The sequence below is a fragment of the Amblyomma maculatum genome, chromosome 1 (genome assembly GCF_055883805.1).
Source record: "Amblyomma maculatum isolate TAMU_Amacu chromosome 1, ASM5588380v1, whole genome shotgun sequence".
Lineage (NCBI taxonomy): Eukaryota > Metazoa > Arthropoda > Arachnida > Ixodida > Ixodidae > Amblyomma > Amblyomma maculatum.
The window spans coordinates 443,678,767-443,967,124 of record NC_139344.1 but is presented as its reverse complement, the minus strand read 5'-3'; the positions used below and the strand labels follow the sequence as shown (position 1 = coordinate 443,967,124).

The 288,358-nt window shown below is 44.8% G+C and overlaps 2 protein-coding genes, 1 long non-coding RNA gene and 1 pseudogene across 3 annotated transcripts; 1 reads left to right on the top strand and 3 right to left on the bottom strand.

The window, feature by feature from the left end:
* Nucleotides 1-11,752: 11,752 nt before the first annotated feature.
* On the bottom strand, nt 11,753-14,237 carry LOC146209596 (uncharacterized; annotated as a pseudogene).
* Nucleotides 14,238-27,716: 13,479 nt separating this feature from the next.
* LOC146209595 (uncharacterized) lies at nt 27,717-39,805 on the bottom strand. Its single transcript, XM_084587426.1, has 5 exons — nt 39,565-39,805; nt 38,364-38,439; nt 34,012-34,122; nt 28,888-28,970; nt 27,717-28,108 (listed from the first exon to the last, which is right to left on the bottom strand). The coding sequence occupies exons 2-5, from the start codon at nt 38,427-38,429 to the stop codon at nt 27,985-27,987; spliced, it is 384 nt and encodes a 127-aa protein (XP_084443552.1). The 5' UTR covers nt 38,430-38,439; nt 39,565-39,805; the 3' UTR covers nt 27,717-27,984.
* Nucleotides 39,806-89,131: 49,326 nt separating this feature from the next.
* On the bottom strand, nt 89,132-98,427 carry LOC146209594 (uncharacterized). The gene is made up of 5 exons (XR_014706668.1): nt 98,307-98,427; nt 96,314-96,450; nt 91,036-91,192; nt 89,980-90,120; nt 89,132-89,247 (listed from the first exon to the last, which is right to left on the bottom strand). It is a non-coding gene; the product is annotated as an uncharacterized LOC146209594 (long non-coding RNA).
* Nucleotides 98,428-132,761: 34,334 nt separating this feature from the next.
* On the top strand, nt 132,762-252,207 carry LOC146209593 (uncharacterized). Its single transcript, XM_084587425.1, has 2 exons — nt 132,762-133,369; nt 252,019-252,207. Exons 1-2 carry the CDS (start codon nt 132,785-132,787, stop codon nt 252,112-252,114), a joined length of 681 nt encoding a protein of 226 aa, XP_084443551.1. The 5' UTR covers nt 132,762-132,784; the 3' UTR covers nt 252,115-252,207.
* Nucleotides 252,208-288,358: the final 36,151 nt, after the last annotated feature.

Sequence of the window (288,358 nt, the reverse complement as noted above, 5' to 3'; positions counted from 1 at the left end):
TATTGTTTTAATCACCTCTGAATGCCTTAGATAATATACGAACCGCATGGAATCATAAACCGTCGTGCCTTTTTGATATTTACATAATAGTTTGTAGTGGAATGCATCAATTAAAATGTACTACTTGACACCAAGCAACCGCGAGTAATTTTTATCGCATATTTTCCAAGAGTTCCGTTCATTAGGCTTTGTTCCGCAAGATTTTACTGAGAAAAATGTCCTTGTGGCCCATGAAAGAAAGCCATTTGACTGACCTCCCTTTGTTGATAAACAATTAGGCGTGAAAATAACTGAAAGTTTTAAAATTTTGTTTCTAATCGGTAATCGTTTCAGTCGTCAGAGATATGAGTTTTCTAAAGACATGTTTTCTGAGACCCAGTTAGCATTATTCAGTGATAATATTTCCATTAGTCTTGATAATTACATTTTCGCTGACGTCCAACTAGTGTTCTAAAAAAAGATTTCATTAGGTTTATCACTGGCATCTATTTCAGAACATTCATGTGGTAATCTTCATCCTCGTCTACGTGAGTGTATTTGTGATTTCTTAAGGAACTGACAAACATGTGTGCATGCAATTCATAAAGCTTCTCCCGCCTTCCCTATACTTTTTGGTGTGCCTCACAGCGTGTCATCGGTCCCATATCGTTTGTAATATGCAGTGTTGAAATTAATTTACTTAAAAATAGCCTACATAAGTCGCCTTTTTGATGATGATTGTTCTTGTTTACAACCTAAATAGCCACGACAATAATTTTAGAGCACTGCCATCTCTTCTTTTACGCATTGCATTCCTATAAAACGTAGTCGGTTTTTTCAGGCACCCAAAAACATTGCTAATTTATTTTAATCGATGTCAGCATTTACTAGCGACAACTATTCATCATACAGCATCATTTTTCCTATTCAAAATATAACTACATTGCAATTTAACGTGATGCATGGTATTTTCAGTCCCCTTTAGTTTCATCGATAACTTATAAATCTAACCATATGTGTAATTTATCGTCACCTTCTTCTGCCATGCATGCGTCTAGTTTGCTCAATATTAGTTCTCCAAGGGCTAGATTATGCATGCGCAAAATTGGAACCAAACGTTTTTTATTTGACTTAAAAACCTTGAACCAACAAAAATTCCCGCAGTCAGATTCATTCACTCCAATTATTTGTACAGTTCTAAAAGGGCACTGATACCGGGTAGAGGACGGAAGCCTCAGTTCGCAAGTCAAGCCAACGTTTCGGCAAGCGGACTTGTCTTCGTCCGGGCCAGGCGCTATATACGCCCAGCTTGTAGTGAGCCTTCTTGGGGTGTCCGGATTCACAACACAGATTATTTGGAGAGTTTTAAAAGTCGCCTGCCTCCAAAATGACGTAGCATACTTTGTCACACACTTCTCCCAAGCGCTGACCAACATTATTGACCGGCCACCACTTCTGGTGCTCTGCGAAACGAGAAAGACGTTGCGGCAAGTTTTGTTTACGTGTTTCTATGGGTCACCCTCCCAACTCTCACCCCTATAGGTTTCACGGTGTTTTAAAAGTTTTTCACCTCGATAATTAGATTTCATATTTTCATGGTCTGTTCTGTGATGTTAATCATTACTCTGCACTAAATAACGACAGCGCAGGTGCACTGTGAAGTTAGAAAACTGCTTTGGAATTATTTGATTGCATGTATTGCTATGGGCGCTAGCCCTACTTTTCATCCCCAGTGGGCTGCGGCGCCGCAAGCCTTTGTTTCTAAACATGGTGTTGGGCAATAATCAGAAAAACAAAAATTCATATTTCGTAGAGCTCCTTTCAGGCAGCCATCAATACCATTAGTTATTTACTACACGCGACTTTGAGATACTGGTAAACGTTTATGGCACTGCTACACGAGTGGGGATGTATTCGGCGCGCGACTGTTTTTTAAGTTCGTTCTCTACTTTCTCTTTCAAAACAATAACAAAAAAATAAAGAGACTGCAGAATCTGCATTGGAGTAATGAGAAAGCACGGGTGCTGCTGTTGGTTGCTTGTGGTTACTTCTAGCTGCTTAATTCACTTCGTGTTTATCGATTTTACTCCTTGGTATTTTCAAATTGTGCGCCAAACCCTTCCTATGCACTTTTTCGGCTCTATGCCACGTTGCGTGACGTCAGCCTACATGACTGATTTAATTACCTATTTCATCATTATCATCATCATCATTATTGTCATCATTATCATCAGCCTAACTATATCCACTGCAGGACGAAGGCCTCCCATATTTCTCCACTTAACCCGGTTCTGTGCTAGCTGCATCCACTTGACCCCTGCGAACTTCTTAACCTCATCCGCCCACCTAACTTTCTGCCACCCCCTGCTAAGCTTTCCTTTCCTTGGAATCCAGTTTGGTAACCTAAGCGACCATCAATTATCCTCTCTTCGCACTACATGTCCTGCCCATGCCCATTTCTTCTTAATTTCCACTAGAATGTCGGTAACTTGAGTTATTTCTCTGACCCACTCTACACACTTCCTATCTCTTAATGTTACCCCTACCATTTTTCGTTCCATAGCCCTCTGGGTTGTCCTCAACTTAAGTAGAACTCTCCTGGTTAGACTCCACGTTTCAGCCCCATAGGTGAGTACAGGTAAGATGCAACTGTTGCATACTTTCCTCTTGAGTGATACCGGCAAGCTCAATCTATATGCGTAAGACTGAGGTAATGTTTAACAGCCTCGGGAAGGAACAGCAGTTTACATTAGGTAGCAAAGTACTGGAAGTAGTAGGCGAATATATCTACTTAGGACAGGTAGCAACCGCAGACCGAACAATGAAAAGGAAATAAAAAGAAGAATAAGATTGAGATGGAGCACATTTGGCAAGCACTAGCAGATTAACTATTTAGTATTTGATATATATATTGACGTCACCCTAACTGGCAACAAAGTATTTTATACATAAGACAAGCGACACAGTAGACAAGCGAAATTATGAACACGATCCGTGGCTTGCAACTCTGGTAAACGCTCGGCTGGGGATGCAAAGTGGAGGTGTAGGCTGGTGTAGGCTAATTTCTCGTTTAATGAGGAGGAGGGAGTCGCACACCTCTTAAGCGTTGCTAGGGAACACTGGCAGAGCTTGGTGAGGGGGCTACGAAGCTGGCCTTGGCTGTGACATCACGCACATGCGCATATCTAGGCTATGCGGAGCCAGGTGGTGGTGGTGGTGACAAACGTTTATTCATTTCAAAGGGGTGGATGTAGGGGAGCCCTTAACAGATACTGGGTGGGGTCCCTAGTACGGGACCCCAGTGGCGTCGGCCGCTGCCCGGGCGCGCTCGACCAAGGCCTTTTGGGCCTGCAGGTCATAGCAGCCGAGCAGGGTCGCCTCCCAGTCCTCCCGAGTGGGGTTGGGGTGAGGAGGAATAGCTTGGTTGGATGGGCAAGCCCACACCATGTGGTAGATGTCCGAAGACTTCTCCGCACAGTGCGGACAACTGCCCGTGAAGGAGGGATTAAAATGCTTTAGTGCTGCCGGGCACAGCAGTGTTGGTACAAAGACGGAGTAGAAGCCGCTCCTCCGTCTCAGATAGACCTTTACTCGGGCGAGGGTAAAGGCTATGACAAGATTGATAGTAAAGAACAATGTCTTTAAAAGAATACGCGGTTTCGAATTCGAAATCCTGATCTAGGGGGTCGAGATGGGAAGCCCGGAAAGAGAGCGCGCGGGCGGCGGCGTCGGCTGCCTCATTCCCTTCGAGACCCATATGAGCAGCAGCCCATACTATTTTCCGGTAAGCGGGGTCCCCGGTATAGGTACAGTTTTGAAGTAGTCGGTAGGCTAAGTATGGTGCCCAGCCTTGCTCGACGTTCCGACAGGCCCCTCGCGAGTCGGAGATAATTGTTTTAGAATCAGTGTGAGTAGCTGCCAGCGCAATGGCGACCTCCTCCGCGTGGGTTATGTCACGGGCGCGAAATGTAAGCCCGTTAACAGTTTTGGACTGGTGGACCACTGCGGCCGTGTACCATCCCCCATGGTGGGGGCCGGAGGCGTCCAAGTAGTAAATGCCGGGTTTCGACCCATAATGGCGGCCCAGGGCTTCCGCCCGCGCCAGGCGCCGGCCATTGTGGTCTTCACGTGTCATGTTTTTGGGAAGAGGGCGTACGTGGAGGGCGCATCTCCACTCGAAAGGGAGGCGTACACGATCTTCCATAAGGGTGGTATGTTGGATGTGTAGCCGGGCAAGGAGGCGGCGACCCGACAGTGTTTTAGAAAGACGTGTGTATTGGTTGGTTAAGTGAGCCTCTCGGATCTTCCGGAACGTATTCACCATGCCCAGGCCCAGTAGACGCTGGTTGGAGGTGTTCACGGGGAGATCGAGGGCTCTCTTAAAAATTTTGCGCAGGACGACTTCGAGTGCATCCTCGTCTTGTTTCCGAAGGTGGAGGTAAGGAGTCGAATACAAGATTCGACTGGTCACAAATGCATGCGCCAGCCGCAAGGCGTCTTTGCACCGCAACCCCCCACGTTTGTTAGAAACCCGGCGGACCATGCGGCCAACCTGGTCCCCCACCTTACGGAGTTTCGCCAAGGTAGTGTCCGACCGTCTATGTTGATGAATGAAGAGCCCCAGTACCCGGACTTCTGTTCGTTCAGGAATTGATCCTGTCTCTAAAAAAAGCTCAATTTTGGCCGTACACTTTGGTGAGGGGCGTATGTGTACAAATTCAGATTTTTGAGGGGAGCATTGAAGGCCGCAGCGGCGAGCATAACGGTCCAATATGGTTGCCGCTTGCTGCAGGTTAGCCTCAATATCTCCAAGAGAACCGTGCGTGGCCCACAGGGTGATGTCATCGGCATACAGCGCATGCTGCACACCAGCGACAGCACCCAACTGGGCCGGCAGGTGCATCATAGCCAGATTGAATAAGAGAGGAGACAGCACTGCACCCTGTGGTGTTCCTCTGGTTCCAAGTTGGAAAGGGCCATGTTCGGTGTCCTGGATTTTATTGTAGGATTGGCGATCTGTCAAAAATTACCGAATGTATCTGAACGCGGTGCGTCCGCAACCGGTTTGTGAAAGATGAGTGAGTATTACCTGATGAGTAACGTTGTCAAATGCTCCTTTCAAGTCTAAGGCGAGTATGACCTTGTCGTTGTGAGGGCATTCGACAGGGTCAAGAACGTCCCGATTAAGTTGTAGCTAAACATCCTGTGCGGATCTGTACGGGCGAAATTCGAACATGGAGTCTGCGAAGATGTGTTGATTTTCCATGAACTCGGACAACCTGTCAGGCACCATCGTCTCCATTAGTTTGCCCGTACACGAGGTTAGAGAGATGGGGCGAAGGTTGTCCGTGTTGATAGCCTTGCCAGCTTTTGGAATGAAAGTGACCAGAGCAGTCTTCCAATCGATGGGGAGTGGCGCGTCCCCAAGCCAAATTGAATTGATGTAATTCAATAAGGACTGGTAGGCCGGGTCGGGTAAGTAATTTGACAGTAATTTTGTCCCGACCCGGGGCTGTGCCACGTTTCATTTTCGCCAGGGCCGCCCGCAGATCGTGGAGCTGGAACGGCTGATCCAGCTCAGCGTTCTCCGAACCTGCGTAAGAGTGCGCCGGTCCGCGGGGGTCCTGGGTAGTGCACAAGTATTGGTCCCGCAACTTGTGCGCTAGCTGAGTTGTGTTGCCCTGAAAGCTGTGTATGGCACGTTGTAGATGTTTCTGAGTTTCTGTGTGTGTCTGCGTTGGGTCGATAAGAGCGCGGAAGAGCCGCCAGGTGTTCCTGCTGCACATCTCCCTCGCCGACGTGTTGCAACGATCCACCCAGTTGGCGTCTGCGAGCTGGGCCACATACTCGGCCGCCTGCTGGGTGAGCTCTGAAATTCGAGCCTTAAGTTTACGGTTATGCTTTTGTCGGCGCCACCGGCGGACAAGGCAATGCCGCGCTTCCCAGAGGTGGAGGAGGTGGTTATCTACGTCTGATACCGGCTCGGAAAGCTGAATTTTGGTTTCGGTGGAGCGAAGGCTAGAAACCAATTGTTCGGACCATGACTGGTAGCCTTGCTCGAATATAGTTGTAGTTGTGTTGTAATTTTTCCTAAATTTGGACCAGTCTGGGAGTCGAGCCTGTGTTGTGGGTTTTGCTAATGGTCTGGTCCGAATTATAGTGTTTAGTATACAGTGGTCGCTACCGAGGGTTTCCTCAGTGTTGACCCAGTCAGCATACTGAATGTTACGGGTAAAGGTTAAATCCGGACACGTATCCCGAGTCACGGAGTTACCTATACGTGTTGGATGGACGGGGTCTGTGTGAAGAGTGAGGCCCAACGTAGACGCAAGCTCCGCCAACTTGCGTCCCCGTTTCTCTTCACGGCGGTACCCACAGACTCGACTGGGGGCGTTAAAATCGCCCACAATCAAGAGGGGGTCCCGACCCGCAGCTTTCAGCGCATGGCTGAAAAGGTCCGAGAGTGATACATTCGGCAATTTGGGTGGGCAGTAGACATTTAGAATGTGCAGTGGTGGGTCCTGCTTGCGGAGGGGGAGGAGAGTCACCATTACATGGGAATAGCCAAGTTGGAGGTTCAAGTCGACCATATTTGCTGTGTAATTTTTATGAACGCATAGACAAGACGAGGGGTCCTGCTGAAACGTCGTATAGCTCGTTAGGGTGGCGCCTCTTCCTGGCTCCTGAAGGGCCACCACGGCGGGCATATGCTCGAAAGTTGAGAGGAAAAGCCGAAGGTCGGCCCGCTTAGGGCGAGACCGCAGCCCTCGGCAGTTCCATTGAGTTACAGTGATGGGGGAGGCCAATTTAGATAAGGGGGAATGCCTATACCTAGGTTGTCCCGCCATGTTCAGGTTTTGGGGTTAGAGGAGAGAAGGTAGAGGCCCCGGAGCCATCAACCCGGGGCTGAAATTCAGCTCCTGGGAGGGGCAGCTATCTTCCTCATTTTCGATGCCAATTTCTCGACGCGAAAATTTTGAGGGCCGGCTGGATACGTTTTTGAGAGGAGCGGCCCGGCGAGACGTGCGGGGGAGATTCGCGACATGTTGAGCGATCATGGTAGGAAGGGCCTCCATGACTTTGGCAACGATACGCTCCATTGCCGTCCCGATAAGGGTTTCGAATTTGGCGTTAAGGCGGGCCTCAAGAATGGCCACGGAGGAGTCCGAGGTCACCGGTTCCGCCGCATCGCTCTCCATGGCTTCTGCCTGGGGGGCAGGTTGTGGGGGAGGAGCAGTTTTAGTTTCAAGGGCTTCAATTTTGGCAAGTAACATCTCATTTTGGACCCGGAGAGAAGCTACCAGGTTATGAAGCTCGGCGTCGGCAGCCGAGCGAGCGTGAGGAGAAGGGGGGTGGGAGGTGGAGGCAACCCTACCCGAGCCGCTCACCTGTTTTCCTTTTTTGACCGCATTTGCCCAGGCACCGTTTTCGCCTTGCTTGAGTTGGAAGTGGGCTTGCTTCGCCGAACCGCCGTGTGGGGGCGGTGGTGGCGCTTGGTCGCCTTTGATGTCACGCCCGCTTGAAGGTGCTTGCTTCTTGGAATTGGTGGCGTCACCGCCGGTGACGTGATCCTGTTGACGTGGCTTCTTGCCCGTTGCGCCAGTTTTGCCGCCCTTTTGGGCAATCGTATTGGTGTTGATGCGGTACTTGGAGGTACAGTCTCTGGAGTTTGTGGCATGGCCTTCACCACAAACAGCACATTTCAGCTTACACTCATGAGGGGCCCGCACTCCCTCGACGAAAGGAGCCTGTAGTCCACACAGGCCGCACTTATCTTGCAGTGGATTCGGGCATGTGTCTGCCCTGTGGCCCACGGTGCCACACACACCGCAGGCTGGGATAGTGCGCAGGTAGGGCTGCACTTGGACAATTTCCGAGTCGTAGGTCACCGTCCGTGGCTTCACCTTTCCGGCAAAAGTAAGACGAGCCTTATTGGAGGTTCCAAATTTGCGAATTTCCAAGATAGTGCCATGCCTCCACTGGACACCATCTTTCAGGGCTTCCGCTGTTTCGTGATTTGCCACAGTGATGACGCCGTAGCAAATTTCTTCGCCATTTTGCTTGAGATGGCCTCGCAGTGGCACATCTCCCTGAGCTGATTTGATCGCGAAATCACCAAGCAGACGGTCCGCCACGTATTCGTTTTTGGTGCTAGCAATGAGTAGATTTTGCTCGCGGGAAACAACGAAGCTGAGTTCGGACGCCATTTGCACGCCGAGATAGGCACGCAAGGCTAAGCCCAGCTCACCACATTGGAAGACAGTCCCGATGGCCACAGCGGTTCGGGGCTTGATGATCACGACGAAATCGTCGGGGCGGAATTTGTGGAGAGGTCTAGGCCTCCACGATGACTTGGGTTGGCGATCCTTGGCCGCGTGCGAGACGCGGTCTTGCTGAGGTGGGGTTGACTTACCGGATGTCAACCTGGCGTCTGCCGTCATCTTCGCTTTCCGGCGCTGAGAGCGGCTCTCAACGAGACGGAGGAGATTTGAGTCCCGGAGCTGGTCCGATGGTGCCAAATTGGGTTCCCCGGCTTGAGGAACCGTCGACCAGGTCATGGCGTCCGGGTCGTAGCCGCGTTGAGGCAGGGCGTTCGCCATGTTGATGCGGAGAGTGGCTTCCTCGCCGCCGGACGCCGGCGCAGCCGCTAGGCTTAGCGGCGGCGTCACCGAGCGCGAATGAAAGTCCGCTCTAAAGTGGTGAAAAATTTGCCCACCGGGATTGAAGTGGTGCCCCTGTGGGCCGGGCAACTTGCTGCGTCCGATGGATGCCAAATTTGCGGGGTTTGACGAATTGGTCCGTGGCTCTTGTCAAAAACTGACGGAGCCGAGATGCCACGCGTGCATACGTGCGCGACGCAAGGTAGCGTCTCCATGCGGAGCCAGGCGAAGTTGCGGTCTGACACGGGTAGTGAAGCGTTCGCTTCAAAACTACACACGTGGTACCGCTTGACTTGTTTGTCTACCGAGCATATTTACCAACAAGCGCAGGCTTGAGAGCTGTTGCTTAGTGCCGGATGTTGATCCGGTGCTGTAAGATGCGTTGAGTCAACTACTTCGACAGGTTACGAGTTGCATAATACATTGGGATTATTTTACGTTTTCTTCATAGTGCATCCAGAGTCCGAAATGGCACAGGAAAGCTTACATGCCTTTTACAACTTTACAAGTGAGAAAAAGAAAGACCGCCCCTCATTGGCCCAATTTTAGGCCTGCAGTATAAATAAATGAAAATAAAACACACTGTTCGAAGAGCGTCGACGCATGACGCGTACGCAGTAATAACGAAGTGTCTGCTGGCAGAATTTGCGGAACCATTGAAAAGCTAAATATTTAGCACAGAGTAGTAGTAGTAGTAAAAACATTTATTTTAACAGAGGAGTTCGGGGCGCGCAGGCCCCTGGGTCCCCTCACGGCCCCACTACACTCAAACGTTCATGTTCCTACGGTTCATGACGTCGGCAGCTCGGTCTGTGGCGGTCTTTTGCCGGACCGGGTCCTTAGAGCGTAGCAGGGTCTCCCATTCCTCCCAGGTGGTGAAGTGTTCCAGACCCCGCGGGGGAGGATCCGCCGGGCATTGGAATATAATGTGGGCGAGGGTGGAAGTGGAGTGGTTGCAAAGGGTGCAGGAGGAGTCGGAAAGAGTGGGGGGGTAACGGGACCTAATGTAAGGGGATGGGATGGTTCGCGTCTGGAGGCGGCGCCATAGTGTTTGGTGGTGATTGCTGAGGGAGGAGTGAGGTGGGGGGTAGATCTGTCTCTCGACCCGGTAGGCCTGAGTCATCTCTTTAAACGTGTGCGTGCGCTCCCGGGAGAACTCCGACGTGGGGACCACCCGTGCCCGGCGTATTAGACCTCGGGCTAAGCTGTTGGCGGCCTCGTTGTCAGGGTTCCCCGAGTGCGCAGGCACCCAGATAAGCTCCACGTGGCGGGGCGGGTTGGCAGTGGGCAAGGTCAGTATGCAAAAAGCCGAAACATGAACTCGCCCACGTGCGAAATTTAGTAGTGCAGTTTTTGAGTCTGTGAGTATATATTTAGTCTTCGTTTGGGCAATTGCAAGGGCGATCGCTGCCTCCTCGGCCACTTCTGAGGAGGTAACAGAGTGGAGGGGGAGAGTTGCAATGGACTGAAGGGTATTGTTCACCGCGGCTGCCGCCGCCTCATCGCCCGAGTATGCGGCGTCCACCCATACGGCATCCGTCCCGGAGCCGTAATATTTGTGGAGCGCCTTTGCCCGGGCTCGGCGGCGGGGCTCGTGGTGTTGTGGATGGGACTTTCGGGGAAGCGGTTCGACAAGAAGGTTAGAGTGGATAGGACGTGGGATGGAGAGGAGTGTGGCGTCGTTAGCTGGGATGTGAACATCGAAAGTTCTGAGGATGTGACGTCCGGTGCCAGTCTGTGTCAATCGGATATACTGGGTCTGTCTGTTGGCCTCCACAAGCTCCCCAACAGTATTGTGAGACCCAGCTGAAGTAATTTCTCTGTTGAAGTATTGAGGGGTAGGTGGAGGGCGGTTTCGAAAGCGGTACGAAGCATCGCGTCCAAGGTGGAGATCTCTTCACCTCTAAATCTGAGGTAAGGAAGCGTGTATAAGAATCGGCTGAGGATAAAGGAATGAATGAGACGACATAGATCGTGCTCCCTCATGCCCCTATGTTGGCCCGAAACTGCGGATGAGGCGCGAGATTGCACCTGTCACCCGCTTGAGTTCCTTTATTGTGAGGCTGTTTCTACCGTTGCTTTGGATATGAAGCCCCAGGACCCGGAGAGTGTCCACCTCCGGAATGGGGCGTCATCCAAAGCAACGGTTATGGGGGCGCTGGGAGCGTTACGGGTGGTGGGGCGAAGGATGAGGAGCTCGGACTTCTCTGGAGAGCATGAGAGTCCGATGCTTCGTGCGTGTTCTCCAAATGAGGCTTCGGATTTGAATTTTAAGGCGAAAGCCTTTATTAGCTTACTGTTGTAGTCAGCAAAAGTGTCACGAATTCGCGGCGGCTCTGGGACTTAAACAATAAACTAATAACCCTTGTCTCCCACTGGAGATTCGAACCTCCATCCCTTGGAACCCAAGACCAGCGTTGAAGCACGGCGCCACAGCCTGGAATATTTTTGTTTCAGCATAGTATTAATTACATGCGCTTATGAAGATGGTCTTCGAAAGGAGGGACAGCTTCAGTTGCAAGTCTAGGGGCCCGACCTGCAAGCTCCTCCTCAGAATTGACCTGAGGGGCTGGATTAAGCGGGGCGGCATCTTTAGTAGGATTAGAGCAGGTGGTAGGCTCCCTACCATGTGTCGGATTCGGCGTATCATATCGAGGACGCGTCTCACGTTCTTCCACTTTCTCGTCACTCTCGTTGAAGTCACCCCGAGGAACAACTGATGTAGTACTTGTGACTGATTTATCGGAAGGGTGAGGCGCGGTAAATGTCTCACTTGTTTTCGGTGGACACCTGAACCGCGCCGTAAGAGAAGGGAGGAAGGTGGGAGTGCAACACCACCTAGACGAACTTAAGGCCTCAGTGCTCTTCCAGTGACGTCACAGGGATGGGGCCTCACCGTTTTTCCGAGGAGCATGCATGTTTCTTTTTTACTGCGCGAGGATATGATGCAGCAGCACAGTTGGCTGCAAAATATTGTTTTTATGCAAGTTGAGCCATCAGTGGAGAGATTTACACGTATAAAACATTTATTTACATTTCGGTTATTGTAGCACTGTTCTTGATGCGGAATAATATATACATTTAAAAGTCACCAGCAACAAACAAACAACTTTTCACTTCCTTGAAAGCGTTGCAGCTTTTCTTTCCTTAGCCTTCGCATTTGCATCGGCTACATCATCGTTGAGCTTGCGGCAGAAATTTTTGAGCAGAATGTTTGTACTGCTCCACAACACATGCTTCAACAGAAGCTCAGCTGTGTGCCCATCTTCGCAGGTGTCAAACTCTGATGACTCTTGATCTGCAAGCAGCTGTAATGTGAGTTCAGTGACTAGACGGCGCTGGTTCGGGCTCCTCAAGAACTCCGCTTTCTTGGATACTTGTTCAACAACAACATAGTTGTGGGTAACAGCATTTACAGCAAACAACGCTGGGAAAATGAGGCCACCTCGGTCTATATCTTTCACCAAGTGATAGTATTTTTGAGCTGCAGAGACAGTGATAGTCTTGTCGACTGTCAATGCTGCCCGACATTTCGTGCAGTTTAATTTCTTGAGAGTCGCGTAGACTGCATATGCTGCCACGTATACCAGGACGGGGATAATGTCTTCTATTTTTGACAAGGCATCTCTCGCGACTACAACGTTGCAGTTAGGATGCGGTGTTTCTATCTGCTTTCGCAGATTTTAACATTGCTCATCGAAGGAGCTATTTGTTCCGCAAGCACTTGCGATTGTGGGCAAAGTATTTTGCAGCCGTAATTTAGTTTCGCTGTCGTAAACTTGCCTAATAAAAACATGATATTGGGAGCCAGCAAGTTGCCTGTATTTCCCGAAGCGGTCTTCTAAGCTGTCCGTCTGGATCTTGCCGAGCAGGACGTATGAAAACTGCAGTTCATCGAAGCAATACCTGCTCACTTCCACCAGTGCATGGGTTGTTTGATGCAGAGAAGCATGAGTTTCCTTTGTGAGCAGCCCGCTGTCCAGATTCTTCTCTTTCCAAGAATCAAGCCAGTCCAAAATTTTGTAGAGAAAAGCCACCTTTATGTCATCCTCCGAAGGAAAAACTGGCTCTTGAAATCGGTCATTCAGTCGTTTTCCATTTCATGGGGTTTTAACATTTACAACCTTCCACCATTTCGCTATAACTTCAATGAAACTCGCTGTATCTTCAGGAAAGAGTAAGTTGTGTCTTTCTCCAAGAGCACGAAGCGCTGGTGGCAGGGAGTCATTAAAAATCTGCAAGGCGAACTTTACATTCTGCCGCTCAAGGCTAGACGGGTACAAGGCTTTTCTAGAGAGCGAGTAACCGTGCCTCAAAAGCTGATCACTCTCCAGCTTGTAAGCTTCTCTGATTGTAGGAAATGATGCTGTGCGCATGCGTGGAGGCTGGTTGAAATTTTCATTGAAGTAAGGAAAATAAAAACATAGTTGGTCGTTTTTTTGGTTGAGCCAATTATTTCGGACGCATTTGAGTATATGCACTGGATCAATTACAAAAAAGAGAAGCCTTGATGGGTCAGAGGGGTGCGGATATAAAATTGCATTTGTTGGTGGCGTTGCAAACTGAGACATTGCCTTTATGTTCACTGAATGATTGTCACTGACTACACATAAAACTCTGTAGCCAATGTTTTCTAGCCCACATATCACATCTTTCAGTAAATTGCGCAGAAACTCCCCATCGGCTTTGTGCACTGGGACGATGTGGGCCACTTCCTTGAAAGGGCATGAGATGCTCTGTACCATGAAGACGAAAGCACTGGTAGCGACTTCCGATGAATTCAGTGCTGCACCAGTTATATTGCCCCCTTTGTAATCAAAATATGGTTTAATATGGACTTCATCGACCATCAAGGTAATGAAGCGCTGGCGATCATCGAGTTCCGAGATTCTCTTTGTAACTTAATTCAGGAATGTAGGACCATGATGTTCCAGCCTTGGGTTCATACCGAATGACAAACATATCGACCGAATGGTCATAGGGTGGGGCAGGGTGACATATCCATAGCTGCGGATGTACTTATATGCGTGAGGTGATACCGTAAAAAGAATGCAGCAATAAAACCATGAATTCAACGGAGTATCGTCTCCGCTCCTTCTTCAAAAAAAGCAGGTTCAGCTGCTCGCTCAGGAATTCTATCGCTTTGGCTTTGTCGTCGGCTGGTGTCGTGGAAAACTTGTTCAGCAGTAGACGAATAGTGTGCCCGATGTCTTCGTTTGCATCGGCAGAATTTGAATGTACACTCTTGTCCCAATTCTCAACGTTTTAGAGGAGTTCTATTATTTCTCTTTTGCTTCTGGCTGCACTCGGAATGGGCAAGTTAGGGCCCAGTCTTGTGAGCGGCTTCTTCACAAAGAACAGTGTGATACTGAGGTCTGATTTTATTACAATTGAATATTTAATCCACGGAGCTTCGTCCTCTACGATGTGCACCAACATGAGACGCTCACTGGCCTCAATTATATGCCAGAACTGTGACTTATGGCTTCTGACTTCGCTTGCAAGATCCCTTAAGGAGTTGATTTTGTCCGCTTCCTCGGCATTGCGAAATATCTGAATTGACTCAGAAATTGTTCTTTGCATTGAAGCAGCTTCCAGGCGTGTTCGCTTCGCCTCTGGCTCCTCTCTTACAGTCTTTGTGCTTGATAGGTAACAAGGGCAGCCTGGAAATGATGATGGAATTGCACCTGACCAAAGGCGCAGATGCGACAACTCTGCTGTCGTCACTCGACCTGCAGCATCGTCGACATATGACGCCTCTCGTACGATGTCGTCGTCTGTGAAGTGATGCTCACAGACCTAAAAAGAAATATTTGTCCAATATAAGTAACAGCCTACTACAAATAAGAACACGTGATGAAATATTAAATACACATTTAGAAGGTACCCAAAACGTTTTGAAAGTTTGGTGGTGCTACAATTTCAAGCTACAAAAGAGAACGAATGGAAAAATTATTCATCTCTTACTCTGGAATGCTCAGAAGGGACGAATTTTTTCCGTGGAATGGAACGTATCCACGATTGCTGCAGCACTTTATCTTGTGGGAACTTAAACACATGAACCTTTGGTCCCGTTTTATAGTTACCTCGGCACTGAGGCATACAACACATTTGTTCGGCATTTTTGCGTTAATGTCGAAGCGTCATCACAGCACTCGCGCACAGAAGAAATAGACGGCAGCAAAATAAACCGTGAGCACACCATCGGACACGAAAGGCGACTGACCTCTCCTGCCGGAGCCACGTGCAGTGGCTTTCCGGATTCCCCTCTAGGATTCAAGGAAGGCATGCTTGGAGCAGACCGGTTTCTCGCGCCCCGTCGCGGCTTCCACGGCAGAGGAGCAGAGCAACACCTTCTCGACTTTTACAAGGCCTGCTCACATCCTCCTCTCCCAGCCGTCTACGTCAAGCTAGTTGTCCTGTTCTCCCGACAGCATTGGCGTTTGGACGCAACATCGCTCCTGTAGCGCGGCGTTCCTTGGCGACCGTTCCAATGTGTAATTGCAGATGGCAGGAACGCTCCTGTCGCGTGGCGTTCTTTGGCGCGCGGTGGTGTTGGTTGAACAGAGCCGCGTCGCGACACCGGCCTCATCTTTGTGACGTTGCTGTGACGTCAGCTCTCAGCACAGAGGCCTTAAGTTTGTCTAGATGGTGTTGGGGAGTGAAAGTGAAAAGAGAGAAAGAGGAACCGTAGTAGAGGGCTACGGAGTAAATTCGACCACCTAGGGATCTTTTACGTGCGCTGACATTGCACAGCACACGGACGCCTCTTCGTTTCGCCTTGATCGAAACGCAGCCGCCAGTTCGGGTTCGAACCCGGGCACTCCGGCACAGTAGTATTAGTTGTGGAAGCCATGTCCACGGTAGCGGCTGAGAGGACAAAAGCCGCGTCAAGCACTTCCGTGGCTTCCATTATATGCTCTTGTAGAGCGTCGTCGGCAGGCCGCACACGATGCCGCAGCTTATTAGCATACGTATAGGCACTCTTCTGCGGTGTGACCGAAGCGTCAAGTCCTCATAACGCGGCTTAGGGCAGTGCCTACAAATGTGGCCAACACGGTTACATCGGAGGCATAGCGGTGGTCTGCCTGGTATTAAAACAAGGCTCTATATACCACAAATATCACATGTGGGACATCGCCATCGCCGACTCCTTCAGCGAGAGACAGAACATCCCGGTTCAGCGTTCTCAAATCTTTCATTTCTGCCACTTTCCAGTTTTCCGTCGAAATCGAGGTCACCATCCCGTACCCCGGCAGTGCCTCACGTATGAAGACGTCTTCCAAGCGCTCGGAAAGCCACAGAAGCTTCAATTTCACCACTTTTGGTTGTAAGTTAGCGTCTACAGGAAAGGAAAGGCGCAGTATCTGCCACTTGCGGATTCCTGCTATACTTCTCACCTTAGACAAGGAGAAATATGAAGAGCGTTTCAAAACAAAACACTCTACATAGTTCCCCTTGTGTACGGTGAGAATTATGGCGGGATTCAACGAGCGACAGATAATTCGTAGCGCAGTACCGGCCACTTGCGGAATCCCGCTATAATTCTCACCGTAGACAAGGGAAATTAGCATTATTTATGCTCTATGCTAGCGGCTGGGCCTTTTTTATTTACATGAACAATAAAAGAAAGGTGGGTATGAAGAGCGTTTCAAGACCAAACGCTCTACATAATTCCCCTTGTCTACAGTGAGAATTATAGCGGGATTCCACGAGTGACAGATACTGGGCCTTTCCTTTCCTGTTGACGAATTATCGAACACTGGTGAACTTTAAGGCGTTCGGTGAAATGCTGGTTATGTTCGACAAGTGCCGCGCGATGTGCCGTCACGAAAGGTCATAACGCCAAAAAGCGAATAATGCATATACGAAGCTGATCCCACCGGGCGTCTGATCCAGGCGTCCGTGCGCCCTTTCATTTGCCGCTTCCTCGAACGCCGCACCACAGAGAAAACAGCGGACCCAGATGTCTAGGAGGTGTTAGTATAGTAGGCGTGAGTGGGGTTGGAAATGATTTACAGGATAGAAAAGGCCAGTATATGTCACAATTCTCCGCGTACGCATTTGCCATGCATGCCATAAAGAAAGCGAGGAATGTGAAACAGTAGTACTCAAAGCATGATTCACCGCCACGTTCTTAAATCTGTAGCAGAATGCGGCTTTCACCTTTCACTATAGTCGCCAAAGTGTTTCGCAATTTCCATTTACAGTTGAAATTTGAATGATACTGATATTCCTATGAAGGGCGCTGTCATTGTGTGTACGTGAAGCCATCTAGCGGAACAGAGATAAGAAGTGCACAGCGGTATTTTGGAGCTTTCGCATTGAAAGAAAAGTTTTCAGCGACAGTAAAACCACTTCGTCACACCGTAATATATGCGCCTGATGGGCTCGACCGAGTACTATAGGTCTGATTAAAAGTAAAAACTTGTGTAACTTTTATGAGGCACATGTGCTAGCGCGTCACTGACTACGAGGGCGGTAAAGCAAGCAATGCCGGAAAGTTTTTGATCTACTTTTTATCCTTGAATGATTTTTTGAGCCGGCTACTGTAACAGATTGATCAGCCTCAGTAAGCGAATATAGTCGTTTCATGATATATTTAGAAGCAATTGCAAACTTACCATATTTATTAGTCCAACCGATCCGTCATATAATCTGTTTAATGTATTGTCACGTAGTGGTGACGAGGTCGACGACACAATTGAAGGGTCGATGATTGCACTAAAGAAACTGTTTATTTGGGCTGACTTGCGCCCGCAAAATAACTAAGCAACTCGGCGGCGGCGATAGAAACAAACGTGCTCGTCGATCGTCGAACAAAGAATGCCCGTCACACTCGTCAACGCTCAATTTAAAGGCTGCACAGAACAATCTAGATAACGTCGCAAACAGCTACCAGCACGGGCTGGAACATTGTGGAAAGACACCCGAGTGGCCGGAACCTTCGAGACAGATCTCGGTGCATCTTTCGCTACAACAAAACTGATAAAGGTGTGACTGGCGACATCGAGCATTAACAAACAAAGATTACGGAACTGATACGCGGTCTAGAATCAGAGTGATAAGCCTGTATGCCGGCGGCTGTTAAAAATACAACAAATACTGTTTTGAAGGTTTCGCGGCATTACTCCCCTCTTAAAAAAACATCGCCTCGATGTTCCAAAACAAAGAAACTTAAACATAAACACTGCAAAGTTTAAACACCACAGATTATTTAACGTGCGTAATATGGCTTCAGTCGTACAACATGTACAATTTCTGGGCGTGCGCGTCGCCGTTGTGATGCTGACGTTCCGTCGGGAATGACTTCATAGTCCAGTGGTCCTACGCGGCGAAGGATTTTGTATGGCCCAAAGTATCGACGCAACAACCTTTCACTTAATCCGCGACGGCGAATTGGTGTCCAAACCCACACTTGGTCTCCTGGATTGTACTCTGCGTGGCGTCGTCGTAAATTGTATCGTCGGCTGTCGGTGCGCTGTTGGTCTTTAATACGCAGCCGTGCGAGTCGTCGGGCTTCCTGTGCACGCTGCAGGTAGGCGGCGACGTCAAGGTTGTCTTCGCTGGTTACGTGCGGCAGCATTGCGTCGAGCGTCGTCGCGGGCTCCCTGCCGTACACAAGCTTAAACGGGGTCGCTCTGGTCGTCTCCTGGACTGCCGTGTTATACGCAAACATCACGTACGACAAGATGGCGTCCCAGGTCTTGTGTTCAGCGTCGACGTACATAGCGATCATGTCCGCGATCGTTTTGTTCCGGCGCTCCGTAAGGTCATTGGTCTGGGGATGGTACGCAGTTGTTCGTCGATGGCTTGTGTGACTGTATTCCAAGATGGATTGCGTCAACTCTGCCGTAAACGCCGTTCCCCTGTCCGTGATAAGCACTTCTGGGGCGCCGTGTCGCAAAAGAATTTGTTCGACAAAAAATTTGGCGACTTCTGCCGCGGTACCATTTGGTAGTGCTCTTGCTTCGGCGTAACGGGTAAGGTAGTCAGTGGCCACGATGATCCACTTGTTACCCACAGACGAAGATGGAAAGGGGCCGAGGAGATCCATCCCAATTTGTTGAAAGGGCAGGATTGGGGGCGGTATCGGGTTTAGTAGTCCTGCTGGTCTGATCGGCGGCGTCTTGCGTCGTTGGCACTCACGACAAGTCTTCACGTAGTGGGCAACTTCGGCAGGCAGTCGCGGCCAGTAATACTTCTCCTGGATTCGACGCAACGTGCGCGCAAATCCGAGGTGGCCTGCTGTGGGCTCATCGTGCAACGCCTGCAGAATTTCTTGCCGAAAGGTTTTAGGCACTACGAGAAGCTGCGCGGTCTTGTTGGGTGCGAAGTTCTTCTTCACGAGGAGGCCATTGCTTAACGTGAAGGATGATAAATGTCGCCTGAACACACCAGGAGGGGAAGCGGTCTTTCCTTCCAAGTAATCAACTAGCGCTTTCAGCTCAGGGTCTGATCGCTGTTGTTCTGCGAAACTGCTGGCGCTTACCGGTCCCAAAAAGGCGTCGTCGTCATTGTCCTTCGGGAGAGCATCGACGGGAGTGCGGGATAAGCAGTCTGCGTCGGAATGCTTCCGGCCCGACTTATAGACTACAGTCATGTCAAATTCTTGAAGTTGTAGGCTCCATCTGGCAAGGCGGCCGGAAGGATCTTTCAAATTAGCCAGCCAGCAGAGTGCGTGATGGTCGCTTACCACCTTGAATGGTCGGCCGTATAGGTATGGACGAAACTTAGAAGTGGCCCAGATGATTGCAAGACACTCCTTCTCGGTCTTCGAGTAATTGACTTCGGCTTTTGTGAGGGACCTGCTAGCGTAGGCGATTACTTTCTCCTGTCCGGCACTCTTCTGGACGAGAACGGCTCCTAGGCCCGCACTGCTCGCGTCGGTGTGTATTTCGGTCTCGGCGTTTTCATCAAAGTGGCCAAGTACAGGAGGGCATTGCAGGCGGCGCTTAAGTTCGTCGAAGGCTTCTCCTTGCGGCGCTTCCCATTTAAAAGGTACGTCAGCCTTTGTAAGCTGCGTCAACGGTTCGGCGATCCGCGAAAAGTTTCTGACAAATCGTCGATAATAAGCGCACAGCCCAAGGAATCGGCGCACAGCTTTCTTGTCGGCAGGCGGTGGGAATTGTGCGATTGCAGCTGCTTTCTCCGGGTCTGGGCGTATACCGTCCTTGCTAACGATGTGACCTAGGAACCGGAGTTCTTCGTAGGCGAAGTGACATTTCTCTGCTTTTAGCGTTAGCCCCAATGACTTGATGGCTTCCAGCACTGTCTGTAGTCGTTTTAGGTGGTCTTCAAAGTTTGATGAGAAGACAACAACGTCGTCCAAATATACCAAACAAATTTGCCACTTCAAGCCTGCCAGGACTGTGTCCATTACTCGTTGAAATGTGGCTGGTGCGGAGCAGAGGCCAAATGGCATCGCCTTGAATTCAAAAAGTCCGTCCGGTGTGATGAATGCGGTCTTCTCGCGATCTCTTTCGTCGACCTCAATTTGCCAATATCCGCTTTTTAGGTCCATCGATGAGAAGTACCTTGCATTGCAGAGCCGGTCGAGAGTGTCGTCGATGCGGGGAAGCGGGTAGACATCCTTCTTCGTTATGCTATTCAAGCGGCGGTAATCAACGCAGAAGCGAAGTGTGCCATCTTTCTTCACCAAAACGACTGGTGCCGCCTAGGGGCTGTTCGATGGCTGGATTACGTGCACGCAGCATTTTCTCAACTTGATCGCGAATGGCCTGGCGTTCTCGCGGCGATACACGATAAGGGCTTTGGCGCAGAGGTCGGGTGTGTTCGTCCGTTATTATGCGGTGCTTGGCCAGTGGTGTTTGTCGTACCTTCGATGACGATGAGAAGCACTCCCCGTAGCTTCGAAGCAGACTGAGAATCTGGTCTTTTCTGTTGTGGGTCAATGCCGGGTTGATGTCAAATGTGGGCTGACGGAATAGGTCCGGTGCGTCTTCCAGCGTTTGGTCGTGGAGGGCGAATACATCTTTGAGGTCCGCTAATTCGTCGAGAAAAGCGATCGTCGTGCCCTTGTTGAGATGCCGGTATTCTTCGGTGAAGTTTGTTACCAGAACCTGAGCTTGACCTCTCCGGAATTTCGTGATGCCTCTTGCGATGCCGACACCTCGTTCTAAGAGCAATTGGATATTTCCTTCGACGACGCCTTCAGCGCTTTCGATGTTTGCGCTACATACGCAGACTGCGATGCTTGATCGGGGCGGGACGGTCAATTCTTCATCGAGGACGTTTAGAGGGATGTGTTGCATCGACGTCGTCGTAGCATGAATGGCTTTGTCTGCAGAGAGCTTGATGAGCTTGGATCGCAGGTCGATGATAGCACTATGTTCATTTAAGAAGTCCATGCCTAAAATCACGTCGCGGGAACACTGCTGCAAGACCACAAAGCTGGTGGGGTAAGTACGCCCATTTACGGTTATTCTTGCAGTACATCGTCCCGATGGAGTAATCAGGTTGCCACCTGCGGTGCGAATCAGCGGGCCATCCCAAGCGGTTGTAACTTTCTTGAGATGGGAGGCTAACGGTCCACTGATGACTGAATAGTCAGCTCCGGTGTCTACAAGGGCAGTGACTCTGCGACCGTCGATATCAACTTCAAGGTCACTTTTTCGCGTCCTCGCGTTGCACGTGGGCCTTAGAGTCCGATCTCGGCTCCGTCGTTTCTTCAGGTCATGGCCGGGGCATACCGTTGTTACTTCGCTGGGCGGCGGTGTCTGCTTGCACTCTGGTCGTATTGTCGGCGATGTCGTCGTGTGGAGCGGCGATGAAATGGTTGCGTCGTCGTTAGTGGTCGTCGGCGGCGGAGGATCTTCTTTTCGCCGTTGAGCAAGCTTACCTCCAAAGGTTGCTGCCTTTAGTTTCCCCTACGAGGGCTTGGGGACCTTCCGCGCACACTATCATCATAGTTACGTCCTGGCGACGCAAAGCGGGCCCTGTACGGCGATGGAGACCTGAATCGACGGCTTGGTGGGGCAATCTCACTGCTACGCAGATAGTTGTCGATTTCTTGCGGTCGTTCACCTGGGCGTGGTCGTGGAGCGTCGACTGCAAATCCGCGGAGACCGATTCGTCGGTACGGGCAGTGCCGCAGAATGTGGCCGGCCTCACCGCAGTGGAAGCATAATGGGCGGTTGTTCGCTGTCCTCCATGCGTCGCACTTCCTGTGGCTTGTTGGTCGTTGGTAGGCTTGGAGGGCGGGAGCCAAGGGGCGGTTTTCAGGAACAGGCCGGTAGCGGCGAGGGCTCGGAAAGTCATCACGTCGGGGCGGAGGGCGACGTAATGCACCAGCGTAGTCCATCGCTGTTGCCTCTTGTGCTGGAACAGTCGCAGCCGTCGCTTCAGGAACGCCCAGCGCCTGCTGGACTTCTTCACGGACGACGTCCGCGAGCGTCGCCACTTGGGGTTGTTGCGATGATGGCTGCATTCTGCGGAGCTCTTCTCGCACGATCTCCCGGATGAGGTCACGAAGGTTCTCTTCACTTGCAGATGCGCTAGGGTAGTGGCTTGAGTAGTCTGGCTGAAGTGGCCGCTCGTAGTGGCGCATCCGGGTGTACAACGTCTTCTCGATGGCAGACGCTTCGGTTTCAAATTCCGCCACTGTTTTTGGCGGATTTCGGACAAGATTTCCAAAAAGCGATTCTTTGACGCCTCGCATTAAAAGTTTGACTCTCTCACCTTCAGTCATGTTAGGGTCGGCGCGGCGAAAGAGGCGCTTCATCTCCTCAACGTACGCCAGGGCAGACTCGTTAGGAAGTTGCAGTCTTGACTGAAGGAGGGCCTGGGCTCTTTCCTTTCGGACGATGCTTGAAAAGGCAGTCAGAAACGCTTCCTTGAAAGTCTCCCAATCCTTCATAGTTGCCTCATGATTTTCGAACCAAACTCGGGCATGTCCTTGAAGAACAAAGTAGACTTGCCTAAGTTTCGCGGCGTCATTCCAGCCGTTGAAATCTGCCACACGGTCGAAAAGGTCCATCCAGTCTCCCGCATCTTCATCCGGTAGTCCATGGAAGCAGCGGGGCTGCCGGGGTTGAAAGAAAATAACCGGTGCTGTAGGCTGGGCCATTGTCAGCGTCGATGCCTTCCGAGATCGAATGGGGTCAAGCAGCAGACCGTGTTCGGGTTGTAGGCCTTGAAGTCGGCGGCTGGCTCTGTGACCTGTAGGCTGGTTTTCCAGGGCGACAGGAACACGGCTTGGGCATAGAGAAAGAGATTGGTAAAGAGCGGACACTCCCATAGGGCCCAGCGGCCATTTTGACTGTACTGCACCAAGCGGCCGGCGGCAACTACTTCCGGCCTTGCTGAAAGGCGCGCGATTTGAATGTTAGCATGCGCTGCGCCCTTGCCTGCCCTTTTGGCGCATTATTTGGGTTTTACATGGTCTGCTAGTGTTTCTATTTATTTTCAGCATGCATAATAACATGAAAAATAGATTCCCAGTTCTCCACACTGGCCATCAACGCAGCTGCGCCACAGCCTTTGCAAAACAGTATTGCAGAAAAGACGCCAAGTGCTGCGTGAAATGAACATTTATTTTGCTGTATATAAAACACACAAGAGATGTAACAGATGTAGACGGATGCATTGACAAACTTGGCACACATTAGACGATGTGCACAGCACAGAAAAATAAAAATACACAAGGCGAGAAACAGAAAAAATAGCATAACGTTGATTTCCGCATTATGGCAAATGATATGTAGCAAAACAGGCATTATACATCAACTACACAGTCCCAGTAGCGGCTACCTTAGTAAGGGTAACTTGTATTGTTCAGGGAAGAGAGGAGTGCTGACGCTTGTGGGAAGGCCACACCGTTCACTCGTCGCATCTGCCGTGCTTCGGCTGCAGTCCGTGGGTCTATGCAGTGCTGCTGGAAAAGGAATGAACATGATGCAGAAGGTTGCAATCAACTGTAAGGCCACTGCACCGCTCACACATCTGTGCATGTGGGTGCGTACTGAAGACTTTGTGAGCAGCAGTTATGGTCCAGAACAGAAAAGCTGTCAATCGTAAAATTGATACAAAAGCTACTCTTGCAACGTAGAGGTCAGGAAATGCAGGCTAACCGAACCTATCTGAAAATGCATTTCTACAGTGAGTGAAATAACAGCCACTAAACTAACAATATTCCTCAAAAGCACTTAACAGCTGAAGCAATAAAGCTTGCAGGATAATAAAAAACAGCTCACTTTAACGTTGTCCCGTTAAATGCAATGCGACACCACGCAAAACTAGCCGTCCGCAAAACCGCAGCCGGCGAACACACCATGTTTGCTCGCCTTTCATACGCGTCTTTGTGAAGCGCAGACCGCCGTGCTGAGCTAAACTACCTGAAATGCCTCGCAGTTTGACAAGAATGAAACATTTCTCACCTTGCGGTACCCTGTTAAACGCGCGACACCACGCAAAACTAGCCGTTCGCAAAACCGCCACACGCCATGTCACGTCACCGCGGCGGCCAGCACGCCTTGTCATGCCTGTTAGCTTGCACTTCACGCGCGACTTTGTGAAGCGCAGTCGCCGCCGTACTGAGCTAAACTGCTGGAAATTCTGCACACTTTCACAAGAAAGTCAAGAATGCAACATTTCTCACCTTACCGTCGCCCTGTTAAACGCGACACTTAGGAAAACTAGTCGTTCGGCAAACTGCGTCAGGCCTGGCCGCACCGGCCGGCTACGCCATGTTGGCGCAACGGCGTGCCTTGGTGCTTCGCATGCCACTTTATCCAGCGTGCTGAGATAAACTGTTCGAAATGCAGCTCAGTTTCGCAGGAACACAACATATTAATCCTCGCCGCGGTTGGAATCTGCCGGAGCGTCACGAACTGCGCCTGAACAGCCGGCGCGCTTGTTCACGAGCTGCGAAACTTAATGGCACCGGCCGGCGTGGTCAAGGAAACTGTTTCAAATGCAGCGTAATTCAGCAAAAAAACGTTTCTCACCTTGACGTCGTTCCAAACCGCAGTTGTTTCGCTTAGCAGCCCACGAGAGATAAAATGTGCCGTCTGTGCCGCACAGGCGCGGCCAGGCACGAGCAGACAACAGCTCGCTCCCTTCGACAGCTTTTTGTCGTCTGCTCCGGCGGGCTACCGCTGCAGCGAGTGCCGTCGCGCGCGCGTCCGCGCATGCGCATGTTGGTGCCGCCATCCATCAATCGGCGGCAGCGCAAAAAGTCGCGCGTCATTTCCTGGGGCCAGTTTTCGCCGAGTGACCGCTCTTTACCAATCTCTTTCTCTATGGCTTGGGTCTTCGCTTGAAGGATCAAAGGCAGCACCTCCACCAGATGTCACGTAGTGGTGACGAGGTCGACGACACAATTGAAGGGTCGATGATTGCACTAAAGAAACTGTTTATTTGGGCTGACTTGCGCCCGCAAAATAACTAAGCAACTCGGCGGCGGCGATAGAAACAAACGTGCTCGTCGATCGTCGAACAAAGAATGCCCGTCACACTCGTCAACGCTCAATTTAAAGGCTGCACAGAACAATCTAGATAACGTCGCAAACAGCTACCAGCACGGGCTGGAACATTGTGGAAAGACACCCGAGTGGCCGGAACCTTCGAGACAGATCTCGGTGCATCTTTCGCTACAACAAAACTGATAAAGGTGTGACTGGCGACATCGAGCATTAACAAACAAAGATTACGGAACTGATACGCGGTCTAGAATCAGAGTGATAAGCCTGTATGCCGGCGGCTGTTAACAATACAACAAATACTGTTTTGAAGGTTTCGCGGCAGTATGAGCGACTACTGCATGCTCTCACATCTCCGCTGGGGCTCCTTTCATAAGGATCTATTGTCTGTTTCTGATTAATCTACTTTACCCTTGGTGACACTAGTTGGCTGAAAAAGCCGCGGCGTTCAATCGTCGTAGCATTGAATATTTGAAGGTCGAGTTTCAACATTGCCTGCATGACTCAGCCGCCGATTTGCCAGTGCATGCGGCGAGTGGCGATGTCTGCTGTCGACAGCGGGAACTGCTATCCTGGAATCTCGGTCACTGGCCTGTAGCTTCGTTTTTGTGATGCTGCCGTCACGCTGACGTTAGCCCAGAGGAAACAGCAAATGGAAAATTCTATATGGAATAAGGGCCTTTTGGCATAACGTCCCCTAGTGAACTCAGCGAAACTTGTATTCATGGAGAATTCCTTTATAGCGTCGCAAAATTTGCTTTTTTTTTAAGGAATAGCCTTCGTTCCCATGAACACATTCACATTTATTGCTAGCAGGAAAAACTTGTTATATGCGTATTTTCAGAAAACAATTATCGCAGCGACTGCTTCACTGAATAACAGTTTGACAGCTAATTTATTAGGCTTTGTTGCCATAATACAGGACATGCATGATCTTTCATATGTTCATAAATCTTAGGGAGCTGCGCTGAAATAGTTTTTTTTTTGCATTTTGTAAACGTTTTCCGAAAAACACCCTCCTTGTTGTTGCAAAACGAATGCTTGTTTGGCGGGTATTCAGATTTTCCTGCCCCTTCATTACGTTCAAAGCGATCGAACACGCGCAAAAGTTTGCCGAAGCGAAAACCTTTTGGTTTGTGCTTGAAATTTAAAGGCCGCTGGTTTTCGCCTGATTGAAAGAGTTGTAACTTGACAGTGTGTAGTAATAAGCATGCATATCCCCTCTGTTAATCCTTTAAATTCTGCTAATCTCTCTTTGCGGCAGTTAATTCCTTGTTATTCCGCGCAACAGATTAGAGAATATAAAATGATGGGGATTAATGCGCAACTTACGAGACAGGGGACAGGTGAAGAACAACACAAGGCACAAACGCTTGTGTCCTGTGTTGTCCTTCACCTGTTCCCTGTATAGCAAGTAGCCCATACATACTTATTATGATCAACCTAATGGCCCCTGTGCTAGCATTATTAGTAAGAAAAAGATCTTACTAGCCGCTACTCATGTGCGCAGTGGCCCGCAGAAATGATATAAGCAGGCAGGAGAATGAAAGAAAAGGTTTGTTGGTTTGTAGGGTTTAACGTGCCAAAGTGACTCAGGCTATGAGAGATGCCATAGTGGAGGATTCCGGAAATGTCGACCACCTGGGGTCCTTTAACGTGCACTGACATCGCACACAACACGGGCGCCTTGCTTTTCGCCTCCATCGAGGCAGCCACCGAGTCCGGGATTCGATCCCGCATCTTTGGGAACAGTAGTCGAGCGCCGTAACCACTGCGCCATCCCGGCGGGGTGAAAGAAAAGGGAGTATATAACAAAAGACAGGGGTAGGTTATGTAAAAAAATAGTGCAAACCAGAAAAAAGTAAAGATAGCGGCCGCTCATATTGGCTAAGCAGCTTAGACGCTTTACGGCCATTCAATATGCTTTGTGCACAAAAAACTGCGCAGCGAGTGTACTTTGTGCGTGGTATGCATGCATGGCGCCCCCGGTGCTATCACCGCTTTCCCACAAACCAAAGAGCAGAAATGACGCTGTGCACTCGCCTTCGAGGCTGTTTTCGTCCTCGCCGCGAAAACGGTCTGTAAAGGCTGATAAATGTGTGCTGGACATAGCTTCGTATATTGTCGTCTTCTGTATGTTACCGTGTTTTACTACTCGCAGCATGTACTGAGCGAGCGTTTGCTTTGCACACTATATGGTTGAGAGGAATTTACACTGTAAACCAAAATACACCCTTAAGGGTGGATATCGATGTCTATAACTAACACCCTTACACCCTCCAGAAAGGGTAATTTTAGGTTGAAATGTACCCTTATAAAGGGTAATGTTTCATAATTTTTCCCTTCTGCAGCAGAAACTGCGGAAGGTGTTTTATGCCAGTTACACCCTTTCACAATGGGTGTAAACAACATTTTTTACCTTCACACCCTTTTTTTTAATTTTGCACTTTTATACCATCCTTTTCGTTTTGGAAATTTCTTTACTGCATACTGCGTGGCTAAGCAATGCTCAGTGAAATGATCAAGGCTTTGCACTTCCCAAAATATCCAGTATGTGCTGCAGACAACACAGCTGCTTTCTCTTGGTTTTAGAATGTTTAAAACATGTCAAACATTCAACGAGAATGAACACACATGAAACTGTACTCTTGGAAAACCATTTATTGAAACCATTCAGGGGACATGACAGACAGATACATGCTATCAAAAATATGACTTTGGCTTCAAGGCTAGAAGAGCAGGTTCTCAATGGCAAGAACAATGTGCTTTACCATGGCCTGGTCTTTAGGCAAAAAGCAATTTGATGTGCTGATATGAAACGCTGGATGATGTGCATCACGCCTTTGTTACATAAACACCTAAAAATACCTGATCAAGTATACAAAAAGCCAGTGTGCTGCCATTCATGCTATAATGCCTTCTATGATGTCTGGAACTCTGAGTACAAAATTAAAAAAAAATCTCTTGTGCCTCTGCGAGGATGATGCTGGTGAATCCGATGCGTGGTGTATATAGCTTCTCTTTGTCCTGAATAAGAAACAAAAAGGAAAAACAGAAGTTAAAATGTTCGCAATTTCTACAAATGACACAATTGTTACCATCTACTGGCTTACAAATTTGTATCAGCAAAAGCTGTTACTGCAGTTTGATAAAATATTTCACACTTTGGAACCTGCAAGGCACAACAAAGCAGCCCATCTTCAAAATTTATGTCAAAAAACTGTCTAAGTCTAAGGTTTTTCTTGTTTTAATTCCAGTCTATAAGCCCTTTCATCAATTTTTCCTGGCTATCATATTCAGTGCAGTGTTTCGAACAGCCAGATCAGACACAAATGTGTGGAAATTGTGGCACTGCTTCAAGTACCTTGGTTTTTGTCCCTCTTCAGGAGGCATTTCTTTATTGAGTGCAAAAATCCTACTGAATAAAATATGTTGTACCAATAGCCAGATCTAGTATGGGTCCTGGTCACATATATAATTAAAGAGTTCTACTCATGCACATTACCATTGGAACTTAGTCCTGAAGAGGAATGTACCATCAAAACTGATGCTTCATTCTCATGCACAGAGGAATGTGATTACTATCTTAAATGTTTTTGCATAGCTGTGCTCGAATAATATGTGCAAAAATACAAAATAGCATGCGTCCAAATCTAAAATGCATCTTTCAGGCTTCACATAATAATTACAAATATTACAAATGAAATGAGACTACGATTTCTTTCAACAGTATATGAGGGTCTAAATACCAAAAAAATATTCCAGTTAGCACACACTGTGTACAGCATAATGCTAGCTTAACTCACCAAAGGCACAGAAGTTGCTCCCTCTGCTCTCGGTTGATCCAGATGTTTGGACAGCAAGCAAAAGATGCATGCAGCTTGGATGTCTGTACATAAAGACACAAAAATATGCCAAATTTAAGGTTTTGATCCAGGCTTGGTTTAGAAAGAAGAAGACACTATGAAAGCTGACAATAAGAACTTCTGAGCATCCTACTGCTCACTGTCCACCAAAAACCAGAGCTGCGTCAGTGAAAATACTGAGAGCAGGAATAAAATTATCTGAAGGTGATATGATTTGGAAGCTTACAAACTGTGACTAAAATGTATGCATTGCCCTAGTAGATGGCCACACATTCATGTCACGATATCAGAGGCGCCATTCCACCACTAGGGAGTTTCCCTCTAATGGTGCTTCAGCCACAGCGCTAGAATAAAAGATTACAGTAATGCATTTAAGCCTGATCATGTGACAAAATTCAGAAGCATTCAAGTTTCGTGCCTCGTTCCATTATGAGTCCTGTGTTTTGTTGCCTAGAACCGTCACTTAGTTGCCATTTCTATCGTTGAAATTATGGGAATCAAGAAACCAAAATCCGGGAGTGGCCCATTGAATCTGGTAATCACAACTGAGTTAGCTATACTGAAATTAAGCTAGACATAAAATATGGATAAATTTGGATGAGGTCAAATTTTAGGAATCCAGAGGTTGGCCAAGTTTTCGACATGGCCTACCTAAATTTTAAAGTCATTGCAGAATTGGTCACACTCAAATAAGATTAGGCACCAATTTTCGACAAAATTGCTAGAATTTAAATTTCAGATAGGAACTGAGTTTGTTTGGAGGTATGCACAGAATTCGGCATACTCAAATTAGGTCAGACATTGATTTTCATCAAATTTTGGAGGTCCAGGGGGCCGAATTGTGGAGGTTCCCAATCACCATGAGGTCATCTAAATTGGTCATACTCAAATTACATTAGACAGCACCATCAGCCAGCCTATACCAACTGAAGGGCAAAGGCAAATCTCCATATTTTTCCAATTAGCCCTTTCCTGTACCAGCTGCATTCATTTGACCCCCGCAAAGTACACCTCATCCACCCACCTAACTTTCAGCCATCACCTGCTATGCTTTCCAGTAGTTGAAATCGTTTGTTACCCTAAACAACAATCAGTTATCCTATTTCCACAATACATGCCCGGCACATGTCCATTTCTTCTTGATTTTTACTAGAATGTCATTAACTTTAGCTATTTTTCTGACTCTTCGGTAAGCTGCGAGTCAAATCTGCTAGTACTTGCCAAATACACTCCATTACAGTCTTATTCTCCTACTAATTCCCTTTCATGGTCCGGATCTGCAGTTATTACCTGTCCTAAGTAGACATATTCACCTACCATTTCCAGTGCTTCATTGCCCATTGTAAACTGCTGTTCCTTCTCGAGGCTGCTAAACATTACTTTAGTCTACTACATATTGATTTTCAGGCCTACTTTTCTTTCTGCTTTCCCTGCCTAGGTCACCAAACATCTTTTGTAGTTCATCCTCTGAATTACTTAACAATGCAACGTCATCAGCAAATTGTAGACCACTTCGGTGGTTCCCATCAACTGTTATCCATAAATGCTCCCATTACAAGTCTGAATACTTCCTCGAAGCAAGCTGTGAATAGTACTAACGAAGTCGTGTCTCATCCCTAACACCTCTTTTGTACTGCAATTTTGCTACCTCTTTCATGCAGAATATTGGTTGCTATACAGCCACTACAGATATATTTCAGTACTTTCACATACGGTTTCTCTACACCCAGATTCTGCAGTGAGCAATGCCTGCACGATTGCAGAGGTTTCTATTGGGTCAAATGCTTATTCTCTATCAAAGAATGCTATGTGTAAGGTCTGGTTGTATACCGAGCATTTTTCTATCAGCTATTCTATTCTTATACCAGTGCTGCGACAGGGGACAAAGATGCGAAGGAAGGAGAAGCGCTACTAACAACTGCAGTTTATGTGAAAAATACACTCACTCATGTGAAAATACAATATACTCACGAAAGACAACCAAAAGTGCAAGCGCTTGCTCCTTACCCCGTAAAAAAAAGAAAAAAAAAAGAAGAGACATTAGTTATATATCCGAATACGAAATTTCATTCATGTGTATTTACTGAACAGATGCTTATGCACGTGTTGCTGTTCTTGTCAATAGGCTTCATACAATGTCAATTCATCTTGATGTCTGAATATAACTTTTGCCCGGTTAAAAAGAGGAGCACATGCTTTTTTTGACACATTAGACACACTTGGCTTGTTCAGGTGAGTCTCAGTAATGTAGTGCTAAATTTGGTGAAGGAGCACCATTCAAAGACATTTTGCGTTTTAATAAATTTCTCGGTCTGGCCCATATTATAGTTCTTGACGCATTTAAAAGGTATGTCATAGACCACGACCTCTTCACATGGCACAAAATGCCACTCATATTCCACTTGGCCGGCTTTTTTTGGTTCTTTTTTGCTTTCATTCTCTGGCTCTTCTGTCAAAAAAAGAGCACGAAATTTTCCTAGCTTATTAGGAGCCGAAAATAATACCTCAACCGCATATCTAGTGCCAACTTGTTTAAGCCTATGGGATAAATGATGGATGTATGGTATCACTGCGTACCTGTTTTTATCTCTACTGGAAGGCCCCTGTGGATCATGTTTACCAAACGACAATCTTTTTCAGGATTTTATTGCAAGCAAGTGTTATCGTGTCATCTGGGAAGCCGGCTAACTTTAGACTTTGGACCTGCTGCTTGAAACTTCTGTTTATATCGTGGATGCATGATTTAGTAATCGCTGATAAGCATGGCACTGCTATGCCGCACTTAACTATCTTCGAATGCTCTAAATGATAACTAAGTAAAGGCTTTTCAGACATATGTAGAAAGAACCAACAAATTTGACCTTCCTTCTTTCCCAACAGCCAAGATTGGAGCTGATTTCATTTCGTATTTCAAAGTAAACATCAAAATTTGGAAAAAAGTCAAAAATACCAGAAATTAGCCCCAATTCCTGAATGTTTGAATGGAAGGGAACGAAGATCATGTTTGTTGTTCCTTTCTACAGTGGTCAGAAAAGCCTTCACTTATTTATTATTCAGGTCATTTGAAGATAGTCAAGTGCGGCATAGCAGTGGCATGCTTAGGATCAGCGATTAATAAATCATGCGTCCATGCTAGACACAAGTTTCAAGCAGCAGGTCCATAGGCTCAGGTTAGCCGGCTTTCCGAATCACTTGAAATGCTTGCAATAAAATCCTGAAATAGATAGTCGTTTGGTAAACATGATCCACAGGGGGCCTTCCAGCAAAAAGAAAAAGAAGTATGCAGTGATATCATACATCCATCAGTTATCCCATAGGCATAAACAAGTTGGCATTATATTGCTGTTTCCAGCTCCTAATAAGCTAGCAAGAATTTGTGCTGTTGTTGACTGAAGAGCCAGAGAATGAAAACAAAAATGAAGCAAAAGGAAAAATGCCTGCCAAGTGGAACATGAGTTGCAGTTTGTGCCGTATGAAGAGGGAGTGGTCAATGACATACCTTTTAGGTTTGGCAAGAACTATATAGACCAAACCGGGAAATTCATGAACACGCACTTACGCCAACATAAAACGCCTTTGAATAGTGCTCCGTCAGATTTAGCCCTACATTACTGAAACTCACCTGAACAAACCAAGTGTGCCTAATGTGTCAAATAAAAAAGCATGCACTCCTCTTTTTTTAAAGGGCGAAAGTTATTCAGACATCAAGATCAACTGACATGGGAATTGCATGATGCCTATTAGGTGTACAAGAACGGCAAAACGTACATAACCATCCCTTAAGTAAATATACACGACTAAAAGTTCTTATCTGGATTCCTGGGGGGGGGGGGGGGGGGGGTAGCACATGCACTTCTGGTTGTCTTGTCGGTATAATAGCTGTGTATTTTTCAAATAATCTTCACTTAGTAGCGTTTGTCGTCCCTGCTCTCTGTCCCCTATCGCAGCACTGGTAATGTTTTCGATGATGTACCAACTAACTGAAATGTATGTTTTGCTATGGTATGGATATGATCGATAGTAGAGTGTAGTACCCTTTCCGAAAACCTGCTTGATCTTTTGCTTGACAAATGTCTAAGGTTGACCTAATTTTGTTAGCCATTGCCTTAGTAAAACCTTATATTTAACAGATAGTAAGCTGATTGGTCTATAATTTTCAAGTCCTTGACTTCCCCTTTTTATGAATTAAGATAGTGTTAACAATCTTCCATGATTCCAGTTCTGTTGATGACTGCAGGCCTTACACTTAAAGGATGGCTAGCTTTCCTCGCATGGTATCCCTCCAGTCTACAACAAATCTGTGGTTACCTGATCCTTCCCAGCTCCTTTCCCCCTTTTCATAGTTTCTAAAGCTTTCTCAATCTCGTTATTCGTCACTGGTGGAACGTCTGATTGAATTTTACAACAGCCAATCTTGCTGTCCTGACTACTTCGGATGATACATAGATTCACCGTTTTAAGGCTGCCCGTTCTTTAAAACACGCTCAATATGTAATACTTGCTTACGTCGGACACTTTGTACGCGTTGATTACCTTTGATAGCTCTGCCAGTTTTATTGTCGATTGGTTTGGAAGCTTTTATACTTTGGCATTTCTTAGTCAAATATTTAGTCTCATTAGACAGCTTACCGGTATCTTCTCTATCCTACCACCTACTTCTACTGTGCACCCAGTAGTGATATCACTGAAGGTATCACTCATCATTTATACACAAAAGTTGTCATTCGCGGTTAAAGCTGAATATCAAAATCGACTTTGGTCGCAACTTATGAAGTGAAATTTGGGGGTCCAGGGGGCCAAATTCTGGATGTTCCCCATCCCCAATCGGATATGCTCGAATAGGTTAGACATATCCAATATCAGCTCAGTTATCATAAAACCAATGCCTAAAACAACTATGGGCAATATAAGCTTTTGTTCACACTCATCATTCTCATAAAGCACCTTTCACTCCCACTTGCTGCCTATGAGCCCAGTCTTGCTCGGTCCGCTATTGCTACTTCTATGAACAATGTAAAGTGCATGACTCAATCTTGCAATTTATTCGATAGTGCAACTACTCACATTTCTTGTGTCTTGGGACAATACCAATGCATCAGCCTGGAGAACCACTTTCATGTCCCTGTCGCACTGCCATAAGCCCATCGTTCTCAATAAGGTTGAGTCATGCAGGAACTGCAAAGAGACCAGTATAAAAAAAAGGCAAAACAAAGGAGAGATGTTAACTTGCAACAGTTACTGCATGCAGCAGCAGACTTGCATGATTACAATATCCACTCGGGAAGTGCTCCAAATCACAGCCATATGTTAGAAACTAGGACCGCAGTAGGCATCTGCTCCTATATTTCTCTGAATAATATCAAATTGTTAAGTAAACCCTTACCAAGGAAGCACTTCATGAGTAAAGCATGATAGTGCAGTGGCAATGAAACCTCACTGCATCAGTGCACGGCGTGATCTAGACTGCCATTTCTCCCGAATTGCTTTGCATTAATTTTATACACTTACAAGTCGTAATGATGTTCCAGGCAAGAAGTGGCCTTGTAGTCAGAGTTTATGAATGGTATAATGATTTTCAGTTCAGCCACTTCACACTGATGTCATTTTTTCTTTATGGTTTAGGGCATTTAATACCCCAAAGCGACTCAGGCTATGAGACACACCATAGTGGAGGGCTCTCAAAATTCTAACCACTTATAGTTTTCACGCACTGACATTGCAAACACATAGACACCTTGCTCTTTTGCATCCGCTGCTAAGTGGCAGCCACACATTTTGAGCAATCCAAATTTTTTCAGCATGCCTTCATGTTTTCCACTGAATGGCAGTCTTAACACTGCTGTGGATGCTGCAATTGCCAAATATCACAAGAAAAATGGCAACTCAGATTAATGAAATGCATTCTTCAGGAAATCCAGTATGTGTGTGCATGAGAGGAAAGGTGTATTACCAAGCCAAACGATACATATATTGGTCCTTGCATACCTTGCAGTTGTGGTGAAGGTATCTAGAGGGGAATATTGTTCAGAAACTACTAAGTCTACCAAGTTTCCCTGTAAATAATGTTAATATGTCAATATACAATTTTTTTATGCGTTAAGGGATGACCTGCGCTACAAACGATCTTCTATTCATCTATTCTATTCATCAACTGTTTTTTTCAAAACTGTTCCCCCCTCTACAGTATGAGCTGCATTGCTTTTTGAAACATTTGTTGGTACTTCTCACTTTGTCTTGCATTTGTCTCTTTTCTTTTGGCATTTCATCCTTTGCATGTGCGGCGTAACATAATTCATTCTGTTCAAATATCTCCTTTCTGCCTTATTTATTCCTTTCTTAATGTCACCCTCCAGACTCCTCAGCAATGCCTTCCTAGAACCTCCATCTTTTTCTTCCCTGCCTTCTGTGCGATCTGTTTCTCACAGTACCTACTGCTATTCGCAGCTAAGTTGGCCCATGGCGATTCACCTACAAAATCATCAATTTTCTCCTACAAACACATGCAAACATCCAACCTGCTTCTTGCGCCTATTCATTGTGTACAATGCACTGCTCTTTAAGTGCTGCAGCAACATTTTTTTTTCTTCAGGTTAAGGGATCATCTATCTATCTCGTACAATGCACTGCTCTTTAACTGCTACTGCAAAATTTTTATTTTCTTCAGGTTATGGGATCACAAGTTCCATGCTAATATAAGGCCATATCCAAGGCAGCACCTTTTTGTTCCTTCCCTACTCGCCTTAGTCCTTGGGAAGCAAAAACAAACTACACCACTGCCCAGACATTGACAAGTTCATTTGTCAAAACATCCACTGGCAGACTGCAGCTGCACCTCAATCCTTCTTCAGTCTCCTTTGACTTTATGTAGCTTATTGCCTTCATTTTGTTCTATCTATTTTAATGATATAATACTGATATTCAGGCCATATTAGTATGCAGACTCTTGGTGCCATACAAATTAGCTTGCTAGGAATGTTATAGCAGCTTCATACAGCAATTGAGCCTAGCTGTGGCTTCATCTATAGCTGCAGTAAAGGTTTTTTTTTTCTTCCAACTCTCACCTCTGATAAATTAGGACTTTATATTTGCCTCAGCATTTGGCCTTTTTGAATGAATTATGTAAACGATTGAGCCTGAATTAATTTGGTCATATTGAGGCCCTTGCATATCTCAAAATATATTTGGTTTCAAATACAGGCCTCAAAGTAAGCATATAGTGCGTTAGCGTTTTGTTTTAGCACGATTTCAATACCAATCAGCTTTTGCAACAGCCGTAGCCATTCATTAGTAAATGGTTATTATGAGAGTGCTAAAGAATTCCCAATTTAATGACACATGAATAAAGAAGCCATGAGAAGCTCCATTTCTGTCTGCTGACATTTACATCAATGATAACCTCTCCTCATATTTTGCCTTTCATTCACCTAATTCAGGGTCTTAAGGAACACTGATGCTCAATATAATATTCAAAGTGGTCTGAAACAAGTCTCGGCTGAAATCCAACTAGAAAGAATGAATAAGGTATTTAGTACACAGTTATACATATTGCTATGAAATAACGAAGCGCCAATGACGAACGAATACAAGTTCCACTACAAGTTGTCCATGTAGAATTAGAGGAAGAAGATTGCTACACTGCATGAAAGAGCATTGGAAAATAGTAGAGGGGTGAAGCCTCAGTTCACAGTTTGAGCCAACATTTCAACAAGTGGACTTGCCTTCATCTGGGCAGAGCAGGCATCACTGGCAAGGGTTTAAATATGCTTTTGATTTTGTTCTAATCTGCCAGCCAGCACTGCGATATCATAATGTTGACAACTATCAAGTAGCCCAGCAAAACACCCTGCATAGATATCTAGTCCATCGCCTTAACCGCTCGGCCACCGACTGCACACACACATACAAAAAATTCTCAAAAGCCTTCTCCAGATGGGGGAGAAGGACATAAAAAAAAAGAATATTAACAGGACAGTTAACCACAGTGGCAGGTATATCGTTCACTGTCCTGTTAATATTTTGTTTCTTTTTCCTTCTCCCCCTTTGGGAAAAGCTTTTGAGAATTGTTCCCCTGCAGATATCTGGCAAGGGTTTAAATATGCTTTTGATTTTGTTCTAATCTGCCAGCCAGCACTGCGATATCATAATGTTGACAACTATCAAGTAGCCCAGCAAAACACCCTGCATAGATATCTAGTCCATCGCCTTAACCGCTCGGCCACCGACTGCACACACACATAAAAAAAATTCTCAAAAGCCTTCTCCAGATGGGGGAGAAGGACATAAAAAAAAAGAATATTAACAGGACAGTTAACCACAGTGGCAGGTATATCGTTCACTGTCCTGTTAATATTTTGTTTCTTTTTCCTTCTTCCCCTTTGGGAAAAGCTTTTGAGAATTGTTCCCCTGCAGATATGTTATCAGGACCTTTTGGAATGCATGTTGCTTTTCAAGAAAAGTGTGTCTGCACTAAAACTGCTTTAGGTGCCGACTAATCACTGCAGAAACAAGCGTACACTCGCTCCAACCTTCTGAAAAAAAAAAAAGAAAGAAGGAAAAACCACGTTTCAAGGCTGGTACGGGTCCCTTGTTAACATGAAGCGCTGCACGGAACGACAGCGGCTTAAATATGGTTAAAATTGCATAGTGACCGATTGTAGATCTCTGGAAGATTTACATGTGTCCTGCTAAGAGCATGCCTCGTGTTATGCTTTTAATAGGACACGTGGAAATCTTCCAGAGATCTACAATCGGACACTACCCAATTTTATCGCATTTAAGCTGCCCTAGTTCCACGCAGCGCTCCATGTGATCAAGGGACCCGCACGGGCCCCGAAATGTCATGTTTCCTTTTTTTTTTAAACATTTTGGAGAGTGTATATTTGTTTCTGCAATGTTCGCCTTTTGCCAGACGGTAGTCCGTGAAACCATGGACTATGCTGACTAATCATCTACCCTGCATTGTAGTTTTTCCTGCTGCTGCCACTTTTATTTCTTTTTCAGGCCACAGGAACAGATTCCAGGCTGAAAAATCCATACTGAAGAAATTTTTTCTCTATTTTTCTTTCCGTTCTTGACCTACTTTCTTCTCATGCACCCTCCTCCTCCTCAGCTTTTCTTCAGCGTATTTAAACCTCTGCTAGTGATGATTTCTCCGCCCAGATGAAGACAAGCCAACTGGTCGAAACGTTGACCTGCGAACTTAGGCATCTCCCTCTACCATTGTTCAGTGCTCTTTCATACAAGTTGTCCGTGACACTTAGTTGTATTTGTTCATTGTTGACGCTTCTTTATTTCATAACATGCACCAACACAGCAAAAAGTTCTACTAGAGTGCTTACATACATATTGCATTATTTATGTAGGATGGAGAACACATAATCCAACTTAAAAAGAGGTACTACAGCCAGAACACGCACCATTGGTTCACATGCCGCTCCTGAATATTTTCCAGTTGCCACAAATTCAGTGCTGTGAGCTCCCATGTGGTATGTCCTGCAGACATAATGCAATGCCGTCATAAATACAACTGAGCAATGCGGCCAGAACAAAAATGTGGCAGAAGGGAGAATAAATAAAAGAAGCTCTGTAGAGGTTATCACACAGCAGTTTTTCACACACGGACAATATTTTTCACTTCCCATTTTTTTCTTTTATACACCTATACTTAGCACCACAAAACATTCACTTTCCGTTCTAAGCAGTCTGACAACTTTGAATGCATTTTCATTTTTTGTTTCAATCAACAAATTGGTCATTTATACACTATATTTTCTTAATTAGCAACATCAAGCGTTTTGTCTGAGCATTCTCTTGCTTTTAAACCCTCTGTTTTAAATTTATTTTTTAATTCATCAATGATGAATTAAAATAATTGCATCAACTCTTCATCACCTATCCCACGCCAATCAATCATCTATCACTAGAAGCCCAAATTACCATGATCAAAATTTTTATGTACTCTTTTCGGCATGCTGTGCCAACTACTACTACAACTACTGCTAGTATTACTACTACTACTACTACTACTACTACTATGCCGACCACTTTTAGACCGAACGTGCGGCATAAGTTGTCACTTAAGCTGAAGACAGAATGAAATAAATGCAAAGCAATCAGATCCACAAACCAGCGGACAATGCCTGTGCAGAAGATAAATTTTTTTTCTCAAATATTGTGCTTGCGCAATGTATCACGTAGAGCTAAAATACAGCCCATGAGCGCTTATGACAGTAAAAATTGACATGCGCGAAGGAACCTCTTGGCGAGATGAAAATCGACCAAATGCATTCTCCTTGCCTTTCAAACTTGTCACATTTTAAATCTGGCAGAACGCAGAGGTCCTAAAGAGTATGCGCTAGTAATCTCTAACATGGATGCATGGCTTCCAGTTATAATCGTGGAAATCGAATGATTTCTCTATGTTTACTGTTCAGCGCACCCCCCTCCCTCTCCCCTCCCCGTTAGTGTTGCAACCGCTCTCGGCGGAGAGCTCCGAACAAGTCTGTAACGCTTGCAATTTCCTGAACGTCGAACTCAGCAGTATGACAGGCATACATTCTGTAAAATATGCGTTCTAAAATTTGCACCCACCATATGCCAATACATAAGATCTCTTACCTTTAGTGGGGGTTCGAGCATCGTCGTGAAGACAACAAAGAACGCAAAGCTTCATAGGGAACTTCGAGGGCCACTTCTGTTCAGTGTGTATGTCAGACGGCACACTGACAACAGTGAACGAAACTACTCGCATTTGCAGTTAAATATGCACACACAAACACTACGGTTCACTTCAATACGTCGCAAAATATGTCCGAAAATGCCGTTGGCGTGGACAACGCACCGCCGCCATGCCACACGCTGTAAAACAAAATAGTGGGAAAACGTGACTACGACGATACCGCAGGCCACCTGGCGGCAGACATGCAGCGATGCGGCCTCGCTTTCGGTTTCGGTTTATCGCGAGACGAAACGTGTATTTTTTCGTACAGCAGCAGCAGCAGCAGTAGCCAGAACGATTGTGTTAGCAGACACTCAAAGAAATTAAGGGACCTAATTTATTGAGGTCGAATTAAAAAATTAGTTGGATGTCAGTCCGAAAGAAGAACGCGCCTGTGCGAACTACGCTGTTGTGATGCGTATCCGTTCTCTCTCTCGGTCCAGCTTCGACTGACTCTCTCAGTAATCACATTTCACACCTTCACATCCGTTGTTCCCACGGTTAAATCCCTGGTACCGGCACGTACACCAGTCACACACACGTCAGAGACGGCTCGCTCTCTCTCCTCATGTGATCTTGCCCTGCTGTTTCGTGTGCTGCGCCAACGAGAAAGTTCGTTTTAGCCTTGGCTGGGCGCGGTGTCGGATAGCGGCGTCAGCGTTCGATGGTCAAGGTAGAAAATGCCTAAACTGGCACTTTGGTCGGCGTAGTCGGCGTAGCGCTGATACGACCCTCCCGAATATGCGCCTGTCCTCAGGTGCAAGCATTCCGGGGAGACGGCATAAGCTCATTAGCGACGAGATCGCGCTCCTTGTATCTCCGCAGTTGTTCAACGTTCACTGTTTTTCGGTTGATTTTACCAGGTGCGTGGTGTAGTCTTTCTATGACTACTAGATTTGGCTCATCACTTCTGTAATTTCAAAGGGTCCTTCGTAGCGCGCGTCAAGTGTGTTCCGTGCGCCGGCTTCGAGCACGACGAGATCTCCGGGATGAAATTCTGTGGCCCGTCACCTTGCGTTGTATCGGGCGGTTGATTCTCGTTGACCCTCGAGAAGGCAGTCCCTTGTTTCTGCACTGACAATTGCTACAATTGCGTGTATAATCTGCTCTGTCGCCACGAAGGTCAGTCTCACGGCATGCACTAGAATGAGAGGCAAGCCCGCATCAAAACATGGAATAGTTAATTACAAAGCAAAGCGCTTTCTCATATGCGCCCATAACGAGGTAACAAGGAGCTTTAAAGAAAGGCTGTCGGTCTCCAGTTTTATAGGTACATGGAGCGCAAAAACTGCTGATAGATGAAAATTGAGCTTAACTGAATGTTCATTTTCCAATCTGAAATTGAATATGTGATGCCCCATGTTATGTTTGGGCGTCGGAGCCCCGTGAGCGAGGAACCTCTCGATTCGGTTGCTGGGTAGAGACTACTTTATTGTATTTTATGAGAGAGGGGAAGAGACGGAGAGAGAGAAGCGCGAGCGCCTGTAAAGAAGGCATCGCTTCTAGTGCCCTGGGTCGCGCACATGGTCCCAGGACGGTCCAGTTCCGAGGCAACGCACGGCTCGATTACATCCGCGCGTCGTCGTCGGCGCAGGCAGGGGTAATCCCCGCTGGTCCCTCCGAAGCGGCCGGCTCGCAGCTGCAAGGAGGCATTGCAAATGGAGCGGCCGTGCGTCCGTTTGCTAGGAGGCGGTGTGGCAGTGCGTCGGTTCGCGTACACAACACCCCTTCCTCCTTAGACTGGGTCACCGTATCGGTTGGGTGGACGACGTTCACGTTGAGGCCTTGGCAAAGCTTGATCATGCCTGGACTCGTTTTGTTGGTCGTCGCAGGGTTGTGTTGCGCAGTCATTTTGTCGGGCCTCAGCTTCTCCATGTTCGGAGTGGGGCGCTGTAGGCAGATTGGCCTCAGGCGAAGCTTCCGCTTGTGGTGTCGCGATCATGTAAGGAGCCGGCAGTGTGGACTGTTGTTCGCTTGCTGCTGGTCTGCTGGTCTGATCGTTCAATGGCGGATCTTCCGTCGGGTAGGATTCAGCACCTGGCTTTTTGTGATCAAGGTGCCGACGAACCGTTCCGGGTTTGGACCTGATCAGCCAAGATCGATGCCCTAGTCTTTTTTGTACGGTGCCTTCTATCCAAGCAGGGTTTCCTGCGAAGTTGCGGAAGAACGATTTTCCGACGGCCACTCGCCTCGTAACGCTCTCGTCCGAGGTCTTTTCAGCAGTTGTGTAGAACAGCGCGAAAAACACGACAGGGACGAACGAAGACAACAAGACTATGGGCATACACTGCAGGGACTGTAAAAGCGACGCTTGCCAGCCATTTCTACAGGAAGCAAAAATAATCAATCGGCATAATGACCAGACAGTACGGGAGATTTTAGAAGCAAAAGAAATCAACAGGATAAAGGAAACTTGTATCAGCAGCCCGTCTATAGCTTTATCGGAACGTGAAGTAAGATTTATGAACACGAGAAAATGATGCGTTGTGAAAATCTGGATGACACATGGTTCGATTGCATTCTTACACTTTTCGGTGTTTGTTTAGTTGTTCTTGTTTCGTTTATTGTGTGAACGTGTTCATATATATGGATGCAGGCATGCAATAAACTTGTCAGTTGAAAGTCAGCGCTCGTCTTGTTGTCTTCGTTCGTCCCTGTCGTGTTTTTCGCGCTGTTCTACACAATGAATTACCAACATGCCCAAGCTTCTGTTTTAACGTCTTTTCAGCAGGTCGTGGCTGAATACGTGTAAGTGCCGGTGCAGTGATGTAAGCATCTGGCTACTCGTAGTGAAGTCATGCGAGGCAGGAAAGCCGTAAAGTGAGGTAGAGTGTTGGTGGTGTAGGCGTTAATTATGTGGCCAAATAAAATAGTAACATGCAGTAACGTTTACGAGCTGCGCATGTAGTTAACAATGCGCCTGCAGTATATGCAATTTTCTCCTAAATCGTCAGGATGCAAAAGAAGTGCTGGACAAATTTTAATTCCGCAATGGCATTGCACGCTCCGTTTGGCGCCGTCACTCTGAGCCCGCGATACGATGGTAACGGGGTGGATGAAAATGTTGGCTTGATGTTACATCCGATGCATGGACTCTGGCCGGTGTAGTGCAGTTCTCAAATTTCGTAAGGCTGCCGGAATGGATACTAAAAACATGTAATGTTTACAATGCCAATGTGTAGTGCATTACAAGTTAATCTCGGATTGCTCCACTCCGCACGACGCTCCCTAGCTGTTACTGTTGTATATAGCCTAATTATGGACACTGAACTCCGCATGCTGTATTTTTTTGTTTTCATTCTTGCAATCGTTTGCAAAAAGAAAATCAGGGCCTGAACGTGTAGTAAAGAGCACATGATATCAGCACCGTGACAGTATTTGTACTGCTTTCACAATTATTTGAACAGACTTCGTCATTCTGCAAACAAAATCCACGGTGATCCCTCCCTTTATCCTTAAGTTTTCGTAATTAATAAAAAAAAATCAAAACACCCTTACACCCTTGGAGATTGGCGGGGTGCATTTTAATAAATGAACCTTTTCAACAGCCCAAAAATCCCAAGTGGGGGTAAAATAGGTGCGAACAATTAAGAACACCCATTTCACGAAAAAACATGGGTGTTGTAAGGGTGGTAAATGACTAATATACCCTTAAGGGTGCAAAGTGGTTTACAGTGTATGAACGAGCGTCGCTGTATTGCGCGCGATTAACTCCAGGCTCAAGACTTTCGGTAGGCTTGCGGCTCGTTCCAGAGGGCTAAACTTTGGGGGTAAACGTATTGTGGTATCCGTGCAGGATTACTTAATCCGATGCTTTATATCAGGCACAGACTTATGCAGCCTGCTTCGTCACCCATGAATGCGACTTTCTGCACTCCAGTTCAGTACGTAAAATGTCGTTTTCTTTAGAAATTTGCAGGTAGTGAGCAGTATGCAGAGAATATAAATTATCCATAGGGTGTATTTCAGCCAAAAAGAATGGTAGGCGGAGCTGACCGCACGGATCTCTGTCAGCGCGAGCTCCTCTCCATTGCCCTGGAGGCAGTCCAAGCTATTGGAATCGGTGGATAAGAAAAACCAGTGAAGTAATGGCTCAGGAAAACTTTGAATTGATTACGTTGCGTTTGTTCAGCTGCCACATTTCTTGTCTCCCCTTGTAGTGATCTTGTTTTATTAAGAACTGTTAAACAAAATGTCGCGACAACGCTTATCCGAACTCACTTTTGGGATCCAATATCTATGCAATGAACTGCTGCAATATAATAATGGAAGCGTTTGGGTGAGTTTTGTTCCTATGCTGGCCATGAAAGCGCAAGTAAAGCCATGAGCTACATGTCAACAGCTGTCTGTCTTTTTCTGTAGTCCTTGTCTTTCACTGACCTTTCGCAACTGAACTACCGAAAAACGTGGTCGACGGCATGATTAAGAGTGGAAGAGCTGCGTTCCTATCTGCCTACACTGACTTTTGATATCTTCTCCGACAATTTACGCGGAAGAAATGTGTGTGTGTGTGTGTGTGTGTGTGTGCGTGCGTGTGTGTGTGTGTGTGTGTGTGTGTGTGTGTGTGTGTGTGTGTGTGTGTGTGTGTGTGTGTGTGTGTGTGTGTGTGTGTGTGTGTGTGTGTGTGTGTGTGTGTGTGTGTGTGTGTGTGTACAGATCGTTTAATATTTTAATACGAGACTTTTGACATTTCATTTAATTTTATGTCATTGCAATAATGCCCTGGTGACGCTCAGGCATCACTGAATAACTATAACGATAACTGCATTTTATGCATTTATTCGACGCCTCCGCATATTCATGGAGATGGTGACCTTTGAATTGAGTTGAATTGAGTAGAGATAGGAAGCGTGCAGAGTGGGTCAGAGAAATAACTCAAGTTACTGACATTCTAGTGGAAATCAAGAAGTGGGCATGGGCAGGGCATGTAGTGCGAAGAGAGGATAATCGATGGCTGCTTAGGGTAACAAACTGGATTCCAAGGGAAGGAAAGCGTAGCAAGGGGCGGCAGAAAGTTAGGTAGGCTGATGAGGTTAAGAAGTTTGCAGGGGTCAAGGGGATGCAGCTAGCACATGAGTTTTTCGGAGAAATATGGGAGAGGCCTTCGCCCTGCAGTGGGTTTAGTCAGGCTGATAATGATCATGATGTAGATGATGATGATGATGAATTGAGTAGCCATGTTGGTCTTCCCCGGAGTGTTGGGACGCGAATTAAAACTCCGATCTTTCTGAACAGATCTATTCAGTCCCTAAGAAATGGCAAGCCTTACTTGCTCGAAAGAGGTGGGGACAGAAATGGGAGAATGTGGGGTGCCCCTTTTTCTTTTTTTCTATGCTTTACGCATCGCATTTCTTGTGTCGGCAACGGAGCCACGGGCCTCGAAGCGAGGTTCAAGGGCCGCTTCACCCCGAGGCTGAAAGAGAGACCGTTGCTACTTATGCTGCTGTTACAGCCTCTGAGAGTTCCTGCGTCGTTCCTAATGGAAGTCAGTCGTTGTGGCGTGTCCATTAGAGGCGAGATTGCTGCCCGAAGGATGGTGTTTTCGCTCCTTGCTACGGATTCCCGTTTCTGGGACTCTGTTCTCCTGTTTCGTGCTAGGCGTTCGTTTTCTTTACTATCGCTTCTTAGGAATGTTAGCTGTTCGCACGTGCTGTTGTTGGGATTCCGATGCCTGCTCTTCCTAAGTCTGGGGATAAGAGAGAGCCATTTTATTTCTGTTGGTGTCATGAGCAGCAGTTTCCTAATTCTTGCACCAGTATCAGGTATATGCTGCTAATGTGACATTTGCCCTTGTGTATAGAGAAACTAAAAAAGAGCGAAGTTATTTTGCTATACTCATGAAAGGATTCTTGAAGCCCCAATATAGTAACCGCATGCATGAAATAGCCTTCTCGAACGCATTCGAAAATTGCCAACATGGTTACGGGTTTAAAACATGGATGGCATGTCATCCGCAAATCGCAGATTACTGAGATATTCTTCATCTATCCTTATCGTTAACTCACCTGGGTGCCTTTTTGCTTTTAAGATCGCTTGTTGTCACCCCCCTCCCCACTTTAATGGCCGAAATCGAAAACATTTCTAAGCTCTAAGAGTTTCGGCGTGTTTCTTGCTGTTATATTTTCTTACCAAATTTATTTGATAAAGCTGAGATGCTAAACTTCGTTGGTGGAAATGGTCCAACTGATGCCTACGGGTTTACGCCCTTTATCGGGTGGACCTCAGCGGGAAGGGTTCAAGGGGGTAAGGAACGCGAGTGCAAGGTGGATGTTCGCATCGCTTCCTCAGTGCTTCCAGCCGCTTCCACTGTAAACGTAAACTCTTGCTTGTGACAGCGAATAAATTTTCCCGTATTGTAACGGAGTGAAACTGAATGATGCATGCTTTATATAAATGGCCTCCTGCGTGCGCGTCAGCTAACACCATCCACTGTGGCTAAGAACCTCGGCTCTCAAAATGTGATCCAGTCTCAATAGCATCGCTTCCTGTCTCACGATGGGCGCTCATTGAAGCGTCAATGGAGAGGCCGCAGAGAGAGGCTGCTTCTGACGCACCATTGAATCCCTTGATGTTTTCTAGCCTCCGTGTCATGCGTGCTTCTTAATGTCATTCGAGAAATAGGAGCCATAAAGTTTGAAGACTGCAATTTCTGCTATTTTCAAATGACCGGCTGGCTAACTTCGCAAAAAGGCGGCACGCGTCTATAAACCAGATTTATACTGCGTACTTTGTTTCTTCTGTGAGGTTTCAGTATGTCGTTTAGCGCAGCACACCGCATCCCATGATGCACGCAAGAGAGTGTCGGTCTGTACCCAGATTTTCTTTGAGGTTTATGGCCGCCGCTGTCGACTTCAGCGCACATTTACGCTCTCCTGTCTCATGGAGACTCTGCTTTATTTGTGGCGCGTTTCCACAAATCATCCTATTGTGCATTTTTGCTATTCCAAGCTTCGTGCTAGAGCTCTAGAGGGCCATCAGACATTGCAACATCTTCGCGAAGGGCTTGTGCAAATTTGGTATGAGAGTGTTAGTTTAGTATGTTTATTGACAGCGCTTATCTCAACAAAATTAAAAGGATGTCAGTCAGTTCCAGACTTTTTTTATAGACAAACTAATTTCTTCCATTCCCCTCGCCAGATACCAGCTGAAACGACCATAAAGCTTCCTTACTCTTTCAAGCCTTATAAAAATAATTGGTTGAATCCTGCTGATGTTGTTTCTTCATAAGGCTTCACAGTGTAGAGTTGATATTAGGTAGAATGTCGAATCGGCAATCAGCGTTGCTTACATCACCGACGTTCCCCACTGTCCGCTTTAAACTTTAGAAAGCAATCCGTACTACTCCGTCCTACGCGGTCTAATCCGTACTACGCCAAGATTATTCCACTGCAGAAATGCATGCGTACTGGTTTATGTCTTTTTTACATAAAGAAATTAGAGATTGTGAGAAAACGTAGTTTTACTCATGCATGCTCTCCTGTGCTGTCTCACTAGACAGCGAGTAGCGACGTATTATAATCAAATAGTACACGTATTTCATAATGATTACATCGACGAATCGTGCAGAGATGTAATCAAAGTACTTCTGGTATTCACTTGGAGTGTGTTATCAGATTATTAGATATAACCATAGCTCATGGGCTCTTAGCAGCATAGGTGGTAGGACTATGCAAAAGGAAAAAAAAGATTGTCGGTTAAGCACAAAAACCTCGTTCACGGAGATTACGGCTACGTTTTGGAAAATGGTTGCCATTATCGTGATTTGAAAAAAATACGGTATGTGTTGGCTGCACAACATCGTGCCACTAGTACAGCAGCGGCAATCCTTTGTGCCGGGGTAGACGTTTTCGCAAGCTGATCATCTTGCCCCTCTGCAACGTCATTATAGGATGGAGTAAATGCAAAAGACTATTCATATTTATATTTCTTCCTCTGATATTGTTAAGATAACTTACGGCACAAACAAACGGGCATTTTTCAAAGTTATTTGATAGTAATTGCAGCATGTCAGGATGTCTATCTGCCTTGGTGGACGAACCGTGACAGACATTAAAAGTTGAAAATGTAGCCGTTAAAAAAAAAAAAAGACAACTAAAACAGACAATGGATTACTGTCAAGAGAATGGGGCTCACCTCAACCACAAGAACTGATATGGACTTGAACAGGACCACCACCCTTACCGCTATCCAGTCGAACTCCATTACTCGAGAGACACGAATCCTGGGATATTTCAATTCCACCGCATCAGCGCCCAGAAATTGGAACAAGCCTGAAGAGCAACTAAGCAACAAAACCCAGAACCTTGGTGTGCTAAAAGGTAGGCATTGGTGTGCTAAAATATAGGCATGTTGCGTACACTATTGCGCCCCCAAATATGTTTTTTGTGTGTCTTTTCTGCGTTTTGCTCGCACTTCTGCTATATAATGCGAGCAGCCTTTTGCGATAAACCATTTGGCTTCGAGTCGCAGCACACGTTTGGTCCTTTTCTGCTGCCCCGTCTGTAAGTGCTGTTTTCTTCGTTACTCCTAAAGATCTGACATAAGTAAACGGAGCACGCTTTTCTGTTGGTATTAAAATCACGCCTTCTGCACTGGGCATAAGAAAACAATATTTGCCCAAATATAATGGCACTGGCGGCAACTACCTGTTTATACATACCACGACTGCCAGTTTCAATTATGCAACATGTGAAAATTTTTAGAAGCAAATAGCGTGCTCCGTTCACCTTTGTCCGCAGTGGTAGCTCACTGCCGCGAGTGTTGCCGGCAGGTACGCCAGCCCTCAACGACCTGGCGTAAATAAGTGAGGGTGTTAGAAGTGTGATTTTGCTACTAATGTTGGAACGCTCTATCGCTTGAGGGAAGAAATTCGTGAGCAGCTTGAGCAGCCAGTCGGTGCAAGAAGTTTTTCGTGCAGGACTCGGTATAAGTTCCTGCTTCCGCACAAGAGCTCACGCGCCTTCACATAACTTGTTCGGCACCTTCAGAACTATATATTTACCAATTACTATAATAGCCCAAATGTGTACTACGAAGTTTTGAGCGTGTGTTGAGCATAACGTCCCGAATACATGGCGCAATAGCAGTCTTGTTTAGAGAGCACGCGGGCATTTTTTTTTTTATTTCGCCTCCCATGAAATACGGCTGGAATTCGATTCTGCGACTGTGCGACTATGCGGCTTTGTTGCCTGTCTGGACGTTCCCTTTTTAAAGACGAACAATGCCACACGAAGCTAAAGCCAAGCCAAAGTTTACAGCGCGGTGCGCGCACTTTAAAGAGGGCTGGAACCAGCGTGTGGCTGCCCGAGTAAAAAGTTTATACCGTTTTCTCCACTAATCCTTTATTCTTTTTATTCGCCCCTTGGTGTCTGTACGCCAGAAATCACATAAGCCAACTAATCTCACTTACTTCTCTCACGCGGAGCTGTGATCCGCTTCCCTTATCATTTTTCCTTCGTGGTCTCCACGACAAGCGGTGCGCTCTGGTCCCGATCGCGATTGCGACAATAGGTCACAAAGCAGTAACTTCGTTTATTATTATTGAGGCGAAATCGTTTAAGAGCTCATACTGTCGGCGTTCGTTTGGTTACACTATCGCTGTCGATCAAATGACTTCATCGCCCTAATTCAAAACTAATATCATTACAAAAATAAAAATCTGGTCTTCACCGGTAATCGAACCTCCATCTTTCAGATCCGCATCCGAGCACTTTAACCAAATACGTCACACCCTTTTTTTTTTTCTTTATTGTCAACTACGTCATACCCGGAATCGTGAAAAGGACATCATAATTCTCATTGTACACCGCGAAGATGATAGTGCAAACTAAATTAATTTTGTCTCCTCGGATCCCCAGCCGAGCGTTTTAGCCAACTGTACCCCGCCCGGGATCGTGAACCACACATCATAATTCACCTTGTCTACAGTGAGGAAGATAGTAGCGATGACAATGACGCTTCAGTTAGTCATAATGACAAGCCATTAGCAATGATAATGACGGTGCATATATTTGATAAGGTTAATAAGAGCAGACGTGATGCACCGTGAGCATCAGCAACACTCAGGCTTTAGCACTTCTGCGGAGTAGATTCCACAGTGCTCTCAGAATGTTTCTTGGTCGCATCCAGTAGCAGTCAAAGAATCGCACGAGCGTAGTGAAGCTACTAGGTGGCGCCACATTTCTCCACAAACTGGCTGCAGGGTGTCCATAGGCAGTGGAGCACTAGCAGCGGTATGCGAATATGTCTATTTATGAGAGGTAGTAAATGTGAATCAGGGCAGTGAAAAGGAAATTACTAGAGGAATAGGATTGTAATGGAGCAAATTTGGAAAGTACTAGCACACTACGAATATAGAAGCTTACCGGTATCTTTCAAGAGGAAAATAAATAATAGATGCCCTTCCCTGTACTCACCTGTGGGCTGAAACGTGGAGAAAAGGGTACTAATTAATTTGAGCACAACGCAGAGCTCTGGAACAGAAAATGGAAGGTGCAACGTTTAGAGATAGAAAACGCGCACAGTGGGTCAGAGAAATAAAACAATAACAAGTCAACAACATTCGAGTCGAGAGGACGATGAAATGGGCATGGGCAGAATATGTAGTGGTAAGAGAGGATAAAGAGAGGATAATGGATGGCCGGTAAGGGCAACAAATTGGATTCCAAGGAAAGGAAAGCGTATACATAGCAGGGGCAGCAAAATATTCATTGGGCTGATGAGGTTAAGAAGTTTGCAGTAGTCGAATGGATGCAGCTAGCACAGGACCAGTTTATTCAAGGAATGTGAGATAAGCCCTAACTCTGCAGTGGCTTTAGTTCGGCTGCTGCTGATGATGACTGTTCTATGATAGGAAATGGGCTATTGATGGACCTTCCTTACTGTTACCCAATCGTCTTATTGTAAAAGAAATATATATTTCGGCTACGCTTCAGTATTGGAGTTAGCGTACGACAGCGGATGAGCTGCGGCACACAGGCGGCAGCTTATACGGAGCTGTGCAACAAAACTTACTTTTATCGCAGTTGCCATTCCTACCGAAAGCTCGTTCGCATTCAGCGATCATGAGTAACGAATAATTTCAGGCATTCCTTTATCCCGGCGTCCATTATTTGAGAGAGCAAAACAAGTTAGAATCATTTTCTAAGTCTGAGGCAAGGAGTGCGTCGGCACGGAGACCCGGCGGCAGTAGCAGCCGGGGCTGTTACGCGCTTAATGTGGTGGCTACAAAGTTGGCTGGTAGCGAAGGTGGAAGCTTTTTATGCGTTTCGCGTGTTACCTATCATTTATTTATTTATTTGACATTATACGCCTGCAGTAGTATTGCTTGGGGCACTTTTGTTGTTTATTTTGGATTATATTCTACCGATCAGTCCCTACTTCGAAGTAAAATATTTCCTCGGTGATTGCAGGCGCATGAGTTCCTCAAACTGATTTGATACAACGTCGTTCTCATCTAGTGCTGTTTTGCTTAGTCATGTTCAGAAAAGAAATTTCATATAAACAAATGTCATTCAATAAATATGTCATTAAATTTGCCATGCCGCAGGGGCGTTACACCCTGCTGAAGTCGTTCATTCGATATGCGGCATCCCTGTGTCTGCCATTGCAACGTTCCACCTGTTGGGATGGAAGCGGGTTAGCAATGATGCAGTTGACCACTGCACCGTATTTTCCTTGCGACAGCAACACTTCGCTAGTCGGTGAGACATTTGAAGAGCGCCAGATCAGCCAAGGTGCGCATGCGCGAGGAGCGAGGGACGTCACACGGAGCACAGCCGCTGCTGACACCTCCGCTGCTCGGGTGACTCAGAGGTGCCGCCGCCGCTCCAGCTGCGCATGCGCCAGGAGAGAGTGACGTCACACGCTGGAAAGTTCGCGCTGGGGCCACCGCAGACTCCTCCGCGGCGCGGTGAGGCAGAGATGCCGCCGCCGCTGCTTTCACCGCAGAAAGACGCAGAAGAGGAAAAGAAGAAGGAAGGGGAAAAAGTAGCAGAAGAACAAGAAGAAAAAAAAGGAGAACAGAAAGAAGAAGGAAAACACGAAGCAAAAAGAAAAAACCGCTGTTGATAACAATTCGATAGTTGCCACACTGGTAGAGACGAACGACAACAGCGAGTTGCCCGTACCGAAAACTTTAGCTCCAGATCCCGCTCAGCACCCTTGAACTCCTCTAGATTTTTTTCGGACTTGAAAGGAAAAGTCGTAAGTGAAAACGTACGGGAAAGGAAAAGTCTAAAAACTGTGGTTAAGTAGAAATACGCGCCATTGTGGTTTTTAGTAGGAAGACACGCTTTTTGGTGTGATGTTGCACACAGACTGGTAAAGGCGAACTGCGTTACCGTTTGAATCACCATCTTTCGAAACGCGATCCACGAAGGGTTTATAATGCGCGCGTCGATTAGGAGCTAGTGCCTGGCAATTAAGAAATTTGAAGTGCAAGCTTGAACGAGGCATAAATAACGATGACATTGGTACCGGATATAATTTTCTGGGCAAGAAGCACAAATTGGGAGTTATTTGAAACGGAAAATTTAAAATATCCCAAGGGGTATAGAAAACCGGTTGTCTGAATTTAGGACGAAAAAGAAGCAATTCTGCATACAAGATGGCGAAAGTAGTGAGATGAATGTAGGGCGATAAAGATGACACATACCGCTCAGTAAACAAAATTAGCTATGCGACATGTCAGAACTATGCTATGCAAAAGCTATGCGACATGCCAGAAAAACAGAGCTCCCAAGGAAAGCACATAATTGGCGGTTCTTTTCAGAATCCGCATAGGAGGAATGGCGGGGGGGGGGGGGATACTTGGGAAAGGAAAAGGCTGGGCCTTAGAGGAAGCTCTAAATGAGGTCAACACAAGAGCAGAGTATAGAAGGTACAGGTGTTCGGAGATGCTTAACAGTATTGCAGCTTCTGATGTGCGGTCAGTCTGATAAAAAAAAATAGTGAAGTTGAGAGTAAATCATGAATACGAAATAAACATATACATTATACCCTCATTTTACACAGACTTATTAGCCGTTAGTACGTTATGGTAGCAGTAGGTTGTGGGACTAGAAAGGCATGCAATTGAAGGAGGGGCACAAAGGAGCACTGAGGACGGCCTCGTTCCTTTAGTTTTGCAGAAAAATATCTTTAGGGGATCTTTCTATGATGGTTTCTTTATGTTTGTGCGGCAAAAAAATGTTTATAGCTGGCAATATAACATTCAAAATTTTTCCTGCTTGTGTATTTATTGTACGTTGTTACGTATGCACTCCCAGTTTCTTTTACCTCAACGTGCCAGCGTCGACCTCCAAATCGATGAGTGTCGTAGAACGGACCACATGCGGCAGACTATGCGAGAATAAGCGCGTCCGCACCATGAGCAGTCAAGAGGAGCTGTCCTCTGCCACGCTCTTCGTGTAACCGGACACCGCTCCCGCTTATTTTGAACACCATGACTGTTTTCGTCGTTTGTACTTTTTGAAGGCTGTCATCAAGTTATAATTGAATAAAGGGTTAAACGGCAGCTCTTGAGCTGGATGGAATGAAATGTACAACCACAAAATATAACAGTTGAGTATGACCACGTTTTCTTCCTGTTTCTTATGATTGTCGTGCCGCAAATAAAAATACATATCTGCACGGGAAACCCCGTTGTCTGGAAACTTGAATCCTGGAAAAAATAGGGCAAACGCACTGGCAATGTCTCAGAAAGAGAACGTATTGCTTTTCTGAAATAAAAAAAAGTAATACAAAAACAAATTAAGGATTTCTTTCGTCGCACTGCTAAGAAAACAGACGAACTGCGTTAAGTAACGTAAGGTGCGTTAACCTCGACATTTTATCAGATTGTTTTGCTTATCAATTCTCACTCTCCTGCCTAGCAGAAGATAACGGGGTACCACATTTTGTTCCCTAATGTTTGTTCAGGGGCGTGGAGAAAGCTGAATAAGAGCGATAAAGGGCAAAAAAAAAGGAGGTGGGGTTGCTTCCGGTTCCCGTAGTGCCCTGGCTGAAGAAAGTTGCAACGGCCTTTTGCAACTTCCACGATTGCACGCATGAGCGAGCTTATTTCGCCTACTTCGCCGTTACGCTCTGTGATACCGCGTTATGAACGCGGCGGCCAACACCCAAGGTAAATAATTGGAAAGGTGTACGTAAAGAAAAGAACTCCGTTTATGCGCATCACATTCTGGACATTCCGCACCATATCACCCTCAAACCAGCAATTTGACGGAGCGCAGAAAAACATCACTCTCATCAACATACTTTATGTGTACATCGTAGGAGACCCCAAGGACGGGGATACCAACCTGCCGTTTACAATGTTCGCCTTCAAAACTGCAACACAGGACACGACCAAGTCTGTTCTTTCTTTAGTATACCCGTGCTGCTAGGTACTCTCTTAACAGAATTCTTCCCTATCCCGCTCATGAGAAATTATGCACCGCCAAAACTCTTTGCGGGTCGAAGAAGCTGCGGGCTCACCCGTATGCGGATCCTCGCTTCGCAAGAGCGTCCCAAATCTCGGTACAACAGCGGGCATTGCCTTACTTATTATACCCCTGAAGACCACTGAGGCCCTGAGGCTGCCTCTCCGGAAACGTGGTTGAGGCCACAAAATGCTGGCGCGTTACGCTGGCTCTTCGTCGTCATCATCCGCGTCTGGGACCTATACTACAGACAGCGCGCATGACGGCAAGTGGTCGTCGCTCAGCCGCATCCGAAGTCTCCTTTGTCACCTGAATGAGGCCGGGTCACTCCCTCTTGAGAGAATAACTTCCTCGCCCGGGGGGCTTCGGCTTTCCAGGACGGAGATGCAGCAGTCCTGAAGAGGTTCACACGAAGAGCAGAATAAAAGGATAAAGAGCTTGGGAAAAAATTCTCGTGCCGCAATCGAAAACGTTGACCAGTTCAGCTCTCTGTCTTCTCCATCTGTTAAGTGCTCCGACAATAAACCGCCGTCGAAACGATATCAGACACGTAGGTTAAAAATTGTGCAGTGATAGTGTTGTGAGCAACAGACGATATTCTAGCACGGATTCACAGAGGTGTTTACCAGGAGTGCAGCTTGATTACTAAGTTATTTTCAATGATTAACTGAAAGGACATGTTGTATAGGTCTCTGAAGAAGCATAGAACAAATTGGTGGAAGCGTGTATATGCTATGTGGGAAAACAAACTGTCTTTCTTTCAAATTACTAGTTGCTTTATCAGACATTGGTGCAGCCGCAGCTTTCGCAACATGCGTTGTAGCAACATATAGTCATCCCCTCACCCTAAAAACGGAAAAGATCTGGTAGCTTTGTAAAATCGAAATTATACGCATGCCAAAAGTGCCCTTACAATTGCAGAGAACTCAGCTATCAACCTACAACGTTCTTCGACAACTTAAACATGAGGTCACCTACTTCCTCTCAGACGAGGCTTACGCGCCATACTAGAGCTTGGCGACTTAAAATGAATTTGGTAATTTCATAAGCGACAGATTCTTGCACAACCTCCAAAGCACGCAGTGGAGAATCCGGATATTTCGCTACATCAAGAAATTTCAGCAAGATCACCGAGTACACCTGAAAGGGGGCAATACAAATTCCAGTCCCATCTACATACTCATTCTGAGAGCCTCCGGAAGGGGTGGTACCCTTCTTGGTCCTTTCTATCCTGACCCTAATGCATATACCGGATCCTCAATGCCATAGAACATACACACTATGCCCTGGATGCAAGTGATATCTCAAATTGGACGACAGAAAGCAAACTAGGAAAGACTGAGGACTCACCCCGTGAAGCGACCAGAACGATGTATAACTACATCACTGATTGCAGCTGCATCTGCTATTGTATCAAGGCGGAAATGTCTTTTCGATAAAAGTTCTATTTGGAAACGGGCCTGATCTGCATAAACGGAAATTTATTGAGCCGTTCTTATCATGGAAGCAGGAGAGAAGTGTGGCTGTGATGCACCAATGCAATTACGCAAAATGGAGATGAGTACCTCGAATCAGTTGCTGGCAGCTAGGGCACGTGTTTTATCTTTTTTTTAGACTTCCTTTCATCCTACATATTTTTTTCACTTCATCTCGTTCTTCATGTTTCTTCTTGTCCCCCTCTCAGTTTACAAAGCGTTTATTCTGTTAACCTTTTCAATACATATTCAATTGTGAACAAGAGTTCGTGTCTGTCCCTCCCTTCTTTTGAACTCTTTTTATTCGCGCTTCTTTTCCAAAATGCAGATCACGCGCCGGGGCGGTATCAAAGAACAAACTGAAATCGATATCCAAGACACAATTCGAGAATCAGACAACATTTTCATCCCATGTGCAGCACATCATTAACAAACGCATTAACGCGACAGTTTTTACTAGACTCTTCAGGATTGGCGAAGAAGTCAGGAAGAGGATTTCACCCGACCAATAAAAGTGACATGAGAAAGGCGACCACCCGGGAGTAATCCAGGCTTTTCCCATCAACCTCATTACCTATGTGACAAAGCAAACAAACCTACGAAACCCATTACCTGTACCGATAGACGCTATTACCATTTTTTCACAGCATCTACGAACTGATCGACTTTTAAACTTTAGTGTCCGCTACATCATTGAAGATTTCATACAGGCTCACCTACTGACGCAATCTTTCCATTTCTTTGATATCGCCATTGGGCAGCAAGAACGTACTTAGAGAGGTCGTCATGAGCCTGCCCTACACGACGCAGGAGTACAGAACAGCCCGCACAAATGGAGGGGCCAATTGCCAGCCATACGACTACCATGCAACATGCACCACATGTTGCATGGTAGTTTTTGTCCCGTTTCCCGAGTATTTCACCCAAGAAGAGCCGAGCACCAGATCGGGGGATAGCGTGTACCGACTGAATAACCGGTGCGTACCGCATTTCAATATCGGCAGTCATGACGCAAAGCACGAGCCAAAACGACAAAAAAGATTTACTCCGAATAGAAAGCAACCTTCGTCGAAAATTTTCCGCGTTTCTGCAAGGGCATCGCAACACTGTAAATGGAACCCATACGGCAGCAGGGCGAATGGTTAGAAATAGACATCATATTGCCGCGAAACCTTCAAAACAGTATTTGTTGTTTTTTAACAGCCGCCGGCATACAGGCTTATCACTCTGATTCTGGACCGCGTATCAGTTCCGTAATCTTTGTTTGTTAATGCTCGACGCCGCGAGTCACACCTTATCAATTTTGTTGTAGCACAAGATGCACCGAGATCTGTCTCGAAGGTTCCGGCCACTCGGGTGTCTTTCCACAATGTTCCCGCCCGTGCTGGTAGCTGCTTGCGACGTTATCTAGATTGTTCCGTGCAGCCTTTAAATTGAGCGTTGCCGAGTGTGACGGGTATTCTTTGTTCGACGATCGACGAGCACGCATTTTTGCTATCGCCGCCGCCGAGTTGCTTAGTTCTTTTGCGGGCGCAAGTCAGCCCGAATAAAGAGTTTCTTTAGTTCAATCATCGACCCTTCATTTGTGTCATCGACCTCGTCGCCACTACGTGACATCTGGTGGAGGTGCTGCCTTTGATCCTTCAGCGAAGACCCAAGCCGTGTTCCTGTCGCCCTGGAAGACCAGCCTACAGGTCACCGAGCCAGCCGCCGACTTCAAGGCCTACAACCCGAACACGGTCTGCTGCCTGACCCCATTCGATCTCGGAAGGCATCGACGCTGACAATGGCCCAGCCTACAGCACCGGTTGTTTTCGTCCAACCCCGTGAGCCCCCCTGCTTCCATGGACGACAGGATGAAGATGCGGGAGACTGGATGGACCTTTTCGACCGTGTGGCGGAATTCAACGGTTGGAACGACGGTGCGAAACTCAGGCAGGTCTACTTTGTTCTTCAAGGACATGCCCGAGTTTGGTTTGAAAATCACGAGACTTCTTTCAAGGATTGGGAGATATTCAAAGCACAGTTCTTGATGGCCTTTACAAGTTCTGTTCGAAAAGAAAGAGCTCAGGCCCTCCTCCAGTCAAGAATTCAACTACCAAACGAGCCCGTCCTGGCCTACGTAGAGGAGAGGAAACGCCTGTTTCGCCGCGCCGACCCTAATATGACCGAAGGTGAGAGAGTGAAATTCCTAATGGGAGGCGTTAAAGAGTCGCTTTTTGCGGGGCTTGTCCGGAACCTGCCGAGAACTGTGGAAGAATTTGAAAGTGAAGCATCGACCATCGAGAAGACGCTCGACACCCGGATGCGCCACTGCGAGCAACCGCTTCAACCAGACTACTTCAGCCAATACCCCAGCGCATCTGCTAGCGGGGAGAACCTTCGGGACCTCATTCGGGAGATCGTGCGAGAGGAGCTCCGCCGATTGATGTCATCATCGCAACAACCGCAGGTTGCGACGCTCTCGATCATCGTCCGTGAGGAAGTCCAGCAGGCGCTGGGCATTCCTCAAGCGACGGCTGCGACTGTTCCAGCACAAGAGGCAACAGCGATGAACTACGCTGGTGCATTACGTCACCCTGCGCCTCGACGCGATGACGTTCCGAGCCCTCGCCGCTACCGCCCTGTTCCTGAAAACCGCCCCTTGGCCCCCGCCCGCCAAGCCTACCAACAACCCCCAAGCCCCAGGAAGTGCGACGCCTAGAGGACAACAAACAACCGGCTATTATGCTTCCACTGTGGTGAGGCTGGCCACATTCTGCGCCACTGTCCGTACCGATGAATCGGCCTCCGCGGTTTTGCAGTCGACGCTCCACGACCACGCCCAGGTGAACGACCGCAAGAAATCGACAACTTTCTGCGCAGCGGTAAAATTGGGCCACAAAGCCGTCAGTTCCGATCTCCATCGCCGTACAGGGCCCGCTTTGCGTCGCCAGGACGTAACTATGATGATAGTGTGCGCGGAAGGTCCCCAAGCCCGCGCAGGGGAAACTAAAGGCAGCAACCTTTGGAGGTGAGGTTGCTCAACGGCGAAAAGACGAAGATCCTCCGCCGCCGACGACCACTAACGACGACGCAGCCATTTCACCGCCGCTACACACGACGTCATCGACGACATCACGACCATACTGCAAGCAGACCACGCCGCCCAGCGCAGTAACTACGGTATGCCCCGGCCATGACCTGAAGAAACGACGGAGCCGAGATCGGACACTAAGGCCCACGTGCAATGCGAGGACGCGAACAAGTGACCTTGAAGTTGATATCGACGGTCGCAGAGTCACTGCCCTAGTAGACACCGGAGCTGACTATTCAGTCTATAGTGGACCGTTAGCCTCTCAGCTTAGAAAAGTTACCACCGCTTGGAATGGCCCGCTCATTCGCACCGCAGGTGGCAACCTGATTACTCCATCGGGACGATGCACTGCAAGAATAACCGTAAATGGGCGTACTTACCCCACCAGCTTTGTGGTCTTGCAGCAGTGCTCCCGCGACGTGATTTTAGGCATGGACTTCCTAAATGAACATAGAGCTATCATCGGGCTGCGATCCAAGCTCATCAAGCTCTCTGCAGACAAAGCCATTCCTGCTACGACGACGTCGACGCAACACATCGCTCTAAACGTCCTCGATGAAGAATTTACCGTCCCGCCCCGATCAAGCATCGCAGTCTGCGTAGGTAGCGCAAACATCGAAACCGCTGAAGGCATCGTCGAAGGAAATATCCAATTGCTCTTAGAACGAGGTGTCGGCATCGCAAGAGGCATCGCGAAATTCCGGAGAGGTCAAGCTCAGGTGCTAGTAACAAACTTCACCGAAGAATACCGGCATCTCAACAAGGGCACGACGATCGCTTTTCTCGACGAATTAGCCGACCTCAAAGATGTATTCGCCCTCCACGACCAAACGCTGGAAGGCGCACCGGACCAATTCCATCAGCCCAAATTTTACATCAACCCGGCATTGACCCACAGCAGGAAAGACCAGATTCTCAGTCTTCTTCGAAGCTACGGGGAGTGCTTCTCGTCATCATCGAAGGTACGACAAACACCACTGGTCAAGCACCGCATTATAACGGACGAACACGCCCGACCTCTGCGCCAAAGCCCTTATCGTGTATCGCCGCGAGAACGACAGGCCATTCGCGATCAAGTTGAGGAAATGCTGCGTGATGACGTAATCCAGCCCTCGAACAGCCCCTGGGCGGCACCAGTCGTTTTGGTCAAGAAGAAAGACAGCACACTTCGCTTCTGCGTTGATTACCGCCGCTTGAATAGCATAACGAAGAAGGATGTCTACCTGCTTCCCCGCATCGACGACACTCTCGACCGGCTCTGCAATGCAAGGTACTTCTCATCGATGGACCTGAAGAGCGGATATTGGCAAATTGAGGTCGACGAAAGAGATCGCGAGAAGACCGCATTCATCACACCGGACGGCCTTTATGAGTTCAAGGTGATGCCATTTGGCCTCTGCTCCGCACCAGCCACGTTTCAACGAGTAATGGACACAGTCCTGGCAGGCTTGAAGTGGCAAATTTGTTTGGTATATTTGGACGACGTTGTTGTCTTCTCGTCAAACTTTGAAGACCACCTAAAACGACTACAGACAGTGCTGGAAGCCATCAAGTCATCGGGACTAACGCTAAAAGCAGAGAAGTGTCACTTCACCTAAGAAGAACTCCGGTTCCTAGGTCACATCATTAGCAAGGACGGTATTCACCCAGACCCGGAGAAAACAGCTGCAATCGCACAATTCCCACCGCCTGCCGACAAGAAAGCTGTGCGCCGATTCCTTGGGCTGTGCGCTTATTTTCGACGATTTGTCAAACTTTTCGCGGATCGCCGAACCGTTGACGCAGCTTACAAAGGTTAACGTACCTTTTAAATGGGAAGCGCCGCAAGGAGAAGCCTTCGACGAACTTAAGCGCCGCCTGCAATGCCCTCCTGTACTTGGCCACTTTGATGAAAACGCCGAGACCGAAATTCACACCGACGCGAGCAGTGTAGGCCTAGGAGCCATTCTCGTCCAGAAGACTGCCAGACAGGAAAAAGTAATCGCCTACGCTAGCAGGTCCCTTACAAAAGCCGAAGTCAATTATTCTACGACCGAGAAAGACTGCATCGAGATTATCTGGGCCGCTTCTAATTCGCAACTTCTAATTAGCAACCTTGTTCGAAAATTTTCCGGATTTCTGCAAGGGCATCGCAATACTGTAAATGGAAGCCATACGGCAGAAGGGCGAATGGTTAGAAATATAGACATCATATACATGGAGTAAGAGTCATTGCGCTAGCTGCAATACACACCAATCCACATGTGTGCTTACCGACTCAAAAAACGACCTACATAAAATACATGCGAGGCAGTGTATCTTTCCTCTCCTCTAAAGAAAAGCCATTTCAATAGATATTTATCAAATTGCACATCGGAACAAACCTAAACACCTGCTGCCCCGTCATTCCTCTCCCAGGATTGCTCCCAACTATATCCCATCACCACGTCAATCCTTTAATACATACCGTGAGATACTTCAATGCGTCTCCTTAACGAGACCGGCATTCCTGAGTCCCAGTAAATGACAGGATAATTCAGATGACTGTCATCTCAGGTATTATGTCCTAAAACAGCTCAGACAGACGGCCGGCTATCGACTTAGATTCTTCTTCCGCTCAATGAACATTTTGCAGTCTTAATGACTACCTAAATCACGGGGTTTGTGTTGCCAAAAAATAAAGCCATAAACTGTAAAGAAACATAATGTGGTGGAGAGGGAGGCGCTCTTACCCAGCTTCAAGCGCGTTACCCTAAACCACTTGGCTGATATAGCTCAGGCGGCTGCATCAGCCAATAGAGTCCCGGAGAGAGGATCGGAGTGAGGGCACGGCTGCGTATTGCCAAATCATATCCCGTAGGCGCACTGGAGTAGACGACGCTCTCAGTTAGTTAAACGGCGATAGTTGCTGAAAGGTCTCTCTTAACGCAACCTAAAGATAACATACACTCACTAAAGACAGGAAATTATTACGGGAAAGGTAATTGTTTATAGTGCAATCGTCATACCGATTGTTAGTGAAAGGTGTCTGTGAACACAACCTAAAGGTAACATACACTCACTGAAGGTAGGAAATAATACGGTGAAGGCAATTGCGAACCCCCCCCCCCCCCCCCCCCGCTTCCCATTTTTCAGAAAAAAAATATATAACACAGGAGTCGAACAGATGTTTCAGTAGCATCAGTGCAGAGATGGGTTGTGTTAATCCATTGCGCCACAAAACTATCTTCTGTCGAGCATGGAATTTATAAAATGTCTTTAGATTCAGCATAGACCTATATACATTACTTACAAACTCCCGTGAAACAATTCACCATATTATACTCGAATGTAATAGTATCCATCCGGAAATTGATGCAGGCGCAATCACTGTTCCTGAAGCTCTGGGGTTTAGAGATACCAGTGGCCGGTTGAATAAACCGGCTGTGGAAACTAGCAAAAAACGATTGGTAGATTGGTGGCTTAAATGTAGAGAAGTGACATAATGTTAGTTATGTAAAGACAAAAATTGAATAAATAGAATGATGGTTTAGTTATCCAATCTAAATCAATATTTAAGATATGGGGGGAAAATGAGCATTATAGCTGCTGCTGCCATCCCCTCTCAAAGGGGACGCTCCTATATTCCATCTATCCATCCACGCGCCAGAGCGTCGTCTGCTCGAGTGCTCCTATACAGGATATGGTTTGCTAATTCGTGACCCGGCTACGTCGCCCTGACTACCTTGCCCATTTTCCTTGAGCAAGTGTTTTCTACCACTAGTTGTCTTGAATACGTATTTTTATTGTCCCGAACTACTTGTTTCAAAATCCTTGAAACAGTGATTTTTTTTTCTCGGCATTACTATGAAGCACGTTATCCTCACATGCCCTGAAGCTTATTTCGAGCACTATAGGAACGCAAGGTGCGTTCGCTATAGACAGTGCGCGTGAGGAAAAGAACCTCGCGCGCACTGTCTATAGTGAACAGTCACATCTCGGTGTTGAGGGGAAGGAAAGCGTGCAGTGGCTGCGGGACGGGCGCATTGCATTTTTTTTTTCGCGTAGGAACATCGCTTTGCCACCAAGGACCAATTGGGCAGACGCAACCTTCCATGAGTATCTCCGTTCGGCGTGTCGGGCAAGCAATCGTTCGTCTTGGTGCGCAGACGTGTGTCCGCTTTCCCAGGATGCCGGAGGATAGAAATATTTGTGTGAAGGCTATCTTCTGCGCGTCACCATTCTTGACTTCACGAGGTTCGAAAGCGGCAAAGGTTTGTGTCGCAAGGGCAACTATGCCATCAACACTATGGTTGAAACGATACCTTGTGTTGTCTCTAAGCGCGTGGACTACTTTGCTTAACGGTTGGCATCTCTTGGCAGTGCCTAACCCAAATGCATGCAATGCTAGCATGCGAACGATCGCCATTGGTGCTTGATGGGGAGGCTTCGCGCGCTACGGCTTCGTCTGGCGACGTTTATTACCCGTGTCACACGGGCAACGTAAAGGCATTTGAATAAAAAGACACCTCCCTAAAAGCAGTTTCATCCGCAGATCCGCAGACACACGACAAAGTTCAATTGCCGTTCCAGAAGCGGTCTTTTCCAAAACCGGAGATCGCCGATCTCTTTTACAGTGTCAAAAGCGCAACCTCCGCACCAGTGTACACCAGTGATTATCATCTAGTGAATAAGGTAGCAGCAGTTTATTTTTGTGTCACGTTTACACAGTACAAAAAGATATTTATGCTTCGCAGGAGGTTAACTGGGCGCAATAATGCACTTTTTATAAAGCACTCTAGTGTGCAGTTTAAAGATATCACGTGGTGACGGTAACTGCCGATGCTGATGCGCGACATCTTTTTTTCAATTTACCGTTTGTGAACATACTGTAACTAAATTTACTATAAACAACGCATACTAACCCATGTATTTGATTTATATGTTGCGATACGTTGGTTTATTGGGTTTATTTTGAGTTCGTTTGTTTAAAGGTGTAGCGCGCGCTTTCGATAGCGTCCTCGGTAGGAAATGCTAAAAAGAGATCGCCAGCGCCGTGTGTCTGCTATGCAACTGCTTTTGAATATAGAACGCTTTCAACTCGCTAAAAGACCGCTTAGGTAAAGAGTTTTTTCTTGCTCGTGTGACACGGGTGTAACTCCGACCGCAGTTTTCAAGATTATTCGCCGAGGAGGCTACCTGAAACGGCGATGACAATCGCACTCAACTACTGGCACAGAAGAGCAAAATTATTAAAACCTTTTGAGCCATCAATTAATCCCACACTGGCATGGTTATTTTGCTCTGAATAAATAGTATTGGACCCGGAGCGCCAAGTTGTCGGCTGTGGATGCGGCTTGACAGTTGAAAAGCAATATTTGTGATGTATATATTGACCCATGGGAAGGACAAAGCAGCAGGCAACAATCTAAGAGACGCAATTTCTCTTAAATAAGCTCTTTGTTGGGCAGACTTGCGCCGAAAACAAATTAAACAAGGGGGCGGCGACGACAGCTGCTATCGCGCTCGTTCGTCGTGGAACTAAGGAATGCACTTTACTTTTGGTATGGCTGAATTTACAATCCAGTGGCTCGTTTCCGTTTCAGCATTGTTACAAGGTTTTCAGGTAACAAGCTAAATGTTACCCGAAAACCTTGTAACAATGCTGAAACGGACACGAGCCACTGGATCGTTCGAGATACATCTGGGCGCATCTTCAGCGACAAAGAAAATAATAAAAGTGCGTCTTGGCGGCGCGTCTTGCATGAGCAATATCATTGCGTGCGTTACAGTGTCTGTGATAAGGTGGCGTGCGGGAGGCTTTTGAAAACAACAAATAAAGCCTTCAGTGGTTCGCAGCAATATTGCGAGCTCCGTCAAACGTTTATTAAAATAAAGCAGGCGCATTTTATTACAAATCTTAGCGCTACTAAATTCTTTAGAAATGAATGCTCTGCAAGCAAACGTGTCGCATGGGCTTTTGTTAAGGAAAAGCAAGGCAAACCATTTTGACGTGCTTTTAACTATCTCATTGGCTAATTTCGTAAAACATCACGCCTTGACGTCATGATAATGTTCATGTTGTGGCCACCTAATGGACAGGTTTGAAGGCATCGTAGGTGGAATTGAAACAATTTTTGCATTTTTTCAGAGGCTAGAAATTACTGCAACGTCCCTTAAGCATCGACAAATTTTTGTTTTGGTTTTTGCAAAAATCTAGCTTTCAGAAGCCCTGGGTGGTTGAAATTTTCAGAGTCCTCCAGTACGGCGTCTCTCATAGGCTTAGTTGCCTTTGGAACGTTAAACCCCAAAAACCAAACCAAACCTAGCTTTCAGAAGAAACCTACCGTTTACGGTAACTGAAATATCAGATTGAAATTAAGTAGTCAAAAGTAGAAATAGCCTTTTTTTAGCAGCCATGCGCTGCCGGCGCCATGGGGTTCACTGTGGGTCGCGCCGCGCTTGTGATTGTCCACGGTATTGCGTGACGACATTCCGAAGTTCGGGGAAGCTGGCTATGCTGCTCCGGCGTTGCGCATCTTGCTAATCGCAGCTCTGCGTTGTGTTCTGAAAGTGATTAAAGCGCGCTATTTAAACCACCAGATTCGCCTACAAACGACGCAACATCTCCGTTGTAGACAGCGGAGGTGAGTCGTCAGCGTGCACCAGCGTTTGCATAAAAGCTTGTGTTAAAGACGTATTTTGAAAAGCAGTGCATGACATTCTCAGCAGAAACTACATGGCCTTCAGCAAAAGCTTAGCAAGCAAATCCTTGGGACAAGGGTCAGCGAGCAACCCACAATCCACCAGCCACTCGCACAAGCCTCCTGCTCTCCAGAAAGCCATTGGTTCTCAAAACTAGTCCCACTGCGTAATGTACCAAATTCCATGATCCTAGCGATGGGCGCTGTACGTTAGGGAAAGAAAGAATTTTATAGAAAAGATGAAGCACTACTAAGATGCTATCAGAAAAATCGACGGTGATTTAAGTGTGATTGCCGATTATTATGGACACCTAAAGTCTGCCTTTAAGGGTACGCTGCTAGTTGCTTCATCACTGATTCATTTATTTCAAAAAGTGCGACTCGGAGGGGCTTGATTGCCATCTCACCCTTCAATCGTAAGGAGCTCCTAGCAATTCGGCATCTCATGCGGCCTCATGATGCAACATAAACTAACACAAAAAATCAATGCCTGACCCACAAAAATGTCACCTGCTTATTACCAAATGCTAGAACCCTGCTTATGACTATTTGCTTACGACATTGTCAACAATAATGCAAGATTTTGGGGAGAATGGGGCCTTCGATACTGTCACATTAAAAATAAATGACCAAAAGCACAGCAAAAACAGGTAAAATAATGAATATAAATTACGTTTAAGAGACGTTTGTCACACTTACTCTTCTTTTTTATTGTTAGTTTTTGCATACGTGCTGCCTTTTCACTGCACTTAAGTTATCTCATTAGCCTAAGGGGCGCCCGAGCGTGGAGCCAGCTCTTGCATTTTTCTGTGTGTAGGGGGGGGGGGGGTACCTTTGGCTGCTCCAGAATCCGTTCATTTTTTCTCTACGATATGCTTCTGGATGCCAGACTCTCACAAGGACGATTTAGTGCGGGCTGCGCTTGGGTAGCTAGCAGACGACAGAGGTGATATGGAAGTGGTGAGCATGTGCGGTACTTCATTGAACACGACATATCGTACAATTTCAAGGATAGTGCTTATTTCTGCCACTCGTGGTGGACATCATGTGTGTCTTTTCATTGCCATTGTTTACTTCTTTTGTGTATGTGGGGCAACATATCTCTTCTACCATTCAAAAGTGTAGATGTTTGCGTCATACTATAGGCATTAAGTCGATTGATTTTTAAATGCGTTTCATCTCTCAAGTCCAGACTCGGTTTATTTTACATTGCTTGCTATTTGAGGGCTTTCTCGAGCATTAGCGCGGATTGCAGCTCCCCGTGCTTAGTCAGGAGGCACTATAATTCGTACATGTACATCAGTATCATGAGTACACTCATTTTCACATCTTCATTTCATTTTTCTGCAAATTGGAAAAAGGGCGTGTTTTGGAAAAGACTCCAATATTTGAGAAATGACCAATGCATGCACTATCTATCACTTTATTTTTTCCCAATCTTCCCCATGTGAGCCATCAGGCATGGACACCAACATGCAAGGACTGTCACGTTGGTCATGCTAGCAGTTTCTCCACAGTGACGGCACAGGACACACCATTGGCTGCTTTTGTACCAGCCCCAACTGCATAAAGAATTCAAGCCTGCGGTGTGCAGCTTAACTTTTATTTATGGTAGAGGCGCTTGCATATTAAAACATTCTTATTGACGTTATGCATGGATGACGGCATGCAACAGACACACTTTCGTGTCAGCTCTACCACATAGTGTCCTCTTTTCCCCAGGTAGATTCCTAAGACTGCACTGCATTCCCATCCAGCAATGGAGCCAAAGTTCGAGCATCACTGATGCTGGCATCGACAAATCCCATTGATGCTCTCTCTCTCTCATGCTTCCTGTTTCCGCACTCCTTTTATGTTGAGCTTTGAGAAACTAAAATCAGCTGTAGACCTGTGCCCTTTTGGCCATTTAAAGCTGTGTCTAGCTGGGTCAAAGCTATTGCATGACCTTTCAATTTTTTTAACATTTGTTTTGTGGACTCCTAAAATCGTGACTCCCATTTGAGAAACATAGCTTTTTGATGACTGAAGTGAAACATGATAGTGCATGCATATGGTACATCTCAAATATATCTGAGCTATTATCAGAGCATGTCCTCATTTCCACTGCATTGAAAAATAAAATGCCATACACTCAGATTGTGCTTCACACACTGACGATATGTTTGCATGAATGCGCATGCCTGAGCATGTACTGAGGGCTATGATCTGCTGTCACACTCGAGAAGGTCATTAAATGGTGCCATAAAATAAGCCGAGGCTATGCACTTGACAGATGAAATATATATAGGGAATCCGAGTTCAGTGAGTTCATTATGAAATAGAAATCTGCAATTGTCAGTTGCCTGGTGGAAAAGAGTGCCACATGCATATTATACATATATAAGCAGCGACAGCTGAAAAAGAAAAAGATACCATAGGTGGGCACAATGGATCAGCTAAGGGCACCTGTGATGCCCTCGGATAAAAGAAATGTCGCATTATACTACTCTGTCCTTCTAGTCAGTTTAAAAATAGTGCATAAATTTCTCACTTCCATATCACCTCTCCATTGTCTTCTAGTTGGAGGGCTGCTGCCAGCATAAAATAATCCTAGCATGTCTGGCTGCCAGTAGGTACAAACAAGACAAATATGAATAAAAATTGGAAACGTTGCTTTATGCTTTCTCTAGTATCGCTGGCTGCTGGCTTCCCTTATGTAATTTGTCATTTGATAGATTTCATTACTACAAAAGCAGCGTCACTTCAAAATTTACGTTGTCATGGTCTTTCCTGAGTGGCAGTATTAACTTAAAATTTTATAGACACCATAATAATGCCATAGCATTCATAGCTTTATTCTGGATATAAGTCTGATACAGGCATTTTGAGCAAAAATCATGGGCGTATCTCTAGCAGGTGGTGGTTGGCTGGTGACATAGCTGGACACTGCTCAGTGATTGTGCACGTCACGAGTCTACATGACACGGCTAAGTTGGCAGATAGGAATTCTGGCTTTAACCAAGCCATTAAATGTGCCCGAGTGACCTAGGGGTAGCATGTCTTAGTCTAGATCCAAGGCTCTTTGGATCCAGTCAACCAGGCATCCACAGGTGACTCAGGCAGGTTCAGATGGCTTGGTTAAAGCAGGTCTCTATATCTTTGTGTGGTCTAACATAATGTGATGGCTTACAACTGTGTTAATGAGTATGCACAACATAATAGAATAAATTGTGGGGTTACTCATTTAGCCTGAAGTGTCTGTACATGAATGAGAATCCACACGGAAGCCCCAATGTGCTCCATCATACACTTCAGGTAGAGTTTAAAGTGCCCCCGATTTTTTTGTGTGTTGTCTTTGTAACAGTGTGCATGACTATACATGGATTACCACATAGTATTTGTTTATGCTATGGCTGCTAAATAATACAATCTTTCCCATCATCTGTTTCAATTTCAATTCCATAGCAATGGCTGTGTCAGAAATCAGTATAGGTCATGGAAGGCATGAAGAACTGCAATATCTGCTTCATGATTTTATTCACTATATCGCTGAAGCTAGCCTGGTTCAGGAGCAGTCTTCACACCGAACGTGCCTTTATGACCTTCCTGATATCTGACACAAAAGCCTTCTTCACCTGGATTCTGAATATAACTAAACTCAAGGATTCATTCAAGTTATTAACACGGAAGCGTTACTTCGCTATGTTCACAGATTTCTGTCTGTAGACCGCACCCGCAAAATCGTGTCCGCAGCAGTTGCGAGTAATTAAGAAACATGGGAGGTTAATGAGTGGTGTCAATCGATAGAGGCTGACATAATGTTGCTGCCGAAAAATAGGGCAATAAGCTAGTTAGGTAATTAATTACAGACAAAAACTGTAAAAGTTATCTGCAGCAGTTGTGAGTAATTGAGAAGTGGTAGAGGTTAATGAGTGGTCCAATTGACAGAGGGTGATGTAGTGTTGTGTCCGAAATAATAATTAGGCCAATAAGGTAATTAATTAGAGGCAAAACATGCAAAATTGTGTCCATAGCAGTTGTGAGTGATTGAGAAATTGTAGAGGTTAATGAGTGGTGTTAATCGATAGAGGGTGATGTAATGTGTGCAAAAAAATTATTAGGCCATTAAGGTAATTAGGTAATTAATTAGAGGCAAAAAATGAAACAGTAAAAGCAAAAATGGTCTCATTAGCTAATGGCTTGGTGCCACATTTGAATGTATCAAATACTAAAATAATTAAACGAGTTAATTAAGGTGACTTCAAAAATGTCACATCACACAACCTGAAGTCGAGCTAAAAAAGGGCATATGAAGGGATTAGCATGCAATTTCAAAGTACCAAAGACTAAAGTATTTAAGGCAGTCAATTAGAGTGGCGTCAAAGGTGTGACGTCATGAAACTGGAAATAGAGCTGAAAAAGGGCATAGGAAGGGATTGTGCAATTTGAAAGTACCAAAGACTAAATAAACAAGTGGATAATGTGAGCTACAGGCGGTGACGTCACACAACCAACCGGAAGTCTAGCTGAAGAAGGGCATAGGAAGGGATTGGTGCACAATTTGAAAGTACCAAATAAAATGGGTAAACAATAAGTGAATTAAGCAACCAGAAGCAACCAACAGCAGATTCCGTGCTTTTGCATTACGCCAATTCAGATTCTGCAGCGCTCTTTTTAGTTGTAGATGGATGCCACTCTGCAGAAGCGGCCTCAGTAAACTCCAGAGGGAGTGGAGGTTCGCCAGTACAGCTGCATGTGTTCAACATCAAAAGCCAATTCTCGAGCAACAAACGGTCCAGTGCAGGCCAGGCTTGTGTTTAGCCTCTGAGGGACTAGCATAGTGGTATTCCCACTTGAGGTATAGCAAACTGGCAGTCAGAATAAACGAGGTATGTGGATTTCTAGATCACTAGCTTTGTTTAATGATTTGGAATGAAAAGTCTACACTTGGTCATGATGTGCCACTGCTAGGGCATACCTAGGTGGCGACCCCAGGCCTTCACACCAAGTTTTGTTTTGTTGCATTAGCTGTAGGTTAAAATGAAAACTTGAGATTAGGAGTATGTTTAGTTGCTTATAATAGTTTGCTTTAACCTTCCTTGCATTGTTTTTATTCTATATGCAGGCACCTGGAAAATGCAAGGATATCTTGAGCGGCTTCACTCGCCTCGGCAAGCTGCAATGTGGTCGAGCGGCAGGATCACTTGATTTAAACTTTGCTCACAGGATCACTTGGCTTGTAGCAGTGTTCTGGGCATCTAATGCCAAGTAGACTGTGGTGTCGAAAACACTGATGGGCCTAGACCTCGCAGAGCACATCCCAAATGTATTGCTGGCATGCACAGCAAATGTGAGAAAATAAAAGCTGTCATCAGCGTGCTTTTGCGTCCCTATTTATTGAAGCACCGATTTCACATCACAGACTGTTGTGTGTGTGGTGCAAGAAGTGTGGAAAAAATTTGGTCACAAATATTGAAGTTTGTACAGTGAAGCACAATTTGTTCATTCACCATTGAACAGTGTGTAGTGGAAATACTATGCACCATTTTGCAGAGGAAGGTATGGCCAAAGTGAGTCCTACAAAACATGGCTGGAACTGGTTTAAAAAATGGTAGGATATGTAAAACAGGCCATGAAATTTCATCAGGAGGAGTAAAATAAAACTCCTTCAAGGAGTACAGGCACTCCTATCAGTGGAGTCCTTGGACTCCTCCTGGAAGAGTTGTAGGACGCTACTACAGTGTGTAGTTTTACTCCTTTCGGAGGAGTGCCTTTACTCTATTCACAGGAGTAGCGCAGTACTCCATCAGTGAAGTCCAATTACTCTGTGGCTAGAGAGAGTTCTTTTACTCCGGAAAAAGGAATCGTATATGGGACAAGCGAAAACTCCTCCAAATGGAGTTCTAGTACTCCTTCTGTTCTTAGAGTGTATGATGTGAGACATCGACGAATCTTTTGTGCTAGAGACCTAATAAAATAATTTAAGAATGCTGCTTGAGTCATGGAACATTAAGCAGACGTAGGCAGTCCTCCCTTCTTTGTATGCTCATGGTATAAGTTAAGTTATGAACGACTGACTAATGTTAAAAGCCAGACTATAACCCTACTACACTCATACCTTTATAAGAAAACGATGTTTTAAGTTGTTACCTTACAAGGGGCTCCTATGAAACTGTTTTCTATATGCAAAATATATGCAAAATGTTTTCTCGTGGTTAGAGTACTATTTTTCATGTAGAGGCAGCGACGGGTACTAACTCACGAGGCCACATATAAAAAAACGTCGATCATTGCTTGCTGGATGCATCGAAACAAACCTCGCTCGTTGCCGACGCGCCAGACTTCGATGAGCGCTACACGCCTAAACCTTAATAACGCTCCCGCAGAGCATACAAGATAATTTCGTTATTCCATGTTATATATAACATTTCCATGTGAACAGCCCCTTACATCCTTCCCCCAGCACACATAACACCCCGCACAGCCGTCGTCTGCACGTATCCTGTCCACTGTCGTGCACCGTTAACGTTTCGATTTTTTTTTTCACGCGCAGCTGCAGACTCGAACGGCCTCCCAACTTACATTGCTGTTGTGACCTGCTCATGTGTGTTAATTGAAAACGTTAAAAAATGTGTTCTGTAACACTGTAACCTTTTTGTAATACTTCCCGTCACTTATAAAAATGAAATGAAATGCCAAGTAATGAAAGGCCGTGCGGTCAAGGACCTTGCAAAGCCGGCGCAACCTCCGACACAACAGAGCTGCTCTTAATCGCCTGCTAGTTCGCAAAGAATCATCAGCGCGTGCAGCTGATGAGTTGTGCGATGTTTAGCACAGGAGCCGTAGGATATAGTCTTGCTCAGGAAATCGTGACGCTCAGGTACAGCCAAATGCCAACAATGTCCGCTCGTTCTATCGCGAGATTGACCTCTGTGAACAGATAGCAATCCGCCCCTAAACCTAATGGTTCGCATACAGATGATACCTGAACTGTTTGACAGTAATGGAATTATTGTCAGAATTACAAACCCTTACTTTCCTTTCCCTCATTTTAGTAAACTCGGGACTTCGGATAGGTGACTGATATCAAGCTTTTGTTGCTAGAAAACCGGAATACCACCTCATGGTTTAACCATATATTTTTGCCAAAGCCGTATAGAAATCGAATTAGGAACAAACACTGTACGTATAGTGATAGTCACAAAAATGGTTCGACCAAAATACATTTCCTTTGGTCGGCTTCAACTTATCGCCCTTCTCAGCATCGTCAGCATCGAACTTTGGCATTGCGAAAAACGATGGAAATCACCGCGGCCCCAGGTCCACGTACGACCAAACCCATAAAGAACAGTGTTGGGTCGGGTACACCAGACTAAGTTAACAGGTTTTGTACGCCAACAACGCATGCAAGACGAAGAGCAGCGCACGCCGGAAGCTCTCTCAGAGGCTTCTGAATGTCAAGGCTCTTCGGAATGACGTCACAAAGGCATGCATGAGGGAGGCTTCTCTTTCCGTTGTCCTCATCTGCAGCGATCGTGCCCATCGAGAAGATTTGAATGTCGCGCTTCCATTTGGCGATTGCACCAGTGCTTTTGCATAATCAAAAAAATAACTTGGCAGGCGTAATTAACAAATATGTCCATAAAAGTTTAGAATATTAGCGCACTTTAAAACCATCTCAGTGTTCCTTGAAGCTGCTCGTAAGAAGTAAAGGCGAAAGCTTTAATGGACCATATCGCAACTCGTTGTTGTCTTTTGGCATGCGATTGACTGAGAAAACAACGTGATTGGGTTCACAGTTCTCACTTTTCCAGAGCGTGCGAACGATCTTTCCGCTCCCTGCGAATAGGGAGCATGTTAATCCGCACAAGCTGCAGCCCAGCGGCCCAACTGTCGACTGCCGCGTCGTCTGACGAGGAGCTGTTGCAGCGTGCCCCGATCACACGGAGCTGCGCAAGGCCTACTAGGATTCTTCCCTGCACACAAACAAAGCGACAATGCCCAAGGAGATTATTTGCGGCGATGGGGGCAACGAAGATGACGCCAGCTTTTTCTTCTTACGAGCTCCTTAACAGTGCTGCGTTAATAACTTAATAAAATACTTTATTCTGAAAAATGTGTTTGTCCTGAATTTCTTGGTATTCAAGGGTGAAGTAGTTGACGCTTAACTAACAAACTTTTCTTTCTGCAATAGGGCTGTCAGAAATTTCAAATGGTGTTAAACTGTCTAAACTGTCTTGCAATCAGCGTTCCATGTTTCTGATTTGGTTAACGCCTGGACACGGGAGCTTCGGGAGCTTCCCGTGTCCACGGGAGCTTCGTGGACACGGGAAAGGAGGGGAGGGGGGGGGGTCTGAAAAATGCCTGCCTCTTTGCGTTCTACTCATGTTTAAAAGGTTGATCCATAGCTAAAACAAGTTATTTATCTTTGCTCACAAGAAGCAAAAAATGCATAAATATCTCATCACTTTAGATGTGTGTGCTAATACGTACAAATTTGTGCAGGAAAATCAGTATTTTGGGTGGCTACCCTAGTCAGGTAACTTTTACTTGTTATGGAGGATTGACAGCGCATAATTAGTTTGGTTTGAACGCCCCAAAAGGACCCATGCTATGACGTATTCCGCAAGGAGTTGGAGGGGGACTTCAGAAAGTTCGACCGACTGGGGGGTTCTAAGCGTCCACTGACATGTCTCGTGATGGTTGAAAAGCCTCAAAAATTTGCTTCGCGAGGACATGCAGAGAGATAGAGAGAGCTTTCTCTTTTTTTTTCGCTTTAAATCTGGAGTCTAATCCTTACTTAGGCAGCCTCTTCTACGAACCGTCTCCCGAGTGCTGTACACCAGACTGTGTACTGTGCTGTTAGTCATCCAGGCTGGAGCGTGAAAGTAGGGCATCCCGCTGCTCTTTTATTCCCTTTAGGAGCTGATGGCTACTTTTTCCATGCATCGCGCACAAAATGCAAGCAGAAATAACTTCTTCTATTTCTTGAGGTAAATTTTGGCTGATAACTTTGCAAAGACGAACAATATGTCAGTTCACTGTTCTATCCCCACTATTTGTACTTATTCAGTTGAAACGGATTGTGAAAATTGAGACAGGGTGGACACTGGAGCGCACGACGCGAGAATATTACGTGAAATACTGCGAACAGGTGGCAGAATGGCAAAAAGCTAAGGTTAGCAACCTCAGACTAGGTTGTTCTAATATTTCTCAACCTAGGAGCATGAGAATATGGGTCTTTGTATTAAGCTTTAGAGAGACATAAATGGGTTTTGATAACGGGAATGCCTTATCTAGAAAATAGGGCTTCAGTTTGGAGCATTGAGTTATATTATCTTCCTCTTTCATCTGTCTGCGAAGGCACGTGAGTCAGAAACAATATAAATGGATCGCCACTATAAAAATCGTATAATGCATGCTGTTCTGTTAACCACAGGCTATATTTGGCCGAAAAGCATTATTTAGCCAACCAAGGGAGTACTCTCTAAGTCGCAATCCCATTTATTTTTTCTCCTTCACACTGGGCCGTTGTAGCCACGCTTTAATTCTTCAATGGCTGCATGTTCAAGTGTTTACTTTCTTTAAATTGATTTACATAATTTTGCTCTTTCGTTTTATTGTCACCCTTGCACATAATAGGTAAACACGTAAATATTCAGGATAATGAAGCATTAGAGGTAAATTAACGGGCTGCAAAAATGTACCCAAAGAGTAACCTGTTGTAAACCTGCTGTTTGCAGCAGATATACAAGTATGGTAATAGTGGACCTGGCCTCTGCTATGCCTACTAATATTTAGGGACACGTATTCTAGTGTCTAGCCGTGTTAGCTTATAGATAACAAGTTTTTAATTTTCAGGTATGCATTCAGGCTCCAGCTCTTCTATTGTATTTATTCTAAAACTAGAATTTATTCTGATTGCACTTTGGCTCTTCCGTAGAGGCGATAGCTTTTCCGTCCAAACCGTCGAATGACCTATGTGTTCTGAAAACCTCTCAAAAGGTAATACATAGGGGCATTTCGATAAACAGTATATTTTTCCTGCTGCCGGTTTGCAGGTATTTGTTAAAAGAAATACATTTGAATCCTTTCTCATAATAAATACGTGTCTGGCTCATTAACCCCTAGATGAATAAGCTCGAATCTTTCTGTTCCCTCTACTCTTTAGTTTAGTAATGATTGACGGCAGCGAATTCGCCTGAAAATAACTGAAATGTTAGCCACAGGAGTTCTGGCGCATATTGGGAGTGATTAGCGAGAATGCCATTCTTTATCGGATAAAACTATTAGGTCGAAAACAATCGAAAGCCTCACTACCGTCTCTGAAAGCCTCTGGCCGATAATGAAATAACGTTTATAATAGAATACCGACCACAATAAGCCCTCCATTATACTGGACATCGATACTGAGACTACAAACTCGTTCTTTTATATTTTCTTTGGTAGGCGCATCCTTCAGCGCACATGAATGTAGGAATTCGATCTGTCAGATAGCTTATGAAGGACCATTTGTCATGTCTGCCCTATATAACCGCAAATTATATATAACTCTTACAAATAGCCCTTCAAATCAGATTTGTCCTATGGTAAACAATCAGCATGATTAATTCAAGTTCCAAAACAATGACAGTAAAAAACAAAAAGGAAAAGACCCGACGTTTCAGAACCTACTCGGTTCCTTCATCAGATGCGACTGCGGGCGAGTCAACGATTCTGCCAAAGACGGAGCAGTGCACACAAGCGCCGCTGGTAGCTTCTTGGAGATCGCTTGTAGATGGAACCGATAGGCTCCCTATGCTTCAAACTTCCCATAAAAGACCGCTTCTACGGGTCAATGCTACATTTTCAGTCGCCCAATATAGTGCAAAAATAGAACAGAGCCTGTCTCAGTAAAGGTATGGTAACCTCTCTGAACATTTTCAGCCGACCAGTATAGTGCTAAAATACAACAGAACCTGCCTCAGTGCAGATGCCCTAACCAGTCTGACTATCGTACAATCGCTGGCCGTCATTGTGGTTTGGAGAGAGGGCAGAGAATGGGTTTCTGGCCAAAGCAGATTATATTTCATCATTATGGCGGGACAGTACTCAAACTACTAGAAAGATGAAAAAGATATCATTGTATACTTGCCTAGCACCTCGGCAAGCCGCATGTATAGTTAGGCCAGGAAAGCGCATAACCTAGAAATCACCGCACAAACGAGTATTGCTATGTTACTGTCTTCCTTTCGCTGTTCTCGTAGGCAATTCTTCGGCCCCAGCATCGGCGTTCGCTCGCATCTTGCGAGGATCACGCTCGTCCCAACAAAACCGATCATCGATTCTCCATTGTTCGCGCCCCCGGCGCGGGCTGCGAGTGTCGGGTCCGAGGCACGCCTGGTTCGCCTTTTCCGCCTTCCGTCTTGTCTGGAGCACTTCCCTTCCCCTTCCATCTCCTAACTTCGTAGGAAACAGTCCACCCCTCCTGCTCCCTGTTGGTTGGATGCCCGGGCCATCGGCCGCTATTCTTTGATGGCCGTGCCGAGGTCTCTGTCCCTCTCTATATTGATCGCCTTTTGTGGCTCCACAGTCCCATCCTGCCGAACACCATCCTAGATCCCATGGCAGTCTTGGTGCTATGCGTGAACAACGAAGCTTAAAAGCCAGAGCTCCATTTCCCGAAACGTTGGTTTTTCGCACGGCCTTACATTTTTGCTCTATTTAGGTCACACTTGGTGAGGCTTCCTGTTCAGTTAACTGGTAAGACAGCCTTATTAAATGTGTTAGAAAAAACCTTTTCCACATATAGTCTGTTAGGAATATTTATTTATTTATTTATTCCTCAAAGGTCCGGGGACATTACATGAGGAGTGGACTATGAAATTTAATATGAATACAAAATATATTCGATGTTAGTTTTGATATAAAATCGAGTTCGAATTGCTTTATGAGAAACAGCAATATAATTAGAATCCAAAAATTGAGTGAACCGGAGTGGCTATGGATCATAACTTTGAAATAAAAAGCCTTTATTGGCTTTTGACTGGCGTGAGCAAACCGCCCCTGTAGAGCTATTCAGCAGAAAATGTGGACACAATGTGCAGACAAAGCTGTCATGTCGCGACGTAACAAAATGGCAGTTAATTTACTCGCACATCCGCTTTTTGGTTATGCACTAGGTATTTTAAAAGAACGTGGTTGTTTTATTTTCTATATCTGTCTTCACTATTTGGTGCAGGTTCAGGTCTAGCGTTTAAGTATTACGCTTTCCAATGTTACATCATTCGCATTTATAAATTAATTCCAGTATTTTGTAAAACACCACAGTCGCCGCACTGTGAGGTGATCTCTAAGAACTTGCTTTATTTATAAAATAATAAATTTGTCTTGTTCTTTAAAAGATTGATTTAGGGTCGACATGCGGCACAACATCATTCTGTATGACTTCTGAGGCACTACTCAAACATTTTCTGCCAGCAAGCAGTTTCAATCATTCCTATTCATACACTCCTTCGCAGTCAGTTTTACAATATGCTCTCCCGTGTTTCTGTTTTGCTAGTTGCCACGTTTCTTGTAGAATCATTACAAGAAAAGAGCCGAACAACTCTAGAGGTACCACAGCAATGAGTAAGATGGATTTAAAAGCAGTTGACAATTTGAATACAAATTATGGCTGAAAGTTTACCTATGAAGTTCAGGAAATTGGTACCCGCCGCCGAGAATAAAACATTAACCACTGCATTCGTATTTGATTATTTTGGGGCCAATAAGGTAAATATAGAATTGTGAAGTAAATTCAAATAAAAATACCTGCTCGTTTTGAAATGCAGTGTATTAAAGTTTACATAAATAAATCAGCAAAATAATTGGGGAGGGGTACCTGTGTCGGCTGTTAAAACGCTCTGGTTAAACAGAGCAGCATTGGTTTATTACAAGACAATAAATTTACCAGAAACTAGTCTTTAACAATTATGTGCATTTTCTTTTAGACGCACAACTGTACGTTCTCACTAAATGAATAAATTCGATAGCAATGAAAACCCTTATGAGAAGTATAAATAAAGCTGTCTAAACAACCAAATAGTTCTGATGTTTTTAGATTATGTGCTACCGTCAGCCGAACCTAGTCTAGAGAACGATTTGAAGTAACCTGGTTTATCACGAGATTGAAAAAACATGAATTCCTCAAGACTGCTCCTAGATCTTTACGGTTTAGGTTTCTTTCCGCACACAAGAAATTATTCGGCTTATCCGAGCAGCCATCAACCAATAAGAAAATACAGGCACATGCTGGATTGAAGGCCCACGGGGTAAAACGATTAATAAAATATTCTGCTATTAGTCGGACGTCCGTTTCTGCAAGTGGCACGCGAAATTTTACCTATCAATGCTTCCGCTTCTCGGTAAAATTTTTTTAGGACTTTCTACTTTACTTTGCACTTTTTTACATGTCTTGCAGCTAAACACACCTAAGCTTCTTCAACCGGCATATGTGTGTTGTGATCACCAGTACTGGTACTTTTCATTATACTACGTAACGAATAATCCTAAATCATGTCTACACAGAGAAAAATAGCTCTGTTTTTATGTTTTCACGGAAGCTCTTTTTTCTTTGTTGCTGTTTTGAGGCCGTGGGCTGTGCAGCAATAGTGCAACAAGGAAATGGAGAAAACACAAGCGCATGTTACAAACCTTCTGCTTTATGTCAGGAAGCACTAACTAGTAAGACTACTGAAAGAGCGAGAAACAAAATGAAAATCTTCAAAGAAAAAAATTGCCGACGATTACGTTACTTCCTAATGCAAAAGTTGAGCGCAGCTCATCAGCTGGTTCACCTTTTCGACAGATTGATGTAAAGATTTCGAGCAAGACACGTATATAGAATTACAGACAACGTTTTTTTAATTTTTCACACGCATTCCTTCAAGAAACACTGAACTAACAGTTCTTGGCTGTCATGAAAGAAGCTCTGGGGTCGGAGAAATAAGCTGAGCAATTAGGTTATCTTGAGGTTGCGGGAGGCAGCGCGTGGGCTCATAGGAACATTGCGGGACGAACAGATAGCAGCGACTGACTGATGCCGCTGACGCTGCTAGCGAGTGAAGAGAACGTGACTGCGTTTCGGCTTGGGATGCACGAACCGTGATGCGCTGATAGTGAGCAGGCGTTTCGGCAACCGGAGGGCACCATCGCTGCCAAGCAGGAAGAGGGGGGGGGGGGGGGGGTATGAGCAGCGGCGAACGGGGGAGCGCGCGCAGCAATCAGATAACAAGCGCTGTGGGCGCCACGCAGGAAGAGGAGGGCTGAGCTGGGGGACTGAAAGGGAGACCGAGCTGGCTACGAGGCCGAGGCCGACGGCGACGGCGACGCCGACGTGAAACGCGAAACCCAGGAACGGGCACCGAAGAGCTGCGTTCTAAAATCATAATTACTAAAGGTCACTGCTCAAACAACGTAGTAGATCGGTGATAAAGCGCGCTCGGTGTTCACGCAGGAGTGATCACAAGAAAAATAAATTGTCAATCTATGTCAGCGCAAATTTCGTGACATGGAGGAGGGGGGGGGGGTGCGAGGGATAACAGTGAGAAACACATTTTGAAGCGCAACTGTAATGCAAACGTTCGGGGGTAGGGCCTCGTTACCGTTGGTCTCGTTGCCGCTGTCGCCGAGCGGATAAGGGTCTCGAGCCAAAAAAAAAGAATTTCGAAGCAGAAAAGAAATTTGCTTTCACCAAGACGTTATCGCTGAGCAGACTTGTGGAACCGCCTCACTAGGTGTAGAGTGCAGCATTTTCTGGATCCTTTTCTTCTACTGCTTCGCTTCATAACTGCATATCGCACACGTACCTGCTTCTTCATCTTCTTCTTCCTACACCTGGTAAACTCAATTCGTACCAGTACATATTTCCACAAATATGCATTATTGCCTGACACAGTGTTACACGGCGTGCCAGTTTCCTGCTTACCATTTCCCTCCACCGCCACCGCTGCCCACTGGCCCGCCACCTGCAACCTCCATCTTTAAAATGCTATCGACAGCTCGTGTCGTCTAGATTCGGCTATGGCGTCCTTGAGGTTCGCAGACGTCGAAAGTGGAGTCGCGCGCTTTCGCTTCATTTACTTTAATATAGCCCTGTGAAACGTTTCCATTTTTTTCCACGACACTTTCCATCGAACGATTTCTGGTTTCTTGCAGAAGTAAATAGTCAATACTTTGCTGACACTGTTTTTTTTTATTCTGAGGCCACCCTTAATTATGGTGAAAAGCGCATGGTGTATATTTGGCCGTGTTCTTACTTGAAGTCGGTTATTTCAATCGGGTTTTTATTTGCAATGTTCCTGAAAATTATTATATATGTTTTTTTGTTTTGTTTTTTTTTTTTTTTTTACAAGTAAGCATAATTTGTATTTCTGAACTATGATGCTCCTTTAGAGTACAGAAATCGCTTTCAGCTTGGCCAAATACTTCTGCATACAAAATCCGCTGCCTGTGAAGACATGGCTTTAAAGAATGGTGGTTGTCTGAACCTGGCTTCAACCTCGCTACTGGGTGAACGCTCCGCTAGGCATGGTTTCGCGTGATTTATTGAGCCTGTACATAGTTTTGCAATTTAAATTAGGCGGACGCGCAAGCTATGCGTTAACAGTGGATGCGATAGCGCCTATCACGCCTTTTCATTCCGCATTTCCTTGATATCATTATTTGAGTTGATACTTGTGTAAAGGAAGGCACCATATACCTGTCTCACTTTTCAGTAGACGCCCTCACTTGATTTAGCTAATGTCACGCAGCCAATGTCACACAGTCTCAATGCCAGGAGTTAGGCATGGAGACACTATCTCCCCAGTACTATTCACAGCTTGCTTAGAGGAAGTATTCAGAGACTTGGAATGGGAGCAGTTAGGGATAAGGGTAGATGGAGAATACCTCAGTAATCTGCGATTTGCTAATAACATTGCCTTGCTAGGCAACTAGGGGAATGAACTACAAATAATGACTGATGACCTAGACAGTAAAAGTAGAAAGGTAGGCTTGAAAATCAATATGCAGAAGACTAATGTTAGCAGCCTCGGGAAGGAACAACAGTTTACATTAGGTAGCAAAGTACTGGAAGTATTAGGCGAATATGTCTACTTAGGACAGGTAGTAACCGCAGATCCGGACCATGAAAAGGAAATAACAAGAAGAATAAGATTGGGATGGCGCGCGTTTGGCAAGCCCTCGCAGATTATGACTAGCAGCTTACCGGTATCACTCAAGCGGAAAGTATACAACAGTTGCATCTTACCTGTACTCACCTATGGGGCTGAAACGTGGAGGCTAGCCAAGATGATTCTGCTTAAGTTGAGGACAACCCAGAGGGCTATGGAACGAAAAATGGTAGGGGTAACATAAAGAGATAGAAAGCGTGCAGAGAGGGTCAGAGAAATAACTCAGGTTACCGACATTCTAGTGGAAATTAAGAAGAAGAAATGGGCATGGGCAGGACATGTAGTGCGAAGAGAGGATAACCGATGGTCGCTTAGGGTAACAAACTGGATTCCAAGGGAAGGAAAGCGTAGCAGGGGGCGGCAGGAAGTTAGGTGGGCGGGTGAGGTTAAGAAGTTCGCAGGGGTCAAGTGGATGCAGCTAGCACAGAACCGCGTTAAGTGGAGAAATATGGGAGAGGCCTTCGCCCTACAGTTGGTATAGTCAGGCTGATGATGATGATGACAAAGCCATTTTGTTCCACAATTTCTTCATATTTTTATTTAGGTTGGTTTTGGAGGACCTGAAGGAGCAGAATATGTTTTTATGAAGGTCATTTGGATCCAGCATGGCGAAATTCTAAATTGCACACCACTAGCTTATGCTCTAAAGTAAATCTGATTTTTTTTTTCTTTTTCTCCTTTGAACCGCAGCCGCTGTCAGTTTCCTGGAAGCATTGAACACTGCGTCATTATTTGTAAAAACACTATTCGGATTTCTCGCGATGGACAAAACAAAGCACATTTAATTGGTTGCCCATGCTATACAATACATAACTGGAGGGCATGATGATAATAAAGCCTTTGAAATTTTTGCCGACTGGGCTCTCGGCTAAATTGGTTTGTTTGAAGGAAATCCTATCTCAGTCAAATGATTGTTCACCTCGGGCGAGTAGACGAATAGTCAGGTAATAAACCAGAAATAGTAATTCCTCTAAATATAGCGACCATACTAATCTTTTCTATATATATATATGATGGCCTGTCGTTTAGTGTAAGAATCTTATCATGAAAAGGGCATTATATCACTAATAAATTCACTCAGTGGCACATGGGAGCATGACCTTCGCACAGTCCGAAGGTATTCGGCTCAGTTCACGCCCTTAATTAAATTAGGACTAATTACTTGTCATCCCAATAATTTTCGTTTCATTACAGGAACCTAATAAAGAAATCTGTTATGTATTCTAAAATTTTTATCAGGTGCTGAACATAAAACATTCTTCATTCCACTGAGATTTTTTTACGCACCGCCAACAAAGCAAATGCTGCCGCCGATAATGACACAGGCTTTTTTGAGACACAAAAAACCTAACGCTCACTTGCTAAAATGAGTCGAAATCGACGGCGACTCCATCCTAGCCGCTAAACCCATTGACCTTGTGGTAATGTTCTTACGTTAGGTTGGGGTTACAATTAAGGACTGAAATCGGTCTCTCATGCCGCCCAGACGCTGCCAGAGTCAGCATGACCTTGCGCGCCGATCATACAATTAAGATAAATCTCACGTACACCTGTCTGAATCAGCCTGAGGGGACCGCCTTTGCCACCATGTACTTCATAGATACCTCTACCGCTTTCACGAGAATCATCCGTATATATTGTTACTGATAAGGAAGGACGAAAAAGCGGTCAGGAGCGCTCGTGTTACGTCCGCCAACATTTCATGAAACGTCATCTCACTGTCATCGAACATCATCTCTCCGTTCTCTTTCTCGTGTGTTGGACGGCGTGCCGCCGCGTGACATTTGATAGAGGTGCTGGATGCATAATCTCTAATCATCCTGGCCCGGAGCTTCGGCGTCTTGTGTCTGACTGCGCCTTCGGCAGCAGGTTCCACGGAGCGCATCGCCTGGCTGGTCCTCAGCCTGCCGGGCCCGACGCGACCTTGCCGTTTCTCCGCCCCGTCGCACCCCCCCCCCCTCCCCCCCCCCCCCCCCGCCACCCTGACCACAAGACACGATGGAGACCGACTCAAGACGCCACCAACACGACGAAGAGACACAGCACTACAGCCGAAGGCCATGTGACCCAATTGACCCAATTTTCCGATCTAGACCCCACCGGCCCAAGACGCCGCCACCCATGAACACAGGACCCCTGTCCATGCCATATGGTGCGTGCCTGTGCCTCGGCGATCGGATATTAGTGACCAGAGGTCCGAAATCATCCTGGGCGAGGATTCATCCGAGGATCGTCGTGGCGGCAAACAGTTTTCTTCCTTCTTCCTCTTCTTCTTGAGCCATTAGGCACGCCCATAGTCATGTCATGGGGTCATCAGCATCGCCAAACTTCCTCGTCTACGATCGGGACGATCGCTAGGTGGCCCCAGGTCATGTTACGGACAAGGAAGGAGGAAGAAGCGGGCTGGAGCGGTCGTGTTAGGCCCGCCAACATTTCATGAAACGTCATCTCTATCATCGAACAACTTTGGAAAAGAAGTAGCGACCGCGATCGGTGAGTAGTTAACGAGTCATCATCGGCAGTATAGCAACACCGCGAAAAGGTAAATAAAAAAAATTGCTGGAAATTCACGCGCGCACGCGCACGCGCACGCGCACGCGCACGCGCACGCGCACGCGCACGCACACACACACACACACACACACACACACACACACACACACACACACACACACACACACACACACACACACACACACACACACACACACACACACACGCACACACACACACACACACACACACGCACACACACACACACGCACACACACACACACACACACACACACACACACACACACACACACACACACACACACACACACACACACACACACACACACACACGCACGCACGCACGCACGCACGCACGCACGAACACGCAGAACTGCCGTACTGACTATTGCGTGCATACTCCGCCTATCCGTAAAACGTTAGCTAAGCTTTCGTAACATGTGGCACCGCAAATGAGTGACGACTCAGCCGATAACAATGTCTGACTATAACAATCATGAAAATCAAACTGCGCTGCAGAATTTTATCATTGCAGAAGCGTACTGTATCAATGGCGGTGTAATCGCGAATGCTTCAAATAGCGTGGGATTTAAAACATTACCTTGTGAATTTTCAAGATTGCCGTTATGTATATCTCAAGGCAGCACGGTCTTGAAACTCGCAATTTTATAAATATAGAACATTTTGAATGGATCTTGAGCATCTAGGATCTCGCTTTAGAATAATGTTAGTTATCCAGGTCATATTACCTCCACTTTCGCATCGCAGAGCCTTGATTGCCCTCCTCAAAAGTCCAATGAAAAGTACTAGCTCGTATATGCTGGTTTTCCGCTTTAAAGTATTGAATTCCAGATTATCACCCACTTACTTCTTTAACAGGTCACAAAAATACTCATAAGTTTGAAGTGCTGAAGTATAGCAATGATTTACATGACACAGGAAGAAAAAGGCTGTGTTATCGCGACTGCCAAACATGTCAATTTTCTAGGCACATGAGGGATATATTTATCGGGAGCTGCCCCACTTGCAGTGGGGGAATGCATTCATAGTGTTGTCTATTTTATTCCCTGAAAATTAAGAAAAACTACTGCCGTACTTAGTAGTAGTAATAATTAGGTAGTATAGTAATAATTAGGTAGTAATAATTCTGTGGTTCTTGATCACATTTCATATCATTCAGATACACACCAGGCTCCCATGCGACTTATGAAGTACCGTACAGACAAAAAAAACAACAATGAAATCAGGTTCTCGATTGGCAGTAGTCTCCGAACTCGGGTATTTACCCCGGAAAAACGACGACGTAGTAATGAACCAATCGCAAGATGGCACATAGTAAAGATAGTGCTTACGTCTGATATCATAATATCACGTTTTTAAGGAAGTTGAACCAAGCAGGATTAGTTTTAATGAATTCCTAAGGGAAGCGAAATGATTTCATTTGAAAGCGTCTTTCTCTTCTCTCCGTCTGATTACTTGGCCTCAAGTTTTTTCCTCTTTTTTTTCCGTCGTTTTTTTCATACTAGAAATAAACTGCCAGTTTGGTAGTGTGCGCTCAAATCGCTGTGGACGTTTGGTTGTCTGTGTTCTCTTTTCTGATCGGCGCCAGCAGTTCAGAGAAAGCCAAGTGCTGTAAAACAATCACTTGAGGGAAACATTGCACGCAGTCTTAGATATAGGTGCCTTGACATTTAGAATCGTATCCTATTTTCTGTTCGTCTAACAAATAACTCTATCAAACTCCGCTCATAAAAGTTCGTTACAAGCAATCAGAAGCAGTGCCAGAAAGATAACAAAAAAATACAGTACGAGGAGGCGTCGGAAATCTAGGAGGGAAATCGTTTTACTCCGTATTCTGGCTTGCACAAGGATCCATGGCAAATGTAACATGGAGCTCTTACCTTTAGCGTTGAGTGGTCGCGTTTATTCTACCGAACAAAACATACAGCCATATCGCGGGGCACGTTCGGTTGACATGCCTGAAGTCTTTATAAGACAGCGCACACCAGACAGCGCAGGCTAGTTTCTAGACATTAACATAACCCTCAATGACAAAAGCGTATGCTGGATGTATTGCCCACGTGCACGGAAGGAACTGTTGCCATTTTATTCTGCAGACTCGAAAACAGGTGCATGCCAAAATTTTAATGTGCCTTCAAGCGTACTTGAAAAACTTCTGCTGCCATAAAGTGCAGGGAAGCTTCGAAATGCATGTCGTGGAAGTTACAGCAGGCTGCTTATCCTTCTTTGTTGGTACGCTCTGTTGCAGAAACGTTATCGAAAAAATTGAAAAAAATAAAGCTGTAATATCAGTAGTCAAAAGGATCTTACCAAAGAAAAAATGAAACTTGTAATACTGTATACACATAAGGCGCCGCATAAATTGAAACATGTAGCTGCAAAGTTTAAAGTTCCCGTGCTTTTTCTGGTCCTAAGAAACTTTCTTCCTTGTGTAGCAAAACGGATCCGAATACACCAAAAAGAGTGGAATGCCAGAAAAAGAATGCGAAGCCAAATATTTTGCAGTGGACGTAATATACCAGATCCCGCTGACGTGTGGCAAATACTACGTTGGCAAAAGGGGGAAACAAAAATTATGAGCAGGGGCAAAGACATCACAGGCTGTCAACTTGTCGAGGGTTATCATGTAGCAAGATACGGAAACTATTGTATAAGTACTCCCTCGGTTTTTTGCGTAAGCTCTGGGCCACTTTCTCTTTTTATATTTTTCTGAGACAAGTGCTTATGATGTCATTTTCCTTGTTTTATATTTTTCGATAATGCGCATGGTGGGATTTTTCTCTTAGCCCTTACCCTCTTTGGTCTATATATTCACTCGACCGTAAGTGAATAAGCCGTTGGAAGTTGCGCATGTGTCCGTATTTCTTCCCTCCATATCATCTGTTTTGCGCAAAGCATTTTTGAAAGCACATTTATTGGAAAGCTGATTGTTGCGTGTTGTGCTGCCATGCATGAAATGCAACCAGAGTAATGTGGCTGGATTCCCTTCACCGTGAATGATGCGCCTTCAAAACGTCTTTGTGCAATAACGCGACCTGCACTCTTGGGAACCGTCAATTGAAATTTTCCGGACGTGTTGTCGCCTTGCAATTAGGCAACGGCACGAACATGCACCATGTGCTATTTGTTATAAGTAGGTGTGTGCGAATAGTACTTTTTCCAAATCGAATCGAATACGAATAGTGCACTCTTGCTATCGAATCGAATACGAATAATGTAGCTAAAAAGCGAATCGAATACGAATCGAATAGTGAAAGCAGCGAATCGAATTCGAATCGAATAGTAAAAGCAGCAAATCGAATAAGAATCGAATACTCTGCAAGTTATGTTCATATCATTTGTACGTTGATTACAAAACATTAAAAAGTGTCTGAAATTCAATTTTATTCAAAATGCTGTTTGATATAGTGAAGAACATGTGATAATTCGATAAAAGACGAAGAAAGAAAACCACGTTTGGAGAAAGAGGAAGAGGAAAACTTGGAGGTTGGCTCGAGGAGCTCGAGGCACGAGCAGGAGAGAACAGGCGAGCAGCGGAGCCGATCGGCTGTCCAAGGAGCTCGGAGCGGTGCGTCTTCTGCCAGGCCTGACCCGGGGATCCATCCTGGGGCCTGCCGGCCGTATCCTGTCCTGTTCTCCTGTCGTCCACGAAACTCGGAACGGTGGTCGGGCCCGGGAGTGCCACTGCGCCAGCTCTTCACTGGCACGAGCGTTCGGCGCCGTGCTGAGTCCAGGCACGTCGGGGAGGCCTGACGCATCGGCCGTGGAAAGGCAACCCGAGGCCTCTTGCCTCTACTGGGCCCCGTCCGGTGGCCTAGCCTTCCGCTGGGCTTACCGACGCCTTGCTGCACCGACCCTGCAAAACTCTGACCACCCGGAGCGTCTGAACTGGCTTCTCCACCCAACGAACTGGTGACTGTAGACAATTTAGTGTTTAGTCTTCGACCTACTTGTTTGTCCTACTCTCGTCCCGTCCATATGTACACATAAAACTTATTCGTCGTTATATTGGTCGGTCTGGTCGTCTATTGAGATTGCTGTCTCTGAATAAGCCACAGAACAAGGTGGCCAGAAGATTTAAAGAAAAGAACCTCACAGATATATAGCTCACAACAATGTACAGCTGCGTCAACCCTGACTACAGGCGAGATAAAGTCTAAATATTTAAAAGCAAAAAAGATTGCACTGAACCACAAGCAAAAGAAAATAGCACTCAGTAAAGTCAAGTGGAGTTGGCAGGAGTTAATAAAATTACTAAATGCAACTTGGCTAGAAGTACAGCCTGGCACTGCTAGAATGCACAACTAGAAATTGAGTACTGTCAACATGACATCAGTCAAACAACATCACATCAACTAAGACAAGACTTTCTCAGACTAGTCATCAAAAATTTTAAAAATGCTTGACTAGATTAAGGCTCTAACACTGCGGGGAAATCACACAGAAAATGCAGATACATGTCTAGATTAATCTGCAGTTTTTATTTGAGCCTTTATTGACTAGGACTGAAACTTGTTGCAACAGTTATGAGAAACGACCATTCACAAAGATAAAATTTGATATCCCAAACGGTAGCACATTAGAAGTAGTGCAGATGCAGTGAAACAAAGCGCATTTCACAAAGATTTAAATGAGTATATGAAACACTGGGCATGTTGCAATGGCAGCATTATACATAAAAAAATGTTTTAACTATGGGAACAAAATAAAGGCAGTCTTGTGCATCATAATGTAACTAGGGACCCTTACAAAAATGTCTATGATCACTTTATGCAATGTCTTTAGACAATATGATCATAGAAGCTATCGACCATCAAAAGAAAGTCTTTAGAACACGTATGATCTATGTATGATCTCCCTTCCGACAATTGGCCACCGTGATTGAATAGAATGTATTTACATAGAACGTATTTATACCTCCTATTGATGGCGTACATGGACACTGTAACGACTGTGTTCCGATAATTGGCCACCGTTATTTTAAAGAACCGTGTTCATACAAAGTATTAATACCTTGTGTTATGCTAACTATATTTCAAGTGTCCAATAATAACGTGTATTTTACTCACTATTCACATGCATGTAATATTTCGTGAAAAGTGAGAGTGGCGAAAGAAACAGATGCAAATTCATACCTTCTTTTATTGCACAAACCCTTGACACAGAAACACTTCGTTTCCGACGGCAACGACATTGTGTGTTTGATGTACCAGCCATATCAAAATTTATCATGGTGTCACCTAGAAAAGAAATATACATGCTCAAAATTTTTCTGCCAATTTCGCACGCTTTGTGCTAGCATCACACACATCTCTCTTCACTCAGATGCCTGTTTTTTCTCAAAATATGCTAACTGGTTTCCAACCACTTTCTGTACAAACTACTACCTGCAAAACACCCTCAGGAGATAGAGACTATTGCTGTGTTTAGTTGTATTCCTTTTGATCCTCTATATCATTCGACATTAGTTTATCACAATAGGGGCCCAGGAAACAAAGGGGTGAAATTTACACGCCAGTACGCTTGGTCATCAGATACTCTCTCCTCTGCCATTTGCTGCATCAAGCAAATACACATGTTGAGCGGCAACATATCAGTATATACACATACATTTTGGTGCATGCTACCAGCAAGTGATGCCACTATGCCTGTTTGCTCCCATTTTTCCTGAGTGATGGCTATGTTTGCCATAGCAGATGACACACACACATAAGTAATTACTGAAGGAGACCAGCTACACCAAGCACCTAGGGGATACAAGAGCGATAATAGGGAATGATGAAGTATATTATAGCTAGCCTACAATATGCAGTCACACATACTTTTTGCTACATATGCAGGTAACAAGTCTCAATAGTGTATTCCCAGAGAGTAAGAAAATAAGAAAGTGCCACTCATGCCCATCTTTTCCTTTCAAGAGCTTGTCACCAAGGTAAAATCTTTATCACATATGAAAGCAAAATTTAGAATACCTTTCTTTTATAAGAAGTCCACATGGATGCTGCTACGTCCCACTGCTACTTGTCCAGGAAGTCAGGTTGCCTTGTTACTTGTCGGCACAGACCAGGGCAACAGGGTGTCTCCAGATATGGTCGAATGAAGCAACAAGAGGACTGCATGTACATATGAGAACAATAGTCAGAACAGCAGGAAGAATGATTTTTTGAATAATAAAGGAAAAGTCAAATGCACAAGTAAAAGAAACATAGGAGGAGTATTTCATATGGTTGCTGAGTGACAGCATGAAAAGCCCAGAATTGAAAACGCAATGCTCCACTGAGGAAAATTACATAATCATAAAATACATAAATACATAATAATCTAGGTAATCTCAGGAATAGTGGCAAGTCTTATGTAGGCACTATCTTTTGGAGATAAGTGGAAAGACAAGTCATATGAGGTGGTAAAAAATGACTGGTTTGCTTTATGTGGTTTAACATCCCAAAGCAACCCAGGCTATGAGAGATGCTGTAGGGGAGGACTTCAGAGAGTTTGACGAGCTGGGGCTCTTTAACGTGCACTGACATCGCACAGGACATGAATGCCTTTTTGCTTCAATTTTGAGCTTACTGCTGAACTGGTCGTACTCAAAATAGGTTGGTGCTACTTTTATTTAAATTTAGACAAGGTCCTTTTGAGGATACAAGACTTGCATGTGTCCCAGACACATTCAGGGAGACACGTTGGCCCTGTACAAAGGCTTAAAACGTGGAGAGCTTGTCTCATTAAAACCCACCCGGCCCCGCATAATCACTTTTTGGTACCTAATATTGCCTGCTTTGGCTCGTCAATAGTAGGCTACCGACAATAGGAGCAAAATTATTTCATCCTTAAAAAATCGTGCAGCGCACTGCTGGAATATGGAGTCACACATAATTTTTGCTACATATGCAGTTAACAAGTCGTAATAGTGTATTCCCGAGAGTAAGAAATTAAGAAAGTGCCATAAATGTCCATCCTTTCCTTCAAGAGCTTGTCACCAAGGTAAAATCTTGATCACATATGAAAGTCAAATATAGGAGAAATACCTGTCTTTTATAAGAAATCCACATGGATGCTGAAGAAGCCATGCAGCTACATCCCACTGCTACTTGTCCCGGAAGTCAGGTTGCTAGTTTTTACTTGTCGGCACAGACCACGGCAACAGGGAGTCTCCAGATATGGCTCAATGAAGCATCAAGAGGACTGCATATGCATACGAAAACACTAGTCAGAACAGCAGGAAGAAAGTTATTTCGAATAATAAAAGGAAAAGTCAAATGCAAAAGTAACAGAAACAAACAAGGAATACTTCATATGTTGCTGAGTAACAGCATAAAAAGAGAAGCACAGAATTAGAAATACAATGCTCCACAGAGGCAAACTACAGTAAAATGCTTGTGCACAAAATTCTCTTCTAGAGTGGAAGATTCAGTGATATATGCAAGGGGTTACGTTTATCTATTGTGCATGCATACGGTACTATAGGAATACAACAAGGTTGACGACTGGGCACGTTGGTATGGGTTCATACTGCCCCAGCCAAAAGACGAGACACAGCAAAGAGGAGGACAGGACAAGGCTGGACTATCAACTGAATGTTATTGATAAGAAGAAAACAACGAAGACTTCTTCCGAAAAGCTCGCGCACAACCCAACCGGTGGAATGGCAGGAAATTGGGAAGAAGATGAAGAAGAAAATCCAAAGCCAATTCCAAGTCAAGGCCTAACTAACGACTTTTCTAATAGATGAAGTTCCTTACAATGAAGGCTAACAGACGCCTTAGCCACACACTTGTCCTCGGCTTTAGCAATGTAAAATGCTTCAACGAACTCTCTGCAGAGTTGATTACCATTGCTGTAAACTACCCCCGTATTATTGAAGTCAGGCGCACAAAGGGACGGATCATGCTCCGACTTACACTCTCGGGATTGCACATGTAGCGCAAGATTAGAACTCGCCTTCCCTCCCAGAGAATTGGAGTGCTCCGTCAGGCGCACATTTAGACATCTGCCTGTCTGCTCGTAGTAGCACCGGCCACAATTCAGCGGAACGTGGTAGACCACATTCTTTCTGCAGGTGGTGAACTTTTTCTTATGTGACACTGCACAACGAAAACTATCACGAGGTACACTGTCGAGCCCCTTTCTAACTCTAGCGCACAAGGCTCCTATCTTGTTTCTCGCTCTAAATACAACGGGCAGACAGGCAGATGTCTAAATGTGCACCTGACGGAGCACTCCAATTCTCTGGGAGGGAAGGCGAGTTCTAATCTTGCGCTACATGTGCAATCCCGAGAGTGTAAGTCGGAGCGTGACCCGTCCCTTTGTGCACCTGACTTCACTAATACGGGTGTAGTTTACAGCAATGGTAATCAACTCTGCAGAGTTGGTTGAAGCATTTTACATTGCTAAAGCCGAGGACAAGTGTGTGGCTAAGGTGTCGGTTAGCCTTCATTGTAAGGAATTTTATCTATTAGAAAAGTCGTTAGTTAGGCCTTGACTTGGAATTGGCTTTGAATTTTCTTCTTCATCATCTTCTTCCCAATTTCCTGCCATTCCACCGGTTAGGTTTGAAGTTTGAAGTTTATTGTAGTTTGAAGTTTATTGTATTTCAAAGGTTAACAAAACATGAATACAGAAGGAGGTCCCAAAGTCAAGGACTGCGGAACGGGACCTCCTATGATGATTATTGAAAAGAAATACATATTGAGCAGTTGCAGAAATTATACAATATTTCGCATCAGTGGGTTGGGGCGAATGAAACATGAATTAGTACAGACGCTATTGATGTAATAACAAAGAATAAACACCTAATCACATAAAGAAAACATAGGAAACAATTCATAAAAAAGATATAAAGGATAACACATGAACAGATTACCTTGAAAATTACGATAAGTGTGATAACAAAAACTGACGAAGAGCGGATTTAAAGGCAAAAATAGTTAATGATTGTTTGATAGTTGTAGGTAATGAATTCCAAAGAGTGGTAGCAGAGAATCGGACTGATTGTTTCCCATAATTAGTGTTTGGTTTAGGCAGCAAGAAGTTGTTGTTGATGGCGAAACGTGTGTCCGTACGCGCGAGTTGTGCGCGAGCTTTTCGGAAGGAGTCTTCGTTGTTTTCTTCTTATCAATAACATTCAGTTGATAGTCCAGCCTTGTCCTGTCCTCCTCTTTGCTGTGTCTCATCTTTTGGCTGGTGCAGTATGAACTATAGGAATACATTACTGTCTGGGAAGTCAACCTCCACATCACCAGGTATCAAACTATCTCAGAGGTTTCTGAAAGATTTCTATGCAATGACAGGAAGATCTTTCACTATCAAACACAGTTGCAAATAACACTAAAATCTAATGAGCCCATGTATGTTTCTCTTAAAAATGTGCGGACGAAGGAAATGTAGTTGCTGCTCCTTTTATTTATTTACTGGTAACTAATACTGCATCATTTCCAGCTATAGCATGCGTGAACACAATGCAAACAATAGAGGTGAGCAAGCTTATCAAAAGATTTAGAATCACTTTTTGTAATAAAATAACAGAAATCATTTAACTAGCCATGTACAGGAGACAATGCATGTACTAAACCAGAGCTGCACAGATTTAAGAGCCTTAAAAGCTCTAGCAAAATACCCTTCTTGTCATATTTGCCTTTTCACAAACACTACAGGCTGGCCGAGAGCTAGCTTAGGTACAACCTCTAATTATCGCATTCAAACTGATCACTTTTTCAAATACATTGATAAACACAGGTACACATGGCTGAGCTTTCAAAACATCATCTGTTGGACAAAACCCTCATTATACTCTTGGATAGGTCTGATAATAAAGATCAGCATGGCGAACAGCCATTCGGCGCTTCCATGCGCTATGCAAGCTTAATAGCCTTATCATATCTTACAGAACACTGTTGTAATTTTCAACACCTGAGAACCAAATTCCATGGGGGTTTAAAGGGACACCTTTGAGCAAAGTTCACTGTAGGATATCACCCCCCAAAAACCCAATCAACAATAACACATGTTCGACAGCCTCTGGCTTTCTGCACAAAATACAGTTCACACCCCATGGCAGAAAGATCTCTCTCTGCCATCTATGTTTATCCAGGCAGAACCCAAACATGCAATTTAAAAAGATTTTTAGGAGGTTGTAAAGGCATTCGTTTTACATGTTAGAATGCATTATTATTTGATAAACACAAAAGGGCCGCCACACTGATACTTCCCTTCGTCTTGCAGCCCACCCCTTCTGTAACGAGCCCCCTCATGTTTGCAGAACTCAAAAACACACAAAACAAACAGAAAATGTTCTCCAACAGATAAATATCAACATATTACTTTTGTTATCGCTAGTAACTATTTGGCTCTAGGGTTAACGATGCATTTATTTAGGTTGTGAATAAAATGAGTTCGGAAGTTAATTGCAAATCTTGGTGACCAGCAAGAAAGTAAATATTTGTGTATATGTTGCTTTCAGCAAAGTAAATGTTCTCATTTAGTCACAGAAAAACAGAATACCACTTGAACGAACGTCACTTCGACGATGTATTCAGTTGTACGAACTTTATTAAATCTTTATTATTTAACTTTATTAAACGCACTTCATTTTAACAAACTTCAGTTATTGCTCATTTCAGTTCAACGAACATTTTCCGTGGTGCTATCCTGTGTCTTCAAAGTCATACTGAGCGCTTAAAAAAGCACAGTCTGCACTCTTTGTAGCATATTTTTATGTTAAGAACCACTCTTCATTATCGCGTGAAGAAAAGTGGCCGTTATTTAGCTTTAAAGTGAATTGGCTGTCTAAACTAGCTTGTAACCAGATGAATCCATAGCTGTCTGCACGCTTAATTAGCTGTACAGTCATAGCCAGTCAAAGCCAGATCTTCAGCCCTACCAGGCCCTTTAGCTCCAAGAATTGCAAATGTGTGCATTTTGGTTAACCATGATCTGCTTGGAGAAAATGAAAGCCTTGTCTCCTCAGCAGGCCGTTGTGATAGGCAAGATTCTCAGGAGCTTGCACAGTAATCGAGTTCAAAACCACTGTAGTCCTTTCAAAAGTGCTGCAAAAGGTTACGCATTCTTCACTTGCAAATCAGCGCAGTGACAAATAAATGGGCTCAGATAAGATTTGAACAACCTAAAAATCTGTGACAGATTTTCTCTTCTTGGGCTCCAAGATTACCTCGGAAGGAGACTGTAGCCATGAAATTAGGAGACGCCTGCTTCTGGGAAAGAGAGCAATGGTTAGCCTTGACCGCCTAGTAAAGAGCAGAGACATTAGTCTGCCAACCAAGATCCGTATAACTCGTGCTATGGTCTTTCCAGTTGTGATGTATGGATGCGAGAGTTGGACTGTGAAAAAGGCTGACCGCCGAAGAATTGACGCGTTTGAATTGTGGTGCTGGCGAAGACTCTTGAGAGTTCCTTGGACTGCCAGAAGATCAAATCAGTCGATATTGTCGACCATAAACCCTGACTGCTCATTGGAGGGTCAAATTCTAAAGTTAAAGCTCAGCTACTTTGGTCATCTGATGAGAAGAGAGGAGTTGGTGGAGAAAGATTTGATGTTGGGAAAGGTTGAGGGTCGCTGGAGAAGGGGTAGGCAGCGAACGCGATGGTTAGATGGTATCCTCGAGGCACTGCAGATGAAGTTATGTGATGTTAGGAAGATAGTGAGAAACCGGAAAGCGTGGCGTGACATGGTCCATAGGGTCACGAAGAGTCGGACACGACTGAACTGAATATTTCTTGAAGCTAATGGACACAATCTTCCACGCATTTATTTCAGTCCAATGAAATTTCATTTCAACAAACTTTTTCCTAAGGTCCCTTGAACTTTGTTCAAGTGAAACATCACTGTATGTGTACATATGCTGAGGCAGTCTAAATAAACAGTAACTGAATGTCAGCATGAACATGCACACATATGCACAGTGCAGTCAGCTATATTATGACACCATGTTTGTCACTGAGCTATTAAAACACAGGTTTACTCAATTTTGCCTCAACTAGAAATAGTAGGTACTACTTCAATAAAACAGCTAAGTATATCTCCTGCTTTAAAGCTCTGAAGAGGCCATGAAAACTTTTCTTTAGTGCAGACTATGAGCAAGATTCACCAACATGTCAGTCGCGCTAAAAACAGCAAGAATGATTTAACAACACTGAGCTGGTTTCAAGCTTTGCTTTAATGAAGCCTGTTACACATCCGCCCTTTATACTCTCAAAAGAAAACAATAAATGCAAAGCATGAACCAGTAAAAATTATACAGTTATAAAGCAAACACATGAATGCAAAAAACATGAGCATGTGATACCTACCAATTCAATGTCTCCTTTACAGGAAGGATGCTTTAGGGCAGGGCACCCATGGCTGATAGAATAAACTGCCTCAACAGATTCATGACGCTGTCTGCTTCATATTCAGGCAGCACTCCCTCGATGGCAGATGAAATCTGCTGCAAAAGCAGTGTGACAATACAATTGCATCAGCTGGACTGCAAGCATTATTGCCAAACAAGCCGTAAATGCAGTAAAAGAAAGACTTCATTAAATCCATGCTTCTCAAAACCCATAACATACCATTACTTTCCCTACACTCCTAAACAAAAGCTGTCTCAGAAAATGAATTCCTAGCAGCTCTAGGTCACATGCCATAAGTTACCAAAAAACTCGATCCTATCATCTGTTTCAATTCTGACCCTTGTCAGCAATGTCAAACATTAATAAACGAAGAACTTCCATAGTTGAAATTCACTTTTCAAAATATGCTGTTTCTCTGTGAAGCTTAAAGGTTCTTAGAAATTAAACAAAACAGAAGACTAAGTTTGAAAGCTCTAATCGCTTAATTCACAGCCAATTGTTAGCTTGACCCACATAACTTGCCACGCCTCCGTTAAAAAAAGAAAAAGAACACTGGGCCTGTACTAAAATAATACGTACTGTCCTACTAAGGATATAAATATAACTATTGCTGCGTTGAAGTCTGCGAATTGTTATAAATAAAATTATATATCACCCCCCCCCCCCCCCCCCAATCTGTGCTTACTCTAAAGGAAAGCTTAAAAACCTAATTTTACGCGGAAAGTCGTTGCTTATGGACTGTTCCAATAAAGCGGTAACCGCATGAGGCGACAACCCCTAGCGATCCGTCGCAACGCCTGTCGTTGTCGCTGGTGCATACCGCTCGGAGCGACGGCGCTCAGCGACAGAAGCGCGTTTTCAGCGTTGCTCTGTTACCGCCGCCTCGTCATTCGGTCAAGGGGAATGCAATCACGCTATATCCCATTTTCAACACTAAACAGCATGAAGTACGATAAAACACTGATGAAATTTCTTGTAACGCATCGTATTTTAAAGGGTCACAGGGCACCGGTGCGTTACTATACACTGCGATGCCGACTTGCATTGCAAGCAGCGACTTTCTCCTGCTCCTTTCGGAAATTAACAATATCAAGCCACGCTAACCTTTTTCTTTCTTTTATTACCCTTCCAAGCTTTTACTGAATTATCTCGATGCACTCATATATATACACGGATCAGACGAAGTGAGCGCGTGAAGGCAACAGGTTCTTCGCCCAAACCGGACTAGGAAAACTAACTTTACACGCAATAAAAAGAAAGCCAGAACGGAAGTTGAGCACCCTAAAGCCCTCTGCGATTGGCTGCCTCGCGAGCTGCTTCCGGGCGACACGCGAAATTTTCTAAAAACCCAGAAACCGAGCGACGGCGACGAGCGGCAATGCTTTGGCGGCCCTCAGCCCGTCGCGCGACGGCGCCGCGCGGCATGTCGCCGCGTCATGCGGTTAGCGCTTTAACCTCGAATTACCGGCTCCATGTGCAAATAGCTCAACGAAGAAACGCTATAAATAAAACACATAGGTAGCGAGAGATCGCACACATCTGATGGAATTTAAAAATGACAGGTTTTATACGTCTACATAGCTTTTACGCAGTACAAGGCCTCTCTCAATATTTGAAATTTGACGGTTATGGCTGCGAGGCCAAGCGGTTGTTTACCTTTGAAGAATTAGTAATAACTCCGCAAAAAAACGCCTTAAAGATCTGAACTATGTTGCAAAATGATCGGAAAGAGGCCGCGGACAATCGAGGATCACTTTTTAAAACCTAACTAGGTGATAAAAACGCTAAACAATGAAAAATATTCCTAGAGCATTGGGCGTGCAGTATGCAGCAAAGTAAAAAATGGGTAAACGCTTGTAATGTAAAAACTGCTCACTTCTGAAACACAAAATTTTCAGCGAGTATGCGCAAAGCGTTTATAAGAAAGGAATGAAAAAGTGTGTCAACTTACATTGAAGATTTCTGGCAGAAAGAACTATTTTCCACGCTCGACGTCGCCACACAGCCAAACGCCGCCTCTCAGTCGTGCGCAATCACGTGACACATGAAGCTGCATCACGTGTTTTGTGGAGTTCGCTTTCTTTCTTTCTTTCTTTCTTTTTTTTTCAGTCGCGCTGCCACGCCGCGCTGCTCCATCACGTGTCTTGTGGAGTTTGCTTTCTTTTTTTTTTTTTTTCCAGTCGCGCTGTCGCGCCGCGCTGCTCAGACGAAAGGCGGGATTAGTGGAACGCCGAGCGAGCGTCAGTTCTAAAGCCCCTCAATAGTCAGTTCTGTGCGTTCGCTATCTTGTGCGTTCGTTCTTTTTCTTCCGGTGGTTTTGTGGGGTGGCTGGTATTCGAGGCTACGCAGAGACTCGGAGTGGCGAGCCCACTTCAGCGATCGTGTGTTTGCTTCCTTCATTGTAATGAAAACTTGAGTTCTTACCGTATGCGGAGCCGCACATATTGAGTGCCTGCGCATGAGTTATTTGCACGCACGCGCGCTCACACACATGCAGCTTTGCAGAGGCGAAAAAGAAATAGCTCTCAAGACTGAGAGTATCATACATTTGTGCTAAATAAACAGTAAAAACTGATTGCTGATTTCGTTACTGTTACTCGGAGACAACTTTGCTCTGTGAATATTTTGTGAAACTTTAAACCCATCTTTTTTTGCTGTATTGATGACATCACTGCGGTAATACCGTGAAATTGCGCTGTTATTCGGTGAACACATGTCTGTTTTCCTTTTCTTTCCTTTTTTTGCTTTTGCTGCTGTTCATCTCTGTAATGTCTGCAATGTTTATGCCTGTGTTTATGCCTGTAATGTGTTCCATGTAAACTAGCTTCCTGTTGAGCTGTCACCTGCTGATGTTTGCGAGGGTCCTAGGCACTCTTAAGCAGTGTGCAACTGCTTTCTCGCTGAGGTGCCCCCTCCCCCCCCCCCCCCCGTCCTCTGGATTTGAAAACAAAAAATTGATTGAATGATTGATTGATTGATTGAAGGGCGCGTAAATGAAGCCGTCACAGGTTTGATACCGCGCTGTCTACGTTGGCTAGCCTGCCCGCTTCTCCTTTCATACCTCCCGCACTTCTAGGGAAAAAAAAAGAATGCGTGCGTGCTGTGTGCTTTGCTCGCAGGGCGGCTAGACGCCCCCCCTCCTCCAGCTCGAAGCCGCGCTCTGATGGCCAAGCGCCTCCTTGCATCCGTCCCGCGCATTGGATTTGAAGGACAGCTTCCAGCCAACCTCTCGAGAGGGTGGTTGCAACTAGAACTAGCATAACGTTCCCAATGGATCACAGAGGAAGGATGAATATGTTCAGCTACAGCTGGTCGATATTCCGTGGTTCGGGTCAAGTGCGTGTTAATTGTGCCGTAAGGGCGCTTAATTGATTTACAGAGGTCGGTGCCGCGGACCGCAGGTTGCGCGCTGATATAGTTCACGAGGCTGCATGAACGCTATGCGAAGGCTGCGAGCGAATATGCGTGTTTCTGCTGGCGCATTCTGTGCCGTTGTGTGTGTTAGTTCGCCGCCCCCCCTCCCCAGCCGCCGCGCCTTCTCTTCCCCCCCCCCCTCTTCCCTTACCATTAGCGCGCTTCCTTACCCTACCCTTGCCCTAAGCTCGCACCTCACCCAGACACCACCTCCAGCAAAAACATAAACAAAAGCAGAACCTGTAGAGCGCTCGCTCGATTGACGCACATGTCCAAAGGCTGCTGGGTGGTGTCGGATAACCTCCGCGAGCGAAACATACGATGCGCGCGGTCAGGAACAGATGGGCTAAGATATGGCCGCTGCCTTGACGGGAGCGGCGGCGCAGAAGTGAATAAGAGAATAAGACAATCGCTAACATACTGAGCGCGGCGAGAGAAAATGGCGGCGGGCGCCGATTTGTTTTCATAAGTGGTGGACAGGAGCGTATGCTATGCACAGCGGGGTGGCTCGGATGCGTCTGGGAGCACACTTCTAAACACGATCGGGTCGATAAAGAAAAAAAAATACAAATTCATTTTTTTTTTCGGATGAAAATTTGGTCCTTGCCAGGGAAATGCACCCTCCATTTTCCAGTAATTTCGGCGCGTGAGAAGGAAAGCGGGGAAGATGGGGGGGGGGGCGGGCTCGTTCGGTAGCTTACTGTACATGCGCATATACCCAATCATTGTGTGTATGCCAATATATAATTCTAAAGTTTCGCCCATATAGCTTCTGAGGGATGAGCTACGTGGATCCGAGAGTCCAGGGCGTGCGTCTCAGCATCGCGTGATGTAACCCGACAACACCCACAGCGCGCATTCTCCACTGTAAAGTCGGCGGCGCGGTGCGTTTACCTTCCATTTGTGATGTTTTTGTATTTAATTGTGCGAGCGAGCTTGATAAAAGGACTCAGTGCGTCCTCAACAAGAGCGGACGCTTGACTAAGAAATGCGCGATGAAGAAAGAGCGAAATTGTAACCAGTTAAATTTTCAAATTATAACCTTATAAGTTTTATCTATAATTCATGCAAATTGATCGTATCAATTTTCCATTTCCATTTCTTTTTAACAGATGCTATTCATAATAAAAAATGTAATTCAAATATGAGTTGCAATGAATAGCATTCACTCGGTCAGTTAATACTATATACTTTCGATCTGAACATTTTTTCTGACATGCTAAATTGCTTCAGTATATTTTAATAGCTGTGTATGAGTGGTATAACCAGAAATAATTTTCGAGGGCGTTATACGGCATCAATAAAAAAAATTGCAAAAAAGGCCGAAAGAAGGAGTTCAAAAACTTTCGGAAGGGTTTCTGACATCGAAACAGAGCCCTGGCTACGCCCCTGCTGTATATTGATAGGAGTATATACAGAGAAGTATATTCACCTAACAACTTGCTATGTACAAACTTTATATGAACTGATTTAAATACACAAAAGTAACAGTGTATGAACTTCGTATTTACACATGTTCATACAGATTAAAAGTACGTACAATATTGATAGAGTCAATAAGGTGTTAATACAGATTCTAAAGACTGTTCACGACCATTTTTGTAAGGGGATATTCACCAACAAATGGTTCTGGACTGTAAAATTGCACAGCAGGTCTGTTGGGAAATGTTATTGAAGCTACGACCGCACTGAGTTGCTGTGCAAGAAAACAAGGCGCTCCACACCGTCCGATGAAAGTGATTCCCGCCGAAAAGTTACTGTGTTGGAGCAAGTTGAGAAGAGTCTCTCGCTTGTCACCTGAGTAACCGGGATGGCAAGGTACTTTCTGGCCATGGTTGCAAGAGCTCCATACTTGATTTTTTCTTCTGTTTGCCACCACTGAAATGGACTGCTATCACGAGGCAACACAGGGGCCTGAAGATAATTGGACATTTCTTGCATCAAAGAGCAAGAGTTTTCACTGTGTTTTGATGATACCAAAGTATTAAACACTCCCCAAACGGATGACTGCTCTTTTCTCCAATCCTTCTGCTCCTGTGCAGAAGTTTCTTGCGAGCCCAACGCTGACAGCCTTGACTCTTTCTGTTCCTGAAGTACTGAATACAAGAGGGACCGCATCTGCCCCTTTTCTTGCTGGTCGCTGCAGACATCCTTGAAACGAGGGTCAAGCAGAGTGGCAACAGCATGGGGCATCTGTGTGCTTATACCTTGAAATCTTGCTTTCACAGACCTCAGGAGGTTCTTTGAAAACTCTAGCTCCTCAGCTCCACTTGCCTCTTTAGAAAGCAGCACCTGAATGCAGTGAACAAGGGGAATAACAAGAGGCAATGTTGGGTGGGACTCGGAACAAGCAGCGGTAGTGGCTTCTTCAATCGGTTGCAGCACTGACACGAACGCTGCTACTTGACGCCATTCAAGAGAGGTCAAGTTGTGAACAGAATCTATTTCTGCCAAGTCTACTCTCACAGCTGACTTCAGCTTATGTAAGCGCGCTAGCATGGCGTATTCACTATTCCATCTTGTAGGAACATCTTGTATCACCTCCAGTGGCTCCCCTACGCCCATTCTCCTTTGTATTTTTTGCAGTCTCGTTCTCGCGCTGCTGCCTCGTTTGTACAGCCCAACGATAGCACGTGCTTTTCCACACACGCTTGCGAATTCGCGTCCTGAACACAAAGTTGCACAGTGTGCGCGAAACAAGCAACGTGCACGCAGGGAGTTGGCCCAATCGCGGATACAAAGTTCCGAGCATTGTCAGTCACTACATAGCAAGGAGGGTGCTCAGGTACGTCCCACTCTTTCAAAACGTCCATAAGTAAAGAACGCAGGTTCTCTGCAGTATGGTTTGCACGCAGGTGACGGCACGCAAGAACAAAACTGTGAGGCACGAAGTCGTCACTCAACACGTGGCACGTCACAGACACGTAACTGTCTCCAGCTCGCGACGTGCAGCCGTCAGTTGTGATGGCGACAGAGCCTACATCCGCGCTGATGACGCTGTGCAGCTTCTCATGGACGGAGCATTTGACAGCGTTGTTGATTTCAGGCACGACGGTCCTCGAGAATGTCGTGGGACAGAGGACCTTGTATTCGGGGACCGTGTACCGCGTCAGGTCTTGAAACCCTGGCTCTTCGACAATAGAGTAGCTCTGCAGGCCACTCACAATGAAAGAAGCAATTTTTACCGTAAGTGCCTTGGCCCGGGGGCTCTGAGGGTTCAGCTGTGGCTTGAAAAACGAACTAGCAGTTGCCTGTCTTGTCTTCGATGTAGAACGCTGCTGAGCAGCAGATGCTCCGCTCTCATACTCTTTGCGGGCTCCCGGATGCCGTCTGAGGTGGTTGATCAAAGGCGCCGTTGTGTTAGCTGGCGTTTTGAGAACCGCTCCGCACAAGACGCACTTGGCGAGCCTGCTTCTACACGTTCGTAAAAAGCCCAAACACCACTGCTTTTCTTTCGGCATGCCGAAGTCGCTGTTTCACCTTCATTCATGACGAGGCAGCAAGAGGCATCGGAGCAGTGGCGTCAATTGTGTTGAAATAACGAACAATTTAACTTGGGTGGACCATATCACGAAACTTTGTGCTAGCACTTCCAGAACACTTGGATTCATCCGAAGAACACTGGCTATGTCCCCTCCATCGGTTAGACAATTAGCTTATGAAACATACATCCGCCCGAAAATAGAACATGCCGCAGCAATATGGAACCCCCACCAGGCCTACTTGATCCAGTCGCTCGAAGCCATCCAGAATCGTGCAGCACGCTTCATAACTTCCAAGTATTCTGCTCGACACAGCGTTACTGACTTGAAATCATATCTCGGCTTCCAGCCCTTAGCGCTTCGTCGGAAACTTGCTATCATTTGTCTTCTACATAAATTATATTTCAACTTTCCTGCACTCCGAGAAAACCAGTTACGCCCTCCTTTCCGCTCATCTCGCCGCTTATTTAACTCCCGTAGCATACAATGTTTGCATGGTTCCACAGACGCCTTCAATCAATCCTTCCTCCCGATCGCAATAGAGGAATGGAACATTCTTTCCGAAAGCGTAGTTACAGAGTCTAATCCCTTCAAATTTAGGCAATTACTGATCATTTCGACCTGACATAGACATCTTGCGGTCCATTATTAGCAATCCGATTTGCGTGCACTGTTGTGTCAACGTCTAACTTTCTGTAATTCATCTTTTTGCCACTTTTGTTTACTATAGTTGATTTTACTAGATATCGTTATTTTGTTATGCCTTGCTACATCGTTATCTGTATTTTGTGTACACTGTATCGGTTGCCTTACTTTTCTTCTTTCCTTAACGTTTTTGTTTGTTTGTTTGTTTTTTAACATTTGTCAATGTTATGCATTTTTGTATTATTTTTTTTTTGTTTTTATGCCGATGTATGACACTTTCTCACTGTTGTCTCCCCCCCCCTTATGTAATGTCCCTGATAGGGATCGTTAAGGGAATAATAAATTATGATGATGATGATGATGATGAATCGGCGCGCAGAAAGCAGCAGGCAGAAACAGACCAGCAGTATAGTTCCGTTTTATTTGTGGCGTGCGCGCAGGAGTAGCGGAGCGGTAGGGGAGAATGTTTTTGCAGATCGTCAATGCGCAATCACGTGACATGTGGGTGACGTAGCCTACACGTCACGTACGCGTATCTCGCGGTTTTTTTTTCCTTGTAAAAAAACCTTGCTTGTTTTGTCCGTTTTGTCAGAGACGTTTTTTCCGCGCCATGGCTCCTCCTCCAACACAGTCTTCTCCCCTCCCCCCATACCCATGGCTCCAAGCAGTGCTGACATGACTATGTGCAGCAGAAAGCAGAATTTTCCTCCCCCGCGGAAATGAGTGAGTGCAGATTTTGTGCGTTCGCAGTCTTTTACTTGCGTTTTTTTTTCTTCCGGTGGTCTGGCGGGGTTAGAGCTGGTATCCGAAGCGACGCAGGGACTTCGAGTCGCAAGTCTGCTTCTTCGCAGCGCGCTGCAGGGATTGTGTTTGCTTCCTCACTACAATGAAAACGTGCAAGAGTACCGACCTTATGCGGGGCCGCAAATATATTCACTACCTGCGCATAAGTTATTTGCACACGCACGCGCCCACAAACATGCAGTTTTGTAGTGGCAAAAAGCAAATAACTTTAACTGCAGGAGAGCATCTTGCGCGCAAACGTTGATGTTTTTAAGCCATGAAATTATACAAGATGTTACTTAGCTTACGGATACGTCACCACACACACACACACACACACACACACACACACACACACACACACACACACACACACACACACACACACACACACACACACACACACACACACACACACACACACACACACACACACACACACACACACACACACACACACACACACACACACACACACACACACACACACACACACACACACACACACACACACACACACACACACACACACGCACGCACGCACGCACACACACACACACACACACACACACACACACACACACACACACACACACACACACACACACACACACACACACACACACACACACACACACACACACACACACACACACACACACACACACACACACACACACACACACACACACACACACACACACACACATATATATAGTGGAAAGAGGTTGAAAGGAGGGGTGGGTAAAGCCCCTCAATAAAGGGGTTTTAGGGGCGGGCAGGCTAGCCAACGTAGACAGCGTGGTATAAAACGAGTGACGGCTTGGAGCTGCCCTCGGTAAAGCAGTATGCTTCCTTCCTTCTTTTTCCCTAGGTGTGAGGTACGGGCTGGTTTGGCTTGAGCGGCAGCGGAGGGAGTGCTGAAGATTTGCTGTGCCGTTTACTTGGCTCAATCAGCCGCTTTTGCAACTTAAAGTTACGCCTCAATTATGTACATACAACAAATATATCAATTATGTACATACAACAAATATATATATATATATATATATATATATATATATATATATATATATATATATATATATTTGTTGTATGTACATAATTGAGGCGTAACTTTAAGTTGCAAAAGCGGCTGATTGAGCCAAGTAAACGGCACAGCAAATCTTCAGCACTCCCTCCGCTGCCGCTCAAGCCAAACCAGCCCGTACCTCACACCTAGGGAAAAAGAAGGAAGGAAGCATACTGCTGCATACTGCTTTACCGAGGGCAGCTCCAAGCCGTCACTCGTTTTATACCACGCTGTCTACGTTGGCTAGCCTGCCCGCCCCTAAAACCCCTTTATTGAGGGGCTTTACCCACCCCTCCTTTCAACCTCTTTCCACTAATAGGAAAAACAAATACAGAAGAAAGAGTGCGTGCTGTTGAGTGCGGATGGCTAGATGCTCCCCTTCTGCCAGCTCGAAGCCGCACTCCGTACGGCCAAGCGCTCTTCTCACTGCCCCAGTAGAATAATAAAAAAAGTCGACAGGGCACGCAGAAGTTACGTAGCTCTACGTCACTTCTGACGTAGCTCTACGTCACTTTAGTGTCACGTGATTGCGCTTTCACTACCTGCAATAATATCCTCCCGAGCGGTAGTGGTCGTAACGGCGGCGCTGCGGTAGAGCGCTATAACTCGTGGAGTAATAGATCTGACGGAAAAACGCTGATCTCCTCTAGGGGGCGCAACTATTAATCTCTACGCACATTGTCAGTTGCTGGTTGTTTTTATCCACAGCAATTACGTTTCAACGAGTTTATTTAGTGCACTAGATTGCATGATACAATATATCAGAGATTACGAATGGCTGAGGGACGCTTTCGTCCGAATTGCAATAGTGTTGTGCTTCCCCTGCTGTTGGCTCTTCGAACTAGTTATCGCCGAGCGCGCGGTCTCCTCATCGTCCTCTTCTTTTCAGTGACTTTCGTTGCTTTCGTTCTTTCTCATTTAGCTCGCGTGCTCCCCTCTAGCTGGCGCTAGGCGACTACAGCTGGCGCTAGGCTACCTGAGATATATAGTGGAGAGATGTATGAGCATGAGCTGACAACATTCATGCAATTCTCATGTCATGCGCCACTCGTATAATAAACTTAACCTCAACTATTGATGATGAAAGTGAATGAAATTTTCAGGGAATAAACATGTAGCGTTACTTCTCGGCAGATTAGAGGCGTGTGAACTATGACAGCACTACGAGAAGTTGCCTCCGCGATTCGTGATATGTCCAATCTTTAAGAATGATTCCATGCGAATGGACCGTGTCGCGGCATCGCTGAAGCATGTAGGCTCCCTAAAATGGTGATCTCTGCTTCTCGCGTAGGTTTATTGCGGCAGCAAGGTGTGCCTGATCGGAGCTGACGCTGCCTTCGCGAGAATGGTCGGAGGTAACCGAGACGTTAATTCGTGCCAGTTATTCGAAAAGTATTCGAAAATTATTCGAAAATTTGCAAAGAAGATATTCGAACAGTTTCGAATAATTTTCAATTTCCACTATTTGATTCGTTTAACGAATCGAATATTATGATATTCGATTCGATATTCGAAAATTTCTAATATTCGCACACCCCTAGTTATAAGTGTTATAGTGCACCGATGTTTATTTTGGTGTTGGTGATGCATGTGCTGACAGCCCATTAGCGTTCGCTTGTAGTGAGAGTTCACCAAGCATAATGAAGCTGCATTTTACTGTCGGGGACGACAGCTGCCAGGACATGAGTGAACAGACTTTTGCGCACACGTGATATGTCCTTTGACGAATACTTTATTTCACTAGCAGATTTCAGAGCACAGCAGTCAGAATTTCAAATCGACATCTCTGGTCTCCTGATATCGGCTAAAAGCAAGGCTTCGATTCCTGATGACGCGTCCTAGAACATTTCCGGGCCAGTAATATATGTCGTGTGTTCCAGAAAAGGCCGCCACTATTTTACCAGCTCGGTTTATTTAGATGTGAACACAGCTTCTGGGGAACCTTTTTTTTTTCTCAACGCTTCATGTCGAAGAATGTGGCTGGGGGTAACGATGACTCACTGCAGCCTGACTGCACTCCATCCAGTAGCACATCAGCAGCGGATACCTGTTACATTCAGTTTGCTATAAGCTATATCATCCCTACCTAATAAACCATAATAAAGAGAATAATATTGTTACGGACGAGCAAGGAAGAAGCGTACAGTGGCACGGGCAGGAGCGCTCGTGCTAGGCCCGCAAACATATTCATTAAACGTCATCTACCATCGCCATCGATCATGTTCTGTCGTTTTTCTTCATCGGCTTGCCGCATCATAACAATATTACATGCCACGTACAATAGTACATTGCATATGGACATACAGAAAGACAAATCTGAGAGTTCGAAATACAAGGCAGAGAAAGACATCTAATCTGCCGTAGGCAGCTTCTTTATAGCAACAGATTTAATTTGAGTGCAAACGTCATGAACTTGGATGATTCTGAATTTTCTTTTTTTTTTTTTTTCAAGAGAAAGAAAGCTTTTTATACCTCGCGGACCGCTATTTCACTACTGGAAGTTTCTGCAAGTTTTCATCCATGGTGTTACCTCATACCAGCGCAAAATAACTCATATGAACCGTAAATGGCATCATAGAGCATTCTATTAATTGTCACGGGGAGAATATATCGCTGCCAGATTACTATGCCCCGAGGTTCGCCTGATTTCGTCAATGACGACTGAACGTGCTGGCTATCCGCCATATGTTTATTAAATATTATGCCAATACTTTTCGCAGCTTTTTCGGTAATAACCTTGCAAAGGCCGAGAGTAAAGCATCCAGGCATGTCAGCTAACAATCTAAATGTAAAAAAAAAACAATACCTGTTTTATATTCGTGGAACACCATAAAATTTGAATTTTGCCCTTTGTCTAGAATACAGTAAAACTCATCTGCCCCAAGATAGAACTCTTCCTCCAAAAACAAAAAAGGACTGAACCACAATGTAAACAGGGAAAGAACGGGCCCCAACATACTTCCTCGTGGCGCCAATGCCACGATATCTCTCAAGTGCGATTTCTTTTTTTTTTGCATATTATGGTGGAGTAGTAAGATATGAAGGAGTTAATTCCTGTGCTCTGACTCCGCAGCGCTCCATTTTGATTGGAAAATTGGTGTGGTTTACCCCGTGAAATACCAGTGCCATCCAAGTTATTTTCTGAAAATTAAAACGCTGTCATAACACAGACGGGACACAAACACGTGCATGTGTTGCGTATTTCTCGTGTCGTCTTATTATTACTGCGCTGCAGCCTCCAGTATTGCATTAAGTTATCTTCCATGTTCTCTAAACAATTGCTTCCAGGGCCTAGAGTGCGCGGAATGAGGAATTGATTACCTGTTATGAGGCATGCCAAAGAAAGTGTGATCGTGCGCTCCAGCCAAGCGCAAACTTTTGAGGGCTTGATTTGTGGATCATCGAAATCCCGACTATTGTTGTTTTTAAGACATTCAAACTACCTTGTCACCTGCTCAGGACGAGTTACACGTTGAAAAAAGGAATTTTTATTGTGTTACCTGTACGTTCCAAGTAATCATAGAAACAGTTATTCACTTTTTATTACAGCATTTTTAACGACAATGTGACCTGTGAAGTTCCATAAAGAATTGCTGTTTAAGCATTTATATTGAATGCAGCCCAAAAAACGAGGATCAAAGAGTAGAAAGACACCACACGAGCGCTTTTTCGCAACCAAAACTTTTATTGAAGATGAACGGTGTAAATGCCCCTCCCGCGAAACTAAAACAGAAGAAAAATAACGTGATAGCTTCAAGAAAAGGAAAAGTAGAGGGCGCGATGCAGCTTGTGGGGGTGCTTATTAACTAAGATAAGCCGCAAAAGCGAGGCATCTTATGAATAAGATTCAACAGTTACCAACGAGAAGAAAGCGACGGAAGAGATTAGCACTATGTGTGGTTTAGATATGTCAGTTCATTTTGTGTTAATGTGATAAACGATGCGGTTATTCACGTATTCCTATTTCTTGATATATAAAAAGCCTCGGTTTTGCAATTTTCTCGCACATCGGCTTATATTCCAGCTTACAGCCTGGCTTACAGCCTTGGCATCCCTGGCAGTGGTCAACGAAATGTGAGGATTTGGATCCTGATTGCAATTTTTGATTTTTCTTTATTTGAACATTTAAACAACGTCCAGTCTGGCCTATGTATGTCTTCCCACAGGAAACTGGCAGCTCGTATACACCCCCCCCCCCCTCCCCCCGATTCGCAAGGCACGAACCTTGAAGTATGGCATACATCTCTTCTTATTTTTATTTTGTCCCTTCCGATTCGCTATTATTCTGTTTACTAAGCCATACACTTTGTTTAGTTTGTTTGTAGTCGAAAAGATTTGCTGTACCCCATAGCGCTTAATGACCAAGTTTCTTAGATAGTGTGAAAGTCAATGCTTGTATGGTATCACCACCTATTTATTTGTTTTTTGTTTACTTTATAATCGGATGATTTCTTTGGTAAGTTGCCTTTTACACAGCGGATAAGTTAACTACGTGCAAGCCTGATTTCGCTGTCCGGATATTCTATCGCCTTTATCCTATTTACTTACTGATGAAAGCTTTTAACCATGTCTTTCGTGCAAGAATTTACCAGGACCTAACGTAGACATGAAAGAACAATTCCATGTTTTACAACTTACGCGTGGCCTAAGGCGGTATGTAGTAAGGTTTTGACTGATCTCGGATGATAGCGCCAACAAACATGGCTATGGTTGAAGGATAGCAGCACATCTTGTCAACTGAGATAAGATGCAGAAGCGAGAAACGTCTTCGTCACAATAGCGAACAACAATTACCAAAAATCTGCCGACGATTACTTTACTTCCAGCAGCTCTGTTGTTCCCCACACTTTTCTTGATGCTATCACGTTTGTTTTCTTCGGTTTTAGTGTCTTTAGAGGGGTATTTATTCCGTGCTTTTCAAGAAATGTTTTAGTTTCGAAAAAGCGCTCTTGTTGTGTCCTACTACTGTTTGGTCCTAGTTTATACCGCTACCTTGAATATGAATAAGATTCAACTCGCCCAATTTTCAACCTTCGCTGCGTTGAAGACCTCCCATCGTCGCCGCTTCGATCCGAATGAGAGCTACTGGTACCGTCTCCTAGGGAAGCCAAACGTGTTTCTCTACACATTTCTGTTACTTTAGACGGTCGTACTACAGTCAATGCATTAGTGGACACCGGTGCTGATTATTTGATTTTGAGTGGCCACATGGCAACTGTTTTGAGAAAAGTACTCACTGCTTAGCTAGGTGTGTACCTACGAACTGCCGGCGGTCATATAGTTACTCCAAAGGGGATGTGCACGGCTCGCATTCAGAATAACGGATGTACGTTACTCGTTAGTTACGTCGTTTTGAGTGACTGCTCCGGTGACCTTATCCTCGGCATTGACTTTGTGCGAGAATACGGAACAGTTTTCGACCTGCGAAATAGACGCGTCACATTTTCGATGGGACAATCTGCCGAACGAGGTAGTAGCAGTCCTTGCAATGCCGCACTTCGCGTTTCCGCCGAGAGCGTCTCGCTGCCGCCGCGAAGCAGTGTTGTTGTGGAAGTTACCTGTGACGATTTCCGTGCTGGCGATGCTGTAGCGGAAACGAACCATTCAATCCTACTTGCTCAAGGCATCCGCGCTGCTCGAAGTTTATTGTCGCTTCTCAATGGCCGGGCTCCACTCCTTGTCACACATTTTTCTAATGAGCACTGGCAAGTACCAGTGCTCTTTAGAAACCGCCAAGCGAAATGGCATTAGAAATAAAACCGGTACTGAAGAGGTTCTTCAAACATATATTTGAGATTAATCATTTTCGGCAGGTTTCACGCAACCCTCAAGGTTCCTTTAATTTTTTACTCTTACGAATTGTTTCCAATGGAAAGGACCATAATAAACATTGCTTGAAGTGTACCAAGAATGTATCATAGGAAGCATAGGCAACATTAGTCGTCGAACCAACATGCATAATATTCTTTTTGAGGCCTTGTAACTTGAGTGCTGATACCTCGCGATATGTTTTTTTTTCTGCAGCGCCTCGTTTTTCGATTGGTTCCATTTAGTCATTCATCCAAACAAAGGAAATATGCCAACGCAGGTCACATCTACGGCTTTGGAAATTACTTTGTCAACTCGTGAATGTGTGACAGCGTTTCACATGGCAAGCCAGCCTCCCACAAAGCTCCTGGGCATTAATGTATTCAAAAAAAGACGTCTATATCAACGAAATAGAGCAAGCCAATTTTTGTACGATACATTATTTCCTTCGGAAAGCCAGAGCAATATAAACGTACCAGAAGCTCGATTTGCATGCCGTAGACATTCAGAATATCAATATTTAAATCGCCATCAAGTAGATCTGTAGAGCAATTTTAATTTGCAGGCGAAAGCAAATTACCAAAAATCAAGAAATGTGGTAAATGCTATCATTCAGAGGCCGATACACAGCGCCAAACATGTTACCATTCTGAATACGCAATATTTCATTGGCACAAGTAGTCTTAGTAAATACAGTAAATAACTCGAGTCCCGCCAAATATATCTATAATGACACGGCACCACCTCGACTGTCCAGCCGATTCAAGTAAAAACAGCTACATATTCTGCTAGAACTAAATGCTGAGAGTAGTCACTGTTTCAAATCTCAGTTAGCATCACAACAACAAAATTAACAACACCAGAATGCAAGAGTAGTCTTACCTCGTCCCGCTTTGGTCGGCAGCACCTGGCGTTCAGGTGGAAATATTTAGGCCATTTTCTTGCCTTAATGCTTCTCGCAATTTTCACAAGTTCTGAGGTAATAATTTCGTCAACCATGATTCGCTAGCGTTTTGTCAATTTCATGGCCAGAATTAAAAGCCTCAATCAATATTGCGCTATATTTATCACTGTTGCTCTCACACTGGATTAGCGGAAGGGAAGACGTGTCAGTGCGGCGAAAATGAATCTATTCCTTTCCCATAAGCATTTCGCGCGAATGCTCGCATACGTGGGAAGGTCGGTTCAAGCAGCTTTTTTCAAAAATGAGCCAAGGGGATCATTTATGTGATTTGACGACTGCTGCAGCACTTTTTGTTGCTGGTCTTTAGATGTTGAAGCCGAACCTATCGTGTTGTACCAGTAAGCCCTTTCTGTCGCGCTTTTTTAACTACCCGATGACGCTTATCGCTTGTTTGAAACTGTAGGATTAGAGTAGTCTGTTTCTTGCTCTTAGTGGCACTCTGTGGCGCACATCAATGTCTGTAGTTTCTATAGGCAGATCTATGTCCTCGCCAATCTTTTTTCCCGATGTAAAAAAGGCCCTCATTCGATTTCTGCGGAACCGCTTGGATGTTCAAAATCCTATTTCGTCAACGTTGTTCCACTTTTACAAGGTTGTTTCACATTCCTGTAGGCCTTGCTGAAGCCTGCTCTCTCTGAGGTGCTTCATTTCATTTCTTGAAACCGCTGTTTTCGGCAGGTTCATTTGCTGCCTGACGATTGGCCACGTCAACGCTTTTTATTTGAAAATTGAATGCTTTTATTAACCTCTTATAACTGCGCAAACACTGCATTCCTACTAAGCATGTTCTTCTCAACTGGATACGTATTTATATGCATTGAATTCAGTTTTATCTTTTCTTTGAGATCCTGAAGAAACTTTACCAATTATTTTTTCTTAATTTTTCAATCATAGCACATTCAGGACAACAGAACTACTAAGCAGTCTTCTGGCCGCATGATCATTTTCACGCTCTGCCATTATAATTATAATCTGCTTGTGTTCTGTTTTGTTCGTATTTTAGTATTACCGCTCGCTTGCTTGTTTTCATACTACTGCTGCTTGGGCCTCACGGTTTGAAGTATGTATATGTAAATAAACAACAATTCCTCAATAAGTCCAGAGCCGCGTAAAAAAAGTGGTAACCTGCTTGTGCAGAAGATGAAGATTGGTACAGCAGGTATTGCTGTCACCACTGGTAATGCCACTTTCAGGGAATGCACCTATTGTAACTGCGGAGGAATCAGCTCTGGTGGAGCCACCACATGATCGGTCTTGGTGACCAGATGCGCAGTTCTGCCACGATGCCAATATATATGCGGCTCCTGCCTGATGGCACTTGTCCCTTCCAAAGACGGTCGGCGCACGATAAGGGCATGTTCACGGAAGGAGCATGCGTGGTCATCTAGCGGATATCCAGGATCTGTAGGTCAACGCTTCGCAATGTGCAGATGTGGTTAGTTACAGTAGGTATCGCTGTCATCTTTGCCGAAGGCCGCAAGAAAAGACTTCATGTTGCGCTGAAATGAGCTCCTTATTATGTTCACTTGCACCCCCAAAATACCGAACTTAATAGGCAATGGTGAAAGCAGCAAGCATGAGCGTACGTCGTCTTATTACGAATGCCCATCGCACTCGTCCATGCATAATGTGAAGCCCGCAAAGAATCAGTGGTCGAACCAGCATTGAGCAGGTTTCGGAGGAAAGAAAAGTGTAGCCTTGTATTAAAGGAGATTAAAAATTTGCACAAATCTGGTACTGCAAACATCTAGCAGTCATATCTCTGCTCTTTGTTTAGGTCTTGTTTCGAACCAAGCCTTCTTGTTTATTTCTTGGTCCGCATCACTCAGTTCAATGCGGCGTACTCTCAGTATTTTCAGCTTGAATACCACTATTACAAGCTTTTTGTCGAATGTAGAAAGTTCCTAGAAAGACAATCATAACCAATGAAGCAAATATATTTTCCAGCGACTGTATTCGTACGCTAAAGTATCTCTTTGATTCGTGGAGTTTATACACGGCCCTGCAGATACTCAATGTGCCCCATGGTCAACATGCCTCCGCTCTTTCCGATGTTTATGATTCAATCTCTATTGAGAGATTTCTCATAATGAATACCAATATTCAAGTTTCTCAAGTTGCAGGATATTTCGTATTTTATACGACAGTGTTTTAAAAATCATCAAATACATTGTTTAAATTTTCTAAAGTCTCGCAATACCAGACATCACGAAGCTTCTTTAAGCATGACCGACAGCACCACGTGAATTCATCAAGAAAGCTCTTGCACTACTATTCAAGCAACTAAACTTTGCCCCACCTTGTGACGGCTCATCAGACGTCTCTAGCAGTGCAACCGGTAAAAGCAGAAGCGTATGCGGTATAGGCAATCAGTGTTCTAGTATTTCAAGCAATTTAATGGCTAAGCTAAAGAAGGAATATTAGCAGCCAAAGGAGGTCCTGCTCACTGAATACCTGCAACAAAGTAGCTCAGTGAAGTGAAGAGAGGATATTAAGCCAATATTCATCGAAAACTCCACAACGCTGTCATGGGCAAACTTTAAGAATGTGTAAAATTGGTGCGTCCTCGTTCCGCACGATAATCTCAAGTTCATAAATTTCTTGTTATTCAGGCTGCTAGTCGAAAGGACCCAGGAAGCACAAATGAAAGGCCCAATATTGAGAAAGAGATGGCAAATTATTGGCAAACCAGGCCCTACAAAAAACCCGTGTTGCCACTAGCTTCCCCATATAGGAAATGCCACTCTCTAGCATTTCCAATGATGACTCTGTTTGTGCTCTGTTCTGCCCATATGCCACTGCGTTACACTTCCAATGATGGCCCTGTTTGTTCTCTCTTCTACGCATATGGGCACTGCCACTGCGTTACACTTTCAGCGATGGCCCTCTCTGCCCATATTGTGAGTGCCACGCCAAAAAACTGACCACAATGGCTCTTGTCTACTGCTTCCCCTATGTTACCTGTATGGTTTTTAAAATGAAGCAGTGTACGACCTGTCACTCACTGATTCTTTGATGTTCTTGTTTGTAATGATCAATAATTGTGTAATATATAAATGCACTTTAACATAAGCAGTTTTAGTGGAAAACTGCCGTGAGGTGTAATTACTTGGCAGTCACAATTTTTAATTTGGCGCATAATAACAAAAACGAAGACAACCAGCCGGAGTGAAAACTTAGTTGTAAATTGCTTATTCGAAAAGCTGTAGCGAATCAAGTAGTTAACGACTGCTGCGCGTATGGCTTAGACACGCTCCTATTTAAATTGGCTAGGTGAGCATTTCCGGAACGACGCTTTGCAGATTTCTATGAAAGAAAGCCTGTATTATTTCGTAAGGATTTAATGGCATTCTTAAGGCGTATTGAGTGGTTTGCTTGTACAAGCATCTGGAAATCAGTCCGCGGTATAACATAAAACATTGGCTTTTATAGTCCAGAGCCTGCATCCGTGTATTAGAAACAGCTGCACCACAGGTTTTAGAAGTGGTGCAGGCTGGGCGGCTGGGCGGCTTTTGCGCACAGCTTTAGCAAATACTAGAATGAAATCGATCTCTTGGTGTATTAAAATCAGAAATTACAGAGAGGATTTCAGACTTCCATGCGTCATGTCATTAGCACATGTCCCTGCATTCCTTGATTTCGTGTTTTGTTTTTCTTTCCTTCCGTTTAAAATGTAGTAAATTCTTGTTATCAGAATTTTGGCTGTTCCTGTAGTATATCTTTTACTCCTTTGGACATGTGTTTATATGTATTTTCCGACGTTTTCGATTTACACGTTGTAAGTATTGAAAAGATGCCCCCGAAGTATTTACCCACTTCAGATATAACCGTTCTCGTGCATCCTTTTTTTCATAACGCTGCAATACACGCCAGAATTCGCTTCCCTTCAAGAAAGCTTGGACAAGCACGTACTGGTCACACAATCATGTTCCTAACCGACCCGCAAGCTTTTTAACAGTAAAAAGATGTAGTGGATTGCTCTGCTACGAAAATAATAAATTGTCCGCCATATTTTTTTTTGCTTTAGCATTTTGGATTGTGTGTCACATGTATCCTAAATAAAACAGTGTATTAGCATGAATGTTGTGCAATTCTGGTTAGTATATTTCAAAGCTTATTTTCATAGTTTTATGCCAACATTTTTATGCCACCTTTAAAAAACTAAGACCACTGCACGAGGTTGCACACAATATTGGAACATTTGGAGATGCCTAAGGGACAACTATTTCAGAGCAGCGCTATTCGCTGTAAAAACTGGAAGACCTTTAGTCACTTGACTTCTGGCTATAACGACCCACAAGGCATTTATCATGCTTTAGTCCTCTTTTGCTAGGTTTGCCTCCTCTGAGCCTCACCTGCTTAGCTCTTCTCCTTGTTTTTTTACAGAGGAGCGCCCCACTGCTCTCCCCGCGCAAGGCGCTTTTTTCTTTGTGATTTTTTTCGCTCGCCTGCTCGAACCTGTTTTACCTCTCGCCTGGATGCGCTGCACGTGGCTTATTCTCTTTCTCCTCGTCCTTCTACTCATATTTCAGCTGCATACCTTATCTTCCCGTGTGCTTCCCAGTTGGCCTGCGCTCGAGCAGTTGAGTACAATAGGTATTGAGTCTGGTTTGGTAGCCTGCCTGAAAACCAGCGCGACAAGAGTATTTGCTCGCTCATGATGAGCTGTTCGTATTCCTCATGGCGGCGGCGGCGCGAACGTGTGTTTGGAGTCGAGGCTTACTTTCGGCTGTAGTTCTTTGCAAGCGAAAAGGCAAGCCAGATCTTCTGACACCTCACGACAGCTTCGGCGTAGTCCAGAAGCCGGTCAATGAAGTCCTATTTTTGAGTACCACTCTCTGTTTACCTTCAGACAATTTCGGAAATGAAATGTTCTGGGAGATATGTTGATTGCTCGATGTAGTGTTTCATTTCAAATTTTTTTCCCAGGAGGAAATGTGATGCGCATACTAAAGATTTTTACGACAGCTTTCATTGAGAAATATCTAAGTTACATAGTGCAGGAAGTAATACTTCTGGAATGGCAAGAGTATTATTATTAGTTTTTTTTAAGATGCATCCCGGGGACGTTGACAAATGTTAATTAGCGGAGTAGGTCCAATGTGGTATTGCATCTTATGCGATCGTGGAAATATAGGTCATCTATCATTTGGGAAAGACAAGAATCTTACTCGCTCGCTTTTGCAGTTCAGCACGACACTAAAGGCTTATCACATACAAGCGATTGAGTGAGCGTAGCCAGAAGGAGGTGGCGAAGCAACGAAACTTTTAATTTTGTAGAAGTTCACTCTCATTGAAAAAGCTATAACGCTCGTTGGTCCGACGGGCGTTTTGTAAGGGTTTAGAATATCCCAATCGTACCTACAATTGCGCGCACCCGAGGCGACATAGCGACATAGGCATACTATTTAAATTCATTCTTTTTATAAAACTGGCTTCCGATTCCTGTGTTCAGCATATTTCACTTGGTTCTGCTGGCATTACAATTAGAAATTGTTTTCCCATTTAAATTAAAGCACCATTGAATGTTGATATAGAGCTTTACACCTGGGGAGAGTGGGGAATGAATCGAAGTTTGTTAGACAGTGCACAATTGGTGAATATTCTGTTGATCTAATTGTTTATCTTTTAGTTTAGGGTCTTCCAGTCGGTTAAGCTCAAGAAAGCGCACGTCCACGAAAAAAGCCTCGCATCAACGGTTTCCGCCCCTCGATGATAGCTACTTGTGGCAGATGTCAATCACGAGTAATAGTAGGCGACCTTTCATAAAGTATAGTTTACTGCAATGTCTTGACAATATGTCAGGAGTGTTTCTGAGCGCTATGTCCATGAAGGGGTAAATATTGTATGCAGTCTATGACTACGTAACATCCTCTGTTTAATAACATGCGCGCCTCCCTTTTTCTTGTCAAATAATGAACTTGATTTATTTTGCCTGCCGAGTGTGCTGCTGTGAAAACAATTCTTGGCCTTCAGTTCACATATGCCTTGCGCAGATGCTACATGTGAAAATCCAGCGGTGGACCTGGCGGTAACGAGTTATGCAAGGGTGGCTGCCAGGAGCCTGCTATCCAGGGCCTACCAGCGAATCCTTATGATGGGTCAGCCCGCTGCACAGAGCCCCGAATCCATGCATTGCACCCCCTTCCTGACGTCAGACGCGTCTTCTGTGGCTGCCACCCCTTGGGCCTGCAAAGAGCCCCCACGATCATCCCAGCCACCTTCTGCAAGCCTGCCCTGTACGTCCCCAGCTGTGTCTTGACTTGCCAAGTGTTTTCGTGAGACTGGCAATAAAATAAAGTTTGTTGCTTCGATCATTTGCTTCCCTTTTTTGCATGACTGCTCGTCGCTCATAAGCAAAAGGTTTAGTAGAATTTGGGTTCGATACTCTTCCGAAGGTTCTTCAAACCCTTTCTGTTATGTTGTTCGGCGTGGAGAAGACCAGGAGGCGTACTTGATGGTGATGATGGCAGAGCATATATTTACAGCAGGACAGATATACAGACAGTAAAAACTTGTAATATAAATGAATTTACAAAAAGAACACTCTGCCCTACTTTACTCTTCGATCTAACTGATTAGTGCCTAAGCAGAACAGCCGCGTTACATGCCTGCGCATGGAGCCCCAACTCAGTCTGGCCTGAACTGTTGGATCACGCCCCATTTTGCACCTTCGCAAAACAAAGAAATAGGGGTGGCTTTTTCAGAGCCCAGACTCATGCATCAACTGTCCAATACGGAAATATTCTAGATGGGCGCAGCCCCGTGGGTTGGCCTTAGCCTCTAACACAGGGACTCTCTACCAATACAAAATACAACAAAGAGCACGGCGAAACTCTTTCTCCGCTGAGGGTGTCGAACCCTCTTCTGTCGGGAGACTTACTTCTCGCTTGTCTCACGCACACCGCCGCCCTACCCATGCTGCTGCTACTGGTTAAATCCTTTTCGCAGTGCATTGCCCGGCGCCACCCATGTTTACTGCTACGAGCAACGACATGGAAAGGAAGAGATTCACCAGCCACCATGCTGAAGGCCCGGCGCCGGATAAAAAGGGAGCTTTGGCTTGCCGGCTCTGAGAACAATGCCGTAGTCAAATCCCGAGTTCTTCTTCGGGTGCTCTTTGTCGCATCAGCGGACAAGATAAGCGAAACTGCCTTTCGCACTGCTAAAAGTTGCAGTGTAAAACAAATAGTCTAAGTGTCATTTGAGTACTCGTTACCGGCCAGAACGAAGGGTACCATTCCTGCGAACACCCGGCAGCATGTTCCGCTGCGCCTCTCCCCATGAATGACAAGGCTAGAAGCGTCCCGCAAAGCCGGCGCTGACGGTCCGGTCGGCTTTCGCCACAAACGGCCCACGTGTAGAAGGGGCCGCCTCCACAATACAAGAAGCAAACAAGCGGGTGGCGGCGGCATGCAGAGACGCACACCTGGAAGTAATTAGCCTCTAGCGCGGCCCTACAGGGTTCATATGAAACCCATTTTGAGGACAAGCGGTGTAAGTCCGAATTGTTGGAGTCTGCATTGTGTATTGAACTATTGGCTACAGCTTTCCTTGGCGATCAGACAAAAATAATTGCAGAATATAGAAGAGCATATGATTGTAGCACTAAGTGGGGCGCCACTGGTTGGATTTCCCACTGGCCTAGAAATTCAACGCCTACCTTGAAATGACAGCAGTCTGAGAAAGGGCGCAACTGACTGCACATATGCCTAGCCTTGGCATGATTCTCTGATTATCAATATTCCGGCTTAATATGGGTGTTCATGGTGCAAACGCGCGAACATGATGGCTGGATATGGGCGTAAGCATTGCATTAGTGTGGGGTAGGATGGTTGGATATAGGCATAATCATGACACAAATGTGGGGGTAGGACGGCTGGATATGGGCAAGGTCTCGGCAGGAGCGTGGGGAAAGATAGGCTCTACATTGGCGTAATCTTGGCGTGAGCGTGGAGCAGGTTAGCTGCACGTACGCATGCTTGGCGCGAATGTGGCGACAGCTTGGCTCTACGCAGGCTTACTCTTGGCAATGGGCTGGCTGTATGCAGACATACTCATGGCATTATAATGGCGACGGGTTGTCATACTATTGACATGAATGGTGGCGCCAGTTTAGGAAAAAGCCGGAATTTGCCCAAATATCAATGAAGGACCTATATTCATACCAACGTTTGCCACCAGAATGCCAATCAAGGACCATTGCTTTTGTGCTACTCGGGGAAGGTCTCGCAAAACTCAGCTATTCAATCTGTATTCCTGGTCTACAACCAGCCTCGTTTTTGTTTCCAAACCTGAAGGAACACATCAAATCAACAAGTGTCGGAAATATGAACTTCAAACTGGCGCAGGTAGAGTTGTAGATATAAGTGCAGTTTTGTAACAGGAAAATAAGAGCTTTGAATCAAAAGCTTCACTACGCCATGTACCAGATAAGGTCAGTCTGACAGTCTGCTCAACTTTCAGTTACCTGGAGGTCACATTGCGGCTATATATAGCTTGCGCATGGTACTGGTACCACGTCTGTTGTACCACCACTTGACTTTTTATGCTAGGTTCAGCATCACGTTTTCTTCTTTTAGATGACGGCGTCGTTGACTCCATTTTAATCGCTGCAAAATCATGTCGGCCCATGCTAATTATAAGCCTAACCAAACCAACCTCAAGGAAAATTAAGTTTAGCAGAGATGAACCTGAGCCAATTCTTCTCTTTTAGGACATAACACACTTGCTGAAAAGTGAGAAAAATGCGTCTTTTTTAATGCCATATTTTCGAAAAGGAATGAAGCCTTTTTTCAACGAGATTGGCGCATACTTTGGCTCAGCACGTTAATTTCACAACAGTGCCGTCAGTGCAGCCACTATTGAATTTAGTATTCAATTCTGGTGTCTGCTTCCCCAACAGCATTAACGGCGTCATTCTCCAGTGTATCCAATGTCGACTTTGATGCGAGACCAAGCCTGGCAACACTGGCCACTTTTTGTTGGAAACAAAACTTTTCTACAGTTCGAAGACAGCACGCACGTTAAGAAACCCAGCGGGCCGAAAATTGACCAGACCTCCAATACGGAATTCCCTACTTTAAACTTCACTAAATCTCGTAAACCAAACAAACGCGCCTACTTGGCATGGGTTCCGTGTCTAGGAATGAATGCAATATATCCCATTTCAAATTCCGATCTGAAAGAAATTGTGCGAGTTGGCTGCTACTATCAAGTTCGCCATGTTTTGTTCCATGTTGTCGGAACATATCAGAAACGAAACACAAAGAAAGCGAACAAATGGACCTAAATCAACCTGGCCGGAGTTCTATCGTTTTTCATACCATGTTCTTTCATGGCGTCCCACAGCCCAAAGACCAAACAGTGCACGAACATGGCAGCTGCATGTTACCACCTGCCGGAGACATACTCGTGATTTTTCACTGAAAGCACAAAGATAATAAGAACACCGACGCGTGAATTTCTCCAACACCGGCTCTCAGTGTTATCGCGTTATAACGAAATGTACAGTTCGTTGGCATGTTATGTGGCAATAAGATACCGCATGCTGCGCGCATTGAAGACACAATCTTTTGCCAGCCTCCTTTGTGAAGTATTTCGTTACAAAATATCATCTAAATGTGTACCTAATGAAAGCAGTTCTCGATTTTTCCAGTGCTGCTCACAGAGGGAATTTTAAGGAAGAGGCAAACGAACATACTTTGCGACCATATTTTATCTTTCTGAATTTTCGGGCTTCAGTCGAAAAAGAAACATTTTGCATCAGTTTGCAACCTTCAACACTGATTATGCACAAAATTGTTTCTTATTATGGTTGGATACAATGAGCAATAGAAAGCTCTCGCCTGTTCAATTTTGTTGCCCCTGAGAGGAAAACGGTAAAGATAAAAATGATCTCTACTCCGCGTGTTAGTGTATAATTGAGTTTTTCTAGTTTTTCCTTATTTTTCATAAACATGTTCCTACATTGGTAGATATTGTTTTTTTTTTTTATGACTGAATCTTACAGAGCAAGCAGAAATTCCACCTTAATACTGTCTTCCCAGATGTATATCATAAACACTTTTGCAAGATTCAGGGTAAGGTTTATTAATGCGAATGACATCAGCCTTATAGAGCACTGAAGCTACAATGTCAAAAGCTAACAGCAATGTAGTAGTTGATTAATAAGAACAAAGGTTCTAGTTGTTTTGTCCTTCATCCAAACATGTTTCTTATGTGCAGCACTGTAATCTTCTGGCTGAAACTGATCATTCATCCTCACTGTAAACAAGATAAATTTGCAGAAGTTTCCTTTGGGGGGGGGGGGGGGGGAGCGCCTAACTGTGAGAGAATTTAACTTCGCGTCGAGATTTTTGTACTGGAAATTGTTGTTCTTCATTTTCTTCCATTCACAAGCAGTGTCCAGTGCGTTCAACCGCTGGTGCTTGCAATAGAACGCTTTGCGCTGAAGGTTCCGGCTTATGGACGTGCTTTCATATTGTATCTTGTAACAGAAAACTGCTGTCAATAAAATACATTTAGTAGAACAATTGTTTGCTTCCTCACTGTTTGCTTGGACCCTTTTGGTGAATACTAACAAAGCGAAAACGTCATTATAAGTAGGAGCACATGCGTAGAAGGCAAGAATGTTTCGGTGATCTTGGAATATGCAAGCGATAAACTGTGCAAAGAGTCTATTTATTTCACAGCTAACACAAATTTTCGAAATTCAATTTAATTTTCAGCAAAAAACATCAAGATTTCAACACAATTTTGTGAAGCCCGGTGTCACATGGCGTGAATATTTTGGTAAGCGGACTACGCCAGTATTCCTCTTAACGCACAGAAAGGATGGCCCGCCAAATCCTGATTCCCTAACGTCGACTCCGCTTTTGAGCCAACAGATGGTCTGAAATTACGGTGGAGATAATATATGAACAGTTTGAGCTTTTGACGATATATTTATTCTTCTACTCTGAGTTGTGTGATTGTGAAGTGTCAACATGAAGGATGGCTTAATTATTTTTTCTCTCCAGTCAGTTTTAAGGCGTCTCTCCTTTTGCAGCAGTTTCGCACTGGCTGCCTCTGCGTTTCGAGATGCGCTATCAATCTTGTTGGCACTGTTGCAAGGCTATAACGAAGCAGAAGCATCAGCACACGCTGCCAGTATCTCGACCCAATGTCGGCAGTTTTGAGTAGCAGTAGTGCTCTAACAAAGGAATGCTTTTGCTGCTTTAAGCAGACAATCTTTTGCACAACATGGAAGACTGAATGATAGTATATGAAGAAATTTTTCCTTTGAAGAAAAAAGCATGCATGCCCAATATTGGGAGTGCCGCACAAAACCTGTCTATAGTTAAGCAATTTGGATATCAAACTTTCGAAACTTAAAGCTGTTCGATACAGCTGTCATGCTCACGGCATCCAGAAGTTTTTTTCGTTTCACTGCATGGGAACATTATTGCGTTTGTACACAAATGTGCCCTGCATGGTTAGGAAAACTTGACCGGTGCAGATTATTAAGTATGATTTAATAAAAAAGAAGAAGAGAGAAGACTACATATGAAAGAGAGATTTTAGTCGGCGCTAATGTTCGTTCACATTCTACTCAGCTAGGGGGGGGGGGGGGTAGGGAATAAAGATGGATGAAGGTTTAGAAAAGAGTGCAGTCATTGAATATGGATGGGTGGCTTATTTCTTAAAACCGAAGTCCACTAGTGTGCACGTATAGCCTGATGATCAAGTGGATTGGTAATTTAGAGTTTGTTCAACATACAAATAGCATCTAAATAGGCAAATAATATTGTCATTACATGTCGCTGCTGTCTGTAGAAGCCTATAAAGGACCTAGTATAGTGTCCACTGTATAGTGTCCTAGTATATTGCCGCGAAACGTTCAAAACTGTATTTGTTGTGTTTTTAACAGCCGCCGGCATGCAGCCTTATCACTGGGATTCTGGCACACGATTCAATTTTGTATTCTTTGTTTGTTAATGCTCGATGTCGCGAGACGCACCTTTATCAGTTTCTTTGTCGCACAAGATGCCCGAATTCTGCCTCAAAGATTGCGAACAGTCGCGCATTTTTCTTCAATGTTCCAGGTTGTGCTAATAACAGTTTGTGACGTTATCTAGGTAGTTTTGGAGCCGCCTTTAAATTGAGCGTTGATATGTGCGACAGACATTCTTTGTTCGACGATCGACGAAGACGTTTGTTGCTATCGCCGCCGCCGGGTTGCTTAGCTCTTTTGCTTTAATTTCAGTTTTTTCAGTACTATCAAGCCTGTGTCTTCTTATAGTGTTTACGGCCTTTTCACCACTACGGGACATCTAGTGGAGGCGCTGCCTTTTATCCTCCAAGCGAAGACCCCAGCCTTGTTCCTGTCACCCTGGAGGACCAGCCAGCAGGCCACTGAACAATTCGCCTGCTTCAAAAGCTCCAGCCTGAACACGGTCTGCTGCCGGACACCATTCGGTCTCGGAAGACATCGACGCTGATAATGGCCCAGCCTACAGCACCGGTTGTTTTCCTCCAACCCCTGCTACCATAGACGACCGGACCAAGATGCTGAAGACTGGATAGAACTTTTCGACCATGTGGCAGAATTGAACGGCTGGAACGACGCTGCAAAACTTACCCAAGTCCACTTTGTTCTTCAAGGACAGGCCCGAGTTTGGTTCGAAAATCAGGAGACTTCTTTAAAGGATTTAGAGATATTCAAAGCAGAGTTTTTGATGGCCTTTGCAGGTTTTGTCCAAAACGAAAGCTCACGCCCTCCTCCAACCAAGACTTCAACTCCCAAAAGAGCCCCTCCTGGTCTACGTAGATGAGGTGAAGCGCCTGTTTCACCGCGCCGACCCTAACATGAATCTGATTATTCGATGACGGAAAAAGAGTGTCTTTGCCATTATTTGGGCCACATCAAAATATCGCCCATATTTGTACAGACGACCATTCAGGGTTGTAAGCGATCATAATGCTCTCTGCTGGCTCGCCAACTTAAAAGATCCCTCCGGCCGCCTTGCGCGATGGAGCCTGCGTCTCTGTTTCTAACAGAAAATATGAACGTTACAGACTATATTATTATTTATTGCTTATTCTACATGCGTTTACTGTACTCTTCATGGCCTTTGTGTTTGATATTTGTTTCGCAGTCTGTAGAGTAACATGTTGAAGCTTGTTTAAATATTCATTTCTGAAACAGGACTTAGCTTTTAAGAGATGAAGTGTTGCAATATATACTGGAAGCGTTTAATGAACAGCGCCCATTCTAACATGATAAGAGGTCAGATATGAGATACTGCTTTACTGGTAGTGGAAAGCATTGCAGGTTTTTGTGACAAATACAGATGCAACGTCGCTGTTAATGCTTCAGTAAAGCAACACTATTCCGTGGCAGTATTCTGAGTAAGGATCTTATATTTGCAAAAAAAATAATCAATTCTTACAGCGCTTACAGACAGGACAGAAGAGGACATCGTCCAAAGTGGTGCAACGAATGTGCCTACCTTGTCTCTTGCTCTAAAAATCGTTGTCCCAGACTTTTTACGTCAAAGTGAACCGACCAACCTGCATTATCTTTTTTCTGATATTCAGATACCAGATATTCTTTATTTTTCTTTCAAAATTGAAAGAAGGAACTGCGACAAAAGGCGGTTTGGCCTGACGGGATCACAGTTCCCCATACAGTTCACAGCAGCGCGCAACACGGAAAGCAAACGATAACAGAACATTACAGCAAACGTGGTAATTAAACATACTGGATTAAAACCTAAAAAAAGAAACAGTGTACACTATACACTCAAGAAGAAACAACAGCATATGGCACACAAAACATGGGAAAAAAAAATTGTACAGTAACATATCATGATAAAAATTTCCATTTGCCAAATACAAAACCAGACTAAACAATTATTCCACTTCGGAGAGTATCAACTGCTTTTTTATGTCTCTTTTAAATCTGTGTTTAGAGAGATGGAACATTGAACATAGGGATGGGTTTTTGAGAATAGTTGGAATCTGGTAATTAAGCTTCTGTTTACCGTAATTTGTCCTTGTTTTTGGGACGAGGTTTCTGTGTTTTCTTGAAAAGCAAACTAGCGCACTTCAAAACACAGACACAGGAAGGGAACGACAACACAGCGCTGACTTCAACTCGTTTTTTATTTCTGTGTTGTCTGAGAGGGTATTTAGTAGGAAATTGATTAGGAGAGACGGAGAAAAGCCTATTGCTATGGATATGTTGTAACAAGCGGTATGTGTAGACTCGGTTAGCTTGAAGTAGATTATGTTTTTGGTATAGAGGTGATGTTGGTAAGTGTTCTGGTCTACGATGATAACCCTCAATTCAGATCCAGAGCCAGCGAATGTGTCTGTTTTTCTTCGGTCCTGTCTGAAAACGTTGTCGCATTCGTTTTGAGTTGGCGTGTACTAAACAGACCGCATCAACCTCTCCTTTATATTAGTTCAAACGTCTGCATACAAACCATCCGGGACGATCAAACAGTATAGGAGTAGGTAAATACCGCGGCTGCCGTCAGACAGACATGATGTGAAATTGTACGCGCATTCATGCGAGGTTCGAGACAGAGCGCTGCATTTCAACAGAGACACAATGCGAGTGGATGTACAATGTCTAATAATGTTGCCTTCAGTAATTTAGTACTCTAGCTGTGAAAGAAGGCAGTCTCGTAGCCGGGTCGCTGCTCTGACATCAGCACCTCGGGTTTCCCAGTCTCCGTAGCAACAGATTGCCGCTTCTCGCTGTCTCTTTTCCTACTCGTTCTATGCTGAGGAAGAAGGTCGTTTTATTACCACCTCTTTCAAAGCCCCGCCGCCTGAGTCCGCCAAGCGACCGTAAAGCAACCGGCACTCTGCGCGAACACAAGAGGCACATCCAGACCCCCGCGGAGATGGACACATAAATTGACCCCTTATAAGAAAGGTACGTGTAGGCAAGGGAAGCAATCGCAGTCGCGTAAACTATTATGAACTCTAAACAATAGCCGTAGGACAGCAGGGCTGCAATGTATTTGCGTAGCCCACCACGAGGAGTCTGCCTCCCGTAAGCCTCCCCTGATGCACGCAACAGCAGCCAAGAAGGACTATATTTTCTGAGATAGCGACTTTGTTCTGCTGACAACTGGAATAATTCAGAATTGTGCATCCCTGTGAGGATAAAAATAACCCGTGAGTTAACTGTGCAGCGGGAACGACTCTGTGGGGAAGACAGAATAATGAATGCTCAAAAATATATGAGACTTGTACACTAGCATTGCGAAGTAAATAGAAACAGGGAACTAAGTTCGCAAGTACCGCGCAGGCCTCCTCTTTTAGTGGTCGAAACAATTCTTGTGTCGCAGTTTTTATTATCCTATTCTTTCTCGTTAAAGCGTGCTTTCTATTGAACGGAGTTTTGCGCCAATTTCATTTCACACGCTACGTGTCACTATATGCATCTGTATGGGTCTAGAAAAAAAAAAAAGAAACTATGGAGGTCACTCAAGAAATGCGTTTCAGGGTATCACGCTTTAGTGTAGGTTCATTACTCGTGAAGTGAGCTGTGAACCCGATGCTGTGCGGGGCCGAAGCTGTCTCCGCTGTTTGAGGGCCCCAAAGAAGCAAGGTTATTAATGCGAAAGCCTTTATAGGCTTATGAGCTCATGAGCATGTGCCCCTGCGTGCGTCCGTCCGCAGAAATCGTCATACTGAAGCTACCATTGAAGTGACGGCGGAGTTTTGTTTAACCTTCAAGAAATAAATCATGCACCATCGTGAATCGAGCTCCTATCCCTCACAGCACCTGCACTGTGCGTTAACCGACACGCTGCACGTTTTTGTTCTTTATTACCGGCTCCTTTGAGCCAACATACCACACATAGATGTATCTAAAATGTGTCAATCATGCTGCTATTGAGGCGTCAGGGTTAAAAGCTCCTCAACACCACAAGCTTGTGGAACATACTGAACAACACATATTGTTCGTTATGCGCATTTAACACATCACGAATACACGTGACACTCTCAATGAAGTTCTTTCTCGCGGAATGCTCGTCAATGTCTGCGTGGTTGATAGCCGTACGTTTTCCTCAAGCTTAATAGCATAGGAATATCAAAGCGCACGCCTCATTATGCAGGTCGCATTTTATAGTACGTTGCAGGATATTCCTATCAAAAATTGCGTTTGAGAAATCTATAAAGATATGACAAATAAATTCAGGTTTTCGAAATATCTAACAATAGACCGTCTAGGGAAAAAAAGTTTCTCCTACAGTCATGGTTTCACAGAAAGCGTACCGCGATATAGTTTAAAGGACAAAAATTTAACCGAAGGTCTAACGGGTATTCACGTGATTCTTTTAAGAACACTGTGAGGCGCATCATTCATGAATCTCGTGTGATAATGGGGAACCGGCAGGATAACTTCCACAAGACCTTAGTTCAATTTCCTCTTGGAAGCAGAACATAGATATTGTAAAGCAAATCGGACCTTAAGAATATTTAAAGCACCTGCGACCTGACGTAAGTATCTGCATAAAGTTTTTCTACCAGTGCCTCACGTTGGTAAATAAAAATTGCAGCACATCACCCCCTCTGACCTACCGCACAATGCTTAAAAAGTTATTGCCCTGATCTCTCAAGAAAAGGAGTCTTGTGACCACGGATCGAAACAAGTTTGTGTGACTGGTTCTTTCCAATTGGGACCCAAAGTGAAGACCGCAAATCCCCTGTGCGATTTCAGCACACTTGCTCTCGACGTACAAAGCAACTGAAGGACATACCTCACTTCTGCTACGAAGAAGATATTGCAAACCGTCGCTCGTGCAAACATCAATAGGTCTCTTCCGTCCCAGTTGACAGTTTTTTGAACGCACTTTTTCAGTCTCTTCCTTCCAGTAGTTAGCCGGGTCATCGAACTGGTCCATCGGCACTCCAAGCTATTTTATCGATGATATAGTCCATTACATATTCTGAAAGAAATCTGCCGTATCCTCCCGGTAATGTGCCGGAAACAGCAACACTTGGTACAGTATATAACATATCCTGGAACATTGCAGTACGAATACGAGCTAAATTAAAAGCACAAGCGGCACTCCATATCATGGCAAAAAAATTGCGATGTCATTTACTTGTGACACAACTTTAATTTAAGTAGAAAAAAAACCTGAATCCTTTAATTCTTTCATCACCGATCACATTTAAGCAAGAGGGTTCCAGATTAAAAGCGAACAGCAAAGTTAGAGCATACACCCCAGCCTCACAGAATTGCTTACATTGATAGCCTCAATAACCTCTTTATTAACAACAATGTCCGCGACATAGTCATTGTGACAGCTTAAAACCCTTTATTATAACTCAGCCTAAATTCACATATTCTAGAACAGCGAAAAGCACACTGTGCACCACATGATCGAAGGCCTTTTCTAGATCCAGCTTCAGCATGGCCACATAATCTTTCCATTCTTCGCAAAACTCCATAATGCTTCTTTTCATGACATTGACGGCAGTAATGGTACGGCTGTAATTCCGTACGTCTCGTGTGCACCAAAGAGTGATGTTATTACGGACTGAACATCCACCTCGAAAACATTAATTAAAATCTCATAGTCTATGCTGTAAGACTCATACGACGATAAGAACGTACTAACAGGAGCTTTACAGGGTCGTCGCCTTTAGGTATCAGCACTATGTGGGCTCTGTGATAAGAACGTGGCACCTTATCACCTCATATGCAACGCAGTTAGCATTCGGTACATTTTTATTTCTTTATTCAAGTTACTCACAGGCCCCTTCAACATGGGAGCATTGTGTGAGTGGGGCACTACATACATGAAGGTATAAACAGAGCAAAAACAACGATTTGAGAGAAGCGTTATGCAATACTTCGCAAGAAGTACTGAGCAGAATGCACCTAAAAATTTTCCCCCCTTTTTGTCCCTCCCCATAAAATAAAAACACAATTTATACATCGGTTAATATTATACAATATAGAATAACTATACAACGTTCAAAATGTGGCAATAGGAAAGGAACACAATCCAGCACTGTGTTTAAAAGAGCATAATTTTGTTCATATTAGACAGTAGTAAAAGGGATTTTCCGTAAGAGCACATGAAAGCATGACATTAGGTGAGGATCGTGGTTATCATAACTCGAAACGTGGCAGGATTTCTAGTGTTAGTAACATCGTCAGGAAGGCTGTTCCAATGATTTATGGCACGCGGAAGGGCAGACATATTAAACGTTTTAGTACGACCAAAAATACGCGCGAAGCTGCTATGATTTTGGCGATGATGTGATGTACGAGATGGCCGTGATAAAGGTAGTGCGTGGCTGTGAGGACTGAAAACCATTTTATTAAATAAGCAGAGAAGTGCTACTGTACGACGTGATTCTAAAGAAGCAAGTGATAGCGATAACTTTATGTTAGTGACGCTGGAATGACGGCTATAATCACGAGCGATGAAGCGCGTAGCACGGTTCTGTATAGATTCAAGACTGTGTGTCAGATGCTTTTTGGTGAGGTGACCATATGGGCGAAGCAAATTGAAGCTGTGGGTGGACAAACGTCTGGTAAGCTAGTTTTCGAGTGTAAGATGACGCATCATGAAGATAACGTTTTAAGTATTCGAGGGTTCGTGAAGCCTTAGCTGTTATTTTATTAATGTGTATCGACCAAGAAAGGTTTGGAGTTAGGTAAATTCCGAGATATTTGTATCAAGGCACTGCAGTGATTTGGTTGCTGTTGAGGGAGTAGGTGAAAAAGGAATTCGATAGTTTGCGGCTGAAAGTCATTAATTTACACTTGTCAGTGTTAACTGTCATTTGCCACATAGAGCACCAGTTTGTGATATGGTCGAGATCTGTCTGTAGAACAAGATGATCGGCTGGATTAGACATTTTACGGTAGATAATAGTTATCAGCAAATAAACGGATGTTAGAGGTAATGTCCGTTGGCAGATCTTTAATATATATTAGAAATAACAATGGGCCTAGAACACTGCCCTGGGGAACACCGGACGATACCTCAAAAAAAAAAAAGAGGATGAGCAGTTATTTACACAGGTAAATTGTTTGCGAAATGAGAGAAAATTTCTAATCCATGATAGCGTTAATGAGTCAATGTTTAAAGCGGAGAGTATGGAAATTAAACGATAATGTGCTCCCCGATCAAATGCCTTAGAAAAATCAATGAAAATACAATCAGTCTGTTGGTTATCGTTCATGTTACAATGCTCTTCGTGGGTAAATTCCATGAGTTGTGTATCGCATAACAGTCCTTTTCTAAAACCGTGATGATGCTGTTATGTTCAAGATGCTGCGCAACGTTTGAAGCAATGATGTGCTCTAGAAGCTTACATGCACTTGTTAAAGATATGGGCCGGTAGTTACTAGTATTATTTCTGTCACCAGATTTGAACACGGGGATGATTTTGCTAATTTTCCAATCAAACGGAAGTGCGCCTGTAGATAGGGACTGCTGAAAAATGTGATACAGGATTAAGCTACTAGAGGATTAAGTGAGTTTAAGAATTTTGGCGTACATTCCGCCTGCACCAGAGCTAGTGGACACTTTAAGACTATTGATTAAAGACGTGATGTCTTCAACAGTCAATTCAATCGGGGTCATATATCTATAGTCGACTTCGGCGATGGCGGGAATGCCAGAATGGTCTTCTTGGGTGAACACTGAGGTGACGTGATTGTTAAATATGGTCGCACTTTCTTCGTCAGTAATGACATTTCCGTCCTCATCCTGCAGAGCAATTTGGACCTGCGTGGTAGCTGGGGCTATTGTACTCCGGAATATTTTCGGGTTGTTGTGCATAAGGGATTGAAGGTCATGAGAATAAAATTTGTGTTTCGCTTTACGGACGGCATGGCAGTGCTGGTTTTCGCAGTGTTTCTGTTGCAGTGTCAGCGAGGGGGATCGATATTTTTTCATGGCTTTGAATAAGCGCTTCTTTTTATTCTTAAGTGAGCGGAGTGACCTATGATACCATGGCTTAGAAATGTTGACCCGAAATGAGATTTGTGGTATGTGAGCACGCATTAATGACAGCAACTTTTCTTTAAACAAGGTCCAATTTTCATTGACAGTACGGGAAGAGAAAGTAGAAAGGTACGTGGAAGAAAATCACTGCAGACCAAGATTAATGGCATTGCAATAAGCTTTTTTATAGTTGAAGATGAGTTTTGATTTGAGATGCCGCGCATGTAATGGTATGCTAATGTGATGGTAATGAGTGGGCCCGGGAGCGGCGTTCGCGCTGACATGGCTGACGTTTCATGCTTCCGCTTTGTTCAGGTGGTGACCTGCCTGCTTGGTCCCTATCTATGCCATGGCACGGAAAGTAACTCCCCGTCTGTTCTTCCTGGATCGGATAATGCTTCCTGGCCCTATCACCCGAGCGTCACTGGTTTCCCTTGGGGCGTTTCCATCAGCACTATCACATCAGCCACATCGACGAGTGCATCACCAGCGCGGGATATAAGAAGCCACCGCATCTGGCCAAGCTTCAGTGGGCCCGGGAGCGGCGTTCGCGCTGACATGGCTGACGTTTCATGCTTCCTCTTTGTTCAGGTGGTGACCTGCCTGCTTGGTCCCTATCTATGCCATGGCACGGAAAGTAACTCCCCGTCTGTTCTCCCTGAATCGGATAATGCTTCCTGGCCCTATCACCCGAGCGTCACTGGTTTCTCTTGGGGCGTTTCCATCAGCACTATCACATCAGCCACATCGGCGAGTGCATCACCAGCGCGGGATATAAGAAGCCACCGCATCTGGCCAAGCTTCAGTGGGCCCGGGAGCGGCGTTCGCGCTGACATGGCTGACGTTTCATGCTTCCGCTTTGTTCAGGTCTGTAACTCCGTCTCACTGTTTACAAAACGCACTAGTAACCGGTGCTTACTGCTGCTCCCGAGCCCATGCGCTTTGTGTGATATTTGTGAAGATTGCATTGATGTAATTAGCGAATTGCTGTTGCGTTCTGGTGACATTGAAAGCAATCCTGGCCCGAACAATGACAACACTGCTGTACCAGACTCTGCACGGCTTGATGAAATTCTTGAGCGCCTAAAAAACCTAACAGAGGGGCAAGCTAATCTGTTGGGCGTTTTTAATGACATTAAGGCCTCTCAGCAATCACTTGAATCAAAAATTGATCACTTAAATGGTCGCCTGTCAAAGGTGGAGGCCAGGACTGCTGATCTTGATGAATTTGAACGCCATTTACAAACTGCTCAAGAAGCAATTAGCGGTGTTGTTCAGCAAAGCGATAGCCTGCGTTCCCGTCTCGATGACCTGGAAGACCGGGCTTGTCGCAACAATCTTGTGTTCTAGGCATTGAAGACAGCTCTGAATCATGGGAACAGACTGAGGAAAAGCTTGTTGGCTTGCTTACACAGTACACGGACTTAGAAATACCCCCTAACGCAATAGATCGCGCTCATCGTCTCGGTGGACGCTACCAAGAAGACAAATGCAGACCTTTAATAGTCAGGTTTTCCCATTTTAAGGTGAAAGAGAGTGTCCTTCTGCAAAGATCAAGGTAAAGGAACAGGATATATCGGTCGTTGAAGACTTCTCACCAGCAACAAGGCATACGCGGAAGAAGTTGATCGAATTTGCTAAATCGTTACCAGAATCGCCCATTTTTCACCTCCGCTATGATAAACTGCACGGGAATAAAAAGATTTACTTCTATGACAGCTCAAATGACAGTGTGCAGGAATTAAAGCAAGGAATTTCGTCCCGCCCAGACAAAAGAAAAGCTAACATAAGCAGTGGACCGGCTTCGAATACTCGATCGCATGCCAACCAGGCGACGACGTCTGGCGCGCCCTGTCAGCAATCTTCATCCTATCAATCAAAGTTAATTGTTAGCGAGAACCACGTTCAGGTGCTTTTTACTAACATAAGAAGTGTAGTGAACAAACGCGATCGACTTAATGCTCTTATAGGTACCACTAACGCAGACCTAATCATTCTAACGGAGACCTGGTTGAACGCAAAAATTGAAAGCAGCGAAATTTTTTATGGTCCCAAAACATACGATATTTACCGTTCCGATAGAGAAGGCAGATACGGTGGTGGAACGCTGATTGCGATATCACAAAGCATCCACTCTTTCCTGATATCGCATGTTTCCAATTTGGAAATGGTATGGGTCTGCGTCACGCTGGGTCATACGAGAATCGTGTTGGGAGTTTGCAACCACCCCCCAAGTTCTGCAGCTGCGTTCTTTGAGTTTGCATGACGCCCTGAATAACATTGTTTGTCGTTTCCCATCGCATCCGGTTGTCCTAGTAGGTGACTTTAATCTCCCTAATATTACATGGTCTGGCCCTATTCCTGTTGTAAAACCAGCTTCATCAATTTGTCAGCAATTTTTAGATCTATGTGCATGCTTTCATTTAACTCAACTTGTCACTTCACCAACCAAACAAACAGCAGATTCGGCTAACACGCTAGATTTGATCCTAACGACCCATCCGGAACTTGTATCTCCCATTATATGTCTTCCAGGTGTAAGTGATTATTCCATGCTGCACTTCGAGATAACAGTTTCTTCTCCACGGGCCGTTTCGCGCCAGAAAGTCATTCGTGACTACAGTAAAGCAAACTTCAATGTTATCAACAAAAAACTAGGCAGGTATTTAGACACATATCTGGAAGGCTTCGAACTACGTAGCGTACAGGATAACTGGGAATTATTCAAGATAAAAGTGCAGGAACTCACCGAGGAACATGTGCCTGTTCGACGCTTCTCATCTAATACTAATACTCCATGGTTTAGCCAAACACTTAAACGTCTCTTGAATAAAAAGAAACGCCTTTTTCGTTCCGCAAAAGCAAGTAACCGAAGTGACCGCTGGGAAGCCTATTTTGCAGCAGAAGCCGATTACACGAAAGCTGTACATGACACAAAAATTTACTTTTTTAATACCACTTTGCCAAACATGCTATCAAGTAACCCAAAGAAATTCTGGAATGTTGTCAACCCTACTAAAAATAATGCGATTTCACTTTAGGACGACTCTGGTGAGCCTCTCCACCCAGCAGAATGCCCCGTTGTGCTTAACAAAGTATTTTCACTCAGTTTTATCCCGTCTAACATGAATACGACGTGCACTGTGCCGCGCAATAACTTTTGCTGTATGTTTCCTATTATAATTGATCCTGGTGGTATTGGGAAAATAATAGATTCATTAAAAATTTCTTCATGTGGTGTCGACGGCATTAATTCAAAATTCTTGAAACAAACTAAGATATACTCATCCCTTTATTTAGCAAAAATTTTTCAGCAGTCATTGCAGAATGAAACGCTGCCCTCGGACTGGAATATAGGGAAGGTGATTCCCTTACACAAATCAGATAACAAGTATTCACCTTTGAACTACAGACCCATTTCACTAACAAGCATTCCCTGCAAACTAAAGGAACATATTTTCTATTCTAACATATTCAACTTCCTGGAATCAAACTCATTTTTTACTTCGACCCAGCATGGTTTCCGGCGAACTTATTGTTGTGAAACGCAACTCCTTCTCTTCTCACATTCCCTGCATGTAATTATCGATAAAAATTCACAGGCCGACTGCATATTTCTAGATTTTTCAAAGGCATTTGATAAGGTGAACCAGAAACTACTTATGCTTAAGCTTTCTGCTCTAAACCTAGATCATAATGTTTTAGCCTGGCTTGAATGTTTTCTTGCTAATCGTTCACAATATGTAACGCTTAATGACTACGATTCCCCTTTAACTGAAGTAACATCAGGTGTCCCCCAAGGTTCTGTACTAGGCCCACTTCTTTTTTTGATATACATCAATGACTTGCCTAATTGCGTTTCTTCTAACATACACTTATACGCGGATGACTGTGTTTTATATCGTGAAATTTGCACCGAAGACGACAAACACTACCTTCAGACTGATCTCGATAACATTTCTCTTTGGTGTAAAAAATGGCAAATGCAACTAAACCCTCGCAAGTGTGCTTTAATGAGAGTTTCCAGACAAAATACTACTACCTCCGCTTACGCTTTGGATAATATTCAGATTGCACCTGTAACATCATACCGGTGCTTGGGTGTTATCATCAGTTCGTCATTATCCTGGAAACCGCATATCGAACTAATTATTAGCAGCGCTAACCGCATGCTAGAGTATTTACGTCGTAACTTAGTCAAAGCACCTGTCTCCTTAAAATTACTTCTTTATAAAACACTTGTTCTTCCTAAATTAGAATATGCCGCCCCCCTTTGGGACCCTCATCATGTCTCGCTTTGTACTTCACTGGAACTTGTTCAGAATAATGCAGTTCGTTTTATACTTTCTAATTTTAACCGGACCGCGAGTGTCACAGCTATGAAATCTAACCTTTCCTTACCGTCTCTCGCACAACGTAGAAAATTTTTACGCCTATGCTTTTTTCATAAAATTTATCATCACCAGTTACTGCACTCTCGTTTTATCACTACACCCCCCTATCGCTCTTCTCGTGTCGACCATCAACATAAGACTGGATCTATTTTTTGCCGTACTGACACTTTTTTGCATTCTTTCATTCCTCGCACATCGAAAGAGTGGAACCACCTCCCCGCGGCCGTGGCTTGTATACAGGATTATGCTGCTTATCGTCAGTCTCTGATGACGATGCTTTTATCTGATGCGAATAGTTAGTTTCTTTGTTGCTTTGTTATTTGCTTTGTTTTTATTATTTTTTTCTGCTATGTTTGTTCAGTTTCTTGCGTTGCATTTGTTACAGTTGTTGTTTCCGTACTTTTTTTTTGTATTTCCTTGACTGCTTCGATTACTGTGTGTTGCTACATTTTAACCACGTTGTTGTGCCGCCTTTAACAAAAAATAATTTTTTTCTTGCGTTGTTTGCTTGCCCACTCCCCTCTGTAATGCCTCGGCGCTTGAGGGTATCGAAAATAAATAAATAAATAAATAAATAAATAAATAAATAAATAAATAAATAAATAAATAAATAAATAAAATTAAGTATTTTATAATTTATGATCACTGAACCCCTCAGTAGTAGAAATGGTGCTTGAGTTCTCGGGTCATGACATCAGAACTAGGTCGAGAATATTAGTTCCGCGTGTGGGTTGGTTTACTAACTGAGTTAGGGAAAAATCCCAAATTAAATCGATGAATTCTTTAGAGCAGCGAGAGCTAGAGGTGAGGTTAGACTGGCCAATATCCGGGTAATTAAAGTCACCCATTAGAAATATATTTGCTTTAGTAAATTTGGTTCGCATGCCACTGAGGCTATCGCGCAACTGAGAAATGAAAACATCGGAGCTCTCTGGCGGTCTGTAGCATGCACCTATTATTGAATGAACAAGTGATGATTTGATGCAAATCCAAATAATCTCAAGAGGACTACGTACATTGACAAGTTGGTGTGCTATATGCTTCCTGATGGCTATTAGAACACCTCCTCCCCTTTTGTTTTCTCTATCTTTGCGGTAGACTACGTAGTCGTTAGTATCGGGCAGTACTTCTGTGTCAAATATCAGGTTTAAGTCAAGTTTCAGTTAATGCTAAAATGTCACACTCACTGCTCTCCAGATACGGAGTTATTTCGACACGTTTTGGTAGCAGACTACGAATATTAGTGCATGATAAATGCAATTGTAATGGCGAGTGTTTACGACGTGAATAGTTAGAAAGATCGATTGTACCAGCACCTTTTCCCGTGCGAGCTATCTTTTAGATCGTACGACATTCCCAGATACTGCATCGAATACGTAGGTGTGGTCACCAACGTGTAGTTTGTCGACGTTAAGTTTATACGAGGCGTTCTGTGACTTCGCAAAATCAAGTCGGTGTTTCCTAGCTATCCGTGTCTTCAACGAAAAATCTTCTCGTATAGCATAATCTGTATTCTTGAACTTGGGCCCCTTTTCCAGAATGTGCTGTTTGTCTTTGAACAGGGCAAATTTTACGATAATAGGTCTGCATTTACCTTCTTGATGCTTCCCGAGGCGATGTGCGCGCTCTATTTGAGACGGCTCCACTGTCGCACCGAGGGTTTCCGAGCATAAGTTTATTACTTTAGTCTCCGCGGATGACCAGGTTTCGTCAGAGGTGTCCAGTAAGGCAAAAAAAAGTAGATTAGAACGACGTAGCCGGTTTTGTGCGTCATCGCAGCGTGATTCAATTGACTTTAAGTCGTCCGAGATTCCAAGAACAGCCTCCGGCGTCTCAACTGTTGAAGCACTGGTGTTTTTTAGTGTACCACAGTCAACTTCGAACACCCGAATTCGAGCTGACAACTGCCTCAGTTCAACGTCAACGGACGCCTGCCAATTCTTTAGAGCGCAAAGATTATTGCGAAGATCATGCTGCCCTGTTCCAATTCTCAGCGTGGTTTCTGAGACTGTTGCCAGAACTTCTTCAGGGCTAGGTCCAGGATTCATCTCAACATCCCCTGACAGGAGCAGTAGCATCCTACAAAGCAGGATTTTTACAAACCCCTCACAGTTCATGAAGGCAGCACACCACTCACTGGGGCACAACACAACAATAACAAAGAGATTGTCGCTTTTTGCGCGGCCGTAAGAGCAGTCAAGGTAGCTGACCTGAAACAAATACATCGGTGAGCTTATCATCGCAGACGTGGCGCTGTGCCCCAGCGGGGGGCGGTGAAGTGGCGGTAGATATAGCTTACTTCTTTTAGCGATAGCGTCGATACGCGTAGTCCGTCCTGGTTGCCAATGGAGGCGGTGGCAGCTGTCCAGAATTGGCATCCGCTTCCAATTTTCGCGTCGGTCAGTCCAGGTAGACTTCAGCCGGGATGTGGCAGACGGAGCTTCTAGTGAAACGCTCAGCAAAAGGGACACCTGAAACAAAAACATCGGTGAGCTCATCATTGCAGACGTGGCGCTGTGCCCACCTGCTTCCACTAACATTGCTTCCACTAACTCTTATTTGAAACATTTATAAAAGACTGCTCCTAAACAATTGGGTCCAACCGTCTTTCCAGGTTACGTATACTTGCGCGAAGAAGACGGGACAAAAAAGGCACATACACGACACGTACATGCCGTATATGGGCCTTTTTTGTGTCCCGTCTTCTTCGCGCAAGTATACGTAACATTTCAAAGATGAACCAACTCGCCCAAACAAGAGGATTACTTGAACGTCTTTCCAGGGTGCAGATCATCCATGGCCATTTATTTTACCCACAGGTATTGGTTCTCCGGACTTTTCTTTCTTTCAAATTATGATCTAGTCTTGGCATTGGTGAAAGAAACTCGGTTTCAAATCCTGCCTGGAGATTCTCTTCTCCGTCAAACAACATGCTGTATTAATCAAGGAATGCTTCCTTAATGGTGGTATTATCACCGCTAATGTCATTATTTTGCTCGATCTCGTTTATCTCGTTTGTTGAGGTATACTGTTTTTCATCACTGAGAGCTCGCTCTGTTGATGTTTCATCCATTCGCAGTCGCTCGACGCGGGCTCGTACCAAAGATCCTTTATATATTTCATTATTGATAAACTCAAGCTGGTTTTTATATCTCATATTTCATTGGAAAAACTGCCGCCTCCTGCCTTTTTTATTTCTAGAAAAATATCTAGTCTGAATTGAAGCTCTTTTCCATTTCGTATTTCGCAATGGTGCAACACAGAGAAACCTTCTATTGCCATCATTTTAATGTCATCCTTGAATTTTCCCAAGACACAATAACATTTTTGTCTTTGAACCAAGCAATCTCTCGACTTTATCTTTTGTTTTTCAATAAACGTGCCATAATCTAGCAGCTTAGATTTAGTTTTCATAGCTGTCAATTGAAACTTGCTTTATTTTTTTTCTTATTTCTGAGTGTCAGCATTACTAGACGGCGATCGCTGCACGACACGCATTTTACGGCATAACATTAGCACAGCGGGGACAAGGCAAATAAAATACAATATATATATATATATATATATATATATATATATATATATTGTTACGATGTAATAAGAAGGGGTGTTTATTTACAGTGCTGACGTAGCGGAACAAGATGAAGCCTACTAGCGGTCAGAAACCAACGCTTCTTCCTCCTCTTCTGCCACCCATCACAATCCTTCATCGTCGTCAGTAGCGTGACATTTCCCCCCTACTCAGACGAAGCCTTCTGGGCGTGTGCGAGGCTGACACGGCTTCAAGCGGGCAACATGACATAGTTCGGTTTTGGCAGACCGGCGACCCGATGCTGTCAGGCGGGCTATTGCATAAGTTAAATCACTAATGCGTTTGACAACCACATATGGGCCGTTATAGTGGGCCAAGAGTTTTTGATGTAGGTCACGGCGCCGAATTGGACGTCATAGCCAGACTAAATCACGTACAGAGTACGTGACCCGCCGGTGACTAGCATCGTATCGTCCTTTAGAACGTTCTTGTGAAGCTCCAGACCGCACTCGGGCGATTCTCCGAGCTTCTTCGGCGAGACAGAGGGTCTCAGCCAGGCAGGGGTCTTCACGGCTTCTGAAGGGCAGGATAGTATGCAGGGAGTAGCGTGGCTGTCTGGCATAGAGCAGGAAAAATGGACTGTACCCAGTCGTCTCATGCGTGGCGGTATTAAACGCATACGTGATGTAGGGTAGTATGGTGTCCCAGTTCTTATGCCTTGCGTCCACATATATGGTTAGCATGTTGATAAGCATTCTGTTGACGCGCTCAGTCAAGCAATTTGTCTGGGGACGGTATGGCGTCGAGTGTCGGAAAGTTACGGCGCATAAACGCATGAGCTCTGCAACAACATCAGCAGTGAATTGTCGGTCCCGATCAGTGATGACAATTTGTGGCGGCCCGTGTCGTAAGATGACTGAGTGCAGCAAGAAAAGCGACACCTGATGCGCCGTAACAGATGGAAGAGCGGCGGTTTCACAGTAACGTGTGAGATAGTCCACGCAGATTACAATCCAGCGATTTTCATCCATAAACTTCGGAAACGGACCTACGAGGTCAATGCCTACTTCATCAAACGGAGATGTTAGAGTCTTCACAGGGTGTAGCAAGCCAGATGGAGTTGCAGTTGGACGTTTGTGGCATTGACATTGCTTGCAACTGGCAACGTATTGTTCAATCGTCGAACGCATTCTGGGCCAGTAAAATCTTTCTTGAGCATGGTGGAGTGTTCGAACCGATCCCAAATGCCCAGAAGTTGGATCATCATGCATACTACGCTATACGTCCGTGCACAGCGTCTTGCGAACTACGAGTAGGTATCGCTGGACGATAGGGGAATAACTCTTTTTCCATAGGAGGCAATCATGCACAAAAAACGGCTGGTAGGTACGCTGGCCTGGGCAAAGAGAGGCTCCAGACTGCTATCAGTTTGCTGTTCCGTTTTGAAAACATTCGTGTCGGGGAACGCTGGCTCGAGGGTCGATATATAATTGTCGAAATCGTCCCTTTCAGGTCCAGGCGTGACCATTGGCATCCTAGAAAGACACTCTGCGTCTGCATGACGCCTCCCGCGTTTGTACACCACGGCAAAATCATATTCCTGTAACCGGAGGGCCCAGCGTGCGAGGCGACTACATGGGTCTTGAAGGTTCCGCAGCCAACAGAGTGAATGATGGTCTGTTACGATAGTAAAACAACGTCCGTACAAATATGAACGAAAACGCTGCACAGCGAAAACTACAGCAAGGCATTCCTGTTCGGTGAATGGGTAGTTTCGCTCCGGTTGCTCACGGTGCGACTTACGTACGCGATAACATGCTCTCGTTCATCGTGCCGTTGGACAAGTACTGTACCGAGACCGATTCCACTAGCGTTCGTGTGTACTTTTGTCATTGCAGTGGGATCAAAGTGACGTAGGATGGGTTTCGATATTAAAAGAAACTTCAGTTGACGGAATGACGCGTCGCAGTCTGGTGTCCAGTCAAAAGTAGAGTTTTTGTGGATACGGCACGTCGGTAGGTAAGCAACGTCAACAAAGCGATGTATAAAGCGTCTAAAATACGAATACAACCCTAGAAAACTACGCAGCTCCTTCACTGTCTGCGGGGGTTTAAAAAACTCAACAGTGGCAGTTTTCTGGGGATCTGGCATTACACCATCACCATTGACAAGGTGTCCTAGCACCAGCGCTTGGCGCTCTCGAAAGTGGCACTTTTTCGAGTTCAGAATTAGGGCGCCGTTGTGCAGACAATTCAAGGCACGTACTAGACGGTCATTGTGTTCTTGGAAGGATTTCCCAAATATGACGACATCGTCCAGATAGCAAAGACAAATGTCCCATTTTAAGCCGCGCAAAACTGTGTCCATAATGTGTTCAAATGTGGCTGGCGCATTACACAACCAGAACGGCATAACATTAAACTCATGAAGGCCATCTGGCGCAACAAAGACTGTTTTTGTCTTATCCGCAGGGTCCATTGGAATTTGCCAGTAGCCAGATCTCAGATCAAGACAAGAAAAATAGGACGCACCAGAGAGGCAGTCGAGGGCATCGTCTATACAATGAAGAGGATAGACGTCCTTTTTCGTAGTAGAATTTAGACGCCAATAATCGACGCAGAATCGCCACGAACCGTGTTTCTTGCGTACAAGAATAACAGGGGCAGCACAGGGGCTAGATGACTCCTGTATCACCGTCTTCCGTAGCATGTCCTCCACTTGCTTGAATGACTTTGCGCTCAGATGGGGACACGCGATATGGCTTTTGACGAATGGGACGAGCCGAACCAGTGTCGATGCTATGAAGGGTCCGATGTGCAGGGCGAGAGGTTGGTCCATCTGTGTGAGAAAAATCATACATAGGCGAAAAAGGTAGAAGAATATCCACAAGAGTACGGCATTGAGGTGAGCTGAGATCGGCGCTGATCATGCGGAAGATCGAAGTTTCATCAGCAGGCAGAGGTACGGTGGCACTCGTAGCATCTGTGACCAAAGCAACGACGTGGGGCGCATCGGGTCCACAGAAGGCAAGCTTCAATCCCGTTGGTAAAACTGCGGGCTCGGACGATGGATTCTTTGTCCGTAACGAGGCACTACCGTGATGCACGGAGATCATACAGTGAGGGATAATTACATTTTTCTTCAGACATGCTGAGTGAACTGGGTGCACCACGGCCTTGAATGAAACCTGCTCAAGAAGTGGAACGGACATGGTGACGAACATGGCAGACAAGGGTGGAACTACTGTGTCTTCGGTAATACTAAAAACTGTTTCGTCACCACGGCCACGTTCAGAAAGAGTCGGCAGATGCGAGCCTTCAAAATGAACCTCTTGACTTCGGCAGTCCACGGTAGCGCCACAAAACTTCAAGAAGTCCATTCCTAAAATGATGTCATGCGTAGAGGTGGGTAAGACTAAGGATTCGGCTTGAAAAATTGCACCACCCACAGACACTTGCGCAGTACACACACCCAGTGGCCGCAACGCCTCTCCACTCACACCACAAAACGTTGAAGCACGGTCATATTCAAACATCACTTTGCGTCCCAAGAAGCGCCTAAACTGATTACTCATCGCAGACACAGTCGCACCCGTATCTACCAAAGCTAATGTACACATACCATCAATGAACACACGAATTCTGTTTTTGAGCATTGCAGTTGGAGGGATGTTGGCACACAGCACATTTCCAGCGGCCTCACCCCCATCGGTCTCGGTGGTTAGTTTTCCTGATGGGGCGACATGGAGCGCCGCCGCGGTGATGGAGAACGACGCGCACGGAAGGCTGGTGGAGGAGTAACACTTCGCTCAGATGCTGGGGAATGGTCGCGGATATTCCCGTTCTAGATGTTGCCGAAATACCCACGGTGAGTATTAAATTGCTGGAAAACCGGGCTGTAATGCAGATTGTTGGGTACTACTGGAGGCACCGGGCGGTTATAGCGTGGCGGGAACCTACTGCAGCAGTACCTGGCGATGTGACCTTCGACGCCGCAGCAGTAGCATATCGGTGGGGAAGGTATAAAATGGTGTTGTGAATAAGAGCCAGGTACGGCAGGGTGCATCGTAGGTCTGGCTGAATGCTCACACTGCACAGGAATCCTCATAGATCGAATAAAAGATCTAGGTGCACTTGAGGTGACGTCATACCTTAGAGCTTCAAGCATCGACGCAGTCGGGTTGGCGAAATGCATTGGCGAGTAGTCAATAGAAGCTGCGATTTCAGGAGCTTGGGAGAAAGGCTGCACTTGAATCGCTTGTGGTGGTGAAGCAGGCCGTCTAGAGGCCCTCTGGACAGAAACCTCAGCAAATTCATGCAGGGGAAGCTTGTTGATCCGAAGTTCTTCGCGCACGATTTGCCGGATAGTTGATTGAAGATCTAGCTGGGCATGGTCATCAACATTGGCCACGGTAGGCACGTTAGCTAGCCGACCAAATTTCGGCGCAATACGACGTGTTTTAAAAGCTTGAAACGCGCGGATGTGTCTAATGACATTGGAGACAGTGTCAAGGTTTTCTTTGGCGATTAAGAAGTTGTACACGTCCGCCGTGATACCCTTCAAAATGTGACCGACTCTGTCTTCCTTGGGCACGTTGGAATTGACACATTTGCATAACTTGAGGATCTCTTCTGTGTATGTTGTAAAAGTTTCATCGGGCAATTGAGCTCTTTGAGCAAGGGTCTGCTCAGCTCCCTTTTTGCTGGAAACAGAGTCGCCAAAACGCAGTTTTAACTCGGTGGCGAACCGTTCCCAAGTTGTCAAGTTGTCCTCGTTATTCTCAAATCAGGTCATAGCCGTGTGTTAGAAAGAAAACGACGTTTGTTAACATGGTAAGAGGGTCCCACCGGTTGTACCGACTAACTCGTTGGTAATCAAATAGCCACTTCTCAACGTCCTCACCTTCTTCTCCGGCAAAAGGTCGTGGTTCCCGGTAAGGCTGGGACGGAATAGGGCTGCAGTGGGCAGGCATGCCGCCAGCCTGACTTGCAGCGTCGCGGCTTGCACGGTCTGAGTCGGTATGGTCCATGATGGGCGTGAGCGGTGGCAGTCCAGCGATTCGGCGACTACGTCGAAGCTCCAGTTGGTCTTACAGCGCTGTAGGTAGGGATCGTAAGGAGCACCTTCCACCAAGTTGTTACGATGTAATAATATATATATATATATATATATAGACGTAAAGTACTTGGTTGCTAGAGGTTATATACAAGTGAAAAATTGCTTCATACTGTTTCCAAGTTTATTTGGAGTCGACGTTTAGGCAGGAGCCCTGCCTTTTTCGAGTCTTGAGAAAGGCAGGGCTCCTGCCGAAACGTCGACTCCAAATAAACTTAGAAACAGTATGAAACAATGTTTCACTTATATATATATATATATATATATATAATCTAACTCGGCTATCTTGCTAAAAATGAGCATATACTATGTCTCATCTACTTGAAAGTGTGCAACCAATGTCTTCAGGCTCTCAGTTCTGGGCTGTGGTGCTTAATAAATGTGCGCTTTGATCGCGGATAGATAACTTTCTATTTCCATCTTCAGGCAAGCATACGCAATTGAAAATACCCAGCTGTATGAAAATTCGATTGCAGTTCGAGACTATCTATGTACTCATAGCAATTCCGATGCTCTTTCTGATTATTTGGAAGGCAACGATAACGGAAACCACGCTCCAACAACGAGCCCAGAAGTACAACCGAGGTGTCAGCAGGCCAGCTCCAGACGATTTTTCGTCGTGAAAGGGATTCAGTGCGGACGCCTTACGTGACCTTTCGGTCGGTTGTTCGTGAGGAACTGCAACGTTTCCGTCTGCCTCAGATTGCGCCCATGACGTCACTGACTGAAGTCGTCAGAGATGAAATACGCCAGGCTACGCTTGAATTCCCGTTCACCAACGTACTGCAGCGCTTCGACGAGATGTCCATGCAGACGTCCGTTGTTCGTCAAGCAGCTGTCTACGATCCTGTCGCTACCATGCCTCCACGGGTCGATGACAAACAACGTACGCATCCGTCGTAAGTCAAACAGCTGCCTGTGGTCCCATTGACCCGACACCTGTGGTTAGCCACGTCAGTCCGCATGACTTACCGGCACAAGCTGTGGCGCCTGTTCCACGTCCTTGGAAGTCAGAAGCGTGGCGTACGCCGGACCACAGGTCAATCTGCTACCACTACGGGGAAGCCGGTCACCTCTACCGTGCATGCCGTATCGTCGAGTGGGACTTCGCGGCTTCGAACCCAATGCGCCCTGTCCACAGAACGGCGAACGGCCACTCGAAACTAAAGCTCATTTGTCTGCCCGTCAAAGGCATGGGAGATACAGTCGCTATGAGTCTAGATTGTCATCTCCGCTGCGGTACCGTTCCCCAAGCCCTCGCCGAGAGGCTAGCTATGCTGAGCGGCGTTCTCCCAGTCCGCGCTGGGAAAACTAATTGTAGTGGTCTCTGGAGGCAAGGCCACTGCTGTCTGGAAAACTGAAGATTCGCCGCCGCCGATACACCGAAACGATGACTTCTCACAGCGCAGTGTAGTGGCAGCATCCAACGCGCTACTTCTGATTTGTGTGTGTCAATTGATGGCACTGACACGATCGCTTTACTTGATACTGGTGCAGACTATGCAGTGATGTGCCATGTCCTCGCCCAGGAATTGAGCAAAGTTCTGACGCCAGGTTGGGCTCTATCATTCGCATGGCTGGAGGTCATCTCATTAGCCCGGCTGGAGGGTGCACAGCCCGAATCGGCATCCGCGGTTTTGTCTACGTCGGTGAATTTGCCGTCTTGTGCCACTGTTCGAGAGATTTGATCCTGCGGCTCGCCTTTCTGCAGGCAAACGGCGCTGTGATCGACCTACAAGAGGCAAGAGTTACATTCTCCACTAAACGAGCAGTGGCACGCTTCGACACTCGAGATCCCTGTAACCATGAGCTGCGTATGTTTGAGGATGATGTCACGGTGCCACCATGGCGCAGTATCCTGGTGCGCGTGCAGAATGACCTATTTCATGACTTTGAGGGCATGGCTGAGGGCTATATCACGCTTCTACTTGAGAGGGGTCTCATCGTTCCCCGAGGTCTCGTCCACCTACGGGATGGCTGTACTACCGTTCTGCTCAACAAGTTTGCGAAGCAATTTGAGTACCTCCTCAAAGGCACGGTGATCTCCTTACTCCAAGACGTCACGGAGTGCCCACATTTTTGCGCCGTGGAAGGAGCCCATCAAGGCGTTACTGAAACATGTCACTTTCTGCCGCATGCCGAAATAAGCACATGGCTCAGAAGGATCTGCTTGCGGCTGTCTTGGAAAATTTTGCAGACTGCTTCACTACGTCTTCCAAAGTGGGTCGACCTTTGGTCGCCAAGCACCGCATAATTAATGACGAAACCACGCACCCCTTATGCCAACGACTATACCGTGTTTCTCCGACGGAACGAGCAGCAATTCGCAGAAATTTCACCGAAATGCCGTGGGCATCGCCCGATTTTCTCGAAGGAAAACACAGTGCGGTTCTGTGTCGATTACAGAAAACTCAATCTTGTCACTAAAAAGGACGTTTACCCGCTTGCCCGCATACATGACGCACTCGATCGACGGCGAGATGGCCGATATTTCTCGTCGGCAGACCTAAAAAGTGAGTACTGGCAAATAGAGGTGGATGAGAGAGACCGGGAGAAGACGGCTTTCGTAGCACCTGATGGCTTGTATGAGTTTAAGGTGCTACCGCTTGGCCTATGCTCGGCACCGGCCATGTTCCAACGCATGATGGACACCGTTCGGTCCGGTTTGAAGTGGCAGTCGTGTGTGGTTTACCTGGGCGATGTCGTCATATTTTCGACTACCTTCGGCCAACACCTAGAACGGTTACGCCTTGTGGCAAAAGCTCTTCGGGAAGCCAACCTGACAATCAAAGCGGAGAAATGTCACTTCCGCTTTAATGAACTGCGCTTCTTTGGCCACGTCGTCAGCGCAAAAGGTGTTTGCCCGGGCCCTGAAAAGGCCGCTGCTCTTTCAGGGTTTCCACGAGCGACTGACAAGAAAGCTGCTCGACGGTTCTTAGTTTTGTGCTCGTATTACAGACCCTTTGTATACGAGACTTCTCGCACATCGCGGAACCGTGTAACCACACTGACTCGAGATGACACGCCGCTCCTGTGGGGAAGTGAACAAGAGCTCGTTTTTCTTGAGCTTCGCAGCCGCTTACGGAATCTCCCGATACTCGGCCATTTTGATAAAAACACTGCAACTGACGTCCACAGTGACGCCATCAACGTTAGAGTTGGTGCAGTAGTAATTCAGTGGAGAAACGGTGCAGAATGGGTAATCACTAGCGGGAGCCGAACACTTCTTACCCGCTCCGCAACCAACTATTCAACAACTGAGAAAGAATGTCTGGCGGTAATATGGGCCCTAACCAAGTTTCGATCATACTTCTACGGCCGACCTTTCCGCGTTATAAGCGACCACCATTCATTCTTCTTGCTAGCGAACCTCAAAGACCCCTCAGGACGATTGTCTAGATGGACTTTGACGTAACAGTTCTATAGAAATCAGGACGGAAGCTGCTGAATGTCTGTCGCGCTCGTCCATCGCCATACGTCCAGAAGAAACGGTGGACGATTTTCCCTTTCTGAGGGCTATTAGTACAACCCAAATGGCGCAGCCTCAAATGATGGACCCAGAGTTAGCGCCACTCGTCGACTACTTGCAGGGTGCCGACGCCTGTGTGCCCCGTGTTTTTAAACGTGGGCTTCAAATGCTCACTCTGCGTGGTAACGTGCTCTACAAGCGAAATTCTAACAGTGAAGAGACGTTTCTCCTTGTTGTGCCCTCCGAGTTACGCCCGGATATACTGAGCGCCTGTCATGATGAACCCACCGCCGACCACCTAGGGATCAGCCGTACACTTGCGCGAATTCGGCAAAAGTATTATTGGCCCAAATTACTCCCATCGGTGCAGGTCTATGTACGCTCTTGTCGTAACTGCCAACGTGGGAAGTCTGCGCCATTGAAACCCACTGGATTTATTCAGCCTGTTGCTCTGGCAAAGATCCCTTTTCATCAAGTGGGCATGGACCTTCTCCGTCCTTTTCCGAAGTCTTCGCCTGGCAAGCGTTGGGTAATCGTCGCGACCGACTACCTAACACGTTACGCAGAGACCGCATCCCTTGTTAAAGGTACTGCAGCCGAAGTGGCGCAGTTTTTCATCTATAACATTGTCCCACGTCATGGCACCCCCGCCGTGGTAATCACTGACCGTGGAGTAGCTTTTACGGCTCGCCAATCCCGGTTGGTATAACTCTAAAGGTGGGTTCAGACGAAAGGACCGGAGCGCGGATGGTCTGCGCGTGTCAGCGCGGATCTGGTGCCTTGTGACCACGCGTCCGGACGTCGATCCGGCCGTCGAGCTTTCACACGAAGCCAGCGCACTATCCGCATGTACCCTCCTCCCCATCAGTGGGGGTGCGCTGCCTAAAACCTTTCTACAGATAGTTTCGAACCGTCGTCTCGCTGCTCTGGCTGTTCTACGTGAAGTGTGCGAGGACGACGAGGAAGCGAAAAAGCGTTCATTTATTGCAAGAGTTCTTTATAGCAAGCATCGTCAATATTCTATATCGGTGGACAGCTCTCAACGAGCGCTAAAAACGTGACAGTCGCTTCATCACTGAGCGCGTTTTTCGCGACTTCACCCATAATAAGCACTAGAAACCGAGTAAAGCTACAACACTGGCACACCCACAAGTACGAACACAAAAAACGATTCACTGCAGCGACCACAGAGTGAACGACGCAGCGCATGCACAACAAACAATACCCCACTCGAACCGAATACTAGACGAAACGCGCTGGCGTAGCAACGCGGAGGTAGCAGCGATAAAATAAAAAGTGTAAAAACAATTTCGATCCGCGGCGGATGCTCGATCCGCGCGGACTGAAAAAGGCGCTTGGCATATTCAGTCCGCTCCGCCCGGACGGCCTCGCCGCTCTCTCGCGGTCGCTTAGAACAGTGACGTGGGCGTCACGTGGGGCGCAGGTAGCGATGATACGTGCGGATCATCCGCACTCCGGTCCTCACGTCTGAACCCACCTTTAACTCACACTAACCATTGACTTGCGACCGCGTATCACCCTCAGATCAATGGGCTGGTGGAGCGCCTCACATCGCACCCTCACCGACCTGATTTCAGTGTACGCAGACGCAGAACATCGCATCTGGAATGTAATTTTGTCATGTGTAACTTTCGCGTACAATACTGCCACTCAAGAGACGACGCGACTGACACCGTTCCAGCTTGTCTTTGGTCACGAAATGAACACTCCGTTGGACGCCATGATACCACTTGGTCCTTCTTGTGGCTCTGACGCCAAACTTGATGCCGACATCTTTGTTCAGCGTGTTGAGGAAGCGCGGCAACTAGCACGCCTCCGAATCCACCGACAAGAGGCGAACAACGCTGCTCGGTATAACCTCGGCCGAAGAGTCGTCACTTACGAACCAGGCGACTTGGTGTGAGTGTGGACATCTGTTCGTTATCGTGGCCTGTCTGAAAAGTTACTACGCTGATACTTCGTTCCTTATGAGATTGTCCGCCGCATCAATGACGTCACCTACGCCGTTGGTCCTGTAGCCCCAGCACCATCCCGAAGGCCACAGCGTCCTGAAGTTGTACACGTGGTTCGGCTGAAGCCCTATCACAACCTTGCATGACTGAACATTTCGCCAACGCCGCTGTGTTCTTGTGACACTTTTGTGTACTTTTTCGCTAACATCTTATTACTGCCCCGCGTCGCATCGAGTCGATGATACAGAGGAGGGGGCAGTGATACAAACTATAGTCGACAACGAAGCGGAGACAGTCAGTGGCTAGTTGGCGTAGATGACGAAGTTGCTTGCTGGTTGGCGTAGATGACAAAGTTAGCTGGCTGCAATCGCGCTGCAATATGTTTAGAAACTGCAGTTTTTCCGGTAAAAATGAAATTAGTAAAATTTCATTTTCAGGGGGGGTAACAAACTGGATTCCAAGGAAAGGAAAGCGTAGCAGGGGGCGGCAGAAAGTTAGGTGGGCGGATGAGATTAAGAAGTTCGCAGGGGTCAAGTGGATGCAGCTAGCACAGAACCGGGTTAAGTGGAGAAATATGGGAGAGGCCTTTGCCCTGCAGTGGGTATAATCAGGCTGATGATGATGATGATGTTGTTGTTCTTAACAAAAAGGAAGATCGCAACGCCTTCACCAACTACAGCCCAATCTCTGTCTTGCCCGGGTTTTCGAAAGCCTTTGAGAAATTCTCTATATAAGACTGTCAAATTTAATCCGTACGTTTACCTTGCTAAGACCATTTCAGATTGACTTCTGCAAAAGTGAATCAACTCAACTTGCATTGCTGCAACAAAAGGAACATATAATAAAGCAACTTGATAACAAAGCTATTGTCAAGGGTGTATTTGTTGACTTCTCAATGGCTTTTGACCTGGTAAATCATAAAATCTTACTAAATAAATTACACTGCTATGGTATTACAGGAAAGGCGCTCTCACTGTTAAGCTCCTATTTATCGTTTAGACAGCAAGTGGTATTCATAAATGGTATACGATTTGAACTGAATCGGCAGTACGCTAGGGCCTCTAGTCTTCAATATTTACCTAAACGATATTGTCAACATTAGCGATAATAGGAATTTTTATCTAAGCTGATGATACGACCGTATATTTTTCAGATGAAAATGTTCATGAACTTATAAAACAATGTAATGCCACAATGAAAGCTCTTGAGGTCTGGTCTACACTTAACCTTATGCACATAAACGAGAGTAAGACCAAAGCTGGTATATTTAGGCCGAAAAACAAATTTACCTCACCGCACAGTAATATTATAATAAACTCGAGATCTGTAGAAAGAGTTGAGCATTTTAAATGCCTTGGGATTATATTTTCTGCCAGTATAGTATGAGATTATCACGCCAATTATATCTTGAAAAAAAAAAAAAAACTCTAATCACTGGTGTTATAGGCCTTCTAAAATACCTACTTCCCACTACAACTAAGATGCTGGTTTACAATTTAATATTGAATTCGCATTTAAACTAGGGCCAGCAAGTGTGGAGTACTACAACATTGACTAACCTTTAACGTATTCATTTATTGCAAAAAACGATATCTCCGAAATACATATAATTAACTGTTCCGACATCCAACTGCAGCTTTTTTTTGTAATTCTAGAGTGATTAGAACCCATAATCTCTATAAATATTTCCTTAGTGTCACTTTCAAAACAGAAATGAGGAATAATGTAACAAATCGTAAGAATTTAGCAGAACTAAGAAAAAAAGAATCAGTCTATGCAACAAGACGTAGCGAAGAATGGACAGTGCAAACATCTTCGTAGGGAATGACTTCAACACACTCTTCCATCTCTTTTAAATAGGTATATCCACAATAACATCGATTTATTTTCGATTTCACGTCGAGAACTACAAAATTTGTTTTTGAATAACGTGGTTTAAGTTTCATTATGCACACATATTGCAGTTTCGTGTATTCTCGTGCTATTTCCCTGCCAATCATTAGGATTGTAGACCCGTCAAGCTGCCCAAGGGCAGCTTTTTTTTACGATTCCTCCTTCTGTAGCGTAGAGATAGGAAATAAACTTTGATTGAATTATAAGAAAAAAATGAAGAGGGAAACGGGGAAAAGGGTAATAATCGGCATGTTCTTCTGTAGTTTCCGTCATAGCAAACGCAGAGGCAAAATACCTTCCTAAGAACAAAACAAAAAGCACCAGGGAAGTCTTGGAATAAAAATTTAGTTGTGGTTTAACTCTAGTTAACCGCAGTTGGATTGCGATAGCAACGGCGGAAGCTTCTTTTGCCTGCTACATTATTCCACTATCCCGTCTTATCAGTATTAGGTGCTACATTATTGGGAACACTTAAGCTCATACTTTAAGAGTATGACGCAAGACCATAAGCTACCAGCCCACATATGAAGGAGAGGGGTTCAATGCTGCTGAACCTAATGTGGAGCAGAAGCATTAGCTGCCGGTGATCGAGCGTTGTTGTTGTTTTTCTTCTTCTGCTTCTTCTTCTTCTTCTGCTTCTTTTTCTGCTCCTGCTTCTTCTTCTTCTTTTCATTATTCCTCTGCTTCTTTTTTTCTTCTTCTTTCCCCTTTGCTTTTTCTTCTTCTTCATTTTCCTCTTCTATTTCTTTTTCCTCTTCTTCTTCCTCTTCTTTATTCGTTTTCTTCCTCTTATTCTTCTTTTTCTTCTTCTGCTTCCTATGCTGCTGATTCTTCTTCTTCTGCAACTGCTACTGCTGCTTCTTCTTGTTCTTCGTTTGCTTCTTCTTGTTCTTCTGCTTCTTCTTGTTATTCAGCTTCTTCTTCTACTTTTTCTTTTGCTTCTTCTGCTTCTTCTACTTCTTCCTCGCGGCTGTTCGTGTTCAAACGTGGGATGACGCAACGGACCGAAACTTGCAGCTGTAATGCTATCGCAATAAAAAAAAAACAGCAGGTGTAAACGACAGGCATAACGTCACATTATATGCCAAGCCAATGTCTATGTGACCAATAAATTTTCTTTTAAAAGACCATCAAGTAAAAATAGTAGGAATACACCAGCCCAAAAAGAAAACGTCATTGAATTGAGCCATCCAAAAATGCAATTTCTTTTTTCACAAGCACATTGACGGCGTGCTGAAGCATGAGTCTGCACCCCTAGACATAGGACATGCTTCAACTACCTAACATTTCAATTTGCTCTTTTGCACTTGCCATTATCTCAGATTCGTCATACAATGGCTCTCATTTGAAATCTCACTCGATTCCACAGTCATAACAGCTACATATTTTACATTTCTTACGTTGGTCGGCAAGATACCACATGCACTGTTAGCCACACACTTTCCTCCTTCCCGGCCTCGGCGGCCGCTTTTCAGTGGTGGCGAAAAGCAAGGCGTTGGTGTGTTGTGCGATGTCAGTGCACGTTAAGGAACCCCAGGGGGTCGAAATTTCCGGAGTCCTCCACTGTGGCGTCTCTCATAGCCCGAGTCGCTTTGGGATGTTACATGCCACAAAGCAACCAAAGTTTTCATCCTGCAGCCGGCGCCAGGCTTAGTGAGAAATAAGACACGATGAGACAGATGTGACGCAAACATAAAGGAAGCTACTATGTTCACCATAATGCTGTAGCAATTAGCGCAATGACGATGCCATGACAGACGGAAATGATGCAAATGAATGCGGCTCAAAAACTAAAACTATTTATTGGAAAGCTACAATGTTAAAAAAAAATAATGCTATTTTCTTCTTCAGAATTAGCCCGTCAATTTCCTTGTTCAGAATTCACCGGTCTATACAATTTGAGAGCTGCATTTCGGTTTTGTAAGAAAATTTCATGTTACGTTTAAGATATTTCGAAACGCAGTCACTATGCATGGCTGGACATGACATGCAGTTGTGGCGCGTCATTTCCCTGCTCGGGCGCATGCATGCACCGCCCACCAAATATTCTACCGTCTAAAAATTATACATTGTGCAATTTATAGTCCCAAAGTGACATAAGGGCTATGAGCGGCGTCGTAGTTGTTGTATCCGGACTAATTTAGACCATTTTGGCGTGTTAGCGTGCGCTAACATTGCGCAGCATATAGGTACCATTTCGGGCGCGGGCCAAGCGTGACCTACGCAGCCCGGATTTCTTCCATACATAAGTCGCACAGGTGGATAAGCTGCACTGACGAAATTTGCGGAACAAAAATGCGACTTATACACCAGAAACTGCTCTACATTGCCTAGATAGCCTGCTACCTTTAATCACTGAACCTATGCTTTGAAACTATCTTTTGTTCGCAGTTCGGCGGCAGTGCGCTACATCACGGATCACGAAACCGACGGCCGCCAAGTGATCGATAGCAAGTTTGTCTTCACCCGACTGTCAAGACTGCGCAGCTGTCCTGCGCCTCAAGAGGGCGTCAACCACAGCAGCTGCTGGCTTTATAAGCCGTGATCGGACGGGCAGAGGCAGCAGTTCGGCGGCAGTGCACCTAGGGCACCTAACCTAAAGATATGTGCTCTTGCAGGAACGCGCTACATCACGGATCACGAAACCGACGGCCGCCAAGTGATCGATAGCAAGTTTGTCTTCACCCGACTGTCAAGACTGCGCAGCTGTCCTGCGCCTCAAGAGGGCGTCAACCATGCTGGCTTTATAAGCCGTGATCGGACGGGCAGTGGCAGCAGTTCGGCGGCAGTGCACCTAGGGCACCTAACCTAAAGATATCTGCTCTTGCAGGTAAGAAGAATTGCATATGTATTAACTAAAGGATTTCGTGTGTACTGCTGCCGAACGACTGCTCTTGAGTGTATTTGGCTGCTTGAGTGTATTTGGCCCTGTTTTGAATCGCTTAAAATACAGAATGACGAAGAATACGCGGAGCAACACGAAGGCTGCCGAGGAAGCCTTGCAGAATAATTGTACTTGCAGTGAACTGAAAGAGGAACTGAAAGCCATTAGGTTAACGTTGGAGGAGCTCAGAGAAGCAAGACAAGATCTAGGAGATCTCAAAGCCTTGAAAGAGGAAATTCAAGACATCGTTCAGCAAAACAAGGATCTTAAAAGCCAGAATGCTAGACTCGTTCGAAGGCTAGAGGAGTTGGAACAATATCAGCGTTCCAATAACATCGAACTCAAAGGTGTCCCTCTCGAAGGTGAACCAATAACTGTCGTAAAAAAAATCGGGCATCTTGTTGCAGAAGAGGTTGACGAAGGTGACATTGATATATGCCACAGAGTTCCAACTTCCAAGCATAACGAGTCTAACATAATTGTCCGTTTTGTGCGGAGAAGTAAAAAGAACGCCTTACTTGCAAAGGCAAGAAAAATGCGACTGGACACAAAAATGCTTGGCTTTGATGAGAACACTCATGACACTCGGCCTGTGTTTGTCAACGAACACTTAACAAGGTACGGCAAACAGCTTCTTGGAGCTGCCACCAAGAAAAAGAAAGAGGTTAATTGGAAGTTTGTGTGGACTAATGGAGGCAAAATATTTGCCCGACAAAATGAGACATCTGCAGTCTTGCGCATTTTTTCTGCCGATGACCTTGACAGCATGACCGCGTAAAAAGAAAAAAAAACATGCCGCTGAAAAAAACAATCAGAACAAGTAATGGCTGAGCATGCCACCACGACCATGCCTTGTGATGGCATGTGCAGATATTACGACTATCATTCCTTTAACGACACATATGCAAATGTTCATGAGTGTTTTTCAATATTGCATATAAATATGCGCAGCATCAGAAATAAACACGAAAAACTACTCGATTTATTCGAAAACACTGTAGTTGAGTTTGATCTCGTGCTTATTTCAGAAACCTGGTTGACAGCAAATGATAACCCACCGCATCTTGATAACTACGTGTGTCATGGCCTTGAACGAAATTCTGGGCGTGGTGGGGGAGTCGCTATCTACGTCCGAAAGCATCTATCTCATGAAGTAGTGTCTGAATTTTCTTTTATCGACCAACATGTTGAGTGTCTAACCGTGCGTCTCAAATCGGTTATCGTCGCAGTGGTGTACCGACCACCATGCGGAAATAAAACAAATTTCTTTTCTTTTGCCGATGATATGTTAAACCACTTAAGTAACACCGGGACTAAGTTTGTTGTTATGGGTGACATGAATGTAAACCTAATGGCGGGGGATGTGAATTCCAGAACTTTTAGCGATATAGTGAATTCCTATGCATGTTCTAATCTTGTCTCCTTAGCCACGCGCATTACGGAGCACAGTGCTACATTATTAGACGTCTGCATCACATACGTGGACCCGCTGCACGCTTCGTATTATCACTTGCCATAAGTGATCATCTGCCCATTTTCTGTTTTATACCGATCGTGCACAAAGAAAAAATTAAAATCGATTCACCTTCATGTCGTAACATATCTAGCAAGGCACTAAAGGATTTTCGCCGTTTGATAGAAGACACTGATTGGGAATCTGTTTTCAATGAATCAAACCCGAACATTGCGCACACTCTATTTGCCGAGAAACTGAAACACTGCTACAATAAAGCATTTCCGTTGAGTGCAAGGAGCATAAAATACAAAAACAAAATTAGGAAACCATGGATAGATGCAGTACTCTTAGACAGGATTAAACACAAACACAAAATGTACCATTCCTTTATAAAAACTCGTGATGTCAGTAAGCTTGTAGAATTCAAAAAATATCGCAACCGGCTTAATAGAGAACTTAAGCAAGCAAAGTTAGATTACTATGAAAAGTTGTTTACCCGTGTTTCCAATAACCCTAGGAAAATTTGGCAAGAGGTCAGAAACCTTACGCACTGCAGTCCTCGTAAGGAAACTATTCAGGTTTCCTCACCACACGGAAATCTTAGTGACACAACAGCTGCTGATACCCTCAACAACCATTTCATAAAAAGCGGAAAATACACTTCCACTTGCCCACCTGTACAAGAGCTTGTCTTACCGAAACCTGCTATTCTGAACTCATTGGCAATGTCGCCAACCACACCACTTGAAATTAAGCGACTGATAGAAAATCTTAAAAATAGCACTGCGGCCGGCATTGATGATATTAAGGCAATTCCTATAAAATATATTTCCAATCTAATCTCTGTTGTTCTTACCCATATTGTTAATAGTATGCTGGAGACTGGAATATTTCCTCAGTTCAGTTCAGTTCAGTTCAGTCGTTCAGTCGTGTCCGACTCTTCGTGACCCTATTGACCATGTCACGCCACGCTTTCCGGTCTCTCACTATCTTCCTAACATCACATAACTTAGTCTGCAGTGCCTCGAGGATGCCATCTAACCATCGCGTTCGCTGCCTACCCCTTCTCCGGCGACCCTCAACCTTTCCCAACATCAAATCTTTCTCCAGCGACTCCTCTCTTCTCATCAGATGACCAAAGTAGCTGAGCTTTAACTTTAGAATTTGACCCTCCAATGAGCAGTCAGGGTTTATGGTCGACAGTATCGACTGATTTGATCTTCTGGCAGTCCAAGGAACTCTCAAGAGTCTTCGCCAGCACCACAATTCAAACGCGTCAATTCTTCGGCGGTCAGCCTTTTTCACAGTCCAACTCTCGCATCCATACATCACAACTGGAAAGACCATAGCACGAGTTATACGGATCTTGGTTGACAGACTAATGTCTCTGCTCTTTACTAGGCGGTCAAGGCTAACCATTGCTCTCTTTCCCAGAAGCAGGCGTCTCCTAATTTCATGGCTGCAGTCTCCTTCCGAGGTAATCTTGGAGCCCAAGAAAAGAAAATCTGTCACAGCTTCCACTTCTTGTCCCTTGATGCTCCAGGACTTGATAGGGCAAGACGCCATGATCTTTGTCTTTTTAATGTTCAGTTTAAGCCCAAACTTCTCACTCTCTTCTTGTACGCGCATCAGAAGTCTCTTGAGTTCCGCTTCACTTTCTGCCATTAAAGTGGTATCATCCGCATATCTAAGGTTGTTGATACATTTTCCAGCAATCTTCACTCCAGCTGAAGACTCGTCCAGACCGGCTTTCCTCATGATGCACTCTGCATATAGGTTAAATAGGCAGGGCGACAGTATGCAGCCTTGCCTCACTCCTTTCTCAATCGGAAACCAATCAGTAAGACCATGCCCAGTTCTGACTGCGGCCTCTTGCCTTTCATACAGGTTCCTGAGGAGACAGATGAGGTGAATTGGAACTCCCATCTCTTGGAGAGCTTGCCACAATCTGCTGTGATCTACGCAGTCAAACGCTTTCGCATAATCAATAAAGCAGAAGTAGATGGGTTTCTGGAACTCTCTTGCTTTTTCCATGATCCAGCGAAGGTTGGCAACTTGGTCTCTAGTTCCTCTGCCCTTGCGAAACCCAGCTTGCACGTCCGGAAGCTCCCGATCCACATACTGCTGCAGCCTACCTTGGAGGATTTTCAACATCACCTTGCTAGCATGCGAAATAAGCGCGATCGTGCGGTAGTTGGAACAATCTTTGGCACTGCCTTTCTTTGGAATGGGGATGTAAACTGACCTCCTCCAATCCTGTGGCCACTGCAGGGTTGTCCAAATCTTCTGACATAATGTATGCAGAATGTTAACAGCGTCATGGTTGAGGTTTTGAAGCAACTCAGCTGGAATGCCATCAATTCCGCTAGCTTTGTTCTTAGCAAGGCTGGCTAAGGCCCATTCAACTTCACTCTTCAGGATGCCCGGCTCGAGATCAGTGATCACAACAGTCTTATGTTGGGTTTTCACATTCGGGTCCTTCTTGTACAGTTCTTCTGTGTATTCTTGCCACCTCTTATTTATCTCTGCGGCTTCAGTGAGGTCCTTGCCTTGTTTGTCCTTTATCACGCCCAGCTTAGCACAGAAGCTTTCCTTTGATAGGAATATTTCCTGATCAACTCAAAATAGCAAGGGTGAGTCCAATTCATAAAGGTGGGAGTGATTACTCAGTCAACAACTTCCGTCCCATATCAGTGCTCCCCCTTTTGTCAAAAGTTTTTGAGGGTGTTATAAACGTCAGAACGGAAGATTTCATAAGAAAACATAACGTAATCTATGAGACACATTACGGATTCCAAAAGAATAAGTCAACTGAACAGGCTTTACTAAACATTAAAAACGAAATATAATGCGCAATATTGAACAAAGACTCTACACAGTAGGTATATTTCTGGATCTTCAGAAGGCTTTCGATTCGGTGGACCATGAAATATTATTAATGAAGCTTTACGACAACGGTATACGAGGTGTCGCATTAGATCTAATAAGAAATTATTTGACTAATCGCTCCCAATATGTTACATTAAATAATGCGCATTCATCATTATTAAATGTACTGTACGGCGTACCGCAAGGATCAATTCTAGGACCGATATTGTTCAATTTATACATTAATGACATCTGCAATATACCAAGTTCGCCAAAATTAATTATGTACGCAGATGACACTAATCTTTTCTTCGCAGGCAGATCGCTCATTTCGCTCCAGGACAGAGTGAATAACTACCTCAACTCACTATCCCTCTGGCTCGATGTTAATAAATTAAGGTTAAACATACACAAAACCAAATATATAATCTTTGCACCAATAAATAAGCCTCTATGTTGCAAAATCGCCATCAATTTCCGTAATAAGCTGCTAGATCAGGTATCGACACAAAAATTTTTGGGTGTGTGGTTTCAGAATAACTTATCTTGGAATACGCATGTTAGTCGTCTAGCAGGGGACTTAAGTCGAGCTGTTGGGTGTCTGTATAAGATTAAGAACCTCGTTCCACTTTGGCTGAAAAAAATGTTGTATTATACCCTCTTCTACTCTCGACTGTCTTACTGCGCACTCGTCTGGGGAACTGCGACAGCCCACAATTATAAGAACTTAATTTTATTGCAGAAGAAAATGCTGAGAATATTTGAAAACTTTTATGGCAAGCCCCATCTTCTCCCAACGCATCCGCTTTTTTCGCAACATTTAATAATCAAAGCAAACCAGGTCTACTACTACAAGCTCGTACAGTACATTAACAACAATAAGTTATATAAAGCTTCTGATTCAAACCCAAGTTCACAGTATTCTTTTCGCCGAATACTCAGAAGGACACCTGCCACAAGAACAAACTACGGCCGGCAACACACAGACTACCAGATACCGTTTCTGTTGAATCGTGTAGATACGCTCGTAAACTTTAACAAGCCTGTCACCAAAAAGTTTCTTAAAGCCTTATTACTCAAGCATGACATCGCAATTGCATAGTTTAATTTTTTGTTTTGTGTTTTTTTGTATCAGAGGTTACATGTGCTTTTCTTTGTTATTTGGAAGTGTTCTATACTGTATAACTAAGTTCAACAAACGGTTTTATTGATATCGTCTACAGCGGTATGTTTCATCTGTTTCATTAATTGCAGTTGGTTTATTACATAGCAATCCGCAATAAAATGCCAATCTTTTGTATTTCTTTTTCCTATCCATAGTTATTTGGAGTGACTCAGTTTCATGCAATCAAATTTCTGTATTTGCGCGTTGTGTTTATGATTCGAAGTGCTTTTTTGTATGTTTTGTATACATTTTTCAAACTGCACGCTGAACGTCATCCGGAGCGGAAGCCTTAGTCAGGCTCTGCAGCCTTTAGCTTTCGCTCCGGCTTTCTGTAATAGAAAGGAACAAATAAAGAAAGAAAGAAAGAAAGAAAGAAAGAAAGAAAGAAACTATCTTTTGTTCAATACTCCAAAATTTTCGTTAAAGCGGCACGAAGGCTTTCTAAACTATCCTTCGTTTTACAAGCTTAGAATGGGCGCTGTTAAATGGAAGTGGGCGTTTCTGTAAACGCGGGTTGTAAAATCAACATTGGCGACCCTGATAAACATATAGGCGTAAATCTAGGTACTCAGTGATGGCTTGGTTCGGTGCTTAATTCCTAAGTTAACGCATGAACACCTGGCAATGCACTGAAAAGACGCAAGATTGCTGGAATATCTTCCTATGGAACGGAAAATGGTAGGTGTAACGTCAAGAGATAGAAAACGTGCTGAATGGGTAAGAGAAACATCTTAAGCTACTGCCATTCTAGCCGAAATACGAAGAATAAATAGGCATGGGCAGAGAAGTAGTGCAAATAGAGGATAGCCGATGGTCTGTGAGAGAAATCCAACGGCATGTAAGCGTACTAGAGGGCGGTAGAAAATTGAGTAGGTGGATGAGGTTAAGAAGTTCGCAGGGGTCAAGTGGATGCAGCTAGCACAGGACCGGAATAAATGGAGGAATAGGGAAAGGCATTCGCACTGCAGTAGGTATAGTTTAGCTGATGATGATGTGATTATGATGACTTCTATTTGGAATCAACAGTTATTAAACACAGTGGTCAGCATCACGTCTAAATGGCTCGGACGTGCATTGAGTCATCCTTTGCACTACTGCTATCCAACATACACCTGGGGGCAATGTACCAAGGCATAGCGGGGTGAACTTCAATGGTGAAATGTGCAAAGGGTATTCCGGTTTACGGATGATATTGAAAGAGTTGCCGCGAGATTGCGGACATACCAGCAATCTTGCATGTTTCGAGTGCATTGTCAGCGCTAGAAAAGACACCATTCACAACTTAGATTTACTCCTATTTATTTCTCATGGGTTGGGTTTCAGCACATGTTTCCTGAAAACCCCCATTTAACAGCGCCCATTCTAAGCTTGTAAAACGGAAAATATTTTCCAACAAACTTTGCGCAACTTTAACAAAAAGCTGCGAGCATTGTCAAAAAGATCGCGTCAAGGCGTAAGTCGAGCAACTTGAGGGAGCAGGCTATCCGGTAAGTGTAATTTCCAGTGCTTTAAAAAATTTTAATGAAAAAATTCGTGTCAGCGTGATGAAGGAAGGCAACCCGTACACGTGATCCCGTACCACCACAAGCTTTTGAAAATTTGGATAAAGTAGCAAAGTGGTACAAGGTGAACCTGATTTTATTTGTGCCATGCAAACTGCCCAGCATATGCAGCATTCTAGCCGTGAAAAAGAAAACACGAGAAGAAAGTTAAAAAAAAAACTGCATTGAAAGCTTCAACTTCTGAAACTGGAGAGCATCACGAGATCCCGTTACTATGCGCGACTTCTTACACCGCTGAAAACTCCCCGATAATTTGCTAACCCTCAGGATGGGTCCCGGCTGCACCCATACTAACCGCGGGCTTTTGCGACTGAGCAATGCGAGGCAACAGTAAACGCCGTGCACGTCGCCAGATCGTATTTACCCCCAATCCCCTTATTAGGACCAGGACACTAGACCGTGGCGGCAGCTTGACGCCGTCTTCGACGATACGCTAAACATTGATTCTTGGTTGTTCTGTTTTGCCGTGAGCCACAGCCTGTTTCGCAGGAAACGTTACCCGCGCTTTGTGTAGGTAGATGAGAGCACCAACCGCTTGCAAAAAGTTCAGGCCCAGTATCAAATCCGGCGAACACTTGCCCAAGACTACAAATTCTCTTATATATACAAAAATGCGGATACCTTCTCGAGCTGTGCAACTTCCGATCGCGTACTGTGGTGAACACTAACAGAGCGAATGCTAGGACCCAATCATTGTGTTAAGGCTGTTGAAATCCTGCGCGAGGACGTGGCTTATTACTGAATAGTCTCCGCCAGTATCAAGCAAAGCGATCGCCCTCACCTCCATCAACTGTCACATATCAATAATATGTAGTTTGTTGGATTGTCGCTACCCTGACCTATGCGAGCAATCATCGTGTCGGCGTATTAGCGGTAAAGGATCTTAAGTTTTCCCGACGTCAGTAGCCTTGCCATCAGAGGCCGCTGGAATTAGTTTTCCCGGCGTGGACTGGCAGAACGCCACTTAGGTTAGCTGGCAGCTCGCTCAGGGCTTTGGGAACGATGACGCAGGCTTGAGACGAAAATCGAGAATCATAGCAGCCGCAGGTCACAGGAATTTGGCGGCCAACTGATTTCGGTTGATGAGCTTCGATCTCGAGCTGCCGCGAAAGTTTCCGTGGGCAAGGGTCATCAGCCGCGAAACCGCTGGGTTCACAGTAGCAGACAGCTCAAGGCGCTGCTTAGTCTGTTTATTTAATTGCAATAATTCTAAACGAAATTCTTCCTTAAACTTCTTCAAGTAAACCACATGAATTTAAAGGTGGTTTGGTTCGGTTTGGGTTGTGTGGTCTAACATCACAAAGCGACTCAGGTTATGAAAGACGCCATAGTGAAGGACTCTGGAAATTTCGACCGTCTGGGGTATTTTAACGCGCACTGACATCGCACAGCATACGGACGCCTTGCATTTCGCCGCCATCGACAAGCGGCTGCCGCGGCCGGGATTTAATCCCGCATCCTTGGACACAGTCGTTGAGTGCCCTAACAACTGCACCACCACGACGAGGCGGGCTGAAGAGCTTTTGCTAAAAGCAGTAAAGGCTCCTAATATGTCTGCACAGTCGCAAGAATGTTTACCATTATAATGAATTTTGGCAAGCGTAAATACGGTTCCTATATATGAGCTAAGATCTTGCAGGTGCTTCATCAATCAAGTGCGCCTCTGCTTTCGATCGTACAATTGGACCTTGAAAACGCTCCAAATCTAATGTATCTGACTGGGTCTTCAAGGCACGTATGTATCCGCTGCATAACGCCAAGGCCTGGCATTCCTCTAGTATTAGTGCTCGGAGATTATATCCTTAGGAGACTCCGACGTACTCCTGCTATAGGCAATTTCACCTGCTCTTTGAATTGCTTTCATCTTTAGAACTTAATTAAATGTTTCAAATCTGGGTCCGATTTATATTTTGGCATGTGATTCCAACGCCAAAGCAACGTTGGCAAACTCTGTAAAAACTTCATCGTCGAACAGCTTGTTTTTTTTATTTCCAGTGACTGCCAGCGCGGCTACTACGCAGAGATCACTAAAATACGTGGGAGTTATATAATATTCAAAGCAAAGACACAAATATTTCAATAAATCTTAAGGTCAGGCCTAACAGACATTGCTACTCACTTGAAAATGAGTAACGAACAGTTCTAGATCCAGCTACATACTCACACACATTATCCAGGCCGAAATCATTTATTATATAATTAAGCATATTATTACTAGCATCTCAAAAGATGCTTCACTTTATTTGACCCTCACTTTTATTACACAATTAAGGTCTTTTAGAAAGGTAATCAGCCGTTGAGCGCCCAAAAAAATGCTGGCATTTCCACATGCTGCATGGTCGCCGTCCTTCACGAGGGAAGATAAACACTCCCAGGAGTTCCTGCTGTGCCTATGGTCACCTGGCAGTGGGCAGTTCGGTGAGGTAAAAGCCAATAGCTCCAAATCATTTTTTTTAAATGATTGGTTCCAATAATGTGTTGTTTGGGGTTTCAACACTAAAGTACGAAGGTTGCCAGAATGAAGAATGCCCAGCCAGTTTCATCGCTTCGTTGTACCCCATGATCTTGATATGGTGGTAATACGAGAGACGAAGATCGAAAGTGAAGATGTAACTAGGCCTATGGTGCCACTTATTTATGGCGAGATGTGTCTGTAGTATGTCGTGCAATATGAAAAGTGGCTTGATGCATCGTGTTAGTGCAATAGAATTTGGGAGTAGTAGTTCAAGCGTTATTTGTGCTGTTAGTCGATTTATTACTTGTAAATGTCTACTGCAAATGCTGAACTGGCGAATGATCTGTATTTACATACCTTCGAAACCGGACTAAAGAAAAAGGCCACCAGAGGTCACTCGTGCCAAATGTGTTATAGGGGCACCTTGTGAACGCGTTGTGGTTTTGATTACTTACTAGCGCATGTTTGGGATGTGTACTATGTTAGAGTAGTAATTATTGAAACCTGAAATGATTGAAACTTGACAAAGAAAATCTTCGTGTGATGAAAAGGCGGTGTTGTATGCGCTTCGCTTCTACTCCTAATGTAATGCTTAAGGGTCCCTTAAATTTGTTTGTTTTTATGAATCGTTGATGACAAAGCTCCACTCCAGCTTTAAGTTGATGGCTAGGTATTACCTATGATATATGAGCATGATATCACCTATCATGCTCTCAAGCCGCTTTTATTTTCACTTGATGACTATACTGTCATGCCTTCGAAATGATTTATGTCAAAACCGATACCCCGTTGAAGTTTAAAGGAATGAGGCCTTTAACTAGAAGATAGATTAATATTCAAACCACTATCCCCTCATTTTACCACTTTCTATAAGCGAGCTATCCAGCGTCTATGCTAAGGGGGATTCGGAGTCTGCAGTAGAACGGTATGCAATGGTTAGCCCTTCGCTCTGCGTTTCAAATTCAAAACAGACTGGAAGAAGGAGATTGGCGCGAGCGGAAACCATAGAGAAGGAACTAGGATTGATAAAATGACACTAGGTCTACATTCATTCCAGTCGCTATATTCACGCCCTCGCGCAATTTACCCTTCACTTACGCAAGAAAATTGCCTCTTTCACGTGCCATCACGTCGACTTCACTCTAGGTTTTTTCTCGCATGAATTCTCGTCATCTTTGCGCAAAAAAACAAAGAAAAAGAAACACAGTCGCATAAAAAATTTAGTTAAAATTATTCTGCTTGTGTGTTTGCTCCAGGTATGTTAGCGCGTTTTCTGCCACCCACTTCCGGCGACAGGCAAATGGGAAGAATATACTTATACAACGGATGTCTACGGCAATCCCGGCTACGGTGAAGATGGCGGCTTATCTTTGCCAACGAGCGCTCGTACTAGCGTCTGCCAGAGCGTGTGTTTTCGGGTGATTAATGCTCCACGCTGAACACCACGTCAAGCAGCTGTTCAGCGGGCCAGCGTGGTAAAGGCGTTGCTTGACAAAGGCCGCTGCTTTGGCTATACTCAGTTTTGTCTTGTTTTTTGTTTCTTGCAATATTGCCGCTGCAAATGAACTTATCAGAGCTCCAGAGAGAAGCGGGCGACGTAGTATAGTAAAAGGAGAACCACCATGTATACCACCTTCTGCATTAGAAACACTGGCGCAATGAGGAAGGGGTAGGATATGAATCATATCGTACAGGGCATTTTCAAACACGGGTGAAAAAAAATATAGTGTGCGTTTGCTGGAAAGATCACTACATCTCTGTAGTTGGAATTTGTTGCGTCAACAAATTATTGTTGTTTACCGCACTCCCCCCCCCCTCCCCACATTAGAATTTTTTTACATGCAACCAACAATGTTTGAAATGCGCATTATTTCACGCTAGTTAAACAAAACTACAAGTGTGAATAATAAAGTGCACGGTAATTTTTTTTAAATCTGTAGCGGACACCATTCAGATTCCCTTACGACAATTATCCTGTTTATCTTTCATGAACCACTGAAAAATTATTTCGGGAGCACAAGTCTCTAATTATCAGTTCAGGCGGTTCAGCTATTCAGAATTGGCTGCATATAACTATGCTATTCGACAATTTTTTCGCCACCCTTGCTAAACGTTAAGGAATGTCTGCAGTGTACATACACTGCAGACATTCCTTAACGTTTAGCAAGACATTTGACGTTTAGCAGACATTCCTTAGCGTTTAGCAAGGGTGGCGAAAAAATTGTCGAATAGCATGGTCATATGCCGCCAATTGTGAATAGCTGAACCGCCTGAACTGATAATTAGAGCACTGTGGTCCCGAAAGTTTGCGGTTTGAAATTGTAAGGCAGAAGCTGGGTATTACGCACGTCGTTGTGGAGCTATTCTGGGAAATATCGATGAGCTCACATTCCTCAACGTGCACTGGGAGAGTATTTGCATGGCTCTACAGACCGTGCTTTATTATCGTGCATCCGGCTAAACCCCGAACGCTGAAAATTATGTATTTGGCTTGTCTTGCTTGTCTAGAGATTCCTCAACGGCCCAAGACCATGAAAGAGTGCGATGAAAACGAGTACCGAGGCTGTCATCCACAGATATATCATTGATTGTATAGTGATTAGTGAGTCGGCTTCCTTTCCTCCATTTGTTCAAGAATAACTTATATGTGAATAGGAGAATAGGAAGATAGTGAGAGACCGGAAAGCATGGCGTGACATGTTCCATAGGGTCACGAAGAGTCGGACACGACTGAACGACTGAACTGAACTCTGTATAATGCACGCTTAACTTGTGAGATCTTTCTCGGAAGCATCCGAGCTGCACTGTTTTCGTTTCGCCGTTTTTGGCGCTTACCGATTGGCCGATATGCTGCAAATGGATGTCTTCGTGCGACTGCGAACGCCGGTAGCAGAGAAGTAGAACACCTAGGTACTGTAAGTAACGACACTCTACTCGTGCCTTCTGTTTCTCCCTCACGTGCTGCGCATGGCCCACTGAGTAGGTCAGTCACGCAGACCAGTAATTCGGCTTCTTGGTGTACGCGCTGCACACTATCAGCCCCAGACAGGCTGTTAACGGAGTAAGACAGTCACCGATGGATCTGGGAATAGCAATGCCACTGCAGAATTAATTTCAGGCATTGAAACAAATCGCATCCAAAAATCGTCAGATGCGCAGAAGGTGAGAACACAGCAAACTGCACATGATGGCGGATGCCGTCGATAACAATACGTACGATACACTTCGCTGAAGGGCGCAAAGGGATGTCATTGGCTCCACGGAGTTCAGGCCCATCATATGGTGTTGTCCCTTTTCCCATACGGTAGCACAACTCAGCGTGAATGACAGAAATTGCAGCCCCTGTATCAATCAAAGCTTCGACCGGTAAACATTCAGCGAAAACAAATCATATTATGCGGGTGATCAGGAGGACTTTTAGTAAGTTCGCAGAGTGCAGTTTGACCTCGGGAAACTGCAAGACTTCGTTTTCCGGATGGCGGACATGGAGATTTGTTGCGGGTCGGAGAGGGGAAACTGAGCGCCGGTATGGGGATGGGAACGGCGACTGGATACATGGCTCCCACGAGGCTCGGACAAGGATACTGGAGGTGGGGTTGCAGCCCCTGTATCAATCAATTCTTCGACCGGTAAACATTCAGCGAAAACAAATCATATTAAACGGGTGACCAGGAGGACCTTTAGTAAGTTCGTAGAGTGCAGTTTGACCTCGGGAAACTGCAAGACTTAGTTTTCCGGATGGCGGACATGGATAGTTGTCGCGGGTCGGAGAGGGGAAACTGGGAGCCGGTATGGGGATGGGACCGGCGTAGGGACACATGGCTCCCGCGAGGCTCGGACGAGGATACTGGAGGTGGGGAGGATCGTCTAGGTGGGCTTGGAATAGACAGGCGTTGATAATAGGAGGTTGAAGGCATGTCAATTTCGAAGGTGTAACTATGGTACTCGTTCTGAAGGCGGCGACAACCCGAAGCGGGATATATGTCCTCTAATACCACACTAATTGCGGACGGGTCGGGAGGGCGCCAAGGTGTGCAATAGGGTACTGCTGGTTGAGCCATCGCCATTGCATTGACGTGATTGTAGGTTGCTGCCGGTCGGGGCGGGGGAAACATAAGGAGGGAGGAAGCAGCAACGTGCGCGTAGATCGGCGCTGGCCGGGTTGCAGGAGGCTCGGATGCCATAGGTTGGGTGATGGTTGCTAACACTTTATCGATGTTGCGGAGAACGGCGTCATTAGAAGGTGCGGAAGAATGACCGCACCCGTGTCGACAGAAAGGATCGAGCGCTTAGAGCTCCTCGCGGGTGATTGCTCGAATCACTGCCCGCAGATCGAAGTCAGCAGAGGTAGCGCCAGTTGCGAAAGCCGGGCTGTAATCGAGAGGACTGCAGCTGGTCGAGGCGCTGGCAGGTTGTAATAATTGAATCAACACTTGAAATATTCTGTGCAACTAAGGTGTGATAAGCCATAGAATGTATCCCTTTTAAGATGTGGTGCACGCGTTCAGGTTCCGTCATGGTAGGACTAATACGCCGGCAAAGTGCAAGTACGGCCTCTATGTAAGACGCATATGATTCATCGGGACCCTGAAGGCGGGAAGCGAGCTTGTTTTTCGCAATCTCAGTCCGAACTGCCGGGTAGGCGAAGTATTGTCGGAACTGCTGTTTGAAAGTGGCCCAGTTAGTACTGTGGAGCTCGCGATTAATGAACCATTTTCTGGCGACCTCAATACCTGTTAGTTAGAAGTGTGGGGTTCGCGATTAATGAACCAGTTTCTGGCGACCTTAGTAAGATAGAAAGAAACGTTGACGAATTTTAAAGCATCGTCCCAACGGTTATGGGCACTGCAGCGTTCATATGTGTCGAGCCAGTCATTCACGTCTTCGTCGCGACGACCAGCAAACAGCGGTGGGTCGCGTTGACGTGTGGACACAGTCGGAGGCATCGGTGCAGCCGAGGTACAGGGTCGGGACTGCTCTCGGTTGACATGACAATGGTGGAAGTTGCCAAACTGCGACCGGAAAGTAGCTCCAGCGAGAGGTGGGGCCCAAGGCCGCAAAGGGATTGAATTTCACCTCCACCACTTGTGAAAGAAGGCGAGGTAGAGACGGCAAGGTTGAGACGGCTTTTGTGAGCGTTGTGAACGTTTTAATCCGATGACAAAATCTAGGCGCATGCCGGAGCCAGCGCCGCAGGATGATGACGATAATACAGACAAATTAAAGAAGAAGATCATGGCATGTACCAATTAAAGAACATCGATAGAAGGCTCACAATATTCACATATTTCCTTAAATGCATTCGCTCGATTAAAATCGCAATCCTGTTCCGCATCAGGTCCTATGGGAAATGCCTGGTGAGAGAGCACGTATATGGCGGCGTCTGCTGCCTCATCCCTGTGGTGATCTTGGTACCCTTGTGCACGAACGAGAAATCAGTGCGCGGGATCTTAGTATCCATTGCAATTTGGTAGATACGGTAAGCTAGGGGATCAGTCCACCCTTCCTGGACGTTCGGACAAGCCCCTTGCAAGTCGGTTCCCTACTGAAAAAGCAAAAGTTATACGGGGCAATAACCTCACACAATCTCATCAAATAGCATATACTCTCATACAGTGCACATCATTATCATAAAATATCTCCCATAATTTATGATAATATGCAAGAACCTATGAGGTCCTATTCAATTATATGCGACTTGTACGTGATTTCTTATGTGAGTTGTATGAGAGTGTGTGAGAAAATGTGAGGTTATTGCCTCATACAATTTTTACAGTAGGGTTATTATGCATTTCTAGATGGATTCGGGGCCTGCGAGGACAATGACAACTTCTGCGTGGGTTGGTGACGGAGCATCGAATGTACGGCTGTCTATTCCTTCACCCTTGATAATGACCGCGGCTGTGTACCACCCTCTGTGGTTCAAGCCAGGGCGTCCCCATAGAAAACTCCTCGTTTGCTTCATAATGGTGGTTCATGGCTTCCTGTCGCGCCTGGCGCCGACCATTGTGGTCTTCGTTGGACATATTGACGGGAAAAAGCCACGCGTGAAGGGCACGTCTCCATTTTTCGGGAATATGCGACATCTCTCCTCGGTGAATTGGGTGTATTGGATGTGAAGTCGGGCTAGAAGGCGGCGGCCCTACTGTGTCTTTGTAAGACGCGTGTTTTGGTTCGTGAAGTGGACCTTCCAAAGCTCCCTGAAAGTATTCGCCATACACAGCGTCATGAGGTGGCTGCTAGAGGTAGGCATCGGGAAGTCCAGTGCTCGTTTCATGATTTTACGGAGGGTGACTTCGAAGGTACGCTCCTCCTTTGCATCACCTATTAGCGACAACGCTGCAAAATCATTTTATGAGGCCAGCTGTGCGTTGAGTACACATGAAAGTAGTTTTGTGCCTGGTGTGCTTTCTTACAACGCGGCATTGCTGCTATGCGAGAACGCCAGCGTTTTATGCTGTTGTGTTCATGCGGTGAAGCGGGCCTAGCTGACCGAAGGCTTGCGGAGGATGTCCCGTGGTCTGGCCCTAGCCACGTATATTATCTAGGTCCTTCTGGTCTCGTTCGCCACTGAAGGCGATCGAGCCATCAACTGTACTATATTTAAACTGAGTTATAACGTTTGCGGTGCCAGTAACCCAATTGCAAATCTTATGCTGAGGGGTGGTGTGTCCCAAAACACCTTACGCCGCTAACGTGAACCCTAACTCCGAAGACGCAGGCTTTACGCGACGCTTGAAGGTAGAGGCGACCAGCGTCAACAGTGTGACCAGTGTGACTTAATATTTAGAGCAAGGGGGGAGGTGGTGGTTCGCTTTCCGTTTTTGCGCCTAGCGAGGGGTGATGTTCGTCACGCGGGTGCACGTCGTGCATAAGTGCGCCGCGCGGACCACGTTGCTACGTTCGCGGCAACGTGGAACCGCTTGCCACGCTCGGGGCAAGCGGTGGACCTAACGGGTATAGCCGGGGATATTTTTACGGACAAGCGTGAAGGGCATGACAGTACTGCGCGCAAAAGATACAGAAACGAACATAAGGATCCGCTTGGGCTTCAACTGAATTTCAACCAATTGTCACACTACGTTCGGCGCAAAGTCGGGAGAACACAGGAGGGTCGACCTCAATGATGTGCACTCGCTGTCCACAGCACTGAGTAAAAGAAAATGTGACCATGCAATTCTCTCGGTTCAGGCAAACTCCAGGCTTTCTATGGCTGAAGAACGGGACCAAATCCCACGAGAGGACATCCGGGTCAACACCAGAGAGCTAAATGTGCATGTTCCGCTTCGAGGGAACACATGCCTTAATTGAGGCGTCAATACGGGTGATGGCTGCCCGCAAAAGCGTAAAATCTTCCGGGATCTCGGAAGTATCTATTTCTTTGTTCTGGTGAAACTGACCTTGTCCATCCTTCTGCCATTGATGTGTGACCCGGGGTGAGGCCTCGTCAGGAAGTATACCACCAGCTTCTTCCTTTTGCCTCTTCCTGTTGCCATGTTCTGTGTACGTGATTCATGTCCAAATAAACGTATTATTGTTAGTAATTATTTTACGCCACAACGCGCGGGCCGGAGGTTGAGAGCGTCAATGCCCTGGAGTGAGGCTCCTGGAGTAGACGAGAGTTATGACATTCCGGAAGCCTTGGAAAATCCTGAATATCATCCACGGATATAAGGATTTCATCACGGGGAGCCACGGGACCAGGAGCGTCCAGAAAAGTGCCGAGAAACATTAGGTCCAGTGCTCAGCGGATTAACTTCGGAATCAATTGTCCTTGTGAAAAGTTCCGCATTCCAGGCCATAAGAATCTCTATTCAATGGCCACGGTAAGAGATTTGGTTCCGCAGGGGACAGATACGCTCCCTGCCACGAACACAGAACCAAAAAAGTTCATTGCCAGTGCGTTGATAGACGAAGCCAGGGAGAAGAGTACTGCGCGTCATCATAATTATCATCGGCTGCAGCCTGACTATACTCACTGCAGGGCGAAGGCCTCTCCCATTTTTCTCCAATTAACCTGGTTCTGTGCTAGCGGCATCCACTTGACTCCTGCGAACTTCTTAACCTCATCCGCCCATCTAACGTTCTGCCGCTCCCTGCTACGCTTCCCTTCCCTTGGAATCCAGTTTGTTACCCTAGGCGACCATCGGTTATCCTCTCTTCGCACTACATGACCTGCCCATGCCCACTTCTTCTTCCTAATTTTCACTAGAATGTCAGTAACTTGAGGTATTTCTCTGACCCACTCTGCACGCTTCCTATCTCTTAATGTTACCCCTACCATTTTTCTTTCCATAGCCCTCTGAGTTGTCCTCAACTTAAGTAGAACCCTCTTGGTTAGCCTCCACGTTTCAGCCCCATAGGTGAGTACAGGTAAGATGCAACTGTTGTATACTTTCTTCTTGAGCAATTCTAGTAAGCTGCTAGTCATAATCTTCGAGTGCTTGCCAAATGCGCTCCATCCCAATCTTATTCTTCTTGTTATTTCATTTTCATGGTCCGGATCTGCGAGTAATACAGGGCAAATATTTTGCTGGCGTTGATGGTACACACTAGCTGCTCGTGTGCCTTCAATATGGCAGCGCCCGAATCCAGCGGAAGTTCATCAAAGTTTGCAGATGGCTCAATAACCACAGGACGAGATGAGAGGCCAGGTAGGCAGTCAGGTCAGACAAATTCGTACCCAAAGGCAACTGCGAATCAGAATCGCAAGCCGTCTCTGGGTCATGATCCTCCAAGAATGCAGTAACGTCCAGAAGATCAGCCTCAACCCTAGGGTTCACAGTAGAATCAGCAGGAAGATGAGAGTTGCCAGCAACAGTAGCCGTATCAGCCATGGCCGATCGAGCAAATGCCAAGTCTAGCCAGGCTGCCAGCTGAGCCCTTAATGCAGCAAAATATCGCCACTACGTCATAGGGCACCAGTATAAATCCCCCAGAGGGTCCCTGAAAGATGACAGGAGCGCTGCGGTCAAACGTACTTCTAGAAAGGGCACTGGGGGCTTGTTAAAAATAATGATTTATGAGCACCAATAGCTGCTTCCTTCTTCTTTGTCTTCTTCAGTTGCCATGTGACATGGGTTTGTGTTAGAGGGAAGAATAAGCGATTCTGCGCGGGCGATTCTTCGGGCTGTTTGCGCTTCGAGTAATTTCACCATTGTGTTTTAATATTCTGCCCTCATATTCTCATATTCTACTGTTCCACTTTCCAACCTGTTTTGTGTTGAAAATAAATTTAAACCCGTTATTCGCTACTTCCCATTTGTGCTAACTACCTAGCGCTCCGTGCCAGATGTCATTCAATTCTTTATTTTACATCCTGGTGTTGAGACACACACGCAAAACCCATGTGCCCCCCATATATATGTGGGAATCAGTCACAATCCCGTTGCCTTTAATCATTTCCTCTGAAACTACACCTTTGCGTTTACTCGGCGTATACCGTCATCTGAGAGGCGTAAAAACAAAATAGCGAACGCCGAAAGTAATTCCCTGGTTTTCATTGTATGTGCCTGAAGAAGCAATTGATTAATGCAGCTGAGGGTAGCGCAGCATGCAGGTGCAATATAAAAACAACTGCCGTTTTCAAACTGTAATACGCAGTCGGGACTCATCTTGCAACTTTTGCCCACATACATTTAGTAAGTGCAATTTTTGGAATAAGTTCATATTACAGCTAGAAGAAATATACAGCTGTCACTTTGTAGGAATTCAAGGCTCAGGTCAAAAGCCTTTTAAATGGAGGTTTTTATTCAACCTTTATTATTAAACCATACAACACGTAGAAAAAAAGACCTAAGACTTCCCACTGATCTGGGTTTTTTTTTTTCTGCAGAAAGTAACTCAGTTGATAATTGCGGCTATTCGAATGAAACGTATTCAAGGGATCTAACACAAACATCACATGTGCATCATACATAACAAACAGAATTTAAAAGCACTGATTTAGACCGGCGCATCGAAAACAGAAATTTCGGCAATATGCCCATGTAAATACATATAGAATTATAAGACACCTGCAGACGGGTCATGGGACAAACGGCATACATATAGCGATAAAAAGAATAAAACATTTTGCAACTTCTGCGTGCGGCAAACGAAATTTCAGTCATATCAGTAACGTTTCGCAGTCAGTTGAGAACCGAACAAGTTTTCGCAGAACCTCCATCTCACGCATGAGTCACCTGTCATACACAGTCGACAGACTGAGTTCTGTCAACAGAGAATGATAGTTTTAAACACGACGGCGACCAATATGAGTCATACAGTATGAGAATCAGAAGAAAAAAATTCCCGGGTACGCTTACTGCTTGGCACCACTTTTGGGCCGGAACATTTTCTACCTCTGCTTTTCGTTGAAAACTCTAATGTCCTGTAAATTTGGGGCACCCTTTTTTTCGCCTCGATGGAGCTAACAAAGTTCTAAAGAAACGAAATACAGTTCGCCAACGTGCGCTGCAGCGCTTCAGTTCGGTTTTTGTAAAGAATGGAAAGAGGAATGCTTCCTCCGAAAGGGTGTTTTATTTTTATTCTACTTCAATGGGTCGTACGCGACATGTTTGGAGGTTCTTACATATTCATGAAGGGTGCTCTTTGCGGCATTTTGTATTCATGACTAAAGACAGATTCCTTGTTCCAGAATGGCAGGCCATCACTGAGCCTCATAAAACGTTCTGCGTTCTAAGCCAACGATAGTGCAATTTCCCCGGTGTATTCTCATTCGGTATTGCTTGCGCCAGAAATAAACAGCTCACAACATTCCTGAACTGAAGTCGGCTGACGATCGCGCACCCAGAATTCATGTATCATCTCAGCAGTCATTCAAATGGTAAACGAGGTTATTTGACATGTGGTTCTGCTTTTCCCGGCTGAGAGTTAGTTAAAAAAAGCCACTATGTAAACTGACATTGCAACTTCATGACAAAGGCTACTATTGTTTCTCATTCCGGTCTGTGCTCTTCGCATTGTCTCTAAGTGTTTACGATGTTCCTTAGAGTAATTTGACTTCTCGGTCAAATAGATTCGTCCACGCGAATTTATGTATTTTCTAGGTATAGAGAATATACCACAACTCGGTATTGGGGAGGGATGTAGGATATCTCGCGCTGGCTGCCAGCCATTAAATCATGACACCGCTATCAGCCAAGCAGATAAGTCATTGAGCTACATTAGAAAAGTATTCCTTAACTTTAGTCAGTTTTAGGGCGTTCTTTGGCATAGGTTTTCTATGTTGGGCAGACAACTGATTGTTTTTTACAATGAATTAAGCTGTACATAGTAACTGCTTACCGAATCGATTTTTGGTCTCTAATTCTATCTCTTACGGGGTACGACCGCGACTTAGTGCCTCCCTTTTTATCTGTTGTCAAAACTCAGTCTTGGGACTTTCTTCAAGATACTGCCGTGAACATTCTCCGCGGATTGCCTGAAAGACAATGATGAGGACGGACGCGATAATTTGGAACTAGGATAAACGTTATTCATTAGAAAAACCTGCACCAGTATAGAAAATAAAAGCCCATGTAAAAGAGATAGAAAAAAAATCGTTGCGTTGCTTACAAGGAGCATGCCGTAAAATTTAAAGGGATTGAGTCAACAATTTTTTGTTCGCCCATTCTTATTGCAGGCGTATGTATTGCTCCAGAAGCCCGTGCTTTCCGCTCTCGGATTCACATTTACATATATTTTTTTACATTATTTTTATTGATTAATTTCGGGTTCTCGGCGTCGGGAGGTGCTGTGACGTAACAAACTGGGAAGAGCAGAAAACTTCGTCATGTGGGTGCAAAATATCGTAACTCATCCCCTGTTGCTGCTATGTCATCTGGTCATCCACACGTGGTGAGAGTGCTTGTCAGACAAGTGCATGGAGTGACGCAATCATATGATGAGAAATCGCGCAATGGCGCCATCGTGTTCCCAAACGAGCGGCTATCTCGGACCGGTGTCATCCATTGTGTTTAGCTTGGTCACATAACGCGATGGCCATTCGTGGCGGACGTCTGTGTCGACCTGTGGCCCTCATCCCAGAGAACCGTCAGCTGGCTAATCCCATCTTCACATTTCAACGGAGTGATGCCCTTCTACGCAAAGACCACAATCCGCCGCCCACCTTTTCTCCCCGCCTTCAGCTGTGCCTCGACAGTGGTCCTGGGGCTGAATTTCGTTATCTGCTGTTCCTCTTTTCATACTGCGTTTTGCTGAAGCGTCTAAATTTTATTAAATGAATGCTTGAGGATAATACGACAGGATACAGCATTTGCCCCTCAATAGCTTGATTTACCTGAATATACCGGTGATAGATCGAGTCATTTCAGCTTTCTTTCGCACCTCAGCTCTGCTAATGTTTACAACTAATTTTACGCAGGTAGCAACTTCGTGTGGGATCATTTGGGCTGAAATGCAAGTTGCAGGCTGCTTATGGTAAATAACCTTTGTTATGCACCATATGTACGTTTATTTGTTGGCGCAGTGCGTTAACTCTACAAGAAGCGCATCGATAAATGCGAGAGCCAGCTGGGGAAAGCTTTACAATCGGACTGTGGACACACTAAAGGCGTTTATCCTTCAGTGTAACTGCTTTTTCTGATTTCAGCAGTATACTAGATTTTAAATTGCTTTCTCCAGATGATCGGAGCCACTGCTTAGTAATTAAAACGTTTGAATGTGTCCGTAAGCTATACCGATTCACGCGTCTACGACTGCTGCCAGGCGCCGGCAGCATTCAGCAGACCGGGTCAGGACACTTGACAGCGGCGCTTTCCGCTTATTCTGTGCGCGTCCTAGGATGTGAAGAATGAATAATGGCAGATCACTACTGTTACAACTATACTGTATGATAATCTGCATTCGCTAAAACATCCCCACTATCTCTGCACAATCGCCGACGTCGCGCTTATAATCCTGCGGTTTCTCATTAGGGGCCTACTCGTCCCTGAGGGGTTGGCGTCAGCTACAAATTTGATCGGTGTTTGCGCTGACTGTCGAAGGGCAAACATATGAAATAGACTTTTTTATCGCTTATTTGAAATCCAAATAAAGTACAGAGGAAAGCTTATCAGCTCGTAGCATCGTTGGCAAGAAGGTTTCGCTTGGCCTTCAATGAGGGTGCAACTGTCAGCGCCTACATATGAGCCCATCGAGGCATTGGCCACTGATGCAGCGACTGGCTGATGCCGGGCGTCCCGGCACTGTTCATAGTACATCACACCACTGTGCTGTGACGTCACTAGTGTTCACTGATATCGTTCCTACCTAAATACGCTATTAGTGTTATAGCTACGTATGGGTCTCTATCATGAGAGATATCAATATAACGACTCTTTTGAGCTCTATTAAAAAAATTAACCGTTTTTGTGTCCAATACTTGGCTGTAGTTGACGTTGCATGCAGAAGTCCATAACATGCTTTTTAGAGCCTTATATTTTGGTGTATTAACCCCTTTACTAATGCAGTCGGTAAATGAATGCTCAGAAAGAATTTAGGTTGGCGTTTCCAGGCAGCATGCAAATACGATAATAAAATCAGTATTTTTATTAATATTTCCTTGTACAACTTCTTCACGTGTAAAATGATAAATATGGCTTATACTGTCAATATTGAACAAATATAAAATGCACCCTGTCGCAAATAACAAATGCTAATTACTTACCGGAAGGAAGTACATGTCGTCACACTTGAGAATGAGAGCTATCATAATATCACAAGACATGGTATCAGTTTTGTTTTAAGCTTTTGTTTGCAGTGTGTAAATACAAAGCGTGCGCACGATGCCATAATAATACATATGAATCTCGCAATATCTTTCTGCAGGTCTTGTTGCCGCGTCTTCTGTGAGACCAGGGAGTGTAAAGAAGGACCGATATAAATTTCGTACTTGCGGGCATGTTGTTAAGCACACAAAAGCCTTTATGACTTTGGCCAGATTCGCAGGGATGATATCATCCTCGGTTCATTTACTTTCGCCCCGAACTATTCGCTGATAAGCAAGAGTTGTAGAACGGGCTAGCTAATAATTCATATTTAAAAAAAAAGAGCGCCTCACCGGAACCAGTTTGAAGTCAGCGCAGCGTTGTCTAATCTTTCTTCATCCCTGTCTTAATTTTGCGCCGTTTTTCCAGCTGTTTGCTCGTGGCGAGTATTTACGCGGCGTACCAAAAGGTACAAAGGATATAGATGTAACAAGCATTGTGACATGACATATGGGCCTCTGAGTAATACTTAAGGATATTTCTACATGTTGCAGATGTTTAAAAATCGTAGCGATTGCTAATTCTAACGAGCCAGGTAGTATAAGTGGAAATTTATTCGTAACAAACTGAATAGGCTTTATGTGCATTTGAAGCGACACAATGTTAGACTAAGGTCCACTGTATTAAAAAGCAGGGCCCATGTCGACACCGCGTATCAGGCTGCCATATTGAGTTTGCATGGAATGAAAGGTTGAGCACTGAAACACAGTACAGTCATGTGGAGTCGTTAATAATACTCATACATGACCCCTGGTAATAAAAACATCGCAGGGCTCGCGTAGGTTGAGCAAGCCCAGCAATATTTCCCGAATTCACAGGCCCTGGCTTGTACGTAGCTTCCCATTATCATATCCTGAAGTGTGGCTTTAGTATATTATCTTCCGTCGTCTGTCATCAACAGGATAAGCTACCTTTACTAACCGCATCGCTTACTTGCCATTAAGTTAATTAGTGATTTCATATTACGACACTTCCGCTGAGACTAGTGTGATTAGCTGAGATTTCAAACCCCTGTAACTTAAGCGCTCTGTCTTACAGCTCTGTAATTGTACCGCATGAATGCTGATGTGTACGAGCATTTTCGAAAATAGTGAATACTGGCATAATTGCATTATACAAGAGGGCTTTGTCGGCCTGGTTGGTTCATGTCGAGCGAAATGAAAACACTGCACTGTCTCGCTGTGCCACTCGTCCTCTCTGTTGGCGCTGTCTCGCCATTTCATTTAAGCATTCGGCCACTATTTCCAAGTCTGCTATCGCTGTGCGATATATATTCAATCCAGTTTTTAGCTAAGCATTTCTTATTCAATGCGACAACGAACCGACGGCATTCACGTTGTGTTCCAATTGCAAAAACAAAATGCTTTACACCTTTCTAAAACCGAGCTACGCTGCGTAATGTTTTACACCGATGTGAAAAATAATCAGTGCTGCAAAGAATCGAAAAAAAATGAAATTTGAGGTGGAATAATACCATTCGATATAAAAGTCCGCGGGACCACCCTAGCACGGTGGAGGACGGGAATATACTTTTCTGGAGTAGAAAGCCCCCAGAGAAGAAACAGCTGTTATTAGCTCTAGCGGGATTAAGGCACGCTGTCGTGACTCATTCTATCACAACCTGCCTTGAGCAAAGAACCAACATCTCTGCTTTGCGAAGACCAGATATGCAAACGTTGCGTGCTGGCTAGTAATCCGCAAATAAGGTAACGTGAACTTGTGCACGTTTGTCTGTCATGCTTGTCATGTGTGAAAGTGTCGATGTATTCTTTTGCATGTTGTCAATCGTGCAAACTGCAGAAAACACTGCCTGCCTTTAAAAAAATATTAATTCCAAACTTTCTAACATTTCACGGAGTGCAGCTATCTCATGAGCTCGGTTATATGATGGAAACATTTTGTTGAACTGCAGCAATAAAAAAAGTGCCCACGATTACGATACTTCCTAATGCGAAATTTGAGCGCAGCTCATCAGACGCTTCGCCTTTTCGATAGATTCAGGCACAGACTTCGAGCAAGACAAGTATGTACAATTACAGACAACTATTTTTTTTAATTTTCACATGTAATCCTTTAAGAACACTCCACTAGCAGTTCTTGGCTGTCATGAAAGAAGCTTTGCGGTCGGAGAAATGAAGAAAGAAATTTATTTATCGGGAGGTTGCGGGAGGCAGCGAGTGGGCCCATAGGAACGTTGCACGACTTAACAGATAGAAGCGACTGACTCATGCCGCTGACGCAGCTAGCGAGTGAAGCGAGTGAGAACAGTATGCACGCACCGTGACACGCTGATATCGAGCCGGCGTTTCGGCAACCAAAGAGCACCTTCGCAGCCACGCAGGAAGAGAAGGGGACCCCCTCCTCCTCTTTCTGCATAGCGGCGACGGTGTTCTACGCAGTCACGTCTTGACTCGCTAGCGGCGTCAGCGGCATCAGTCAGTCGCTGCTATCTGTTCGCAGCGCAGGTAGCGCCCCCCCCCCCCCCCCCCCCTCCTTTCCTGGTGTTTTCCGGTTGCTGCGCGTGCTCCTGCCCCCATCATTCGCCGCTGAGTGTACCCACCCCCTCCCCCCTTTTCCTGCGAGGCGCCGGTGGTTGCGAAGCGCAGGCTCGAACTGGAGGGCTGAAAGGGGGGCGGAGCTGGTTACGAGGCTGACGCGGCTGACGCCGACGACGACGCGAAGCCCAGGAATGGGCGTCAAAGAGCTGCGGTCTAAAAAAGAGTACCCAAGAACAGCTTTGGCTCCGATGAAGAGATGCGCGTATAGCTAACTATAGCCCTCCGAAAGCATAGTATTTTGCGTAACTACAAGAATGCGATAGAATTTTGTGAAACATATTCTGCTGTATACGGGGCATGCGAGCTCGTTGATCGCAGATTGTTTGAAAAATATTTAATTCACACTAGTTCAAGTGGGTTTTCTTTATAGCTGTAGAACGAGAGCACTTATCTGCACACCTACGTTCCAAAGGAATCTCCGTCTCCAATTTTAAATAAGAATGAATGTTGCTCACCAGTTCATCTCATACCAAATGCTAAATAATCATGGTACATGATGGTCTCGCCTGCTCTTTCTTTGTGTACATTGGGTCGGAAAAAGACATTTAGAGCACGACATTATGTCATCTACATATTTCATTCCGCAAAAGGGCCCCCCTTCACCTGGGCTAAGTGCTGCGTAAATCTTTTCTAGAGCGGCAGCGAGCTCCTCGTCGGCACCGTGCCCGCTTAAGTTCATAATGGTCTCCGGCATCCGCCTGGGAGGGAAAGGGACAGCTGTAGCCAAAAGAAGAAAATTTATCGCCTACGGGATTGCGCACGTGTAGAACATAGCCAATCTGTTAGCAGAGATTTCCTTCTGGGCGGGTACTAAAAAAAATCCAGTTTTGTCAAGCGGAGAACGGCATCAGTGGACGCACTTTATTGCAGCACTGGTCACTGAGACTGGAAGGAACATGTGAAACAGCTGGTCGTCGAATGGCAGACTGCTCCCAGTTATTAGGGCAGTAATATGAATAGTTTTTGGAGTGCTTCTTTGTCTGTCCGGACGATAACGGTATGATCCTTAAATGCTCTGCAGCTAGATTTCATCACTGTGTCATTAAAATCTGCTCAAAGGCATAACTACTCTTGTCTAACTTGACAACTTTCAAGCTGCTTGATTGTTACAAAACCAAATTGCATCACAAACAAACAGCAGAATGCTTTGTTGCCTATAGGTAATTTTTATTGTGGAAAAAGATGGGATATGTCCCAAATTTATTTTTGAGAACCTACTGCAAGCAAATATTGCGAAGGGCACTCAAAGTGTAGGTGCTCCGAGAACGTCCTCCATGAAGTCATGTGATGACGGTACAGGTACTGAAACATTTCTTGTCTTGCAGAATCGACTATAATGGCAAATGTGAAATCATATGAACTTATATGGATATTACTTGCCATGGGCTAAAAGCCTTTCAATGTAAAATAAGTCTCACAGTAATTGCTCAAAGTTACTTTGTCATTATCTATTTCCGTGCCTTAGCTGTGTGCTGCTCCACTCAATGGCTAAAAATCCTATGCTGAAAAAAGAATTCTTGCAAATCTTAAAACCAATTTTTAAAATTTCTTGCAGTCTAGCATTGGAACAGCCTCCATATGACGAAGCAGGTACGAGGATGCTATTTGTTCAATAAACACGAAGCTGTATGAGAACAGATGTAGACGAAGAATCACTTAGCTCTTGTAGCGGACGGGGACCTGAGTGAGTAAACCGACGGAATGTATTTCTCAAACTCTTGCACTGCCCTCGTCGCCATCTTGGTTTAAACTTCGTTATCCACTTTGATGCGCCCACGTATATTGTTAAACCGGCTTAGCAAGAGCGACTGCGGTATGTGCCAGCTATAGGCAGGCCAACTACAGTGATTGCTTTTTGTATTATATTTCATGCCACTGAGATTTGGGGAACAAACTTTATGGCAAATATTTCAGAATGAAATCTGGAAAAACATTTCCTATTACAGTCTCTAGACACAAGCCTCTAGACAATCGAGTACAGGCAACAAGAGCGGTTGATAAACTGCAAGCCAACTTGCATTGGCAGTGCAGTAGCTTTTCCACTCTACTCCACAGCCCAAACTTGACATGAGAACCGCGGCATTCTTCTGGCAACCCGAGAAAGGTTCAGTAGAGGGGTTTTGAAGGACCTTCGTGCGAAAAAAAAAGCTCAGACTGCTGCAATATACAGGTACACAATTCTGGAACTCCTTTCAATTCTGAGGCAATCGGTGTGGAGTATCGTCCCGTGTCGGTACCAATGGCCATGATAGCAAACTTAGAGAGTGGTACTACACCACAATGACTCGTCTGACTGGCACCCGCAATAGAACTAACCAAGTCGGTGGTGGCCATAACAACAAGCGTGCTCGCACACTAATCTCGGTTAGTAGGCTGGATGCCGCATTCCCGCTTTCACTGCCGTGCTCAAGAGAAGCAGTGGCAACTTGGACCGCCCGGATGAGAAGTCGGGTAGGTGAATGTCTTTAATGCAAATAGGCAAGAATTTAGGCCCTTCGGCGGTAGTGCGTAGCATAGTCCACGTGGGATATCCGCTGTTAAACCAAAAGAATAACAAGCAGAAATCCCGAAATAAGGACATCGCTTTAGGCACATCGAAAAAAACTGGAACAGATCATCTAAGAAAGCGATTACGGTGGCTTAAGATCAGTCAGTATGAATAAAGAGGGGTAATAAAATGGGCCTCCAGTAGTCACCTGCATATGCTGCACACAGTCATTTACTAGCGGTTCACTGAACCCTGTGTAGATGAAGACACATTATTGGCACCGCATTTTTGGGGCTTCGCCTAAGCCACAAAAATTCGATCTTAACGAGGCATATGAGGTTTTTGCCTTAAATGACTATGCTCATATTTAAAACTATGTTGTGCATCCCTAGGCTGTCCAGTGTGCTCAAAAGCTCTATCGGAAGCAAGGCAGAACCCGTAGGACCGTGAAGCCATTTTCATGTAATGAAGCCTCAACTCCATATGTAGAATGCTCAGTATCGTGCAGCGCGGAATACTTCATTTTGCACCCCTGTCAATATGTGGCAAACATTGCTTATTATAGGACAACATTGTCAGCCAGAGCATATGCAAAAACGTGATTTTGTTGCCAAGTTTTTTTTCTATAGGTGCCACTGAAAAGGAGCACAATTGAAACAATTTGGTTTCGCTCTGAAGAAGTCATTTGACAACTCAGTAATCTCCCCCAGCCCAGAAACCCCACTATAGCGAACAAGGTTTTAATCATTTTTAGCTCATTAACGACACAAGCTGAGCAATAAATTTCCGCTTGCTTCAACCAAACCCAGCCGTCTACTTATGACGAATGTTTTGATAGTTCGATAGATGGGCTGCAGGGCAGACTAGATAGCTGCACTGCTTTTTGCGCACACTGCGAGAAGTCTGACAGTTTGTCGAACATGAACAGGAAATGCTCACACGCCCGGGGAGCAAGCTGCTCCTGAAAAGGGCACTAATGACGCGCATTGGGACGGTAAACAAGCGAAAAGCGGCTGCTTTCATTTCGGTATGCATCCTTCAGTGCTGTTTTTTACTTCCTGCAAATTGTCATTAAAAATGCTCTGGCGCGCTATGCCCGAGGGTATGCTCCGCAACTTACGCAAATCAAATGGAGAGGTCTTCCGCCCCTCAAAGCTAATTCTTGCCTTCTTGAAATGAAAGATCTCGAGTGCGTATCACCATTCAGATGCTTCCATTAAGACTCCGCCGAAGGCAGAAAAGAGAAACACAAGAAAGAGAGAGAGATCAATTGCTTTATAGTTCCATCAACACTCCTTCCCGTCCCTTCCGTTTCTGTTCCTTGCTTCTACCATGCCTTCATCATTTCTCCATGTCCTTCCCTGTCACCATTGCAGCTTTCTTAATAGCCTCATGGGCGCCTAATCCACAGTGTACCGCAATGCTATCTTTCGTATCGAGCGTTTTTCTGAGTTCTCGCGATTTTTAGAAATTTCGAAACCGCAAGTTTAATAAAAAAGGCTATTCACCTCCTTATCTAAGGTCAAAATGCGTTCTCGAGTTTCTTATTTAATATTATGGAGTTGTCTAAACTACCATTGCTTATGTTGTAATGGGTAATGGGAAATTTCGAATTATTATTCAGACTCTTGTAGAGAAACAACAAGTGCATTCATACACACAGTTTTTATTTATTCGTGCTCTGAGAAGAGACGCAGCCTGTTATAAGAGGCAAGATCAAGTCACGATTCCAACCGCAATAATAGCTTGTGAACGATATCCGAACTTTATGGTCTCAGCGGGAGTGAACGGGCGCAGTGCTGTGCCTTTTTTCTCATTCCTGCATGCCACGTTATGCCTCCTTTCCTAAGGTTAACGGTTGCATTTAACACAATGCCGTCTCTTCGTGGACATCCGTAGTATTGGTCTAATAAGCGCACCAGGCTGCTTTGAAAACACGACGCAAACTGACGAACCAGGCTGTGAATACACGTGTTTTTGTTGTTGTTTTTTTGTGCTGCATAACGCACTGCACATTTACCAGAAAAGGGGAGTAAGTGATTTATAGTCACTGCTTCCATAGCAATCAGTCGACGAAATTATTCAAATTGTATACTTTTGGGACGCCTTGACCATCGTCCCATTTTCCAATACATTTTTTCCTATTGCCCTTCTTTCCATGTTAGTTTACCAATAAGCAAAATGGCGATAATATGTACATGATGTACAGCATATTGCCTAACGCATCATTTCGTCATTAGTGAACTTCAGTGCGAAGTGAATTCGAGCATTCTGACAGCAATAAAACGAAACTGCACTGCCAGTCATCCATTTTGATGACAATATTTCACTTTCTGTTATTTGATTGATTAGTACGGAATTGCATGGATGATTAATGAGCATTCCATCTTACCTGATTATGGCTCAGACTCCCTACATTTTACTTGCCATGTCTGCTGTAATTTTCTTAAAAGTAATCCTTATTGGACATTGCGTAAGCGCTATGATTGGCCTGATGGTGCGGCCGGGCAATGTGCCTTCGTCATGTCTATCAAATGGATCACTATAGTAACAAATAAGGAAACGAGTATTGGCGAGATACATCTCCTGCGGGTGGAACTTATCCACGCCTAGCCCTGCAAACACGCTGGCCGTTCAAAACGATTGCTAAATGACATTTAGAAAATGCAAATTAAATCGACAATGAGCCAGAACAGCAAGGCACCGAATCGCATAATCCTGCTACAGTGCACAGTTCTACAAATAGAAAATGACGACCATTTAAAGAAGTTGCAAAGCTATTTATTCTAGTTCGGTAAGCACTGATAAAATCCCGCTACCGGAAGCAAGCTCACATGCGTAATACTGGCTCCCCCCCCCCAGGCTAAGCGTCACCTAACTATTCGCTGCCCGCGTGCGCTAATGTTGGTCTCATACAGTGCAGTTGCTGCCTCGCTGATAAAAGATTCATCGTGGCAGCTTACGATGAGGAAAGAATCGATTGATTAAAATAACGTTTAGATAGATTAGCAGCCACAGTGCAGGTGATTCGGATAGGCAGCGTAATTCACGAGAGAAGGAACTCCACAACAAAGTAAGCGCCGTGATAGCTGGAGAGAAAGTCTGTTGCGATGCAAGGTGTGAAGGAAAGCACTGAGATCCAAGAGTGTGCCGGAGCAATAAGATGGGGCGGTTCAGAGGCATACCTACCGTGTTTTTGGTGCCACTTGCTCCGCATTTTCTAAACGCACCCCAAAGTTTGTCATTCGTCAGTAGGCGTGTGTTCCATAACGTGGAGCGGTCTCGGAAGCATGGGAACAATGATAGCAACCGCGGCGGTTGTAGGCTCGCGACAATTCAGAATAAACAATGGGACAACTCAGTTCTGGTCTGCGTAGCCGTATTATAAGCGTACATAGATGACGAAAGTCTGTACTTTGGTTCCAGTTCAATCGTGCTGTCAACGTAAAAGGTCATTCACACATAGCCGGAACATGACTCCCCGTGACTGCTCGTGCAGGCTATCAGTGTGCCTAAGCCATTAAAAAATTCATGAAAAATCGTAAATGGCATGATTCACAACTTCCAGGTTGTCGTACACTACTCACCATTGATTCGTGACCGGGATTTATGCAATAGTCACAAGCATGTGCGTGTCCACGTGAAGCCGTGTTTCCGATAACTGTGATCGACCCTGTACATGGTTAGCATATCACTAAGAGTGAGGTTGAGCCATGAAGTGATGCCGTTGGTTTGGGGGTGATATGCTGTTGTACAGCGATGAACAATGTGGAATTGCTCATGCAAGGCCCCGACGATCTTGGAGAAAAGACGCCAGCGGCCACTTAGCAGTTCTGTCGCTACACCATCAAGGACTAGCCGATGTAGGAAGGACGAAGCAACATATTTTGCGGCTGCAGATCGCAGGGCTGACGTTTATTTAAGTAGCATGTGAGATGATACGGCAGTGATGTTCCAGGGGTTGACTGAAATGGTTGGAAGGGGACCTCCTTAAGCATCAATGCGGACGCGATCAAAGTGACGGATGTGTGATGGCCAGCTAGGGGACTCGCGACGAGAGAAGATGGCACAAGAGTAGATCTGAAGAAGAATGAAGTGATTTATAGCTCTCCAGTATTAACGCAGCAGCATTCGAGCATGCCTTTTGTACAGTTGCTTGGCCGCATTGTATACCTGCTTCGAAAGAGGCGCCGATGGCAGCATGGAGGTGCCAACGAATCACCAGCAGTCACTTCCGGCTATCCGAATGATAAATGCAACTGTATAAAAATCCATCGCTAACAACAAAGTTGTCGGATTCGGGACGAAGTGGCCGGGATGGAAGATTCTCCAAGGAATTAGACAGGAAGGTTAGAAGTGGGACAATCTACAGATATTTCAGGTTCCCAGAAAGGTCGTCAATGATGTTGAGCGGCGAAACATTGTAAGCGCAGACAAAGCCACCGGTAAGGTCATATGAGAGAGATGAACTGGAAAGAGTGCTAACGTCAGAGTGCTTGCGGCTAGACCAATAATGACGTGATTGTCGTGCTCTTGGAGACGTAAAGTTTAGTGAACGATGCGGCATCTTTGAGGCAGCACAGCCAGCAGATCGCATAATGATCCGTGATGGCGTTGCACCGCCGTCCGTAGATGTGACAGCAAACAAAATTGCAATTGCCCAAATGATTTGTAAACATTCTTTGTCGGACAGAAAATATTTGAATTCCGCTTCTGTAACGGTGCGGATCAAGTAGGCGATAAAGAATTCAGAATACTATAGCATTCCGTTGGGCAAGAACAGCGCGCGGGCCCACACCACTAGCGTAGTGCGAATTTAAACATGGCACGTATCGAACAGCGTGGTTTGGCAGAGGTGTAGAGACGTACATAAGGAAATAAAAGGCAATCTTCATTAGCGATTGCTGGAAACATAATAGGGCCAAGCAGGAATGTAAAGAGTAACGATGCAACTATCAAACTATTCTTTAGAGGAAATGAAAAGCCTAACTTACAAGCAAGAATCTGGAAATATAGAACGGACATGTGGAACTACCAATTTTATATGTACTCATGTATAATCCGACAAATCGTACCCAATATAAATGGGGTGTTCGGACTGAATAATGTCGATGTCTACACATATTTGCATAGATATGATACAAGCTGCGGATTTTGTACCGCAAGCGTGTCATTGAAAGTTCAGATTTCCCGGTTTTAGATAAACGGACCAAAATGAGAAGTGATAATAATACGCGGTATTCAGTAGCGAGTTGTGTAGCTTAAAGAGCTTGGCTGTAAGCCAGTTCGAGAGACCGCGTAAAATGTCAAGCACGAAAACGACAGGCCAGCAGACATCCCAGCCGCCCTGAGTCTGCGCCTTGCATCCGTCCTGTGTGTAGTTTTTAATATTACGGCATCGCGTTGACTCACTAATAATTGCTGCAAACGCTGGAAGCAGGAAATCGCCCACAGACTGAAATAAGTGACACGGGATATACAAGTATAAGAAGGCACTAAGAGCCGACGTCCCTAAAAAATCAGTAGCTTTAGTTGGGACGAACACATGTATATCCAAGCACCTAGATAAAATGTTCTTTTAACGTACGCTCCGCAAAACAAAATCGAAGGAAACTACTGACTCCATACTGCACTTCGTCGGCTTCTATACGCGGAGTGGGCTGCTGTCGGTCTGCTTCATTACAGTGTACTCACTATGGCTGAACTTCAACTGAGGTGCAGCGCGCGCACCAACAGACTGCGCACTGTAGTGTTTCTTGTCTGCTTCTGCTGCGCGATCATATCGCTGATGGTCTGTTACTCCTCCGGGATGAGCGGCCACTTCCGAGCGATGGGGAGTTGACGCTTGTATTCTGGGACCGTGTGCGTAGTGTGCTACGGATTGGCCTTAAATAATGCGCGCTGGTCAATCATGTGACCGCATGCTTTCAAGTAACTTATGCGCTTCTCCCTTCGGATCCCGTATATGGACGAAGATAATAATCAGCGCCGTCCGCTTCACCGCTATTAAACGCATGCCTCAGACCAGGAACATAGCTTACAGACTAGAATCAACAGGTGTAGACCCATGAGAGGAAAAAATGGGTTGATATTTACCCTTCCGTAGCGTCTTCCATAGAGCGGATCATTAACGACCCTCTGGGAGCCGCCCCAGAATCAGGGACCCGTAAACTCAGTCTGGTTCCACATTAGGTTCCAGTTAGCGGAACTTTTAAAAAATTACAGCTTATATATGTGGGACAGTGTTCCAGATAAACGTAGACTGGATATGGGGAACAACGTTTCCGTTAAATTTTATTGGCTATATGTGGAAATACATGTAACAAACACTGTCCATATACAGGGTCTGTCCTAAAGATAATGAGACTGGTCGCAGCGTTGCACGCGTATTAGTGCGATTAAAAAAACCGCTTTCATGGAATGGTGGAGGGCCCTTCAGCTTCGCAGCGTGACAAGTTCATTTGGCTTCGAGCAGGTGAAGCGAGTAGACGAGCTTGAGAGTGTACCCCTGTTTCGTAGCTGCGTCGAGCAAACTTAAGCAAACGTGGAACATCATTACGCGGTGAAATTTCGCTATACACTCAGAAATTCGAGCACTGGGGCATCTGTGCTAATCAAGACAATGATTCGGTATACTGAGTGCGACTTTTCAAAGGCACTAGGCGTTTAAAGATGGCCGTGAAGACGTTTAGCCCAGCAATTGTACGGGTGCTCGTCGACGGCTACGGACGCCGATAAAGATAATGTGGCTGTTTACTGAAAACTGTATGCTTTTAAGTGTCCATCTGATTGTAGAAAAATTAGAAATTCTAAAGTGAACACAACACTTATATGCAGATCCGTTTTCAGTAAAACAGGCACACTTTCGTTATCGGCGTCCGTAGCCGTCGCCAACGGGCGCCCGGAGTGTTGTTGGGCTGGATGGCTTTACGGCATCTGCAAATTTTTTGTGCCTTTTGAACAGTAACAGTCAACACGTCACATCATTGCCTTGATCAGGACGAATGCGCGGTAGGCGACGTTCGTAGTTATTTCAAAATTTCACCGTGCATAGCTGTTCCGGTGTTTGCTTCCATTTTCTCGACGCAGCTACGAAACGACTTTACACGCTCAAGCACGTCCACTTGCATCTCCTGTTCGAAGCCAATTGAACTCGTCACACTGTGAAGTTGGAGGTTCCACTACTATTCCCCGAAACCAGTTTCCCAAATACACTAAAACACCCGCAACGCCCAAACTAGTCTCATTACTGTCTGAAGAGACCTTGTAATCTGAGCGGTGTTGTTTCAACCTGTCTGAGGGCGTCTCTCCTCGACATCGCTGCCCGACAGGGTTGTCCAACTTGTTTGCTAGTTGAGCTATTTGATGGCTTCACTGCTCGAAGTCGTTGGCCGGCCCAACTTCTTTCGAGCTTGATTTTCTCGATGGCTGCGTGCTGGGCAGTTGAGTGCAATCACAGTACAGTTATTGGTGTGCTGGAGACACTGATAATGATTCAGTCAAAGGCAACAATTAACGGCCTGACAAGACCTTTCGTACATGTGAGACTAACGTTGTCGCCATTGACATTCCTTAGTATTCCTTAGTATTAGCATTCCTTAGTATAGTGCTTAGTATTCACGTGGCCTCACATCTGCTCACAATCGGCTTAGGTTAGCTGCTAATAAAGCATTTGCCGTTAAAGGAAGCAAACTTGGTTTCGTGAATAGCGGAATGGAATAATAATAATTATGTTAATCAGGTACAAATAGCAGATGATAGTACATAGTATCAAAGAAAAGTGAGCAACCATCATTGACAGGGTAGGTTGTGCCCCGAAAAGGAGAAATGTGGTCGAGGGAGACAAGAAGGACAAAAAATTGAAGGATGCTTTCTTTGGGATGGATTTTTTAGTACTGAGAACTCGCCGTTCCATGACTTAAAAACTAAAATAGGGGCAACCACAGAAGAAACAAATGCAGTGCTAAGTACACTGTGATGTACAGACAACCATGGAAGCTTACAGAACAGAAAAATAAGAATAAAAATTAAGGTTGTTGCACATCAAAGCATACAGCAAAACCTGAGTGGTGTTTTGACCGTTTCCTTGTGTGACCTTCACTATCCATTCCTCAACGTCCTGCAGAAGCTTTAAATACAGGAAATAAATTTGATTTTTCATTGTTTCAGACATTCCGAAATATTGTACGCTTTCCTGCTGCTGTTGTATTTTTATTTTCTTTTTCAGTTAATCAGATTATTCAGAATGCGCAGGGTCAAGTATTAGTTCTTGGAAACAAGTTTTTGAAAACGTTTGAGTTCAACCCTTATGCTTTCTATAGCTTCGAATTCTATTTGTAAGATCAAACGCGCAACTATTAGAAACCACAACCATTATGTGTAGTGAAGCATTCGAGTTAAAAATATTGAAAGTTGCACAAATGACGCCCTTTATTAAATTCTATTTGATACAAACGTTTGTCATATAACTACATACGCTTGCATGTGAATGATAACAGATATGAGCAACCAGTTGAATTAATACAGTCATAAATGTTCGTGATTTCCGCGAATTGCAAAAAGAACGAGCAGGCAGCACCGGGAATAAACTTTGAAATGGGGTTGGCACTGCAATGTGTGCTTATTTGCGTTCAATAAATATTGCATTGTTAGATTACATTACTATTTTTTGTTAAGCGATAAAGCGATATTTACGGTGTTTACAAGCGTTGAGTGCTGGCTAGTTGGTTGCTCATTGAAATGCGATGTGTTTCGTGATTTGAAGAAATGAGATGGGACACCAGTGTAGACGCACAAGGCAAGCTGGGATAGTGGCTTAACCGTGAGGGGTCGTAACGCTAAAGAAATAACATGAGGAAATAGGAAAATTAAGAAAGCAATAGTATTAATATGTAGTGGCTGGCTTGCTGGTTGCCCAGTGCACAGTGCCAGGCTTGCACAGTGCCAGTATGCGCGTTCCCACTTTTTGTTCCTGTCACTACTGCGCTGTATGCTTCTCAACCAGTAGGCAACATGAGTTTTTTAAAGTATCTATTCTTGAAACAATTTGAGTAAGAATACAAAGGTGCGTGTTACACAGAAGTTGGCCACAAATTCTGTTACAAATATCAGCTAATTACATTATCATTTTTATAACTTTCTTATCATATGCTAGTTATTCACGCATGTCACATGGACAATCAAGGGTGCCACACGGCAGAGTAAAAACTGGTCTTGCAAACTAATCTGTAAACCAACTTGCTTACGTTACCAGAACAGGTGGACTGCAGGAACTGCTCACATAGATTTGCTGCTGGCGTTCATTTTGTGGCTCAAAATGCAATCTCTACCTTACAAACAGCATATAAAAATTTGTAGACCTTGAATGAATAAAACATTTAACTTAGCAAACAAACATTTGTGACTAACTGTCACAAAATTACCTCATTGGCACTTGAAGATTTCGTAATCGGCGCGCACCTCGCACCTAGAGTAGTTTTAGCTTCCCCAAAACAGATTTCAACTTGAAAGTCATGAGATATACATCAATTGCTTGAATTTCCCAGAGTAAGGTTTGAAGCAATCCCAAAGTTTGGCGAGAAGAATTATGATATGTCAGGCCGAGGATGAAGTGCGTTGTAAAACACAAGAACAAACCTTGATCAATGCTAGTTCCCGCTGCTAAGCCAACAGTATGCTTCCCATATATGAGTGTTTTCTCTGTCCCACAAATACACGGTCCAGGTAAAGCTTCATCATCTGCGCTTGGTCCCTTCAAAAAAAAATAATGATGTTTCTTTATAAAGTTATAAAGTTAAGCACATCAATTAAAAGCATTATTTGTGAAAAATATGTGCTACTTCATATATTATACGTCAGGGGATTTTATAACTTTCTCTCGTACATGAATCAGATGCTGAATCCATAGTTATGCCTTGCACTTCTACACAAAAAATTGCTTGCTACTATTGGATTTAAGCAACAAGAGTCAATTAAATATTAGCGGCAGAAGATTGGTATTTATGCATTACATGCTCTTTTAAGGCTCTGTGGCAGCCACTTGGAAGTGTATTCAATGCAAATTAATATTCGCGGTATTTTCTTTTGTAAGCATCGATTTACGTATATTGTATTTAAAACCTTCAATAGCCTTATTGAAATTAATACATTTGTGATGTATGGAACGCTGCTCTTCCGATAGAAAACGTAACTATAAGAAAGAAGTCTTCAAGCAGTAGCTTTTGCTTCCCTTCAATGAACTTGGCTTCTATTTTGTCAACTGCAGTCTCGAAACGAAGTTGTGGCTCAAAAGCAAGCTGAAATCAATCAGTAATCCTGAACAGCAATGAATCAATTTTTGTAACTTTGGTTCTGTACTAGAAATATTTATTGATTACTCTTAGCAAGAATACAATTCTCACTGCTATCGCCTATTAACCATGTTTAGGACAGGTAACTATTTAGCCAACAAAATTTGAAAAGTTTCTACCTTTCTTACGCCATGTACACAAGTAATTTAAAAATATATTGAAATGAAAGTGCATTGAAAAATATTCTTTGCAAGGCACATTTCACTGTTCTCCATCATTCTCCATAAATCAATTTTCTGTCCATTTCTTGGAAGATATGACACATCATTGCATGCTTTGGCACTGTTCACTCTTTTGAAATCGCCAGCATTATTTTAATTACAATAGTCCTTTGTAGTGAACTGTGAACCTAGTTGTTTTAATCTGTTTGCTGTGTCCCGTAACTCAGCCTCATTTAGGTCTAAATGTCCTGTTTATATGTTCCACCATTAGTTTATTATCAGAATTTTTAAGATAGCTTTTTCTAATTTGGCAGTTCCTGGCCAAAGCTCTCAATAAAATTTTAACCTCCTGTCACAAAAAAAATGTCTTTCCTCACTTAGCACTTTTCTCCATCGTTACAGCGTGTGGTCACTAGCAGCACAGATGAAAGTGCGGCCGTCTTACTTATCGTAGCTGACTATCTCATGTCCTGAACTGGAGTTTCGTTCTTTCAGGGCTGGATGTATATTTCTACCCAGTTTTGAAACTCACTATTGCGCTCTTAATTTTAAAAAGAAACAAGAATAAAGAGTAAATAAATAATCAATTTACTGCATAAATAATTCATAGATAGGCAGTAGCATTAACCAGTTAGCACTATACCTACACACTACTCCCATCCAACCTTCTGTATAGCTTCTACGAGCATGTTGTGAATAAGAGCAAGCAGGTGACAGACATTATAGAGAATGCAAATAATTCCAACAAAAATAGCCCCAATGAATAAAACAACCTAGAGAGGAAGTCCCCGCCCTAAAGAGAGACGTTCACTTGGCTGGCAATATTTCACACTAACCTTTCTTTCTTTGCGCCGCTTTCGAATTCATACTTGATAGAAAAACAGCGCAAAAGACGTGCACGGAGGAGAAGAACGGACAGGACAAGCGCTGACACTCACAACTGAAGTTTATTGAAAAAACACACAGATATATAACCCAGCCAAGCAGCACCAAACCGCACATTAAACATTTAATTTAATGTGCGGTTTGGTGCTGCTTGGCTGGGTTATATATCTGTGTGTTTTTTTCAATAAACTTCAGTTGTGAGTGTCAGCGCTTGTCCTGTCCGTTCTTCTCCTCCGTGCACGTCTTTTGCGCTGTTTTTCTATCATGTCACCATACCAACTCGCCCAGATGTCTCTTCTTTTACGAATTCATACCTTGTTAGTTGCTGATCTTTCAGTAATAAATGAGCCGTCATTATTCTCCCCTTGGCAAAACTATGAGCAATGAGCTATGAAATACACTTATCACCACAATCTTTTTTCCTATAATTACTTTACATTTAGTGTATCATCGAATCATTTTCAGAGCCTGTCCTGCACTACGATTATGACAAGCATGACAGATTCCAGCTGCAAACTGATACATACAAAAAGCAGAGATATGCTCTAGCGTTTCACACATACGGAGATGATTTTCGTCTTGACTTTGAAAGTTTATATTGTTGTTTATTTAATAATTTTTTCGCCGATATTTAGCATCAGCAAAAATTGCCTTTTCATTCCGAGAAATTTGAGGTTATGAGCAACGTTTCGTATTTGAATAATTAAAATAGTTGTTTCATCGATTGCACACCAAAATGTCCTTTATTATCATAATCAAGCATTGGGTTTTTGTTATAAGCGTATTGACACCTTTGATCACTCTTTCTAAATATTAAATTCTTCAGCTTTAAGAAATAATTCATCAACTGAACACTAAATTATCTTGTTCATAATCATTAAGTATTGGCATTTCATTATGAGCATTTTGACAACTTTAAATACATCTTTTTCAGTCTTTCAACTATTTCAATTATTTTATTGATCAATCAGACATTCTAAATATTCTTATCTACCATAATCAATCATCGGCTTTTCATTTCGGCATTTTGACACATTTGAACGACCCTTTTAAATTTGTTAACTTTTTCATTGCATTAATTAATCAATTTATGATAACTATTTCAATAAATTGACATTGAAAATCACACAACAATCATTAATCAATACAACGACAAATTACTACTATACAACGTTTTTTCAACGCAGCCACCGGTAATTTCCGACAAGGATTGTCGACAACTACAACGCCGATGGCTTTTAGTCTGAACAAGTTGTATAAACTGTCGCTTAAAGATTACTTCCCTCGGCTGGTAAAGTTGCATGCGCGACAAGCGAATGTCCTCACAAAATACGCCATCCCATGGGCAATTTTGCACTGGTCACCATTATTACGGCGTGTTTGAAGCCACATGCATTGTTAATCAGTGCTGTGGCTTCTTCGCAGCTCACTTATGTATCTTGCAACAGCTGAACGATCCATTTTTTGAACAATGATATTAGAATTACGGGCGGCAACGAGATATAGAACATAGCTGTGAAAAATGTAGACAACCAAAACCACATACTCCCCCCCCCCCCCAAAAAAAAAAACACTCATTGACTAATATCAGGAGTTGGCAAGAAAATATTTGCGGAGTGGCACATAATCATTTAAAAAATTGATTGGGATCCCTACCTGGTACAACTTCAATCCTACAGACCCAATAATAATATATGGATAAGAAGATTAGCGCTATAGTACAGATAATAGGTCTGCATAATTGAGTGTTCTTTCTGTCTTATAGGGATTAACACTGTAAAGCGTCACCGGCTATGAGATATGCCTTTGTGGACATTCGAGAAATTTGGGCCGCGAGGGGTGATTGAAAACATGCACTGTGATTAACAAGACGACGACTAAACACTTAAAGAACTGGACAAGCGCAGACTAAACTAACAAACAGACGAGATGTATAAACAGAGAAACAAACAGATGCACCTGCGCGGAACAGTTCAAGTTTTATCGAAGTATAAAAATTCAAACTCTGCAAGGGAGACAGAAGACTGGCTGATGCATTTATCACCATTTTTCCTGATGCAGTAGGCCACCTTAACTACTCGCGTTAGCTTATTTCTATGACGGAAAAGAATTCTAATTTTTGAGAACAGCGGGAAACAGCTTTGTCTATCTTTATTATCTTTTTATTCTTCCATTCGTTGTATTTTCTGCAGTGCAGAGCCTCGTGTAAATAAGTTTCGGCTGATATGGCCCCAAATGCTCCTTCAGTCGAACATTTGTACATCGGCCGGCTGGCCAACATACACCTTCCCGCAAGATAAAGGCAACTCATACACAACTACGCCCATGCAGGGCACATGCCTCGATCTGTGCTTAATATCACATAAAATGAACCAATACTATGGAATGAATCAATTTTTCGCCGTACACAGTGAAACAATCTGGCCAGTTTGAAGGGTGCAGAGAAAATCACTGATCTCAAAATGATCGGCCGCATTCATGTTATGATAAAGTTGGTGCTTATAAAGGGTGACAGAAACCTTCTTTACAGCGCGTGAATCGTTGCGTTAAGCGGTTTTATTGTTAGATTTTACATGCTTTATTAACTTTTGAGAAACTGAAGCTAACATCAACCTGGTATACGTAGCTGAAACCAGTTTATTAACCTGTTGAGCGGTGCTCGGGAAGAGCGCTCCCATCCGTGGCTTCCCTTGAGAATGACGGCTTGCGTCACTAATTTCTCACACCGCACGTCTATCACGCACATACTTAGACATCTGCCACATACTATTCAGCACACAGCCACAATCTACCACACTATGTGAAAAGCCACTAAGCATAGCTATAAAGCCGTTCGAACTTGCATGCATGGTCTAGGGGTAACATGCATGAATTGGAAGCGTCATGGTATACGTTTCTTCAGTCTCCTAACCTTAACATCTGATAACAAGAGCTCGATTTAGCAGCTGCTGTGAAACCGGCCATGTCACGTGGTCACGTGACGTCGCACCCTCCTACGATCAGTCATCACCTGGACATGTCAGCTGCCAACCATCACCTGCCGCAGCAACAACGCGTGCAAGTTTTGTCTGAGAACGCCCAAAGCGCACACCATTAATTTTGCGGAGAACGGGACGTTTAATGCTGTCGCTTTAAAGCAAAAGGGCAAAACGAGGAAGTACAGACATCTTCCCTTTTCAAAGACTGAGGGAATTTGCTTTAGATCCTGCTTTTAGCATCATGAATTCTCATGCGGTAAAAGGCGTAAACACAATGGCTACCTTATGAGACTTGCAGCTGCGGTATCTTCCGCAGGAACAGCGTGCCTGCCTCTCCTCGCTGAGCGTGCCACGAAGGCACCTCAGCGAATGCGATGAGACAGTCTAGCCCCAGCCCGGCAAGCAGCACTACAAATACGCCGCACACCTTCGGTAGGCCGAGCCCACTGGTCGAGCCCAACTGCTCCGACCAATTGCTGCTATCAGGGCAGCGCCTTCCTGGATCCCTCACTTTCCATCAGCGGTGCTTTAGGATCTGCAGAGTGCCGCTATCTTGCAGCCCCAGAATGGCGGAGGAAAGAAGGCTCCGGTAGGGAGAACCTGCACACATTGTACGCGAAACTAGACTTTAACGTAGTTTTTCCGGATCTTAATTACTTATGTACTTCGTAAAACGTGTTCTTCATCTAGTTGGAGTCCATTTACAATTTATGCAAAGTTTGCCTAGGCAAACGAATAACCAATAATTATCGTACATCTACAGGACGAAACCATATGTACGAGTTTTCATTGCTAAATTTCAGGGCACTTCCGATGAGAAATAAAACAATGCTCTAACAGTAACATAGTTTTAACCTTATCTTTCTTCACACAGACTTCATACCTATTGAAGCGATTTGAAAAAAACGAATTACGAATTGCTCTTCATTATATCCAAGCAATACACAGAAGCGTAAGTTTGATCGTCAGTGCTGAGGAGATTAACCGCTGTTATTTTGATTCACGTTCTTTTGAAGAAATAAGTTTTGATCATTTTTGAAGGTTATCGCAAATTAAAAACGCAGCAATATATGTCCAAAAATCTCCGCCCTAACTTCCCCATACCTATGATGACCAATAAATGCCAAACGCTTGTAAATATCATATTACATATCAGTCGAAATCTGGAATTAAAAATAAATTCCATGATTCACTCCTTGAAATTCTTCAATGTCACTCCCATGAACTAGTGTATATAGCCGACATATTGTGTTCTAAGTGAATGCAGATTTTTCCCTTACATATTTTTTTATTGAGGTAATCTGTAGCCCGACTTGGACCTGGAAATACGGACAGTATGAGTGGTGTTCATCGCACAAGAAATCAAAGGACTCGACACTTTTGAAAACGATAACTGTATTCCACCAGTCGTGTAAGTTCTTTTTATAGCCATCTCAGTCAAATGCAGCAAAAAACAAAAAAATTTGAATTAAAAGTCGGTAACTTTTTTTGTTCGACACATTGAAACCAACGTTCTCTTCGTGAAACGTGTCAACGTTATTGCGAGGTAGGGGCTGCGGACTCCGTGAAGGTTTAAAACGGGTCTTTATTTAAATAAAAGCGACCCAAAGAAATGAAGAGGGCCCCAGGCCCTTAAAAGGTAGCGGGCTCCCCGAGCAGCCGTTCTCGTCTGCTGCTGGAGGAAGACTCTTCTTCACCGCTGCTGGCCGGACTCCGCACGTCATGGTCACGTGACCCAGCCGCGGTTCTAGGAAGCGATGGTCCGTGGGTGGCCGAGCCAGGGCCACCCAGAGTTCCAATGCGGGGAGAGGGGAAGGTGACGGTCGCTCTTCGCGACCCTCATAAACATGTCAAGTCCGAGCAGGACGCTTTCCTTCCTAATGAGAGCACCGCGCCCTCGCTGGCACCCCGTGGCGCGGAGGGTCTGCTGGCGCGCTCGCAGCACAATGTTCAAGTATTCGAGTGTTCACAGCCACCAGCTACTCGGAACGTAACAGACTCCTCCCCCGGATGAAGTCCTTCGCCGAGGCTGCGTCCCCAGATGCAGGGTCGGAAGAAGGCCAACATAAGGCAAAACACTCGCGCTCGCTTTGCACGCACACATTCGCGGAAACCCCTGGTCGGTGGTGCCCAAGCGACGAACGACTGCCAGACGTCGTTTACAGAATTTTTTTGGCCCATGCTGGTCCTCACCGACCAACTAATCGGCCCTCGGCAACACATGGAAAAAATACAACACAAAACTAAACGAGAGTTCTGAGAGGCTTTCTTTTTTTTTTTTTTAACGCCTCGTAGCTTAAAACCTCTGCTCAAACCATCTGCATTTTAGTTCTCGCTTCCCTTCTTAATCACCCCGAGTTCCAGCATCCTGTCGACATCTTTCCTCACAACTTCTAGTGTTCTAACAGACGACAGGTATGGCTTAAACTTGAAATGAACCGCGGATATCCATTTGATATCATGGGTTACCAAATCGGTTTTTCCTCGTTTGTCTTCATAATGCCTGTACAAAAGACCGTTCTTCTCCCGGAAGGAAATGTTCTGTGACGAGACTCCTTCAGTCAAATCGCCACTACATACCTTTAGAGTCGGGTCAGCCTTCTGCTCTGACCTCAGCTGCTCTTTGTTTGCCTCAAGTAGCTGATCAAGGCTACATGCAGTAGGAGCGACAAAAGAAGTGTTTAACTCACTTTCCATCTCATTCGGACGCTGGCTGCTCTGTGACTTGTGCGCGTGGTCAGCCTCACTTTGTTCCGGCCTTTCAGGTCTCTTTTTACCCTGTTCCTTTACTACCTCAGGATTAACTGATTTTCTGGCATCAATTGAACTCTCCCAATCTTGGTAGATCAACTTCTGAGAAAGTTGTCGCGCTTTAGCCTGAGTTAAAGCCATCACTTGGGCTTCGGTTTCAGCGAAGCCACAACCCTTTTCATTGAGCAATGATTCCGAGATGTTAGAAAAAAGGTAAGGGTAGCCTTCGGGCAGACCCTTCGACACAGCCGCTACTGTGTTTAGTGGGCCAAATGGCCCCTCAATTTTAACATTAGCCATTGGCAGACAAACGGAATCTTCACTTACTGCCTGACGTATCCACGCACACTCCGACACATAGTCTTCTTTTGCAACAAATTTAGGGTGGACTACGTCCATGGTTGCGGCCGAATCCCTGAGAACTCTGCACCGCTGACCATTTACTGTGCACTCCTTAGTGTACGGTTTCAGGAGTTCGTTGTTACTCGGGTGGTCTCTCACTGAGGCGAACACCTGCCTCTCTTTCGTGCAGTTTCGCGCGAAATGTCCTGACTCTTTACAGTTGTAACATGCCAAGGGACTCCTTTTTTCAAATTCTGCCGAATGATCACTACTCTCCTTACTACCTGATTCATTGGCTCTGCGTGAAGTAACGGGGTGCAGTGAACCACGTTCTCTGACGCGGGGTTCTACACGAGGCTTCTGCTGCTCTCGATTGTAGAGTTTCTGCCCCTGATTCTCGTTTCTGAAATCCTGTCCAGCCTTAGCTGGCTTAAAGTTGCGGCTTGCCACATATTCATCTGCAAGCTGCGCCGCTTTCTCTACGGACAGTCCCTCTTGCCTGTCCCTGACCCACAAACTAATGTTTTCAGGTAAGGTCTCAAAAAATTGTTCCAGGCAGATCAAATCTTTCAGCTTTTTGAATTCCTCTGCCTTTGAACCTTTCACCCACTGCGTCAAATTGTCATTTAAAGTACAGGCGAATTCCAAGAAGCTTTCATGATGTTTTTTTCGAGACGTGCGAAATCTCCTTCGGAACTCTTCCGTTGAAAATCTGTACTTCGCGAGCAGGCTTGATCTCACCAAATCATAGTCACCCGCTTCGCTAGCACTCAAGAGTGCTACGACCTGCGAAGGTTCTCCGGGAAGCAATGCCATTAACTTTTCCGGCCACATGTCACGGCTAATGTTGTGTCTCTCGCACATCCTCTCAAAATTGATGAGATAGAGAGCGATGTCATCGCCAACTTTGAACGGCTGAAGCAAGTTCGTCATCTTTACGTTACCTCCCTGAGGTGTGACGGCACTTTCCCCGCGTTCTATCCTTGCCCGCTCGAGCCTTGTCTTTTCAATCTCGAGTTCCATTCTTTTACTCTCTCTCTCAGCTTCCAACTCAGCCTCCCTCTTTTCTTTCTCCTTCTGCTTCTCTCGTACATCAGCTTTCTCTTTTTCGATTCGGCATCTTTTCCCAAGCGTCAGTTAGCTCGTCTTCTTCAAAGCCCACCTCTTCAATAGCGAGGCGAATTTCTGGCTTTCTCCTACTTTGGCTTATCTCTAAACCAAGTTCAGCTGCCAACAGCAGCAGTTCATCCTTACTTAACTTCTTAATGTCCATGGTTGACGAGAGCCGACTACAAAGCCTTCAAACTAATCACACACCCGGTGGTGATTAATTAAATTTTGTCCGAACAGAACCCAGTTCTAGCTCGTCTGGCAATACGTAGTCGCTCCTGCACTCACCCAACCAAGAGTCTGCGATGGCCGCTGTGCCTCCCGGAGTCACGAGCTGCCAAGTCCGGCGATCCCAGATCGTCGAGGTTGCTCCTTGAGCGGTTGCTTCCACGCCTGGCCTTCAAGTTGCGCTGTGAAGAAGGTGACTCCCTGAGCCACGTAGCGGAGCTCCGTTGATCCCGGATCGTCGAAGACGCTCTCCGTCAGCAGTTGTCTCTTGGGCGGTTGCTTTCAAGCCTGGCATTCACGTTGCGCTGTGACGAAGGTGACTCCCTGAGCCACGTAGCGGAGCTCCGTTGATCCCGGATCGTCGACGACGCTCTCCGTCAGCAGTTGTCTCTTGAGCGGTTGCTTTCACGCCTGGCCTTCACGTTGCGCTGTGACGAAGGTGACTCCCTGAGCCACGTAGCAGAGTTCCGTCGATCCCGGATCGTCGACGACGCTCTCCGTCAGCAGTTGTCTCTTGAGCGGTTGCTTTCACGCCTGGCCTTCACGTTGCGCTGTGACGAAGGTGACTCCCTGAGCCACGTAGCGGAGCTCCGTTGATCCCGGATCGTCGACGACGCTCTCCGTCAGCAGTTGTCTCTTGAGCGGTTGCTTTCACGCCTGGCCTTCACGTTGCGCTGTGACGAAGGTGACTCCCTGAGCCACGTAGCGGAGCTCCGTTGATCCCGGATCGTCGACGACGCTCTCCGTCAGCAGTTGTCTCTTGAGCGGTTGCTTTCACGCCTGGCCTTCACGTTGCGCTGTGACGAAGGTGACTCCCTGAGCCACGTAGCGGAGCTCCGTTGATCCCGGATCGTCGACGACGCTCTCCGTCAGCAGTTGTCTCTTGAGCGGTTGCTTTCTCGCCTGGCCTTCAAGTTGCGCTGTGACGAAGGTGACTCCCTGAGCCACGTAGCGGAGCTCCGTTGATCCCGGATCGTCGACGACGCTCTCCGTCAGCAGTTGTCTCTTGGGCGGTTGCTTTCAAGCCTGGCATTCACGTTGCGCTGTGACGAAGGTGACTCCCTGAGCCACGTAGCGGAGCTCCGTTGATCCCGGATCGTCGACGACGCTCTCCGTCAGCAGTTGTCTCTTGAGCGGTTGCTTTCACGCCTGGCCTTCACGTTGCGCTGTGACGAAGGTGACTCCCTGAGCCACGTAGCAGAGTTCCGTCGATCCCGGATCGTCGAAGACGCTCTCCGTCAGCAGTTGTCTCTTGAGCGGTTGCTTTCACGCCTGGCCTTCACGTTGCGCTGTGACGAAGGTGACTCCTTGAGCCACGTAGCAGAGTTCCGTCGATCCCGGATCGTCGAAGACGCTCTCCGTCAGCAGTTGTCTCTTGAGCGGTTGCTTTCACGCCTGGCCTTCACGTTGCGCTGTGACGAAGGTGACTCCCTGAGCCACGTAGCGGAGCTCCGCCGATCCCGGATCGTCGAAGACGCTCTTCCGTCAGCAGTTGTCTCACAGCCTTGGTCTTGATCCCGCCGCTGCCAACCAGATTATTGCGAGGTAGGGGCTGCGGACTCCGTGAAGGTTTAAAACGGGTCTTTATTTAAATAAAAGCAACCCAAAGAAACGAAGAGGGCCCCAGGCCCTTAAAAGGTAGCGGGCTCCCCGAGCAGCCGTTCTGGTCTGCTGCTGGAGGAAGACTCTTCTTCACCGCTGCTGGCCGGACACCGCACGTCGTGGTCACGTGACCCAGCCGCGGTTCTAAGAAGCGATGGTCCGTGGGTGGCTGAGCCGGGGCCACCCAGAGTTCCAATGCGGGGAGAGGGGAAGGTGACGGTCGCTCTTCGCGACCCTTATAAACATGTCAAGTCCGAGCAGGACGCTTTCCTTCCTAATGAGAGCACCGCGCCCTCGCTGGCACCCCGTGGCGCGGAGGGTCTGCTGGCGCGCTCGCAGCACAATGTTCAAGTATTCGAGTGTTCACAGCCACCAGCTACTCGGAACGTAACAACGTGCATAGGTTTCGAAACACCTACCTATGACGTATTATATCCGACCACAACTTATCTAAATAAAACACGTAACACAAAAAATGCCATGTTTCAGGGGGCTCCACGGCGCCTGAAACATGGCCTACCACGAATGTCATAACTGAAAGTACTGCCTAGTAAGAAAATAAATACCGCCAAATCCAAGCGGCAACTTGATTGCGTTTTCAGGGAGGTTTTAGTGCTTGCGGCATATGAAGAGGGAAGTGGCTTTGAGCGTCGTAGTGATCATGAGAATAGGAAGGCTGGTGAAGAGCCAAATGGTGGTGCCAGCTTGAAATTTGAGACTAGGAAGATTATCTGTGCCCAGCGATGTGTTCTGTGTGTACTGTATCTCCCTGGTTTCAAAGTTCAAGCTCATATCCACAGCAGCAACCACACCAAATAGCCCAACAAGAATTCAGTTTCACTGGTGAAGTGGGTGAGCGTCAAATTCTGGTCTCCCATAGTGTCTGCTCTACGAAGCTCATTCACTAAAAGTCTTTCTGGGAAGGTTTCTGACGCAGTGCTCTGGAATCTCATATGCATAGTGTGCCCTTTTTGTGCATATTTGAGGTGCCTTTAAAATTTTCATTTTGTGCAAAAAACATCTTAGGATTCTAAGCTCCTGACTATCATCCAGGACGTCACGTCAGGATAAGCTGCACTCTATAACCATCACTTCTTGACACTACATACCTTCCTGAAGCATTCCGTTCTAAGAGTGCCTTTATTTCGTCGGTTCGATACATGGCTCCCACCGGGTCTAAATCGAACAAACGAAATCGACCTTAACTGTGTGGACATAGTACGAAAGCACTGACCACCCTTAATGGAGTGCGCATTCTAATAATTTATTTTGCCCACCGCCACATGCCACATACGATCAAGTGTCGCAACACGCTGTCACTGCGGCATTGGCAGACAGAGCGGCCTGCTTCTAGCAGTGTAGAGAGGTCGGCTAAGACCAACCACATATGCAGGATATGAAGAGCCGACAGGAGATGAGAAGCGAGGAGAACCAAGATGTGAAGAAGCTAAAAGAAGCGAAAGACCCTTCCCTCCTATATCCCTAAAACTCCAGATAGCTGCTGAGGCTTATCCCCTCCGTTCCGGTAAGGGCATTATTCATTCATTTATTTTAGCTGCTCAAATAGAAAGTGTAAGCAAATCAGAAAAAAATAGCACCAAATATACATGGCGGAAGGTGTGAGCCAGCGCTGACTAGTGGAAACATAGCGCTGCCTAATCCTCACATAGATTGCTCCATATCCTTCATCCTAATCCTAACACGAATTGTTCCATAACCTTCGTTCAATAAAAAATAGATGGATAAAAGCACATAGTATGAGCTGCATTCTTCACCGTGCTGGACTTAACCCTTGTCGCTCCATCCGTTAAGGTGTTAGTTGAGCTGGTAATGATGCTGCAGATAGTGTTGCAGTATATAGCAACTTACGCACTTCACCTAATGCACAATGCCACGTGTATTGTAAGATCTGCTAGTGGAAATATACACATCAGCATTTGTATTCGATCTTAATTTACTATATTAATCTATAATTGTAACCTAATCCACTGTAATTCACTTTATAATCCTTGTCAGGCTTTCTCATCACAGCACCTAAGCAGCCCTGTCTCCAAGAACTGTTGTATAACCCGGAGTCTATATTTCTCTCGTGACAGGATATTCTAGCTAGACGCGCCGCAAACACTTGGAAACATTGTTCCTTTGAAGGTAGGTTGTCGAATTTTTCAGCAAATTATGTTTGTAATGATCCCAAAGCAAGAGTATTTTGCGACTTCATAGCCTCGCTATAGCATAACCATGAAAAGGGAATATCTGCAGACCGGGCGTACTGGTGCCTGTGAGGCCACATTTGTCAGATTAAAATAAAAACCATACTAGGCTACAAAGACGCCAAGAGATGGTAGAACATTCTAATAGTCTGATGTAAAAAACGTGCACTTCCTGCTGAAGTTTTTGGCGTGGCTGGCGTGATATGCGTGTAGCCAACATCGACCTGATAAACAAAAAACGAAGATCATAAACGAAAATAAATAGTTTCATATCTGGGCCGAATATGATTATATTTAGATCTAGATGAATTATTGACTGATGGCGAATTTTTCAGTCAAAATTTTAACACATACATCAACCACAAACCTTGCTTTTATCATGCAAATGCACCAAATCTCCAGCATGAATTACTCTCTCAATGCTAAAGATGTCTTAAACGGCGTTTCTTTTTTCAGTTCTGGAAAATCACTAAGGTTACTCAGTGCCCAAAATCTACAACTTCTTGAAAGGGAACTATGTGGTTTAGAAAAATAGCAAACAAGAAACGAGAATGTATTGTTATGCAAAAACTATGCAAATTTGTGTAAATTTCAGGTTTTAGTACCCAGCTCGCCCAGACGGTTAGCACTAGCTGCAGAATTAAAGCGCCCAATTCCCAATCATCAACATGAAAAATATTTTCTTTCTTTAGGTGAATTGTCATTCATTTCTAAAATCTTACTTTTTTTCAATTTTAGCAGCGTTCAATGTAATTTGGCATAGAGTAAACACCTCGCCTATTCTCCTTGAACACCGCGGATGAGAATTATTTTAGTGACCAATAATAGTGAAGACAGAAACAAAAATTTACTTACTTGGAATTCTCAAAGAACCTTTTTTTTGCGAATCATTTGGATGTCGACAAGATATCACCATAGCCTCATCTCGTGCCGCGAAACTCATCTTGCTAGCCTGGGTCCTGGAGTTCTGCAAGAATTGCGAGTTGCCCGATAGTATCGGTTTCCGGAATTCAGGCCTCAATAGGCCCCGCAACGGTCCCTCAGTGGATTAGGCCGCTTGACTGCTGCTGCTAGGAATGCGAGATGTAAACTCAGCAGTGGTGGCCGACATTTGTTGGAGGAGAAAAATAAAGAAATGTTTACTGTGCGATTTCAGCGCACGAAAAAACATCCAACCACTTCTAGACGGTAAAAACGTACGGAGTCATCTTTTATGGCTTTCCTCGTATTCCGAATTCATTTAGGACATTAATATCTGCAAATCAATCTAAACTTATCCAGGCGTCATTTTGTCACTGGAGTAAAGCTTAAAACTTTAAAAACCTAAAGAAAGAAAAGAAAAAGTGTTTTCCTAAATTATCCTAAACATTTCATTGCCGTGATGTGTTTAGACCCTCGTGGTCAAATTAGTCGCCCCATGTTTTCCTTTCTTTTGTTAATGGTATTCGGGAAGCCATGTGTGAGAACTTTGGTCGGTGCTTTAATTTTCGCCACCTTTTCCGCGCCGTCTTTTAGTGGTATTTGTAACCTTGCTGAGTTACCGTTTTGCGAAATCGCTTTTTTAGAAGTGTTCGTCGGCTGGGCATTGGGGGTTCCTGAATCAGGTTCGCATCTAAGGCTCGTCCGTTTCAGGTTGCGCGCCACAGAATCCGCTGCACTTCAAAATTATTATCTGCCCTGAACTGAAATTACGGTGAGATCAAAGCTTATTCACCACAAGCCTGAGCGTGTAAGCGCAATGTATAGTGTTATTATTCATTGGCAGCTCATTATTCCATTACGAAACAAAAACCTTGCTCATATTGAAAGTTAACAGCACTTCACTCTTAAATAAATCTGTTTTTAGATGACCCACTCCGTTCTTCTTATTTCGCAGAGCTGCCCACCCGTTGGTAAGTTTCTCTAGCTTCACAACTTTCCCGAGCGACGTTATTCGTCCACGAAAGCCTATCTTCCAGCTGCCCTTATCCACTCAGAGGCCGCTCGGCAATATTGCACAACATCGCACGAGCATCAAGGAATCATTGCACCGTTGTGTTGAGGATGAATCAGCGGAGTAATGCCAGTGGTACTTTCGCTCTCTGCATCTCTGTTAGAAGCAAGGCTCCTTCATGCTGAGAACCTCAGGGTAACAAAAGAGAACAAAGGCACGTGGATAAGTTATGACCAGCTCGCCGAAATTATCCTTTTGAAGACAAATATACCCCAGTGACATCTTTTTCTTCGAACGTTCTGTACGTAGCAGCAAAATAGAAACACTAGGCACACACGTCTCCGTGCAACGCTATTCATGCGCTCACAAAAGCTAGCCCGCTCCTAATGCCCACTCGCATCACCTATGGAGCCCCACTCAAGGAAGTTGGCATTATCGGCTTGTCTCAATTAGGGAACAATTGTTCGCGAAAGACTGGGCCTTATTTTACTTCTTTCTCTCACTCGCTTTTGATGTTAGGGCTAGTCATGACTAAGTTACGCGTTTTCCTTAAGCCTAACCCTTTCAAAGCATTGCAACTGCCATTTTTGTATTGAACACATGCTCAGGAAAAGGGCGAGCATTTCTCTGCTTGCTCCACTTCGCCAGCGTCTCAGTATAAGCATATATTGAGAGGCAGAATAGAAATTAGATTCTCTCTTAGATGCCTCTTACGAGGAGAATGGCGAAAGCTTGCCCACCCTCTGCTATCATTTTTCTCTCATCGTCTGCCTCTTATCGGCGCCACATATAATTATAATTAGTTTAAGGAAAAGGAAAAGCGCCGTGTCTGTCACACTTTCTGTGGTAAGTGTGACATTGCATGGTACACTATAGCTCATATCGCGCGACGTTCCTTGGCGCGCGTTCAAGTTTGGGATTACAGATGACAGGGACGCTAAACAAGAACACATCTCTCGGATTCTCGCGGAATATGACAGACCTCGCTCACAGATCACGCCCACAAATCTCGGGAACAACTCTCGAGCACGGGATTTCGTTCCATCAGCTTAGAAAAACTTTCGCCTTGATAACGGTATCAGCGCGTGAGAAGCCTTCGATGTGCGCATAAGAAAAGGCGCGAATCGAAGCTGTAGTGGGAGTAAGAAAATTCGGCCGCCGAATCTGCTTTTTCTATAATATTAGGCGTTAAGTACCTCTCAAATACCACAGCAAGTATTATGGCTTTCTGATTTCTCTGCGTGAACGATAATAATGACGCTAAGATTAGGCCACTCTGCGGACGCGAAATAAAAGGAGAACATCAGTGGACGAATGTATGCTTACCTGACATGAAATCCCTTCTTCGTATTATTCATGGCAAGTGCAAATTGTACGTAAGATCTTGGGTTGGGAACACAATTATAGGCGAAAAATTTTTGCATAATGCGTTCATCATTGCAGGAAAAAAGCCCCGCATAAAACACTCACATCGATATCTTTGCCTGTTGAGCTGAATTTGAAAGCGCTGCTCACGAGAACAGTTGATTTTGAAACTTCAGTTATATTGCACCGATGATGCGCTAGCTCCTGCAGATGTATGACCACTGTACTCTGCTGGCATCTTTCTAGAGGCTTCTTAATAAATACGATATTCTTCCGGTGTTTTATTTACAATTATAGCTTGATCATTACAAAGACGGTCTTAAAACCAGTAATTAATGTATATCTCTTGTAGAACTGGCGGAAAGTCCTCCTGTCCGGCAAACACGACAGCAAAAAATGGTACAAATCTTCATCCAGAGCAACCTAACATACAAAGTATTTATGTTAAATTGCCTGCTTTGGTAAATAGTTCGAGAAAATAATGTTTTCACACTGGTTGTCAACCTAGCAAAAGCATTAGGCGTTTCTATCATGAAAACTTATTTCTGTCATTTATGTTGAGTTTTCGTACAAAGCATGTTACGTTTTTCTCCACAAGTCTGCCTTTTGTTCACTGCATTGCATAGTGTGCTTTTCATGTTGAAACTTATTGTGATCGCTGCTGTGGCCTTCGATTTTGCTGCATTGCCACATCTTCCTTGGTTTCAGGGCGCAGTCAAGCTGCTCAGTATATCTTTTACCATGGTTTCTTCTTTGCAGAAAAGAAATGTAAACATACTAAAACCGAAGTGCCAGGAGTAATTATAGCTAGAGTTCTCATTCGGGGGGTTTCTGACCGGAGGCATGCATGCATTTTTGTCGAAAGATTTAGGTTAGTAAATTTAGCAGCAGTGTGCGCAAGTGCTAATGGCCCCTCACCGGCTTAGACACGCCCGAGCTGTACTTTTCGCATTTTCTTTAAGCAGCAGTAAACTAGTGGACAAGGCGATTGGCGGCTAAGTCTATGGTCATGCGACTGGATATCGCCTCCCCTGCCGCATTTAAATTCAGACGAATTGCAAGGGCGCTCATATGCTGTGCTGTACCAGTGTGTGATATGAAATCACAGGTGTTTTAAAGGGACCTAAAGCCATTCACAACTGCGTCCACCATAGCCCACGCACCACTTCGGGTCGTCGAATACAACGAAACGTAAATTTTCAAGCAGGAAGTGCCTATGCGGGTCCGGCTTTTTTTTTTCTTTTTTTTTGGAAGCAGGAGCAGCTTATTTTACTCATTTGCCAGCACTCAAGGTGAGAGTAAGAAACCCAAAAATATTTTTGCCATACGAGTTATACTGATCATACAGTACCGAGGTAATTTATGGTCAAATTTCCAAGCCACCTGTCATAAGCATAAAAAAAGATTGATTTATTACTTCTTGTATTTAGCAGATTCGATTTCATTAATATGCTGCCAATATTTTAGCACCCTAAATTGTGTCTGCTTGAAAACTTAGGCCTAAGTCAAAAGTTTAAAGCCATGATGCTGTGTGTTCCTGGGCCACGGTGTGTAACTGGGCGTGCATCATTCAAAGTTCAAACTCTGGAACGTGAGATTATTATTTCTCGTCTCCCTTCCAAATTTTACGACCTCCGCGATTTTCATAGAGCCTCGTTACAAGGGATAGATATGATCCGGCACTTCCCAGCACTGACAACTCATCAAAAATAAAGCAGTATGGTGAAAACTGCAGAGAAACTGTTACATATCACCTTACCACCTCCTCTACTACGACCCTACTTTAATCCCTCTTCTGCTTCATATGTAGTACGGCTAAGAGAGCTCTCAAGTATTACCGTTGGAAATGCAGTCAACTGTTGTCAGTGCTCCCTATGTTCAGCACCTCCACTTTTTTATGGGAGGCCGCTCTGCTGGCTGCTCAACCGGCTAGCCAAAAATGGCTTGTGGACTTGCCTGTCCGGGAAGCTGAGATCGCTGGGATCCAACACAAGTAGGAGCCCACCATTGTGGACATTTCTAGTATTTGCTTTGGCTCCCTTTTAGTTTCATTTATATCACAAATAAATGTTGTTGCCACAATGTACATCTAAGAACACTAGAACCCACATTAGTATAGCAGGCGCGAGCCCTGCGCTACCACTGTTGTCTTCGCCCTTACTCAGGATCACCAAGCGCGCCCTTACTAGGGATCACTTCCCAGCGAGCATGTGTCCACACTAGTATCGCGCGACCCTCGTTCTCCATCATTGCACCCTCCTCAGCATCGATTGCGGACGCCAGCTGTTGCGACGCGGGTCCTTCCGTTTCTTTTTTTTTCTTCTCGATTTCCTCTGTCCGCGCTAAGCAGCGGCGGTGGCTCAAGTGCAGTGCTAATAGAGGGCTCGTACATTTTCTCTTCATTCTTCCTACAGTCGCAAAACAACCCTTGTTCTCATTGGCTGAGACACTCGGTTTGAGGCACGTGTCGGGCTCTCTGTGCCTTCTTGTGTAAGGTTAACAAGTCGGTATCAGAAAAGGCGTGGTACCTGTCTTACTGTGTGTGAACACCTGGAACGTACCATGAACGATAGGATTAGGGGAAAGGTAAAAATGGGAAGAAGTACAAAAGAACGCAAAAATTAAGCTTTCGGTTACAGAGTTCATGACCTGCGGTTCGATGACGCAGTTTACTTGTTTAAAAATTACTGTCCACAAGCCTGCGCAGTGCGTTTAACCCGATATTGTTTCTGGCAGTTCTTGCGCATTTCTTTATTTTGGATGATCGCCAACCTAACAAACATACATTGAAGTTCATAATGTATATTTCGACATTAAGTGCTCACCAGGAGGCGTGGCCATTCCGTATGCCTTGGAGTCGAGAAGCCCTCACACATGCATCAGGTGGCCCTGGTATTGCACGACGTAGTACTCGATGCTGGTTGACTTCATGAGGAAGGCATAGCCGTCGCGTTCTACTCGTGCCACGCCTTCAGTGTTGGAGGAGACCAGGTCTTGCTTCATGGCATGCCACATCCGCTCGTACGTCATGTGCTTACTCCTGAGACGCCGCGAATTAAAAAAAACGTGCAATATTTTTTCGTAATAAGCCTCTGCAATTGGAGCTTTCATTCCCTGCTGTCGTGACCGGCATTTCGTGATGTTGCAAATAATACATTGATGAACCAGCCCGACATGGCGAAAGGAACACTGAACCCCGTTTACGTCATTTAACCAGTTTGCGATGTATAAAAATAATGTATCCTAGCAGTTAGAGTAAAAAAGTGTTCGGCCATGTCATATTACAGGGATCGAACACCGCATTCACCTGTTCAGTAATTCAGGCGTGCGAATCGAATACGTCCCAAGATAAAGAAGTTGCGAGTTTAAAGCGTTCCTCAGTCCTCTACTTTGATTAGAGACATTCTCGTATTTTTTTAGTGAGAAGGACGTGTCATTTCTTAAAGAAGATTTTGTTTCGGATGATAAAATAACCTTAAAAAACGCATGTGTGGACCCCGACCGTGCCCAGCCGTATCGGTCATCAGACTGCTTGACCAGGTCTTCGACACTTTCTATTGAAGAGAGAAAAGAGGCGAGGTTGGCGGAGTACGAGGAGACAAGCACGAACGAGAAAAGCCCCCAGGTGACAGCGATGCTGACCGCGTTGATGCTGCGTTGATGCCTCAAACTCAAATTTAAAATGTGCGCTATTTCACAAATATTAAAATTCAGCAACTTTCAAACCTAACTTGAACCTTTTTAATTAGGTTGCAGCGATGGTCAATGTGATTTGTTCCTCCATCCGAATCCCCGTTATGTGGCCCCTTTTCTTTCTTTTCTTTTTGAACCTATATATTTGGCCCATGGGTCCTTTTTCCAATTATTTCGCCCCAGATGAGCCGATTACCAGACCGGTGATATTCTTGTATCTATCAGAAACCGGTGAGCAAAAGGGATTCTTCGGACGTGCCCAAGCGCAAACGTTTCATGACCTCTTTCCCAAGCATTTCACCCAGACGTCCCGAGCATCAGGACTGTGTAAATCTTGTGCCCAGTGTAAATCCGGTGGGGGCCCAGCTGCACCGGGGATCGATTCTGATACCACCCGAGTGCGAGGCGGATGCTATACTACACGGACGCCGGAAGCGCATCATCTAGCAGTAGCTGGAAAGAAATATGTTCTTGTGATATCCCCCCAAAATTTTATTTGTGTTCACTTCAAAACATCATGGACTAAAGTATATATGCTATTGGCTGCAAATAATTCTGCACATTTATTTAGTGTGAAGCTGTGCACACCATCGCGTTCGCTGCCTATCCCTTCTCCGGCGACCCTCAACCTTTCCCAACATCAAATCTTTCTAAAGTGACTCCTCTCTTCTCATCAGATGACAAAGTAGCTGAGCTTTAACTTTAGAATTTGACCCTCCAATGAGCAGTCAGGGTTTATGGTCGACAATATCGACTGATTTGATCTTCTGGCAGTCCAAGGAACTCTCAAGTCTTCGCCAGCACCACAATTCAAACGCGCCAATTCTTCGGCGGTCAGCCTTTTTCACAGTCCAACTCTCGCATCCATACATCACAACTGGAAAGACCATAGCACGTGTTATACGGATCTTGGTTGGCAGACTAATGTCTCTGCTCTTTACTGGGTGGTCAAGGCTAACCATTGCTCTCTTTCCCAGAAGCAGGCGTCTCCTAATTTCATGGCTGCAGTCTCCTTGCGAAGTCATATTGGAGCCCAAGAACAGAAAATCTGTCACAGCTTCCACTTCTTGTCCATTGATGCTCCAGGACTTGATAGGGCAAGACGCCATGATCTTTGTCTTTTTAATGTTCAGTTTAAGCCCAAACTTCTCACTCTCTTCTTGTACGCGCATCAGAAGTCTCTTGATTTCCACTCGTAGAGTAATATGGCTTCTTAAATTGATTCGTACATATGGGAGACAAGTGAGCACATATTCCACCAAGAAGTTTGCCATCCCAATGCCCACGCAGGAGGAAGAGCAGGGAAAGGAGAAGAAGGAGAAAGAATTTATTGTGACACTGAAGGTGAGTATGGTTATAGCACTGCGTGGCAGACCTTATTACCGGACGACATTGTCCGCCGACGCTGCTCGAGCTCTCTAGACAAGGGCACGCTGGCCCTCCAGGTTAGATCTAAGCAGAGCCGCCTCCCAGCCCTCCCTAGTTGGCTGTCTTATAACGTTTACATTAGTGTTTTCCTGGCAGGGCCCCAACATGTGATATAGGTCAGCATACTGCCCGCAGAATGTGCACCTACCAGTGAATGGCTGCGTTTTTAGACAACATGACATAAGACGGAGACACAAAGAAAGGAAAAGAGAAAGTAACAGTGACTGCAAAATGTATAAAGAGCAACTTAGCGTTGTTTGTTACCTTTCGGACGTTAATAACGGCTAGCATCCAACCTATTTCCTTTCAGGTGGCCACTGAAATTTGGACGTGCTGACCTCTCCAATATGTTTTAAACAAAGGAAAGCAAAGTTTTTTGTTTGTTACCCCGCCGCGTTGGTACAGTGGTTAAGACGCCCGGCTACTATGCTAGAGTTCCCGTGTTCGAAGCCGCCTCCGCCGGCTGCATTTCGATGGAGGCGAAGTGGTTGAAATTTCTGGAGTCCTTCACTACGGCGTCTCTCATAACCTAATTCGCTTTAAGGACGTTAAACCACACAACCAAAGAAAGCAAATTGCATTTTCCTTTATTTATAATTCCCACCTCTCCGTAGAAATTCTATTTTAGTGCACATGAGCAAACTGCGCTTCTCACAAAACTGATGCTGTGAGAAAGCTTGATTTATGGGCTACGTATTATGGGCTTATCGACTACGCTATGGCAACGGTGTAGGTGCACCAGTAATGGCTGTTCTAGGACGCAACATTAAGTTGAAGGATGAAACCTATACTTCATTGCATGACATGCATAGTGTGATTTGATTGCGCTCATGCAGACAACGGGAAAATTCAACTCTGTCTTGACTACCGCGCCCTGAACACCTCTGTCGTTACTTGTACAGTGGGTACTAAATCGCTCACCCTGTCGAACAGCTCGCGGAGCATGATGCCGTTCCAGCGTCCTTTGGCGTCCCGAGATCCGTACGTATCGTCCCGTACGAACCTGAGCTCGTACCGAAAACCCAGCACCGTGGCCATTTCGCGGGTCAGGCCAACGCAGAAATCCTCGAAATGATCGTTCTATTTGAACTTGTGCGATGGTTGCTTCATCATCACGTACGGCCTGCTCTGTTGAGATATGAAAATGCTTCGTTCGTATCATTGAATTTTTAGGAGCGGTTATGTGATTCTGAGAACAACTGCCTTGGCGTGACAAATCAGTGTCATTGATGAGGCATCGCATAATTTCGAATTATTAGCGTGAAAAGATTAGCCTGTTGCCCTTAATCGGTTACAGGGAAATAAGCAGCAATATACATAAAGGCTTTTGAAAATAAATTTGGCCATGTATTTTACATATTCTAATTATTCACAAAACTGAAGCTCTAGGTTGCTTTTAAGATTAAATTTTAAAAATACCTTAATTAAGCCAAGTTACCGTGACAGACGTATGTCCCAGTGCGTCAAGTTCGAAAGGAAAATTTTAGCCACGATCACAACTTTTAGAATAATTTTTTATTAACATACACAGAACTTCAAATCCGTCCTATTTGTTACAGTGCATTTGAGTTTCCCAGTTCTAGAAATTTCAGAGTGAGAGTTAATTATAAGAAGCTAATAACATTACAATGTGCGCATGTTTCCAATTGCTCTTATAAGGTACGTATAATGCGTATAAGAGCACATTTACCCTGTAATACAAGAGCGAGCGTTTTATGTATACTTACTAACATCGTGGAACTTCTGAACGTCTCGTTCTTCAGCACGCTCCACACCTCTTCCTCAAACGCCTTCTCTGTCAGACTTACTCAAGGCAAACGCTGCGCTCCACTGTCCTATCTAAAGAGAGGAACGAAAGCATTGTGAAAGTAGTGCAGAATGATAAAGGCTCTAAGAATTTTCTTCACATCTGCTCAATAGAACAGTTTGAACGTACTATTCACGTTGTCAGTACGTACTGTTTACAGTTGTGGTCATCGGGACAGCGTGTTGACCAGTTCCAGTTTTGCAATCGAATTTGCACAATCGAGTCGCCATGGTATATGCGTTATTCTTTCCTAAAATCACTGCATTGATTTGAGAAATCGACGCTTTTTGACGAGATAAAATATTCTGCTATGGGTGTCATCAGCCGGGCCTCAGTATTTCATGTGTTCACCCATGTCGACTTCAAGCGATAGCATTGACCTTTGACCTAAAGCGTGCATATTGGATGTGAACTTTGAAACTGAGTTGTAGGTGGCATCGCCAAGCGAATTTTGTGACGCACTATCAGGGCTGCCATGTGGTAAGAACGTTGAATACGCTTGATTACTTAATGACGCCTTTGTTTCTTCAAAATATAAACAATTCTACTAGAGATCACTCGCTTATGTAGATTTCTTCATCCAAAAGGTCGCCTCATTGAAAATTTGCATCATTTAGCTGCATATGTCACTGCCGTCGTCACTCAACAGGTCGAAGCCAGTGCTTGCACTGTTAACCACGAACATATTGCTATTTAGCTTGCACAGGCAAATTTTCTTCCATGGAATGCATTACAAAACTCCTGCAGTGCATATCTGAGGCAATAAACCTGAGCCAGAAAGATGCATCATCATGCAGACAAGTGAGATTTCCAATGAAATAGGCGTGTCACGCTTAGCCTACTCTTGTAGTGCAGAACTTGCCTGCGCATCCGCTGATATAACTTCGTTAATCCCTAATATCCTACGAAGAGCAAAAAACCATCATGGGTTCAGCGCATACTGATAAACTTTGTTAGAAGGTGGCGCGTGCCTTGACTACGAATGCACCAAAATTCTGTTAGCCAGCGACATCGCCTGCAACCAGGCAACTGCGATGTCGGGAATCGAGGGTGGCTCCCTGTCGCTCGGAGGTTCGCAGGAAGTAGACACCTGAGCCCGAGCAATCCGACACAATGAAGGCATTTGCGTACAATGCTAAGAAGGTGATGATCCCAAGAAACCAACCGAATGGAAACAGAACGCTCCACACCGGCCGGCTGAATCCGAGGCTCATTACATAGAGTCTCTTAGAACGCCCAAAAGCGCTGATGCGAAGACTTTAAAAACAGAGGAAAAAAACCGTTTGCTAAAAAAACGTTCGGCGCTCTTAACGCCGTATCAAAATATTTTCCTGAAGTTAGTTTGTGTGTACAAAATACAGTGTGTTGTTGTCATCCAAGATCCAGGTTCAACATAAACAGCGACCCCTCCTTGCGACCATTAACATGCACCTCTGGCATCCCGGGCCATGACCAACGTGAAGCATTGCGTAGCTGGCGCACGTCATCACAGAGAAAATAGGTCGCAGCTATGGAAGCAAAGAGCAATAGCACTACTTGCTAAAATATAAACACAGGTAAAGAAGCGCTTCTTTTGTCGGCCAATACTTGCTCCTGAAGCCTACTATTGCAAACACTTTCTACGATATATTTTTCTTACACATCCTAGAAAAACCACGCCCCTGCATAAGAATGTGGAAGAATGCCCCCAGAAAGACTGGTGTGCTCCTCTTGGGCTCTTATTGAAGACCCGAGCACGTAGCTGAGCGGTTGTTCCTTCGCAAGCGCATGTATAAAAAGCATATCGCGGGAGACGGATGGTGGTGTAAGCCGCTCGCATTCCAAGCAGGTGTCCCCCTCTCAAAATGCCTGCGTGTAATTTCGTTTATCCCTTGTTTAGGACATACGACCAAGGCCGAAACTACGCACTCTTTTTAGAAAGTGGTAGCCCGCCTAAGGACAGAGAGTGAATTTTAATTAGACCCACATGGAGCATGTTCTCACTTGTTGTCTCGCTAATGGTGGCACGACATGAGATAAAAGCTCCCGAGTCGGATTTCGTACTTGGTACGAAATCCGGATACATGTACTAAAACGAATTTATTACTCCGCAAAGCTACAAAGGAATATGCTGTAATCAAGACCAAGCTGTTGGAAGAACAGAAAAATAATCATCTGCTCTTTGTTCTGGTGCAGTAAAGAAACATATATTTTTCATCGAGACGCATGGTCTTGTGTAGGGAATATTAATCAGTATGAATGAATCTGTTACCTTGCAGTTCGTTCGAGTGTAATTGTTTTGAAACGCTAGGGTCGCAAGCAATTATATTTTATTCATTTTCTTTCCTGCCAGTATTTTAAGTACCGTATAATGAAAGGCATGAAGAAGAACTGAACAAGGGTAAATGGGGTACGCCTCAGTTCGCAAATGGGCCAACAATTGAACTTGTCTTCGTCTGGGCGCCCCACTTTGCAGATGAGCCAACGTTTCGACAAGTGGACTTGTCGAAACGTTGGCTCATCTGCGAGTTGAGGCGTACCCCATTTACCCTTGTTCAGTTCTTCTTCATACCGTGCAAACCATCCTTTTCCTTTCGTTCTACCTGTATAAGGAAAGGAGTACACGGGGAGCACAATGCGTTTCCTGACAGCGCACTGCAGATTGCAGTGACTTTTTGTAGCAAATGTAGGGGCCGCGTTGACACATGAAATGAACATTTTTTTTTATTCACAACTATAACCCCCCCCCCCCCCCCCCCCCCATCATGAACATTATTTCTCAAAACAGTCGCCTGTTTACCATGTCGAGCACCGTTTTCTGATAAACTGATTCTGCTAGTAGTATTATTACATTTTCTATAGGTGCTTTTCTGTATTTACTGCAGTTAGCACAACAAAAATGAATTTCACGGTGATTCGACTCTTTATTTGAGGAATTAACGTCATGCGACAAGTTTCCCATTTCCAACCAATTGTGCGAATCTCATGAAACATTTTTGCAAAAGAAGCAAAAAAGTCCGCCCATGCATGTTTTTATAATAAAATATTGAATTTCCTTCTTAGCAGCCTGGTATACTAGTTCGGCGCATACTTAATCGCTCTATTCAATTTCCGTTGATACAAAACAGCGGCAACAACTTCAAATTATGCTAGAGATTCTCTACCTTCCGAGTTGTTTTGAATAGCTAACCCCTTTAGAACTTCATCTGGATTTTTGCTTTGTTTTTCTGTGTTATGTGACATCCGAAAGCGCTTTGTAAAGCAACCTGAGTCATCACCGCTGATGAAACTGCTTTTGATTTCATATGAATACTGAACCGCCACATGTTGCGCTGGCTAGCAAAAGATGATTGAGCTACGAATACGTCAGTGTTCTGTTAGTACAGGTGACTTCATCAATTTTGCCATTCATTTGATATGTCACAACAGGTTTATCGCGAGTTTTTTTTATATTTACACTGCTGTAATAAGTCGTTAGATCACAAGGAGTTCTTCTCTCACCAGTTCTTTCGGTTCCAACACCCTGCACAGATGTATTTATAAACTCCTACTCTGAGAAGTGAGCCAACCTTCTATGAGCCGGTTGCTGAGTAGATACCTCGTACCGTAAAGGCGCACGCTATCATCGGTGTCCAATAAAATGTTGTTTTTTAAGTTCTTTGAAAATGTGGGCTATCTGAATCAGAGAAAGCAGGAAGGGTATACTTTTACCCAGAACTCAATTTAATAACATTTTTCTGCAGAAAAAAAAAATTATACACGGGAAAGCGGCAACTCCGGAAGTTCGACAACCGATATTAATACTCATGTTGAAATGCATTTATATTTCTCCTACCCTGTCTGGCCTCATCTTCTGTTTATGTTCTCGCACAATTTCTCTACGCAGTATTTCAGTTATCATTTGTAAAGCGAAAATTGCCGGATAGCACGAATACTGGGAACAATCGTATATTGGCGTTGAGCCCTTATTCTTGTCTCCCTGGTGTGCTTGTAATTTCACCTGACTTCAGGATTTCTACCTGTGTCTTCTTTGGGGCTAACAATTTAAATAACAAAAAAAGAACAATCAGTATGTCCTTGCCTCCACTCCTTTTTGTAGTGGTTTATTCGCCTCTTACGGCGATTAAACCATTACAAAAAGAAGCACATGCCATAGTAGCAATCGGATTGCAATATATTCATAATAGCATAAATGATGTAAACACTATTTAAAACAGAAAAATCTGAAATTAGCAAGGAGCCGGTTCGACACATCATCAGTGCTCTCCGTATCCGCCACATGCTTCAGCTGTATAAGTGTGATATTTTGTTAAGCTATCTTGTCCACGCATGCTTCGTATTAAATCCTATGTGCAATATAGGTATGAAGCTAAAAATAAAAAATGAGGCCTGCCTTGGTTTGCGATCCAAGTATAGGGGGGTTGGCACGTACAGACCTCGAAGTACTACTCCTGCTACTCATCTTTCCTAATCGCTTCTTCTGATATTATAACAACATTATATCGATTACTTTTTTTCTAACTGGCAGGCCAGGCGCGTCGATTTAGAGCCTGCCAACCCGGTGGCTGTCATAGCGTTCACCTGGAGCCGCCGTTTGAAACCCGTAATATATTATAATATATAATATAATATAATATAATATAATATAATATAATATAATATAATATAATATAATATAATATAATATAATATAATATAATATAATATAGGAGTAATATAGTAGCCTGCACTGGAAGGTGGTAGTTGACAAAGCCGGAAACCGATCGGTCGGCAGGTTTTGTGACGCCATGAGTTCTCGTGGCGTGACCGAGTTAGAATGAGCTGCTAGCTTAAGCAGCTCCTTTCATATCGAAGAGTGGGATGAGAAACGGGCACCGTCGAACAACGTGCGCCGTCACCCAGTTTGGCTAATATGTTTCTTGACGTCACAAAAGCTTGCCCTGGTGCGATTAATTCAAAACTAAGGCCGGTATACCTGAGCCTATGACTGCCACCGACTGATCATGCCGTTTCACCCTAACTTGACCTTTGCATTGGCATTTGATTTTTACAGATATCATGAACCGGGATACTATTTATAAGTATGGTGCCACTCATGTAACAGGGCTAAGCTTATTCTAATGTTTTGCGTTTTATTAAATCATCGCCGCAACCGCTATTCAGCATATAACGTGGGCTGTTAAACGCGTCCAATCCGTTCTTAGCCCTCTGGCTATTTCCACATCGAGATCATAAATATCATGGCCTGCACATCGAATAAGACACATGCACTTCTAATTCACTGCTGCCTGCCGTAAACAGTTTCCTCCTCCTATACTGTTTGGCGCCATTTTAGACTTCTTCATATAATTTTGACTAAAAGGTTCGCTCCTTCCACCTTCCGACGTCCATCAGTATGATCTGCGATTAGGTCCATATGTTATGCATCAAAGCAAATGCAGGATGTTTAGGTATGCTCAAATATACTTGTAAAGTCGTCGTATTCTATTAGCATGCTGTTTGTAGTATGAATGAGATGATCGACTCGCTGTCAGCCTTCCTGGCTGGAATGCGATCTGTGTCGCTACGAATGAGTATGGTCGCTGTAGAAGCGCTGCAGACACTTTTAGTACTTGTAAAATTCCAACATGATTCGTGGGGTTCAGAATGAGTGTATACTTCCTGGTAATTTGTCGAGGAATTTGGTACACCAGCCACACTCCTCTATCATCTAATTTGTGGCGGGGATGAGGTCAATCGTCCAATAGAGTATACAAAGTTATACAGTTGTTTTCGTTCGATGAAGTCAACGGTGCATTTTATTCAATAACTGAGTACATTAGAAAAATATTTGCAATGGATAAAACGCAAGTATACAGAAGTTTGTACTTTTTCTCTTTCTCATGGCAATATTTTTATGGTTTCAGAATATAAATTTTTTCTCAAGATTGTGGCACTGTCTATGTCTTGAAAACAAAAAAACAGCGCAACAATGGAGACAAGAGAGAAGACGGGACCAGGTTCCTTTGTTGCTCCGATTTTGTTTAGCTATGTACCAACTCTCTCAACTCGCCGTTTTACTGAAGTTTTTTATCATTGTCTTGATGCACTGCATGAAAAAGTGGCAATTTCTTCTCCCCTGTACACCTAGCGCCCATTTGATAAATCTGCGTTTTCTTGATCCTAATCTTCTGTTGTTTTTATTTCATCCTGACAACCCCGCTTTAAGCCGAAACCATTACCAACCCTATTACTCAAAACTCGGTCTGGTGCTGTCGTCATTTGCTGTTCGCGCTGTTTACAATCGCCGTAAGCCATAAATATGGGGCCGACGTAGAGCATCGCTCTCTAACAGACCTCTACGTGGTGCCAAATGTTCCCTCTTTCGTACTAAAATTGTCATCCTAGCGTTCTGCAGCACTGATGACAAAGTCATACAATGTCGATTTTCATTTAGCATCCATCTGCTAGTCACGTTGCAAGCCACTTGGGATTTGGTCAGCTTTGGTTTCTGAAGTTTAGCATACCAAAGTGTATACTTATGAAAGAGGTCACAGTAGAGGGCTCTCAAAATTTTGATCAGCCTGATGTTCTTTAACCTGCATTAACATCGTACAGCATTCGGGCGCCTTGCTTTTCGCCTCCAGCAATGAGCGGTTGCCGCAGCGTGGATTCGATCCCGAATCCTTGAGTACACCATTTGAGCGCTCTAACCCCTGCGCCACCGCGACGGGACCTGAATGGGGATTTGATCCGACGATATCATCATCACCATCAGCCTGACTGTACCCACTGCAGGGCGAAGGCCTCTCCCATATTCCTCCAATTAACCCGGTCCTGTGATAGCTGCATCCACTTGACCCCTGCTAAGTTGTTAGCCTCATCTGCCCACGTAACTTTCTCCCGCCCCTTTCTACGCTTTCATTTCCTTGGAATCCAATTTGTTACACTAAGCGACCATCGATTATCCTTTTTTCGCCCTACATGTCCTACCCATGTCCATTTCTTCTTGATTTCCACTGTATGTGAGTGACTTGAGTTATTTCTCTGACCAACTCTGCATGTTTCCTATCTTTTAACGTATACCGACGATATATGCACCTACAATTGTATATGTAAATCAGGTCCCCACGCCTCGTGTCCTAAACCAACAGGCGCCGTCAGAAAAGCAGAGAGAGTACAGAAGGCAGTACTAAACCCGTCACGTGCGGGGTAAATGAACCTGCAGTGGAGGCTAGCATAAAACGAGTGGAAGTTTTTTGGCTTAATGGTAACATAATGTGATAATATAGAAACAAAAATAATAAATGAATTGATAGTATAGATAACTAATCAGAAACAATAATTAAGATATAGGGAAAAAAACGATCTTGATAGAAACTGCTACCACCCCATTTCAAATGGGACGCTCCTATATTGCATGCATGCATGCATGCATCCATCCATCCATCCATCCATCCGTCCATCTGTTCGTCCATCCGTCCGTCAGTCCGTCCGTCCGTCCGTCCGTCCGTCCGTCCGTCCGTCCGTCCGTCCGTCCGTCCGTCCGTCCGTCCGTCCATCCATCCATCCATCCATCCATCCTTCCATCCATCCATCCATCCATCCATCCATCCATCCATCCATCCATCCATCCATCCATCCATCCAACCGTCCGTCCGTCCGTCCGTCCGTCCGTCCGTCCGTCGGTTCGTCCGTAGTGCTGTTGCGCGGCACTGGTGGAAGCGTGGCAAGCGGCTGTGGCCGCGGCGCATCGCGCCAGCCAGCTTTCACCTTCTACACTTGAATTGTCCTAAGTATGTCAGCAGAATTCTTCATTCTTCTTACGTGCAGGGCACCTGATTCCTCGATCAAATACCTGTTTTATCAGCGGCGGACATGAATCGCTGCGATGGCTTAGAGGTAAATCATTTACCGTACATACAATAAAACTACAGTTCGAATCGCGATGCTATGAAATATCCTACGAGATTTAAGAAATCCAATTATTCAGAACGAACAGAACACCTTAACCCTCTAAGGAGATTTGCGATGGTGGTATAAAACGTAGTAACCGCCTCCTAAATCATTAGACCAATTCACCCGCGACCTTGAATCTTCATCAGCTGCGGATCAGGATGACCAAGGCTTCGGTGGAATCCGTTATGTAGCGAAGTATGCTGAGAATTCATTCACAGTACTAGCTGTCAATAAAAAAATAAATCTCACGTCTCACGCTACAGCTTTATCCACTATTAGCCAACCTAAGCCTAGTTGCACTATTCGAGATTTTGGTGAAATAAGTAGGATGTCGTAAGGGAATTTGAGGTCAGCAGGAGAGATGAAAGGTATATACCTACATTGAGTAGGATTGAGTCCAAAGACAGACTCCTCCCGCACCACTAATGTATCGCGTGTAGGAAAAGATGTGCCAATTGGCGAGATAATTGAATAGGTCCTTTGGACATTTGTGCTTGAATAAACATTAATAAATAAAGGGGGAATGCTACTCAGCGACCCAGAGCCGAAGAATTGGGCCCGGGGAGACCCCCCATATCTCCCATGGGAAGTAGCGGAAGGGATAGGCTCTAGGGGAAGGGAAAGTGGGAATGAGGATAGGGTTATGGGAATTAAGCGAATAATGTGGGCAGCATATGATTCTGACTAAATATTTTAGTCGAGTTCCCTTTCAGGCCTGCGTAAAGGGCGAGAACTCGCTCTCAGCTCAAAGTGCGGCCCTCGGCGTCGCGATAAGTCCATCACTACAAGGCGTTTGCCGCGTTTCCAGCGTCTGAGACAGGTTCCTTTCATGGAGCCGCGTTTGAGGTTCCCCATCCCCTAACCTCAAACGCGGCTTCCCCTAAGCTGGTTCCCCCACCCCGCCTATACTTGAGGTGCTAGAGACGTGGATTTCGCTTAGCGTTCTTTCCTACTTCAAGGTACTCGGCAAGTGGCCTCTGGCGCACACTTGGTCTCTGGCGCACACTGCTGAACACTCTTCCGCGATGTTCGCCCTACATTGCATGTAGGATGGTATATCAATCAGGGTGGCAAGTCCTGAAGTCCCACCCGTTGCTACACGCTTATGTCCGCTCATAGTGCTGTAGAACTTTGCATCTTACAGAGAATGCTTCCCGCGTTAGCACTTGGCGCCTTACTTGCCAGGCGACTAACCGTTTCCAGGGTCGTTGCCCGCCGTTCCTGCACCCCTACTTGTTCCGGTTGCTTTCAGGGCATTACTCAGTGCAAATGAAAGGGCACCAGATATGTGTCATGGTTTAGCAGTCAATGCCGTAGTTACAGGACGTCTGTTAAAACAGTTATAGCCGCCAATTCTTCATCAATAACGAGGCCTTAGGGTTGAGGCATCTAAAGCAAAAGCTTCTACGAGTTGGGATTCCAATGTATAAAAACAGCATTGAGTAGAAACATACCTAATTTTTGTTTGTTAGAACATGTGCTGTTTATTTCTGCGAGTAAATTAATATGGAGGCGAAAGACAAAGCTCCTCTTTGGGGTCTCCCTTACGCTCATTTTTGTTTTGACGCTTACTAGACATAACGCATCCACCTCTAGCCTTAATGATGGGGCCTAAGTGTCAGTGGTGATGAGGAATAAGCCATGCGTTAAGTAAAAAGGGCAGTACAGAGTCTTAACTGGGTGAGAACCACAGTTGCAACGTTAAAACAAGCATTCCTGGTACTATACTAACATCCTCTGTGATTTGCATGTTTCGACAAAGCGGTTATAATATTGATGCTGCAATGAGGAAATTCCCAGAAACGCTCAAGTGCACCTCATGAGGCAGTACCACGTGGGCAAAAACTATGGGGGACAATTAAACTCCGCTTTCAACGTTGTCATACGGCAGCATAGGCGACCGCCTGACGTATAATTCTCCACGTTAACCAAGCCGTCACTGCGACCTGCAGGTAACTGGGATCTTCAATAAGATCTCACTCAAAGATAAGGGTTTGCGGGAGCACTGACCCTTGTGATAACACAACAGTCTATTATTACCAGGATCGCGTATGCAACCCCGTCCCAGTATCTTAACCAGAGCTACGACCTGAAACTAGACAAATATGATTATGAGGGCATGTAAAAAGAACTAGCCATACCCAGCCGCCTATCTAATAAGAAACTGTTAAAGATGTGGGTACATAAGATATGGCGTGAAATAGCTACAGAGAAGAGGGAGGCGCAACCCTTGAGAAAACGTTCCACGAAGTAGGAAAGAAAGATCCTGGCCAGCATCGGGGAAAACCAGAAGGAGCGGTCCCTTGAGGAGGCGACGGTGATAGCAGTAATCTATGGGGAATATGAGGCAATGGTCACTGAATCCCTCGACAATAGAAACTGTCTCATAGCGGAAGAAACCACTCTGAAATTAGCCTGCAGATCACAAAATCTAGATTCATTCTTTCGGGATAGAAAGATAGCACTAAAAACTTTAATAAGGGGATCGTTTCGAAAGTAGCAGTTAAGTTGTTTGGACACTTGGTATTGATAAAGAGGTCTGTATAATATGAGTTCCGGGTTATGATGGGATTCCAGACAATGAGGCTGCTAACAGTCTCACCCGAGATATCTACACACGGGCGGTCGCGGAATCACCCATACCCGGCTAGAAGGACACGATCATCGCACACACGGAAATTACGGCGGTACACAGGGATAGCAGACAGCATCTCAACCCTCCAGATTGATCTCTCACAACTTAGGAATGTGGTAACCGGAACGAATTACAAACCAGCCGATCATTTCCCCATTATCAGTGCCGCAATATTGTATTTAAGTATTCGTTTTTATCTGACAGAATTCTGGACTGGAATAAGCTTCTGAATACTGTAGTTTGTGCACCTGACTTCCAGAGTGCTGTTGAAATGATTTTGTGATATATTTCTTCCAGGTCTCGTGCGTTTACCAGCGCTGTGCTGATGTATGTTATCACTACTTGTGCATTTATTTAGTGTTCTTTAAGCGTGTTGTGTTTTTGGCTCAGAAGTTTCATAATATATTCTTTGCATGTGTTATCATGTGTAGTTACATTCCTCCTACAATAATGCCTCATGGGGGCTGTAAGTACTTGCAATAAATAAAAATTAGTAAATAAAGGGAATGGAGAAGAACCTGCAAAGTTCTCCACCAAATACTCCCAGGCGCATATTAATGGAATCACCTGGAAAGAAACCTCGGGTGCTCTCCGGTGAAGGGCTCCGGAATCGCAAGCTTGACCAATCCGTTTGGCACGGCAAGCTTTGCGAAAGACGTCCCCCTACTGGGCTCCCTCGCCCTTGGAGAACACGCAAGGCCTGACGGAGGGAGTGGAGGGGCCTCTACATCGACGGCAATAAAATAATCTTTGAATTGAAACACCGAATTGTCGCTTGTATCTTGGTATTGTAGTCTAGTGTATTTTAGGGAATGCCCTGTGATGATACCTTGGTGTTCGCACAAATAATGACAATCCAATAAGAGTTCTTAATCAGTTCTAGGCGCCTCTTGGACACTCGTCGCTTTGGTGGCTCGAAAACAACTGGCGTCCCAGTTGCAGTGACAAATGTGGCGCGAGCAAAGGGTTCAAACTCTTGGTATACTTAGCAGGAAAAAAAAATTTGGAGCCGTCTACATGTGGTTTGAAAAAAACAATGTTTAATGGGTGGTTCCGTAGCGTTGCACGTGCGCTTGAGGACACAAATGAGAAGGGTACCAGGATGCCAGGCGGCATGTGAACGACCTTGTGCAGCATGATGATGCATTGATGGCTAAGCCTATGTTCGAACGTTTGCAATGCCGAAGTGTGCACATGTGAAGAAGGTCAAAATTAATGATCGTGCCGGCCGAAAATGAATAGGTTTAACTTCTTTTTTTTTTAAACTGATTCTTCGCGGTCAGTTTCGCGCGCGTGATGAGTGGATCAAACAGTCGGGGTGCACTCCAGGATCGATCGAACTAGTGATTTGTAAGCAGGTAATTTACATTCCTTCGTAGCATTCTTTAAGGTTCGTTTGAGGTATGCAAGTTTTCCCAGTTCTTCTCTAGTATTAATATTATGAGCATTCTCCCATTTTAAGTTATATGGAAAAGCAACATCTAGGTATCTGAACTCGCTGATATCGGTCAAGCAATTACCGTTATTACGGTAAGATGTTTGGTTCTGGCTGTTTTGTAGCAATTTCTTGAAAACATAGCTGAAATAAAGACAATGACCTTTCTTGTCTACACCTGTGCCGTCCCTGTCATTGTCTTCAAGAAAGAGCTACACACAAATTAGACACATTAAAGACATTTATTGTCAGTCATTCAAATTTATATTCCTTCATCACACTTGTTCCAAATGAGCTGTTTGCATGGCACTAGTTAATTTTTGATGACATCAATAATTTTACTTTCGTCGTTTCTCTTCTGTCAATTATTTGTCCTGCCTTATTCTTGTCACAAGCACGAATACTTAGTTGTTGATGTATAAGTTTATGCAATTTGTCCATATGTATATTGAAAAATATTCATTGCTGCATCTGTATGCCATTGTATTACTTTCCACAAAATGGCTACCTGTCATCATCATCATTATCACCATCAGCCGGACTATACCCACTGCAGGGCGAAGGCTTCTCCCATATTTCTCCACTTAACCCGGTTCTATGCTAGCTGCATCCACTTAACCTCTGCGATTTTCTTAACCTCATCCGCCCACCTAACTTTCTCCCGCCCCCTGCTATGCTTTCCTTTCCCTGGAATCAAGTTTATTACCCTAGGCGACCATCGGTTATCCTTTCTTCGCACTACATGTACTGCCCATGCCCATTTCTGCTTCTTAATTTCCACTAGGATGTCAGTATTTCCTTGACCCACACTGCACGCTTTCTATCTCTTAACGTTACCCTACCATTTTTCGTTTCATAGCCCTCTGCGTTGTCCTCAACGTACGTAGAGCCCTCTCAGTTAGCCTCCACGTTTCAGCCCCACAGGTAAGATGCAACTGTTGTATACTTTCCAGAGCGATACTGGTAAGGTGCTAGTCATAACCTGCGAGTGCTTGCCAAATGCGCTCCATCCCAGTCTTCTTATTTCCTTTTCATGCTCCGGATCTGCGGTTACTACTTTTTCTAAGTAAATATATTCGCCTACTACTTACAGTGCTTCGCTACTAAACTTAAATTGCTGTTCCTGCCCGAGGCTGTTGAACATTACCTTAGTCTTCTGCATATTGATTTTCAAGCCTACCTTTCTACTTTTCCTGTCTAGGTCACCAATCATTCTTTGATGTTCATCTCCTGAGTTACTGGATGTCCGTCAGTATGTAAGATATCCAGAAACCTATATAAACTTTATGCATTAGTAATATTACGATGCTCGGCGAACTGTTCGCTTTTCTATTGAAGGTTCCGAATAATGCAACTGAAAATGGCTGCGCAAAATACAAAACGCCGTTACTGCTTAACCAACGCATGTTGTCAGTGAGTACACGTTTTACAGTTGAGGTACCAGTCGTTAAATTAGGAGGTCTCCCTCATGAGCTCACTTGTAATTCGGGTACAACTAATGTTCATGTCCACCTGAATAGTATATTTCTGAACTTGACTTAATGGAGCTCTGGTCGTTGCCACCTCCGGTTTCGCAACCCATGTATACTTGGCCGGTTAGTGTTCGGGGACGAGGCTGCAGTCCGCCTTTCCCACCCGAGTGGCGGTGGAGGTTGGTCCAATTTGATGTGTCATTTCCGCATCAGTTGCGGATAAAACTCCCAAATGGCATGTTGGTCTATTCTGATGGAAAAACGAAACTTGATACGAGTTGTCCTTATCTATTATCGGACGTCTATGCAGGTCCATCTTAGCACTTGCATCTGCAGAATCAGCGACATTTCGACAGCTTTCTTCTGAAGCCAAAATTTCATTTTCTACGGGTTTGTCAAGCTGATTAAGGCTTTCCTGGGATTCTGCTGTGCGAAAGTCATTTTGCTTCTTCTGGATCTCCCGTGCCGCGATCTCATTGGGAGACTGATTAACTTCCATGGCTTTTAATCGTTGAGACATTGTGGCCTGCGCTGGCTTGTCTGTAATGGTTTCTATATTTTTATCCTTGCAAGCACTCCCCTTGGCGCTTTCCGCTTTTTCAGGAGAATTCGGCTGCTGGAGTACTTGCGGTATACATTTTTGCTTTTGTTTAGAGTGCTTCCCATGATCCTGTGCCAGCGGCCGTGCGCTTCTATTGCTCGAAGCTGCTTTGGCGGGTGTCCCTCGCTTAGGTAGAGTTTGGTGATTTTGTGAACAGGCGAGGGTCAGTGTTCCTACCGTCTTATGAATATCAGCGAGATCGCATCCTAACGACACGTTTTGTTTATGCTCTCGCTTTGCGTTTGGTTTATTATCACGCAATTCTACTCCACAGTTGCTGAAATCACATTCTCGTGAAGACGGCGAGGGCAGATTAGCGTTGACAGCGCTTTTGATGCAATCTTGGTGTTTTAATGGCGCCAGGGAATCCGTCCTGCCTTCTTGAAGAGCTGATGCTGTCTCCATGTTAGTGGGGTACCGATAAATCTGACTGGGCACTCGTACAGGCTGGCGCTCCTTATCGGACTTTAGGATGCCCCGCTCATCACGAACAGCCATTGGGGAGACATTGTCTTTATCTAAACCTGCGTGCTGTAGTGCTGCCTTGGCTGAAGCATTGGACGTGGTATCCAGCCCATGAATTACTGCGTGAAACCAATGCTCAAGCGAAGCCAGGAGGGCTTCGGTAGAGCCGTCGTTTTGCGGCGCGCTCGTCGGCGCTGAGGGATTACCGCTTTTTCGTTCTCGACTGTCTGTTGACACACACGCCCTTCTCACTAGCTTGGGATGTTGTGGGCCCTTTCGCCGTCGCATTGATCGTTTCCACTGTGTGGTGCCATCCACCTGTGAGTTGATGGATCCCAGGGGCAAAGTTGCACTCTCAACACTTGTCCAGCGCGACCCAGTTTGAAGTGCGCACAAATATTGGGCGTAGACGTTGACCAGAAGGTATGCCTGTAGCGCGAAAAAGAGTAAAGAAGCTTCTGTAAAATATTGTACGCAGTTACTCACGGAAACTACAGAATAAGGTAAACGAGTTAATCTCTTGTTCGTTATATGCACATTTCATTTAGTTCCGTCAGAAAACAAATCAATGGGGGGGCCCGAGTAAAAAAAGAGAAACGTGTTCAATTTATTTCTCTCGAGCCCCCTTTTTTATGGAATACAGTGACGACACAGAGGTGAATATCGTAACAACGTACTCATGGTTTTTAAGGAACAAAGCAAACAATATAAAACGTACAAAGTTAAACAATACGGAGTGGTCTTGCAAAGCTCTATTGTGGAACTTTGCAATTTTTATATGTACAGCAAATACAAAGGCAAAAAGTTCCACTTTAGTTATTTCTAAACAGAATAGAAAGTGCCTGTACATATTCATAAAACAATCGGTTTTGCAACAGAATTGTGTGTAAATATTTGAGCCCCATTAATTAGTATAGATTGATACTTGCTCAGACAAAAATGGCCCAATTCTTGCAATCTTAGATTGGTTAATGTGAATTCCGTTACGTTCGAGGTTGTTTGAAAGTGTTGGTAATGAATGACGTAGCTTTTCTTGACCATAATTTGTTCGTGTATCAGGAACTTTTCAAGATACTGAAAAACGTGTGTCGCGTGCATGTGTTCATCCAGTTAACTATTTTATACATTTTAATTCTTTCGGGCTGTTATGAAGCTTTTTGCATCTTTTTGCCAATGTATTTAGGTATAGACTATGCATACGTATTACATTAAAACGCAAAATATTCATCTTTGTGGGCTTGCGAGTCGATCCATTCGATATGCCAAGTAGATTTTTTTCTGGAGTGTATGCAAGCTATTTGGATTTAGGACGGTTGCTCTCCCCCCAAAAATATAGCAGTAACTTAAATGTAATAGAGTCAAGGCAATGTATACATGCCGTTTAATAGCTTCTGGTAAGAAAGAGTGGAACCTCGCTAGAATTCCGAATGATTTAAATATTTTGTGATAACATAATTAACGTGAGTGTTGCATAATATATTTTTGTGCAGATATACGCCAAGTGTTTTAACTAAATCTACAAATTCAATTATTTCGGATCTTAATGAGATATTTACAAAGTGTGATGTTTCAGATTGGCTGGAAGTGAACATTACAGGCTTTGTTTTTCTAGTGCTGATTTCCAGAGAGTTTCCTCCATTGGTAGAAATCGCGAAGCCCCATGTTAATATCAGCCTACAAGGATTGAAAGTTACGCTCGTAAAATAATAACGTGGTATCATCTGTATAAGATATATAATGTGGAACGGGGGTAACATATCTGATAGCATTTACACTTATGTTAAATAGAGCGCCTGTTAGCTCGCTGTTACTGGCAGCAAATTGATTATCTCAGCCTGCCTGAGCAGTAATCAGTGACCTTATAAAAATAGGCGCGTGTGGCATTGCAGGCGAGTTTATTTGTGGCCAGGTTAGTGTCACAAGACTATATAAGCATAGATTCCGAAATAAGTTTGATCCGAGTTGATACAATTTGGGGTGGCAAGGGCATAGTATTTACTGTTAAAAGACCTCGCCAGCAGCTCAGCCACCGATCAATATAGATCAGCCAGCAGTGACGTGGGCAGGTCCGTTTCAGCATTGCACACTTTAAATTTGTGGTTACATCAAGTATATAGTGAAATTGGATAATGTCTGCCTCCAAGTTGTAACAGCCTCTTACCTGCCACCAATATAAGTTGTTTCGCGACTGTTTTAAATGTGAGAATGCCATCATGGCTGGAGTTGCCATTCACGTGTCTAACACAGCTTCCCTGTGAAGCACGTCTGCGCTTTAATTGTTTACCATGCTCTGGTGACGTCTCTAAAATTCATATGGGGGTTGGCAGCAGCGCGTTAGCTTAAACTGAATTTTAGCCTACTACTTTTGAATTCAAAGTTGTAAAGATCCTCTAACTTGTTCTGGAAATCTTTTAGTAACTAATTTTGAATGGTGGCTTCAAACTATCCATTGGCAAGCATGCGTGTTCCGACTCGCCACCTGCGGACGTGTTTCTATGCACAAGGAACAAAAGGCACGCTTGTACAGACCAATATCAACAAACGTTCAAAGACCAGCATAGATGAACTAATTAATAAAGCATCTCGCATAGACTTTGTCGCGTTGGTATGTTAAACCTTATATTCCAAGCCATGAACAATGAATGCTACATTAAGGTTCATTTGAAACCCGTGCTTATATTTGTGCTTTATAGCAGTGGCTTCATAGTAGATTGTTGAAAACCTTATCCGATAACTAGCCTGGGTTTCGGTTGCTTGACGCATATGTTTAGCCTTTCTGTCAACGGTTACTTTGTTAACTCTCTTTGTTGAACAGGAAATATGATGAAGGATATAATGTTTTTAATGCATCTTAAAATAATTTTGTTTCAATCTATTTGCATGGGGAGGTTCTTTAACACTTTCCGGTACTTGAGACGACCATCCATTGAATAAACAGGGCTCACTTGCTGATTTTCACTTTTTCAGTATTGAGAGGACAATTTGTTGCCACTGTTATTGTCAAACTTTTCACTTCCTGTACCGCAAGCAATACATTTTCAGTTATTTATCTATAGAAATTGATTGTCTCCCATGGTTTATTTCCACCAGATGATTCAAGAGTCTGCACTATAAATATTCCTTGCCATAAAGACTACAGCGCTAACGGTATTGTTGACCTGTTACTTTTTAGATAGCTACCGCTTGAAGCTGCACTCGGCAGACAATAGTTGCCAGTGAATGTCTGTCCCTCTGACATTGAAATAAAATCCCGTTCCTGTCGAGGTGAAGGAAGAAAACAAGTGGAACAATGACATCGACGCCAGCTTTTTTTGCAACACGGGGCCCTTACGCTACTGTATACACTGGGAACATGACATTTTTGTCAACGTACGGTGTCTTTGGAGTTCGCTAAATAGTCTGAAATTTTTAATATCCTGATTTGATAACCACTCGGTGTTTTAGAGATACTATAATCACGACCCTGTCACAAACGTGTCTTTTATGTAGCTGCCGAGTGAATTGCAACTATCAGAAAAGATGCCAATGGGCATTGGTATCAGCTTCCTATAAGTGGAAATTAAATGGAAACCCGCTCTCATAAAAGAAGGTCATAAAAAGGAGAAAGGAGCAGAGGGCACAGTAATTTTGGTGGCAGTCATGACGTTTACCGCCACAGTCTCATCAAACAGTAAAGATGCGAGCATGAACAGGAACGCACTAATTAGCTCTCAAGTGTCAGCACCTGATCGGCATGTTTCTTTTGTCTTCCATTTCATTGCGCTGTCTTGATAATGTCACATCAATTTTCCGAGGCACTAATTGCTGTGCAAATTAAAATGTTCGGTGGTAGCTGGCTGCAAACCCTATTTGGGTCTCGATTACCTGGTAATCGCAACTCGCCCTAGATCGGCAGCTTTTCGTTCCGCGGGAAATGGCTTCTGTAGACGAACCTCCAAACAATACACAGCATTCTTTCCAGCCTACGTATTTGTTAAATGTTCTAGGTAAGTCCTTTACTGCCCCTGGTAGGCAATTACTGTTTATAGCAAAGGCAATGAATATAGAATGCACACAAAGGAGGTTGAAATGAAGGCAACTTTCCTTCGAAAATGGAGCCGTGCCTACCTTCAAGGCAGCCAGTCCTGTGAGGAAAGTTACGTACAGGATGTAAGGCGCCTGGAAATAATTGAGGATTTTTGTCTCAGGATTATCGATGCTTTTATATCTTTGAGGCGAACAAACGAACAAAATGCTTTGGGCAGATAGAAAAGCAATAATGGCAATTAGTATCCTTAAAAAGATAGATGTTTCAAAGTGAAAACAGATGAAGCACCCGGCGTTTATCAACATGCACACAGGGAACGACGTAAAACGCTTTGTGCCATTACCTCAAGGACTGTAAGAAGCAAGCGACTAGGGCAAAGCACAGATCGCCTGCTTTTGGTAAAGACGCACGTTTGAAAGGAGGAAAAATGTTAATCCTCTCCCCTATTTTTACTAGTAAGAATAAAAAACAGCTACATGTGAAATGTCTTCAGACACCCTTCATAATGGGACCTTTGCAACAGTTCGTAAAGCTTTATTGTTTTATGCATGAGCTCCAAGAGAGAAAGAATCACCAGAAAACAACTTTTATATCACATCCTTACTGATGGTGCTGTATTGTTTCCCCGAGCTCCGGTTTTCGCGACTTTGTCCGTGGTGTTTCTTGAAGCTTGGGATCCCGCTTCCGGTGGCAGGTTCGGCTTTTGGAAAGAAAAAAAATACGGGAGTGAAAGGAGGTTATCGGCTCAAGCAAAATAAAAACAGAGTTTGTAATCATGTGCTGAGATCAATCCAACATAAGTACAAATATCGTCACAAATTGAAACATGACATGATTGTTATTAAAGATGCTAGGATACAAGCAAAAATGACGTAATAACAGAATAAACCTGCATGGATTATGGCGCGCCTACTTGAACAAGCCGCTTTTGTTTAAATTACTCAGGTTACAAAAAATAATGCACTCTGGCCATATTAGTTCTCTGCAATAGAACTTCTCGGTACTCATGCACTAGCGCAGTCTCGAGGTAGAGCTTCCTGTCGTTTTCATTGAGCCACTTATGCTACTTTAAGTACTTGCGAGACAGGCGCTCGCATGAGTGAAGACGAGGCGCCTAACTACAATTTTCACTTTTCGCCTTTGGTCCAGGAGCGTCGTAAACCCGTGGCTACGATTGCTTGACAGGTACTCCAAATGCTAGCAACGAAACAATGATATTTTCGCACGACCTTCCCGTAATGCGGACAGGAGCCGTCTTTTTCACCAGAGCGCGGGCATAATTGATTAAAAGGATAAAAAATAACTGGTAGCAGGAACTTTTTTATGCGTTTCTGTTCCTATTTTCCTACATGCTGCGGCGCTATTGAGGCCCAGAAGACTAGCTCGAAAACTATTGCCTTTTTTGTTATATACTGCTCATTCACGTCAATTTTTGGTCTGAACGCATTAAAGGAAGTATATAATTGCGTTACATCTTTCATTGATTTGTTGTGAACAACATGCGTGGTGTGAGAGGTTATCGCAATTTAATTTAACGGATTAAATACCATCTTGATTTCTGCTTGAGCCGAATACTCTAACTGGAACTCGTTTGCTTTCTTCGTGAAGAAGAATGAAGGCTCCAAATACAGGACCTCAGTTTCCCTTCCTAATTTTGGAAATCGCAATCACGATTCAATCTTAAAACCAGCCAAACGACACAAGACAGGACTATAACGATGGATATTTTATGAAAAGAAAGACAAAAGAATACTCGCTCAAAGACGCATGCGGAAACGACCCAAAGTGTCACCGCTGCTCGATTACATCGTTTAAAAAAGACTACTTACTGTGAAGGCTGACTGAAGGCTTAGCCATATACGTGGTGTTAGTTTTAACGATATAGTGTAATTCACCTACTTCCACATAGTTTATTTGTCACGTCAATAAACCACGAAGTATCATAGAAATCAGTAATACAAATGGACGTGTTGCCCCCTGATATGTATTCGTGAGATCCGCAGTGTCATTCCGGAAAGTTATCCCCAAATGTGCAAGTGCCGAATCGCGCACAGATATGAACGTCGCCTAAAGTACTGTAATTTACAAGCAAGCGTAATACGATAAATCCACTTTTAACATTGAAATATTCCAATGATCTCTGACAAACGTTTAACCTAACAGACCCCCCTCCCCCTGTTAAAGAAAGACGGCAGAGCACCATAATGTATTATATGTTAACATTAATGCGCGCCCCCTAATCTGTATTCTTTTACACTTAGTTCCGCTAACAGAAAAAAAAAAGCATTTTCTTTAAGCGCACCTTGTTCTCAGCTTTGACCTAGTCAAGATATCTTTAGAGTGTGAAGAATTCATTTACCCTGCTTCACACATCTCATCTAGAAATGGTTGATTTATTTTCACACTAGTATCGGTGAGTGCGATCTTTATTCACATCCCTGCAGAACATAACACATTAGTATGAAGTTCATTTATTATATTGGGTGTTAGTGGTAAAAGTTGTTATTTTCTACACTCCTTTCATGCACACAGAATGAGCTCACCTCTGCGTAGGAGAGAAACACTTCAGCTGTAGAGGCGCACCAGATCAGCACCGTGGTCACTGAGTTCCATAAAATGAACAGTTTGACTGTTCGACGGAGTGACTGAAATTTGTGAAGAATATTTGTGCACGGTTAAAATGAATCTTTTCAATATTACTGCATTTAATTTTCCGAATTCTCTTTCACATACACAAAGTAGCTTCACTTTTGTATGGCGCTCGCAAAGCCAGCGTCAGTCTTGCAATTGCCGTTTCCAAACAATACCATAAAACACATTGTTTTCCAACATTTTACAGGGCGTTTATATGTCAGCAAATGCTTGACTACAACGCGCCTCGAAAAGAATTCAGATAGTATGTCGCTCCCGTCTTTTGCTGCGAATTGTCTATAGTTATTTGACCTAATAAGATGCCCTGATCTAAGCCTGAAAACAGTGCCTGCACACCAGCCTATTTTGATTGTTAATGCAGAACTGATTGAGCCCCTCATCTTAACGTCGTTCCTTGTAATTTGTTATGCTTGTAGCGCGGCGAACACCTCGGACAAAAAACCAACCTCATTAGCACCCACAGCATATAGAAGGAGTTGATTTGGAGATCATGATGGAATCATTTCCTACAGCTTTCATATACTCAACAATTATATGACCACTATAAATTTGTAATTTGTGGCTACACGTATCACAGTCATAACGTAAAATGTGCGCAAATGAAATGAAACCGGACAGCACAAGGCACGAGCGCCAACTTGAATTGAACTTCAGTATCATCTTCACCAACATTATCATTCTAATTAATATTGGTAAAGAAGTGGACGAAGTTAAAGCTTTCATTGACAGCTAACATTTACTAATAAACTTATTACGGCATTTTACTCCAAGAATGTGAAATTGTATTTTCTGTAAATCGATATCATTGTGTGATTATATATATATATATATATATATATATATATATATTTATATATATATATATATATATATATATATATATATATATATATATATATATATATATATATATATATATATATATATATTCATTTCTTTCGGTTATTTCGAAAGCAGCATGCTGGTGTGGCAAGCGTTGATTGCTAATGTCGCAACGGCATATCGTACCCATGTCGTTTGCTATTTGGTGTTTGTTACATCTAGGTGGTTGCATGGACGCCGTGTACGGCGGCCACTGGTAAAGTTTTTTCCATTGGAAAAATAACTTACTTGCACATTTTTTTTTTGTAAGCCTTCTATATTATAATGAGAACTGGTCTTATTTCAGGCTTCCATACAAATATTTTAGAACAGGCTTGAAATCGATGGGCTCACGGTATGTTATATTAACATAAAACCAAAGGAATATTATTCGTACGTTGGGAGAGTTGCCTTGTTTCACCAACCAAGCGCTCTCGAATATAAAAAGCGACTCGTCCAATGTTTGCTTACACCATGTGCACCGATAAAGGCGGGAAGGGTTATGTTCTACGTGTTGCTGAGGAGTTGCCCACAGCTTTTTCACTTCGAAAACTAAGAAAACCCACATAACCATAATATCCCGTATCAATGTGACAAGATAGCAGACCATGTGACTTTAAATAATCAAATAAAACTTTTGAACGAAGCATCATCTCGCTTATGCTTGAGGTGCTGTTGAATGTGCATGCGCTTGCTATTTCCGGCTGGTAAAGCCTTACTTTAGAACTATGTTCAGATTGACCATACCCATCGCACGAAAGTACGTGCGGCAGCCGCGTCCGTTCCATCATCGCAAAATCCAACACGATTAGAATGCTTCAAAGCCCGCGCCGGCCAATAGTCGACCAGATGCCGCCTTCTCCGTCTCGCCTCCCCCGCAGCCCTGCGCGCGCCACTGCGACCGACTCCCAAGCCAGCCTTGCTTTCTTTCGGATGCTTGTCTAGCATATTACTACTGAGTATTTCTCGTGCACGTACGCGATTTAGTTTCTGGTGTGAGATACCAAACCTCCCGCAGGAATGCGCTGATTTGCAGATTACGATTGCACCTGCAGCGCGTTTGTTTACACAGCTTCAGTATATAAACGACTATGCTGCTCGCTCTCCCGGTATAATATGCAAGCTGAGATAGCAATACCGAAAATATTCCCAGTCGAAAAAACTACAGAGCTGTGTCAAAAATACGACAAAATATCCTGTAGTCCTGTCGTAACCATCAGATTTTTCTGTAGTTCTGTAGCACTTTTCTGTAGTTCAGTAGTTTTTCTGTAGTATATTTCTGTTGTCTGTAGTTCTGTAGCACATTTCTGTTGTAAATACAGAAATTTATGATGTTACTACAAAATATTCTGTTGTCACAACAGGTTTCCCATCAAAAACCGCACAGAAATCCTGTCGTAACATCGGAAAATTTTCTGTAGTTTTTTTCGACTGGGTTGTCTTCTTTTCACAGCAGTTTCAGCTTTATTTGTTGACAACCTACAACAGGGCTGCAATTAGGATGTGCCGAGGGTGCTACCCCGGCTACATCTCCTGCCTGCGCAGGGTGCCCACAAGTGGCGCTGACACTTACCGGCTGCCGCTAGCATTGCTCGCCATACATTTCACATCGATGCTTCGCGCTCAATTTCACGCGTTTTGTGATGTAAGCAGTCATTGATTTGGGGTCACTAATAGTGCCAGAACTAACTCGATGGCCACATGCAACCAAGCGCTCTTCGTAATTGCTGACATTGCAGGCCCTAACGTCGCGGACTTGCGATATAGTGTTACTCGTCGCGGAACGGGCCGGAAGGCGGGCACCGACTGACATATATGGCCAAGTTAATTTCTGATGACTGTTAAAATAGGTATATATCAAATGTAGCTGTACGTGATCTTTTCGGCTAACAGGGTTACGCTACATAGAAGCGCAGCTGTCCAGGCCATTGATTTGTCGGGAATCAAACTCTTACTCGGTCTCCAATCTGAACGAAACAGAGCTGACTACCATCATCTGATCGGTTCCGTCGGCGTTGCAAAGCTGAGAACCTCGAACTACAACAGTTGTCACTTGTTGGTCGTACTGGTGTCATCGTCGTTGACGTGCGACAGAAAAATGTGTCTGCTAAGGAACATAACCGCAAAGCCTACGGACTGTAGCCCTGTCTTAGCTTTGTCGAAGAAAGCATATCTTACCCTTTATCGTATGGCGAAAACATACTGCCATAGAGGTTTTCATCCAAGAAAAGAAATTAGTGCGAAAAAAACGAAGGCACAAGGGAGGCACACTAGTTGATATTATGTAATAAAACAAGTACATAAGCAAAAAGCACAACAATGTACTGAAAACCAAAGCTTTCGAGACAATTAAGGTAACCTTCGCGATGAAGACGAAAGCTCGCTCCCACAGAGAGGCTTGATTCCCACGCTTCCTCCTGTAGTGCGCGCTAACATTCGACCCGCACTTTGTTGCTTTCTATGCTGTCTCCGCTTCCCTCCTCCTCCGCCTCCTCCACTCCTCTTCTCCACCTCTACCCTCCGGGGTGGCGCAGTGGTTACGGCTCTCGACCACTGTTCCCAGGGGTGCGGGATTGAATCCCGGCCTCGGCGGCAGCTTTTCGGTGGAGGCGAAAAGCAAGGCGCTCGTGTGCTGTGCGATGTCAGTGCCCGTTAAAGAACCCCAGGAACACCAGGTGGCCGAAATTTTTGGAGTCCTCCACTACGGCGTCTCTCATAGCCTGAGTTGCTTTGCGACGTTAAACATCACAAACCAAACCAACCAACCAATCTTCTCCACCTCTGAAGACACTCGCTGCTCAAGGTGATACGGTGTAGCAAGATGATTAGTGCATGCATTTGAAAACGTGTAGGTAGGTTCTCATTTCTTTGGTCAACTAGGCTATAGAAATGTGTGTCAATTAGCCATCGATGTGGTGTGATAGCACCTGAAACACTGCATGAGCGACTGTTGCGTCACAATTTTATTACGATAGAGATAAAATCTGGGTCCGCATAGAACTCCTTTAATGCAGCCGTGTTAGCGAGTGGTGAGCAAGGGGAGCCTTGATGGGAGATGGGGGGGAAGGGTCGCAACATAGGAGTGTCTGCTGAAAAGGGTCGTTTTCGAATAAATGGCATGGTAGAATAACAGGGACATGCATACGAGGAACTTCGTTGGCTGACAGTGGAGTACGCGACCTACGCAGGTAGCCTGTGTGCAGTATATCATGAGGACATTATGGCCTTTTCTAAACGTGAATGTATTTGTTTAAAGCTAGTGCTGTGCTGGCAGACCGAAATATTAGCAGTGAGCTGATTTGTCGGGTGCTCTAGTAATGTACTGGTTTTGTTGTTTGTTCCTATTTTTGAGAAAATTCAGAAAACTTATAAGGTATTGTCATCAAACGAACTTGACGTCTTTACAGAGAATAAGAATGAGTGTTATTTGATGCTAAATATAAACCTGAATTAGGGTGTTTTGTATACAACTGTAACGCAAGCCACATGCCAGTTGTGGGCATGCCTGTCATCAAATTTCTCACTTGCAGATCGTCTTCTTTTGCGAGTTTTGTCTTAAACGAGTTCGTTCTATTTAAAGGTGACCTAAAATACCTTCAGCGAAACCTTCTTTGACAATATGATAATCATTTTGTATAAATTCATCAAAGGTGAGAGTTGTTTGGTAGCGCTGTTTTCGAAGCGTATAAACTGCCACAGCAGAGCACAGCTCATCCAAACATTAGGGGCAGGTGGGGGACGGGGGAGGGGGGGGGGAGGGAGCATCGAATATACAGGAGATGTGGTCATGTTTGGTGTTCACCTTGCAAAAGCCAAATAAGGGAGTGCCTTCTTATAAAAGGTTGTTCCACCTCTGTATGTGCTCGTGAGCGACCTTAGCTGCCCGTTGTCATCGTTTCATTTTCCAGTGCTTAACCTCCGTATGGCTGCCGCGCTATTTTATCGAAATAACCTTCTTCTTTGACAACAATATTCCCCTTAGCAACATACACTTTGGCCTTGAAAGTAATTCCCCTCTCCTACGCGCCTACGGTTTCGTCCTTGCGAGCGGTACAAGGTGTACTTTGCAGACCAGGCACGCTGTTCGGTCTTTCTCATGACTGGCATACGAACGCTACACTTAGCACGCTTGGTACGTAGGGTCAAACGCTCTTGCCACACATGCTGCAGGTAAGCAGCAATTAGATAGGGGTGAGACGCAAGTACGAGGATCAGTGCTCAAACAGCAAAGATCACAGAAGAGCGCTACACAGATAAAAAGCTCGAATTGAAGTGTATATGTTGATTACATCATCGCTGCGACAGCCCCCAGGGGACCATAGGCTGTATCGCTCCACTCACTAATAGTAAAACTCAAGTGTCCATTTTTCTATACTTCCTCGTCGGACACAGGATAACGCGTGTCCTTCTATATATTTTTTTTATTTTCCTCATCGAACACAAGCTTTCTCGACGCATCCTGCCTTCAAGGCAAAATCATCACGAAGTGAGTTATAGTTCTAGCGGTAACTTTTAAGAAGGAACGAAGCCTGTCAGTTCAGGGTTATCATGCGGCTGATTATCCGTAAAAATAAGTGGAAAGCTTCATCTCTAAATATAGACATATGGTGGCTCATAACTGCCTTAGATCGATATGCTAGAAGATGAAAATACATCAGCAGGAATCAGTGAATATGGCTTCAAATAGCTGTAACCATCCCTCGATTTTTTTGCCCACCACGCACGCACTTCGCAACGAAATACAGCCGCGTACATCACCGACCTGTGAATCTGAGTTTATAGTGGTGCCGGTTCTGCGGCGGTGGTCGAAATGCCTTGAACCTTACCGACGTGATGACTGACACGGCCGGAAGGTTAGTTCCGGTTTCCAGCTACATCTTCCGGCTTCAGAAGAGGCACCTCATGTTGTCGGACACGCATTAAAAAATTGTTATAACTGTGGGCCCGCAGACACGGAAGGTTCTCAGTACTATGAGATCAATTGCGACGCCACCGCAATTGACGTTTGTCCTCTAGCCCTAGAAAAATCACCCCTTCCATGCGTTTTGTAATGCGCGAAGCTTAAAGGCATGAATCTGCTTAGTTTAGAGAATGAAGGAGGATATGAGCTTAGGCTGTGTTCCTTGGTAGTGGCCGCTGCCATTCGTGGCTGCTGTAATGAAGCAGAAAGCTAGTTATGCTCACCGCCTATGATTTCAAGGCGAGTGCTCTTATATGATTAGTTCGACCGTGTAACTTAGCATTCACCCTAGGCGTATATAGAGTCTCCCAATAGGTCTTAATTGCATGTTAAATTAAAAACTGAAACTTTCAAAGAAATGTTTTTAAATTTTTAATGAAATATAATAGGCGAGTTGGCTTTGTGTATTCATAATTACAGTCCACTAAACCACACAAAGAACACATAGTGCATTTGTGACTTGATTGTGCAACCAAGTGCTCTTCAATTACAGATGTGCAGAAGTAGCTGAATGGCACATCATTCAATTGTAGAACATAAATGGATGGATAGAATATAATCTCATCCCCTTTGAAACGGGGCGGTGGCCATTTCCCCTATGCTGCAGGTATTTTTCTTTCCATTTTGAATATTGCCATTAAGCTGTCAACTACTTCACCATTTCGGTTACTGTTTATTATTTTATTTTCACCCTTCTAATATCTTATTTTTCTACATTTCATCCACAAATCTTCCAATCGATTTTCGCTAACTTGAACCGGAGATTCATTCACTCGACCACTGATGTCTCAAACCCTAGGGCCTCATAGAGGGTGCTGCGCTTCCATCGATATCCGGATAGATACCATATCATTGCAATATAAGAGGTGCAATTGTTTCTTCAGATATACTGCACGCTGCACATGTGCCATATTCTTTGTTAAATTCCTTTTTGCAAATGTGTGTTTTAAGGCACACAGTTTTAGCTTCAAAAAGTAAGGCACCGCCTCTTCAGTTACCAAAATACATTCCTTCCTGATCTGCCTTTTCCACTTTCGATATGTTTCTACAGTCCGCTTCCTTTCTTAGAATTTATCCACATTGTATCGTGTGTTTAACCTATTCTTTAATGACCTTTATTTCTCCATCCTTGTGCCCTGCCTACTTATCGATTAGTTGCTATTTCGTTTTTCTCCAATTTGAGTCAAAGCTCAAGTATATAAATACTATAGCTGCCCACCTGTTACGGACAATTTTCCTACAGCGTTCCTGATATAATATTGCATTCTTAACTTCCCGCGCTATGAACGATGTCTATTCCTTATCTCCCTGAATCCTCTCGTTTGTGGTCTTGCCATGGGCAGCTAGGGCTAATCATCCAGCACCTCACTGATTTTATTTAATCTCAACTCTACCCCTGCTTTTAGGCTGGAAATCACAATCACGAAAGGAAACCCTAGAATCATAATTTGTTTCCAGATACTCCCTCAGCACCTATATGTTGTATCCGCTTAATGCTTTATGGATCATTATGCCGGTATCTTTTCGTCGCTTTGCGATAACATACTGTTCGTGCTTTTCCATGTATGCCAGTTCTGCGCTTACCCATGCCCAGATATTGTTGTATACTGCCACACTGGGTATTTTTTCGGGTAATTTAACGATGGCTGAATCATTGAAAACCATCATACCGGACTTACTCGCGCTAAACTTGAAGCCTGGAGTGCCTCCTTTGTCTCGACAAACATTAAAGTTTGCATGTATTCCCGTTTATTTGTCAATAGTAGAATGTCGTCCGCATAAATTAGACCGGGAGGTGCTGCTCTACAACATTTCCGCCTAAGTATACCACAGAGTAAAACGCATAACCCCACCTTTTAGCCTTCTTTGTATGTTACCCTCATCACGCAGGAACATTAGGGGTTTACGAGTACCTTATTACTTTCTACCCACGACTAAATTTTAAATGCACCGCTTCCATTTCGAGCCTATATATATAGCAGATGTTATCGAGTACCTTATTACTTTCTACCCATGACGAAATGTTTAATTCACCGCTTCCATTTCGAGCCTATATATAGCAGATGTTATCGTAATCGACCTGTTGGATTTTATCTGCATTATATCGTATTCCCCTTTATAAATCGAATTTATTTTAATCTGTGGCCAGCTATCTTCAATTCGCTTATTGGTTATGACGGTTTTCTAAGTTTTTAACAACGTTTTTTTTTTTTTGCTTTCTGGATCAAGGTCATTTATGAACTTTATTGGAATTTCAGCTATCCCTGTGAACGCGCATTTAGGAATATTCACTTCTGTCTTTTTTCAGTTGAGGTTAGTAAGTTCTAAGCTACTTTCTTCTCGCAACTCTATGTTGCTTCTTTGTGTTGCGAGATTAGCCTATCATCACTCCTAAATGGCTCGCCTATAACTGATGTGATGTTGTTGAAAGCGCCATCTCCCTCTAAATATTTCTTCTCGGCATATTGAATTCATTCCTGATTCCTTTGGCTCATTTTACCTAGCAAGATTACACGGTTTCAGTATTTTCTCGGTCGGACTTTAGCTGTATCGCAGATTGCAGCCATCCAGCGATCGACGGACTGCTTTATTGTAACTCGAACGAGGGCCTGTACTGTCGATAGGATTCACATTTTTGGTCTGTATTATCCTGAGATAGCAGCGAATTCTTCTGTCAGTGATTTCTTGAACCTATCTGAACCTATCTGTAATTGTTTAATGGCTTCCGTAATTTCCCTATTCCTCTAGGTTCCTTGCTTTCCTTCCCAAACGCATTCGTTATTCTCCCTCGCAAAATTCGCTTCTGCACTGTGGTTTTTGGGAGATGACGAAGCGCAGGAATAAAATTCCCTGAAGGAGGGAATAGCTCGAAGGTGGCTTCACAGGGAGAACTGTTAGCGCGGCAGGAAGAGCAATGGTTAAGCTGACAGTAGTAAGGTTGGTTAACTCATCTACAGTGTGGAGAAAGGCTATCGTAGAAGATTAATGTACTTCACGGCGATAACTAGGATGAAGAGGTGGGCAACAAGGGGCAAAGTGCGCGATGTACTCTCGACTGATTCCAGCGATCACAACCGTCCGCGATGGCTGAACGGATAAGGCGCTTGATTACACAGCTGGAATATCGAGATTTAAGCCCGGCCAAGGGTGTTACGTGTCGATGAAGGTGAAACGATAGGTGCCTGTATAATGTGCGATGTTAGAGCATGTTAAAGGAGCCCAGCTGATCGAATTCAGCTGGAATCCTCCTCCTCGGCGCACTCCCTCGCCGAATTAGTTGAGTTGGGAGGGTAAACCCAAAAAACTCCAATAAAATATGGTGATCACAATTACTTTTTCTTGCGTTGCGTGAAGGAACGAGTGACTCAGAGATATGTATCAATAAATTGTTAAAACAAACCTAATATACCTTTTTTTTTAAGGCGCTAAGCCTAACATAACCACATTTCTCAAGTAGCATTTTTCCGGTCTGCGTTAAAACGCTTCCACATTTCCCAAATATGGGAACTGCTTTTTAAACGGGTAAATTGCAATATACTATTATTGCGTATGTCTTACAGCGCGCGCTATACATTTATAAAAATGTTTTCCAGATTTATGCGTGCAGTGTTTAATGTTTTCTTATGAAAAAAAAATTGAGTATTTGTTAATAGGCGTCGGCCCTAAATGCGTGATAAATCTTTATGCTTTCCAAACTGTTTACCTTTGGAAACTATAAACGAAAACACATGCCATCGACCCTAAGAATTCAGAACTTCCACCTAATTTTTAGTGCTGTTTGAACCTTGAACAGTCTGTCAGAACATTGTATAATCCGTAGCTCGCTCCTTAGTTTTGCGAAAACGTTACTTGGCTTCAAGCGGTTACCTGGGAGAAGTGTACATTGCATAGCCTGGAAGAGCCTTTCAGTGAGAACGAGTTAAATATTCGCATAAGTTTTTGCAGCCACCTACACAAGGAACCTCGTTCTAAAAACCAACAAAGATGAAGAAATTAATTGTTGCCCTGCGGGGTTTTTAGGTTGAAATACGTTTCTATGAACAAGAAACGAACGTCGCCTGCTTGCAACAAATATTTTGTTGACAACGAATTAAAAACAATTTGGTTTTTTCTTATCTACCCTGATATACTGTCGCATTGATTTCCATAGCCTCTCTTAAATTTTATTCTCGGCCAACAGAGATCGACAAATACTTAACCATATTAAGTAAATAAATACCAAGCTATCGAGCGTAAAATATTACACTAACATAAATAGATTTACAGATACGTAGCGCACGTCTATGTGCTGTAACGCATTTATTCAGGTGGAATAACGCCTCCAATTTTAGAGAGAACAAATCTTGTGACATCACATGCCCGTAGATAAAAGAGCAAACCAGAGGCACTTTCAATAATCTTCAGTTCTTTGAAGACCTGTGTGAGAATCTTATGTACCTGAAGACGCCAGTCGTTATAATCAGAGGCTTCAATAATATTCTGCTCTCAGCAGATTATTCTTCACACAAATTATTACAGATTGCAGAATCTTCTGGCCTGGGTAACGTGACCAACGTGCCTGCCCATATAACTGCAAATAGCGAGTCGCTAATTGATTTTTGCTATACTAGCAGTACAGATCGCGACAATCGAGGCGGAGTTTTAAAGACCGTAATTAGTGACCACTTTCCAGAGTTCTGTTTGTTGCGATTAAGGGCAAAATTCCTGAAATAAGCTTTCCCCGAAGACATTTAAGCGATCATAGCATACTGAACAACGCAGTCTGCCGATAGATACAGAATAGAAGAATGTTCTAAATTCTGGAAATGCAAATGAGGCGTATGACTTCTTTTAAGACAAAATAACTAAGTTGTAATATAAAGTTTTCCCCATCAAGTCAGTGAGAAAATATCGAAAAGCCAGAAAGCCAAGGATCACAATAGAATTTGTAAAAAAAAAAAATGAAACTGCGAGACGCAACATTTCAGGTGTTTATCGCAACCAAAGAATTGAATAACCTACAGCAGAATATAAAAGAGCGAGAAATAAATTACATTCTAAGCTAAAGAAAGCCCGAGCAGCATATTAAATTACCAAATTTACAGATAACTGCAACTGCATCCAGACAACGTGGAGGCTAATAAAATTATTACATTCGGAAAACCGCAGCTCGATACCGCGGCTGGATACAGCAAGAACTTAGGATTGATGATGTCCCCTACTCGGGGTAAGACCTATAAACTAAATGCTCACTTTTTAACTTCTGTCATATCGGGTAGCAGCTGCGCAAACAGCCCCAAAGTTGAGTTTGCTACTGACCGAGTATAAAAATGCATATTTGCAGCCAACTACGCTGCATGAAATAGCTACTGTTATCATGAAACTGAAAGATAGTTTTGATGATATCGCAGTCCGTCCAGTAAAATCTGCGTCAAATATTTTGTGTGTTCAACTGTCGTACATATGGAATGTCTTTCTTACAGAGGGGAATTGTTTTCCGACAAACTATATATCGCTCGCTTCTGTGGAGTTTACAAGGGCCGTGATCGTACATTTCTTGGCAATTACAGACCTATATCCGTGTTAACTGTGTTTTCAAAAATAGCAGAGCACGTAATAAACTCAAAGTTTACATGTTTTTGGTTACTAAAGACATCACATCTGTGTATTAGTAGGGGTTTTAGAATGGCAAGTTGGTTACGCCTGCCTTGCGCCATATTAGGGAAAAAATATTTGCAAACAGGAAAACATACTTTTAAATTTGGAATATTATTAGATTTTAAGGCGGCCTCTGATTCTAAAAAAATCATAACATTCTTTTCACAAAGCTAGAACGTCATGATCTCCGGAGTAAGGCAGTGGATTTATTTAAAATTAAGAGTTATCTGCAGAATCGCTTTCAGTTGGTAAGCCTAGGAAACAATAAATCGAACTTTGTAAATTATCAGGTACGGTGTTCCACCGGATTGAATTTTAAGGCTAATATTATTATTAGTGTGTATAAAGCATATTAGAAAGATACCTGAAACATTGGATATTATTTTATATGCCGATGATACGAATGTATTCTTTAAAGAAAGTAGCATGACGGCCTTAATAGCTCAAGCAAATACATGGCTACAAGGCATGACGTCTTAGCTCCGCTGCAACCAGATGGTCTTGAACATTGATAAAACAAACTACAATTTCATGTAAAAACACAAATTTGCTGTTGTCTCATCAGATCTTGTTTTTAAAAGGAAAGCCCGGAAATCAGTGAACACGCACACGTTTCTGGAGTGCATTTGTAGGAACATCTGAACTGGACTCAACACGTATCTACGTTAGGTGAAGAAATTTCAAAAATAACTGGCATGCTGAATCGATTGCGGTTTATGATTTCTACCTAGTTTAAACGCCAAATTTACTATGCGTTTTTTACTTCACTCTACATTATTGCATACTTGTATGGGGACCTACAACGAAGACCAATCTTGACGGACTGCACGTAGCACAAAAGGCTATAAGAGTTATCGCAAATAAACCACGGTATATGAACACACCCCACCTATCTCTCAGAAATAAAGGATATTGACACTTTTCAACATAGTTCGGTCCAGCTTCGCTATGCAGGCATATATCGGTGTCAACTCTGCTTGTTCAACACTTCATTGTATTATATGGACGTCAGAATTGTACTTGTCACTTACATGATGGCAAGTATGTAAAAACCAGAGCTCGAACGTCTTACGCAACACAGCTAGTTAGCCGTCGAATTTCCGAACTGTTCAATAGTTACCCCAAGCTAGTCGACGACCTATGTGAATCAAATTTAACGAATGGATTAAAAAAAAAGGGTAAACAACTCTTTCGCGGGGAAGAGAATGTATCAGACATGGTTCTATCTGACTGAGGGCTGTACATTATGTATTCATGTTTAAAATCATGCTACTTTCTCTGAGCATAGTGAATTTGTTCATGCTGAATTCTGTGTGCAGATCACTTGTGTGTATCCGTGTATGTCAGTTTTATTTTGTTCTCATTTGCACATGTAAAGACATTCACTGCAGTACGTAATGAGTGCAATTGAACCTGCTTTGCGTTTTTTTTTTCTCCCTCCAAGTGTTGTTTTTGTTTTCCATCGTTGCAACGTTTTCTGATGCGTTTCTGTGCGAAATAGGTTCCGAGGCCTCGTCAGGTATTTGTATACGCATTTCGGCTCGATTATCTAGCCAGATTGAGAATTGAATGCATATATGCATATACTCTAACAGTAACTCTCTGTCAACAATAAATGAAATAAAATAAAAGTGTAAATATACACACCTTTTACGCCACATACATATTTCAGGTGCCCAGAGTAACTCAAGAATGAATTATTTTAGTCTTTAAAGAGGCAACCAGGAACATTTTTGTCATATTCTTTTTATGCTGGTCACTCGTAAGGTTTCCATACTAACACTGGCAACGTTTTTTAGGTAATTCAAGGCATCGATTGGATGGTAGCTCTTGACTATTCTCAATCCAGTTCCAGAGAGGAATTTGTAAAATGAGTCACTCATTTTGCTGTGTCAAACGCGCAATATGTTGACGGTCATGTACAAAGCATGTGTTGGCACCGGCGACTACAGAAGAGCTTAAATTTATCTGGGTCCAAATGAAGAAATTACTCGTAGATGATAATGCTGGAATAAATGTAACAAACGAGTCCAACTGTAATCATCCTAAGTGTGCAGTATATGCACTGTAAAAAGAAAAAGCAGCTAAAGAAGTAAAAGTGAACTTACATTCATGTGGCCGTATAGACTGTATATCAAAATGACGTCACTCAGTGCGTTAGAAACGTGGAAAGCGTTGATTGCTTTTATGACCCAGTGATCTACAGTGCGCAGAGAACAAAAACAAATAAGCATTCAAACTATGAAGAGCAGAAATTACTTTTGGGTGCCAGCAATTTTTCACCATAATTATGGAAGGTCACTTTATGGTTACCTGAACAATTACTTGTGACACATGCCAGCAGCCGTGAGGTTATGATGACTAGTCAGTTCACTTATGGGAAAGTTAAGCAGCGTCTAAGTTCACTGTGGTGTCACATGTACCAGTCAACATTACATTTGTTTTTCAGGAGCAATTGAAACCACCAATCAATTGGACTTCACTTCGCAAGAAACCATGGAAGAAAAGCTCCAAGGGTATGGTTGCTGAGGAACACCTCTGTTAGTAGCTCTTGACCTTAATAAAAGTACTTTTTTTTCCAAGCACCTTCACTTCTGCCTGCGTTGGGGGAAAAAAAATTACTGATACAAAATATAATCAAAGGGCAGGGGGACTATTTAAATTAATCGTTTTTAATCAAGAATAAAATACGCACTTGGGTCAGCTTGCGATCGATGGCTTCCCTATTCCCGCTCTTTGCTGGCAGAAAAATTCAATTCTTTACAAGCTTTAGACCGAGTGGTTCCGCTACCGAAGCTCTTTGGTTTCTCCCAAATACAGGTTTAGAGACTTTTTCTACTCTTTTAACGACCAATGAGGAAGTTTTAAGCGTTATAATGAACCCAAAATCTACAAGTTGCACCAAGTTTGATGGTTTCCAAATTAAACCCGTTGCATTTTTGGCGGATCTCTTAGCACCATGCTTAAGCTACATCCTCAACTTGTCGCCTACATCAGGGATATTTCCTGCATGAATGAAATATGCAAATGTAACTGTTGTTTTCAAAGCAGGTGGTATAAACATGTTGACAAACTATAGGCCAATTTCTATTCTTACTGTTTTTTCAAAGACGCTTGAAAAAGTAATGCTCAAAAGAATCAATGGGTTTTCTTCTAAAGATGCCTTAATAAACGCCAGTCAGTTTGGATTTCAAAAGGGCATGTCCACGCAATATGCTTTACGCTTGCAAAAGAAAATTATTATAAATAATATTGAAGTTAAATTTTGACTCTGGGTATTTTCATCGACTTTACAAAAGCTGTCGACCTTCTTATTTATGAAATACTACTCTGTACACTTGAAAACTATGATGTCCTGGGTCTTTCCCTCAAACTATTTGGTTTTTATTTTAACATGCTCCGGCAGGTCGTTTCGGTCGATAATCACAAGTCTAGCTCCCTTTTCATTGAATGTGGTATCCCGCAAGGTAGCCTTCTCGGCCCGTTTATCTTTAATGTCTATGCTAACGACCTTGCGAGCATAGCCGATCATACAAGTTGCATTCAGTATGCTGACCACAACTTTTTTTTAAGGGTATCTTCTGCCGTCGAACTAATCAATAGTGCAAATTTGTTTCTTTGTGCTCTCCACAAATGGTCCACAGCTAATGGTTTGATAGTTACCTCTAACAAGACCAAAGCCATCTTTTTCGACTCCTTAGCCTGGATATTACTGTAAACAATAACCTGCACCTAGAAAATAACATTATTAAAATTTTAAACAAGCTCAAATCGCTCGGTGTTGTATGCAACTCTCGCATGAGGTGGTCTGATCATATAACGTATATTGAAAGCCAGCGTAATAGATCTGCTGGCTTCCTGTCAAGACTTCGGAACGAAGTTTCCCCAAATAAGCTCTTTATTTAGCATACTATAATTCAATACCACATGAACTACTGTCACCTCGTTTGGTGTACAACATCCAAAACAAATTTGAACACCATACTCGGTCTCCAAAAGAAGGCCATTAGACTGATCGCTGGTGCATATGTTGCACTGCCCACACGGAAACAAATTTTCCGCAATATAGGATTCATCGTATGCATACCATGTTTGAGTATCGTTTACTTTAGTGCCTTAAATTGTCACCTCAATGCTTAACCGACTTCTTTAAGAATACTGCTCTGCTTAAGCCTTACGAAAAGTTCTTTCGCACCAGAAGTAGACAAATATGGGATGTTCCTCGAATGAGGACGTTATACGGTAACCAGAGCCTTCGTTACAGAACCCAAAAATCTTTACCGCGTTAATTAAGTACTTTAAGCTATATTTCATCAATTGCGAACTATCTTTCTGTACTTTCTATTCCTTGCCTTGAACATTACCATAAGAATAGTCACTTTATTTTCGTTACGTTTTTCCATGTTGCGTACACACTCTTAGATGATTGTTGGCTGTTAGTTTACCGTGTTTGTTTTTAATTTGCTGTTTCATCAGCATAATTGTGCTGTTTGCGTGCTTCATAATTTTTATGTTATATATGTATGAGTTCGCCTTGATTTCACACGTCTTGTTGCTCTGCCTTTACTGGGTCTCGAGAATCTCTCAAACTATCGTTGTAGCTTTTCACTCGAGGCCCATTCCCTGTACATTACTGGAAATAATTGTTTTTCAATTTTTCGATGTTTCAATAAACATTAAGCTAAAACAGGCACGAATCTGCGTGACGACGCATAAACAATGAACAAAAAATGTTTTTAATCAAGCACAACAAATATAAAATAGTAAAGATACACTTAGGCGTTTGCTACAGGGCCCGACATTCCGCAGCAGAGTTCTCTTATCGGTTAAATGTTTCAAATTGACATTTGTTTAAACTTTAATTTAGCCCAGGTAATCTTCAAGCCAACTATCGTCAGACCAGATTCCACAAAAATTTTAGATATATGATTCTATCTAATATTCCTGAGACCCTGTATTACATACCTTCGCGGTATTAGTGATCATAAAGTCACTTTCCTTTTTGTTCCAACATCGAATACGAAACATACGATGAAACTAAATCTTTACGAGAGAGGTAACTATGATGAGATAAATTACAAGCTTAGCGCACATTTTCCCACATTTGAAGCTGCATGCCAGAATTACGCAAGGCGTGATTAACTGGTCGACGTTCAAGAAGAAACTTGAAGACCTAACTAATAAATTCTTTCCAACAGCCCATCTTTGCGTCCGTAACCGAAAGCCAGTGTTAACCAACAACCTAAAAATGTCTAGAAAAATTGGAAAAAGCTTCTTCATCGAGCGGCCAAGAATAATGGAAGCGAAATCTTTGGCAAGCCTATTACGAAGCTGAAAACACATCTAAGAGAGATAAAACGCGCGAAATGTTCTTTCTATTGTTTTACACTCCCGTAAATGTAATATATTAACTGCACAAGACTTTAAAAAGTACTAAACACTCGCCCAGATGGCTCTGTCGCTTTCATCAATAAATCAAGTAATGAGATCACTGATAGTGAATGCGCCAATGCGTTTAATTGTACATTTCCCACAGTGGTTCACTGAAGAACATAACCCATCCTTAACGCTCATCTTGTACCCTTTCCTTCCTCGTCTGTCTCGCGCTAAGTCTCCATATAAATAATGATCTACCAACTGGCCCAGAACACCACTTTGCTTATAACACCCCCTTTCCAATGTCAACAACCAGAGTTTAATGTACCATACCATCTATCACATATTTCTCAGATAGGGCTTCACCCATAATCAAGAAAAGTACTCAAACTAGTATCTTCAACTCGCACTGAAGAAATCAACTGTAAATTACTAAGAAATACCAATGAAGTGATCACACCACGTTTGTCTTTCTCCCAGTCACTCTCCTCAAGTGTCATCCCGGGTCAATGGAGAGTGGGAAAGGTTGTGCCAGTGTACAAATCAGTGAGAAAATTCTCCCTACTAGATTACCAACCTATTTCACCAACAAGCGCACCATGTGGGATCATGGAAATGCCATCAACTCTCGAACTATGACCATCTTAGATTCCAATCATTTTTTGGTACTCCTCACAACATGATTTCTGCAAAGAGGTCGCTTACGTAACATAGCTAACACTTCTCGCTCATGACCTGCACCTGAATCTGTACTCTAACATTCAAGCTGATGCGATATTTCTAGACTTTGCTAAGGTCTTCGATAAAGTATCTCACGAACGTCTGCTATAAAACCTTCAGCTGTGAAAACTGCGCCCTAACGTTCTATTCTGAATTGAAGAATTTCTAACAAATTGTTCATAAATGCTACTTGTCAATAATAAATTGTCTACACCCTTACCGGCAACTTCTGGTGCCCCCCAAATGTCTGTTCTTGGTCCGCGCCTTTTATTTTAATATATATTACCGATTTACCTCACAATGTCCGATACAGTGCGCATGATTGCAGATGACTGTGTTCTTTACCGTACTAACAATACTGCATCTGACGAAACCGTTCCACAAAGCGACATTAACAATCTACAATATAATAATAATTCTATATATCCTTAATAGCTGGTACATGTAAATACACGTCGTTCAGTAACTGTAATACCCCTTTCTCTTTCCTCACAGTATATCTGATATATCATTACAGCTAATCCAACCTTACAAGTACCTAGGAGCGACCTTGTCAAAGGATCTGCCTTGGCGCACGCATGTCACTAATATTATCTTGGCATGTAATAAAACGAAAGACTTTCTGGAGCATCCTCCGCGTAGTGCTCCATCACATGTAAAATTTTTGGCTTCGAATACACGTCGCCTATTTAAAACACACCCCAATTTTATATGATTGACTCATTAGGATCAGTTCGACATCACGCAGTAAGATTCATTACTGTTTGTACTCATATAGAATAAACTAAAATCTGGCCGTTTTACGCTCTAGTCGACGCCGTATCACCACCCTGTCCTTGTATCACAAATTGTTTTCTTCCCTTCACCCTTTTTTATTTTCTTCCCTTTTCGATGGAAGGGAAAAGCAAGTCGCACCAATGTACTGTGCAATGGCAGTGCACGTTAAAAAACACAAGGTGGTCAAAAGATCCATAACCCTCGACCATGGCGTCTCTTATAACCTGAGTCGCTTTAGAACGTTAAATCCTATAAATCAAACCAAGTCATATTTTCTTCCCTTAGTCAAGTACCATACATCAAGACAGCAGCCCTCATATCCCATCTCACTAGCCATCCTTTAGAAATTTCGCTCCCATGCTCTCGAATCCCAGCCTTCCCTGGCTCCATTTTCTTCCGGACCGCTAAAGACCTGAACGGCCTTCCCCCATGGATCACTGCTAGCATGCGCCGTCAACATTTTCGGCAGTTTCAACTCACCAATTGTTTTTCTATGCTTGTTTATTAATGAGATATGTAATTTTTGTATATAACTCCACTTCATATGTAGTGCCTACTTTAGGAGGACCTTCAAGGTAATGTAATAAACTGAACAGGAACCGCATGATAGGTATTTAACTGTTTACTGAGCGCTCTGTAGCAATGAAAAATGTATCAGGCAGTGATTCAAAAATTGAAGGTAGATAGTAAATTCTAACAACACAGCCATAATTGGTGCAGCATCGAGGGATATTAAACCGAGCCTGATGGTAAAAGGACATTCAGGCACCTGCAGTAATACAATTGCTTAACGAAAAATGGGTGAACAAGCTACTATTAAGAAATACATTACTATACTTACGTAACCGCCCGAAGAAAGGAGACCACTTTGACAGTAACGAGTTGATTGACCTTGCGTACACCAGGAAGCAGTTTAGCACCTATTGCATGGTGAGAAAAACCAACCAATATTTCAGTACACAAGTAATATTACCTTCGGTTGCAAATAGACGTGAACAGAAGCAGATATTAACGGATCAGCAAGTAAGCTTACAAAGAGAAGATTGGCTCAAAAGGCCCTTATCCTTCTCTGTTCTCTTGTAGTTTAAACAAGTCGTTCCTCTTCAATACAGGACAGGAAATTCCACTGAAAGAGGCTCTAGAAAAGTCTACCCGCTCACAGTTCTATCCATTGCCTCTAACATTACATGAAGCACAGAATGCAACATAATTCCTATTGCAATTGGCCCGTATGCATTAAAACGATCATATGCTTCGCCAGTTATTCTGTGTAAGTTTTCGCAGCTCTAACTGTAACGTGTTGTTTGACAAGGTGTTGGTAATTAGTGGAGAGTCTGAGAGTCCACTAAAGAAACTATTTAGAGCTGACTTGCATCTGCAAAAGAAACAAACGATTAAGCGGCGATAACAGCAAATGTGCTCGCTGATCGTCGAAAAGGAAATGCCTGTCTCACTCGTCAGCGCTAAATTTAAAGACGGCGGGGAAACATTTAGATAAAACCACAAATGGTGACTAGCATAACCTGCAACTAAACAGAAACGCACCCGCGAAGCTGGAATCTATCGAGATACAGATCGTGGCATCACACGCAACAAAGGAAATTATAAAGCGGCGTTTGGCGACAACGAGCATGGGCAAAAAAAAAGAGTGCTTAATTGATCCGTTTGCTACAATAACAAAGCTAAGGCCGCATGCCGGCGGCTGTTAAACAAAATGACGTATACAAATTTGAATGATACCTCCGGTATTATTTTCTCATGATTAAGGAATATACAAATACCGCAAGATCCGCTCCTGGTATTATTGCTGTTTAACTGATAAAAGGACAGTACGTAAGTCGATGGAAACTAACTTGCATATTTGTATGTCGCATGAAGTTTCTAGAATTTTTTAGATAAGTAAGGTTTTACATGTACTTTTAATATTAGCTTCTACATAACTTGAAACACGGAACGGTGTAGAAAGGTAGATGAGCTTGTCCAAAATAAATATAAATGGAATAGGCGTGAAGATGATATCCGATTGGGCAGTTATATTTTTACGGCTTATATGGTGCTCTACGTGATCGAATTTAACGCCATGGAATATTCAATTACACTCTGTATGCTATATTCATTTAGCCATATCAGAACAAAAATCTGCTTCTCTATGAATAAAAGCGCAAATTAGTTTACTCGAGACATATATCTTGGAACATTGAAGACATCAATAAGACCGGTTGAGTACTACTTTCTCTCTCGAGAAATAAGGTCAGCAAAGTAAGCTCGCCAGTTTTGAACCAAATGTCAAGATGGTATTTTGTCTAAGTATAAAAGTCGTTTAGCTGACGCATTCTGACAGAAGTCCATCTTCTGACCCAGGTGGCTTGAACTGTGAGAGCTTCAAATCGGAGTACTCGCCTGTTACGAAGACGCCAAATTATGTAGAGGCACACAGCTGAAATTGTTGTTGTTGTTGCAGGACTATGAATTCATTTACGAGGATGGGATACAGGGACGCATGTTATGCCGACCTAAAACTCGTGGCGACACTCTTCGTGCCCAGGGGAATGGGGAAATGGGAAGGTGGGGAGGGGAGAGTGAGCAAAAGCTTAAATTGGGTATGAACCGCTGCCGGCTCCCTTAACTTGCGATTCACCCTCCACTATTATCTTATTCTTTGAAAATAACATTCACAATATTTGTGGAGCTCTGCCGCCAATGGCTGCCATTGTCACCGCATTCCCTCAAAATATTCCTAACCACGCATTACGAAAGACTTTGGCGCACAGCACCTCACGACAATAAGTTTCAGAGTTCGTAGGATGATCAAATGAGCAACACAGCACGCAGATGGAATTGGGCCTTCTCAGACATTTCGCGGAAGATACAGTAGAATACTAGCTTCAGTTATTACTGCCGGCGAATGAAGAGTAAGGTTGTCATGATGGGATTCCTTCGTTTTGAATGACGATCCAGAGAGATAGAGAGACCCCTTAATGAAGAACAGATATTTTAGCCGGCGTTTAAACTTCGCTCACATGCTACTCTGTTAGGAAGGGGGTTTCGGGAGGTAAAGATGGAAACAGAATCGTGAGGAGATTAAAAGAAATGAAGGGGGAGATAAAATGCGGCCATTAAGTGTGTTCTAAGGTGCATCGTGGAGTAATGGTATAAAATGAAATGATGGAATGCAGAGTCTAAATGTGCTTTAGAGTTCACAGTGTGAAAATGCCAGAGGGTAATATTCAAGGTGAACTTAAAGTTTCTCTAAAATCCCAATGTATTTTAAATATGAAAATAAAAAGTTCATTGCAAGTTTGTGTTGCCTAGGGCAGGCTAAGGGACCTAAAACAATGTCCATTGTTAAAGGCATTGAGGAGAGCTTTTCCATGGTATGTTCATATTACGCGCGCTCGTCAGCGCACGCAGGACACTCAAGTACGATATGTTGCACAGTTTCAACCGAACCACAGTTGTCACAAAGCGCACTGTTCATTTGACCAAAACAGTATCGCAAAATATTTGTATATGCACAGTTCAGGCGGAGACGATCCAAAAGAGCACATAAAGAACCGTGCACTTTGCAAGCGATGTGAGCCAGAAGCAGCAACACGCACCAGCAGCATAGCTTGCCGCTACACGCGATAAAACCCATCAAAAGCATTTTCCGGGGCTGGCACGTCGGCATAAAAGGCACACCCGCAAGCAGGCTTCAAACGTATGTCCCTTGCTGCAAAACATTTGCTTCGTCGTCACATGTAATGGACACCTTTTTGTCAGGACCTTCATGAAGAATTGTTTATCTGCGGCTTGTCGCTTCTGATGCTTCGTTGATGGGAGGCCTCGCAGGCAAGCTTTTGAATGGCATTCACTCTTCTTGACTCTTAGCCCAAGGTCTGGCTTTTATCTGCGTTCCCCTCTGATATATCGCGCCCCTCTCCTTTCAGTGAAAGGTTTGAAGCCTACGACGAGCTGAAAAGCAGTCGGAGCTTATGTCAGCTTTTTCAAGCCTGTGAGGTTCTGTGATTCCCTTGTGGTCGAGTGTAGTTTCGCGAGAAATGTATGTTTTTCCGGCTAGACTACATGTTCCTTCATGTACGAATTCCCCAGTCACCAGTGCTTTGTTTTAGTCTACTGGCGAATTATTGTTTCCTGTTAGCGCCACAGAGCATTGAGGTTGCCACGCTCGTTCTGAGAAATTCTGTGATCACTCCCAGGAACAAGTATATTGTGGTATCGGCAGCTAGCACAGAACCGGGTTAATTGGAGGAATATGGGAGAGGCCTTCGCCCTGCAGTGGGTATAGTCAGACATATGATATTGGGGTACTTTCGTGCAAAATCCATTTGAGCCTACTTGGTCGAGACACGGCGCGCATTGCCACAACTTAAGAACCTCTCTTCGCAATCGACGCCGGGCAGCATTGCTGATGCGTGGAGACCAAGGCGGTTATATCAGCCATTAACTAAAAGTTGTATATATAAGCTAGTTGGTGGAACCTCTGGCGTCTGCGAAAGAACAGCGTTGTCAAAGCGCAGCCGGTCTTGTGATGTAGCGCGTCAACTTTCCTATACATAGAGTTAATAAGCCATGTACTAAACCATTGCATTAGTGTGGTCAAACGAATGCATGCTGCCGCGATAAAACTGTTCGGTCAAATTACTGCGCATATTCGAGTCGATAAAAATCTTCTTTTCGTGGTCACACGGGAAGCAACATCTGAAGCGCTATTTTGGAAATTTTAATACGTTAGGCAGCATGCACCGGAGATTTGTATTCATTGTTGGCCGGTCTTGATTTCACCTTGATCTGGTATGTAGGTAAATAATCGCATAGTCACTGCGCCGAACCCAAGCAGCACGCCGTCAATGGACCGCCAATGGTCCAATATTGGGATATATTGGTCCCAATATTGGTCAATATTGGCGTTTGATTGGGGCGCTCAAAGAGCCAAGATATATGCCAACCAATTTTATCGGCTCTCCTATCAAAACCAGTATTGGCATACTACCTTGTTTACTGGCATTCAACGGCACTCAATGGCTACTCAATATCCTCCACCCAAGCTCATTTGCTGGTTGTTATATCATGGCCATCCCGCCAAGCTCACTGGCCATCCAATATCTTGTATCCATGCTTATTAACTGGATATTCACAACTGGCATCCAGCCAGATTTATCGGCTACCCAATATTTCCAATCCAATCTTGCCCAGTGGTTTTGCATTATTGGCATCCAGCCAGAGCAATTGGCAATCCGGCTAGTTGCTTTTTCGTGATATGACTAATAGGCACCTGCAAGGCCACCCCTACTTATGCAGTGCAGATATTTTTCATGCAGCTTTTTATTTAAATAAAGCATGCTAGGATATCCATGCACAGAAAATAATACAGCTGAAAGGTTCACTGCATGGTGATTTATTAGGTGTGCACGTGTTACAGGGCATGGAAACATTTAGGCAGAACTCTTAGACTTCAGTGCTCCTCCTGTCTTTGCGTCCCTTGGCAAGGTGTTCTCAGGTCCCAGGTTGGAGGAAGGCGCTGCGTTCATCGTAGCTTCTTTTGTGGTCGGTTGTAGGGGCAGCAGCTCCATGCAGCCTTTAAAGATATGGACTTGAGCAGCGTACATAACAATGTATTTCCTTTCGCAGATGGCACCTGGAAATAAAAGCAACATTCATAAATCCCATTAAGACAGAAAACTTTTGGAAAGTGGAAGTGCAGCTAGACCGTGGAGTAAAAATGCAAAATAAAGCACTACCTGTTGGCCCTCAGGCAACTTGCTTGTCTGATTTACTCAGGTTGAAATAAGCTGCATGCTCAGTGAGGCCGGCCATATTAACTTGGTTACATTGGTTGCGACATCTGGCAGTGCACGGCTTCCCATGTGGATGTGTTGTTGACGCTGGAAACATAAAACAAAATGATATTTGCCGTTATCTATTCGTTAAACGGTAGTCAGTGCTTGCCCGCTTATACTTGTAGGGCCTTTGTGATCGAACACCCGTAGAAGAAAGACGTCGTCATAACTGGAAGCTTCAAATCAATAGCTTTCCTTTGAATAGATTGCCGCAAGAACTAAAAGAAACTACAAAGGAAAAAAACAGACACAAAAAATGGCAGTCGCACTCCTACCGCGGCTGCTAAAATTAGTGTACACCGCATCATTACTGCAAACAGAACGTTTTAAAAGTTGTCGAAGCTGCAGCCAAAACAACGTACGACACAGATGCTTTGGGGTTTGTATGATACACTCGAACTGAAAAAATAAAGAAATCCGTAACTTAGCATCACGTTTGTTGTGGGAACAAGTTTGTACGTGTGGTAAAGTATAAGAACTATGGTAGCAACTGTAAATAACCTATTTTAAGCGGCTATTTTATGACACTTCTACTACTCGGAATTAGCGCAAGAGAAAGATCAAACACGTGAATAATCTACGCGTCGTTTAGACCAATCCAATAGCGCATTCATAACGGCAAATTACAATATTAAATATTCGCTCGCAACTAAAAATCATCTCCCAGAAAGCTAGACTTAACTCTGAGTTTTGAATACAGTTTGTAAAAGAAACTGACCACTTCAGATACACAACACACGCGCGACGAAGTTGTAACCTGAAAATCACACAAAACACGCGTCTTGTTTTACAGGACCACGTTTTTCTTTTGCAATACAAATTGGCCACCTCTGCGCCGTAAATTTTGTCATTATGACCAGAGTTTATGCATACAAAATAGTGCGCTGAAAATACAGTTCAGAACTGACTGGCGTGGTACGGTCGAAATGAATGACTTTCCGTTCTCGCAAGCATATCGGTTATTGACATGATGATCAAGGCTGACAACATACTGCACCAAATAATGCAAAAAAAAAAGTATCTTACCATACGGCTAGCGCACATTTGCAGACCTCAGTTGCAACAATCCAAAATGAATGCTGCCACGCAAAGTACATCCCAGGGATCTGATGCTTTATACACCTGGTAAGAAAAAGCAGCGATCTTACAAGGAGACAAAGCAAGAAATAATCTCAGAGAGCTCAGTTATGAACAAACAACTTAAAATGCTGGTGGTACTCACAAATATCCTCTTTCAGGCATGGCCATTAAAACGAATGGGAACTTTCACAAGGCTTGGTTTTTCGGTTCTGCTGTCCAAAGCTGCGGGAGCTCGAGCAGCTCGAGCGGGTGGGGATTGTGTGGCCGACCAGACGCCTCTGAATCAGCGGCTTGTGTCGAGTTTTGAGGCACGGTTGGAAGGGGGCAGAAGGATGGTTGTATTTTCTCTCCCTCTTTTTTTTTTGCTTGAGATCTGTCGAAAGAGTAGGCATAAAGCTCGAAAGGGGGTGAGAGAAATGAAAGAAGTCCCGCAGGACCACGTGAGCCCAGAAGGCTGCCGGCCAGGAAAGTTGGCGGGAAGGAAGGGAAGAGTGAGGGGGAGTAGAGTGGGGGGCATTGTGAGCAACGCCTGCCTAGCCGGGAGGAAAGAGAGGGCAGTGAAGGTCGCTGGCCTTCCGCGATTACTGCTTTACGGGGAGAAAAGGCTACAAGACGGGAAGTTGAAAGCCGTTTGGAGAATTGCTTTAGTCAAGGCCCTCGGGCGGAAGGCGACAAAAGGACGAGAGAATGGAAACCATATGTTCTTTGTGCCAAGCGTGTGAGGAGGAATGCGCGGAGCTTTGCCCTTGGCTTCGCTAAAACAACGAGGAGTGCGTTCGGAGCTCTTTGGTCGCCTCGACTGTTGGCTCGGTAACATTTTCCGTGGAATGATAATTTCGCTATATTTTTTTTTGTTAATGCAAAATACGTTTTACCTCATAGTTTCAAATAATAATCACATACGTAAAACAATCTTCAGTTTTCACGGAATCGTCCTCGGTTCGAACAAATGGACATATTTTTTTTTTATTAAAGATGGACACAGGTCGCTGTTCATGACGGAGTGCTCTTGAAACGTCATCACGCGCAACTGAGCGATGCAACAGCCCGTATACTTGCTGTATTCCTATTAAGGAAAAGAAAAGCGAAAACGACTATAACTATGAGTACTTCAAGGTTAAAAATTCCCATGTTATTCATTTTTATTTTTTTTTTTAAATCAGGTGGACATTTAGAGAAAGAAAAAATCCGCGTAGAACTAAGCGTGGGCATATCAAGAAATACAAAATACTCGACGAGCTAAGATCTGAAGAACTAAATTCGCAGTAAAGAAAAAAATAGAAAGAAAGCAAGGGTCAACATTGAAACTATATCTACGAACTTGGGACAAGGTTGTCCTCAGAAAGAAGCGCGGTATAATCATCTTTCAGCCCGCGGAAGCAGCGCTTGTGAAAGCGGCAGAATATTTCACAAAGGAACCCTAATTCTCAATCATGTGTTAAATTCTTCGAGAGTGGTGTTTTCTAAAAATGCCTCAAAACTGCTAAAGTAACGCACTCGCATTACTTTGAATATATATGAATTGCAATTAGCTGCCTGGTTGACATGATGGGATAGAATTATTTAGTTCTCTGAAGGGAAACGCCTTCGGTGCGGTGATTATATGGTTGGACAATAAGGCAGTGAATGTTTGAAGAATAGTTTCTGAACAATGCTTAGGAGAGCGCTGTCAAACGCTGGTCAAATGCATCATTATGAGCCATATATTACAGCTTTCGAACAAAAATAACTGCCGTAAAGAACATCGTTATTATGCAATTTCAATTTTGTTACCATATATGCTGGCGACACATGTGCGCGCATTCATTACACTGTAGGTAATTGTTTTAAATTTTTATTTTTTTTTTCGTTTGCCTTGCCCCATGCAGTGCTGTTGATTTTTTTTTTTTATTATCTTTTACATGTACACTCCTTTTTGGCAGTGTGCGATTCACGTCGCATTAGAATACGAACCATTCCATTACAGTTCAGATTTGTTTTCTTGTCAAGTTAATTAGCTAGACATAGCCTAGAATATATGTTGCTTGTATTTTTTCTTTGAGCTGAAATATTTTATGCGCTGCTGCACCGATGGCCAAAGTCGTTCAGTCTTTGTCTGTTGCTGAAGCCCACAGCAGAGCGCAAAAGAGTACAGTACAAATTTGTGTTTAGTAGATATTAGAACTCGAAGGCCCTGAAAGCAGCCCAACATATCTGCCTATAAGAACAGCTAGTACTGAGGCGTGGTATAGTCGGTGCTTATGCTGAATGCCGGAAACAGCTAGGGTAATGGCGAATCATGCAGTGCGTGTTTGATTGGCTAGCGCGATCGACCTCTCCCACCTCTGTTTAGCTTGAACATGTTGGGTTTCTTTTCATCGTAAAAAAAAGGGCGGAAATAATGATGCTACGCGTGCGTGTTTCCAATCATGGACAAACGTTTACAGGATGTGGATTCACCGGGTATATTAGATCGTTTCTGCGTTTACTATCCAAACGTAACCACTGGTGTTTGTTCAAGCGACACACACGTTCTGTTGCGTTCTTTGCATTTGAGTACCGTGTTTCTTGACTGCGCAGGATTTTTTTCGCGGACACGCATCTATTAAACATTTGCTTGTCAGATCAGATGTGTGCTCGAGCGTGCGCGTATGCTTGTACTCGTATGCGTATAAAAAGGCCCACGGAACGAAATCCCGTGCGCGAGAGTTGTGCGCGAGATGTGTTCGAGATCTGTGCATGGATATATCTGTGCATCGGATCTGTGCATTGATCTGTCAATCACTTTCAATCATCCAGATTTGACGAGATCAGAAAAACAAATCGTCTCCACCGGGAATCGAATTCCTAGCCTAGTTACGCTTTAACCAACTGCGCTAAACCCTGGATCGCGAAACTAGCACCATACGTAATTCTCATTGTCTACCGTGAGGATAGCGACGAGAATGACGCTGCAATTAGTGATAATGACAATGATGACAGAATCAATGGTAATGACGCTGCGTTTAGTTGATAACGATAATGATACGTAATGCACCGTATGCAGTAGCATTAATCTCGCCTTCGCTAATTTCTGCAGTGTAGATTCCATGTGCTGTCAGAATTTTTTCAACACTTGGCTGAAGTTTGGAACACTATCTTTGTTAGCTACGTCCACGCGTGATCGACATCCGGGCCTCTAGACTACAGGAATTGTCTCGAAGATATTATATGCAGAATTTTACATAACAATTAATCGTGCCTAAAGTCGTAAATAAAAGAGTTCTCTACCAAAATTGTCAAGTATAACCGCAGGTCATCCACAACAATTAGCGAATCACGAAAAATGTATTCAGAAAAATATATTCTACATTTTCCGTGATGGGCACTTCTGTTCATTTTGTCTGGTCAGCTCAGTCAAACAATTTTACGACAATCTATACATTAAGCCCAATAAACATTATATATATGGCGGCCCAAATTACGTATGGCGTATGAATATCTTCTACAGTTGAACCTAAACTGACGTCCGGGCCAGCGAAAAATTTAGTTGCGACGAAATTAGCCCCAACACACTGTCATATTGAGATGCAAGCATTAGAAATGTCTCTGTCGGTCAGAGCTGCTTCTACTGTTTTTTTAGCGCCGGCGCAGCCTGAAATGTGCAAAGGTGGCCAGCCATCAAAGCTCGTTAGACAATATCGACCACTAGAAACCATGATATATACAATGTTGGAATGCCATCAAAGCTGATGGGACAATATTGACCCATCTATGTCAAGATATATGCAATGTTGACAAGCAATCCATATTGGCAGAACATTGTTGCCCAACCTGTACCATTAGGGTGCAAGGCTGGCTAGCCATCACAGTCCATCGAACAATATTGAACAATATAATGCATATGTATACATTGTTGGCAGGCCGCCATGACAAGGGGGTCACTATTGACCAATATATGCCATGATTTATTTATTGCTGACAAGACAACCATAATGGCCGGAAAATATTAACCTATTTATGCCATTATATGTGCAATGCTGGCCAGCCATCAGACCTCATTAGGCAATATTGACCGCTATAATCCAAGATATATACAATGTTAGGATGCCACCAAAGCTGGTGGGGCAATATTGACCAATGTATGCCAAGATATATTCAATGTTGACGAGGCAACCATAATGGCTGGACAATATTAGGCAAGGTATGCCATGATATGTGCAATGCTGGTCAGCCATCAAGGCTCATTAGACAATATCGACCACTAGAATCCAAGATATTACAATGTTAGGAAGCCGCCAAAGTTGGTTGGACATTATTGACCACTGTATGCCTAGATATATTCAATATTGAGAAGCCATTGTTATTGACCGGACAATATTTACCAGGCTATACCATGGTGTGGAAGATATTGGCAAACAATTGCAGCTGGTTGGCTAATAATGACCAGGCTGGCTCATTGTGTATACAATAATGGCAAACTGTTCAATATGAATGGGCATTATTGACCGCTCTTAGCCGGTTGAATGCCAATAACGGATATGGGTGAAGTTCACTGGGCCAATAATGATTATGGTATAGCGTGGCTGCACATTATTGGTAGCTCAATGGCACCATTGGGCCACTTGTGGGCCAGTAATCCCCAATCAATCCCCATTATTGGGCCGATGAAATGTGCTGCCTGGGAAGAGTCCGCAATTGGCGTTTCCCGTTTTATTCAGCAAGAAGCGAAAGAAAGCACGCCAAACATCGCTCTCTACAGAAGGCTATTATTAAAGATGAACGCGGTGGCTGACTGAGCGATAGCTCCGGTTTACTGTATAGTATTACATTACTTACACTGACAGTAACGTCCAGCGACTAACGGTGGCTGATGTGAGGCCTGTAACTAAGTCCAAACATGGCCCTTTGTCAGACGCCATTTTCTGTGCATAAGACATTTTAAGTGTATATATGCGCGTGCTATGGGAACGTGGGCCGGATATCCGATAGACATCGCAAGCCGGCCCCTGCTGGAGCGTGGTAAGAGGTACCCCTTAACATAGTGACACCGCGTTGCATCTTTTGTGTGCCCGAACATCACACACGATATACTAGGCTTTTCAAACCTTAAGTGTTATGCAGGCGCAGAAGCAGGAAAACGAAATGCAGAAACAAGCACACGTAACACGCAAATAATAAAAATAAATAACAATAAAACAAACAATTATAAGCCAATGCGCCTGGTTAACGGACCACACTGTCTTATACTTCGGGGAAAGTACAGCGTTTTTTTATTCTACCTAAACGGCAAGATGTTCAACGGTTAATACCGCTGTCATTTATTTAGAGAAGAAATAAATTCTAAGTTGAGAAATAACAGAAATAGCTCTTTATTCAGCGCCTTATCTTGAAGGCTGATCATGTTTGCCCAAAGTTCACGCGGATTATGAGGCCAGTGCCTCTTTTCACTTCTACAAAGGGCGCCTACCATGTGGGAACGACGATTTTTACTATACTTTAGTTGACAAGTGAGTCCGGTGATAAGCCCACTTTTGAATCTCGCTTATGATTTTGGAATAAAGACTGAAATTTTCGATGTCGGCGAGCCGCAATGCAATGCATCGCGGGATCTTTCCCGAGTGCAGTTGGTACTGTCGCGTTCCCGAGTCATTTATAGGAGTGTTCTTCTGTACGCAAGAGTACACAGAAGGAAAAATGTTTGGGTATGTTGGTTCATTGTCACTTAAAGTAAAGCACAAAAAAAGACAAAGGATGACGTGAATACAGGACAAGCGCTGCTATAAACAAATGTTTATTGCGGTTCTGGACTGTATATATATATATATATATATATATATATATATATATATATATATATATATATATATATATATATATATATATATATATAAGCAGATCAATTAAGGGGAAATGAGGGTGCTCGTTATAATACATGAAGGAAAGAAGCCAACAGTCGGCGAGGCCAAAGAAAGCGTTGGGGATGGTACTTTATGTCTTTTTTTTTAATGTTTACTTGGATAATCACAGAAATTAGTAATGTAATCTGTTTAGGGGAAAGATAATTGAACACAAAGTAGAAGAAAAAACGTGCCGATGGTGGGAACCGATCCCACGACCTCCGAATATTGCGTCCGGTGCTCTTCCAACTGAGCTACATCGGCCGCTGTCCCCCCTGTTACTTGCTTAGGTATTTATGTTGTCAGAATACGAACCTTGAGAGTGTTCACCAGCGCCACCCTCAGCCATAGCGGTGGACGTGGAACGTCCTTTGTTAGCGCTAGCGTCACGTAGAACGTGATCAAGAGTGAGGGCGAAAGCTGTTCTAGAACCCTCTTACGCTACCTATGGCTTCAAGACTGCCAGATCAATTAAGGGGAAATGAATCTTGTTTCTCGATGGAACGAATATACATCTTTTTTTTGTGACGACGTTAAGGCGACGATAGTCTACGATGAAACGCCATGTGTTGCCTTTCTTTTTAACGAGAATAACTGAAGCCGCCTAAGGACTTGAAGATTCCTGGATACCGCCACACTGGATCATGTAATGAACTTCTTCCTCATTAAGCTGACGTTCGGTCGGCGACACACGATAGGGCTTCTGCCTGATCGGGCGAGAGATTCCATTATCAATCGAATGATGGATGCGAGAATTTGGAATCGGTGGCTTATGATCTCTGGCAAAGTCGAAAAGCGAAACTTGCATGGAAAGCAGGTCAGTCACAATACGGCACTCCTGTGCACCCAATGATGTGTTTATCATTGCCAGGATTCGACACTCTGCAAAATGGGATGCTTTCTATTCAGGAGCATGGTTACTTAGAGCCGCCACGTAATTCGACACACCTTCCTCGTAATGAGCGAGCCTCATGCCATGAGGCAACACGGCTGGCGCGTCTGAATAGTTCACAGTCCCCAGCAAGGTGTGGCCTCTGGTGACTGAAATTATGCAATGAGGCACTAAGACACTGTTATTGCACAGGCCAGTGTTGGAGGTTCCACTACGGCGTCGAAATCCTCGCACAAATTCGTAGATGAAATAACTTGAATGAATTATCCGGACATCGCAGGCACAACTGTATCTTCAGACAAAAAAGAAAACGCTCCTAAATCGAGCGACGAGGTTTCTACAAGAGCCGACATTAACACAGTAGTAAGCGAGATCTGTCCACTACGGCAGTCTAGCGTTGCATCATAGTGTTGCAAACAGTCGTTACCTAGAATTACTTGATGCGTGGAACAAGGCAACACTGTGAATTAGTACTGCCGAAAGTTGGACGAGTTGGTTAACGTTCATGATGGAAAATAGCGCAAAAAAGTACACGAAGGACGGAAGGAAAACGCGGACAAGCGCTTGTCCGTGTCTTCCTTCCGTCCTTCGTGTACTTTTTCGCGCTATTTTCCATCATGGACAGTGAATTAGGTTCGAAACGCTTGGCCACCAATCACAACTTTCGCATAGCACACACAAAGGCACCAATGATTCACCGCCAACACCACGGATTACCACAGCTTGATTCACGCTAAACATCACTTCTTGTCCTAATCGATTCTTGAAGGCTAAACTCATAACAGAGACAGTTGATCCAGTGTCAATTAGGGCCTTAATGCGGATGCTGTCAATGAATACTTCGAGTTTGTTCTTTGACATAAACACAGGCAGAGGTATTGGAAACATTGATTTTTTCGGTGACCTCACCCCCATTGGCCACTCTTTTTAGTTTCCTGGAGGGGAAGAACGGATCCGAGGAGACGGTGAAAGTCGCTCTCTTTGGGTTAGCGGCGTCAAGCTGCTGTCCGAAGCAGGCGATCCGCTTCGCATCTGTGCAGGGCGGTATGTATCCAGAGTCGGTGTCGGATAAAATTCAGTGTCGAAATGATCAGAAACATTGGGCAGCGGGCGATGATCTTGTAGTAACAGACGCCGCCGACGGCAATACCGGGAGATGTGTTCGATCATGGGAAAGGTTGCTGGCGCCACAAGTCCGAGTAAATGCGGGCGGAAACTCGTTCTGGTTGGCGGTAGAAATCGGGACGGCGTTGCTCACGAACCACCTGGCCTGTGTAGGTGGTTTTTCGGCCCATCCGTGGTTGAGAAGTGCTTAAATCGTTATGCCATCTGCTCTCGCCAAAGCGTGACGCATTTAAAGCCGGAATCCAGGAAGTTGATGGGGTCGTGGGATATGCTTGCAGCGCGCAACCGTCCTATTGGTGTTCGTCCCAGCACGCAGAATCTTTTTCACGCAGCAATTCTTCCCTCACGATCCGGAGTATCAGATCAGCCATGGACTCCAGAGCACTGACATCAACGCTCGCAACTGATGTGATGTTGGCCAGTCGCCCAAATTTAGCAGTGACGCGGCGCAACTTCAAGGTTTCGAAAGTGCGGCAGTGCCTGATGAAGTCAGCTGTAGAGTTCAAATTGTCTTTGCTGATAAGAAAATTATAGACATCTACAGCTATACCTTTGAACAAGTGCCCCACTTTATCTTCCTCGGTCATTCGATGGTTTACAATCTTGCACAATTTCACAACCTCCCCGATATATGCGGTGCAAGTCTCGCCAGGCACTTGGGCCCGCTGCATCAGCGTTTGCTCTGCGCGTTTCTTCTTCGCAGATCCGTCGCCAAAGCACTCCTTTATCTCTTCTGTGAATCAATCTCAGCTGGTAAGTGAGTCTTCATGATTATCAGACCAAAACAGGGCAGTGCCCTCCAAGAAGAACACTACGTCCGCTAGTTTCACGGTCGCATCCCAACGATTGTACCAGCTCACCCGTATTCGGACATTTTTTATTGCAGTAGATACACATGGCGTTTATTATGGATTGTTTTCATCCAGTAAGCAGGATTGGTGTAGAGACGACTACGAATATCAAGCCCTGTTGCCTATTGTCACTAACACCTAAATGATGCTAAGTAATGTCACGAGGGCAGCAAGCGTGCTACTCGACATCTCTCAAATGTGAATGCAGTTGACAACGTGGTCATTGCACGCGGAGTTACGATGCCCTACATTCCTTAGACGATGAGCGAATTTCATGAAAAACAAAGCCAGGTACAGTGTGTTTCCTCCGTGAGGCTTCTTCTGCAATAAGATAAAAATAGCCTGCCCTCCAGCGCTGTAACATGCTAATATGAGCGAACTGACCAGAATCACTTAGCTGCAAGACTATCACTAGAGGCATGTTCTGGAAGGCACCGGTCCTGGTTTTCACATGTCTTTAATAAACTCGGCTACACACCAGCAACACTGAGCTGGATTTAGGAGAAACACATGAGCGTTCTCGGTTACTACATGTGCTAGGGAATAACTGCGGTCAGTATTGCCGAGAAAGATTCTAAGTAGTGCTAGAGTTTCAAATGAGCACTTGACGTTTTTCCTTTCCACTTTCTTCATATATACCTCGTTTTAGTTGTGTTTATGGTGTTTGAAACCCCAGAGCGATTTGGCCTTTTATTTTCGTCGTATTGAAGGGGTCCGAAATGTCAACCCCTTGTAATAATTTAACGCGCAATTCTATTCCACGGAACATTTGTGGTCTGCTTTTCGTCTATATCCAAAAGCGGCTGCCATGGCAGATCAAACACTCATAATTAACATCACCAGTACAGCGGACTAGCTACGGAGCTGCCGCGTTAGAGCCGAAATTCTTCCAACATTTCTAGGTTCGTGCATTGGTATACTATTGCACAGTCTCCGCGAGAAGGCCATTATGATTTTCAAAGTGTACTAGATTCGAGTGTTTTGCTGAAAAAGACCCTTAAAAGCGTTTGCGCACGCAGCTATTGAAAAAGACAAGCAAAGTTTCCAAAACAGCAGTACTCAGCGACATCCCCTTTCTAAATCGTGTTATCACAAGAGCAATCTCAGCGCTGCGTCCTGCCACCTGTTTCTCCCCAATGCAATGTGACATACGGACTTTCACACTGCGTGCTATGAACCTGTGTTCCTATTCGCCAGCGCAGCTTAGCACTGTCCCTGTTGTGGCGTAGATACCATTATTGGAAGAAAACCGGAGTTCCCAGTCATCAATTTCGCTGACATCAATTTGAAGCCATTAAGCCGTTTGCAGGACCTGACAGTATGGCAGCACTTTTGAGACAGAAATCTAACCCAAATATGACTCACTCGCTAGTCCTATAGCCTCTGCTGGCACACCTATATTGCTTCATTGAAATGCTAAACCGAAGAGTTAGCACAACGTATTTCCATTTTGCCTAACCACGCTCAATTGACGGTGATATTTGTCACCTCCACTCCTCCTGCTAGCTTGCTTGGGTGCTAATCTCTGTTACAACCAGCTCGTCGTGAGCAAATCAACTTAAAAATAAGGTCGTCAACTTTGTCCAGTTAACACCCTTGGCTTCCAATGAAAAGAAAATACGCGGCCGCAAACAATGAAACGATTCACTTACAAGCTAGCCGACGGTGACGAAAACCACCTTCCGTTCCCTATCATGAAGCTCTAACGTCTTCCTTTGGAGGCGATTTTCTGATGTCCACCTGGGGGTGCTCCCTGGGGTCGGGATTCGTTCCCTGTATGCCCTGGCTTCCTCGTTCGCCAATGATGGTGAGCTCTCTGCAGTCTTGAAACTGCTGAAAAAGTTAGTCCATAAGCCAGATTGGTCGTCCTGCGGCTCGGTCTGGTTCATCAGTTGTCAGGAGTGCGCACGAGGAAACATTCACTGTGCTGCGTTCCGTTAGCTGCTTCTGATTGCAGAGATCATTCTTCTTCGTCTTCTTCTTATCCTTTTTGAAACATGGCGCATACCCACATGGGGGGACTGTCCAAGACGTCGTGGTAAATGCGTGAAGATTTTTTTTTATAATATTGTAACGTAACGTTACACAGAAGGTGCTCTGGCACTCTGACACCGAAGGACACCAACAGCCAGTCAGGGCAGCACGAAAGCGGAGCACCGTTTCGCTTCGTCGTCTTCTCCGAATCGCCGGTTCAAATCTTCGTCGTCTATGAATGACATGTGTCATTGCCCCCCTTCTTGGCAGCATCGCCTCGATGCTGCAAATGATGCTTGATGCGATGAGCTGACAGATGTTATGCTAGGTTGGTGTGGGATACCACAACACAAAACGGGGCACCATCAGTCTCAAGAATAGTCAGCGAGGCGATCGTGGTAGGGTTTCATCCGGACGACGTGTACAACATCAGTGCACTTGCGTCGTCTGCGGCTTGAGGGATCTTGGGCCGCGGATTCAACTTCGTAAGTAACGTCGCTGAGGCGGCGGAGGACACGATATGGGCCGAAGTACCGGCGCAGCAATTTTTCAGACAGCCCACGATGACGAACGGGCGTCCAAATCCAGACATAGTCTCCAGGCTCGTAGGCAGCGAAGCGCCGTCTCTTGTTGTAACGGTCAGCGTCTAGTTGCTGTTGTAGGTATATGCGCTGCCTTGCCAGCTGCCGTGCTTCTTCCGCACGCTGGGTAAAACTAGCGATGTCCAGGTCAAGCTCATCTTCGTCGTCGGTGTATACTGGCAGCATTGTATCCAGTGGAGTGGTCACTCGACGGCCGAAGACAAGCTCGAAAGGTGTGAGCCGCGTCGTCTCCTGAAGTGCCGTATTATATGCGAACGTGGCATATGGGAGGATTTGATCCCAGGTCTTATGCTCTATATCCACGTACATAGACAGCATGTCAGCCAGAGTTCTGTTTAGCCTTTCCACCAAGCCATTAGTTTGTGGGTGGTATGCCGTGGCCCGTCTATGGCTAGTGTGTGTAAGGTTCAGTACAGCCTTAGTCAGGCGGGCCGTAAAAGCTGCCCCGCGATCGGTAATGATAACAGCCGGAGCGCCATGACGCAACACGATGTTGTGGACAAAAAACTCTGCGACTTCGGTAGCAGTTCCATTTGTGAGCGACGCGGTCTCAGCATATCGGGTCAAGTAGTCTGTCGCGACAACAATTCAGCGCTTTCCATTACTTGACTTCGGGAAAGGACCAAGAAGATCCATCCCCACTTGTTGGAAAGGAGTTTTCGGTGGAGCGATCGGCTGAAGAAATCCAGCTGGTTTCACGGGTGGAGTCTTTCGGCGTTGACAATCACGGCAGGTTCTTACGTAAGATCGCACTGAAGGTAATAATTTCGGCCAATAGTATTTCTCCCGAATTCTTGCAAGCGTACGACTAACTCCCAAGTGGCCGGAGGACGGTTCGTCGTGACAAGCGCTTAAGATGTCAGGCCGTACGTGCGTAGGCACTACGAGTAGAAATGTCTCTTTGGATCTTTCAAAATTGCGCTTGTAGAGAACTCCACTTCATAAAGCGTATGACTGCAAGCCACGACGAAAAACAAGCGGTACTCTACCACCGTGTCCTTCCAGATAATCGATGAGCGGCGCCAGCTCCGGGTCCTTGCGTTGAAGGTCAGCCATATGTGATTGGGTAATGGCCCCAATAAAGGGAAAATCGTCGGCGTTTTCCACTGCAGTGGAGTCCAATGGCGCGCGTGACAAACAATCCGCATCTTGGTGTTTATGACCCGACTTATACACAACAGTGACGTCATACTCTTGAAGACGGAGGCTCCAACGAGCTAAGCGTCCAGACGGGTCTTTAAGGCTTGCCAGCCAGCACAAGGAATGATGGTCGCTGACAATACGGAAGGGTCGTCCATACAAATATGGTCGAAACTTGCTGATGGCCCAGATTACCGCAAGGCACTCCTTCTCTGTTGTCGAATAGTTCGCCTCTGATCGTGAGAGTGTTCGGCTCGCGTAGGCGATAACCCGTTCTATTCCGCCTTGCCACTGAATGAGTATCGCGCCGAGGCCAACGTTGCTGGCATCAGTATGTACGTCGGTTGCGGCGTCTTCATCGAAATGGGCGAGTATTGGGGGTCTGTGTAGGCGGCTTCTAAGGTCCTGGAAGGCTTGTTCTTGATCGTCTCCCCACAGGAAGGGTATGTCTTCTCTGGTTAGTGCTGTCAGTGGTTCAGCTATCTTAGAAAAATCTTGGACGAAGCGTCGGTAGTATGAACAAAGACCTAGAAATCGTCGAAGTGCCTTTTTGTCGGTGGGGCGTGGAAAATTTGACACTGCGGTAGTCTTTTCGGGATCAGGGAGAACGCCCTGTGCACTGACAACATGGCCGAGAAAGCGTAGTTCCTTGAAAGCAAAGTGGCATTTCTCAGGCTTGATAGTTAGTTGCGCGCCTTTGAGTGCTTGAAGCACGATGCGCAACCGGTCCAAGTGTTGCTCGAAAGTAGGCGAGAAAATAACGACATCATCTAAGTACACCAAGCACGACTGCCACTTTAGACCTGATAAAACCGTGTCCATCATACGTTGGAACGTGGCCGGTGCAGAGCAAAGACCAAACGGAAGCACCTTAAACTCGTATAGGCCGTCGGGCGTCACAAATGCAGTCTTCTCTCGGTCTCTCTGATCCACCTCAATTTGCCAGTATCCGCTTTTGAGGTCTAATGAGGAGAAGTACCTGGCGTCGCGTAGTCGGTCGAGGGCATCATCAATCCTGGACAGCAGATAGACGTCCTTTTTAGTCACGTTATTTAACTTTCGGTAATCGACACAGAATCTCAAGGTGCCATCTTTCTTTTTGACAAGGACCACTGGCGATGCCCATGGGCTCGTCGAAGGCTGGATCACGTCGTCCGCAAGCATTTCATCCACTTGCATTTTAATGGCGTCACGTTCTTTAGGAGAAACCCGGTACGGGCGCTGGCATACCGGTAACGTGGTCTCATCGGTGATGATTCGGTGCTTGGCGACAGGAGTACGACCAACCTTAGAGCCTGTGGCGAAGCAGTCTGCGAAATCGCTCAGAAGAGCCGAAAGAAGATTCCTCTGATCGGGCCTCAAGTCGGGGTTAATTTTAATGGTCTGCAGAGCATGACAAGGTGCGGCCTCCTCTTTAGGGTTCGCTCCGGTGGTGCATAAATGAGGCAAGGCAGTAACATCGTGAAGGACGGCAACAGCCGTGTCCTTGGCGAGATGCCGCATCTCCTTAGCAAAATTTGTCAGGAGGACAGTAGCACAACTGTTCTGGAGTTGTACGAGTCCTCGAGCAACGGCTAATTCCTTCTCGAGTAGTAGCGGAAGGTGCCCATCCGCGATGCCTTCGTAATCGTGGAATAAGTGAGGCTTTACAAGAACCAACACACTAGAACGTGCCGGAACCCTCACGTCATCGTCGACTATACGCAAAACGTTCAGACCCGGATCTTCGTTTTCAATGCGCGCCACGGCTCGTTTCGTCGAAAAGGAAACAGGTCAATGACCTTTCATGACCTTCTTTCAGGTCAATGACAGCGCCGTTGGTCTGCAGGAAGTCGAGACCGAGGATCAAGTCTTTCGAACACTCAGGAAGCACGATAAATTCTCCGACATACACAAAACCACGGATGCCGATCCGCGCTGTGCACTTGCCTGCAGGTTCGATCAAGTGGCTTCCCGCCGTGCGAATTTTCGGGCCGGACTAATGTGTCAAAACTTTCTTCAATTCTCGGGCGAGACCACGGCTCATTACTGAATAATCGGCCCCAGTGTCGAGTAACGCGGTGACATCCACTCCATCAATCGTTACACATAAATCGGAGGTAGTATGCTGGATGCCGTCGCTACCTGACACAAGCGAAATCTCGTCGGGTCGGCCTGACGATGACGGAGGATCTTCACATTTCCCGACATCAGCGACCCTGCCTCCGAAGGCCGCTGGTATTAGTTTTCCCGGCTAGGGCTGGGAGAGGAGCGGCGTCGGGAAGAGTGGGGACTTGTCGAGCGGTAGCTCGTCGGGGACGTAGACCGACGCTTTTGTAACCGGACGTTACGGGATACTGTCGCGCTGCAAGGTCGCTTGCAATCTCAGTAGCCCGTTCGTCATTCCGAGGGTGGAGTTCCTCCGAGGCGAAACCCCGCATGTTGACGCGGCGGTACGGGCACGCCCGGTAAAGGTGACTGGCTTCCCCGCAATGATAGCACAGGGGGCGACGGTCCCGGGGCCGCCATACTTGACGGGGTCGCTGGTAGATTGGCGGAGGGGAGTAGTGAGGCCCCGTGCGGCTCCATGCGAGTCCCTCCATGCGAGGACCCTGCGGCTCCATTGCTGGAGCTGCGGCGTTGATACTATGATCCGGCGGGGGAGCCCTACGTAAGACGGATGCATAGGTGGGCCTCGCGTCGATCGTCTGGTGGGGAACGCGCTGCTGGGGAACGTCAGCAACTTGCTGAGCTGCCATACGCACCTCGTCCCGGACGACTTCCGCCAGTGAAGGAAAAGCTGTTGTGTTGCAAGGCATCCGGAGCGCTTGCAGTTCCTCCCGCACGACAGAACGGATAAGATTTCGTAGTGCGTCCATGTCGCTGCCGATATGCACAGGAGGTGCGTCGGACCCAATGATGTTCACGTCACGGTTGTACTGACGGGCTCGGTGTTGCAGCGTTGTCTCCATGGTCGCTGCCTCGCTGAGAAACTCCGCCACAGTGCGCGGTGGACTGCGCACCAGTCCGGCGAAAAGTTCTTGTTTAACGCCCCGCATCAGGTGACGCAGTTTCTTATCTTCAGGCATTTGTGGGTCTGCACGCTTGAAAAGGCGTGTCATGTCCTCAAAGAACATACGCACGCTCTCGTTCGGGCGCTGATTGCGCGAGTGTAGCGCAGCTTCTGCTCGCTCCCGGCGGTCAGCGCAAGGAAAGGTGGCTTTGAAATCACGACAGAAGGCTGCCCAGGATGGGAAGGCAGCCTCATGGTTTTCAAACCATGTCCGTGCAGACTCTTCAAGGGCGAAGTACACGTTGTGGAGCTTGCGCTCATCAGTCCACCCGTTGTAACGAGCAACTCGCTCGTAGTTCTCAAGCCAGTCCTCGGCGTCCTCGAACACGTCGCCATGAATAGCTCCTTATTCCACTCGCAATAACTGCTTCAAATATTCTTTCTTTCCCAGGACTATCACCGAATGGAATAAATTAGACAATGACACTGTTTCACAGCCATCTGTAAACTTATTTTGTTCACGCCTTAATCTGTCCGGTTTTGTGTAATCATTACAACCATCTGTTTTGCCATGACTTACTTTGTTTGTTGTTTCCGCCTCTTATTGAACTTTGTATTCTTGTTGTTGTTGCCTATGTTATTGTCTATAAGGATGTATCCCACCCTGCTAAAATCCCGCATGGGATTGCAGTATTCATAAATAAATAAATAAATAAATAAATAAATAAAGGAGGGGGGTGTTCGCGGCTGATGGCACAGGATGTGGGTGGGAAGCCTGCTCTCAGATGTCATTGCAGCAGGTTCGACGGCCGTCTGAGGATGCGTCGTCCTGGTAGCAGCCGGAAGGGGTCCGAATTCAGGGGGCTCTCCACGTAGGCGGCGGCCGAGGCGTTGATGTACGGGGGTAAGCTCCGTATTGGCAGGTTGATTCTGCAGGACTGGATCGATACCCAGCACCTCCACCAGATTTGTAACGTAACGTTACACAGAAGGTGCTCTGGCACTCTGACACCGAAGGACACCAACAGCCAGTCAGGGCAGCACGAAAGCGGAGCACCGTTTCGCTTCGTCGTCTTCTCCGAATCGCCGGTTCAAATCTTCGTCGTCTATGAATGGCATGCAATAATAATAATAATAATAATAATAATAAACCTTTATTTCCATCAGGTGCTATACAGATGGAGGGCTACGGAAAAAAAGCTGCCACTTGGCGGCTTGACGAGTCCGCAGCCCCATATATAAGGCAGCGTCTAGGCAACACCAGAGAATCAACACGCGATAAACAAACAAACACTTAATCAATGCGGAATAAAAGAAAAGTTCCTGAGCCAGGTAAAACAAACACCGTCAGCACAAAAAGTAAACAAGCGATAAGCATAGCACCCGTTGTCAATATGTGTCAATATGTTTCAAATTGCTTCGTCATCTTCTCTTCCCATCTTGCTTTTTATTAATTTTTCAAAATTCTAGATTACCGCTATTATTTTGATGTAACGTCCTTCATTGCTGTTGCTGTTGACCTTTTGAAATGTGGTACGTATCCATCTTAGGGTTTGTGTAGTCGGTACACAAGAAAATTTCCGCAGGCGATTAAGAGAAAATGACTGGCGCCAAGCGGGAGTCTAAATTAGTTTAACTATGCAACCATAAACATTTCCAGTAAAATAACTAGTCACAAAAATTCTTAAGACAAAATGTGCATGAATTTAGTAAAGGGTTAACGAGTCAAAAAACCAGTTGCTATAACGTGGTCAGGAATAATCTAACAAATCATATCCAAAGCAAACTCTCCTAAAGAATCCCGAGGTGGACGAAATTTCAGGAGCCCTTCATTACAGCGCCTCCAATAGCCTCAGCGGCTTTGATACTTCACCCCATAAATCAAACCTACCAAGGTTTTCGCTGGTGCTAGAACCAGGCAACTGCTGCTGTGTGCAGCGGTGCAACAATAGCAGTATTCCTGTAAGAGGCCTGGAACAATCTTCCGTTTCCCACAAGGCAATATATTTGTTGTGCTTTCGCTTTTCTTGTCATTTCTCCTCCTTTATTGTATGAATCACGTGTTTCCAGAAAGATGTAACTTTTAATATACCTGATCAATGTGGGTGTGGGTATGAAATAAATGCTCCTAGTATTGTCTGAGAATTATGAATATCCCTGAATATTTTCCACTCCAGCCAACTCAATAAGTGATGACATAAAGTACTCAAGTTGGTTTATGTGCTTTAACTTCCCAAAGTGACAAGGCTACAGGGACGGGTATAATAAGGGAAGCACTTTTATATTGAAGATGTTGTGTATTGTGGGTATGGATATTTTAACCAGTATTAGTTACATTTCAATCTTGAATGTTGGGCAGACTTCCATTGGAATTGGGATGTTTTTTTAGTTTATTTTGGACTTACAGCGTATGTATTCGGAAACGTTTCAACCGCTCTAAACAAGGTAGTGCTAAGACAAAGATATGAGCGTCTTCTAGAATTGTGCGGGCAAGGTGTATAGCCAGCAGCATTCGACGGGGCGGGGAGGGTATGATAACATACCATACTACAGTTGGTTTATAGGAGTAAGATGCAAAATTCAGCAAGTTGAATCTAATTCATGACACTTGGGTACTGAGCTCATTCCTCAACCGGCAAAATACATTGCGATGACACCGCCTATGGGAACAAATTCTAGTTCTGCGCGCCTCCGCTGGGGGCCACCACCGCCGCCTTCAATGTAGGGAGTTGACATTTGACATCCGTGTGGTGCGGACGCGTGTTGCATCGCTCCTCCGATTGCATGTGGCTACCGGAAACGGACTGACTGGCGACAGCGGGAGCTTCGGAAAGCGTCAAATAGATGAGTTCTTTTTTTTATTAAATTAATTCTGTTCTCAGCTAGCTGGATAGGTGCAGCCTAAAAAAAATAGATTTTAGCTCATTGTCCTAGCGGCCTGGTTTTCATTCCGGCAACTAGGTTTTCTCGGCGTTCATTCTTTAACTACTTTGTTCAGATAAATATTCTTTTTTGTAGGATATTGGCATTCGCAGAATTTATTTGAACGCGTGTTTGCTAGTCGTTTTTGTGTCTCCCTTTTTCAGTTTGTATATTCTTAGTATTCGTAGTAAAAATAGTTCCGTTGATACATGCTTAACATGTGCAATCAAAAGAAGGTTAAGTGTAATCAGTGTGAGGCGTATTTAATCTCAAGGAAACGCGTTTTGACTCTGTAGATGAAGGGGAGAGCAGGGGCTTTTTGTGTCGGTGTTGCGTGCTGAGTGCGCGCCTAGATAGATTTGAACGAGAAAAGGGCACTTTAGTGTCTTGTGTGGATGGTTTAGAAAATGAAGTAGGTTTATTAAGAGCAGAAAATCAGAAACTGCTAGGACACCTTCCTCAAATGGAAAAAAAATGGCCAACTTTGTCCTTGGAAACAACGAGGATGGACATTCCAGTGCGAGCCACGTGGCTGGGACCAGCACTGGCATGGATGGCATAAGCAAAGTAGCTCAGTCAGATCCGAACCGACAGAGTTATTTAGAAACAGCTACTAAGAAGTCAGCGGTGGCGTAGCGGTAGAACATCCACTTCGCATGCAAGAGGACCAGGGCTCAAATCCCGGTGCCACGGAATTCTCCACCGGATAAAAAAAAAAATCCGCGTGTCGATGGAATTGCATAAACAGAATTGGGGTGCGACCTGATGCCGGTGAACACCTCCGGCGCAGTAATTGGCCGCAACCTCCTATGATAAGCTGCATAAAACCCCGGCCCTCAGTCACCAGCGGCTGCGGAACAACTGACCACGGCGGCGGTCAGACCTGTGACGCAGCATGTTGTGCTAAGAAAGCCTGGCACCGCTGGACAGGCCGCCATTGGAAACTGACCCTGGCTACGTTTAATGCTAGAACCCTATCTATTGAAGCTAGTTTAGCAGTGCTGTTAGAGGACCTAGAGGGCATGAAATGGGATGTAATAGGGCTTAGTGAGGTTAGGAGGCCGAATGAGGCATATACTGTACTGACGGATGGGCATGTACTGTGTTATCGAAGTTTACCAGAGAGGCGACAACTAGGAGTAGGTTTCCTCGTCAATAAGTATATAGCGGGTAATGTAGATGAACTCTATAGTATTAATGAGAGGGTTGCAGGCATCGTAATTAGGCTTAATAAGCGGTATAAACTGAAGGTTGTACAGGCCTATGCCCCTACATATAGTTATGATGACCAGGCAGTTGAAAGCTTCTATGAAGATGTAGAATCGGCAATGCGAAAAATAAAGACGCAGTATACTGTACTAATGGGCGACTTCAATGCCAAGGTAGGGAAAAAACAGGCAGGAGACAAGGCAGTAGGTGACTATGGCATTGATTCTAGGAATAGCAGGGGGGAGTTACTAGTTGAGTTCGCAGAGCGCAATAACAAACGAATCATGAATACCTTCTTGAGCAAACGGAAGAACCGGAAATGGACATGGAAAAGTCCTAACGGAGAGACTAAACATGGAATCGACTTCATAATGTGTTCAACCCCCGCCATTATGCAAGATGTAGAGGTAATCGGGAAAGTGCGATGCAGTGACCACAGGATGGTGAGGTCCCGAATTAGCTTAAATCTGAAGAAGGAACGCAACAGATTAGTAAGAAAGAAACCCATCAACGAATTAGCGGTGAGGGGGAGGGCAGAAGAGTTCAGGATCTCGCTAAAGAATAGGTGTTCAGCTCTAACTGAGGATGGCGACATTACCCTAGAGGCAAGGAACAATAATTTCAGAGATATCATTACTGAGTGCGCGGTAGAAGTAGGCGGTAGGATAGTTAAAGAGGATACCGGTAAGCTGTCTAAGGAGACGAAAGTTTTGATTAAGAAACGCCAGAGGATGAAAGCTTCCAATTCAGCAGACCAGATCGAATTGGCCGAGATATCAAACCTAATCAATAAGCGCAAGGTGGCCGATATAAGGTAGTATAACATGGAGAAAATTGAGCATGCTGTAAAGAACGGGGGAAGCCTTAAAGCGGTAAAGAAGAAATTGGGCATAGGCAAAAACCAGATGTATGCGATAAGGGGCAACGCGGGCAACGTCATCACTAATATGGGAAAGATAGTCAAAGTAGCCGAGGAGTTCTATACAGATCTCTACAGTAGCCAAAGTAGTCAGGACCGTAATGATATTGGCGGTAGGAAAAAACAGTCAGACGTTCCACCAGTGACGAAGGACGAGGTCAAGAAAGCACTAGAAACCATGAAAAGGGGACATCAGCTGGAGAGGATCAGATAACTACAGATTTGCTGAAGGACGGGGGGGATATGGTGCTAGAAAAACTGGCCACCCTGTATACGCAGTGCCTGGTGTCATCGACGGCACCGGAACCATGGAAGAATGCAAACATTATCCTCATTCACAAGAAAGGGGACTCTAAGGACCTTTACCAATTACAGACCAATCAGCTTACTGTCTGTTACGTATAAGGTATTTACTAAGGTAATCGCTAATAGAATCAGGACAACCTTGGACAGCTATCAAGCAAAGGATCAAGCAGGGTTTCGGAAACGGTACTCTACTATCGATCATATCCATACCATCAATCAGGTGATAGAAAAATGCTTGGAATATAACCAGCACTTAACATAGCATTCATTGATTACGAAAAAGCATTTGACTCAGTTGAAACCTCGGCGGTGATGCAGGCATTGCGAAATCAGGGGGTAGACGAGCCGTACGTGAAAGTGCTAGAAGATATTGATACGTGGCGAGGTTAGTGCACGAAGATTAGTTCAGGTTGACGCAGCACACAAAGCACAGAATCACAACAGCGTTAACCTTCTTCTAGCACTAAACGTTGCTACCACTTTGTCGTTGTCTGTGTCACTGTTTCTGATCGTTGTCTTCTTTAGCGTCCAGCGATGCAGGGCATATATGCCACACTACCCCCCCCCCCCCCCACGAAAAGCACAGTCCCGGTGCGAGCTAGGACGAACTACTGCAGGGGTAGTACGGCTTCATGCTGGCGACGTGAACAATCTCGGTGCGTGGCATAGAGGACTGTCGCGGCGGATGTATAGGGGCGACCTCGTATGTCACAGGGGTGACTGGCCGTAAAACCCGGTAGGGTCCTGAGTAGCGTGGCAAGAGCTTCTCACACAGCAGAACTTAACGAGCAGGAGTCCAGAGCAAGACGAGAGAGTCCGTAGAGTAGTGGACATCCCGGTGGCGAGAATCATGGCGCCGTTTTTGAGAATTTTGGGAGGAGGCCAGTCGTCTGCGAGCAATAACACTGGCTGCGTCAGCTCGGGAGATGGCGTCACGAACGTAGCAACTGGCGTTAGCGGTGGGAGGCAATACGCTGTCAAATAGAAGGGGAGGGTCACGGCCGTATAGAAGATAAAACGGTGAGTAGCCCGTTGTGCCGTGACGAGAGTAATTGTACGCGAACGTTACAAACGGCAAATTAATATCCCAGTCACGGTGATCATCCGAGGCATACATAGACAGCATGTCCGTGAGCGTGCGGTTGAGGCGTTCGGTGAGGCCGTTCGCTTGTGGATGGTAAGCGGTGGTAAAAAAGTGCTTAATGGAGCAATACCGAAGAATTTCGTCGACTACTCGAGCAAGAAAGCAACGGCCACGGTCAGTGAGCAGTTGGCGTGGAGCACCATGGAGGAGGATGACGTCGTGGAGAAGAAACGCAGCCACATCTGTTGCACAGCTTGTGGGTATCGCTCGGGTGACAGCGTAGCACGTAGTATAATCCGTGGCCACTGCAATCCATTTATTCCCCGAAGCAGAAAGTGGAAAAGGCCCGAGGAGATCAAGGCCGACTCGGGAAAACGGGTCTACTGGGATGTCGATCGGCTGCAGGGATCCAGCAGGCATAGCCGAGGCTTCTTCCGTCGCTGACACCGGTCACAAGAAGCAACGTAACGTCGAACAGGGCGATAGAGGCCTGGCGAAAAGATGCGGCGGCGGACGCTATCGTATGCACGAGATACGCCAAGATAACCCGCTGTGGGTGCGTCGTGCAGCTGTTGAAGAACGGTGGTACGCAGGTGTTCGGGGATTACGAGCAGAAGCTCGGCGTCATCTGGTCGCATATTTGTCGGTATAAAGTGCCGTTGTTGAGCATAAACAGAGCAAGAGTAGCATCAAGGTGATCGGTGCCTAGGCGATTGATTATGCTGAAAAGCTTGGGATCTAGGCGCTGTTCATGGCGAATGTTTGAAAGGTCAGAGATGGCCAACACATATGTGTCATCGTCGCACTCGCTCGCAGGTGGGGGATCTACCGGGTTGCGGGACAGGCAATCGGCGTCAGCGTGCAGCCGGCCAGACTTGTGGACGACGGAAAAAGTGTAATTCCTGAAGGCGCAGGGCCCAAAGACCCAGGCGACCAGTAGGGTCCTTCAGCGTAGAAAGCCAGCATAAGGCATGGTGGCCGGTGATGACGGAGAACGGGCGGCCAAACAAGTAAGGGTGAAACTTTGTAATGACCCACACGAGGGCCAAGCACTCACGTTGAGGGCTAAGCACTGAGCCGCAAAAAGGAGGCCACTGGCATAAGCAATGACGCGAGTGCGACCTATCTGCTGCTGGGCGAGTATGGCACCAATACCGTGACCACTGGCGTCGGAGCGAACCTCCGTTGGTGCCGAAGGATTGAAGTGTGCCAGGACGGGCGGGTTGGTGAGGGCTGCAATGAGCGCAGAAAAGGCTTCGGATTGTTCCTGGTCCCAGCAAAATGCAGCGTCGTTCTTCAAAAGATTGGTGAGTGGACGAGCCGTCTCCGCAAAGTTAGGTACAAACCGCCGAAAATAGGAGCAAAGCCCAAGAAAGCTACGCACGTCACTGGTACAACGGGGTGTAGGAAATGCCTTTACAGCACGTATTTTGTCTGGATCGGGTTGAACGCCACGGGGTCGACCACGTGACCGAGCACCTTGAGTTCACGTCGGCCGAAGCTACATTTCTTCGAGTTCAGCTGAATGCCAGCTCTTCGGAAGACGCCAAGAATGGCATCAAGGGGACGAAGATGGCTCTCGAATGTAGAAGAAAATACAATGACGTCATCCAGATAGCACAAGCACGTCGTCCATTTCAAGCCGCGCAGGAGAGAGTCCATCATGCGCTCGAATGTTGCGGGCGCATTACACAAGCCGAAAGGCATCACCTTGAATTGATACAGGCCATCGGGAGTGACGAAGGCGGTCTTCTCCCGGTCCCGTTCGTCGACTGCGATCTGCCAATAACCGGAACGAAGATCAATGGAAGAGAAATAGCTGGCACCGTGCAAGCAGTCGAGGGCATCAGCTATCCTGGGGAGCCGGTAAACTTCTTTCTTTGTAATTTTGTTGAGGTGTCGTAATCAACGCAGAATCTCCAGGTATTGTCCTTCGTTTTAACAAGCACGACAGGCGACGCCCAGGGACTGCTCGAAGGCTCTATAATGTTTTTGCTAACATTTTCTCCACTTCATCTTGTATGACGCATCGTTCTGAAATAGCGCCTCGATAAGGTCTTCTGTGAATTGGGCGGGTGTCTCCGGTGTCGATACGACGTGTAACGAGGGACGTTTGTCCTAAGGGGCGGTCGCCAAAATCGAAAATATCGCTCTACGAATTCAGAAGACTCGTCAGTGCAGTAGCACGGTCAGGGCGCAAATTAGGTGCAATCATTTCTGATATGCGAGCCTCCGGAGATGGGGACGTTGCAGGTCGTGTCGACACTTTAGCAGTATGGTTAGGCAAAAGAGCGGCAACTGTGACGTCAGACAGTGGGGTCAGTTCGGCGAGAGTAATGCCCTCAGGAAGAACGTGCACAAAAGGCCGAAGTTCAAGACTGGAATATAAGCGTTGTTATTTTCTACGCGCACGATGTAATGAGGGAGAGCGATTCTACGCCGCAGTGTCACGTCGGTTATTGGGCAAACAACGTAGTCGCCATCAGGAACGGCGGGGAAAGGCGTCATGAGCACATACACTGCAGCTTCTGGTGGCAGACGAGTAAATGTAGAGGAGCGGAGATGGAGCGTTGAAGTATCAGAGGCCTGTTTGTCAGGATAAAGTGGCAGGTCCAGATGAAGCAGTCCAGAAGAACAGTCAATGAGCGCGGAATGTGCAGTTAAAATAGTCGAGTCCTAATATAACGTTGCGAGGGCAACTGGTGAGGACTGCAAATAGGACAGGGATATGACGGTCGGCAATGGTAATTCTTGCAGTACACATACCAATCACAGTAGCTGTATTGCCATCAGCAACACGAACGGTAGATGAGGAAGCGGGTGTGAGGACTTTGTTGAGGCGTTGACGGAGCGAGGAACTGAGGACCGAAATGTGGGCGCCAGTGTCAATAAGGGCAGAAACTAAGACTCCGTCCACAAAAATGTCAATGAGGTTACGTCTGGGTGCGAGGGTCAGTTCAGAGTTGACAGTCCGGGTCGGTAATGCAGCGTCACTCCCGGGCGCTGCACTCGCTAGTTTCCCGAGTGGGCGCCGGCGTATGATGGGAGGAGTTGCGACGAGGCAGCGGTGAACGAGATCGACGAGACCGTGGAGATGGAGATCGGCTGGGGTGACGGACACT

Coding starts and splice junctions, on each gene's coding strand:
- LOC146209593 (XM_084587425.1), top strand. CDS start 132,785: ATGGCTGACGTTTCATGCTTCCGCTTTGTTCAGGTGGTGACCTGCCTG. Junction 133,370..252,018: donor CATGCTTCCGCTTTGTTCAG/GTCTGTAACTCC, acceptor TTTGTTTTTCAG/GAGCAATTGAAACCACCAAT.
- LOC146209595 (XM_084587426.1), bottom strand. CDS start 38,429: ATGGGAGCTCACAGCACTGAATTTGTGGCAACTGGAAAATATTCAGGA. Junction 34,123..38,363: donor GAGCGGCATGTGAACCAATG/GTGCGTGTTCTG, acceptor GTCTCTTTGCAG/TTCCTGCATGACTCAACCTT. Junction 28,971..34,011: donor TGTCCCAAGACACAAGAAAT/GTGAGTAGTTGC, acceptor CTTTATGTACAG/ACATCCAAGCTGCATGCATC.